Source organism: Ochlerotatus camptorhynchus, unplaced genomic scaffold (assembly GCF_037179485.1).
Source record: "Ochlerotatus camptorhynchus isolate MF236.1 unplaced genomic scaffold, CSIRO-AGI_Acam_v1.1 ptg000101l, whole genome shotgun sequence".
In the NCBI taxonomy this organism is placed as follows: Eukaryota; Metazoa; Arthropoda; class Insecta; order Diptera; family Culicidae; genus Ochlerotatus; species Ochlerotatus camptorhynchus.
In genome coordinates this window covers 985261-1256275 of record NW_027040591.1, presented here as the reverse complement: position 1 = coordinate 1256275, position 271015 = coordinate 985261, and the positions used below count along the sequence as shown (strand labels likewise).

The 271015-nt window shown below is 40.2% G+C and overlaps 7 protein-coding genes across 15 annotated transcripts; 2 read left to right on the top strand and 5 right to left on the bottom strand.

Moving 5' to 3' along the window:
* Nucleotides 1–14916: 14916 nt before the first annotated feature.
* LOC135699002 (trans-1,2-dihydrobenzene-1,2-diol dehydrogenase-like) lies at nt 14917–16484 on the bottom strand. Its single transcript, XM_065219177.1, has 3 exons — nt 15975–16484; nt 15376–15914; nt 14917–15310 (listed from the first exon to the last, which is right to left on the bottom strand). The coding sequence occupies exons 1-3, from the start codon at nt 16177–16179 to the stop codon at nt 15023–15025; spliced, it is 1032 nt and encodes a 343-aa protein (XP_065075249.1). The 5' UTR covers nt 16180–16484; the 3' UTR covers nt 14917–15022.
* Nucleotides 16485–33783: 17299 nt separating this feature from the next.
* Nucleotides 33784–154296, bottom strand: Drat (Death resistor Adh domain containing target). Of its 4 annotated transcripts, none has more exons than XM_065219197.1 (4): nt 153967–154296; nt 49372–50229; nt 34248–34548; nt 33784–34166 (listed from the first exon to the last, which is right to left on the bottom strand). In XM_065219197.1, exons 2-4 carry the CDS (start codon nt 50181–50183, stop codon nt 34050–34052), a joined length of 1230 nt encoding a protein of 409 aa, XP_065075269.1. In that variant the 5' UTR covers nt 50184–50229; nt 153967–154296; the 3' UTR covers nt 33784–34049. The 4 variants fall into 4 exon arrangements, with proteins under 4 accessions (XP_065075269.1, XP_065075267.1, XP_065075268.1 ...); XM_065219195.1 differs by lacking the exon at nt 153967–154296 and adding an exon at nt 153678–153698; XM_065219196.1 differs by lacking the exon at nt 153967–154296 and adding an exon at nt 145035–145342.
* An 11935-nt stretch (nt 154297–166231) lies between these two features.
* LOC135699011 (cytokine receptor-like) lies at nt 166232–185293 on the bottom strand. 2 transcript variants are annotated; one of them, XM_065219189.1, is made up of 5 exons: nt 184960–185293; nt 184743–184894; nt 166954–168601; nt 166746–166891; nt 166232–166684 (listed from the first exon to the last, which is right to left on the bottom strand). In XM_065219189.1, exons 1-5 carry the CDS (start codon nt 185024–185026, stop codon nt 166307–166309), a joined length of 2391 nt encoding a protein of 796 aa, XP_065075261.1. In that variant the 5' UTR covers nt 185027–185293; the 3' UTR covers nt 166232–166306. The 2 variants fall into 2 exon arrangements, with proteins under 2 accessions (XP_065075261.1, XP_065075262.1); XM_065219190.1 differs by lacking the exons at nt 184743–184894; nt 184960–185293 and adding an exon at nt 168700–168886.
* Nucleotides 185294–199255: 13962 nt separating this feature from the next.
* LOC135699001 (uncharacterized) lies at nt 199256–202237 on the bottom strand. 5 transcript variants are annotated; one of them, XM_065219173.1, is made up of 4 exons: nt 202106–202237; nt 201163–202037; nt 200985–201103; nt 199256–200923 (listed from the first exon to the last, which is right to left on the bottom strand). In XM_065219173.1, the coding sequence occupies exons 2-4, from the start codon at nt 201659–201661 to the stop codon at nt 199559–199561; spliced, it is 1983 nt and encodes a 660-aa protein (XP_065075245.1). In that variant the 5' UTR covers nt 201662–202037; nt 202106–202237; the 3' UTR covers nt 199256–199558. The 5 variants fall into 5 exon arrangements, with proteins under 5 accessions (XP_065075245.1, XP_065075244.1, XP_065075246.1 ...); XM_065219172.1 differs by having other exon boundaries at nt 201163–202032; XM_065219174.1 differs by having other exon boundaries at nt 201163–201933.
* Nucleotides 202238–208946: 6709 nt separating this feature from the next.
* On the bottom strand, nt 208947–210129 carry Hap40 (Huntingtin-associated protein 40 kDa). The gene is made up of 2 exons (XM_065219170.1): nt 209985–210129; nt 208947–209925 (listed from the first exon to the last, which is right to left on the bottom strand). The coding sequence occupies exons 1-2, from the start codon at nt 210068–210070 to the stop codon at nt 209103–209105; spliced, it is 909 nt and encodes a 302-aa protein (XP_065075242.1). The 5' UTR covers nt 210071–210129; the 3' UTR covers nt 208947–209102.
* A 352-nt stretch (nt 210130–210481) lies between these two features.
* Nucleotides 210482–210823, top strand: mRpS21 (mitochondrial ribosomal protein S21). Its single transcript, XM_065219169.1, has one exon. It carries the CDS (start codon nt 210506–210508, stop codon nt 210767–210769), a length of 264 nt encoding a protein of 87 aa, XP_065075241.1. The 5' UTR covers nt 210482–210505; the 3' UTR covers nt 210770–210823.
* Nucleotides 210824–212931: 2108 nt separating this feature from the next.
* Arpc2 (Actin-related protein 2/3 complex, subunit 2) lies at nt 212932–259273 on the top strand. The gene is made up of 7 exons (XM_065219200.1): nt 212932–213614; nt 238536–238629; nt 238992–239287; nt 239354–239574; nt 239667–239758; nt 258054–258163; nt 258262–259273. Exons 1-7 carry the CDS (start codon nt 213541–213543, stop codon nt 258287–258289), a joined length of 915 nt encoding a protein of 304 aa, XP_065075272.1. The 5' UTR covers nt 212932–213540; the 3' UTR covers nt 258290–259273.
* Nucleotides 259274–271015: the final 11742 nt, after the last annotated feature.

Below are 271015 nucleotides of genomic sequence, written 5' to 3'. Positions count from 1 at the left end.
TCGAGAATTCAGATTTTTCCCATTTGCATTATTATTTGTATAGGGGAAATGACGGCTCCGGCATGACAGACTATTTTCGGCAACCCAAATTGAAACGCTAATTTCACTGGATTTTCTTACGAAAACACTTCGCTGAATGAATTCAAACTATTTTTAGGCTTTCAGCTTCAATTTGATTATACTTTTAACACTGAGAAAAGCAATCTAGCAAAGTTTTCTTAGTTTGAAGATGCTAATTTCAAATAACAGATTAAAGAGGCAATTTTTATACGATAGATGAGGATATGAAAGAATAGAATTGATAGTTCCGTTAGAGTACGGCAGTGTGAAAATTGTGTATAGAGAGTAGAAAGCGAGCAAGGACAACTTTTGAGGAAGGTACAAATCGGTTTGATCATCGTTACCAAACTCCCCCGTTGGAGATGGATATCACCCTCCCCACCCCCCAACAACGGGCTTTCTTGAAATGAAACAAACGCACTACAAAATGCTGCTGATTTCGAGTTGCCGATGAAAGCACAGCTGCTTAACAAGCAGCTCAAATAAAAGATGTTGCCCACATGCCCACAATAGGCGCTCTCACTAGAGAAGATTGGAGCTTTGTAAAAGCGTTTCAAAACAGTTTTTGACAATTCTTTCGACTGAAATTGTTAGAGCAGCTGCGAGCTGACAGCAAAATATTGTAAACAAACCTATACTGCATATGTGTGCGTTCCTTAGCGAAAAGGCTATAGAAAGATTGTTGCTGCTTAGGTTGCCGAGAATACGTAAATTCCCCTATTTGACTTAATTGAAGAGTAAATTGAGACTGGTTTTTCATGGCAATAAAATGCATAAAATGTCATTTGATAAGTTGAACAATAGTGATGAAATCGAGGTTAAACTTATCGAGAATCAAACACATACTACAAACCAACCAAGGAATGTTGGATTTTAGCGAGGGAGGCGACTCCATCTAATACCCCGGACTAGAGCTTCCAACCCGGGATGTCCCGGGATTGTTACATTTCCCGGGATTTCCGAATCCCGGGAAATTAATTTAAAAATCCCGGGATCGCGTGTACCCCAGGATTTTTTTATTTGAGACTCTTTTAACACTTTAAACCTTTCTTGGAATATCTGTAGCAGAATTTGAATCCAGAACTTTTACATCTTATGAAATATATCTCTTCCCTTAGTTTGCCATTCATTCTGATTTTTCGAAAGAATTGCACACAGACATCACGTTTTGTATATGATCGTTGTACAAGAAGCACTCGTGAAAAATACGATCTAGCAGTGAAACAAACCGTGAACATTTTGATTCAATCAGGTTGAACGTCGTGAGATGTCCATCACTCATAGTTGATCTAAAACCATTGAAATGCATTGTTAAGATGGTTGGAAGTACGTAGTGCTAGTCTCAACTGATGAAAAGACTCAGTATTTGCAGTTTTTAGAGTCCTTCCTTAGATTAGCTAGCGGAATCTTGTCGTTACGTTGAAAGGTATGCATTACCTTTACCCGTTAGTATGTAATCAATGTAATCCTAAAGCACGGCAAAATAGTTTTTACAAATACATTCATGAGAGAAATCATCCACCATAATCATCATGATCTGCACAGACTATTGTGCAGTTTGGCTGACAGACATAATATCACGTCCCATTAGGGAACTTCTTAGATGTCAAGAGACATTCATTTGATTTTAGAGAACTTCATAGAAGTTCGTGGAACTTCGTAAAAGTTCAGGGAACATCATAGATCTTCAGGATACTTCGTAGAATATTAAACAACTTCGTGGAAGATGATTACGGAACATCGCATGAATTATTTGAAATTCATACAAGTTCAGCAAACTGGGCAGAAATTCAGTTGTACCCATCGAAAAATTAAAAGATGTAAGCTATGGAAAAATCTTTGAAGTACTGGGAACTTCGAAGAAGTTGCCGAAAAATCCCAGGATTCCGTAGAATATTCTACATATTCAGGGAACTTTATATAGGCTTTGCGTTTCATGGCACTGAGCTTAAGTTCAAGAAACTTCTTGAAAGTACACGAATCTTCGTATAACTGCTATTCACGGATTTGTGATGATATCTCTGGATATTATTCAAGACTTTCCAACTTAATCAAGTAATGTTCTGAATATTTTTAAGTGTTCAAAAATTCAAAAGACGTCTTCTTGACATCCTTCCCAGACGGAAGTTTGATGAGAGAGTATTTAAAGGATGTACAGCTGGTCGGAGATTTAAAGACCTCTGGATATTTTTCAAGACTTCAGGTCGATCAAGTATTATTGTGAAGATATTCTCCCAAAACTGAACGTTGATCAGGAAGTATTCAAAAGATCTCCAGCTAATCGAATATTTCCGTGAAAGTCCTGTGAATATTCAATTGGATCAAGTTTTATTTTGGAACATCCGATTTTGGTTACATTATTCATATTCAACATATTCAGGAAGAAGCTTAAAATATGAAATCAAAAACTTCATTTATTTAAAAAAAATCTTCATATGCCAGCTTAAAATAAAAAAAAAAACCATCGGAAGTCTGCTTCAGCTTCCGCATGTCTTGAAACAACTTCACATATCATGAAATGTCTTCAAAATGTCTGCATATCTGCCTTCACAGAATTTTAAATGTCTTCAAAATGAAGATATGTCGTTAAATCTGGTGTCCCTAGTATTAAAGAAACCTCCTTTTTTAATCATTCTTCTAAGGAGATGAAACATACATTTCAGAACATCGCTAAAAGAAATTAGATACATACGAATATTAAAACAATTTACTGCCTTTATTGACTTCCCGGGATCCCGGGATTTCCCGGGATATCAAATAAATATTTCCCGAATCCCGGGATGGTGAAAACCACCGGTAAATGGAAGCTCTACCCCGGACAGACTATGGCTTATATCACGTAATATAGGCTGGCTTGCAATGAGCACTCATATATAGGATTTCTAGTGAAAACTAGATGTATCAGTGCTCATTGCAAGCCAGCCTACAAATTTTTTGCTTTACAGTTGTGAGATGCAATCGCGCTTAATGGATAGAAACGCGATTGATTATGATTTTGAAGATTGCCTGCAAAAAGGTGGAGAGCGATGCAAGTAGATGGGTGTAAATGCAAGAGATGAAATTTTTTTTTTCGTTGATTGATTCGCTAGTGTGAGATTTTTCGATCATATAAAATCGATATTTAGATGTGTCGCACCCCTCGGATTTCAGTACAGTTTTGTATACAAAATGAACGAAATCTGTATGGATTCACGACATCACCAGATGCTGTAATGTGATCGTAGGACTAATTTTCAAAATATCTTACTTAAAATTAATCTTAGCTTGTTTTTTTATTGAGAAAATACATACGTCAACCTTCATCAAACGATTCTACGACAATACCCGAAAAACTATTCACCAGAAATCACTTTCCCAGTCGACAACTTGCCAAAATATTATTACCTGGAAAATAATTAAGGAGAAAGCATCATTTTTCAGATTTGAAACAAAAAAAAATTTAAAGGGTTGTGTCCTAGACACGACCGCAGTATGACGTAGAACCACGTAAAATTGATGTTTGGCATGCATTTTTGACTATTAAACTTATTATTATGAATGGGGCGGGGCAGAACGTATCTTTTGTGCAGAATATGTAAAAAATGATGGACTTTGGATGTTAATCTAATTGCATATATAGAGGTACCAGATATGTTTTACAGTCAGCTGTGTGTAATTCACCAATATAAATCATCGAATATGCCTTTCAAGTAATTTTTTTTCTTAAATTTGAAAGTTTTGGTGCGGGAAGAAATTAACGGAAAAACTTTTGTTTTACTAATAATTGTGGTTTTGCTTAAAATTTATTTCCCGGAAAAAAGTGATCGTGTATTTTTTGGGTTGTTGTTAGGGGTGGAGAAGTTGACGGTAGGGTGGGGGGGGGGCGGGGTAGAGGGGGTTTAACATGCATAATTTTCCAAGTATCATTCCTCATTGTGGTGGACACGCCGTGATCCAACTTTAGCCGCTGACTTGGTCATGATTGCTGCAGGACCAAGTGCCACGCCGTCCGAAGCGACAATGAGCAAAAGCACTTTTTTTTTTTTTTTTTTTGACTTAAATGATCTATATTTCTTGAATTTGTGTGGTTTACATGTATAACTTATCAAGTGACACAGATGCGTCTTTTCAACTTTAGTTCCTGTGAAATTTCAATTATTATTAATTACAGTTCCTAGTCCTATCAGGCCTGTTTTAGAGAATGACCACCTTGGTGGGATTGGTTTGTTTTAAATTTGAAAAAGGAGACTACTTATAAATACTATTTACAATTATAACTAACCTACAACTACTATATACACCTAATCTACTATATACAAATTGCTTATCAAAGCATGTTCTGATAAATTACATTTTTGTGCAAATTTAGTCTTAATTTCGTTAATTTTGGAATCTATTTTGGCAATGCCTGCCTCTTCATGTAAATTTGTTATTCTAGTGTCGAAAGGACGATCAAGAACCATCCTCAGCACTCTATTCTGAGCGACCTGGATTTTGTTCCTGTGAGTCTGTGCACATGATTCCCACACCGGAGCTGCGTAGAGGATCGCAGGTGCTATGATTTGTTTGTAGACGGCCAGTTTGTTCACCCTTGAGAGGCGGGATCTGCGGCAAATCAGCGGAAACAGACACCTAACCAAGGCAGAACACTTGACTACTGTTTTCTCTACATGCGAACGGAAGAGGAGCTTTTCATCGAACAACATCCCGAGATAGGTTACTTCGGCGGACCACTCAACCCTTGTGCCATCCATGATTACAGTACAAGATGGAGCCGGTTTCAGTTTGGGCGATTGCCGATGGAGGAACATGATCGCTTGTGTTTTGGTGGCATTGATTTTGATTTTCCACGTGGTGGCATAATCAGCAAAGGCGTTAAGGCATCGTTGAAGTTTGTTCGTTATTTCGCGAGGCATCCTTCCTTTGACGGCTATTGCGGTATCATCTGCGAACAGGAAAAACACGCAACCGTCACCGAGGGGAGGAATGTCGGAAGTGTAAATGCTGTAAAGCAAGGGGCCCAGCAGACTGCCTTGCGGGACTCCTGCTGGGATCGAAAACGTGTCTGAGAGACAACCATTCAACGATACCTTAAACGACCTTTGCTGGAGGTAGTTACGGGTGATTTTAATAAGATGTAAAGGAAAGTTGAAGTTACAAAGCTTGTACACAAGTCCATCATGCCAAACATTGTCAAACGCCTTTTCAACGTCTAACAAGGCCATGGCTGTGGACTTGGATACAGCTTTGTTACTTCGGATGTTATTCATCACCCGTACTAGCTGATGATTGGTGGAGTGCCCCTTTCTGAATCCAAACTGTTCCGGAAGGAGAATGTTGCTTTCCTCGACAAACTTGAGCAAACGATTGAGAATGAGTTTCTCGAACAATTTGCTCAGCGCTGAAAGGAGGCTGATGGGTCTGTAGCTTGAAGACAATGTTGGATCCTTACCGGGTTTGCGGATCGGTATGATTTTTGCTACTTTCCAGATGCTTGGAAAGTAGTGCAGTTCCAAACATCTGTTGAAGATAGCGGTTAGAAGAGACTGCACTTTCATGCTGAGTCTCTTCAAGATCAAGTTGAATATACCGTCAAACCCGGGAGCCTTCATGTTCTTGGTGCATTTCAGCGCTGAGCAAATTTGTTGTACTGTAATCATATCCACCGGAGGCACGACACAAGGGGAGGTATCTAGGTTTTGAACGCATTGCGCAACCTGATCATCGAGCGGACTTTGGATAGTCGAGCCAAGCAAATGCGATGAAGCGACATGCTTGCCGATCGCATTTGCTTTCTCCTGTGGGGTAATTAAAAGCCGATCGTCATCATTTTCGACTTTGAGAGGTGGAACGGGTTTGGGATGATTTTTCAGGACCTTGGCTACCTTCCAGAATGGTCTGGAGCGGTCATCCAGATTCTGGACAACACGCCCGAAACTTTCATTTCGGAGTGAGTCCATTCTGGAAGCAATCTGCCTATTCAGATCGGCCATTTCAAGTTTTTTGCCCAGATCTCCAGTCCTCTGAAACTGGCGTCTACGAACATTTCTCAACCGAATCAAAAGTTGGGTGTGGGAATCAATAGCAACAAACTTACCCCTCACAGGAACTTGTCGAACGTATGCCTCGTCAGCCATGGATATGGCCTGTTGGAGCCTTTCCAACGTCCGGTCGATGTCATCTACGGTGTTGAGTAGTGGATTTTCATCGATGTTTCTGTCCACCATTCGTCCGTACTGCACCCAGTTGACATGGTGGTAGTCTTTACGCAGGCAGCTTCTAGCAGGAACCACATTGACACCGACTTCAGTCACCACCGGTTGGTGGTCGGAGCTGAGATCGTTGTGCGCCTCCGGCTTGGATAGTCCGATGTTTGACAGGAAAAAGTCCAGCGTGGAGGGATTTCCCGCCGGAGAGATGAAAGTTGGTTCGTCCGGAAATTGCACAGTGTACAGACCATGTTGTGCGTGGTCGAACAATAGACATCCGTTCCGGTTCCTCTGATAGTTCCTCCAAGCTTCATGGCGGGCGTTCAGGTCGCCCCCAACGATGAATCGGGAGCTAGTACGGGTGATGGCGGTCAGGTCCTTCTTGAATTGGATTCCTAATCCGTTGCTTGCGGTACACTGGCGTGGGCAGTAAACAGCGATGAACCGGATGTTTCCAGTTGGTGATTCCACCTCCACACTAATGGCCTCGATGATAGAAGTGCGGATGTGGGGCAGAGTGCAAAACTTGATTCCCTTTCTGACGATGACCGCAACACCACCCCCCCTGGAGCTAGTGCGATCAAGCCGGATAATATTGTGGTCAGGCAACCAGAAGCTGTCACCGGACTTTAGATGGGTCTCGGTTAGAAGAACCACGTCGATGCTATGCTTGCGGAGGAAGTCGGCAAGCTCAATCTGTTTTGCTCTTACAGAGCAAGCGTTCCAAGTAGCTATGGTTAGCGGTTTAGACGCCATACTGGATGATAAACTTACCGAGCACTTGGATCTGTTCGGGCTTATTGCGGCACTTACGTAGAGCACCGGTCATGTTGACGAAAATTTCCACCAGTTCATCCGCTGAAAACAGATCGGGGTTGTTGTTTTGCGCTGTTGGTTGTCTCCAGAATCCAGGGGGGGATGGAGAGCTTTGGCCAGCAGAATCACCAGAAGTTGCTTGAGCGGAATGCACCCGCGAATTTGCTTGCCTTTGCTGAGGAGCACGAAGAGGCGGGAAATCCTCCGTCCGAAATGCCGGGACTTTGTCCTTCTTGCGTCCTGGTTGGTTGTTTACTGCCGCCTGTTTTCGGATGCGTTTGAAGTCCTCGCGTTTGGAGCACTGTCTGTCGGAACCTTGGTGAGCACCACCACAGTTGGCGCATTTTAACGCCACGGCTTCATCCGCAGGGCAGTCGGAAGTGGCGTGGTCTTGAGCGCAATTGCCGCAGCGTGGCTTAATGTTACAGTTGCGGGTGCCGTGTCCAAAGTTCAGACACCGTTGGCACTGAGTCACATCGCGATGGCCGCCACGGTATGGCTCCCAGCGGACGATGATGCAATTAATGGAGCGGATGGCTTTCAGCGCGTTGAGCGTCACCGTTCCCTTCTGGAAGTGTACCAGGAAAAGGCAATCCGGATACGCCTTCACATTCTCGTCTCTTCTTGTCATCCGATAGACGGCACTTGGGGCCAGCTTGTACCGGTCCCTGATTTCAGCTTCGATAAACTTCGGGTCGAAGTTTGGTAGGCCCCTGATGACGACCTTGAATGGTTTCTCACCGGGAATGTCGTGGGTGAAGAATTCCACCTTGGAAGTCCTCAGGTGGGCGACGACCAAGTCATACTCCGCTTTGGTACGGAGCACCACCTTGGTGCCGACTCTGCCCAACTTGTATTCGGCTTTAACGCCCAGCGTCGCTAGATCCGCGATGAGCTCATTAAGATGAGCATTTTTTACCACCAATGGAGGTAGCTTCACTTTTGCCGCACTCGGGCCGGCAGAATTTTCGTTGTCGATGGTGTCGCCGAAATCACCGATGTCGCTGGCGTTCGTTGCTGTGACGTCATCACGTCCACTCGCACCATCGGACTGGCCTTGGTTTTTCTTCCTCTTCTTGGATCGCTTCACCGTGGCGGAGGTGGTATTTCCAACATCGGTGGGAAGAGTAGCGTACCTATTTGAAATAGGTACACTCGTGCTACACTCGCCACTGTTCTTTTCCGCTTTCTCACGGAGCCTGCTCCGGGAGCGCTGTCTTCCCATCACACGATGCGACCGACACTACTGACGACGCGAATAAACGTTTGGAATAACTATCGAACAACTCGACAGAGCGAGCAAATACCGGACGATGATGATGAGCAAAAGCACGACAGCAGCGCTGTTTTATATCTTTTCAGGTTCAAGCAGAACGATGTGCAATCGAACCTGATAGGATATCCCGCCGTTTTTTATGAATGGGACGGAGCAAAAAGTTTCTTTTGTGCAGAATATGTAAAAAAGGATGGACTTTGGATATTAATATAATTGCATATATAGAGGTACCAGATATGTTTTACAGTCAGTTGTTGGTAATCCATCGAGTGTATGTCTCCTGTTAAGTAATTGTTTTTTTTTTAAATGTTGGCTCTCCATGTAAAAAATTAATTGTTTATACATAATTGTGGTTTGCTTAAAATTTATTTCCCGGAAAAAAAAATGATCTTCAAAGTCCATGTTTTTTTTCGGGTTATTGTTAAGGGAGGAGGGAGAGAGGATGTTGTTAAGGAGGAGGGGGTGTAACATGCATATTTTGTCATTCTCATTCCTCATTGTGATGGACACGCCGTGATCCACCGCTGACCTGGTCCTAGTGCCACGCCGTCCGAAGCGGACGCAGAGGCAGGAGAGCAGCGCTGATTTATATCTTTTCAGGTTCAAGCAGAATGATGTGCAACCAAGTGGTATTCGTTTATGATGACTGGGTTTGGGAAAAAGGCTTATTTCATGAAAACAGTAATACAATTATCATTTGGACATTTTCAAAAGTTTAATTACAGAAAAATTGGAAAAATATTTATTTCAAAAGGTTCGTAATGTAATATCCTATCGATTGGCGTATTTGGATTTTAATTTCATCTATAAATGACAAAGTTATAAGCGTTCAAAACCTAACACTCCTTTACCACACATATTTTTTGATTTGCACCCCAGTATAGTCGACAAAGACGTAGTTCTACGTCAAAAAAACGCAGGGCTGGTAGTGAGTCACTTTTTAGTTACTTGGTCACTATTTTCAAGCCAGTCACTAAAAAGTCTCTTTTTTAAGGCCAAGTCACTAAAGGCACTTTTTCTTATAATCAGTCACTATTTTCAACTTTTTTAGCGTGAATGTATTTCAAGATTGATCATTCTTTGCTATGTGGCGTTTAATCGTCTTTCTCTATCTACAGGGTGTCTACTCATTTTTCTTAATAGAATTACCTGAGCTTTCCAAAATTTTCCAGTACTTTAACGGATACATTCCAGGCTTATAATAAGAAAGCTATTTTTCAAATGCGTTAAAAATATGCCTTTTTTTGTAGATAAAAAAAACAACAGCAATTTACCCAAACTTTTTTAAGACATGGCAATCAGTTTTAAAGAAACAGTTTTACAATCAAATCTATTGAATGTTGAAGTTTAACACTTACTTAATTTCTCACTTAATAAAATTAAAAAAAAACTTACTTATTTTTAGTAAGTCTAAGATCTAAAATTTTTCGATATCATGAAGTTTCGTATTCCCTTTTTCAAGATATTGAAAATTTCCAAAATGCCAGAAGCAAGGAAAAAAAAAATAAATGATTTATTTTAAGTTCGTAATTGTAGGAGCTTTGGAGAAGTTCTGAGTAATGAAAATAAATGCTGAGAATTTCAGTGAATCTCCATAAACAAACTGCGGGAACACGAAATAATTTAACACGCTGAAAATATGGGGAACTTGCTGTAAGCTTTAAGAACCTCAAAGCGGTTCTTTTAGCATCTGAAAATTTTCGGGAACTTTTATGAAGTTCCTAGACTTTCAGGTGTCAAGTCAACTTGAGTAATATAGAAAGGGCCTGTTCATAAACTACGTAGACAGTTTTTTGGGATTCTGGACCCCCCCCCCTCCCCCTGCGTAGACAATTGTCCATACAATTTTTTAAAATTTGTATGGGCCGTGGATAATTGTTAACCACCCCCTAAACTGTCTACGTAGTTCATGGACAGTAAGTTATAAGTACTTCAGAAAAGCTAGATCTATAGATTTCTGGGGGATTTCAGATCTTAAGAGCAGTTTCCGTAGCCTTAGCCCAGACTTTTGGAGGAGTTTAAAGATCTTGAATCGTAAATTTAGAGAAATTCAGGATAGTTCCATGATGTGTTGAAAAAATCGAGAACCCTTAAGAGGTTCCGAGAATTTTAGGGAAATTTAAAGGTGTTTACGGGAATTCCATTTATTTCCGAGCAGAACCGAATAGATATAATTGAATAGAATTGAGAGCTTTAGGGAAGCTTCGAGAACATCCAGACAGATTGGAGAATCAAAGGGCAGTTCAAATAATTTCAAGGAAATTGAAGATTAAAGATTTCCGAAAACATCCGGAAAACGTGAGAGTACTTTAAGCGTGTTATACCATAGAGGTAACTCTAAGATCAGAAGGTCCGGAAGAAACGAGTTCAACTTTTTGGCTCAGTCTCGGTCCCAAGCTAATCGATGCACCCCTCTAAACATAGGAAAATCCACGAACCCCTTATTTTATCTGTCAAACTTTCATAGCGAATCAAAACAAACACAGTGTAGTACTGGAATGTATACTAGAATGGGGTATGTTAATCGATTTGCTCGAATAGGCAAGTCAAGTAGTGAGCCAATTTAAAATCGTTAGTTTCCACTGGTTGGTTATACTATGGAGATTTCAAAAACTTAAAAAATTGCGAAAATTTAGCTAAATTGATTAGAGAAAATCAACGAAGTTCCATTAATTAAAAAAAGGCGAGAACTTTTAGCAATCAGTTATATCTTCAATAAATTCCATTATAAATTTAGATACTTTTAGATAGTTTCATGATATTCAGCGAAGTTCCGAGTACTTCAAGGACGATCATGACGGAGAGCTTGGGATTAAACCCACGATTTTCTGCTCAGTAAGCAAAAACGATCCCTCCAGGGTCATCGAGCATCTCAGAACCATAACGCTTTGCGACAATACAGGGCTACGTTTTCGCTTGTTATGCAAATAGTTTCCGAGGCTAATGTTTAATATCAAATATACAAATGATGGTGGCGATTTATTGTGCTGTGGAAGAGCTTGGAGTTAAGTCCATGATTTTCTGCTCAGTAAGCAAAATCGATCCCTCGAGGGTCATCGAGCATCTCATAATCCACAACGCTTCGCGTCAAAGTACGAATATATGGATGAACTATCTATTATTGAATAACTATTATTTACGATAATTACATGAAAGAAATAAAACATAAACTACAAACAAAACGTGACAACTAAAATCTCAAAAAGATATTCTCACAAATATATTTCGCGCAACTAGGAATCTCAAAACAATTAGACGCTATAATGATACTCTGCACTTGTTAGACACAAGAAGAGGCCAAAAAGCAAGCGTCCGACACACAAAACCCGCCAGATCCACTTGCAGTCCCAATCAACGATTCTACGAATCGCGAGCGCTCACGAATCATAAAACCGTTGACTGCGACACTCTGAAAGCGAAAATGACAGGCTCCATTACAACATCTAACGAATTCAAAACTCCGAAAATCACTCATCTATAGCTAGTGAGTGAAAGCAACCTTGTATGCAACCATTCTTCATGATACACTATTTCTGTCTATCTTTTTATTAGGCCTGTGGACATGCGTTAGCTTCGAAACTTCTAACCAAATTGGGAAATTTTCAAATCAGAAAAAAAAAACTTGAAAAAAAAATTTTTTCAAAGGTAACTACAAGTAAAATAAATATTGATTATTTTACGCACAAACGAGCAAGTAATATTAAATCTCTTGTATCGTATGCTAATGCTAATTGACTGTAACAACAATAATATGCTTAAATAAAATAAAATATTAATAAAATTATATGCAAAATTAACTAGAAGATCATTACTTTATTGGTGAGAAGTTTCTAATAAGCCCTCCCAGTTCCTCTGTATACAGAACAAATCTGATACTATAATCAGAATTGCTCAGTCTGCATGAAGCAGCCGATTTCATCAAGGAAGTTCTATTAACAACCAAGAATTAATCGTTTGAGGCATACTGAAGCATTAAGAAGGTGATATGTGTCACTAAAGGGTGTCCACGATGAAATTGCCACACTATGAAATTGCTCTAACTATTTAACCGTTGGGTAGAATTTAATGAAAATTTGGGTGGATTTAGTTCATAGTGCATTATTTACATCCTGCAAGTTTTAAAGTCCTGTGATCAAAACTCGCGGAAATGGAGTCGAAAGAACAGCTCGTGCGTGATAAAATCTTGCGCATTCATCACGAGAACAAGGATCTCTCGCATCGTTCCATCGCTAAAACGTTGGGAATCGCGAATTCCACGGTGTCGCGAGTGATTAAGCGGTTCGAGGAACGGTTGACCACCGATCGGAAGCCCAGAAGTGAAGGAAAAAGTATTCCGTACAACACCAAAAATCACAACCGCGTAGTTGGGGCCTTCAACCGAAATCCGAACGCCTCCGTTAAGGATGTGGCTAAGAAGCTGCACCTAAGCCGAAGTTTTGTCCAGAAGGCCAAAACTAAGGCTGGGCTTCGAACGTTCAAGGTACAAAAGGCCCCTAATCGCGACGAGAAGCAGAACAAGTCCGCCAAAACCCGTGCCAGGAAGTTGTACCTCAACATGCTGACGAAAGTTGAATGCTGCATCATGGACGACGAAACATATGTGAAGGCCGACTTCAAACAGATCCCCGGCAACCTGTTTTTCACGGCCAAGGATAAGTTCAGCGTCCCGGAGCATGTCCGCACTCAGAAGATGTCCAAATTTGCGAAGAAATTCCTGGTTTGGCAAGCCATCTGCACGTGCGGGAAGCGGAGTGCACCTTTCGTGACCCAGGACACGATGAACGGACAGGTGTACATAAAAGAGTGCCTCCAGAAGCGGCTGCTTCCTCTCCTGAAGGCCCACAACGTCCCAACAATCTTCTGGCCGGATTTGGCCTCATGCCACTACTCCAAGGACGTGCTGAAGTGGTATGCGGACAATAAGGTCAATTTCGTGCCGAAAATGTTCAACCCTCCCAACACTCCGGAGCTCCGCCCCATCGAGAAGTACTGGGCGATTATGAAGCAGCACCTTCCTAAACGACCTAAGGTAGTGAAGACAGTCGAGGAACTGAAGAAAGTATGGGTTTACATGCAAAAAACGGTTGATTCACAGGTTGTGCAGAATCTTATGGCCGGGGTTAAGGCCAAGGTGCGGGCATTTGCGTATGGACTGTAAATAAAATACGAGTAAAATGGTAAAATGAAGTTTAATAGTTATTTCTCAATCCCTGAAAATTTGATGGCAATCGGATGAAAACTCGAATTTTGCGAATCAATTTTGTGTGTGGCAATTTCATCGTGGACACCCTTTATAGGAAATCATCATCGGTGCAAATATAAAGAAATTAAACATAACCCTTTGCTTCAGTACCGTCAACCTCCATGTCCATGGGGAGGGCAACCTGTCAGTAATTTTAACAATTTAACGGAAACTAAAAACCACGATAATCTAAAAATTCCTCGAAACAAAGACGCTAGCACATACAACATACAGACGTATATGTAAGCTTGTAGGTATGCGTGGAACATAAGTTTACTCTTCTCCGCCAGATGGTCAGTCGTTGATGGTGTGCTGATTCTTCTAAGGAAGTAATTTTTTCTGAAATCGACTTGAATTTTTCATCCTACTTCGTCTATTCTATGAGATTTCCTTGTCATAAAATTGGCATTTATTAATTATGAGGAACCATCTTTTAAGCTCAATTTGTAAACAGAGTAATTGGGGAGTTAATGATGCACTTTAAAAAGCCTAAAAAGCAACAATAAATGCTTTTTGCTCTAATGCAAAACCAAATGATTTTATGGTTGCTTTTATAATGATAGAACACGTTTATAAAGTATTTTATCAAGACATTAATAAACAATTGCTAATGACGTTTATGCTTGAATTACAGAACAGTTTTAAGGAGGGATTGATAACTGTTTTAAATTTATTTTTAAAACAAGACAGTTTTTGACTTTCTTGCAAGACTATAAAAGGTTTTTACAACAACAAAAAGCTGAATTACTAAGCAGGAATGTTTTACACTTTGAAATGCTATATTTAAACTAATTGGATTGTTCATTGTCGTTATAAAACCATCATAAATCAGAGTGGATGCTAAATGGTTACTGGATTGTTACTTGGGAAGTAATCCCAATCAAAGTCCCAGGTTTGGTGAAAATTGAGCAAAATTTGAATTTTTATGCAAGGAAATGAACTTTAACTATTTTTCTGTTTGTTTGTATTACTTCTGCGTGAAGTTAACGATTTACATAGTTGAAGATGCTAATCGTCAGATAACAGACTTAAATTGATCATTTTATACTATAGATGAAGAGATGAAAGTATAGAGTTGATAGTTCCGTTAGAGTACGGCAGTGTGAAAATTGTATATTGGGAGTAGAAAGCGAGCAAGAACAACTTTAAGGAAGGTACGAATCGGGTTAATCATCTCTCTTTACCAGTTGGGGAGAGGAATGGTGAGGAGTATCTGGGGGAACTGATTATTTACTGCACCTCAGTGGAATGAAAATAACATATTTTAAATAAAATATATCTTTTTGAAACATTGTACTAATTTTATTATATTACATTTATCGTAAAGCAAACAGGTACACGCATTAATTTGGTTTGGCACTTTTGCGATTGTCCTTCATCCCATTACTTTCCATAAGATAAGTCAACAATCTCTATTGGATCGAACCCAACACCATAAACTCAAACCTGACTAGTTTTCTGTGGTTTGAATGTGTAATCTTCTGCGTACTCAACGCCGATCTGCTTTCGAATGGTGTCCTGCACACGGGCCACATTCAAGCTATCCTCGTGGGAAACAATCTGTGACTCCAGCTCGCCGGCCAGAATACGCTTCCTGCACTCGTCCGCTTCGTACCGCAACCCGACGCTATTCTTCAGAATGCATTCTATTTTGGACTGTGGCAGGGGATACGATCGCTCCGTTCCATCGATGTCGGTTAGCTCGGTTGGGCACCAGAAATCGTACAGCTGAAAAATATTTCATTAAAAATGATTACCTCTGATATCATTTGATGCAAAATTCAAAATCCTACAGTGATTGTCCCTTTGGTACCAGTGATGACCGCCGTGTTAGACAGCTGCTTTACACCGTTGGCCTTCATTGTGGCAACTCCTCCACCAGGGAAGCGAAGCTTTACATTCGTTTCAATGTCAACATTTTCCTCGTTCGATTTTCCTTCGGCTACGATCTCGCCCGGGAATTCCTGGAACACCCACAATGCAAGCTGGATGTTGTACACTCCCAAATCCAAAACCGTTCCGCCGCCGAGGTGCCTCATACGGATACGGTCCACTTTAGTAATGGGTAGTCCCAGCTCTACTTTGACTTCCTTTATGTCGCCGAGATTCTTCTGCCTGATCCGATCCCGCAGATGGTTATAAGCCGGGAAGAACCGCGACCAGATTGCTTCCATGCAAAACAGTTTCTTCGCACGAGCATAGTCCAGCAAGGCTTTCGATTGGCCTTCGTTCACGCATAGGGGCTTCTCGCAGAGAATATGCTTACCGGCATCGAGCATCATCATGGCCACTTCGTAGTGGACCGTGTTGACCGTACCGATGTAGACGATATCTGCAGATAAACGGTTATTAGTAATTATGAAGACGCATGGTACAACAATAACTATCTTACCAACTTTCGGGTCCTTAGCGAGTGCTTCGCAGCCGACGTAAAATGCCGGAATTCCGTGTGATTCAGCAAATGTTTGCACGTGTTCCAATCCTCTAGCTGCCACGGCAACGACCTTATGATCCGTGTCCGGTAGTGTCGAGACGGCACACACGAAATCATGTGCGATCGTTCCAGCAGTGACGATTCCCCAGCGAAGTGGCGACATTGTTTTTCCCTCAATTATTTTTTTCTCGTATTACGTTGCAATTATCTTAACTCGTTAACACTTTCACTGCCCGCGATCGATGGCAACGAAACTACACTCGGTCAGATCTAGATCACAATTAGAATATCAACACGACACTATCTGCTCCGTTCGGCTTGTGCTGATCTGCGGACACGACGAATGCGGTTTTATTTATTTCCACCCGCGCACTTTCACATGTGGGACGGCAACAACAAAAACTAACTCGTTGTTCTTCAGTCCGGCCTACATGGTGGTGACAACGACATCGGATGACAACGAAGCGTTGTTTCCGAACCTTTTGAATCGAGTGAGTGATCTGATGCGATGGTAACGGACAGCCGAAGGTAGAATGTTCTGTTGCTCATGGTCGAGGGATGCTGCGCTTTGCCTCGCTAGTTCATTTTGATTCATGTGGGATTGTTTGCAGTTTCCTTGCAACACAGTTATTGAGGGGACTGAACTGTTGTTGCACGGAGTTAGTTGGCTGGCTTGAGAACTATATTTTTCTGACTTTGGTAAACTAACTTTTGAAAATAACTATGTGAGAGATCAAGTAGGGCAGTTCTTTCAATTATAATGATGAGTTGAATTACTATAGGGTAATTTGCCAATTGTTGCACACCACCATAATTGTTGAACACCACCCAATTGTTGTACACTTCACATTGTTTACTGTGCAGCATTTATCTATGACCATAAAGTTTACTAATCATGGTGACATGCTAATCAGTGATCAATTGTTGAATGATTAAACATGTGTTTTAGATATTCAGTAAATGTTGTGATAAAACATGTTCTAAGTATTTTTGATATTGTGCTTATAATTTTAGGCGATTTCTTAGTTTTTTCAGCTAATAATCATCAGTTCTAAAATAAGCTATTACTAGCTCACAATGCAATTAAATTAATTAATCTGTGCACGAAGATGTTGGTTTTCATTTTATCAATCGATGAATTGCAATACATCTATCAAATTTTCATAAAAAGTAATTATGTACAATAATTGGAGCACATTTGGACTCTTGGTCCTGGATAATTGTCTACATGGATAACGCCTAAGGGTATGCAACGTTTCACATAAAACAGAGGCTGCGTATATTTTGCTTCTATTGTTGACTAGTTCAATAAAATAAATAAAATAGCTTATATCTTAAGTACACTATACCACTAGCGTGCACAGGAATCTTGTTAAGGAGGGGCAATTGCATTTAATCCGAGTATGGGGAGTACTCCAAAGTGCGTGGTGAATGTCGCTGTCCACCCACCACTGTTTCCCTACTGTTCTATTTAGCTAATTTTATTTATTTATTTTTTGCTCCAGTGGTGGTTCATCTTCTTCAATACAGCGGCGCCGGTGGTGTAGTGGCAAGCATGATTACCTCTCACCCCAGCAGGCCTGGTTTCAATCCCAGTCGGCGCCACCGGGATGTTCTGAGGCATAATATCTCTGATCACGCCTTCCCGCAGGGAAGTAAAACCGTTGGTCCCCGGTTCATGAGTTGATGGGTCGATAGGTAGGGTCCAGGTGTTAGAGCTGCCTCCCTGGCGTCGGTAGCTTTGGTGCTCAGCACGGAAAACAAATCAAGAAAAAACTACAAGGGACAGCCCTATGGGGTTGTACGCAATGGTGACGTTGGACTACGTGATCTTATATAATAAATCTTATTTGTTAACTGCAGCAGGTTCTCATGATGTGTAGGAATAGGAATTTGAGCGATGTTCTCTCTGTTTATACTCTTTAGTATGACGCGCTTGACATAGATGGCCCACAGCGACTCACGAAGAGCTACTGATTACGATCAATAGCGGTGCGGCTTCTTCCTCCTTCTATGGATACTCATGTGGGCTGCAGTTCGCTGCTTGCAGGCAGCCTTTCATTGAGTACTGTAGAACATCAGCACTCAGTAATTGAATAAACACCGTTTGGTGAGACCGGATGGAATTCAACTTTGAAATCTGTGTTACGTTATCACTTTTCGCAGGCAATAGGTGATAATATTAATTATTATAGCAACAGTTGCTCATTCATGCAATATTCAATAGCAAAATTTTGAAAAAAAAATGATAAAGTCTTAAAAAAAAAGTCTTAAACAGAAGCGTACAAATATTTCTGAACGATTGTTGATAAAAATTTGGAAATTGGTTCAGGGCCAGCTAAGTTATTAACGTTCAAAATCTTTCATAATTTTGTTACATATTCCATTTTCGGTTTTCACAAAGTGTATCCCCATCAAGGGGTTGGTCACTCTACAGAGTGTGCCAAAATCAAACTTGGACAGACCCGGGTTGGCGTCATTGGCGTTGTTTGGCACCCATGGTTACAATTTTTATGATCTTTAAAGTTACTGGCAACACTGAACTTTTCCTGCGCCTGCCAAGGGGGGCGACACATCTAAATCTCAAGTTTAGATGCTCAACAAATCTCACACTAGCGAATCAATCTTCGAAAAATCTTCTTTCATTTGTCGCATCTATGTACTTGCGTCGCGCATCATCTTTTTGCAGGAAACCTTTAGAATCGTCATCAATCTTTTTTCTATCTACTCAGCGTGCGCGCAGCTAGCCACAGCAAAACACAATCTTTTCTGCATCGTCGATAGAGTCGTCCCCCTCGGCGCCTGCGCAGTGTGCATGTGTCAAAATTTGTTACTGGTGTTGCCACTCCTAGTCAAATTATTTTCAAAACAACCGTGAATCTCCACCAAGTCTCGCCATGGATTCTCAAAATCGTTATACCCATGATGGCAGTCACATCTACATTTTGCCGGCGCCGGTGGTGTTGTGGTAAGCGTGACTGCTTTCTAACACCCCAATGGGTCTGAGTTCAATCCCAGCCGAGGTCGGTGGGATTTTTCTGAGGCATAAAAATCTCTGGTCACGTCTTCCTTCGGAAGGGAAGTAAAGCCGTTGGTCCCGGCCCATGTGTGTTGTGAATGGGTGCGATATCCTACGCAGGTGTGGAAGCTGCCTTCCTGCACATTCGATTGCCGTCAATGGATGGCAATCGATTTCCGTCGGTGATTGGCACTAGATTGCGGAACAGAGACCGACGTTAAATAAAGGAAATAATAAGAAGAAGAAGACATCTACATTTCCTCCCAGACGAAGAACAGCTAATAGTACGTTCAGACTACAGAGTTATAACATAGAGGTAACTCTAAGACCAGAAGGTCCCGAAGTAACGTGCTCAACTTTTTGGCTCAGCTCTGGTACTATCAACAATCAATACGAAACTAACGATTTTAAATTGGCTCACCACTTTAGTAGCCTATTGGTCCCAAGCAAACGATTAACGTACCCTATTCTAGTTGAAATTCTATTACTACACTATGTTTGTTTTGATTCGCTATGAAAGTTTGACAGATAACATCAGGGGTGTGTGGATTCATGCAGAACATGCAGGGGTGAGTGAAATAGCTTGGGACTGCTTGGGACCGTTGTTCTGGTACTGAGTGAGCCAAAAATAATAATGATTTTCTTCGGGACCCAGTGGTCTTAGAGTTACCTCTATGTTATAACTCTCCAGTCTGGACAGCGTTTAACAGCGGTATCTTGACTTGACCGAGGTTTCCGGCCATGGCTACACGAACTTGCGATGCAGCTCCCACGGCTGCGGCTGGATCGTTTTTTTTACGAATTTTAGAGGAGACGGACCAGCAGAAGGAACAACAGCAGCAGCATTGGAAGCAGCCGCAACCGTGGGAGCTGCATCGCTAATTCGTGTAGCCGTGGCCGACGCTGGAAATCTTGGGCCGGTCACGGCAAGTGGTTTTAATCGGAAAGTCAACAAGTTTTAATCGGAAAGTCAACAACCAAACAAAAACTATACCTTCCGACCATTCGAACTGCTCGAATACATCCATGGCGGTGACTGCATCACCAACCATTCCATTGTCCTGCATATAATGTTGGAGGACCGTCTTGGCAAAATCTCAAATAGTTCAACAAATTATTTTTACTCTCCTGCCTTTTTGCACTTCCAACCAGGGCTCTACAATTTCGAAGCTCTAAAATGAACTCGTGTTTTGTTTCTCTCATACATACGTGTTCGACGCTTTTTTTTTTTTTTTTTTTTTTAACTCTTTATTTGTTCCAAATTCAAAATAAATTACATTTCATTTTAACCTAGGTGCTCCAGTTACTGCAGTAACGTACCAGCCTTAATTGTTATGATATATATCTAAGTGTTTTTACATTGTTCATGTCTTGGCAATTCAGTATTTTAAACAGGTTTTATAACCTGCATGTCAGTATAACAATTGATATCTTAAAACTAAAAACTAAAACTAAATCTTATCTAAGTATAAAGGGAATTAATCGTTGCAATTGAGGATTGCAACGATTTTTGCCTGAAATTATTAATTATTTTGTTGGACATTTGTGCTAAAGTCTCAACATTCGAAATTCTATGTACTTCGGTTGTACTGTACCAGGGAGGCAACTTCAAAATCATTTTCAGAATTTTGTTCTGAATCCTTTGAAGTGCTTTTTTCCTGGTAGTGCAACAACAAGACCATATTGGCACAGCGTAAAGCATGGCCGGTCTAAAAACTTGTTTAAATATTAGAAGTTTATTCGTTAGGCAAAGTTTGGATTTCCTGTTTATAAGAGGATACAAACATTTTATATATTTGTTACATTTGGCTTGAATGCCCTCAATGTGATCTTTAAAAGTTAATTTTTGGTCAAGTATTAATCCAAGATATTTCACTTGGTTTGACCAGGAAATTGGAACTCCGTTCATAGTGACTATGTGACTACTACTAGGTTTCAAAAACGAAGCTCTAGGCTTATGTGGAAATATTATAAGTTGAGTTTTGGAAGCGTTGGGAGAAATCTTCCATTTTTGTAAATAAGAAGAGAAAATATCTAAACTTTTCTGCAGTCTGCTGCAAATAACACGAAGACTTCTTCCTTTAGCGGAAATGCCTGTGTCATCAGCGAACAAAGATTTGTGGCAACCCTGAGGCAAATCAGGGAGGTCCGAAGTGAAAATGTTATACAATATAGGCCCAAGAATACTACCCTGAGGAACTCCTGCCCTAACAGGTAGTCGATTAGATTTGGAATTTTGATAATTTACTTGAAGAGTTCTGTCAGTTAAATAATTTTGAACTAATTTCATAATATAAAGTGGAAAATTAAACTTTTTCAATTTAGCAATCAAACCTTCATGCCAAACACTGTCGAATGCTTTTTCTATGTCTAGAAGAGCAACTCCAGTTGAGTGGCCTTCAGATTTGTTTGAACGAATTAAATTGTTAACTCTTAAGAGTTGATGAGTAGTTGAATGCCCATGGCGAAATCCAAACTGCTCATCTGCAAAAATTGAGTTCGTATTGATGTGAAGCATCATTCTATTCAAAATTATCTTTTCAAAAAGTTTACTTATTGAAGAAAGCAAACTTATTGGACGGTAGCTAGAAGCTTCAGCTGGATTTTTATCCGGCTTCAAAATTGGAACAACTTTTGCATTTTTCCATTTATCAGGAAAGTATGCCAAATGGAAACATCTGTTAAATAATTTTACCAAGAAAGACAAGGTACTCTCTGGGAGTTTTTTGATGAGGATATAGAAAATTCCATCATCACCTGGAGCTTTCATATTTTGAAAATTTTTAGTTATAGACCTTACTTCGTCCAAATCAGTCCCCCAGGAATCATCAAAAATATTTTCCCGAGAGAAAATATTCAGAAAATCCCGAGCAACCTGATTCTCAATAGGACTAGTAAGACCCAAACTGAAATTATGGGAACTCTCGAATTGCTTAGCAAGTTTCTGAGCTTTTTCCAAATTTGTGATCAAAATTTTACCACCTTCTTTAAGCGCTGGAATAGGCTTTTGAGGTTTTTACAAAATTTTTGTGAGTTTCCAAAAGGGTTTGGAACTCGGGTCTAATTTAGAAATATTATTTTCAAAAGTTTTGTTCCTCAGGGCAGAGAGTCGCTTTTTAATTTGTTTTTGCAAATCCCGCCAGATAACTTTCATGGCAGGATCGCGTGTTCTTTGATATTGTCTCCTACGGACATTTTTAAGACGGATCAAGAGCTGAAGATCATCGTCTATTATAATTGAATCGAATTTAACCTCGCATTTTGGTACTGAGGCAGCTCTTGCTTCAACTATAGAAGTAGTCAGAGATTCAAGAGCATAATTAATTTCATCTTTGGTTTGCAAAGGAATGTTTGGATCGAAGTTATGTTCCATAAATGTTCGATACCGCTCCCAATTAGCTCTATGGTAATTGAAAGTAGAGCTGTTGGGATTAGAAATTATTTCTTGGGATATTTCAAAAGTTACTGGAAGGTGATCAGAACCGAAGTCAGCATGGGTAACCAATTGGCTACAAAGTTGACATGAATCAGTTAAGACCAAATCAATAGTGGAGGGATTTCTTGCAGAAGAAAAGCATGTTGGGCTGTTTGGATATTGAATAGTGTAATAACCTGCAGAACAATCATCAAACAGAATATTACCATTGGAATTGCTTTGAGCATTATTCCATGAGCGGTGTTTTGCATTAAAATCACCAATAATGAAGAATTTAGACCTATGACGGGTAAGTTTCTGGAGGTCACCCTTGAGAAAATTCTTTTGCTGGCCTACGCATTGGAATGGCAAATAGGCAGCTATAAACGTAAGTTGTCCAAATTTTGTTTCAACAGAAACCCCCAAAGTTTCAAAAACTTTGGTTTCAAATGAAGAAAGAATTTTATGTTTGATTCGTCTATGAATAATGATGGCAACGCCACCACAGGGTCCATCAAGACGATCATTTCTATAAATCAAGTAATTTGCGTCCTTCTTAACCTTATGGCCAGGTTTAAGGAACGTTTCAGTTATAACGGCAATATGCACGTTATGTACTCTCAAAAAATTAAATAGCTCGTCTTCATTATCTTTAAGAGATCGAGCATTCCAATTTACAATATTTAATGCTTTAAAATCCATTACTGAATTTTAAAGTCATGACAATATTATTAGCAAATTTTACTCCAGTTTGAATAGCATCAAACATGGAGTTAGATTTAAGCATATCAGAAATCATGTCAATTAATGAATTCTGTAAAAATTCCATTTTGGGGGCAGTAATGCTTCCTAAGTCAAAATTGTCAAAATTTCCGTTAGAACGTTGGTTAGTATTTTGATTTCTACCCGCTGCAATAGCAGCATAGGTAGCTCCATTAACTCGCTGAACATTGTTAGCAGCGAGGGGAGTAGGTACAGATGAAACATTTGAAGCAGGGGAGATATTTGTACCTACGGGTACGAATGTAGAATTTGTTCCTCGCTGACCGTTGTTAACAGCAGAGGAATTTGTACCTGGTCGGAAACGTGGAGCGTTTCCTACCTGACGGTTAGAACGAGATTGTAGGATCGCTTTGCGAGTCTTACATTCCCAAAAATTGGATTTGTGGTTTTCACCACAATTTGAACATTTAAATTTCTTAGGATCTTCCTTCACAGGACAGTCGTCCTTTGCGTGAGAGGAATCACCACAATTCATGCATTTAGCTGGCATGTAGCAATTTTTAGTTCCGTGACCCCATCCCTGGCACTTACGGCACTGGGTGAGGTTTTGGAAATTTCCTCCAGTCTTCCTGAAGTGTTCCCACTTCACTCGGACATGGAGCATAAGGCTAGCTTTTTCTAAGGCCTTAAGGTTGTTTAGTTCACTAGACTTGAAGTGAACTAAATAAAAATCATTAGAAATCCCGTTGCGTGAATCGCCAGGACGGGATTTCATTTTCATTTTGATTACTTGGAGTGGCACAACTCCAAGTAATTTTGCCAGTTCATCTTTGATCTGATCCAGGGATTCACCACTGGGCAGTCCTTTCATGACAACCTTGAACACACGTTCAGTTTTGGTGTCGTAAGTAAAAAATTTGTGCTTCTTCTCAGTAAGATACTTGAGAAGACATTTAAATCCGTCCAAGGTTTCAGCCAATACACGGCATTCACCCCGACGTCCAATTTGTAGTGAAAACTTAACTTTCACGAAATTCAAAAGTTCCATGCGAATGGTTATCACAATAGGGGGAATCTTTTCCTTCTTGGCATTAAGCCGGGAAAGTTTACTAGAATTTTTCTTGGATGATGGATCATTCTCATCATCCGTGAGCAAATCAAATTGATTACTCAAATTAATTTCATCAGAAGGGGGGTCAAGAGTTTGCCCCTTTCTTTTGCGTTTAGGCGCCATGGCGGCAGTAAATTTTTATCCAAATCGACTTCCAAGCAGATTACTATAAGAATCTGAAGGATCGAAGAGTAATTTTCCAAATCGATATCCAAGAAGGATTACCTCGGGTAGGGTCCAAACAAGGATCGAAGAGGAATAAGAGTTGAACAAGGTAGAAAATTTTTTACAGGTTGAGCACTGAAAAGTGCTGTTTAAATTTGTTGTAGCTTTAGGTAGTAGTAACACTTCCTTCAGCAAAAAGCAAATAGATCCGCACGGCAAGAGAGCACGATGCGGACTGTGAGTGTTCGACGCTTCATTTCTATAACGCCTAGCTAGACTATCAGCAAGAAACGAAAATAAAAAAGAAGGACGCTTGGAAGGAAAGGCTGGCTGTGGAACTTCTCGTCGTTGCTTTGCTCATCGCTTTCAATGTAAATAACGTCGATTTTCTAGTTAAACGAACTTCATTATGGCTTTCAATCCCCTTTCACGAACACTCTATCGCCGCTCTTTCAATTTGTTTAAAATGCGTTATGTCCCGTTTTCGATCATTTTTTTTTTAGATAAATATATGGATGGAAGATAAATTAGAAATATGACGTGTAATCTTCAAGTGTTTTGACGTGAGAAATGCTTTAAATGTGTTATTTCATTTTCCATCATATACGTCATGAAACCTCTGTTGATGTGTTTCATGAAAGAGAAAACTATCAAAGTCGAGCGCTCTTTCGCTCATCCATTTCGACGAAGCTTGAAAGGAAGACCAATGGAGCGACGGGAGAAAGAGAGACAAGCGATTGAACATTTGTTTGTGCACGCCGACTGAGGTTCTAGAATGCTGCGAAGCTGTTCGACTTTAACAGAAAAAGAAAGCCAGCAGTCTCTTCGTCGCATCGATTTGGTCGATTGAAGCTGATATTGTGACGCCCTGCTTCCAACTAACAGCTTCATAATGAACGGGAGTTTTGTGCATTTGTGATCGATCGCGCTGTGGTTGCACTTCATGATGGCGTTCACCGCCAGGACTACACTTGGGAACTCGACCAATCCGGAGGAGGAACTTTCCGATTTCAGCGGGAACATTCGCACTTACGACGAGTGGCAGTCCTTGGTGGTGAATGCAGTCAGCAGCAGATCCTCGGAAGTGGAGAATGCGATATTTGCTGGCCTGGGAAACTATTGTTCTTGGAGGCGCTGTAGACCTTGAAGCTGATCGAATTGTCCGGCAGGGTGTACGGGTTGGTGGACTCTGACAAGTACTTCTGCTTGGAAAATTGGCTGGTCCGTTTCGGGTCAGCGGTGCGTCCTTCATCAATCCGACGTGTGTTCCGGCCGATGTTGGTTTCCGACGGATGATACTCGGGCGGTGAAAATTCGGTGCAAATCCGTTTCCTCCGCCGGCTCCCAGAAGGGTTGGTTGACTAATGATTGACGTTCGTTGTGCCTTCCGTCGAAGATGGAAGGATCGTGTAGCAACGGAGCTCGTCCGTTGCAGGCATCCTTGGAGACGGATGCATCCAGTGTGTAGTCCCAACTGGAGTCCGTGTCGTTTTTGAAAACATTGAAAAACAAAACAAAAACAAGAGCTGTTAAAATACCGGGTTGCCAAACAAGGCATTATTCACAAGCAATCAATAGTCAGTTCAATGACTTCTAGGCACTGCCGGTACAGCTGCGGCACACTGAGGTACACTGAGAAAAAAGTTGGCGCAAAACAAGTGTGTAGAGTGACCACCCCTTGATCAACAATCAATACGAAACTAACGATTTTAAATTGGCTCACTACTTGACTAGCCTATTGGTCCCAAGCAAACGATTAACGTACCCCATTCTAGTCGAAATTCTAGTACTACACAATGTTTGTTTTGATTAGCTATGAAAGTTTGACAGATAAAATGAGGGGTTAGTGGAGTTTCCTATGTTTCGAGGGGTGAATCGATTAGCTTGGGACCGAAGAGAGTACCAGAGCTGAGCCAAAAAGTTGAGCACGTTATTTCGGGACCTTCTAGTCTTAGAGTTACCTCTATGATTTCACCGTACACAAATCAATAATACACACCAACATTTAGATTCAAGTTCCAGCAAACTGAATTGCTGAACTGATTCCAGCAAAATCACATTTCACCGACCATCCAGCATTCTGAAATGTTTTGCTAGATATTCGGTAAATTGTATTCGATCTGTCAAAAATTCAATTTCACTCGTCGTATGTTTGATTACCAACTAAAATATTAGCAACAAATTTGCTCCATTCTAGCAAAATTTGCTTTTGAAAATGATGTTTAGTGTATGATTAACAAGTAAGTGCAACATTTTTCAAGTTTATTTGTAAAAATCCATGCTGAATTCAAGAAAAAATATCGTTTTTTCCCTATGTTTGCAGCTCGAATCGAAATCGCAAGATGACAGGATCAGAGACACGTTTGTCTGCTTTGCTATAGAAATTAATCAAAAAATGGGTGTACCATGTACCAGCATGATACCATATATGATAAGCTTTGAATAAATAAAGATATTTAGAATGATTTTGTGACATCCAATGAATTCCAAACTAAAATTTTCCATTCCCTTCCACTGTAAATTAATTGCTGCTTCTATTTACTGAAGTATCAGCAAAATTTTGCTGGGTTTTCAGTGATGTGCTGTCACTTAATTGACACATCATTTTACTGGTCATCCAGCAAAAACGTTTTGCTGGAAGGGTTACTGAACTTCCAGTTCGGCAAAATCCAGCAAAATATTGCTGGTTTACGGCAAAAAAAATTGGGTGTGTAGGTTTTTTTCGCTGCGTTAGTTTATTAGCTACAGCATAAATCCTGTTAGAGCTGTATGAATATTTACGCTCATTGTTCTCAAAACAAAAGAAGCGTTCCTTACGAACTCCCTTTTTCTACGTTTATCCTTAGGACGAAGACAATCTAATGGTGTTTCAATGCGATTGGACGGAATTGAAACTCGTAGGACGAATTTAGAATCAAGAAGCAGTATTAGATTTTAAACAATATCTCAACAATTTGTGACTCTTTATCAAATCCAAAGGTGAATAAATTTAGAAGTCATCTCTGATAAAAATGTTCCATTTTTTGTTTAAACTCGTTCAGAAAAGAGAGGTAAAGCGCGGGTTGTGCTTAGTAGGACGGAAATTAGATCAAAAACTCTTTCAGTTATTGGATCCGCTTTTTGAAATTCTATCCGCTAGACAATAGTTGGAACCACTGTGCGTAGGGCGTCGACTCCGATTGTTGTTGTCGACAGAGTTGCGACCTATCACAATCACGATCGCCAAACAGCTGATGGTAGTACCGCTTTGTACATTGCTATCAATGTGCTCGTCGAAGCTCTCTCTATGACCATCCATCAAGTTGACGAAAGAAGTAAAAAGCAACTGGTGAATGTCGTCTTATGTTGTGATCCATCACCGATCTGGTCATTCCTGACAATCCCGACACTCATCTGTGCTCGTTTTGAAGCAGTTGCTGCTTTGCTTGCTTATGTGAGTGTGTTGGTGAGTGAGCCCAACAGCTTCCGTTTAATGTTGCCTGCTTTGTTTGTAACTCACACACTCGCGCCTGCCGAGACGAACTTGGAATGCGTAGGCATTGTTTTCATTTTCTTCTGTCGTTTCGCTTTTTCTCATGATCGTACTGCAGAAGTCTTCACTGTTTTCGTTGTGCTTTTCATCATCAGCAGCGAGTGTAGCGTTTTGCTTGTGAGCAGCGACCATTACTGGTGATTGTTGTTTGCCATGGCTCTAACTCTCACTGCGTGACAAAACTATCTGTCAGCGATAGTCGGTTGGTGCGAAGACGAGTGTCACGTGAGTGTCATGATATTTTGCATCACTGGTTGTCGACGGAAAGTCTTTGGCGCACTTTGACCAAAGAAGAATACTAAGATGAAACCTCGGATGAAACAGTCGGAAGAAAAACTTTCTATTTTGGTGTCCTCTTTCATGGCCCCTTTCATCCAATTTATACCCCCAAGGTAATTTTGTGGTTTTTCTGCGCCCTCGGTAGAGATGAAATTTTGCGCTCTTTTTATCAAAACAATCACACCAAAATCAGAGATGTCCCATTTTTTAACTACTCGATTAACAACTAATCGATTATTTTTTGTTCGCTGTGCTATCATTTTTCCATCAATGAGAGTGCAGCATTATTTGAAACGATGAGTGATTATCCTCTGGATAAGTTAATAATTATTTCTTCATGATATAACCGATTACAAATATGTTACTGTTCGGTTCCGTTAATCGATTGTTCGAATGCAAATCTTCTTCTTCTTCTTCTTTCCTTTATTTAACGTCGGTCTCTGTTCCGCAATCTAGTGCCAATCACCGACGGTCATCGATTGCCATCCATTGACGGCAATCGAATGTGCCGGAAGGCAGCTTCCACACCTGCGTAGGATATCGCACCCATTCACAACAACACCCATGGGCCGGGACCAACGGCTTTACTTCCCTTCCGAAGGAAGACGTGACCAGAGATGCCTCAGAAAAATCCCACCGACCTCGGCTGGGATTGAACCCAGACCCATCGGGGTGTTGGAAAGCAGTCACGTTTACCACTACACCACCGGCGCCGGCTTCGAATGAAAATCGGCCATCCCCCATAAAAAATTTGACAGATGGGGAATTTCCCTGTAGACCGACGAAATCGGTTGTATACAAAAAAAGCCTATTAATAAACCGACAACGTCGGGATTAGTACACTAGTTATTTTTGTCAACATATTCGTTAGTGTATTTAATCGGATTCCGCCGGGACCGTCGGCCATAGATTTTATCTAGTGTAAAATCTGGAAATTGTATGTTTTTTGATCGGTGATTATTTTATTGTACGTATTAATATACAGACGAAGTCGGTTTACGTAGTGATTATAAAATAGTGACAGTGAGACTAAGTGAGTGCAGCTTTATTATCAAATTTCATTACAACCTGGTAAGTTTTTTTTTTATTAATATTTTTGTTTTTTAGGAAAGCATACAATGGCAAGCAGGTGGAGTACTTGGCGTAGTAAAAAAAAAAGCTGCTAAACACAAAGAATACAACAAGTTATATCGCCAATACCTGGAAGAATCAGATATGAAAAGTGATTCCGATGATGATCTGCAGCCCTCAATGGAGCATGAACAATGAAGCATGAACGACGGAATTGAAAGCAGTTTTGAAGGAAATGGAGAGCCCTTGATTGAGACACTGCAAAAGGATGGAATACATCATAATGTGAAGCCCACCTATTTCCATCCACCAACTACAGGTCTTATAAGTGAAGCTGGTCCTGGTCTTATAAGTGAAAGAACCCACTGACTTACAGATTTGCTGAATTTTGGATCTGTACAAGATATAAGACGCCCACTCGTATCCACATATAAGACCAGAAAATGGATGCAAATATCTAATAAGTGAATGCAGGAGGGGGGGGGGGAGGGGGCGGTCTTCCTTGCATTGGAACAATTCTCGGTGCATTTGTTGTTGCTTTTGTTAGCCAATACAACCTTTTACGATACTGTATTGAAAAATGTTCAGGAAAATGCAAGGAAAAAATATTAAAATTACAAAAAATTACAACTTATCCCAAAGGTAAAATCAATGAAGAAAATCTGTTCATTGTCCTTCAAGGTCCTCATGATTCTGAGTGCTAGAATATGTTTTAATTTATATACAAACTATCAAAGCCACAATGTACTAAAGCAGTGTTTTTTCTGTTTCTCCTAGCAGCAGTGACACCACAGACAAACAGACATAACACATTGTATATTTCTCACTGTAAAACATCGTCGCTAAAACATTACCGCCATCTGTTGAGTACACTGTGGTGGATAGTACGCTGAACAGATGGCGGTAGTGTGTAAACGTCAAACGCAAAGGAATTGACTATGAGCGCCACAGGTGGCGGTACTACCAACTACGATACTTTTAGATTGACCGTTAAATGCATGTTCGATGAACAACTTGCGAGTGTTATCTCTCTTTGTCTGTGGTGACACCGTGCATGAAAAAGAGCGAGACGATTAATTCGAGGCAGAAAACTTTAACGATCTCAAATCTAACGTTCCACTGAAATATCGGCTTGCATATTTCGTGTCACGTTACCACCAGAGTGTTGAAGCTACCAAAACATTAATAGAAATACTTCGTGATGAAGGTCATTGTTTATTCGAAGGAAGAGAGCTGCGCACGAACTAACGAATCTTTTCGTCAGCGAGTGGATCCTGAACATCACCGTGTCCAGTCCGTTTACGGAGTTGAGTGCATCAATGGATTGGATATGATTCTACAACTAGGAGTAGATCCTATGCACGCTTGTCACTTTGGTGTAACAAAAAAGATACTTGAAAGCATGTTCGGGAAGTTGAAAAAAGCCGGATACAAAGGAGGAGATTGCGTAAAACTGATCGAATTAAAGCAGGTTTGTTCTGCTGGATTTAATTAAGATGAAATATTTGTCTAATTTTTCACTTTTTTCTTTAAAGGTTTATTTTACTTTGAATTAGGGAAGTTCATTCCAAAGGAATTTGCAAGGCGTCCAAAACCATTCGAAGAATTGTCTAACTTTAAAGCAACCGAATTTCGTTTGTTTGATTCTTACATTGGTTTGCATGTCACCGTGAAGTTCTTTGAAAAAGAACAACACGAGCATTTCATGTTGTACTATTCTGCTCTTTGTCTGCTTTCTATGAGAAATCCATCAAACAATGACATAGAGTTAGCAAGACAATTTCTTAGAGATTTTGTTCATATGTTTCATAGATTCTATGGTGCAACTGGTCTTACGCACAACGTGCATATGTTATTGCATTTAGCAGACTATGTTGAATTGTATGGAAATCTGCCCTCAATCAGCGCATTCAGGTATGAAAACTTTATGCAAGAGATGAAAAGAACTTTAACTAAAAAGCATCAACTTCTGCAGCAACTTTATAATCGAACAGTTGAACAAACAAAAATCGCTGAAAAGCCTGGTTATCAAAACCAATTTGCAGAAAAATTTCAAATGAAAAAGCGTTTATATGGCTGTTCATTTGCATACCGCACCTGCTATTTTAATAATAGGTTGCATATGGTTGAAAATGTAGATGCTTCTCCATCGGATTCAGCGGTTCAGGGTTCGGAGGAATCTGATGATGACATCGAGGAAGACGTTGAATCCCCTGCCTATACTCCGCTGAAATAGTCGTAAAATGTTGTCGGTTTTTCTCTCTATAAATTAATAAATAAACCTTTCAAAACCAAATGTGTATAATGTTTATTTGTTGAATTGAATTTCCTCTTCTGTACCATCTAGTATACGCTCACTTGATATCAATAATGTTGTCTGCCAATGCATTATTCAATTTTATCTGTCGATTTAGTATGTTTTATTAGAAGAAACAATTTAATTACCCAATTAATTAGTGTACTTCATCTGGTTTCATCAATTTCATAAGCCGATTTAACAGTCGACTTAATCTTTTCCATCGTACAAACAACTGAATGAACCGATTAACCACTCTATTTCGTTTGGTTTCATCAATTGCGTATGCTGATTTATTTGTCGACTTAATCTGTTTTCATCGTAGAAACAATAATTTAATAAACTGATCAACCAGTATATTTCGTCTGGTTTCATAGAAGCCCGGCTACAACTCTGTCATCCTACTAATCGTTCGATTTGGTCGCTTCTGGTTGACTGATTTCCTATGTTTTCGACTACCGATTTCGTGTGCTGACGCGTCGGCAACCTCCCTTTAAGCAGTCCCATAAGAGTCGATGCAACAATTTATAAATACGTCGGTTTCATAGTCGGTCAATCTTACCGACGTGAACCGATTTAGTCGAGGGGAAAATCGGGAGGATTTTTTATGGGGTCACTAGATGAATGTGAAACGTCATTTCAAATTTAAGGCCGTACATAAATAATGATACAATTTGAAAGGGACCGGGGCTAATCACAAATTACGTCCCCATCTTCTTCTTCTTCTGATGTGGAAATTAGATTTATAAAAATCCAAGGATTTCGGCATTGTTGAAATGATGTTCTCTGCGCTATGATTTTGATTTTCTTGAAACTCCTATACAGTTCATTATTTTTATTCAATAATACACATGTTGCTTTGTTTCCATCATTTTCTGCATTTTCTTCCTTGTCAGTGTTTTCCATTGTTTAAGCTATTTATTATTATTAAGTTTAACGTTTAATCCTAAACACATCGCAACATTGTTTGCTTTCTTCATGTTTCCTTTATTAATTTATTATAGCGATAATTAACGTTTTCTTCCATTTGATGCATCATTTTCTCAGCTTTTCACTTTTCTCGTTCCGATGTGGAGAAGCAATCAAGGGGTTTTATTTTTATTTTATTTTAATGTTTAGTTAAATAAAAAGATAGACTAAATCAAAATGGTTTTCCTCCCTGTTATCCATGCATGCCTGCGCCGTCCTTTGGAGGTGCTGCAGTGTCGCATACCTGTCTCTCTGTATCTGTGTGTGCACATGCGAGGGAAAACTCAATCACAACTGAAATATTTTCATTACTACCATATCTCTTTCGCATTCGGTTCAAACGAAGGTTGCATTTTCATTGCTGCTAAACTTGGTTGTTTGATTTACATAATTTAAGATGGATGGGCTAGAAAACCGATAGCTTCCATTAGTACTAGTATGAGCTAATGTAGTACGCTAGATAGGCGTTATACTCTTCTTTTTGTGTGTAAATCCCTGATGGACCAAACCCTATCTCGAGTAGTTTCACATTAAGTTTAATAAGTTCTTTGTACATAAAATCTACTAACTTCTAAGCGGGTAAATCGAAATTTCGGCATACAGTTTTATCTTCTTTCTTTTGAAAACGGGTTAGAATTTGTCATGTCTAAAACTAGTCCTGATCCACTGTGTTCACATTCGTTAATTGATTCAGTGCTCCAAGTCCTTTAGTTTGCTGTTGTCGCCGTTGGACATCTCCTGAAAATTGATCATATCCGGCGTGCAGCGTACGTTCCGTTGCAGCGCTTCTAGTTTAGTATCAACTCATAATTCATTCCATAAAGCGAGCCCGGTTTGGCGATTTTGAACTGAGAATTACGTCACCAAACGCGCGGGTTCAATCCGGAGCTGCGCACATCCTTCACGGAGATGTTGCCGCCGGCAGGCGCACGCTCGGACGTGTGCGAATCTGTTCTTTGATTTTTGGTAATGTTCTGCTGACTAAACATATAGTGGTATGATTAAAAAAAAACTCCAATTGGGGTTGGATTGGTTGCAATTAATGTTTTCTTATTTGTTGCTTAGTTTCCGTTAAGGTTAAATTATACATTTATAGATTTCAATGTAAATTTGGTTTTCTTCGTAAGAATTTGTGTTTAGCAATGTTTTAATTTAGTTTCTCAGCTGGTTTTCGCATTCTCTCGCTGTTTGTCTCACTTTCTCTCTGAGTCGGTTACCAGTAGTAACCGTCTGCTAGGAGAGTTTATAATTAAATGAGAATAATGAAGCCCTTTGATAGTGCCTCGTCTGTATGGACATACTCCTACATTTTCCGTCTCTGTTTGAATTTCATCGCTAATTGTTTCATGTAATATTACTTACAAGTAAAGTAATGTGTTCTTATTTGTGAAGTGGGGATGGGACTCACGAGGAGAAAGTTATCTGTTTGCTGGTTAAGGTGGGAGACCCGTGTTTACTCGACGTCGTGGAATTTCAATATGGCGCGTCCAGGAATCTCTGAGCTGGCCAGTTTGCGTACCACTTCAGCGGCCTGCTCCGAGGGAAATACTGTGTGCGGTGGGGGTTCAATCTGAATGGCAAGAAGAAATAATCGATTAGTCACATTTGATCCCGATTGATTCGAGTTCACCGAACCAAATTGTCTACTTACCGCACCGGCATCGACCAGTTTGACCAGCTCGTGCAGCTGTTGGATGGTACCGGTCGGAACGACCTCGACAAACACTCCGCGATCCTCTGCTCGTTTGGCGAACCTGGCCATCAGCTTCTCGGCAATCTCGTCGCTGATGAACACGTGTCCACCCTCGGTTAGGCACTGCATCGATCGGTGCAAGCTGCGCGAGGTGGTGCCAAAGTCGATCACAATGTCCACCAGCCCGTCGCAGGCGTCATGTGTGCGTTCGATCAGCTGCTTCTCGTACAGATCCTCGTTCCACTGGACAATGTTGACTCTGCGGAGGATGGAAATAACACGGGGAAACGATGGTTAATGGCGTTCATCGAATTTTACTGAATTGGAATAAGCGCCGGTATTTGTCAACAACGTGTTGAAAACTACATGTGATCTTTTGGGGATTCGGCGGCAGAACGAGAAAGATAGCCAAGAACAATTTTACCATTCCCCAAGAGGCCTATTTCCACGATCAAGGGATACATGATTTATTCACAGATCTTCTGTAGCAAATTGAAAAGCATTCTGATTGACTGAATGTGAGGCAAAAGTTCTGAAAAGTCCGAACGCATGTTCTAGATAAAAGAATATTAAAGACCAGATTTGCCCCATATGGATTGTTTATGCGAAATTGAGTTATTCCAAAGATATCTAATTAAAAAGATATCCCACTAATCAATTATTTGAACAAGGCAATTGATACATCACCCTTACGTAAACGCAGTGACATCTGGTGAGTGCACATTGAAACTGTTGGGAGTCGCCCGCTAGCTTCACCATCAGGGCTCAATAAATGACAGGTGTCAGTATGACAGATACCAGCGCGGACGTTGCACGCGAGGCTCAATCCCAGTCGGCGCCGCCGGGATAAAATCTCTGATCACGACTTCCTTCGAAAGAGAAGTAAAGCCGTTGGTCCCCGATCCATGCTTGAGTTGATGGGTTGATAAGTAGGGTCCAGGTGTGGGAGCTGCCTCCCTCACGTCGGTAGCATTGGTACTCAGTACGGAAAACAAGATCGACGGAAAACAAACCAAGGGAAACAAAATCACCGTATGTGGTGGTATCCGGTCGGTCGTCATCAGCAGCAGCAGCAGCAGCAGCAGTGCTTTCGGTGCGTGGCGTTGAACCATCGACCTTCGGCACAATCTCGTAGGCATTGTATTATTCATTAAATAAAATAGGACCACTGCTGGACAACTGTCATTGAAGTTGTTCACAACATTATGTGCTGTTTGGCTGTATTTTTCAGATCCATCCTTTATTTGAATATATCAGCAGTTCATTTCTCGGTTCACTTATAGATTTGAATCCGAAGTGTAGGTTCTAGCGCAGGCTCGAGAGTAAGAGTAACTGCAGTTAATCAGACCCCACAACTCACACAATACAAACTACAGAAGTCATAGTCATCATCCTCTATATTCGGTCTCCAACAATGTTCTCCACCGATTACAACTTTTCCGGCCGCTGATGGACCGTTGTGTTTCACATCACGAAATTCTGGGTATGTGGTCTGCCTTTGAGGGCATTACAAAACCCTAATTCACAAGAAAATTTGCGAACACCAAACACTTCCGCTTCATTCTCAATAGACTGGCGAACGAATATTACGAATCATTTTTTTCTTCTCAGACGGCGGTTGCATTCCTTCTTGGTTGCCACTAGACCGATGTTATCCTTACGATTGCAAACAAAAACATTCAAGTTGTCAGAAATACCGGGTTGCCAAATATACCATAATATACATATTTTACAAACAATAGCAGATTGCTCTATGACCGGCACAATCGGCACACTTGCGGCACCCTGAGAAAAAAAGTTGACCCAAGATTGCACAGTGGTCGGAGATGCCAATTTGGTGAACTTAATTGTTTTGTGGTCAAACCGTTGACTTAATCCAAAAACTGTCTTCAGAAGAATTGTTCACAAAAACATTGCGCATATTAGGACAACTACCCATATTTGTCATGGCATACTTTAAAAAAAAAACTAACTTGTTTTGCAAAAGAGATAGAAGGGTAGTTTCTCTAGCAAAGTTGTAGTACTTACAAAAATATGAAACTTTGCTGAAGACACCAAATTTGTATGATGAATACTTGTGAAGATATGAAGCGTTGTTGATGGAAACCCCCTTAATTCACATGCGGCGACTATTAGGCCTCCCTTAGCTCAGTCGGTAAAGGCGCAGCTACAAAGCAAGACCATGCTGGAGGTGGCTGGGTTCAATTCCCGGTCCGGTCTAGGAATTTTTCGGGTTGGAAAATTTCTCGACTTCCCTGGGCATAGAAGTATGCACACAATTATACCAATGCAAAAATGGTACATGCATCGAAAGCTCTCAATTAATAACTGTGGAAGTGCATCTAGAACACTAAGTTGAGAGCACGCAATAAGCTAATATGTGATATGCAATAAGCTTGAAAATGCGAAGAAGAAGAAGACTATTAGTTTCTTCAGATCCACTTATTGCTGGTTTTCGTGTAACATCTCAGAAGAAGGGCAGAGAGTTTTCCGAAGATGCACAGTTTGTGTTAAATTTTTCAGACAGCGAAGAGGAAACAGATGAAAAGTGAAACTTTTTTTATTTGTTATCATGTTAACTTCTCAGAAAAAATATTTTTGTTAAATTACAGATAAAACTACCTAACAGCAAGATGATTGGGTTCTTCTTGACTCACGCGATTGGTGTGCAGAGTGACCTTCCCCTTGGCTGCAGCCCACATGAGCGTCCATTCACTGAAGAAGGAGGAAGAAGCCGCACCGCTACTGATCGGATTCAGTAGCTCTTTGTTAGTCGCTGAGGGCCATCTTTGCCAAGTGCGTCACCCTCGTTCCAAACAGTGTACAGCTGGCCAGCCTCATCCGTGTTGAACATCCTAATAGCTCAGCATTACTCAAACATAACGACAAAACGGTTCTTTTCATGACCACCATAAATTATTGTTGTTTAAGAGGTAATTTCCACTGAACGTTCGCTCGCGTTGCTGCCAGCTGTGAGGTTTGGACCGTATCCCACCGGAATCACCCAACCCTTTTGGAGAGCAGGCACAACCTACCTATTCAACTGCACTGCGACGAAAGAGGACGAACGAGATGCTTGCTGATTGAAGCGTCGTTGGGTGGTCAGATTAAAGAGGATGAATAGATTCATCCTGTTCATCCAGTTGACAGCTCGTCGAGGGGTTCATCAATGGATATTGCACTATGACTGAATGGTAATCCATTCAGTCAATTGTGCACCTCACACCAGCCACATCACCCCCAAAGCTCTTTGATAAGCAACCAAACGTTTGTGGTCAAATACGTAACAGTATTGAAGTGCGACATAAAAATTCTCGAAATGACCGAATACCACATGACCATGTCAATTAACCAGAAACACTTCGAACTAAGGTAGGGTTTCCGTCAGGACGCTAGAAAAAAGTATAAAAAATCTCAAATTTATATGATGGATCGCGAATATCTCGCAATTGGAAAATTTTAGCAAGATATTCCTCCAATCAGTTTTCGATTTTTTTTTATTATCTATTGAATAAACCAAAATTTTCGTGAACAAAAATGCGTAATTTTGTCATCAGAAAATGAGGCGTTTCCGTGATGGGAAAAAGTGGTTTCCCTAACACATTCGCCGAATATTAGAGATTATATGATTCGATTATACATCACCGGCGCCGCTGGTTCAGTCTTCTGCCACTATGCGACCCTAGTGTGCATGGAAAATTTCAAAGCGCGTTATATCTCGAGATCCTGACTAGCTGGGAGATGCTGATATTGGAACAGTTTATCAGATGTATTACGAATTATGAGTAGATTAGTGCAAAATTCTGCCACTATGAAGCGCTAGCGTGCATACGAAGTTTCTAAGTCTTTGTATTGTTTGTCCTCACCCAAGTAACAATTTTGGTTTTATGAGGGCTCTGTAGACTTGTAGAATGCTATAAAACCTCTATAAAGCTTGCAATGTTACTTGGGCAGACTTTAAATTGAGATTTATCAAAATTACATGGGTTGGTGGAACTTACGCTGGAAGATATCTCAACGAAATCTTCATGATGAATCATTATGATCTCTGTTCGTAAAAGAATATCAGTCCCATCTGAAAAAAATCAGCAAGCCGAAAAATCAGTGTTCATTTATTATTTCTGTATGGGCTCTTATAGATGGGACCAACCCAAGTAACATTGCAAGTTTTATTGAGGTTTTAAAGCATGCTACAAGTCTAAATCATGGTCTACAGAACCCTTATAAAACCGAAATCGTTACTTGGAAAGTTTCGGTATTTTGTCAGAATTTTTTCTATCAATTCCAATGAATGAGCATAAGTATGAGCACGGTTGCTGCTCTGTTATGGCCAGATCAGCTGCAATTACACAGGGAATCAACAGATGATGCTTGGGACTAATATTCATTCTCAATGTGTAAAACCTGGAAAACTTATATTTAGCAATACCAGCGCCGGCCGTGTCCGAATGCAGATCAAATAGGGAATGGGAAGGAATGTGTTGACGTGATCCTCGCTGTAAAGGAAACCAAGAAGTCCTCTGCGCTTCCACGAGAAATCACTGGGATGTGGGGAAAGGTTTGCAGCAGGGATCGTTTTGGTAAACTAATGCTGATAATGACGTACCTTAAACACTAATGGATAAGAAGTATAAATAGATAAAAAGGAAAGATCTTACCGATGGAATCAAGTGAACCTGCAACAAGCAGCTCCGTAGCCATTATAGTGCGGGGAAAGTTTGAGAACACGATTTCAAATCGGTTACAAACTGCCCTAAACATGACCTTCCATTGGTGTAAGAGAGGGGGCTTAAATGTAAATCCTTCAAAAACTGTCATAGTTCCTTTCACCAAAAGGGAAAAAATAGAGTATAATGAGTCACGCCAAGAGCAAAACAGTTGAACTCGCATCACGGTTTTCGAAATATTTCCTTTCTTTTCACTTGGCAACAGAGGACTTCTACATCAACTTCAAATGACTTCTAGCGAGAACAAAAAATAACGTCTGTAGTTAATCATTATATCAGTGATTATGTCAAATTATTTTATCAAAAAATAATAGAAATTTCCATTACTCATCATTACCAAACGTACCCCATGACAATTTAATGCTCACTGCGTGTTTATGATCATTTCTTCGATTTTATTTTATATTCTATTGCAATACCTTTCGTGGACCTTGCATAGCATCGTTATGTTTGTTTACTTTGCACGATAGGTAGCCGGTTTGACAGTTCAATAGGTAGACTTGGCTTCACTCTTGGCGTGACTCATTATACACCGACTCTAGGAAAAAAATATGTTGACACAGCCCTATGTCAATCATACAAGGTCTGGAACAACAGACAACTTGCTGGTGTTAGAAGCAAAAATGTTGTAAACATTGCTGAACAAGCGAATGATGATGTCACGGCAGCACAACATTCCATACTGCGAATGGCAGACGTGTCGTCACAGAAAACAGCTGTTTCGTGTAGAAAGATAAACATTGCGATGAAATACAAACACCACTAAACATTTCCACATTTCACTAATACCAATAAGCCGGTTGGGCCAGACCTTGTATAATTGACATCGGACACAGCCTACTCTAGATGGAGTTCGAATTCATTTCGCGGATGAAATTAAATACCTACGTGTTACTTTGGATAGGAAACTGAACTGGAACTCTCATCTTGACAAGGTTATCACTAAGGCTACAAATGTGCTATGGGTCTGTAGTAAAGCTGTGGGGAAAACGTGGGGACTACGACCGAATATAACCGTAATATGACCGAATATGACCGAATAAAAAATTGCCTATGCTTCACTGATATGGTGTCCCAAAACAAATGAAATAACCGCTCAAAAGAAGTTATGAAAAATACAAAGACTTGCTCGTATATCAATGACAGGAGCAATGAGAAGCACATCATCAGATGCTTTGAATGCCGTTCTCAATATTTTGCCCTTACACCAATTTGTTAAACGACAAGCAGCAAAAAGTGCTTTACAGTTTAACCGCCAAAATAAACTTTTAGATGGTGCCTTGGTAGGACATCTAAAGATCCTTAAGGATCTCAAGTTTAATTCAGCTGTAAAAACAATAGAAGATTGGATGGTAACAAAGACAAACTACGATGTTCCCTTCAAAGTGGTTAAACCAAGCCGCCATACATGGGCCAAACATACGTCCAGGATTTATTGTATTTTACACCGACGGCTCGAAGATGGGTGAAGATACTGGAGTTGGGGTCTTTGACCCTGGAGGCAGTAAAATTATACCAATGGGACATAGTCCCACAGTATTTCAAGCAGAAATTCAAGCAATCATAGAATGTGCAAACATCTGTCTAACAAGAAAATACAGGTTTGCCAAAATATGTATATTGTCGGATAGCCAAGCTGCTCTTAATGCGCTTAAGACGTTCACATGTCGATGGAAGCTAATATTCTTTCCTTAAAACAATTGGCCGAAAGGAACGAAGTCATATTATACTCGGTGCCCGGCCATTGTGGCATTGAAGGAAATGTAAATGCAGACAGTCTAGCAAGACGAGCTTCTGCATCGAACTTCATCGGTCCGGAACCATTTTGTGGAGTCCCTGAGTGTACTATAAGGATGGAACTAAAAAGTTGGGAAAAGTCCATTTTAGAATCCAACTGGAACGCCACCGATGTATCCAGACAGGCGACAAGACTTATAAGACCAAGTGCAGCAAAAGACCGGATTTTGCTTAATCTTAGTAAAATAGATCTTCGGGTAATAGCAGGTCTGATGCCTGGTCACTGCCCTAGCAGATATCACTTATATAAAATAGGAAAAATTCCGTTTAGCGAATGTCGGTTTCGTCAATTTGAAAACGAAACTGTGGAGCACTGTTCAATCAAAGAATGTCAATATTTGAAAAAGGGATATTAGAACCCTTTGAAGTTTGGCAAAGCAATCCCAAAATGGTATTAGACTTTATAAGACGAGTTGTGCCTGATTGGGACGGCGTGCAATGTCAACAAATGTATATCACACCTTAATTGTGTGAGGATATGTGACTAGCACCAAAAATAAAATGGGTCAGACAACAATATTCGTAAGTAATGGACACATTTGTAAAAAAGGCTCTACAGATAAGAAAAAAAGAGCTATTGAATCCAATCAGTAGCGGTGCGGCTTCTTCCTCCTTCTTCGGTGAATGGAGGCAGCCTTTCGTTGTGTGCTGGAGAACAATGTTCAACGCCATGCACCGAAAGCACTGCTGCTGCTGATGATGATGACGACCGACCGGATACAACCACACACACTCGGTGATTTTTTTCATTGGTTTTTTTTCCGATGATCTTGTTTTCCGTACTGAGTACCAATGCTACCGACGCCAGGGAGGCAGATTCCACACCTGGACTCTACTTATCGACCCATCAACTCATGAACCGGGGACCAACGGCTTTACTTCCCTACCGAAGAAGAATAAAGAATATAAAGGCGTGATCAGAGATTTTATGCCTCCGAAAATCCCGGCGGCGCCGAATGGGATTGAAAACAGGCCTTTTGGGGTGATTGAATAAGCACCGTTTGACGAGACCGGATGGAGTATTATTTTGAAATCTGTGTTAGGGAATGCGCTTATTGCAGACAATCGGTGATAGTTTTGATCACCATTGCAACAGTTGGACATTTGTGTAATTTTCAATAGTGCCCTTTTAAAAATTTATAAAGTGTTCATTTAAGCCGATTAGTAGAAAAATTCTCAACCGATTGGCTTGTTTAAATTAAAATCCATCCGCTATTGACAGAGTTATAAGTGGTCAAAACCTGACCACTTTTCGTAACGCGGTCGATTTTGTGTTTTTGAAATTGCACTCCAAATTGCCGAAAGACGTAATCCTTTCATTTTCATTTTCATTTTGCAGCGCAGGGTGGGGCAGTCAGAGCGCAAGTCAATCCAGGGCCGATACTAAAGGAAGGGTAATGGCTGACCCGTCACTTGCAGGCTACATGATCGCCATGGTAAGGGATAATGATTAGATTGAGGTAGGGTTGCATGTTTTTTTGGATTTAGTTAGCCACGATGCTGCAAAATGAAATGGAATGTGTAAGCTGGAAATAATTTGAAATTTGAGTTATTTAACTATACATCAATTACATTATACATTAATGCGAGTTTTGCTCTGCTTTGAATCAAATTTTAGTTACTTAAAACTGACGATACTTCTCTTAGCGTGCTCGCCTAGATTCAAATACAAAAAAAAAGAAATCCATAATTTTTAAACCCAAAATTTAGGAAAAATACTCACAGCATCAAAATAACCCGGAGCGGTTTAATTTAATAATCTACTGCACAAAAATAAGATCAAACAAAATTAGATTGGTCTCACCCGATATTCTTGAAATATTTGACGTTTTGAATGAAACATTGCCATTTCCAGACTTCGTGTTGTTAGTTTTCTTGAAGGTCTTCCCTAATAAAAATAACCATAAACGAACGATAACCCAAATCATTGAACTATTCCACAAATGGTTTGGATGATACCCAGAACACGTCGTTAAGCAAATTAACCATACAATTTTTATTAGGGTTGTGCTTATTGCTTGACTTGTCTTTCGCTGTCACATTCGTATTTCTAAGAATTGACTCTATAAATAGTTTAAAAAAAACCCTTCCCGCCGACAAGCTGTAGACCGAGTGCAGAATCTTTATGATGATACATTCCAAACGTGCATACCCATAGAAATAAATCCAATTCAATTATGGATTTATTAAAAAAAAAAACAGATTATTTCTACTGTGGCTACTGTGACTAAATCCAGCATTCTTACTAAAATATCAAATGCTGTGCTTAATCATTAATTATTAGAACAGAGAAAAAAAACAATGTCCGGTGATGATTAATCTTATGCTTTTATAAGCGGGTTCAAATGCATAAGTGTCATAAATAGGTACTCTCTAACACTCGAAGTGCGGGTTGCACCACTGGATTCTCCGATGCAGCCCCACCTTCTGCTGCCTTTGATCATCGAAGCTGCCCAAATGCTGTTATCAGAAGTGAAATTAGGATGCCCAAAAGTTCCCTCTCAGGCGAGGTGTACACAGATTCTCAACGTGTTGCTAGTACTAACCAGGACGTCACTATTTACTATCAGAACGTAGGCGGGATGAACTCGAACGTTGAAGACTATCGTATATCCGTATCTGACCGATGCTATAATATTATTGCTCTCACAGAGACTTGGCTCGACTCCCGCACGATCTCCAATCAAGTGTTTGGATCTGAATACGAGGTTTTCCGTTCTGATCGTAACCCCCGCAACAGCCGAAAATCAACGGGAGGTGGTGTCCTCTTGGCTGTCGGTTCTGAATTGAAAGCCAGAGCAATTGAAAATGATCTGTGGAACTACGTAGAGCAGGTCTGGGCAGCTATGGACCTAGCGGATCGCACGTTGTTTGTATGTGTGGTCTACATACCTCCAAACCGAGCTCGAGATATAGATTTCATCGACGCCCATTGTCGTTCAATTCAAGCTGTCTTGGAAAGCGCAACTGCTATTGACGAGGTTATTGTCTTGGGAGACTACAATTTACCTGGTATCTCGTGGCAACCATCCCATAGCGGTTTTCTGTATCCGGATCCAGAACGATCAGTGTTCCATTGTGGAGCCACTATGCTTCTTGATAGCTACAGTACGTCTACGTTATCGCAAATCAATCAATTCGCAAACGAGAACAACCGCAGCTTGGACCTTTGTTTCGTCAGTTCTCAGGATGTCGCTCCATTCATCTCCTGTGCACCCGCTCCACTAGTGAAACCAACTCCACATCACCTTCCTTTGATTGTGACTGTGGAGAGCAAGTTACTTCACGATTTCGACGAAACGCCCGTTGCTGTTTCCTACGATTTTCGAAAAGCAGATTACCGCAGCATCTCAGACTTGCTCTCCAGCTTGGACTGGGAAAACATCCTCGATGTTGAGGTAGCCGCAAGAACGTTTTCACACATTTTGGCGTATACTATCGACAGACATGTCCCGAAGATAAGTCACCAGAAAACAGCTCATCATCCATGGCAGACTAAGGAGCTCCGTAGACTGAAATCTACTAAAAGAGCTGCACTACGCAAATACACCAAGTACCGTACGTTCCAATTAAAATGCTATTATGTTCGACTAAACCATCAATTCAAACGGATCAGTCGCCAAAGCTATTCGCGATATCAGCAGGGAATTCAGCGCAGGATGAGATCACATCCGAAATCCTTTTGGAACTAAAGGGTTATACGGTCAAAATTTGGTCAATATCAACTTGACGTATTTCTTTCAATTTTGCATTTAAAAAACCTGAACACCCCTCATTTTGAAGGTGTGTGTGTGTAGAATGTTGCTCCTATTTTGATTTTGGAATTCACTCTTCAGTTGTCAAAATGCCGTCCAAGCAAGAAGAGCACCGTATCAAAATTTTGCTCGCGCATCGCGAAAATCCGAGCTACTCGCACGCAAAGTTGGCAAAATCGCTAAAAGTTGCCAAATCAACCGTTACAAATGTAATTAAAGTGTTTGGGGAACGTTTGTCGACAGCCAGGAAGTCTGGATCGGGGGGAAATCGAAAACCGGAAGCCGCTGAGACGACAAAGAGAGTTGCCGGTAGTTTCAAGCGAAACCCTAACCTCTCTCTCCGAGATGCCGCAAATAAGCTGGGTGTATCGTCTACAACCGTGCATCGAGCCAAAAAACGAGCCGGACTATCGACTTACAAGAAGGTAGTGACTCCAAATCGCGATGATAAACAAAATACGACGGCCAAAGCGCGATCCCGGAGGCTGTACACGACGATGCTGACGAAGTTTGACTGCGTGGTAATGGACGACGAAACCTACGTCAAAGCCGACTACAAGCAGCTTCCGGGACAGGAGTTTTATACGGCAAAAGGAAGGGGAAAGGTAGCAGATGTTTTCAAGCACATGAAACTGTCAAAGTTCGCAAAGAAATATCTGGTTTGGCAAGCCATCTGTACCTGTGGCTTGAAAAGCAGCATTTTCATAGCTTCCGGGACTGTCAACCAAGAAATTTACGTGAAAGAGTGTTTGAATAAACGTCTGCTGCCTTTCCTGAAGAAACACAGTTGTTCCGAACTGTTTTGGCCGGATTTGGCATCTTGCCATTACGGTAAAAAGGCCATGGAGTGGTACGCCGCCAACAACGTGCAGGTGGTTCCCAAGGACAAGAACCCTCCCAACACGCCAGAGCTCCACCCAATTGAGAAATACTGGGCTATTGTCAAGCGGAACCTAAAGAAAACCAAAAAAACTGCTAAGGGCGAGCAGCAGTTCAAGGCAAACTGGCTTTCTGCGGCGAAGAAGGTGGACAAGGTGGCTGTACAAAATCTGATGGCAGGGGTCAAGCGTAAGGCCCGGAAATTCGGATTTGGAAAAGCGGAAGCCTAACTGAATATTTTTCCTGAATTTTATACTAATTGAACTTGAAAAAGAAATTTAATTTGATTTTTTAAATAAACGATTTCACCGATTTACACGCGTTTTCCCTTGACCAAATTTTGGCCGTATCACCCTTTATGTTAACGAGCAGCGAAAGGAATCCGGTCTTCCATCGTCCATGGTGTTCAATGGCGAAGTGGGATCCACAAATCAGGAGATTTGCCGACTCTTCTCTCTCAAATTTGCCGATGTTTTCACTGACGAGAGCCTATCTAACGAATTTGTTAACCTCGCAGCAAGCAACGTTCCAATGCACGGCGATACATTAAATGGCATCGACATCAACGATATGACTATTTTAAGAGCTGCTTCCAAGCTGAAATCTTCTTGCAACCTTGGACCCGATGGAATCCCGTCCGTTTTTCTCAAGAAGAATATCGATAGTCTATTGACTCCGCTCTGTCACGTGTTCCAATTATCGCTTCGCTGTGGTATTTTTCCTTCTTGCTGGAAGTTTGCTCACATGTTTCCTGTTCACAAAAAAGGAAACAAACGAGATGTCAACAACTATCGTGGAATTACCTCACTGAGCACCGTATCGAAGCTTTTTGAACTAGTCATAATGGAACCGCTACTTTCTCACTGCAAGCATGTTTTGAGTGATGATCAGCATGGCTTCATGTCAGGTCGTTCCACCACCACCAATCTGCTATGCCTCACATCTTATGTAACTGATAGCATGGTTGACCGAGCTCAAACGGATGTGATTTATACCAATCTGTCAGCAGCGTTCGATAAGCTAAACCATGCTATTGCTATTGCTAAACTAGACAGACTTGGGATCAATGGTAACCTATTACAATGGTTTCGATCGTATGTAACCGGTCGCGAACTGATGGTTGCCATAGGCGATTACCGATCTGATACTTATCCTGCTACATCGGGGATACCCCAGGGTAGCCACCTTGGACCTTTGATCTTCCTGCTCTACTTCAACGATGTGAATTATGTGCTTGACGGACCTCGACTATCGTATGCTGACGATCTAAAATTCTACCTTCGGATTCGTTCCATTGCCGACTGTCACTTTCTTCAACGCCAGCTTCATGCTTTTTTTGACTGGTGCACCTTGAACCGAATGGAAGTTAACCCGGCGAAATGCTCAGTAATCTCCTTTTCTCGGATAAAAGAACCAATCATCTTCAACTACAACCTATTGGGTTCAGCAATTGAACGAGTGAGCCACGTGAAGGATTTGGGAGTCATTTTGGATTCGCAACTCACATATAAGCAGCATATTTCGTATGTCGTTGATAAAGCTTCCAGAACACTAGGCTTTATCTTTAGAATAACCAAAAACTTTACTGATATTTATTGCCTGAAGTCATTGTACTCCTCACTGGTCCGATCAGTCCTTGAATATTGCTCAGCAGTTTGGAATCCAAGCTACAAAAATGGTGTTGAAAGAGTCGAATCAGTCCAGCACCGATTCTTACGCTTCGCCCTTCGGCGATTGCCTTGGAGAGATCCTTTCCGTTTGCCTAGCTATGAAAGCCGATGTCAGCTGATTGGTTTGGAAACTCTTTCGACCCGAAGAGACGCTGCAAGGGCTTTACTTGTTGCCGATACATTGCAAGGGAGAATCGATTGTCCTACTATCCTCGAAAAAATCGATTTGAATGTACGACCACGTGCACTAAGAAACAGTCTTATGCTGAGACTTCCCTTTCGTCGCACGAACTACGGAATGAATGGAGCAATAAACGGACTGCAGCGAGTTTTCAACAGAGTTGCCTCAGTGTTCGATTTTCACGTACCACGTCAGACGCTTCGCCGTAGTTTCACCTCGATATTTTCGGGCACAGGTAACCGTGAATAGCAGTGTAATGTTTAAGTTTTAAGCACAGACAATCATGTTGTTTTTTTGTATTACTTAACATCATTGGGGCTTATTGAAGCCTGTTGATGGAATCAATTAAATAAATTAAATAAATAAATAAATAAATAGTAGGGGAAATGACGGGTTCGGCATGACAGACTATTTTCGGCAACCCAAATTGAAACACTATTTTCACTGGATTTTCTTACGAAAACACTTCGCTGAATGCATGCAAACGATTCTTTATGCTTTCAGCTTCAATTTGACTATATTTTTACCACTGAGAAAAAGCAATCTAGCAGGGTTTTCTTGAAATGAAACACACGCACTACAAATTGTAGCTGATTTCGAGTTGCCGATAATAGAACAGCAGATTTACATGCAGTTCAAATGGAACGGTTGCCGAAGAAAAACTGGTTGCCGACAATACTCGCTCTCACTAGAGAAGATTGGAGCTTTGTAAAAGCGTTTCAAAACAGTTTTTGACAATTCTTTCGACTGAAATTGTTAGAGCAGCTGGCAGCAAATGTTTGTAAACAAACCAATACTGCATATGTGTGCGTTCCATAGAGAAAAAGGCTATAGAAAGAAGGTCGCTGCTTAGGTTGCCGAGAATACGTAAATTCCCCTATCTAAAACACGTTTTTAAAAATGCCCCCAGGCAAAAAAAAAGTTTGAACGCACTTTTATATGGATAGACGATGGTTACACGCAATCTTAAGCCATACATACGGAGTACATTGTGATCAGAACCAAGTGTACTCCTAATAGCTACGTTACATTTACATATTTTAAGATATTTAAATAAAATTTATATGTTGGTCCAATGTCCCCTCATGAGGGTTTACATTGGTAAATTTTATATTTACCTTTACTAAAATGATATATCAGTTTCAATCGATCATTTCCATGACTGTCGTAAATATATCATTGATGAATAAAATCACATGCTTAAAACTGTTTTCCTTGTTAAAATGTGAATGTTGCAGGGAACGGTTTTTTTTTCGATTTTTTGTAAAAATGTCCCAAAACGGTACAATTAACCAAATTATCTAAAAAAAAAAATATCATTTCTAGTCAAAACATTATTTTACAACTTCCCAAAATTTTCTTAATTTTGTTAACAACGAAAAAGGCGACAATTTTTTGCATATTTTTACAAAATCATAAAAAATATAGTTTAAAAATAAAACTAATTTGGAATCAAAGCAAATTACTTCTAGTTGTCAAATCAATCTAAAATACACTCTAATAGGGTAAACGCACCTGTAGTGGAGGTACGTTATCGCAATATGTTCCTATAGAGGCTTATGGAGTCTCCATAAGCCACTATAGGAACACATTTTGCACTAACGTACTTCCACTATTGGTGAGTTTACCCTATGGGTATTCTTGGACGAGCATGTCGAAACTATTGATAAAAATCAAAGCGATAAATTAGCCTTTTTTCAAAGACGACGTAAAACAAGTCAAACTTTTGTAACTTTTTTCGTCGTGAACGACTAAAAGTTGTAAAATTAAAGACAAATTTCGTGCATCGTACTTCAGGAAATAAATTAATGAAAAATTGCATATTTGCCTACCAAGCGATTTACTAAAATTGCTCTTACTTCATTATACTGATGAATATTGAATACTTCATCAACCAGTATTCAACATATCAGAAATTTCCATGCACGGAAAAGTAAGAGTTTTTTTTTTACTTTCATTGAGAGACACAAAAATGCATGGTATATAAAATATACATGTCCACAACTGTATGCGATCCCCAATCCACCCCCCCCCCCTCCTTCATATGTAACCATGCAGCCCCTCAATACTCACTTTTCGCACTTCTTCGCCATGACGAAGCCCTCGTCCCGCAGGCTGGCCACCGTAATCTGTATCTTGTCCTTGGTGGTGGGTGTGTAGAAATGTTGCGCCGCAATTCGGATTGCCCACAGGGCCAGTCCGCCGGTGCCGACGATCAGAATCTTCACCTTCTCGTTCGGTCGCTTCTTCAGCAGATCGTCGACGATCTTGTGAGCAGTGATGATGGCACTCTGGGCCAGCAGAGCACCGGTCGGCAACGTGGCGGCCACACTGAGCGGCAGTGAATCGGGGATAGGAATCAGATACTTCATATCGGGAACCACCATCAGCTCGCTGTAACCGCAGGGGACACCTTCGTACGGATAGAGAATCACCCGCTGGCCCACCTTGAAGCCACAGTCTTCATTCAGTTCACAACCGAGCGATTCGATGACGCCGGCCACTTCAAAACCTGGAAACAGGGCACCGTCCCGCACGCCATGATGCGCGGCCGGATTGTGCTGAATGGCCACCGAGGTCTGGTGGGCCTGTGAAGCTGTGTTGTCTGGACCTTCCTCGCTAATACTGGAGAAGTTGCCGCTGCCCTGCATCTGCTTCGCTAGCATGTGCAGCGATGTGGTAATATCACCCGTATCCGACAGCTGACTGCTAATCGATGAGATCGATGTGGACTGATTCTTGCGGTAGCATGCTCCGGCGTAGACGACCAGGATACGGGCCCCGGACGGCGGTGTGTCCGGAATCGGAACCACCAGATTGAACACGCAATCTTTGATTTTCGATACGGGTGTTTCGATCGATACCTGACGGATGAGCTTACTCATGGCGGCTTCTCTTAGGCGTGTCGCTGTGTCCAACGATATAGAACGTCTGTGGAAGGGAAGGGAAGAAATAGAACACGATTAGCACAACTGACTGAAATTGAGAATGAAATGCGATATCGAACGCACTCAGGTAATATTGGAAACAGTTATCCCGTAAGACTGACGATCGCGCAACTAGTCCGCAATCTAGGTCGGAGTGGTTGAGTAATAACTAGTACGGCTAACTGCTCGCTCGGTTACGGTAATAGTTGCTTGACCTTAAAGGACCTTGAAAATTGGACGACGACGACGACGACGACGTTGCTAGTGTGGGAATGGGTGTTTTGATGGTGAGTGAAGAAGATTTGACCGGGTGCGCGAAGGAATCGCGCATTTCACTCAACCGGCTTAGCTCCTCTACTGCCGTGCATGTCTGCCGATGATGTTCGATATGTTCGTTTGTATAACAGAACAGCTGATGTGTAGGTACGGCTGTCGCTAGGTTAGTTTATCCACCAGTAGCGGATCGTTTGCCAACAGTTAGCAAATAGAATTTGGATGTGCGAAAACGTGCGATGATTGATAGGTGTTACATTTTTTTTTATAGCAATTATTTATTTTCGATCTGCTGCCGGTTTTGAAGTGTCAGTTTGCACTTTTCTGATATTGCTATACCCAGCTAATTGCAAACGGTTTGTGAGAATTAATCAAATTGATTAAAATAATTCTAGAGCGACATGTTAAAAGGGCCTCTGTGCGAAATGTAAACATCGAATCGCAATACACCCACGTAAACAGATGCTGGTGTTCCTTTGTCAGAGTGATTCCCACTCCGCGAGAATTCTAATTGTAATTGTTTACGTTTTGCACATAGACCCTTTTCACATGTTGCTCTAGAATTATTATCAGCTTCTTTTAGTTTGCAGCTGTCTCTCTTCCCTTACGTGTTGGCAAGTGGTCGATGAAATTAGCAATTGTCCATCATCTGCCGCTAGTATCTTGTTTGTCTTGTTTTGGGCGGCGGGGATCGTCCGATAAGATAAATATGGTATCTGCTGAGGGGTTTGATAGAGTAAACAATACCCACCTATACGAATCGCGCTCAGCTAGCAGCAGTTTGGTCTGCCATAGACCGTAGCAGTGCACAGTCAAGATTTTTGCGAATTTCAAATTGATTACATCCAGATAGGATCTGGGAGTTTATTGGTTGAGTACTCCCAAGCAACTGGAAGTAGTCAAAACAGTTATAGCTTCCAGCTGGATGATACGACAAAGCTCATTGATTAGGTAATTGGGAAATCAGTTAACCCATGCTCCCAGTGGGATAATTTCTGAGAAAATCACCCTGCTGCTGCTGCTTGATTGCTGTTGATTGAAGGGCAATTTAGATTCACCCGGGAGCATTTGTTGGCAAAAATATTTCTTATCATAATGAACTACATCGATCAGATAGTAATGCTTGCCATGAGCTTACAGAAAACGATTTATTGAGCTGATGATTGATGAAGTCCTACGACTAGAAAGCACTTCTCGGATCATGAAATTCTCGTTTGCAACACTAATAATTTGTTTTATATTCTCAAAATCGATGTTGTTGATAATGCCTGGGAAACATTCTAGAAGGCTGTGAAAGAGATTTAAAATTGAACAAACCAATGCACTTTTAGGACGATTCGTTCGCTATACAATCTGACGTTTGTTGCAGGCGTTGTAAAAAGAATCCAGAGGGGTTTTCCAGTTTTAGGAAATTCCAGAGAAATGCTCGGAGACATGTTTAGGACCTAACCATACCATACCAATCAGGCTAATGTCCTCTGCTGTCCGAAGAAGTCGCCTCCACTCTACTCGATCCATGGCCAGCCTCGTAGTCTGCGAAGGGTCCGCAGGTCGCCTTCTACTTGGTCGATCAACCTTGCCCGCTGCCCGCCTCTTCTTCTTGTTCCTGTTGGGTCGCTTTCTAGAACCATTTTCACTGGGTCGTCGTGCGGCATTGTTACGAGGTGCCCAGCCCACCGTAGTCGCCCAATTTTTGCAATGTGGACGATGGATGGTTCTCCCAGTAGCTGGTGCAAGTCGTGATTCATTCGCCTCCTCCACGTTCCGTCATCCATCTACACTCCACCGTAGATGGTACGCAACACCTTCCGTTCGAAAACACCAAGGGCGCGTTGGTCCTCCACGAGCATAGTCCAGGTCTCGTGGCCGTAGAGGATCACCGGTCTAATCAGCGTCTTGTAGATGGTCAACTCCGTGCGGCGGCGAATTTTATTCAACCGGAACGTCCTCCGGAGTCCAAAGTAGGCACGATTCCCTGCCATAACGCGTCTTTGAGTTTCTCTGCTGGTATCATTTTCTGCGGTCACCAATGAACCCAAATACACGAACTCATCGACTACCTCGATTTCGTCATCGTCAATCTGAACTCGGGGTGGGAGGCTAACATTGTCTTCCCTAGAACCTCTTCCTTTCATGTATTTCGTCTTTGATGCGTTGATGGCAAGACCAATCCGCCTAGCTTCAGCCTTCAGTCTGATGTACGTTTTCGCCATCGTCTCAAAGTTCCGTGCCATGATGTCAATGTCATCGGCGAAGCCAAGAAGCCGAATTGCAGGACAAAGAAAACTTTTACAGTCAACTGAATGCTATCGTGGATAAGACTCCAAGAGGTGATATCAAGATCTACACAGGCGACTTCAATGCGAAGATCGGCTCCGACAACTCGGACTATAAGCGCATTATGGGACGCCATGGTCTCGGAGATATGAGCGAGAACGGCGAGCTGCTTGAAGAGTTTTGTGGCAACAACGACATGGTGATCGAGGGTTCGCTCTTCCCCATCGCCCAGTGCATAAAGTCACATGGGTCTCCCGTGATTGATATACAGAGAAAATGGAGACGGAGCCTTCTTGATGTTCGGAATAAACGCAGCGCTGACATCGCGTCTGACCATCATCTCCTGGTCGGTAAGATCCGCCTACGCATTGCGCGAGTTCAACGGCGGGAGGAGAGACTCGGGCGGCGATTCAAAACACGCCGACTGGAAGACCCAGCAGTGAAGAGATCGCGCAGCTAATATTCCGGAAGGTGGCAGCGAAGAAGAACAGTGGACGAGCATCAAGAATGCCTTTATTGAAACAAGTGAGAACAACCTGGGTGAGCTGCGCACTCAGAGGAAGGAGTGGATCACCGATGAAACCTGGAGGAAGATCGAGGAGCGCAGAGAAGCAAAAGCCGCGATAGACCGAGCAAGGACCTGAGGAGCCAAGAACGAGGCCCGTCAGTGGTATTCGGCTCTAGAGAGGGAAGTTGAGCGTTCCTGTATACGGGAAAAGCGAGCATGGGTGGACTCCCTGGCTGATGAAGGGGAGAAAGCCGCAGCAACTGGCGATATCCGCCTTCTCTATGATGTTTCACGACGCCTCAGCGGGACAAGGATGAACCTAATGATGCCTGTGAAAGACGCGACTGGACAGTTGCTCACTGACCAGTTGAAACGTTGGTTTGAGCACTTTGAACAACTTCTCGAAGTTTCAACGGTCAACCAACCATCAACATCTCGGCATGATCCGCCAAAAGTGAGACGCGTTACTCGCGTCAACACTGAAGCTCCATCATTGCAGGAGATAGAAGCAGCCATCCGAAGTATGAAGTCCAACATAGCCCCGGGGGTCGATCGCATATCAGCAGAGATGGTCAAAGCTGACCCCATGCTATCCTCACAAATGTTGCGTCAACTATTCGTCAATGTCTGGGACACCGCGACTTTTCCGGCCGACTGGATGCAGGGCGTCTTGGTAAAAGTCCCCAAGAAGGGGGATCCAACTGTATGCGAAAACTGACGAGGCATCATGTTACTGTGTATTGTTAGTTAGTTATCCTCAATCGGATACAGGAGAAGATCGACGCGACTCTCCGACGACAGCAGGCAGGATTCCGTGCTGGAAGATACTGTGTGGACCATATTGTCACGCTCTGCATCATCTTGGAGCAGGTCGATGAGTTCCAAGAGTCCCTGTACTCTTGATCAGGGCGTCACAATATCAGCTTCAATCGACCAAATCGATGCGACGAAGAGACTGCTGGCTTTCTTTTTCTGTTAAAGTCGAACAGCTTCGCAGCATTCTAGAACTTCAGTCGGCGTGCACAAACAAATGTTCAATCGCTTGTCTCTCTTTCTCCCGTCGCTCCATTGGTCTTCCTTTCAAGCTTCGTCGAAATGGATGAGCGAAAGAGCGCTCGACTTTGATAGTTTTCTCTTTCATGAAACACATCAACAGAGGTTTCATGACGTATATGACGGAAAATGAAATAACACATTTAAAGCATTTCTCACGTCAAAACACTTGAAGATTACACGTCATATTTCTAATTTATCTTCCATCCATATATTTATCTAAAAAAATGATCGAAAACGGGACATAACGCATTTTAAACAAATTGAAAGAGCGGCGATAGAGTGTTCGTGAGAGGGGATTGAAAGCCATAATGAAGTTCGTTTAACTAGAAAATCGACGTTATTTACATTGAAAGCGATGAGCAAAGCAACGACGAGAAGTTCAACAGCCAGCCTTTCCTTCCAAGCATCCTTCTTTTTTATTTTCGTTTCTTGCTGATAGTCTAGCTAGGCGTTATAGAAATGAAGCGTCGAACACGTATGTATGAGAGAAACAAAACACGAGTTCATTTTAGAGCTTCGAAATTGTAGAGCCCTGCTCTTGATATTCATTGACTACGAAAAAGCTTTCGACCGACTAAACCACGAAAACTTGTGGGGCGCTCTGCGACGCAAAGGAGTCCCTGATAAGATCGTCTACCTCATCGAAGCGCAGTACGAGGCTTTCAGTGGCAGTCTATTAATTTGGCTGATTATGTTGCGAGTTTACGAAACGTATGGAGATCCAACCAGATAAGTCAATGCACCAAAATCCGAATTATCAACTCGAACGTGAAATCTGTGTTGTTATACGCCAGCGAGACGTGGTGTGTATCAGCGGAGAGCACTCAAAAGCTGCAGGTCTTCATCAACCGATGCCTGCGGTATATAATTCGTGCCTGGTGGCCTCACAACTGGATCTCGAATGCCGAGCTCCATCGTCGATGTCATCAGAAGCCGATAGCAACAGAAATTCGAGAGCGAAAGTGGAGGTGGGTCGGCCACACACTTCGACGGGGCGGAAACGAAATCTGCAAGCAAGCGCTGGATTGGAATCCAGCAGGACATCGCAGCAGAGGCAGACCCAGGGGATCATGGCGGCGGAGCATCAATTAGGAAATTAAGCAAGTCGATAGAAATCTGACCTGGGCCCAGGTCAAGGCAAAAGCGAGCAGCCGCCCAGGATGGAAGTCTTTCACGTTGGCCCTTTGCACCGCTGGTGGTGCACAGGACCCTTAAGTAAGTGATGATGTTGCGTTATTGGCACAACGGCGCTCTGATATGCAGAGTAAGCTCGAGACGACCTTGTGGAACGCTCCTCTGAAGCAGGTCTAACCATCAACGTCAACAAGACCAAATCGTTGGATGTCAACACGGAAAACCGTTCCAATTTCACGGTAGCTGGGCAGGCAGTGGAGAAAGTCGGAAGCTTCCAATATCTTGGCAGCCAGATAGCGTCGGACGGCGGCACCAAGAGCGACATACCTAGGTGCACGGATTAAGAAGGCGAGGGCTTCTTTTGCCAGTTTGCGAAATGTATGGAGAGCGAAACAGATCAGTCGACGCACCAAAATCCGAATTTTTAACTCGAACGTGAAGTCTGTACTGTTATAGGCCAGTGAAACATGATGTGTATCAGCGGAGAACACTCAGAAGCTGCAGGTGTTTATCAACCGATGCCTGCGGTACATAATTCGTGCCTGGTGGCCCCACAATTGGATCTCGAATTCCGAGCTTCATCGTTTGTGCCATCAGAAGTCAATAGAGACAGAAATTTGTGAACGGAAGTGGAGGTGGGTCGGCCACACACTACGACGGAGTGGAAACGAAATCTACAAGCAAGCACTGGACTAATCCAGCAGGACATCGCAGTAGAGGCAGACCCAGAGGCTCGTGGCGGCGGAGCCTAAACAGTGAAATTAAGAACGTTGACCGAAATTTGACTTGGGCACCGGTCAAGGCCAAAGCTAGTAATCGCCCAGCATGGAAATCTTTCACAAAGGCCCTTTGCACCCCTGGAGGTGCCGATCCTGCGCACTTAGGTTAGGAATCCAAGGTTTGCTACATCGATACAACTTTTTTCCGAATTGAATCCAAACTTGTCAGAACGGGTTTGACAGTTTTCTAAGTGAGCCCCAGATTTTTGTTAACTGCTTTGGCATTTGGCAAGGACACAATCTTGTTTAGGTCATCTAGCTAACCTTTTCTGAAGTGGTTCAATACCTTCCCTAGGGAGTCCAAACTTTTCTGTTGAGTGTTTGAATTATAGTTAACCCGTTTTACTCATATTGCCCCCACTGGCACGTATTACACCCAGTTTCCCTACTTATTTTATTCTCAGAAAGACCTTGAAAGCTTTATCAGATTGGACTTGATCAAGGTTTACACAACAACACACAGTAACATTCATCCAAAACATGACCCCCGACTTAACCAGAACGCTCTATCTTCTAATCAATATTTTCGTGGCGATGGCGCCGGCGTAGTGATTAACATCCTTCCTTTTCACGCAAAAGTCACGAGTTCAAATCTCATCCCGGACGAAATCACGAAGTGACTACGTTAAAACAAAACACATTTTCAATTAAGTTTCCATTAAATTTTCATAGAATTTGCGATCAACAGATCAACCCTGACTGCTGTGCTAAGTTTAGAGACGTTGTAGTGGAAAAAACAAGGCGCAAATTACGCACTTGGTCATAAAGAGCGTCGAAAACAAATGGTTTTTGAAAAAAAAGAAGGCGAATAAAACAGATGCGCCATTCCAAATGCGCAGTTTACTTAAGTGTTTAAATGCATAAGCTTAAAGGAATCAATTGTAAAATTGGCACAGTGGTGCTCATTTGTACAAGAAATTCAAGATAAAATATAAGGTTATCATTAACACCTATTTTTTATCGGAGTTATGAAGCATTAGATTTCAGAGATTAGATTTTAATAAGCGATATTTTGTATCTAATGAAATCCAAAATTCCGAAAAACATTTTTTTACAGCGAAGTGAGTTGAAACAACCATGGTTACTATGAAGATTTGCTAAATGTAATTTGGCACATATCGCAACCGGGATGGTCACAAGCAGCAGTTCACGCTTATAGCGAATTCGTTTATTATTCAAGTCCACCCTGGATCGGGTATCAAGATTGGGTCTGTTTGTTTTCTGACAAACGTCAGTTTGCTCGTTTGTTTTAAAAACCTAGCTCAGGTTGAGGTTCACACTGACAAAAAGTTCGGTTCCGCGCTGTTCCGCAAATGTTGAGTTCCGTTCACACAGACTCAATTTGTTTTCATTATTACGTAAAAGCACGGGCTGGAGGGAGGAGTTATTACATGTTTATAATCAGAACAGTTACACGTGGTAGAATATACTCAAACGGTGTGTTTTATCCAGTGCTGCGTGCTGTCAACAATATCAATTGACACAAGATATTGGTCTAGCAACGAATTTCACTTCCGACACTGATATTCGTAGTATGCAAGATATCAGGCGGTACGGCTTCGATATCACTATTCATATGAATATCACTAGGTAAAAGTTGAAAATTTTCCTTTTATCTCAATAAATAAATTTTTCGTATAACTGTCGCATTTTTAAATATTATTGATGACTTTTCTAAAGATCGGTATTCGATTAGCCTGCGTATTTTTTTAGAATTTTGAATATCAGTGGTCTCTCTACGATGTCAATGTCATTTGCGTACTGACATTGAGGCGAATGAAAACGATATTCTAGCAGTGAAAACTGATACTGACATCAGGTGGCTAGTGATATTCAACATTTTGTAGGTATTGATATTGATATTTTGCAGCATTGGTTTGATCCCTACCGTATGATGATCGAAGGTAACTGAATTTCATAACACACTAAACTGACGTGGCCAGTTGTGGAATTGCATCAACCGCTTTACAATCGTTTTGTTCAACTGCTATCATTTTCCGATTCTCACGTGTCACAGAAAAAGCACATCTTCTTCTGCAATGCTACAAGAAACGCTTTCAGATCGACAGATTGAGGAAGTGAAGTGAAGCCGCCGGCTTCCCGGTCACCTTATACATACATACGTCTGCACATGAATTTGAACAAAAAACCGGAACGTGCTCCAAAGCTAACCGTGTAGCAGCCGGCAACAAGGAGGGCACGTGCCCCGGTTCAGAAAACCCACCTGACAACTAGGTAGGTACCTACCTACTTTGATGAGTTTGCGTTGACGTTAACAAATCCAAATGCGTTGCTGACCCATCATAGAAGTCGACGGTCTTGATTACGGTCACGTATTCAAGTCACGTCATAACAAAAGACGTCGTGCGGAGAAAGATGTTTCTCTATTAGTATTTATATATGAACACTATAAATAGTTGATACTGTCGCACCGGGGGACAGTGGCTATGTTTATAAACATAACAATTAAGTGGGTATAGAAGACAGTTTTTTTTTTCAAATTTCTAGTCTGTTTTCCTCCCATCGACGACGAGAGGAAGGAGGTCACACTTTGTGCGTACAAAATCTAGGTCACTTAAACATGGCACATCAACATCAACAACAAACAACAACAACTGCAACAACATCATACACCAGTTGATAAATGCTTAGATTTTGTTATCAAGTTCTAATGAAGCGATGAGAAAGCGAAATCAACAAGCGGCAATGGTTAAAGTGTGCTCGATTTGACAAAAATAAAAGCAGATTTGTTCGATTTTCTACACTACCACAACCGACCACAAGCAGAGGGTGGTGGACTTGCTGTTAAAGTATGGGGTTTGCTTTCGCTTATAAATAAACTTGGAGCTGGCGGAGAGTGTGTTTTACAAACAGAATAAAAAAAACAGCTAGCGTTGAGTGTTTTATGAAAAAAAAAAAACAAGAAGAAGAATGACCCCGTTCAAGGCAAGAAATTTGAACGTATTGAACTGAATTTTGGATGCGATGTTTTTGAAAATATATGCAACTTCGAATCTGGCAGTTTTGTAAAAAATCAAGTTAGCCTTGAAAAAGGACAATCACTGGATCGGAACATTCAGGCGAAGATGGCTACTGTGGGCTCTTGCCGCCATTTTAATACAGATGCTTCATACAAACCGGTTGCGATGACAACTTGAAACCTGAATGACAAACAGTCAATTGCATTATATTTGAATTTCTGATTTGACTGTGACGGGTGACCGATTACATTCGAGGAATATTTGAATCATGTTTTTCTCCATCTGATCGAAACAGAATACCAACTCTGAAAACTTGACATAAATATTTACGATACCTTCTACACTAGGAGTTATTCTTGGATCGAAACTACCATCATTCAGTTCTGCTATTTAATTCTTGCTAATGACTTGGGCAAATTCAAATAGCTCATGGATTCCAGTTTTTCTCACTTGACTTAACCCATACTGTGAAAATGTGACAAAAATAGAAATATATTGGAAATCGAAGCACATGCCTTGCTTGGGAGATAAAACCCATTAACTCATACCCGTTGCGTTCCGAATACTCATCAGATATTCATCATATTCCAAAACAGGTTCGCAATACCTACCGGTAGGTGCAAAACAACAATGAAGCGCGATAAAGACGAGCTGGTTGCGCTCGCGCTCTGACAACAAAAAAAAATATCATCATCCATATCCTACCCCCATCGGCACCGACCGTGTGGCGGTGGACTTTGAACCACTTCGGTTTACTTCCCGTTCCTTCCCAAACAAAGACGACGACGCAATAAGTTGTCACCCAGACAGCTTGGAGGTCTGTGAGCTGTGTTTTTCAGTCTATCACTATTCTGACAACTGAATTGAACTGAAGAAGCAACGCCGTCTCACTTGGGCGTGGATTTCGGAGAATGCAAATTGAATTAAATTCAATTTAATTTGCGTGTTTCGGCAAGTGAGAATTAGGAGGGGCTTACTCAATCGGCAGCTGCACTCTTATTGTTGATTGGTCAATTTCAAATAATGACCGTGCACATAACATATTTAGCAGTCGAGTCATGATTTAAATTCACACATTACAGTTTTCTGTGGGAAAATAGGGGTCGTGTATTTAATTCACTTGGAGATTTTATTATTTGAACAAGTTAATTGATAGGACAGCAAGATTGAACTGGAAATTTAGGAACTTACAGAGGTTAACTAATTTGCCATGTGGAGTCAACGAAAATGAATTGAGTCGAATTGATAAATACGATTGGTTTGATTTGGTTGAACTTATAAACTTGTTCAATCAAAGTGTTTGTTACTTCATACGTGAAGTTAACGATGACAGATTTGGGAGGAAATGTTATACTAATTTCATCATGAAGTGTAGTGCGATAATTTATTAGCTAGAGAAAGTTCTGAAGAAGATAGATTGATACTTCCGATAGAGTACGGCAGTGTGAAAATTGAACAGATATCGAAATTGAGCGAATGGCCATTAAGGCGACAATACTAATCAAATGCGCACTTCTGAGAGCACTGAAGCGCAGCAGAACAGCAGAATCTGACACAGCGGATGTTTTGAAGCAGTTCCAGGAAGCGAAGACAGCGGCTAAGAAGGTAGTGAAGGAAACTAAGGAACATTCGTGGGAGGACTTTGTCCGAAAAATATCACCTAGCAGTACCCAACTAACATTTTCAGCATTATAAGCCAACCTTTCCAGCGTTGTGCTGTAAACTAGCTGAAAAAATCTGCAGATACAGCTACAAGCAGAAGCTAGCAAAACAGTTTTGGAGAGCGTTTACTCAACTTTTTAACAACCATTATTCAATTTGTCAGTCGCACTGAATAACAACAGCCAATAAACGCTAATATCACTTTTATACACATGCTAATCAAACTTTCAACTTGTAGCTGCAAAACAAAGCTAATATAGTGAATATGTTACTCATTTGATGGCTTCTACACAACCAACTACTCTTGCTGTATAACATAAACATCAAAAGCGTTTTTTCAACAACTAAACAACCTGTATTCAGCCAATAAACTGTGTTAGCGCTACTTTGGAAGCTAGGTTTATTTTTAGACTTGTGCAGTTTTAGAGCTTTTACTCCGCTTCTTTACAAAGTTAGTCGAGAAAAGTGATTCATGTGTACTATTATAAAGCCTCTACTTAGCGATCTTGTTGTAGAAGGGCATGTAGATATGTTTACATCAATTCAAAGTGTTGGCGTAGCTAAGTTGGTAGCGTCAAGGTTTGCCAATGCGGTCGTCTCGAGTTCGATCGCAGGTTCCGTGCAGGGTGAATAATTTGGTGGTGTGCTTGTAACTAATTTCGATTAACTTGATTGACATCAAAATAAACTCATTAATTTCCTCTATCAAAAAAATAGTGTAAACAATATTTAACCCGGCTTCAAGAGAAAGCTGTGTAGTGATTATTGGATAACCGGGTGAAGGTTGAATAAGTGCCTTCAAGTTCACACACAACTAAACAGCAGGACCTTCATACGTGAAGTTATATATGCTGTGACAGCTATATAGAAGCGGTAATGGATATGCAATAAGAGCTTGTCCCAACCGTCCCAGTAGCCATAAGTAGCTGACTAAGTTCGCCAGATTTGCTTGTAAAGAGGTTGAGTAAAGGTTTCCTGATATCATATAACGTTTGAATACAGCTTGAGGCTGTATAAATGAAATGAGAAAGGCGTTTACATTGTGAAAATTGTTAGTTGGGTACTGAGAGGCAAACCACAAGCGACAATAGGCGGTTATCAAGCGACCCGATGGCTACACGGAGAAAGCAGAATAAATAGCAGAAGAACTTGCCGAGCACTTCTGTGAGAGATCGGCGACCCCAAGCTATCCTCAACTGTTTCAAACAGCGAAGGAAAGAGCGGAACGGGATCGCGTGGATTTTCTTCCGGATACCGACTACATATATAACGCGGACTTCACCCTGGATGAGCTTCTGTGGGCACTCGACAAAGGACGTAGTGTCTCTACAGGTCATGACTCGGTAGGGTATCCGATGATCCGACGTCTGCCTGTATCCGTCAAAATCACGCTGTTGCAGCTTCTAAACAGAGTCTGGCGTAGTGGAGTTTACCCTATCAGCTGGCGAACCGGAATAATAGTGCCGATTCCGAAGCCAAACCGTTCTGAATCTGGACCTGCTGCTATCCGACCTATCACTTTGACCAACTGCATCACAAAGGTGTTCGAACGTATCGTGAACCGCAGATTGACGACTGAGTTGTAGTCGAATGGACGACTGGACAAGAGGCAGCACGGCTTTAGAGCTGGGAGAGGCGTCGATACAGACTTGGCGGAGTTGGATAGGTCATTGCCAAATCGGGACGAACACTGCTTGATTGCATCGCTTGATCTGTCGAAAGCGTACGACACCACTTGGCGGTACGGTATCTTGCGCACTCTGCGTAAGTGACAGATCTTTCCGGGTGAACGTGGAAGATCATTTATCGGGTGAAATGCCATTGGATAACGGAGTCCCCCAAGGGTCAGTGTTGTCCATCACGTTATTCCTTATAGCGATGCAGCCGATTTTCAGAGTGGTGCCGCATACTGTTACCGTGCTTCTCTACCGTATGCGTGATAATGTTTGCACCATCGTACAAATAAGGTTCCCGCTTCACCTGTGCATACAATGCCTTGCACAGCAAAAAAATAATTTTGATATCACGTCAAAGTGGATGCACTACAATCATGTCAAAAATATGGTGTAATATTACTTGCTAAAAAGGACAAAATTATCATTAATACAATGCATGAACTGACATTACGCTGCTTTTACTGCATTTGTTTATTTATGTGGTCATAAAAATTACATGAAATTTTCGACATGATTGTAGTGCATCCACTTTGATGTGATATCAAATTATTTTTTTGCTGTGTGGATTTCTTGGCATGCGCGTAACCTATAGCTCATACCGTAGTAGGCTGTGTATAAAAGAAAATGATTTAATTAGTTTGACAGTTGCACCATGACGAAGTGGCAGCGTATTCGTGATTTGTCCCACGCGAAAATGTCGCAAAAAGACATTTCAATCGCCGTGGGAGTGTCCCGGTGGACCGTGAAAAGGGTTTCAGACCGAGAAAAGAAAGGACAACTATCAGCGAAGGTGGCCACACGTCGTCCGAGGTCAGCTCGGGTTCCGAGGAAGATTCGGGTGAATCCAGTGCGTACAATAAGAAAAATGGCAAAGGAACACGGGATCAGTGACTTTACGGCACGGACGATCGTAAAGGAAGCTTGCGGGGCGAAGTCGAGGGCACGGAAAAAACTCACATGATTACCAACCGCATCCGGGAGCTACGAGTCGAACGATGCAAGAAAATCTTGAACTTCCTTAAGCGAAAAAATCCGATAATCCTGTTCACCGACGAGAGCTTGGTTACCGTCGATCCCGTATCAAATTCCAGAACCGACCGGTATATTAGTTCTCTTCCGGTAAAAGATGTCGCCGACGAGCACAAGAACGTGTATCTGACCAAGCATCCTGCTAGCGTTATGGTGTTTGGATTGGTGGCTTCCGATGGCAAAAAAATGGACCCGGTGTTCATTCCAGAAGGCGACAAGGTCAACACGAAGTTCTACATAGGGATTTTAAGTAAGTATGTTCTTCCGTGGATCAAAGAACAGTACAGTCCGAAGCCAAATGTTGTATTTCAACTAGATGGGGCTCCGTGCCACACCTCGAACCGCACTCAGAAGTGATTGCAGGAACATCTTCCGTTCTGGGCGAAGGATATGTGGCCGCCATCCAGCCCCGATCTTAATCCGCTGGATTACTCAATATGGCGCGTCATGAAGGCCAAGGCCTGTTCTGAACGCCACCCGAGTACAGCAAGCCTCAGACAAACATTGATCCGTACCTGGAGAGAAATGGATCCAGACTACATTATTAGAACCTGCCGTGCATTCCGGAAGCGTTTGGAGGCCGTAATTGCAGCAAATGGAAACTCGATCAATGATTAACATAGTTTAAGACTCTGCGAAACATCCCTCCTTTGAATAAGTAAAAAACTCGAAAACGAAATTTTTGAGATTTTTTTTTAATTTTGACTTTGCTTAATGGTGCAAACATTATCACGCATACGGTATGCGGTCGATATTTTGCTGGTGGTACGTAGGAGAGTAAGGAGCGTCCTCTGTATAGAGATCTGCAGACTGCAGTGAAAGCTGTCGACAAATGGGCGAAAAGCGTTGCCTTCACAATATCCGCGACAACATCAAGAATTTTCTACGGCAGTCCCAACGCCTGTCGAGAACCCAGCAACGATATATTCATCGACCGTACAGCTGTACCGAGGACGAATCAACTGAAAGTTGTTGGCGTCAACCGTCAACCGGTCGTTGTCCACCATATCAAGATAGTCAAAACCACGTGCGACTCTAGGCTGCGGATCTTGAAGATGATCGGGACTAAACTTCCGCGAGGGCAACGCAATTCTCTATTATGTATCGGATCAGCAATCGTCACGTCTCGACTTATATACGGTCAGTAGAGCGAAGGATTCGGTGGTGCAGACTCTTGCACCCATCTACAACCGGATGGTGCGGTTCGCCTCAGGGGCGTACGTCACCAGTCGGATTCCAGCGATTATGGCTGAAGCAGGGACTTTGCCGTTCGGTTTAATGGTTATGCAAGCCATAATTCGTGTTGCAATTCGTTTGATGGAGAAGGATTCCAGGAATATCGATCTTCCAGTTGTGGAACGAGCGTCCGATCGCCTGGCGGCGGTTGATGTAGAGCTTCCAAACATCGCTGTACGGACACGTCTCGCCAACCAAGAGTGTTATGAACCCAAGCTGCATATTGTTTGGGATGTGAAACGGCAGGTGAAAGCTGGGGATCACCCGAATACAGTGCGTCCTATCGTGCAGGAGTTGCTGGCTAACCGGTTTAACCATGCTTTGGCTATTTAATACGAGAACATAGTTGGAGCTGGTGTATTTAGCAGCAGCATTCCGCAAGCAATAGGCCTTCCGTCACAATGTAGCGTGTTTTCGGCGGAGGCCTTTGCAATCAAGTCGGCCGTCAGCGCTGCGAGAGCATCAACCGAAAATGTTATCATTCTGTCTGATTCAGCCAGCTGTCTTTCGACCATAGAGAGTGGAAGATCGCAGCATCCGAGGATCCAGGAAATCGAGCGCTTATTACGTGGACGGCCGATCCACCTTTGTTGGATCCCTGGTCATGTCGGAATTCACGGTAACGAAGAAGCATACCGTCCAGGTCAGTGAAGCAAGAAACAGTCCACCAATCAACGTCGCCGTACCAAGGATTGATTCCATCAAGAACATGAACCAAGTCTTCCGTCAGCTATGGGAAGCACGTTGGGCACAATTGACAGATGTCAAGCTGAAGGAGGTCAAAAGGGAAACGAAGAAGTGGATCGATCAGTACAGCTCTGCCGATCAACGCGTACTCACTCGTCTGCGCATTGGTAATACTAGAGTTACGCATGAATTTCTGCTGAGCTCCGCCAGCATGTGAATGCTGTGGGACCGTTGTTGACGTTCGTCACATTATTCTGCACTGCAGGAAATTTGAAGCGGCCAGGACGAAATACGGAATCGATTCCACAAGCCTTTTTACGGCGTTACGCAACGATCGCTGAAATAATGGATGAAGAAAAAGCAAGCGATACAGAAGAAGAAACGAAGTCTGAATGGAAGAAGATTTTTTTTTTTTATATAATTACTTTATTTGTACAGGCTCAATCGAATGAACTTTACAGAGCCGAGTTATTCTTTGCGTTATACATTATTACTGTCTTAAATTTAAAGTTAAAGGAACTGGACCGAGTACTCGCGGTTGTCTCGAGGTTAGTGGAGATTTACAATTTTTTGGATGGGAAAAGGGAAGAAGGAGGTTTGAAATGTGGTTTACGATACAACTATTTAATCAATCCTAAAGCATGAAATTATTTCTATTCATCTTGATAACAAACATTGAAAAAAAACCCACACGTACAAAATACAAACTAAACACAAGGTTAATCAAACTTACAATCTAAGGTTAATATCCTTAAAGTAAACATATATGAGTTTCATAAACTCCAGATCGCGTCTAGCCAAAATATCCCGAACTGGAACATTAGGTTGTCTACCTCGAGCCAGAAGGGAATCATAAAAATGTGATCTGACTCCACGATACTCCACACAAGACCAAAGGATGTGATCAGCGTCCTGGTAACCTTGTCCACATTCACAGAGATTGCTGTCTCCCAACCCCACACGGAACAAGTGAGCGTTTAGACAATAGTGATTGGACATGAGACGAGACATCACGCGTATGAAGTCTCGACTCAAGTCCAACCCTTTGAACCATGCAAACTTCGACACCTTAGGGATAATTGAATGTAGCCATCGTCCCAAGCTCCCTTCACTCCATTGATGTTGCCAGCTAACGAGCGACTGCTGACGATAAATAGAGAAAAATTCACTATAGGCGATTTGTCGATCATCAATGTCGCCTTCCATAGCGCCCACCTTCGCAAGTGAATCCGCCTTCTCATTGCCCAAAATTGAGCAATGCGAAGGGACCCACGCGAAGGTGATGATGAAAGAGCGCACGGATTAAGGCCCTAAGCAGTTCTCGTATTTTCAAGAGAAAATACGAGAAGTGCTTTACCGGCCTAATTGAACGGATAGCCTCGACAGAACTGAGACTATCCGTAAAAATAAGGTAGTGGTCTGGAAGAAGTGAAGCAATAGTTTCCAAAGTGTAGTGAATTGCTGCCAGTTCAGCCACATACACAGAACAAGGAGCTTCAAGTTTTCGAGAGGCGCTATGAAATTCATTAAATACACCAAAACCAGCGGACTCCTCTATTAGAGATCCATCTGTGAAAAACGTTCTTGCAGAATCAACATGGCCAAACTTTGCAGCGTATAATGACGGAGCAATCATAGGACGATGATGCTCTGGAATTCCGCGGATTTCCTGCGTCATAGATAAATCAAAATTCACTGAATTGCCGAAATCGGAGAAGATTACACGATTGGGAATATTTCTTGAAGGGCTGACATCCTGTGTTAAATATAGGTAGTACAAAGTCATAAAACATGTTTGAGGATTTAGCTCCAGAAGCTTCTCAAAATTTTCGATCACCAGTGGGTTCATTACTTCGCAACGGGTGAGGAGCCTAAGAGATAACTCTGAAAAACGGACGGATAGTGCCAACATGCCCGCCAGCACTTCGAGACTCATAGTATGAGTCGAGTGCATGCATCCTAACGCGATACGAAGACAACGATACTGGATCCGTTCCAGCTTGATGATGTGCGTTTTAGCTGCCGACTGGAAACAAAAACTACCATATTCTAGAACCGATAAAATCGTTGTCCGGTACAACTTCAGAAGATCTTGTGGATGGGCTCCCCACCCTTGATTGAATTGATTTTCTCGTTTCTTTCAATTGATTCTTATGTCATTTGGGTCGCTTGCATGTGTCGGTCTGAGGGCACTGAAATTTACATGACTTTTTCGTAGTGTGTACACACAGGGCTGGTAGCAATCACTGCTGTCAAAAATAGTGATTTTAGTGACCATGTTGAAGAAATAAGTGACCAAATAGTGACTTATAATTGTAAAAATAGTGACTAAAAAGTGACCTAAGAGAAGAAAAGTAGTCGTAATTTTAATTTTTATTTAGAAAGTTTATGGTCAAACCCACGGTATTAGTCAGGGTGTCTACTATTACTGCAAAAACCTAGAAAATCGGGTATCCTTAGGAAATTTTATTTTTTTCTAAAAAATACCTGAAAGTCTCCGAGAATTGAATAATTTTCTTGCTAAGGATAATTAAAAAAAAAACAATGAATTTTAAAATACTAGCATTTAAATTTTCTCGAAATTTTAATTAACACTTTGAACTTTATAGACCGTGGATTAATCTTCAGTAACAAATAAATTTTAAAAAAATCAGAGGCTTGCAATGCTACTTTTTTTTTTTGGTTTTGGAACATACATATTTTCTACAAATTTTAAATTTGAACTACGTCTGTGTATGTGTTTGTATTCAATCTAACCCCCACTGACCGGCAGTGTTATTATGGAAGAACTCTCTCTACAATGTCGCATTTATGGTCATTGTAGACAGCTTTAGTCCGGGAGTTAGAAGGTGATAGCTCTATTGCAGATCCAGCAACCCATTTCAGAATGTCTGGAGAGTCACGCCCATTCCGAGGTTACTTTTACTTACAATAAGCCCCGCATGTATGCATCAACGTTATCAAATGGATATTGGTATTACATACACGCTTCCAGGTTCGAAAATATATTTTTTCGAACCTGGCATGTATTTAGTTTAATTTTGATATATTTTTTTTAATAATTGGAAAGCTCTCACCATATTCTGGAATCCCTTGGACTTTTTCTCTAACGCTTCGTATTTCATTTCGTGCTTCACCGGCAATTTCCTTCCGTAGATCGTCCTTGGTTGGTTCTATTATGATTCCGCCTTTTTTGGTTGGTTTCATTGAATTGCATTGAATTGCCATAGTGATCTAGGACGAGGCTCACGTCCAAAGTCGCTGGTCCACCGAGCGCTCGTTATTTTTAGCTGCTTTAAATTTGAACTACTTCTGATCTTAAAAGCTATAATACTTCAAGAAATGTTCAAGAATCTGGAGTCAAATTCCAGGCACAGTTTTAGAGGCTCCTGGAATTTTGTTATAATTTCTAAGGACCTCATTCCAAGGGAGTTCTGGGAAAAAAATCTTTCAGAAAACATCAAATGCTATCTGCTTTCAAGGTAGCTCTGATGAATTTTCGATTTCCTGTGAAGCCTGATAGTTTTGAGTAGCATTTCAAGAAACTCTAAATTGAATTAAAAGTAATTTTTTTTGTAAACACTTAACAATTTCTGAGGAGCACAATTCCTGTGAACTTCAGATGAAAATTCCAAGGGGATCCTGAAGATAATTTCATAAAGTTTGTTGGAGAAAACAAAACCGGAGCATAAGTACATGGAGTTTTTTGAAAATGCAAAAACAAGCATTACAATTAAATCTAAGAATAACAAAAAAAAAAACATCTTCAAAGGAATTTGGAAAATAAATTCAGGAGAGTTTGCAAACAAATTATGAGTAGAAATCTAAGGAATTTGTGAGGAGAAATGCCAATGAATTCATAGGAGACTTTCAATGTGAGTAGAATTCCAAGGGAAGGAGTGAGATTCAAAAGGAAATCTGAAATGAATTCGATGAATATTCGAAGAATCTTTCCAAAGGGTTTCGTATCGTGGAGAATTTCTAGGTAATTCCGAGGAAACTAAAAGAAAATTGAATTCGGAGGATAGTTTCAATGAAAATGTCCGTTGAATATGGAATGGATTATTCTGAGGTCTTCAGAACTACTTGAAAGTTCCCAAAATCTTCATGAATTCTCCAACTACCATGGATCTCCTCTAAAGGTTTAACAATACGCTGAAGTTTTCAAAACTTCTTTAAAATTTATGTGACTTCTCTAATGTTAACGGAATTGCTCTGAGGTTTTCTCTTCTTTTCTGAAATTCTCAAAACTTCTCTTAAGTTTTTTTTTTGCTGTTCTCATGAAGCTTGTTGAACTGTCCTAAAAATGTTTAAGCTTCCGTGAACTTCTGAACTTATGCGAAGTCCTCAATTAACTTTTTAACGTCTCTGAAGTTCGCTTGAAACCTGTGAAGTTCTCTGTAATTCATAAAAGTTGCTGAAAATTTTCGGATGCTGAAAGATCCGGTTTGAGGTTTTTAAAGCTTTCAGTAAGTTCCCCATATTTTCAGCGTTTTAACTTACCTTATGTTCCCGCAGTTTGTAGGACGGAAGCATGGGCACTTAATTCTGGCACTTTAAAAATCTTCAATATCTTGAACTTGTACATGGAATACGAAACTTCAAGATACTGAATATTTTTTACATCTTGGACTTGCTCAGTATTTTTTAACTAAATAAAGTTAGAACGTATGTAAGTTTTAAACTTCAACATTCAATAGCTTTCATTGTAAAGCTGTTTCTTTAAAACTGATTGCAATGTCTTAAAAACTTTTGGGTTAATTGCTGTTGTTTTTGATCTACCAAAAAAAGGCATATTTTTAGGCATTTAAAAAAATTGCTTTCTTATTATAAGCCTGGAATTTATCCGTTAAAGTTCTGGGAAAACCTGGAAAACTCCGAAAATTTTATTTATAAAAATAAGTAGACAACCTGTAGTTAAATAAAGACGATTAAACGTCACAAAACTTCTTCGAATTGTTCGAAAATTAGAACAAAATGCAGGCATCGATTGGACTATCAGATCCTACACAGTGCAGTGCAAGAAGAATGATAAATGTTGAAATAAATTCACGCTAAAAAAATTGAAAATAGTGACTGATTACAAGAAAAAGTGACTTTAGTGACTTGATCTTAAAAAAAAAGACTTTTTAGTGACTGGCTTGAAAAAAGTGACCAAGTCACTAAAAAGTGACTCGCTACCAGCCCTGTACACAGGATCAGGATTCCCTTAGAATTCTACTCAGAACTACATTGGAATTCTCATTACGTTTAACCTGGAGTCTGGAGTGCTTAAAAACTAATTTGAAAGGAATCCTCAGTTATCCTTGGAAATTCTCATCAAATCCACACACTGAGAAACAAATCATGTAAATTTAGGTGCTCTGAGAGTGACATATACGAGCCCAGGGCCCCACAAAGTCACTTTCAATCGAAAATCTTCAAGTGACGATGAAGCTCTCAACCATCACTTTCAATTGAAAGTCATTCTGTCTTCTCTTCGAGCAGATCCCCGTCAACATCAACAGAACCACTTTAAATCGGTTTTCATGCTGTTTGTTTTGGCTTGACTCGTGTTCATTTCTTCTTTCATTGTCAAATGAACTTACTTTTGCATTGAACCGAAGCTGTTTGATCCAAATTCGCGCTGTTTTGATGACTTTTGTTGATTGTTCACTCGGTTCATTTAAGCGTGTGCGCATTGATCTGTACACATGGTTGTAAAATGTATCATTGTTGGGTGGTTTGGGTACTTTTTGAATCGGGGTGACATCTAGAGATCGAAAATTGATATGCGACGCCATTTTTAAATCCAAGATGGCGGCTTCCAGTTTAAGAAAAAGTTAGAAATGCTGTCAAATTCTGATCAATAAAGGTATTTTAGGAATCGGGATAATGTCTAGAGGATGAAAATCGATATCCGATGGCATTTTGTAATCGAAGATGGCGGCTTCCGATTTAGGAAAAAGTGGAAATACAGTCAAATACTCATCAATATTGGTATTTTTGTAATCGGTATGAATTCTACAGATCGGAAATTGATATGCGACGCCAATTCGAGATCCAAGATGACGGCTTCCGATTCCAGAACAAGTGGGAAATATTGTCAAATACCCTTCAATATAGGTATTTTTGGGAATCGCGATGATGTCTAGAAGCCGGAAATCGATATCCGACGCCATTTTGAAATCCAATATGACGGCTTCCTATTTCAGAAAAAATGGGCAATGCTGATGCCGTCCCATCAATATGGGAATTTTTGGAATCGGGGTGACGTCTGGAGATTGGAAATCAATATCCGATGCCATTTTGTAATCCATCAAATACCCATACAAACGGTTTTTTTTTAAGAATCCCGGTAACGTCTAGAAGCCGGGAATCGATATCCGACGCCATTTTGTAATCGAAACGGCGGCTTCCGATTTGCGGAAAAGTGTCAAATACCCTAAAATGTGGGTATTTTCAGGATGGGGATGAGACATAGATGCCGAAAATTGATGTCACGCCTTCTTTTTTGGAATCGGGCTGACATCTAGAAGCCAGAAATCGATGGGCGACGCCATCTTGAAATTCAATTTAAGAAGAAGTATCAAATAGCCTACAAATGGCATCGAATATCGATTTTCAGCATCTACGCGTGGTCTCCGTTCCGAAAATACCTAGATCTTAGGGTATTTGATACTTTTGTGAAAACCTATGGCCGCCATATTGGATTCCAAAATGGCATCGAATATCGATTTTTGGCATGTACACGTTGTCCTCATTCCGAAAATACCCATATGGTAGTGTATTTGACACTTTCTGAACCCTGATGGCCGCCATATTGGATTCCAAAGTGGTATCTGATATCGATTTTTTGCATCTACGCGTTGTCCCTGTTCTGAAACTAACCATATTGTAGGGTATTTGAAACCTTTTCTGAAACCCTATGGACGCCATATTGGAGTCCAACATAGCATCGGATATCGATTTTCGGCAGCCACGCGTTGTCTCTTTTCCGAAAATACTCATATCTTAGGGTATTTGACACGTCTTAGGAAACTTGATGGCCGCCATTTTGGATTCCAAAATAACGTCGAATATCGATTTTCCGCACCTTCATGTCGTCTTCGTTCCAAAAATACCCATATTGTGGGGTATTTGAGGCTTTCCCTGACCCCGATGGCCGCCATCTTGGAGTGCAGAATGGCCTCGTTAATTTAATTTTCGTTCAATATAAAATAATATATTATTATTACACCTAATCTGGATGCCTTCCCTATCGGCAACCTATATTGTGCGGATACTATCTGGATACTATACTTTGATGCCTGCGTCGTCAGGTCGTGACAAGTCGAATGAGCCCCGAATTGAAGTGAAAGTGGAAAAAAACGAAGGAAGCAGTTTTCGAGTCATTCATTGCGTCAATTGAAACAAGTCTTTGCTTTTTATGAAATGAACTGAAGCACTCGACGAACGAAACAAGTGATAGTCCTGCCATGTTTGAAAAGAGGAATGTTCATCGTGACTCGATAACAAGAAACACGATGACTTACACAAAAATGATATTGCTCGAAATGAAGCGATTTTGAGGAGAGCTCATTTTCTTTTCTCTGTTTCGAAAATGCAGAACCCTGATTTTGACATAATTTTGAGTCATAACAGACGCTCATTATTAGCTCAATCAAACGTACTTTTCGTCGAGCAACGAACTTTTCAGTCTGTGAGCACTTAATTTTACATGACATGTTTGTTTACGTCTCATCTTTTGTGTCAAAGACGGATCCACGTGTAAAATTAGTTATTTCTAAGTGTGCATTCATTATTTGAAATCTGGGTTCATGGAATTTCTATGTCCATATTCTTGAACATATATTTTCGTTCCAGAATCTTGAAAATTTCTCCTAGTTAGATTTCAAGATAAAAAAAATAGTCTAAGTTAAAATCTGTAGAAATTACCAGAAACTAAAAAAACAAAATTCAAGTCTAAGAATGTATGGTGGTGCTGAAGATAAATCTACTCCAGAATTATTTCGATCAAAGAGTAAAACTAACTAACTAATATGTTCTATGGACAGCCCACCAATATGCAATCTACGAATTACTGTCCGATAATGAATTATGGCAATAATAAGTTTAGCGTGATTAGTAGTATTTCCCATAGCTAAATTAATATTTGATCACCTTGCTTGCGGCGTTCAGAAAAGATATGATTTCAGTCTGATTGTGTAGTTCAAGCTTTCAATAAAACGGCATTAATCTCACAAAATCAGCAAGTGACAATTATAATGAGATAAGTTATTCGGGATTTGCGTGATCTAACACGCATTTAAACATATCACTGGAATATTTTCATTAATAATCCATTTTTAATCTACACTATGTTTGTATGATAATGCCTGTGAATTAAAACACTAATAATTAATGCCTTGTTCCGACTACAGAGTAATAACATGTTATAGTTATTATCTACAAGAAAAATGTCATCAAGACAAACTGACAAACTGACTTGACGCTGTTTTCACATTTTTCATGATCAATCCGCAGGTTTGTCACATAATATGAAAGTATTTAGACGCCAATTGATAGAGAATGATAGCGTTATTATCTAAAAAAAATTCGAAAATCTGTATTGGACTGATATGCGTTTATAGGCAGTACCCCTCCATACTGCCGCTATTCGCATAACAGTCCGATGTCCTGTGGATTTTCTATCTACATAAGACTGTACTGCGAATATCGTCTGCATAGGCTTCACCTTTCACATGGAATACGAATATCGATTAACTCTGATGCCCTAGGTCTATTATAGTTATCACACAGATGCGTTCTAGAGCACCATACGAAAAAGGTGTAACAGTTAAACATAATCGATTGAACGATTTTAATCGTGGAGATCACATAGATCAAAACACACCACGCAAATTATCACCGCATCTGATAAAGCTAGCAATTGTCATCTGCCGAATGCTGCTGTTGGTTTACTTCCGGTCTTAGCAGTTGAAAAATCGATGATCGAGATCGTCGTTTTAGGTATTTTCAAACTGTAAGATTCCATTGTTTTGCCATTAAATTCCTATCATGCTGGCCGAACGTGATCCGCTAATCCACTTCATGACATCCTACTCTAAGATCAAGTGTATTACCTACACGCAGTTGTTTTCGAAACTACAAGGTAATTGGCTTAATCAACCAAATACGACACAGAATTGTCGAAGACCTCCAGAAAATTCTACTTTTAGAAAAGTGTAAACATTCACGCACCGTCAATTCCCAGTATGTACTACTACATTAGGGTATGTCCGTCATAAAAGATCCCCTCGCGTCTGCCCACTCTTGCCCACTAAGGTCGAGTAAAGTTCTACATGGCCGGTGACGCTCAGCCATCAAAAGCTGCTCTAGAATGTTTCTGGTTTCTGATTGTTGTTGTTTACAGTAATACCATTACTACCGTAGACGACGACGACGATGAAGGGGCAAATATTTATGTGCGACGTTCCGTTTTCGATAGCTTACTTCGTTTTACTCCCTTTTCTCTTGTGTGCCGTCGTTCGTTGCGCGGATTCCAACACCACAATCATCGCGCACGTTGCCCGAAACATGGGGACGCAGCAACTGAGAAAGCGAACTCACGGAACGGACGACGTGTAGCTGAGTAAAACACGGAAAATATTGGCGAGCAATATTTTCGAGTGTTGTTGGTTGGATATAAAATCCCTCAGCTCCGATCACGCAGCGAGCAGCTGACAGACCACAATGTAGGTAGAAGTGGGTAGTGAACGAATTTGAGACGGGAAACTCGTAAAAAAGTGAGACCGGTTACCCAATACTGCAAGAGATGGGTGGGTATTGCTTTAATTTTTTGGGGCTATTTTTGGTTTTAAGTGAAAATTTAAGATAACTGAATGCTTAGAACAAACGAATCATTTCTCACGTTCACGCGACGAATCTTCACCTCACCCATCTAGGTCAACCACATCGTTAAGTTGCACCGCAGCAGCAGCAGCAGCAGCAGTAGGCATGGAGAAATCGCGTTCAGGCAGACAAACTGTTTGCCTCAGACCAATACCGTTAGTTAATTCATGCAGCAATGATCAGAATCAATTAGCAACTGCAAATGCAATTATTCCCTTCATTTCTGTTCAACACAGCACGGTTGCACGACTCCGGACCATGTGCTCTGGTTTTGTTTATCTACCATCGAGGCGAAACCGACTCTCCTTGAGGCACACTCTCAAGGTCATGCGACTTCCTAGTTTCGCGTATGTTCATCAAATAATTTTCTCCAACGCCGTATCAAGTGTTCAGGCGACCGACAGTAGTTGAGCTCTCTTCATTGCGCAAAACCCTTCCTAATGATATTTACCCAATTTCTGATAACAGCAAACTATCCACTTGAACAGCCATTTTTGTCACTCTTCAATTGTGTGATATCTGCTTATTTCACAACTCTTCTTCAACAACTTCACTTGGATTTTCTTCGTTTTAGTGATTAGGCACTGTTTACACTACAATGTATAAACCTTCAACTCTTTCTTCCACTTCACTCCAGGAAACGAACACACTTCAGTTGCAATTCTGTTTTGCTTGATCAATCACAAAAACAATTGCTGCAATTTCGTTACGGTTCACTTGCTTTTTATTGCGATTTCACCTTTCACTCACTCCTCCCAACTATGTATTTGCTAAACATTTAATCAACCAACTAATCCGGCACAATTCACTGAATCGGTCCCGATGGATCGAAATGTTCAAACTCGAAATCTCCCATAGGTTCAAAAATGAAATGAAATTTCTCTAACCCAAACACAAAGCGGTAAATATTACTACTATTACCATTCAGGAACTAGTCTCAGTAGTAAGGCGCGTTTAAGTGCAGTGCAGGCGTGTGAGCGAATACTAAATTTCTTCTTACGGTCAGTAGATAGTCACTTAGATCTCTTCCGAACAACTTGACTCGTTGCGTTCACTAGACGAAATGCGACCCAGCGAGGTTCGACTGTACGATTTTCATGCAGCTTCGTAATAATCGTAAAAAATATTTTTATTCAAAGCGCTCTTGATGTTGTTGTTGCTGCTGCTGCTGCTCCGGTCGCTGATGTCGTCGCAGGAGTCGTTGTGTTGAACGAACCGTGTGCGAGAAGAAGAGCGCGCCGTCAGCCATCATCAGTGTTGCCAGTTGCCACAGTTTTTCACGTCTTCATCTGTATTTTGAGTTTCAAAAATCGTTTTCATCTGTAAATGCTCAAAAATCTGCAAAATCTGTATAGGGGAAAAATCTACGTGAACGTGCCGAACAAAAGTTTGGTATGATGCTTCTATTCAATAGCTGAAAGACGAAGTGTTGAATAAGGCAAAATAAGATCTCGAAAACAAAAGGCGCACTTGAAGTGTACAAAAGGCGCACGCGAATTCACTTTTCTTTCCGTTCGATTGGCCAAATTGGGATTCTAATGGCGTTTCAATGGCTAATAAACCCATGAAAATCCGTAGTCCAAGTAGAGCCGCCAAGAGCAATTTTACATTTTCAACAATAAACGCATATTTCGCATATGAACTAACGGTACATATGGAATGGTAAATAAATGTGGAAGCCAGTTTGGTGCTAAACTACGCTAGATTAAGCAAGACTAAGTTCGGGTTGTGCTTAATAGGCCGGGAATGGGGTACCCTAATAAAAATTGTATGGTTAATTTGCTTAACGACGTGTTCTGGGTATCATCCAAACGATTTGTGGAATAGTTCAATGATTTGGATTATCGTTCGTTTAAGGTTATTTTTATAAGGGTAGTTAACCCTGTTTATTTTCCTGTAGCGAATTTTCTTAAAAATCTGTATCATTGCAAATAAATTAGGATATGTGGCATCACTGACCAGTGGTGGTATGGAAAATGACTGTTCTGTGCCGGAGAGCGAGAGCAACCTTGCTGGGAGTAAGTAATCGGAGCAGGAAGAGAAGTAGGCTGAGCGAGCGCATTGACCGTCAGGCTCTCAGAAAAGGAAAATGCTATGCTTTGAGCTTTGAGGGAGACTTTATAAACAAAGACGTTGGGTTTGGTGGGGCTCAGCATAAAGAGGGATGCCAGTTATGCTGGAATTTATTTTGGAATTCTGGAAACAAGACTCGTTTACTTTTAACGTCTAATCAGAGAAGAAATATTGGACTCACAGCTTATAAAAATTAAACATTAAAGCAGCTCAATCGTATTATTTAGGGTAAATGACGGCTTCGGTACTTCTTTACCTATTACCGTCAGGGGGTAAATGATGGCTTAAGCTGATTTCGCACTGTTTGCCCATTCGACAAATATTTGGCTCGTTAAGTTTTGCCAAATAATGCTCTTTTTCATATATGTTTTCCTAAACCATTACACTTGTCTGATATTTGGAAAATATTTGACCAACAATCATTTGATCAAATACTACAAAAAAAAAAAAAAATAAAAATAAAAAATGGTTAGTCAAACTATTTGTCAAGATATTTGATGACGGACAACATTATTCACAGTTGACCAAATTTATTTATTTAGCCATTCATTTGATATTTAATTGCTGGTGGTATTTGGTTCAATTTAATTTGCGTCAAGATAGCGAATTTCGATAATCTCAGGCTTCATCCCAGATTGGAGATCATATGATCCATATCAGGTTGGGTGAACATAAAACGATCATGAGTTCATTCAGGGTTCACTGGAATCGGTTCTAGAACAAATTTTCTGGAGAAAAACTATCATGTGACAAGCGAATAATGCTCATCTCAGGTTTCTTTAAGAGTCATATCATCAGTTGCTTCACAATCAGTTCTGAACCATATTTACAGAAGTAATGGATTCGTATGATATGAAGTATCAAACACATCCATTTTTGACGAGAATCTTTTCATGACTCGGAAAATTTTATTTGATTATGAAGTTAATCAAAAATCATTGAAACTATAAGGAAAACCAGGAAAACAGGAGGAATACAACTCAAAGCTTATAGTTGGAGTCAATAGCTTGAGAGGATCTTCAAAAACATGCAATGAACTTGAGGAAAATTATCATCAGCTTTCAAGCTTAATCCAACAACGCTCTACAAATAGGGATGTACCTTGGTGGAATAAAACCTTAGAGAAACTTCGGAAGAAAACCCGGAAGCTATTTAACCGAGCGAAAATAACAAGACAATGGGATCAATACAGGGCCCTTACATGTTGTAATAAGGAAATCCGAAGATCTAAAAGGAACGAGTGAAATGAAAATACTCCAGTTGCTGCCAGATTACCATAAGTCTTTTCAAAAAATCATTCAAATGGCTTAAGAACTTATTAAAAAAGAAGACGGCACTTTTACCAACAATCAATACGAAATTAACGATTTTAAATTGGCTCACTACTTGACTAGCCTATTGGTTCCAAGCAAATTGACTAACGTACCCCTTTCTAGTATAAATTCCAGTACTACACTATGTTTGTTTTGATTCGCTATGAAAGTTTGACAGATAAAATGAGGGGTTAGTGGATTTTCCCAAGTTTCGAGGGGTGAATCGATTAGCTTGGGACCGAAGAGAATACCAGAGCTGTGCCAAAAAGTTGAAAACGTTTGTTCGGGACCTTCTGGTCTTAGAGTTACCTCTATGCTTTTACCAACAATCAATACGAAACTAACGATTTTAAATTGGCTCACCACTTTAGTAGCCTATTGGTCCCAAGCAAACGATTAACGTACCCTATTCTAGTTGAAATTCTATTACTACACTATGTTTGTTTTGATTCGCTATGAAAGTTTGACAGATAACATCAGGGGTGTGTGGATTCATGCAGAACATGCAGGGGTGAGTGAAATAGCTTGGGACTGCTTGGGACCGTTGTTCTGGTACTGAGTGAGCCAAAAATAATAATGATTTTCTTTGGGACCCAGTGGTCTTAGAGTTACCTCTATGCTTTTACTATGTCTGTGGAATAAACATTAGAAACAATGATGAAAACACACTTTCCATTCATACCAACCCAAATGAAGACCAAAATACACGTGCAGCGCACACTGGCTCTGGAAAAATCAGGACGGAAGTTCAGACAACAATGAATTAATCGACTGGGTTAAAGATTGCCAGGAAAGACGCTCATAATCTGGCCAATAGAATTTTTACAGAAAAACGAGTCGAATGGGCGATTTATTCTTTTGCACCTTTCAAATCACCAGGTAGGGACGAAATTTTCCCAGTACTATTTCAGAAAGGAAAAGGAACTTTGACACCCATTCTAACAGGCTTGTTTAGAGCAATTTTAAGATTAAGTTATATTCCGATAACTTAGCGTCAAGTAAAGGTTATATTTATTCCGAGGCTAATACAAATGATAAAACTTCTTCTAAATCCTTCAGGCCGATCAGTTTATCATCCATTATGCTAAAATAATGGAGAAAATTATAGATCAGCATATAAAATCAACGTACTTGATTACAATTCCTTTGAGTAAATACCAATTTGTATATTAAGCTGGTGAATCAACAGTAACAGCTCTTCACACGCTTGTTACAAAACTAGAAACATCTTTTGAATCAAAAGAAATGTCACTAGCAGCGTTCATTGATATTGAAGGAGCATTTGATAATGCATCTTATAACTCCATGAAAAACAATATGTTGAAGCGTGGATTCGACAAAAGCATCGTTAGGTGGATTAATGAGATGCTTTCTAAAAGAGAAATCTCAGAAAATCTTGGAAGCTCATCCATAACAATTAGAGCTGTAAAAGGGTGTCTTCAAGGAGGTGTTCTTTCGCCTCTTTTTTGGCCTTTAATAGTCGACGAATTTCTAAAAAACTCAGAAGCAAAAGGGCTTCGAGATAATTGACTTTGCAGATGACATAGTCATAATAGTACGAGGAAAATTTTATAATGTCATTTCAAATATAATGCAAACTGTTTTAAATTATGTTTCGTCGTGGTGCACTAAAGAAGGGTTGAATATAAACCCTTCTAAGACCACTATTGTACCGTTCACACGGAAAAGGAAATTTTCTATAAATAACTTAAAATTGACAGAAACTTCTTTAGAACTTTCACGAACAGACAAGTATCTGGGTGTCATTCTTGACAGTAAACTTAACTGGAATTCACATATAGAGCAGGTTTTTAATAAGGCAATAAATGCTCTTTGGATAAGTAAGCAAACTTTTGGTAGGAAATGGGGCCTATAACCAAAAATGATCCACTGGATTTATTTGACGATTGTAAGACCCAGAATATCCTACGCATCATTGGTTTGATGGCCGAAAACTAATGAAAAATCGGTTCAGAAGAAGCTGGGGAAACTGCAAAGACTTGCTACTCTCTCAATAACTGGTGCGATGAATAGCACACCGAGTATGGCACTAGATTCTCTACTTTATCTGCTTCCGTTGCATCAATTTATACTACTTCCTTGAAGGTGATCTTACAGGTCACCTTAGTATTTTAAAATGTTTAATATTGATTCTCTCGTATTAAAAAATGAATACTGGATGGAGAAAAAATATAATTTTGATCGTTTATACAATGGAGCAGAATTTGATCGTAATTTTTGGGAAAGTGGGGGACCAAACATCAGACCAGGTTCAACTGTTTTTTCATACAGACGGTTCAAGATTGAACAATCGTGTGGGAGCAGGGGTAACTGGTCCAGGAATAGATATCTCAATATCTATGGGTTACTGGCCAACCGAGTTTCAAGCAGAAATTCAAGCAATTCTTGAATGCTCTGTAATATACTTGCGCAGAAATTATAAACATTCGAATATCTGCATTATGTCTGATAGTCAAGCAGCATTACATGCTTTAAAATCAGCAACATGCAATTCAAAACTCATATGGGAATGTGCAATGTCACTTCAGAAATTGGCCAGTCAAAACCAAGTAAACCTATATAGGGTTCCTGGCCACAGTGGAATTGAAGGGAATGAAAAGGCCGACACGTTAGCCAGACAAGGATCATGTCAGCAATTCATAGGACCAGAACTATTATGTGGATTTTCTGCTTGTTCTCTTAAAATGGAGATCAAGAGATGAAAAAAAAGTGAAAGTGGAGACTGGATAAGGGGCTGGCAGAACCCTTTGATATTTGGAATGCAGGTCCCAGTCAAGTAGTACATTTCATTCGAAATGTAATACCTGGCTGGCTTGGTCAGTCTATGTCGGTCGCTTCACAAAATAGGGATACGACATAACTGATAAAGCAATAGAAAAACGGGGAATATCACAATAGATCAAAGTAATGGTCGCAGTGATTAATATATTTGGACGCATCAAAAGGACCAGGACCTGACGGAATTACACCTGTATTCTTGAAGAATCTTTCTGAACAACTCACCCTTCCTTTAGAACGCCTTTTAAATATGTCTCTGAAAAATGGGAGATTCCCGGAAACTTTTTAATCGTCTCATTTGGTGCCTATTTTCAAATCAGGCAAGAAATCTGACATCCGTAATTATCGTGGGATTGCCATTTTCTCTTGCATTCCAAAACTATTTGAAACAATCATAAACGACAAAAAAACAGCAAGTAAAAAATCAAATTATAGACAAATAGCACGGTTTTTTTAAAGGTCGCTCAGCTGTTTCTAATCTTCTTGAATTTGTAACAATGGCACGCAATGGACAATGGCAAGCACGCTGAAGCTCTTTATACTGACTTCAGTAAAGTATACCGAATCGACATACCATTATTACTCTTTAATTTGCAAAAAATAGGAATGGAATCTAGACTTCTGAATTGCCTCCAAACATACTTAACGCAACGCAAACAAATAGTTTGTTTTCAAAATAAACTTTCAGAAGCTATTTCGGTCACCTCTGGGGTGCCTCAGGGTTTTTATTTAGGCCCAATTCTTTTTATTTTGTACGTAAATGACATTTTCTACATACTTAAAAAAAATGAAAGTACTTATATATGCAGACGACATTGCTGCTTGCCTTGCGGTCCGAAATGGAAATGAGCAGCGCTGTTTAATAACTTTTCAGGCTCAAGCAGAACGATGTGCAACCAAGCGGCACTCGATTATGACGACTAAGTTCACGTTTATTTCATGAACACAATGATCAAATTAACATTTGAACATTTTTCAAAAGTTTTTCCATGGAAAATTAGAAAACTATTCAACTTAACAGATTTATAAAGTTATTTCCTATCGATTGGTATATTTAATCCACAAATGACAAAGTAACATGCGTTCAAAACCTAACAATATTTCGCCACACATTTTTTTTTTATTTGCACCACAGTATAGTCCGCAAAGACGTAGTTCTACGTAAAAAAAACAAACAACGCTTCTCACCCAAAATCGATAGACCGAGTGCAGAGTATTTGTGAGTATACTTTCCAAACGTGAATACCAAAAAAAAACATATTCAATAAAGGATTGACTAAAAAAGATGATTTCTTCTGTGACTAAATTCAGCATTCCTACTTAAATATCAAATGCTGTGCTTTATCATTTGTTATAAGTCCAGAGTTAAAAAAAAAATTATGGTGGTATTTAATCTGTTAATAAGCATTTATGAGCGCGTTCAAATGCACTTTTGGTAAGCATCAATCCTGATCTGGCAACATTAGTATGCATCTTTCCAATGCACACTGGCCCAGAAATGCAATCTAGCGGAGCAAAATGTATAACTCTGAAATGCAGCATTTCTGCGATTTGGTGTCTTCGGTAAAGTTTCTCATCATAAAAAGAACTATCTATTGACATAAAACTCAAAACTCTTCCGTAAAGATGGCACCACAATCTAACTTCTTTCACTGACGTTTAGGAAACTTGATGTCTTGGGCAAATTTGTTTGCCTTGAAAAAATAAACAACTTTTTTGAAGACGTAAAATTTCCACAGGTTTCGAGTTATTTAGACTTAAAGAAAAAATGTCGAAAATATGGTTTTTTCTTTCTGTTTCGGTTTTTTCGCTGACAACCATATAATTTTATATTTTTCTCTTATGCAAATGCATTAAATAAATAACTTTTGTAAAGTAAACAAATTGGTTTAAGCTTCAAAATTTAAAGATATTGTTTAAAAACATAAAACAACAATTTGAACTTTAATATCTCCCAAAGCGCAAAAAATCGCAACCAGACATTTTCAGTATAAATTTAGCAATACTCGATAAACAAAATATCAAAATTTGAGAGAGGTATATTTTGGTGTTTCTGAAATTTCATCATTTTAGTGGAGCACGTATAATTTCTATAACTTGTTTTAATGCATTAATAGCGTTTTGAAGGCTTGACTTCTTCACCAAAGTTGTTTATCTTGATAAAATTAACAACTCTTCTCAAGAAGTCAAAACTCCACAGCCTACTGTTTTCGAGTTATATGGAATTCGAAAAAAAAGTGCCAACTGGGACACTCGGACCACGCACGTTGCGATTATCTCGAACGCTGCGATTTAGCCCTGGATGGGCTAAAAGCAAACGAGAGGGCTCATTTCCCCGCATACTCAACATCGTTTGCTTGTCTTCTGGAGATAATCGAGGCAAGTGTGTGCGTCATTCTACCAACAATCAATACGAAACTAACGATTTCAAATTGGCTCACTACTTGACTAGCCTATTGGTCCCAAGCAAACGATTAATGTACCCCATTCCAGTCGAAATTCTAGTACTACACTATGTTTGTTTTGATTTCCTATGAAAGTTTGACAAACAAAATGAGGGGTTCGTGGATTTTCCTATGTTTCGAGGGGTGAATCGATTAGCTTGGGACCGAAGATAGTACCAGAGCTGAGCCAAAAAGTTGAGTACGTTATTTCGAGACCTTCTAGTCTTAGATTTACCTCTAAGATTCTACCATGTTATACATAAATTTCAAGGCAAATGCTTGCTTATGTAGCATATACAGAACACGGAATCAAAAAGATTAAAAATCATTGCATCGTCTGCAAGGTCCACTTCTAACATTCGCTGCGTTGTTCATGAAGAGAGTATGATAGGAAATGGAACTAACCTTCGTTGCAATAAATTTTTGGTTTGTGTGTATCATCTAGTTTAGTATTTGAATTAGAGTTTAATTTATAGGTTCCAAAATTACCAAAAGGATCCAAAGTACACTTATTTTATAATTTAAAGTGATTATTGATTACAAAACTTCGTAAGTAACTTTCTGTACATAGCATTGGCATACAATTAAGATTAGATTCGAGTTTCACGGAATCACAATAATTATATGTAGGGGAAATGGATGTAATTTCGGCCTAAATTTCCCTAATTTGGGCCCATACATTCAGAAATCGACTAAATTTTTCAATAGCAACCAATAATATCCATTAGTACCATCCCAATGACGCGTTCATCTAGATAAAATTGATAAATAGCAGATTTTTACCGGTGGGCACAATCTTAGATCCATAGGCCAACATTAGAGACATTTCCCCTATATTCTGTAATTTTTTGACACCCAAATATGGCGCAGGGAATTTAAATAGCATTACTACCCTCTCTCCTAGTATACTACATGTCATTCTAGGCATTAATTAATTGTTAAGAAATTTGGTAGTATAATAATGATCACTTCAATAACTCATGTATTTTCTATTTGATAGAATATGAAAAATTAGATATCAGTTGATCATTTATATTTATAATTGAATAAACAAAATGTGAACTGATCTGCTGCTGGCATCCCTGTCGCCCGGCGAACAACACCCAAATCTTTGCAAACAACTGTCTCTCTCTCTCTCTTTGAATATGAGTTGTGCTCAGAATCACCGCCAACAAAGAAACACGCTCATGGTAGGTACTTAGGGAGTACCTGGTGTAGCATGCACTGTTGGGCCAAAATGCACTCCCTTCATTTTAAGCCAAAAATACATTTTTACAACGAAATAGTTACCCTACAAGTTAGATCTATGTTTGCTTTGGACACCGTATCAATTTGGCAGCTCTATGTTATCAGATAATATAAATAAAAACAAAAACCACTTTGCATTGGATATAGCGCAATGTTGTCCTCCGCATTGGAAAGATTTTTTAGCGATTCAAACATTATTAAGCATCGGTAAAAGATATTACCCATTTGAGTGAGATCCGAGCTACATTTGTCTAATAAAATGCTGGTAAGTTTTAACTTGTACTTCAATTGTATGATCAAAAACATTTTCAGGGTAAAATTTTATTATAATGCTAATAAAATTTGTGGAATAGTTCAATCATTTAGGTTATCGTTCTGGTATGGTATTTTTTATCAGGGAAGCTTTTTTTACGATGTATTCTTTCTTCAGAAATGGTCCACATCGTGCCGAAGTCTATGAGGCGGTCATGGACCTTTGAACAACTACGATCGGAACTGAAGGCTGTCAAAAATGAAGACGTTCATCTCCCTCAATTGGTCTTCATCATTTATAAGACGGCAAGGAGAGTCATACCAACAATCAATACGAAACTAACGATTTTAAATTGGCTCACCACTTTAGTAGCCTATTGGTCCCAAGCAAACGATTAACGTACCCTATTCTAGTTGAAATTCTATTACTACACTATGTTTGTTTTGATTCGCTATGAAAGTTTGACAGATAACATCAGGGGTGTGTGGATTCATGCAGAACATGCAGGGGTGAGTGAAATAGCTTGGGACTGCTTGGGACCGTTGTTCTGGTACTGAGTGAGCCAAAAATAATAATGATTTTCTTCGGGACCCAGTGGTCTTAGAGTTACCTCTATGGTCATACTGCTCCATTGTTGGGGTGCATTTTGTCTCGATAAGTGGCATTTCCAGATTGTTTTATCAATTTCTAAAATCACTTTTTTCAAGGTGTTTTCAAATTTTTCATGTAGTTGCGATTATATACAACTTAATAATGCTTAAGAGAATTTAGGCAATACATGATATTCACTGTTGCTTTTAATTTTAGTGAGAAAACACCTTGATTTCCTTAACTGGTGCATTTTACCCCAGGAACCCCTACTACGAGCAGAGAGAGCGCAAGGAAAATTCTATGTTGCACTCTCGAACATCATCATCGATTCACAACTTCTCACCAGCGTTGCCAACCTTCTAGATTTATTTGGATAATCCAGATTTTGTATCCCTCAGCCAGACAAGATTATTTTAAGAAAAATCTGGAAGTCTCCTATCCCTAATAAATTTGTTATGATTATTTTGCTTAACGACGATTCTTCAATCACCCTAATAAAAAAATACCATACCCGAAGGATAACCCGAATGATTGAAATATTCCACATATGGTTTGGATGATACCCTGAACACGTCGTTAAGCAAAATCACCATACACATTTTATTAGGGCATCCAAACCATGTGAAGAATAGTTCTATCGTTTGCGAGACGAACCAGCTTAAGGCTGAAAATTTCTTTAATAAGAATAACATTAGCCATGTTAATAACACATAGCAGATTTTTAGGATTTTTTTCAGATTTTTCGAAAAAAATAATTTCTGGCACTCCTGCTTTTCACAGCGTGGAGCAGGAAATAGAATAGAGAGAGAGAGAGTGAGCGAAAGAGAGCAGTTAGAATGTAGTAAACATTAGCACCGAGGAAAAGTTTTCCGCACCCATACCCATACCAAAGCAGCAGGCAGCAAGCGGCAAGCAACAAGAACAGGGAGCAGCAATCGGAAAGAAGAACCGTAGAGGGTACCATCAACCCCATCCACCACAAAAAGGAGGCTGATCACGCGGCCAGCGAGTGCTCGGTGCGTGAACAGCCAGCCAGCAGCGAACCGAGCTGCTTTGTTGTTGGTTGCTTTTTTTCATTCTTTCTTTCATGCATTCGAACGACGAATGATGCACAGGTGTGAGTGGTTCGCCCGGTTTCTCGTTGCACCCCACGGCCTACGCCCTCCCACTTTCCTGAGTGCTGCCGATCGTTTTCCTCACACACGGCTATTTTCCCGTTTGGGAGTTGTGTTACCTAGTCGGCTCTGTTTGCGTGATGTGACTATGTTTATGTTTTCGCCGAAATCCACATGGATACATTCAAGCTCTTTGCCGTGGGCCGTGCTACTTATGGGGGTTGTTTTTGTCAAAGTCAGTTCATCGATTTTACGTGTTTTATTCGCACCAGACCAGGCGGACTGAAGAGTGAATACTTGTGATGAAAATGACGTCACCGACCAAAGAAACAGGAATTCGATTCACTCTCGTTTGAAGGTTCACCTTTGAGTCAACTCGGCCAGCACGACAACAAACGGTAGGCTAGCTAGTGTAAACTGACAAGCACGCGTCTGCTGAATGGAGTTCGAATGGTAGTCGAACGAGCTAATGGGTGTGGGATTTTTTTAACAGCTGATACCCATTCGATATGGAAAAAAATGAGTTGGGAACAAACACAACAATGAGGAAACCAGTTCTGTCGTTGTTTGGTAAACAGTTTTGTTTATTTCGCAGTGTTGGTGTTTTCAATGAACACCTTTTTTTTCGTTCTTGTATCCAATTGCAGATGATTCTAATAATAAGATTTCACTCGGTTGAACCAAAGTTGAACTCAATTAATCTTTGATCACGTTCCAAATTACTGCTGAGGTGATCCGCAGCCGAGAGTGATTTGCTTTTCATTCCGCATCAATCCAGAAATAGCAATTCGATACCAACATTTCATTAGGGCAAAATTGCTTTCGAAAACTAACCATACCAGCCGATAGAGGCAGCATTACTCTACTTGCTAGTATTGTTAGTGCAGGTGCGAGCAGAAATCGAAGCAGTTTCGCCCTTTTGTAATGTTGATAATTCTTGTTTACTTTCTAAGTGGTTTCCGATTGTCTACCGGAGTGCGAGGATTTACTTGGAACCGAAAGCAAAACACGACATCGAGGTGCCAAAATCAAACTAATCCTTGCTGATATCCGATGCCTGGTCGTATTTGTTCACCACGGGCGAAGCAAGTAGGTAATTGAATTTTGTTTCGCTTGGAATTGATGTATGGCTGCTTGGGCTGAATTGACTGCGGAAAATTTTCTGAGTTTAAATATTTGTTTACTCCTTCAATAGGCTTGGATTCGCGGAAACACGACGGGTTTCGGAAATTATATTCAGTTGATTACATGATCTATGACAACCTCTTACAATATAATGCAATAGAGCAAGAATGATACGCACCGTAAAACGGGGTGTATTTGATAGTACGGGTAAGTTTGAAAATAGAATATAATGATTAAATTTACTCTCGGCACTTTTCCAAATTGGAATTATTGATTCCATATTGTAGCTTAGAGTATTGACCTTGATATCGTAGAGAGTTTTTATATAGTACTAGCTGAGTGTGCCCGGCCTTGCTCGGGATTCAATATTAGCTTAAGTGTATGCACCAATTTAAAAATCATGCTATATTGTACGTAGACCCCCCCCCATTGGCGTTGCCCCCTCCAGAATTATCTAGCCCCCCCCCCCCAGAACTTTTGGTGTTTTTTTATTCACCGGTATTTTGTAAAGGTTGTCAAGTTCGATGTTATTAATCTTTTTTTAAAGTCCTTTATGTTGACTACTTTTCTTATGTTCTGGACTAGAAGAAGAAATTTTGAGAAATTATATTGTATCGATATAATATACCGATGGTATATTAAGCCGTCTTCAGGCTCTACAAATTGGTCATGAGCCCAAGGATTTATCTTTAACTTATGGGAACTTTGTAAAACTCCAAGAACTTCTAAGAAGTTCAAGAAACATCGTAGAAATTGAGGAAATTTATTAGACATTCTGGAAACTTCATAGATCTACAGAACTACATAGATCTGAAAACTGCATAGAAGTGGAAAATTTATTTAAGTTTGAGAAGCTTCGCAGAAGTTAAGGGAACATTATTTTATTTCAGGGAAGCTCATTATTGATCGGGAACCCCTATATAATATCATGGCACTTTTTTGAAGCCTCGTGGACTTAGAATAGTTTTGGGAATTATAGTATGTGCAAATTCAAGAAATTTTGTTCGTGAAACTTTGCGGAAAATCAACGAGAAACGTAGAAGTACAGCAAACTTTGTAGAAGTTTTGCGAATTTCGTAGCATTTAGAAGAGCTGCTTAAAACTTCATACAAGGAGTGTAAGGAATTTTGGAAAGTTTCGCTTCAGTATAGGGAACTTCGTTGTAGTTTGCCAGAGATTTTAATTCTAAAAATCTCCATGAACTTCTTGAGGGTTTTGGGAACTTCGTTTAATTTCAAGAAACTTTCCAAACAAACATTTCATGTAAAATTAAGTTTTCTCAAAACGGAACATAAGCAACTCGACGAAGAGAACGTTTGATTGAATTTATTTTCTCGTTTCTTTCAACTTGTTCGGTTCCGAACGTTTGAATTTGCGTTAATATGTACATTTTGTCCCTATCTTCCCTTACATTCCAAACGAAAAGTTGAATCTTTTTGCCCATCTAGAACCCCTCGTCTTTCCCGTTGTCAGTGTCCAATCCATATTTTTGTTTGTGCCTCTTTCGACATTCCCATGTAAATAGGCGGAGCCTATTCTGTATAACCCTCACGCACGACAGAGAAAGTGTTAGTATATAAGTGAACGTCAAAGGGCGCAGTATTATTCATCATTCGCTGCCAGACTGTTGAGCAGTTCAGTCGATTTGAATTCTCTCTAGTTTCGTTCGTTCGTTCGCAAGTCGAATTAGCTCCGCGTTGTATAGTGACGCTCTCGCTGACCCAGCCATGGGTAAGAAATCGCGCGGTAACGCGAGTGCCGGCTTACCGGGAAAACAGACTCTCCCAGGAGACGGCGCGACCACCGAGCCAGCTCAGAAGAAGCAGAAGAAAACCACATTGCCCGTCCCGACAGGCGTTGCGGACCCGCAGCCGGGGCCTCCCGGAACTAAACGACCCAGACCTGAAGACACCAGCGCCACTGCATCGGCAGCAAAAAAGCTGCTGAGCAACAATCCGTTCTCCGCCCTGCAGAACGGAGCCCAGCCGCAGTCGGACCCTGAGACGGTGCCTAAAAAAGTTAAGTTGCCACCCTTCTATGTGAAGGGCTTCCCTCCCGGGCTATGGGAGCAGCTGGATTTCTACATTAAGCAGGGCCTTCGCTGCACCATTCAACGGTGCACGGAAGGCTACAAACTGATGGTCTCGGCCGAAAATCACTACAACGCAGTCCAGGCCCTCTTGGACAGGATGAAGCTGGAGTACTTCTCCCACGACGTCGAGGCCACCAAGCCGCTGAAAGTGGTGCTGCGCGGGCTCCACGACATGGACACCACCACCTTAATGGACGAGATTAAGGCGAACGGCCTCAAGCCGGTCGAAATCCACAAGATGACCCGCAGCAAGGCCATCAAGTATCGTGACCAGCTCTACTTGGTCCATCTGCAGAAGAACTCCACAACCGTGAAGGATCTCCATACGACACGCACACTGTTCCACATCGTAGTGAAGTGGGAGCGGTATAAGCCAACCCACCGTGGCGTCACTCAGTGCTCGAACTGCCTATTGTTCGGGCACGGCACCAGGAACTGCCGCATGGCCAGCCGCTGCATCAAATGCGGCAAAAACCACAAGATCGACGACTGCGACAGCATCGAGGAAGCCGCTCCCACATGCGCCAACTGCGGTGCTGCCCACAAGGCCACGAGTAAGGCCTGTCCGAAGCGGGCCGAATACGCCGAGATCCGGAAGAAGGCCTCGTCCAACAACCAGCCCGGTCGCAAGAAGGTCCCGGAAAACAACGCGCAGAACTTTCCTCCGTTATCACCGGTCCAACCACGGCCAATTCCAGTGTTGGCGCCGCTCCCGCTCAACCAACAGTTGGCTGCTGCCCAGTCGGCTGCCGCTGCAGTACCCAGTCAAGCCTCCGGGCCATCGACGGATCCCCCTGCTCTGGGATTGGCCGGTACAACCGGTGAAGCTACAGACGATTCTCCGCTGTCAACGGATGAGATCGTCACACTGTTGGCCCAGGCCATCATCATCAAGCGCACCTGCGCAACAAGAACACAACAGCTCCAAGCTATCATCTCCTTCGTCGCTAATTATGGACCGTGAACCCATAAAGATCGCCAACTGGAACGCTCGCTCCGTAGGGGCGAAAAACATTGAGCTTGCAGACTTCCTCCGCAAGCACGACATCGACGTGGGCCTCCTCACCGAGACCCACCTCAAGACCGGTGACAGCTTCTGGCTGCCCGACCACAGCATTGTCCGGCTTGATCGCACCAGCTCCAGGGGGGGCGGTGTCGCGGTCATCATCAAGAAAGGCATCAAGTACTGCACCCTACCCCACTACCGCACTTCCATCATCGAGGCCGTCGGCGTAGAGGTGGAAACATCGACCGGAAACATCCGGTTCATCGCCGCCTACTGTCCCCGGCAATGTACCGTTAGCAATGGTACAGCACAGCAGTTCAAGAACGACCTTGCCATCATAACCCGCACCAATGCCCGCTTCGTAATCGGAGGGGACCTGAACGCCCGGCACGAGGCCTGGCGGAACTACCAGCAGAACCAGAACGGCCGCCTGCTATTCGACCATTCCCAGCATGGTCTCTATTCCGTCTGGTTTCCGGACGAACCAACCTTCACATCACCGACGGGCAACCCATCGACGCTGGACCTGTTCTTGGCAAACACCAGATTAGCCAAGCCGGTTGCCGTCAACGACCTGAGCTCGGACCACCAACCGGTGCTGACCGAGCTGGGCTACAACGTGGCCCCTGCACCGTGCCAGCGGAAGGACTACCATCGAGTCAACTGGGTCCAGTTTCGACGCGTGGTCGACCGCCACATCGACGACAACCCACCGCTCGACACAGTGGAGGACATCGACCGGGCCCTGGAGGGTCTCCATCAAGCCATATCCGTGGCTGACGAAGAGTGCGTTCGACGAGTTCCTGTGAGGGGTAAGTTTCAAGCAATTGATTCCCACACCAAACTCTTGATTCGGCTCAGAAATGTTCGTAGACGCCAGTTTCAGCGGACTGGGGATCTGCAGCGTAAATACGAAATGGTCGATCTGAATCGGCAGATCGCTTCCAGAATGGTCTCAATCCGGAACGAGAGTTTCGGGCGGCTCGTTCAGAACCTGGACGACCGTTCCAGACCATTCTGGAAGGTTGCCAAGGTGCTGAAGTCTCACCCCAAGCCCATTCCACCACTTAGAGTCAATGACGAACGGCTTATCACCAACGAAGAGAAGGCCAATGCGATTGGGGAGCACATTGCCCAGTCGCATTTGCTTGGCTCTACAATCCCAAGTCCACTCGAGAACCAGGTTGTGCAGTGCGTCCAGACGTTAGATGCCTCCCCTTGTGCCGTCCCTCCAGAAGAACGGATTACAGAGGAACAAATTTGCTCAGCGCTGAAATACAGTAAGAACATGAAGGCTCCCGGGTTTGACGGAATATTCAACCTAGCGTTGAAAAATCTCAGCCCGAGGGTGCACTCGCTGCTAGCTGCCACCTTCAACAGATGCTTGGAGCTGCACTACTTTCCAAGCATCTGGAAGGTGGCAAAAATCATCCCGATCCGCAAACCTGGGAAAGACCCTTCACTACCGTCAAGCTACAGACCGATTAGCCTGCTCTCAGCGCTGAGCAAGCTGTTCGAAAAATTGATCCTCAGCCGACTAAACAAGTTTGTGGAGGAACATGACATTCTTCTTCCGGAACAGTTCGGGTTCCGTAAGGGGCATTCCACCAATCATCAGTTAGTGCGGGTGATGAATAACATCCGGAGTAACAAAGCTGTATCCAAGTCCACAGCCATGGCCTTGTTAGACGTCGAAAAGGCGTTTGACAATGTCTGGCACGACGGACTTATATACAAGCTTTGTAACTCCAACTTTCCACCATACCTTGTGAAAATCACCCGTAACTATCTCCAGCAAAGGTCGTTCAGGGTGTCGTTGAATAGTTCCCTTTCGGGACAATTTCCGATCCCAGCAGGTGTTCCGCAAGGGAGTCTGCTGGGACCACTGCTTTACAGCATCTACACGTCGGACATCCCTCCTCTAGGAGACGGTTGCGTGTTCTTTCTGTTCGCAGATGACACCGCGATAGCCGTCAAGGGTAGGATGCCTCGTGAAATTACGAACAAGCTGCAACGATGCCTTGACACCTTTACTGATTATGCCACCACGTGGAAAATCAAAATCAACGCCTCGAAAACCCAAGCGATCATGTTCCTTCACAGACAATCATTAAAACTTAAACCGTCTCCCTCCTGTACCGTAATAATGGATGGTACAAGGGTCGAGTGGTCCACTGATGTTACTTATCTCGGGATGTTGTTCGATGAGAAGCTCCTGTTCCGCTCGCACATAGAGAAAACCCTAGTTAAGTGCTCCGCCTTGGTTAGGTGTTTGTATCCGCTCATTTGCCGCAGATCCCGCCTCTCAAGGCAAAACAAACCCCAAGCCCCCGCGATCTTCTATGCCGCCCCGGTGTGGGAATCGTGCGCTCAGACCCACAGGAACAAAATCCAGGTTGCACAGAATAGAGTGTTGAGGATGATCCTAGATCGTCCATTCGACACAAGAATAGCAGACCTCCATCAAGAGGCAGACATTCCCAAAGTAGATTCCAAAATTGATGATATGACAACTAAATTTTTTCAAAAATGCAATCTTTCTGAACATGCTTTAATAAGCAATTTGTACATAGTAGGTTAAGTGTATATAGTAGAGTAGGTTAGTTTTAAGCTGTAAATAGTAGTATTAAGTAGTTTCTCTTCAAATTCTAAAAACAAAACAAACCAATCCCACCAAGGTGGTCGACCGTGTACTAAGTCTAGGACTAATCCTGTAAAACAAATTTTAAATTTTGCCCATACCTAAAGATGAAGAAAGCAATTAAATCACTTAGTAAAAATTTATATGGTAATCGTCCAAGTTAAACTAAAATAAAGATCATTTAAACAAAAAAGCGCAGTATTATTATTAGTATTTTAGTCGTCTTACGATAAAAGTCAAGAAAATAAACATTGTTACACAGAGAAGCCGAATTTTTCATTTCTCCACTAAAGGGAGCATCATTCCGATCCTATCCACTGCGGAACTGAAGCATCTGATCGCTGCTGTTGCTGAACCTGTTGCCGAACAGTCCACCCGTCCCGTTGCTCATCGGAGCAGCACCCAAGGAAGCAATTAGTGTTGATTCCTTCGATTCGGTCCACAATTAGATCCCTCCCGTGGTAGTCTAATGTGGATACCGTTTTGACTGCACACGGATCACCTATTGCTTAACTGTAATCAAATACCCGCTGCTGGAGCACCAACTAGAGAATCCAACAATCTCTGGCCTGTTGGTTGTTATCCAGTGGCAATTTTTGATTATTCCCCGAAGGGAGTTCCATTCCGGAGATTTTTACGTTGTGCACCGCACATTGTTTGGTCCTTCGAGCCGGATTCAGCATCGGTGCTTTGCAGTTGCAGTTGGATAATTTAGTAGCTCTAGTGGAGAAACCATCCATCACCATCGTTCGCGTTCCGAAAGTACAGTTCGCGCGAGTGAAGTGAAAATATTGAAGCACGTCCGAACGAGTTTTAGAAAAGACAGTACAGTCGTGTGTGTGCCCAGTTGGGACGAAGAAAGAACAGTAGTGTAGTGAGTGTGCCCTATTGGGCTGAAGAAACAGTCGCAAGTTCCACGCATCTATGTCGCTGCTCCACACCCCCCAAAAAGGTGCTGCTAAGATGGCCGATGTGAAGACGCTCGTACATCTTCGTGGCCAAGCGAAAGCCAAGGTGACCAGGATACGGAAAGCCATTGAAGAGACTTCGGAAGCTGGCGTTGTTCAATTTACCCTCGCCCAGCTAAAGGTGTATGCCAAGAATCTGGAGGCCCACTTCCAAGAGTACCTCAGTTTCCATCACCAAATCATTGCATTGCTGCCGCCGGAAAAGCTAGATCAGAACGATGATACGTACATTCAGTTTGAGACTCATCACATCGAAACCGCTACGATGGTGGAAGCCCTGATCCAGTCCGTTATACCGCAACCCACTCCTCCCGCAGTAGTGCCCATGCCTGCGCCAGGTTTCCAGCAACAGCAAATTGTTGTACAGCAGCAACCGCTTCCGGTTCCTATCCCTTCGTTTGATGGGAAGCCGGAGAATTGGCCAAGGTTCCAGCAGGTGTTTTCGGATATCATGGCCAGATCCAGGGACTCCAATGCAGTCAAGCTACACCATCTTGAGAGGGCACTTGCGGGTGGATCTGCCGCCAAGATCATCGACCCAAAAACGCTCTGTGAAGGCAATTTCATCCATGCTTGGGAGCTGCTGCTTGACGTTTACGAGGACGAACGAAAGGCAGTAGATTCGCATATCCATGGCTTGCTGAGCTTGAAACGTATGAGCAAGGAGTGCTCCAAGCAGATGAGGGAGCTCATAAACGAATTAACCCGCCACGTTGAAGGTTTAAGGCTGTTGGAGCAGAATTTGGAAGGCGTTTCCGAGCGTTTTGTTGTCGTCGTCCTATCCGATGCATTCGATCCCGAGACGCGGAAGCAGTGGGAGGCCACCATTCCCCATAAGCAGATTCCGAATTACGAAGACACCGTGACGTTTTTGAAGGAGCGATGTTCGTTGTTGGAGCGTTGTGAAGCCAGTCACCCAAGGTCGTCGTCAGCCAAGGAATGCAGTCAGAAGTCTATCCCGAAGCCCCCTACGATGAAATCGTTCGCTATGGCTACACCCGTAGCTAATAGTGATGCGAAATGTGAGATCTGCAGTGCGAGCCATCCCAACTTTAAGTGTGATAAGTTTATATCTCTGACGGTACCCCTACGCAGAGTCAAGGTAAGAGAGCTTAATCTCTGTTTTAACTGTTTGAGAAAGGGCCACCTTGCATCTAAATGCCCTTCGAGTAAATCCTGCCAGGAGTGTCAAAGCAGACACAATACGTTACTTCATGAGCCCAAAGTTTCAAAACCTGATCCAAGCCTCGTTCCAAGGTCCAACCCAGAATCCACCAAAGTTGTCGTTAATTCCCAAGTTCCTGCTCTGGTTGAAAGTATATCGTCATTGTCCAATCCGGTTCATAAGGTTCCTCGATCGGATGGCACGCTTTTGCTTACGGCCATAATTGATGTCCTAGACAGTAATGGAAATCCCCACCCTTGCCGTGCATTCCTCGACTGTGGTTCCCAACCACATTTGGTGTCCCGTTCGTTTGTTGAATATTTGGAAATTGAACAGAAACCTACACATGTGGAAATTTTCGGAGCTACCGGTAAAAAATCGGTGCTGGACAAAAGGGTGACACTTTCGATCCGTTCTCGTTGCATGGAATTTCAGGCCCAAATAGAATGTTTGGTCACCGATGTGGTTACTGGTCCTCTCCCTGGTCGAAAACTAGATACCCGATCATGGAAAATTCCTTCAGGTTTATCCCTTGCCGATCCTACCTTCCATACACCCGGAGAAGTCGATTTGCTGATTGGTGTTAAACTGTTCTTCCACTTGATGTTACCCGGGCAGTTGATGTTGGGAAATCAGTTACCGATCCTAAGGGAAACCCGATTGGGTTGGGTTGTTGCTGGTGGTGCTGAGGGTGCAGATGAGACTCAGCATTGCTACACGGCTAGTTTGCGGCCCCTCACAGAATGCATGGAAAGGTTTTGGTCGATTGAGTCAATTGAGTCTAGTGATGCTGTGTCTAAGGAGGAGCAAGATTGTGAGCAGCTTTTCAGTTCCACTTCCGTTCGAAACCCTGATGGTACTTACACTGTCCACCTTCCGTTGAAGGAATCCGTAAGTGAGTTAGGTAATAACCGATCGTTGGCCCTAAAGCGTTTCCACATTCTGGAGCATCGATTCAGTAAGAATGCCGATTTGAAGGGTGCTTACGTTGATTTCATCAACGAGTATGAGTCGTTGTCCCATTGTAAGGAAGTTTCCGAGGTAGATGACGTCCCTGGGAAGTTGGTTCACTATTTACCTCACCATGCGGTTTTGAAACCAAGTAGTTCCACCACCCGTTTAAGAGTTGTCTTCGATGCCTCGGCTCGAACAACTGGTCCATCTCTCAATGATGTTTTGATGATTGGTCCGACGGTTCAGCCTGACATTTTTTCACTAAATCTGCGGTTCCGCAAACATCGTTTTGCATTAAAGGTTGATGTTTCAAAAATGTTTAGAAGAATCAAGGTTAATGAGGATCATTCTCCCCTTCAGAGAATTTATTGGAGGGAAAACCCTGATGACCCACTTCAGATCCTAGAGTTGACAACCGTTACATATGGGACAGCCAGTGCTCCATTCTTGGCCACCCGAACATTGTTGCAGTTAGCCCGTGATGAATCCCACCATTTTCCAACAGCTTCCAAGGTTTTAGAAGAGGATGTTTATATGGATGACGTGGTACCAGGAGCTGACACCATTGAGCAGGCCATTGCTCTTCGTGTGGAGTTGACAAATTTGTTGAACTCTGGAGGTTTCCCAGTCCACAAGTGGTGTGCGAGTGATCCAGCCATTCTCGACACAGTTCCTGATGAAGATCGTGAGAAATTCATGGAGTTAGTGGATTCAGATTTCAACAAGGTCATCAAAACCCTGGGTCTATTATGGGATCCAGATGAGGATATTTTTCGTTATCATTGTGAACTGAAGTTACAGTCTCCGCCCATCACAACCAAACGTATCGTCCTCTCTGAGATTGCTAGGATATTTGATCCATTGGGGCTAATTGCTCCAGTAATCGTTTTGGCAAAGGAGATTATGCAGTGTTTATGGAAGGATGGTTTGGGTTGGGACGACTCGTTGGAAGGTGATGTCTTGCAATCTTGGCTTACATTTAGAGATTCGTTGAAGTACATTGATATGATCAAAATTCCCCGCTACGTTGGATTGGTAGATGTCAGACGCGTCGAAATACATGGGTTCGCTGACGCTTCCAATCGTGCTTACGGAGCAGTCGTTTATCTGAGAGTGGTTTCTGCTAACGAGGTCAAGGTTTCGCTGCTCTGCAGTAAATCAAGGATTGCTCCCCTGAAACCTTTGACAATTTCCAAAATGGAATTATGTGCCGCCTTATTGTTGTCCAGACTGGTCCCCAAGTGCGTCTCGTCTTTGAAGATTGACATTCAGCGTATCTGCTTGTGGTCCGACAGTCGTATTGTGCTTGCTTGGTTGAAGAAGTCTGCCAGTCAGCTCGAAGTGTTTGTCCGCAATCGCGTGACGGAAATCAATTCAAACACCGACGGATGTTACTGGTCATACATCCGTTCTGAAGACAACCCAGCCGATGTTGTGTCCAGAGGACAGTTTCCACAGGTTCTAGCGATTAATAGTTTGTGGTGGAGTGGACCGTCCTTTTTGAAATTACACCAGTATGAAGTCGCCGTTCCTGATTCGTTACCAGAATCAGAATTACCAGATGTTATTTCGGTTATAACTGCTGCCTCTGTTCCGGTTGTTCAGCAAGACGTTCCTTTTCTTGAAGCTTTCGGTTCATTCCGAAAATTGCAGAGGGTTGTTGGGTATGTCTTACGTTTTGTGAACAACTGCAGATGCAGCCGAGCGGACCGTTTGTGTAATAAAAATTTGACCGTACCCGAATTACGTAAATCGATGACTGTTATTATTGGATTGGTTCAACGTCTGGAATGGTCGGATGAAATTAATCTGATTTCGTGTGGAAAGCCTAGTCGTCATCTAGCAACGCTAGATCCAGTGTTGGTGGATGGCCTGTTGAGAGTAGGTGGTAGATTAGAGAATTCTCGCCTGCCTTATGATGCTCGACACCAATTATTGCTTCCGAATAAGAGCCCTGTTTGTGAACAGCTTATTCGTGATATGCATTTGGAAAATCTTCATCTTGGACCCTCCGGATTGATGTCACTTCTGCGACAGAGGTTCTGGTTGATTAACGCCAAATCAACCATTCGTAAGGTATTGAGAAAATGTGTTACCTGTTTTCGATCTCGCCCTCGTTGTTTACAGCCCATGATGGGTCGTTTGCCCGAAGCTCGTGTCGTTCCTTCCGCTCCATTTTCTCGCACCGGTGTGGACTTTGCCGGGCCGGTATTCATAAAGGTTGGTCTTCGGAAGTCCGTGCGAGTAAAGGCCTACATTTGTATTTTTGTGTGTCTCGCTACCAAGGCCATTCACTTAGAATTAGTTTCTGATCTCTCGTCCGCGGCTTTTGTAGCAGCTCTCCTCCGATTTATTAGCCGTCGTGGTCTGGTAGAGGAAATTCACTCTGACCACGGCACAAACTTTGCTGGAGCAAGGTCAGATCTTCACGATCTTTATTTAATGTTCCGGGATGATCAGGTCAAAGGAAGGATTGATGAATTCTGTAGCGCTCGAGAAATCGTCTGGAAATTCATACCACCTCGGTCTCCGAATTTTGGGGGATTGTGGGAGGCTGGTGTGAAGAGTACAAAAACCCACTTACGTAAGATTTTGTCCAATGCCTGTCTCACCTTTGAAGAATTCTACACTGTCCTTACACAAATTGAGGCAGTGCTTAATTCGCGGCCTCTCTTCGCCAACTCGTTGGATACCCATGAACCATCTGCCTTGACACCTGGCCATTTTCTTATTGGCAGAGAGTTGGTCGCTATTCCAGAACCTACGCTTGAAGAAATCCCTACAAATCGTTTAAACCGTTGGAAGTATTTGCAAGCTCTCCGGGAGCATTTTTGGAGACGTTGGTCAAACGAGTACCTAAATACCTTGCAAGCTCGTTCAAAATGGATCAAAGGTTCTTCGAACGTAGTTCCCGGGCTAATTGTCCTTATTAAGGAGGACAACCTTCCTCCACAATCATGGAAACTGGGCAAGATTTTGAAGGTTTATCCTGGCAGTGATTCAATAGTTAGGGTAGTAGACGTCAAGACATCTACTGGAGTATACCGTCGCTCAGTCTCAAGGCTAGCACCACTTCCAATTGAAGAAAATGATAAAGCTCTCGCACCTGCAGATCCACATCGCAACCCGGGGGGAGAATGTTCGGTTCCGAACGTTTGAATTTGCGTTAATATGTCCATTTTGTCCCTATCTTCCCTTACATTCCAAACGAAAAGTTGAATCTTTTTGCCCATCTAGAACCCCTCGTCTTTCCCGTTGTCAGTGTCCAATCCATATTTTTGTTTGTGCCTCTTTCGACATTCCCATGTAAATAGGCGGAGCCTATTCTGTATAACCCTCACGCACGACAGAGAAAGTGTTAGTATATAAGTGAACGTCAAAGGGCGCAGTATTATTATTAGTATTTTAGTCGTCTTACGATAAAAGTCAAGAAAATAAACATTGTTACACAGAGAAGCCGAATTTTTCATTTCTCCACTAAAGGGAGCATCATTCCGATCCTATCCACTGCGGAACTGAAGCATCTGATCGCTGCTGTTGCTGAACCTGTTGCCGAACAGTCCACCCGTCCCGTTGCTCATCGGAGCAGCACCCAAGGAAGCAATTAGTGTTGATTCCTTCGATTCGGTCCACAATTAGATCCCTCCCGTGGTAGTCTAATGTGGATACCGTTTTGACTGCACACGGATCACCTATTGCTTAACTGTAATCAAATACCCGCTGCTGGAGCACCAACTAGAGAATCCAACAATCTCTGGCCTGTTGGTTGTTATCCAGTGGCAATTTTTGATTATTCCCCGAAGGGAGTTCCATTCCGGAGATTTTTACGTTGTGCACCGCACACAACTTATGTTTAATTCAAAAGGGCCGCTTACATGTGTCGGTCTCAATGAACTGAAATTTACATGTGTTTTTTTTTGTAGTGTGTTATTATTAAACGGTATTCAAAAGTTTTCCAGCTAATTGAATCTGAAGGAATCTTGAATGATGAATCAATATTTTATGGACATGTTTGTACATTCTCTATAGGGAAGACCCGTGCCTTGGTGATTTAGCTATATTGTCAAGAATTGGCACTCAAGCAGCTGAATTCCGGGCATGAATTTGAAAGAAGAGATAGAAACTTTTACAGGTATCTAATATGTATAAATTTCTTTCTTTTCGATGAAAATTATGCCCAGAATTGAGCTGCAGGATAGTTTGAATGCCTTAGCACATAGAAAAAATCCGTGCTTTTTGTGTGTATTTTTTGATTAAATAAATCTAGAAGCTCGGGCAAATAATGAATTGGTTCCGAATGGGTGTAACCAAAACTAACTTTATTTAAAATTAAAAAATCTCAATGCATTTGTAAAAATAAATTCAATTATTATCTAGATACAAACAGGAAGACAATCATTCAAATTTTGAATTCATTCCTTTTGATTAGAATAAAAGTTAAATCTTGGTTGACTCCAAATGTTGGTTAGTCCGATGCATCAAATAATTTTTTTTTCTAAATAAATGCTTTATTACTATCTTTTCTCTTCAAATATCAGCATAATGACAAATTATATCCTGATTTTTCACATTTTTTGCCAGATGTTTCGAAATTCTGGAAATCTGGAACATTTTCTTCTTTTTTTTAAATTTATTTGTTTACGTTTTGAGAGTTTTTGAACAGGTAGATTGATGTAAGGGCGACGCCACTGAAACTGATCTTAAAAAAGCTAATTGCAAAATTCATGGAATTAACTCTGAGCATTTTCTTATGTTTGAGATGCTTAAATTTATGACATCCGGACGCTATGTGATTTCATTACAAAAAACATGAACAAAGGATCATTTCTTGTTCAAATTTGGTAAGTTTAATAAAATAAAATATATTGTTTCACCATTAAAATAAAAGTAAGCCTCAATGTCATATTATATGGCAAAGAAAAACTGTACCCAAAAACAGTAGTTTAGTAAAACAAAACAAGCACCCCGCAGGCTCCCTCCAGAAAAACTTTCTAGCTACGCCAATGCCCCCCCCCCCTCTTATCTAAGATGATACCTCCTATGACCTCCACATGCCAAATTTGGTTCCATTTGCTTGATTAGTTCTCGAGTTATGCAGAAATGTCTGTTTCATTTGTATGGCAGCCCTCTCTTACATAGGGGGGAGCAGTCTCTGACCATCATAAGAATCTTTTTCGGCCCCAAAAACCCCTGCATACAAATTTCGACGCCGATTGGTTCAATAGCTTCCAAGTCTATAAGGGTCAGACAGACAGACAGAAATTCATTTATATATATAGAGTTGTTACATATTTTCCAATCATATTAAAACAAAACAAATGATGGTTTTTCACCATCATTCGCGAGAAATCGACGACTAAAACCATTGTTTACAAATGAAATTACGCCCCTTTGAAATTTTGGTTTTTGATTCTAGCACCGTATTTTTTTTTTTTTTTTGCAAAGTTGTTAGGCACTTCCTTGACTATATTTGTACATACTTAGTTGCACCAACAATCAATACGAAACTAACGATTTAAAATTGGCTCACTACTGGACTAGCCTATTGGTCCCAAGCAAACGATTAACGTATCGCATTCTAGTCGAAATTCTAGTACTACGCAATGTTTGTTTTGATTAACTATGAAAGTTTGACAGATAAAATGAGGGGTTATTGGTTTTTCCTATATTTCGAGGGGTGAATCGATTAGCTTGGGACCGAAGAGAGTACCAGAGCTGAGCCAAAAAGTTGAGCACATTATTTCGGGACCTTCTAGTCTTAGAGTTACCTCTATGGTTGCACTGTGCATGCTAAATTGTGGTCTCTAGGGATAAAAATGCAAAAAAGTTGGTTTTCCCATACAAATTTCCATACAAATTTCAAACGCAATGCAGAAAGCCGAGTTACAACCAATCGTCCCCAAATTTTGCACACTTGTTTGGGACTCCAAATGGAACCAAAAAAGGGTTGTTCTCGATTGATGAGGTAAAGTTTGCGTTTTTCCATATAACGATGACCTACTCTAATATGTACGATTGCCATAATAGACGGTAGCCATAATAGACGATAGACATAATTTGTTGTATAGGATTTTTTTTTTAATCCAATTGCAATGCAGTCCCCGATATATGTATTTTGTCAACAAGCCCGAAAATGTAGTGTTGCCAAAACCGAATGGTTTTATTTTGAAATTTCTTATAAGATACCAATGATTTTGGACCATGGAGAGGAATCATCTTCATGACTAAGACTTAATAATTTTAATTTTAATAAAAAATGTGATCGCAAGGAGCGAAAATACATAATCTTCACAATCCGTTTAATCTAACCCTTTGTGGTTTTGTTGCCAAAATCTAACCATGCCAAAGTCGAACGGGTACTGTACCCACAAAAAAAATTTTCTCTATAGAAAAATGCAATGGAAATGTACAAATTATTTCTTGCTTTGAGTTGACTCCTTCTTTATACTATAAGTTGTTCTTTAACGGATAAATGCTTTTAAAATTCTATCATAAAATACTCATAAACTATATTGTTCTTGGAGTTCACTCCTTCTTTGTATCTTGGGCTATTCTTTGACAGCTAGGGTGGGTGAGCCAGTATTGGAGGTGCTAAGCCAATTTATTAATTAAAAAACTAATATACGATGTACACACAATTGTTATACGTCAATCTATAGCTTTCAACATCTATTTTGATAGAAAAATATTACATTGTAATAAAATTGCATCGTGAGTGTTGCTTTAGTCAATGAAAATTTCAATATCGCACATCCTTAATGCTTATGAATTAAGCTTTTTATTTCCAGAATGTGATACTTAAAAAAAATATCAAGATTCTGCGATTTTGTCGAAATGGCCAAATTCAGATTGCCTGTCATGGAATGTGGATCAAATTCTGTCCGTTAATTCATTAGACCCAACGACTCAGGAATTCGGCCCGATGATGGCGTTGCATAAGTTCGTGAAACGTCACTAAGTTCCCATAAGAAACTTTCGAGAGCCATAGTTTCTGTGAACATTTCCATCTCTGCCTGATGACATCGGTAGGATTCAATTGCGAAGCGCCTCGCGCGCTTATATGCCATAGTTAAGTACCAGTTATTTTCCATTGATTTAGTACAGAACTAGGTACCGTACAGCGTACAACGCAGAGTAACGTTAGTTGCTTGGCTTCAGGCATCAGTGGAGCGCTACTTTTCGATGAATGATTTGTGTTGCTCGTGTTCATATAGTGCTTTACAGTTATGGGAGAAGAATGTTATTGTTACGTATATGACGATGGTGTGAGAACCATTTGATTTCAGATATCAGAATTTTTGAAAGGATTTATGCTTTACATAATATTTAAAGACTGTATGGTTAATATTTGAAGTTTGTCTTATTTTAAAATTTGCAAAACGACAAAGGATTTTTATCAATCAAACAAGTTCCTCGGTGCATAGGGGAAATGGATGTAATGTTGGCCTAAATGCCCCTAATTTGGGCCCATACATAAATTCAATTTAAAAAGTAGAAGGGTCTGTGCCTAGGGGAACGGAAACGGAAGCTTGACGTAGGACCGCTAGTGGACAGAATAAATGTGAAGAGCATTTAGTTCTTTTAATTGAATTGTAGGCGTACCAAATGTGTAGTAATCTTTTTCAAAGAATCAATCAAAATCACTTGCACCCCTGCTTCCAAGTTTGGCTACAACATAACAACTCTGGAGAGCATTTTGAGAGGTCGTTGGAGGCTTGTGGTTCTGAATATGGACAAACAAGCACAGATAAATTCTTTTACAACTCTTTACTGATGTAAGCTTGATGGCCCTGACCCTGGCCCTGACGACCCAAATTTGAGTTTAGTTCACTCATAATCGCCAAAAGTGCAGGAAGTCAGCGATGAGTAAATTTGTCTCATGGTTTGAATTTGAGGAAATTGACGAAAATTTTATTCAGTCTCGGGGTAGTACCAATAGACTGAGTGACTTTTTCCCTGGAAAATCCTGGAAAAACCTGGGAAAACATGAGGCAAATTTACTCATCGCTGAGTTCCTGCATTTTATTTCTTATATCTGAGATAACTAAACTCAAATTTGGGTCGTTCTCATTCGCCGTGCTACCTTGAAATATATCGGCGGTGGTGGTTAGCGTGATCACCTCTCATCCTAACAGGCCTAGGTCCAATCTCAGCCGGCGCCACCGGCATGTTCTAAGGCATAACATCTCTGATCACGCCTTCCTTTGGGAAGTAAAGCCATTGGTCCCCGGTTGAGTTGATGGGTCGATTGGTAGGGTCCAGGTGTGGGAGCTGCCTCCCTGGCGTCGGTAGAATTGGAGCTCAGTACGGAAAACAAATCTCGCGTCACTTTTCAATAGATCCTATCTACATTGATCGATTCTCTTCATCGACACTCTCTTTCGTCAATAACTCGGCTTCACAAATGTTTCCTGCCGTCTTCGTCGAATTAGAAGATAGATTGTTGCTTCTTCCATCGAAAATATCCAGCCGTAGCGATTCAAAGTTGATCAAGGTTGATCAAAATAATTTGTATCCCTGCTTCCAGTTTGGTTACATGAGCATTTTGTGTGGTCGTTGGTTCTGAATATGTACAAACAGGCAGATTAATTCTATTCCTGCTATTTACTGTAATAAGCTTGATGGCCCTGAAAAGAGCCGTTTTGTTGCCAAAGCTGGTGATGATTTAACCTCCGAAACCAAACAGAGTGCGTCTCTGTCACTTCAAAACGTAGATGACATCCATGGCCGCTTACGCTTGGCGTGTTTAGTGTAGGTGACAGCATCACGGATCTCATTTTTCAGGAACACCTTCAGCACACCTTGTAAATCAGACCGGAGATACGTCAGACACCGCCACGGCGAGCCAGACGACGGATGGTAGTTATCTCGAAGAATTTGCGTTTGGTTCTGAATATGGCGATGAGTGTGCAAAATATTAGGCAATTCCATCCTCCCTATTCGCACGCGCCCGAGGATCGGAGGCGAATGCCACTTCGACTTGTTTCGTCTACTTACTACTCTGTGCTGGGGAAGCAGCATATGCATTGGTGGATTTGTTAGTTAATTCGACGCTTTTGAACAATGCTGGACATTAACCAGTTTTTCAATAGTTTCTTGTTGAAAATCAATATTCGGAATCATTTTTATCGATGCGTAGCCATATTTCTGATCGATTGGTGATAAAATTATTAATATTTTGGGCACAAACTTTCACCGCAATTTGGAAAACTCTTCTACTTGATGTGATTCTAAGGGCACAAATTGATTCCCAAACTCTGGCGCATAAATTTGATCATATCCAGAGGTGTATTGATTTTTCCCGTTTTCCCGGTTCACTGGCCACCCTGAAGTTTTATTATTATAATTCCTATAATTTGTGGAGGCCATAATCTCCGTGGCAACACCAACGCCAATCATTATCCAGGACCTCCAGTGGTAAATCATACACTCGCACGATTTGAACGTTGCCTCCAGGCTAGCTTCCACTCACTTGCTATAACAAATAATAAGATGTTGAAAGGCAAGTGTTTGACACATAAAACCTGTTAATTTCGCTTTCAGATAGTCACAATCAGCGATTTTACGAGTCGAAAGCGCTCACTCTGAGTGAACGCTCACGAATCATAAAATCATCCCGCAGGCGACATATATACTCCGCATAATGGAAGATTAATTCAACACTGTTGTTACTTAATGCATCAAGCTCAGACTCCTCCGACTTAAACTTTACGAGTAGGGTTTTCTCCGCCGATGTCCGATAACTTGCTTCCATCTCAGCAGCGTTCGCGACCAGCGTCTTGACGAAATTGGCAAATTCGCCCAAGGACTGTCTCGCACTTCCATTTTCTAAGTCAAAACAAACGGTTTTCTTGACCTCAATTCCAGACATCATCAATTAAATTTGCTTCGACGACCGACCGAGCTACAGGCAACGAACAAAGCACTTGGGACAATAGCGTCTACAGGCTATATGAACAAGAGAAAACAGCTGCTGCGGCTTGTTGTTGACAGACACTGGATTTATTTTGCTTTATTCATTCTGTTGCGTGAAAACGCATCGGCTCACCCCTCACCAAGAACATCGCATCAGTCTGAGTGCACTATAGTCTATAGTGAGTGCTTTTGTTTATAGTTAAGGAGATACCGTGCTTTCGCTTTGATTACAACCTAAAGAGAAGTGATATGGTAATTAGAAGCGAAAGCACGGGCGTAGTGAATAAATAACTAATTGCGTTACTTATTCGCTATGAAGAATCACTGAAGATGTGAGTTATTTAAATTATAAGTATTTGAACTATTATTTATAAGACCTTAATCAATTTTACAGCTTTACAGCGTTGGGCAACAGTAGAAAACTATGCGTTTTATTGTTTGTCCCGCTAGAAGAATCGGTGCCCGTATCTTCGAAGCTTCTATTTTCAATACATTCAATTTCGTTACAAATTTAGCTAATAAGACACGGACTGCATTTCCAACTAACTAACAGTTCTTTTGGTATCCTGTAACGATTCCCGCACCAGTCTCCTCATTGTCCTTAGATCCGTCGGTGAATACTTTCCTGTGTGTTGAGTATTTATTTGTTACAAGCTCAATAAACATTGGCACAACAACTTGACTTGAAGTGCCTGCTTTTACTTTCTCCCTCAAGTCGTTACTTATAGATGGTGATGGAGTATACCACTCTCTATTGGTTAGTCTTAGAAAACTACAGATGTTCGGCATGGAAACTCCTGTTACTGCTAGAAACAGATCAGATGCTCGCTTAACCACTGGTAGGTCGGCTACTGTTTTTTTTTTTTCCACAAGTCGTATTGCTAGTTGTGATAGGCGCTGGATTAGTATTAGACGAAATGGCAGACACCCCACTTCAGCCATAATGGAGGTAATTGGACTAGTTCTGAACGCGCCAGAAGCTTGTCGTATCACCTAATTATATGTTGGGGTTAGAGTACGTTCCATAGCTTCGATGTTGATGCTGGTGAAACCTAGGCCGTACAGTAGCTTGGAAGTCACGAGAGCTGAACCAATGGTAAGGAGAGTTGAACGGTTGCTTCTCACTAGACGACGTCCCAAAACTCGAAGTATGTTTAATCGCTGCACACAGCTACGTTTGGTTTGAATTCCAAGAATTCGCATCTTTCTAACACGTGGTATAGGAGTACCATTGACTTTGATAGCCCGACCACGCTTTCGATGTTTCGTAATGCAGATGTGTAATAACTTTGATTTTTCCGGAGCGATAGCAAATCCAGCGCTCGTAGCCCAGTTGGTTAATTCAGTAATTGCATTTCGTAAGTGTTTCCGAATTTGTGCAAAGTTTCGTCCCTTAGCAATCAAAATTACATCATCGGCGTAAACTACAATTTGAACATTTGGTGGAATCTTTTCGAAGATAGGTTGCATTGCAACTAAAAATAGTGTGACCGACAGAATAGATCCTTGTGGTACACCGTTTTCTGCAACACGCATGCTGGATGTTGCTCCATTAGCTGTAACCCTAAATGTTCTGTGGTTAAGGAAACTAATGATGATGTTCAACAAGCGACCGTTTATTTTCCCTGTTGTCAGAGTCTTGAGGATTGCGGGTCTCCAGGTGGTGTCATAGGCTTTGGAAATGTCGAGTGATACTACTTCTGCATGTTGGTTCTCGCTGAGCTTGAGTAGTGCTTCCAACTGCGCCAGGTGTGAATCAGTGCCTTTGCCAGCACGGAAAGCGTGCTGGCGAGGGTCGAGTTTGCCGTTGTTTTCAAGCTCTGTGAGGAGTCGACGGTTCACCATGCGTTCGAATGTTTTTCCTAGACAGCTTAGAAGGGCAATCGGTCTGTATCCGTCTGCTTTACTCCGATCTCCATCAGGTTTTGGAATTGGTATAACTATGCCTTCTTTCCACTCATCTGGGAATGTGCCACTTGTCCATACTTGATTGTACAACTGCAAAAGCGACAACTTCGCTGAGAATGGTAGGCGTTGTAGAAGAGGATAACCGATGTTATCATTCCCAGTGGAGGAGCATCCTCGTCGATCTAGGGCCCACATCAATTCATCTATCGAAAATTCTTCGTTGTACCGTTTATGGTCCTTCGGGCATAGTGTTTTTGATGTTACATGCTTTTCCTTTAGTTTTGTCCTTCGAAACTTTTCTGTGTAATTTTCGTCAGATGATTTTCTTTGATATTCGTCTGCAAGCGCGTCAGCTACTATTTGTGCATCGTTGGTGACTCCTCGTGGGAGCTTCAGAGTTATCGAGTTGTTTTTTCTTTTCCCCTGTAGTTGATTGACTCGGGTCCATATTTGACTGCTAGGACTATTGGGATTTATGGTTTGTACAAAGTTTTCCCAACTTCCCTGCTTTGCTTCACAGATCATCTTACGACATACTGAGCGGGCAGCTTGAAAAGCTTGGAGTGCTTCAACTTTCCGGGGATCGTCGTTGCTAATTCGCCGAAGTGTACGTAATTTCTTCCTACGATGTTTCACTGCTTTTCCTACTTCGGGATTCTACCAAGGGACGGCTTTTACTCCCACTTTCCCACTGGTTCTAGGGATACTAGCTTCAACGGCGGAAGTGATGAGGTGGGTGAATTGTTCTACGGTGAAGGACTCCTGAGGGCTCAGAGATCTGCTACATAATTCCTCATATCGTTTCCAGTCTGCATGGTCGTAGATCCATTTTTTACGAAATCTGGGTTCAGTCGGAATGCCGGGGATATCAATCAGAATTGGAAAGTGATCACTGTCTCCATAGAGGCTTTATAGTAGTGCACATGAATCACTCCTCGACTAGTTAATTCAGCATTGTAAAGGAGTGGAGTAAAACTGTAAAACTGCACACGTCTAAAAATAAACCTAGTTGACTGTAAAAATGCTTCCTAAGTAGCGCTAACACAGTTTATTAGCTGAGTACAGGTTTTTTCGTTGTTGAAAAAGCACTTTTGATGATAATGTTATTCAGCAAGACTGGTTGGTTGTGTAGAGAATCCATCAAATGAGTAATATATTCACTTTACTAGCTTTGTTTTGCAGCTACAAGTTCAACAAGTTGAAAGTTGATTAGTATTTGCATAGAAGTGACATTAGCGTTTATTGGCTGCTGTTATTCAGTGCGACTGACAAATTGTTGTTGGTTGTGGAAGAGTTGAGTAAACACTTTCCAAAACTATTTTGCTAGCTTCTGCTTGTAGCTATATCTGCAGCTTTTTTCAGCTACTTTACAGCACAACGCTGGAAAATATGGTTTATGAAGCTGAAATTTTAGTTGGGTTGTCAATGACAAATGATAGTGACAATGGCTGTTTTGTGAATATCGTCGTGGAGTGTTGAGATTTTGCTGCACTGCGTCAAAACATTCTAAAGTTTAAAGTTTTGTAATGTCTTTAATGGCCTTTCTCAGAAAGAGAGCTTGAAATTTTAAAAGTCCTAGAAAGTTGATAATTATTCCAAAGAATAGCTTAACTCCAAAGTTTGACTTTTAAAAGTTCGGCCTATTGACTTAATTTGACATGGTGGTTTTCGACCAAATGGTTCTACATCTTGCGCATTTGTGCATTTCTTGTGTACCTTGTTAGACTTCTGTGCTAAAAATAATTGCACAGTGAAACTTTGCACACTGGCCTATACGGGCCCCTCCGGTCATCTGTCAAAAATGTCGATTATTCGATTCTCTAAGCTGTGAGATATATATTGTAGTATAATTATGTGCCTGTTATGATTAGTGTGTAATCCATTTTCTAGTTTTAAGCCAGATATTGTGTTTTATGTTTGAGTGTGTATTCTCTGTTCAAATTGTGTTCTATGTTTTTCAGTGTATTTCCGTTCTAAAAATTGAAACCACCTTTATGGGTTCATCTAGATCCGATTTTGATTTCATTCGTGTAAAAGCAAGTAAAGCGTGCGGAATAAAATTTTGCACCGTTGAGTACGCGTCGTGGTTTTTTCATCCGGGAATCCTTACAGTAAATCATAAGTGGGATAGTTCATCCAGGAAGCAGCTGAAAGTTTGCAATTATGAGCCGTATGAATAAGACAGATTTGATGGAGTGGCTGCGGGAAAACCAAATTGATTTCCCACCTTCAGCAACTGTGCGGCTTCTGCGATCGTTGTACAAAAGCCATATTGGATCCCAGGGCGGAGCGCCGAACGACGATGAAAACGACGGCGACGGCGATGGCGATGGTTCATCTTCCGGACACGAGGATCCGCTGGATTTGGAGTTGAGAATGTTGCAGAAACGTAAAATGATCGCCAATTTGCGTCGTGAGCTGGAGGACATCGAACAAACTCAAGGAAAACCACCTACGGTACAGGACGTCATGAATTCCGTTGCGCGGTTTTCTTGAGGTGATACATGCGACGCAAATAGATGGCTTAGTGATTTTGAGTCTGCATGCGGATCTCTGGGTGGTAATGATGGCTTCAAATTCAAATGTATTCGGCGTCTGATGGAACCAGGAACCGAGGCGGAATGGTTTCTCCGGGTTGACAAATCAAAGAACTACACCGAGTTTCGTACTAGCTTCCTGGACAACTTTGGCCATACCTACACAGTGGCAGAGATTGTGGATAAGCTGCGAAAGACGACCTAGGACGCTCTCCAGATGTCAGTTGCTGGTTACATATTTAGGATGCAATAAATTGCCTCCAGAGCGAACATCGATGAGAATCAAACCGTGCAGTTTATCATCGATGGTGTCCAGGACCGTTCAGCTAATATCGCAGTGCTTTATCCGGCCAAGGATCTGGCCCATCTGAAGCAGCTTTCACGCCGGTACGTTCAGTTGCGAGAAATGTACCCAACAACGACCCTGTCCCTGCCAGCGAGGCAGAAGATGAAGCCTGCTGCATCCAAACCGGACTTGCTGCGTTGTTACAATTGTTCAGGCATCGGTCATTTGTCTGCGGCCTGTAAGGAGCCACGTCGAGCAAAGGGCTCCTGCTTCCGTTGCGGCTCGACTCAACACCAGCTTAAGGAGTGCCCTAAGCCGTCCCCACGTAACAGCCAGGTGGCCTTGGCGGATGAATTTCGTCAGAATGCCAATGGTGATCGTTCATCCGCTGGCGCTGGCGAGATGGGAGCTGCTCTTTCGGAGCTGAATATTGTAAGTATTGTTTTCTCAATTGACAGTAATACACACTTATGTAGCACTGTACTTTCTATGTTCGACACAGGTGGTCCAATTAGTTTCGTGCGGAGATCAGTGGTCCCACAATCGATGGGTCCGAGAGAAAAGGTGGAGTCAGGATACAAAAGCATAGGTAACTACCCATTATGCACCTACGGAATAATCAGAGCATCTTTCCCTTCCGTGATCGTAAAATTTGCTAAAAGGTACATGTAGTACCAGATAACTACCTTTGTGTTCCTTTACTTCTGGCTCGGAATTTTTTGAAAGAAGTTGGCATTACCCTGTACGACACAAGATTTATTGATTGAATTGACATGAAATCTAACATTGAACTTGAAATTGGATCCGACCCAAATCGAATAAAAATTTCTGGAAAAGTGCTACATTGTGTGTTTGATTATTCAAATGATGCGCATTCAGAACCTATTATAACATGTAATCAGTGTGACCATTCACCGGTTTCAGTGATATGCCTAATTTGGTACCTCAGGTTGTTGTTCCGCTTGTTCCGACAATGTCAAAGCAGCTGGCTTCGATTGATTCCGTTCAGTTCAGTTCCGTTCATTCCGATATTTCCAATGTTAATGTGCTAAATAATTCCGTTCTGTCAAATCCTGTTCCGCTCGAAGGAAGAATACCTGTTCCAATGTCCCATTGTTATCCCGTACCTGATGTATTTTCTGAATGATAGTCATTGTGATTATGCGATAAATCCAGAATTGAGTGTTGATAATCGGAGTAAGATTTTGAAAATCATCCAGGAAGACTATCTTGACCTTCAGAATATCCCAATTCAGGAACATAGTTACGAAATGAAGTTGAAGCTTACTTCCGATATCCCAATTAATTTTGCTCCACTGAGACTTTCATATTCCGACAAACTTGCAGTGGATCGTATAGTCGAGGAATTATTGAGTGAAAACATTATACGGCCTAGTGACTCGCCCTACGCGTTTCCGAATGTTTTAAGAACGAAGAAGTCTGGCGAAAAGCGGATGTGTGTGGACTACCGTGCGTTGAACAAGTTGACTGTACGTGACAGCTACCCAATGCCTTTGATAGATGACTGTCTAGAGCGTGTTGAGGGAAAGAAGTATTTTACCGTGCTGGAGCTCAAAAATGGTTTTCATCAGGTTAATGTGGTTAAAGACACCATTCCGTATACGGCTTTCGTGACGCCAAATGGGCAGTATGAATATTTGAAAATGCCGTTTGGATTACGTAACGCTCCGGCAGTGTTTCAGCGATTTATCAATTTCGTCTTGGCACCATCCATCAAAGAAGTAACTATCACAGTCTATCTGGACGATATCACAATTGCAACAACTACGATTCAAGAACATGTTGATGTTTTGCAACAAGTCCTCAGAACATTGGCAGGGTTTAGACTAGAGATCAAGTTTCAGAAGTACCAATTCTGTTTTACGGAGATCGAGTTATTGGGATTCACTGTGAGTGAACGCTGCATCAGGCCAAACAATGTTCACTTGACTGCAATTGAAAACCTGCCTCTACCATGTGACGCAAAACAATTAAGTAAATGCTTAGGACTATTTTCCTATTTCCGACGGTTTGTTCCATCATTTTCAACGATTGCCATGCCACTACGTGCTTTGACGAACCCTGGGGTGAAGTTTAAGTTCGATGAGAAATGTAAAGATGCTTTTGAAACCTTACGCAGCAAGCTGATTACTTCTCCTGTACTAGCGCTTTATAATCCAAAGCGAGAAACAGAGCTACATTGTGATGCGAGTAGTGCAGGTTTCGGGGGAATATTGATGCAAAAGCAGGACGATACGAAGTTCCATCCAATCGGTTATTTCTCCAAGCGAACAACTGCTGCTGAATCACGTTATCACAGCTTTGAGCTCGAGACCTTAGCAATCATCTACTCGCTAAGAAAATTCCGCATTTATTTGGAAGGCATTCCATTCCGCATCATAACAGATTGTAACTCGCTCACGATGACTTTGAACAAGAAGAGTGTTAATGCTAGAATTGGAAGATGGGCTATGGAGTTGGAAAACTATCATTACACCATACACCATCGCAATGGTAAGCTTATGAACCATGTAGATGCTTTGAGTCGGCTTCCCTCTGCCAGCATTGTAACTTATGATAACTCTGACCAAGTGGTTTCTGCAGTCAACTCAGATGATCTCGATTTTCAACTTCAAGTAACGCAGGGCCGTGATAAAGATATTATCGAGCTAAGGGAAAGGTTAGAGAATGGACCCGTTAAGCATTTCACTCTTGAGGATGGATTGGTGTATCGCAGTAGTAGGATTTGAAAACTTCAGTTTTATGTACCAAAAGAAATGAAGACACATGTTATACGCAGTGTGCATGAGAAGTTATACCATATGGGAATTACAAAGACCCACACACATATTCAGATGCATTATTGGTTTCCGAACATGAAAGCTGAAGTGGAGAAATATGTTAAGAATTGTGTGCGTTGTATTGTTCATTCCGATCCTAATTCCGATAGTCGTGCTTTGTATAGTATTCCGAAGAAACCTGTTCCTTTCGATACCATACATATTGATCATTTTGGCCGACTACCTTCAGTTGTATCCAAGAGAAAGCACATTCTGGTAGTAGTTGACGCGTTCACGAAGTTTGTCAAATTGTACCCAGTGAACTCGACCAGTACGAAAGAAGTTTGTGTATGTCTCGATAAGTACTTTGACAGTTATAGTCGACCAAGGAGGATTGTTAGTGATCGTGATAGTGATGTTTTATGTTTGAGTGTGTATTTTCTGTCCAGATTGTGTTCTATGTTTTGACAGTGTATTTCCGTTCTAAAAATTGAAACCACCTTTATGGGTTCATCTAGATCCGTTTTGATTTCATTCGTGTAAAAGCAAGTAAAGCATGCGGAATAAAAAATTTTACCGTTGAGTACGCGTCGTGGTTTTTTCATCAGGAAATCCTTACAATATATATATTTGCACCAAAATGCGCTAAAATCGATCAAATCATTCGAGTAGCTTAAAATGAACTTTCCTACCATTCAAACTTTGCTGTGGGATTATATTTTAAATTTTTTTTCTACAACCTCGAGAAAATAGATCCTTATTTATGCTAAGCTAGAAAAATCAGGAATCTATCACTTCACTTTCTTAAAATGACGGGTAGAAGGTCGTCTCATAACCTCTCGACAACATGATTAATTGCCATCCGGTGATTGCTATTGCTCATCCGCTGTCGCGTGATACTGCTATACTGCTATACTGGAATACTGCCTATCACCTAAAAAACAGATTCACGTGATTTGAAACATTTGTTCAACCTTGTGAAATTGAATCAACCAGACGTTCAAATCAGCATGTTTCCGAACACGTCCGTCTAGAGCACCGTAAACAAGCTATCAGCTGGTACTACGTGCTCAGTTACGACCTTATCTGCACTGTTGTTTCGCCCCCGTGTGGGATCGTATTCAGCATCCGATCAGGACCAGCCTGAAATAGCAAACAGTACCGTGTCTTCCATCACGTCCATCCGTGTCGGCGTAATACAAATGATGAAAAATAGTAAACAGCCGGTCGGGATGACTGACCTACGAGCCCGGCCGGGTGATAGCGAGCTCTGATGATGGGAGTCCTCGTGCAGTCAAGATGGATTTGTTGCGCCTCCTCTCCTCTGAACGGGAAGGGGGTTATCACCTCAATTAGACCTTACGGAAGCTAACAGCATGGGAATCGGCCATCAGGTCGTCACACTGCGTTGGACAAGGAATCTCGTGACGTCAATCGTCAATCGGCTTCACTGCTTGGCACAATGCTTCCCTTTGTTTTCTCTGTTGACTTAATCAGTAGAATAAATGCTTCATAATTATTATAAGGATTAATGCATAGCAAAACATTGTGAAATAGAATGGCTCTTTGGCGATTATCACGTCCGGTTGGATTGGTGAACTATGTCAGAGTGTAATAGTGAAAATCCGCGGAAAATTCATAACTCAATCCGCTTCCATAAACGTTTAAAGCCATTGTTTACATTTGGAACATAAGTCTTTTTCACAGTTATTGTCACAGTTTACAAAATCAAAGCTTGATGAACTTGATTGATACGATTTCAAGATTCAACTCAACAAGACGGTACACACCGCTATGAATCACGCAAATCACGTGATTCCGATTAGACATAAACGGTTCAGCACGCTTGTCAATCTATGTGCGCTCGATGTAGCAACTAGAAAGCGGGCTGCCGTTTTTAATTGGAGCATAGACAACAAGTAAATTGACGATGACAAATCTGGCCGGATAGGTAGACCGGTCGCTCGCGCTGGCATGCTCTAGCAGTCTAGCACCATGTGGGAGGCACGGGAGCATGACAGACACTGTTCATCTCACGAGCCAATCACGTGAACGCTTTTGACCGCTCTGTGCGCCCGTGTTGAGTAGTATTAGTGGTTTTCAGTACGACGGTTTATAATTGAAAATCAAACACAGCCGCTGGTACACGTCATGACATGAATTCACCAACGGGTCACACCGTCGTCACGGATTGTCTGATAAGATTGGCGAGATAATCGTCACGTTACAATAACGTGTAAGACAGCAAAGTAAGCTCTACCATGTAGAAAACCGCAACAGACACCGTGTCTGGCAGTGAAACCACGGTTCCGTTTCTTCGCTGTGAATCCAAAAATATCACCTCCGCTGTCGTCTCTCTCTGTTCCCGTGGGAAACGGGGGCGATGGTTCTAATTTCTATTGCTTCTGCAGCGGTATGTGTAGTTACATCGATCGAAATAAAAGTAGTTCGTGACCTTTAAAAATGACTTGCTAGTGATTGCAGGGCCAGAGAGGAACGGTGGAGTTTTGAATGAACGATGAGGCTGCACCAGAATATCACCCTGCCCGTTCGTGATAGGCAAAACCCAAGTAACATTGCAAGCTTTATAGAGGTTTTATAGCATTCTACAAGTCTAATTCATGGTCTACAGAACCCTCATAAAACCAAAATTGTTAGTTGGGAATACAGACATCGCGTCATTACGAACGATGCGATGGTATAGCTAGTAGGTGGGTTTTTCGTGATGAACTTTGTTGAATCCATATACCTACGTAGGAACAAGCTACCAAGAGGTAAAAGGCGTGCTAACGGTTCTGGTGCTGCCATATAGTGGAAACTTTAGGTGCATCATTGCGAGCAGCTTACTCACTGGGAAATCAGCTGATCGAGGCATGATTGGGGGGAGGTTGATTTGGCAACCAATACACAGACCGAGGGTTTTCATAAGCATGGCGTGAATAATTGCCCTTTAGCTTTGATGCCGTATTCATGGCTTGGTGAATTAAATTTTATTTAAAGCTATAGTATAATAATTTATTAAATCATTGCTCTTTAAGATAATTATATTGGAAATTTATCTACAAACAATAGTGGGAATGACACTGATGAAGACTGCACATTGTAGTCGAAATACGTATCTGTCATGGATACCAAAATTAATTAAGTGGAATTAAATGGAAGATAACCCTTTTTTTGCTGTTTTATTAAAGCATTCCGCTAACAACCCAATTTCATTACTTCATTATGATGGCTACCAAGCCTTTGGGATTTTCCTTATTAGAGAGTTGAATAGATTTTTCTCCTTTAGCTTACTTAAATCTTTGGTTTTAATTAGTTAGGTAGGTTCCGATTCAACACATTGTAGTTTCATTTATATACCTGTGATCTTGACTTTTATACCTAGGGGATGAGTACTTAAGGGGGTTAGATTTTGATAAGTTCTTTAGTGGGAATGACACTGATGAAGACTGCACATTGTAGTCGAAATACGTATGGATCCGCATGGATACCAAAATTAATTAAGTGGAATTAAATGGAAGATAACCCTTTTTTTGCTGTTTTATTAAAGCATTCCGCTAACAACCCAATTTCATTACTTCAATACAAACAATGCTGCTTGATGACTGCATGATTAGCTACCTCGTCGAGCAATTTTGGATAGAACTTCTACATAATACATAATAGACATAAGTAAATCCGGCTTTCCCGAGCTCCCAGATAAAAATATCTTAACATATTGCTCCATGGGAAAGTTTAAGTCATTGGAAATTTCATTTTAAAACACTTGAATGGTGTGATAAATTGATCACTTGATTATATACATGGGAAAATTTAGGAATATGTAAAATCGAAATGACTGCCAAGCTATGTGTCCTGGAACTACTCCATAGCACGATGAAGTTCACCAATCAGGCTAAGCTGGACTAGCCTATACTGTTTCACTCAGAAAAAAAAACATGTTGATACAAAATTTCAAGAAGTTGAGACAATGAAACCCCACCCCAAGCTCCTCTCCTGATCCTATTCTTCTACAATGTACCCCTCCCAAGTAACAATTCAGTAACCATTTGGCATCCACTCTGATTTATGATGGTTTTATAACGGCATTCCAGCTTAGTAATTCAGATTTTTGCAGACCTTTTATAGTCTGGCAAGAAAGTCAAAAACTGCCTTGTTTTAAAAATAAATTTAAAACAGTTCTCAATCGCTCCTTTAAACTGCTCTGTAATTCAAGCATAGGAATTGTTTATGAATGTCTTGATAAAATTCTTTATAAACGTGTTCTATCATTATAAAAGCAACCATAAAACAATTAGGTTTTGCATTAGAGCAAAAAGCATTTATTATTGCTTTTTAGGATTTTTTAAAGTGCATAATAAACTCCCTAATTATTTTGTTTATAAACTTAGCTTAAAGATGGTTTTTCATAGTTAATAAAAGCCAAATTTATGACAATGAAATCTCGAAGGATAGACGAAGTAGGATGAAAAATTCAAGTCAATTTCAGCAAAATTTACTTATTTTGAAAAACCAGCACACCATCAACGACTGACCATCTGGCGGAGAAGAGTAAAGTGAGCGTGGGATGTTCAAAAACATACCAGCCTTCTCCAGATCTTGCGAATAGATGACAACCGACAGCAAATCACTGAAACTGTTCGTTAGCGGAGATTAGCTGGTTTCCGATCCTTAGCAGCGATTTTATTCGGCGAAAGAATCAACTATTCGAAAATTTTATTCAAGCGTACATCCCTGCATCGTTGGATGGTGCACTTCTGTAACCATCCGGAAGAAGGGAATCTTTTTCGGGAACAATTGCGCTTCCAACTGTTCGAAATGCAGTATCGCAAACTATCTGAGTAACTACTCCCAATCCATCGGGAGAAAACCGTCTGGAAGAATCCTGGATCCCACAGTGCAACTATCGAAAGATAAACAAACTTTGACGTTTAACTTTTTGCAGGCTACTTCGCCTCCATAAATGCTACCTTAAATCTGAACGGGTTAGGATCAAGCAAAATGGCTTTAGATAAATTCAATTCAGCCTGCAAGTTTTCTTCATAAAAGCCATTTTAAAACCCTATGAATTTGTTAAGGATTTTCAATCTATAGTTCCTTGGATATAACTATATTTTGGTAAATTTAGCAATGAACAGACATTTAAATGCGAAAATTTAAAAAAAAATCTCGGCCTAGCCTAGCCTAGATCTGAAGAATAATTTATTTTTGTCAATGTTAAATCATTAGTCAAATCGACGTTTTACGAGGGCGGACATATTTTTTCGATGTTTTCACGTACATTTCACATAACATTTAATAAGGCACTTTAAACTATGCCACTTTATGAGAACTATGGTAATAAATTTGGATATTCAACAAGGTTTTTATACCATCAGTTTCTATTTTAATTATTTTGATTAGATCGGATTCATAAATCCTTTTCTATCTTGATTGATACTTTCCTAGTGGATGTAGCAAGCGGCTTGGGGAAATGGCTCGGAAAGGGGTTTTTATTGTTGCTAAATAGCTTTTTATTGTAGCTTTAAAATGGTTTTCAATGCGTTCGTCATACAACCTTTTGCAGTAAATCAATCTTGAAGAGCTTCGAGAATACACCCTTCAGAACCTTCTCCAAGGTGGGCCAACTAGACATATTCTAGTCTTAATGAGATTTTGGTGGATTCATTAATGACAAAATAGCCTTGACCAGAGTTTTATGAATGCTGTTTTATAGTTGCTTTGTAGTATTTCATAAAACTTAATATGTTACTTGGGATTCTAACCTCGAGTAAGTTGCGAACAATGAACAATGAATTATCGGCTCCGTAAAGCTAACGCGATTGAGCCTTACACATAAATTAACTAGATAAAAACCCAAATTTTCAGAAAAATTTACCCACTTCCCCTCCGTCTCTATTTTTAATTTAATTTTCTTTCACACAACCATACACTCGACCCGAGGGCAAAGTTTCATAAAATTCTGAGATCATTCGGCCCAAATCAACACGCTAATTTAGAAAAAATCCCCAGCTGTTAGTGATCAACTATGAAAGGGCTTAAAAAACTCTAAGTTAAACTTACAAACTTAGATTGTTTGCAAAGATGGGCACCACTGAGCAGCTCGGCCTTTATTTGTGCTGCTTCTCAGTGAAAAACTTGCCAAGATTCAGCAAAATGCATATTTGTTAGCTGAGATCTCGGAAAAATTCCCGTTTGCTAGCTGTATCTCGGCAAGTGTTTTTTCCAATGAGACTAAACTGAACCGATTTTCAAAACACTTAACACTAAATCAAAATAGAAGATTCAAAACTTTAGAATACAGTCAACTCTCCATAACTCGATATTGAAGGGACCATCGAGTTATAGAATTCAAGAATAATACCGAAATACTCCATTTACTGGAATATCTGGCCTATTTATGGAAATTATGAATAGTTAATTTATAATATAAAGCCAATATACACAAAACACGCGAAAGGGCTGCAAGCGCTTGAACTTTAATTTGTCAAGATATCAAAGGTTCTGGATGTGGCACTTTTAGGCTCTGAGGGTGTACGGTCCTTAGGCCGAATGGTCATTAGCCCAGACTTAAATAAATGTTGACGAGCTTCCTTACACAATAGGGGAAATGGATGTAATGTCGGCTCAAATGCCCCTAATATGGGCCCATAGATAATTTCAAAAATCGACTAAATTTTCAATAGCGACCAAAAATATCCATTAGTACCACCCCAAGGACGCGTTCATTTAGATAAAATTGATAAATAGCAGATTTTTAGCGATGGGCCCAATCTCAGATCCATAGGCCAACATTAGAGCCATTTCACCTAGTTGTGTTTTTAAGATTTTAAACACTTCGATATTTTTTCTGACAATTTGGACGTTCCAGATTCTTGGAAATTTCTCCACGTCCGAAATATTGCAAAATAAACTACCTGAGTCTTGAAAATTTTTCTTCTTCCTGATAGGGGAAATGGCTCTAATGTTGGCCTATGGATCTAAGATTGGGCCCATCGCTAAAAATCTGCTATTTATCAATTTTATCTAGATGAACGCGTCATTGGGACGGTACTAATGGATATTTTTGGTCGCTATTGAAAATGTAGTCCATTGCTGAATTTATATATATGGGCCCAAATTAAGGGGCATTTAGGCCGACATTACATCCATTTCCACTACCATTGAAAATCTTTAAAGGTTTTCTTCAGTATTTTCAGAAGAATTTGTTTGAGTCATCTCACAATAACCTCAGAGTTCATCTTAGATCTCTTTCTGGTAATTTATTATAATTTGCTCCTTAATACCAACAATCAATACGAAACTAACGATTTTAAATTGGCTCACTACTTGACTAGCCTATTGGTGCCAAGCAAACGATTAACATACCCTATTGAGAGGTATATAAAATGAGGGGTTATTGGTTTTTCCTATGTTTCGAGGGGTGAATCGTTTAGCTTGGGACCGAAGAGAGTACCAGAGCTGAGCCAAAAAGTTGAGCACGTTATTTCGGGACCTTCTAGTCTTAGAGTTACCTCTATGATGATACTCTTGGAAATCATCTGCAGAACACTCTTTGAATTCAATCTGCAATGCTCTTCAAATTATTAATGATTTATGCAGTATTTTCTAGGATTTACCCCCTCCTCCCGGATTTCTCCGGAAAGTTCACTTGGAGTTCTCAACAGCATTCACTTTGTATTTTCTAGGAATTATTTTTAAGGTTTGCTCAGGACTCCCATAAATAATTTTAAATACTCCTCACAATTCCTATGAAACTCTCCTTTGAGTCATCTAAAAATTATCACCAGAACATGATTACAATTTCCTTGAAATTTCTTTGGAATCATCCTAGAAATTCAATTCCCATGGATTTTTTCTCCGGAATTACCTGGCAATTCTCTTCAGTAAGAAAGCCTTTGGTTTCATTCTCAGAATTTCCAATGAATTCATTTCAGAATGCCTCAGGAAACTTTCAAAGTGAGTAGAATTCCAAGGGAAATAGTAAAATTTACAATTGGACAGCAAAAAAGGTTATCTTCCCTTAGGTAAAAAAGTCAAGATCACAGGTGAACAACACAACAACACAAGATGAGTACTTAAGGGGGTTGGATTTTGATAAGTTCTTTAGTGGGAATGTCACTGATAAAGACTGCACATTGTAGTCGAAATACGTATCTGTCATGGATACCAAAATTAATTAAGTGGAATTAAATGGAAGATAACCTTTTTTGCTGTTTTATTTAGCATTCCGCTAACAACCCAATTTCATTACTTCATTACAATTGGAATTCTACTCACTTTGAAAGTTTCCTGAGAATTCGCTTGCAGAGAAGTAAGAAATTCCATTTCCTCCTATCCTCCTTTTAGCATACTCCCGAAGTATTCTTCGAAAATTCCCATGGAAATATGCTCCGGACTCTTATCCTCCTGAAACTTCTTAAAATTATCCTCAGAATTCCTTTGTCTCCAAGTCAGAATTTCAAAAAAAATTTAATTTTAAATTTGTTCCAATTTAAAATTTGTCAAAAATATCCATATTCCTGAACCTGAGAATAAACATTACAAGTGCCTACATTTTGAAAATTTACTGTGGTACTGAAGATAAATCCACTCAATCCACTCAAATATCGAGGAAAATTAAATGTTTTCACAATAAAATGTATTTATATTCTTAAAACAAAAAACTTAGTAAAAAATATTTTGAAAGGTTTTGCCAGGAAAAATAAAATTCCCGGTTTTCCAGGTTTTTCCCATAGGTAGTAAGCACCTTGAATTTCTATCCAGCATTTTACGAGCGCTTATGGCTGCCTTAATCTGGCTGAGTTTTTGGTAGGGAACATATGATTTGACGTTTGGGTTGAGTTGTTTGACGTGTAAACGTTCAAATTTGATCGTTTACACGTCAAACGACACAAGCCAAACTTCAAATCTTATGTTCCCTACCAGAAACTCAGCCAGATTGTGGCGGCCATAAGCGATCGAAAAATACTGGATAGTAGTTTTCTTCTTCTTCTTCTTCTTCTTCTTCTTCTTCTTCTTCCTGACATGAGACGGTATAAGGGTATAAGTGTTAGTGATTTTAGTCCAAAATGGCTCAAATTTAGCCTTCTATTTGCTGCATATTCTCTTTTTCAAACCAGTAAATTTTCTTTGCAAGTGTTAAGTAATAACACAGACAAACAGACATAACTCTTAGAAGATTTTTTTTCAGAAAATATCGTCAAGCGTATTTTGTATGCACACTAGCACTCTCTATCTTGCACATTCCGAAGCATTGATTTGCAACCGGAGCATCCCTCGTCCATGTAATTTATGGACTAATTGCTTTTCCCTCGGTCTGTCAACGCGTCAGCTGTGTTGATTGATTGATTGATTTATCTTTATTTAGGAGGCTTTCAGCCTGAGGGTGGTTCGCCTGCAAGTCAGCTGTGTTGAATAAAAACAAAACAAATGCAATTCAGTGATGCCGGTTCTACGAAATGTTCAGTATTGATTGAATTTAGCAGAAATACGGATCCCCAGGACAGAAGCTCAGTCTATTTTTAAGGATTTGTTTTGATTGTTTTGCGTGATTTTTATGTTGCTGGAAGCGTGATAATTTATCACCTTTCTACCATCGCCCATCACTTATGCACACAGCAAACAAATATAATATGTATCAATCAATTTGTTGTTCATGATCGCATATTTTAAATATTTTTCGTTAAATATTGTTTTACCCTTCTTACAAATAAAGGCATACATATCACCTGCAAAACCATCTTTCGATCCAAAGGCTGAAGGGGCTGAGTGTAAAATAACAATTGGCTCAGCTCAACGAGATCGGAAAATGTATATGTGTGTGTGTAACAAAATCTTGTTTTAAGACGTGTTTCTCGGAAACCACTGAACCAAATTGGACGCAATAACCGCCAAATGAGAAGTATAATGATTCCATCGCTTATGGTTATTTTTTGGAAATGGTAAACCGGTTCCGGAGATATGAACGGAAAAAGATTAAAACTAGTACTGTTGCATTAATGGCCCTTCGCTCATTTTCAACTTCTATTCAACTTTCATACTGCTATCCCAAGCAACAATTTTTGTTTTATTGAAGTTTTATAGCAGTTGATATAACCAAATTATAAAACCTTCACCGACGACCACATTGCTTTAACAACCTCCTGAGAACCGCTATACAGCCATGTCATGGCCAATTGGCCTAGTTTTAATGCAATCATTAAAACTTGATATATGAACTACCTTAGGAGCATAGGTTTTATATCAGTTTTATCACACTCTACACGTGGTTGTTAAAAATGAAAACATTAAACCTCCTCCAGGTCAGAAAGTTTTAACAACCTTTTGATGACTAACATAAAACTATATTACAACCGCATAAATCGCTCCTGAAGAAGTTGATAAAACATGATACGCAAAACATTTTGACAACCTTGAAGGTTGTTTAAGTTGGGGTTTTTGAGTGATAGTTAATATTGAGAAAAAATTTATTGTGGTTTTATTCTTTCGATGTTTGATGTGAAATCATGATCCTTGTCAGTTGGTAATAATAGCTGATATTATTGTATATTGAAAATAAAACGACTTTATTACAATTTTAAACCAATTTGTATTTGCTTCACAGCATGCCGTGCAATATTTATGGTGATTATTATACCAAATAGGAGCATAAATTTAGTGCGCCATATGAATACTAAAATATAGGGATATTTTTAATTTGTCTGCATTAGCACCATGCATTAAAGAGTCATTAAAAGATTATCTATTTAGTACAAAACTGTAACTACTGTTGAACAATAACCAGTCACATATTATTTAAATATACATAGATGTATGAAAGTGTTTTATCGCCTATCAATTAAAGCGTAATTATTCATGAAATTTTCTCACACGGCGACATTTTTTTCGTTTTAACTTGCTACTCCTTAAAAGTACCTCAATATAACATATTCTCCTAGATTGGAATTGTATAGCATAACATAAACCTAATGGTTGTATCTTAGCATTTCGTAGTCCAAATTGAGAGCGTTAAGTTATATTTAAGCTCTATAACTAGCTTGTTGGTTTTATTCGGTACAGCGAATAAAAAAAAAAAACAAACCCATGGCAACCTGTCAAAAAGTCATCATTCCAAGCGATCCTCCTATTTTCTCTTGTAATCAAGATGTAAGAAATGTTTATTGGATCCACTAAAAGCTTTTTCAATACAATGTTTAAAGCCGTGATGCCAATACTGGCCATCTCCAACCGGATTTAGTGAAACTGTCTGCGTTGTTTTAAGAAGGGTTCGTGGATCTTTCGGAAGTGTATCGGAAAGCCGCTTGTTCAATATTTTAAGAGCTCCTTCACCGCACTGTGCCTTATGTTATATGAGTCCATAACTGTAGATCCTCCAGGAGTTTCATATTGGCGATCGTCTCATCTTCATCGTTTTCTAAAGCAATGAAGGGTTTTCATTTCATGTATCTGAATAGATTTGTTTTTTTTTTATATTGGTAACAATTTTCAGAGTATTTTTTGTTATTGTTGTGCTATATTTCTTATCTGTGAATCTTAGGCCTCTGATAAAGATGATATTTGTAATGAGGCTTTAATGAAGATCTAAGACTGCTTCAAGTTTTATATCGGTCATAAAAAGTATGCCATAAAACATAATTGTATGTTTTGTTTTAGTTTTATTCTGCAGTTATAAGTAGTGATACAGAACCACCTTACAGCTACCGTTAAAACTATGAAGTCTGAGTTTTAATTTAGAAGTTATAAAACAGTTTTATAGACGACTTGACGGCCTTATTTTATGACAAGCACACAAAACCGTAATACAACCACAGACTGCAAGGGATGCTATGATAAAACAATGATAAAATAAGAATAAATCTTCCAAGCATTTAGATTGTTACTTGGGATATTTACTCAAACGGAACTATCTACACACCCTCTCTCTACCTAATAAATTATCACACTAAAGCTTCATGTTACATAGCATTTCCAACCCACTCTGATATTGAATAGTTTTGGATTCGGTCATCCGGTTCCGGAGGCCATGTGACTAATTCCGACCTGAAACAAATAACATCCAATGTTCAATGGCAATAATTTGGAGTTCCCAGGATACATCTGGCCACATCCGGCCATGGAAGTGACCAGTTTTTGACTAGGGTCAAAATTTATCATGCGATACCCCAAATAACAGGAGAGTTCATCTATCACCAAACATCATATGAGCACTTTTGCTGGAATATCTATTGGTAAGAAGGGTAAAATCTCGTAGGTGGATTGATTCGGGTTTTTCTAAATATAATTGGGTATAACTTCTTTATCAATTGAAATACAGACAACTTATTTTGATAAAACTTGCGTCTTGAAGAGGTTTTTAAAATCTCTTGAAGATGACTTCAACGAGAACTATCAAATAAAATAATTACAGGCAAATGATGATTTCCAGAGGGCGCCATAACGACAAATTTAAATAAAATGTGCTAATACTTTTGCTTTAGTATTTAGACGTTTGGTGTCTTTGGTGAGGTTTTTGTGCTTTAAAAGTCCATTCATTTGGTGACTGTAAACAATAAAGTTAAACCAATCATCCGACTACTAAATTAAAACCTCAGACAATCATCCGTCTACTTCCGCCTTGAGATCCGTATAATCCGTGCACTGTTCGCATATTTCCCCACCGAAAGACCTTCACTTCCATATAGTGCACTGCAAATACATTCCTTCGGAGAGTTCGCAGACCTCGCATTTGTTGTTTATTCATGCGGCCGATGCAGTCTCTGGCTCTGAAAGCAGTTCAATTCAATTACTGATCCACGCAAAGTAACCGCGACACAAAGTTGATAAACTATCCGCCGGGTTGTTTACTGTATGGATCCTTGCAGTGTGTCACAACAAAGCGGTCAAACGCTTTGCTCTCATAACAAACCATAGCAAAGTCAATTTCCCAACTACTCACCAAACCCGACAAATGTATACACAGCAAAAAAATAATTTTGATATCACATCATATCACTATAATCATGTCGAAAATTTCATGTAATTTTTATGACCACATAAATAAACAAATGCAGTAAAAGCAGCGTAATGTCAGTTCATGCATTGTATTAATGATAATTTTGTCCTTTTTAGCAAGTAATATTACACCATATTTTCGACATGATTGTAGTGCATCCACTTTGACGTGATATCAAAATTATTTTTTTGCTGTGTATGCATATGCTCGAACACATCTTGAAATTGTTCACGTTTACGGCAAAAGTTCAATTTTCCCACTCGATCAACCTCGACGCGCGTTGACCGAGTTTCGCATTGTTTGTCGAACCATTGCAAAGCCGATTCACAAGAAACGGAAAGCTATTTTTAAACATTCTGTATGTTTATAATCTTTTATAATCTTGGCGTGTTGACTTCTATTTTCTGTGCGCTTCGTATTAGTCTACTGGCATTAAAGAGACAAGAGTTGCTGTAACATCCTTATGTAAGATGGGAGATTTTCGGTCCGTAGCAAGAGTGATCTGCGAACTTAAATCAATGTTTTTTATGGAAAACACGGTTGACTCACGTAGTGGGACGCAAAGTAATAGAGAAACGTGGTTGAATACAAAGATTACACATTGCTTTTTTGCTAATGGGACAAGACTTAATGCAATAAAATGGCACCCTCATTACGAAGATAGCTCTTGGAAATCAATACATCAGACGATACTTGAGCGGTTCAATTATCACTGGAAAGAGAGCTTATCGTTATCAGTATCAATTGACCTTCGGAAGCTTGAAGTGATTTGGTGGCGGACTTCTGCTGGTAATCACCGGTAAACAAAAACAATTTCTATGTTTTATTACTATTATCACCAATATGCAAGTAAATATTGATTTAAGTAAAAATGAATAGAGCTTCCTTTAGCTCAGTCGGTAAAGACGCAGCTACAAAGCAAGACCATGGTGGTGGTGGTGGATTTGTTTCCCGGTCCGGTCCAGAAATTTTTCGGGTTTTCAATGTTTTGACTTTTCTGAGCTTAGAGATTTTCTTGTGTTTGTAACTGAAAACAATCACAGAACAACATAGCAAAAAAATATGAAAATTACATGTGATGTAAGCCGGTTGAAATTAAAAAAAAACACATCAGTGCCCAAGTAACAAATCTAGAGCTTCTTGGCTATATTCAAAATTTATAAAGGTTTTATTGCAGCTGCAACCATTACCTACAGCTTTATGACGGTCATATACAATGCAAGTCATGAAACATTCTTATAGCTATCTACAAAACCCCTATAAAGCTAATGAAAAAACCAACTGATGCTTATGCTATTTTCACTTATGAAAGGTTTTATGATTGCTTTGAAGTATAAAAAAAAGTATTATGAATTGCTCTTATAAAACCCCATGGACTCCCTAAATTTGTACATTTTAGATTAAAAATCATGCACATGGACAGAGCATTGCTAAACATTTAAAATTTAATGCATTTTCATTGAAATATGTGTTCTATGTATATTTGCTATGTGTTGTAAAAATAAATCAGTACGTACTCTTTTTCAATATATACACATTTTTACATGAACGAGCCGAAATTCAAGCGCAGTAGAAATTTTGAGATTTTTATTTTCAAATCAAACATAAAATCTACTCCAGACGAATCTAGAACCACATTACCGTTCATACTGGTGACAACGAAACCCCACCGCAAGCTCCTCCCCTTATCCAATCTTTTGACAATGTATCCCTCTAACTGTGAGTAAGCGGCGAGTATTCGCCCTAATGCTGGGTTTAGACTAGGCAAGTCAAATGATCAACTCAGTTGAATTCAATTGGCTTGCAAAGTTGAGCCTGGTTCAACTTTTTTCAATTCAAGTGAGTTGATCAAGTCAGTTGAATGGCATGGTTTACACGTTCAATTCGCGTTCAAGTCAGTTGAATTCAACTGACTTGATCAATTGACTTGCCCTGTTTAAACCCAGCTTAACTCCTACTAGACATAGAATTATGTGAATTTTGTTACAAACAAAGAGCAATGAACTATCGACTCAGTAAAGCTAATGCGATCAAGCCTTCCAATTAAACGAACTAGATAAAAAAAAATCGTAAAATACGGTAGGCAAACCTGGTTGTATGGGAATAATTATCTAATCATAGCGTGAAAGTGTTATTTTTCCATGGTTCTTACTTTTGATTAATTTTATGATCTAAAAACCGGGAAGTCAGCGACAATGAGTTGAAGTCCCTAGGAAAATGGTGCAGTCGAAACCAAATTTGTGTATTGAGTGAAATTTTCTTATCTGCCTCATGCTTGACAAACTCGATGCTCGTAGATAATAACGTTGTGCCGGAATGCTCGTGAATAAAATAGCGTAACGGAAATATGCGTATTTTAATGATAAATCCACAGACAAACAGACATAACACTCGCATGTTGTTAATCGAACAAGCATTTAACGGTCAATTTAAAAGTATCGTAGTTGGTAGTACCGCCACCTGAGGCGCGCATAGTCAATTCCCTTGCGTTTGACGCTTACACACTACCGCCATCTGTTCAGCGTTCTACCCACCACAGTGTACTCAACAGATGGCGGACACGTTTTAGCGACGATGTTTACAGTGAGAAATATTCAATGATTTATGTCTGTTTGTCTGTGATAAATCCATATATCCATAAATCCAATTCCGTGTAAAATGAAAAATTTCACAAACAATTGTATAAAACTAAAATTAAAAAAAATTACCCAAAATTATGGTTCTATGATTTGATGAAGCTAGCAGTTTTCACAAGCTTTTTAATAAAAAATAAAAATATTAAAGAATGTTATTTTTTATATTTAAATTTTAAACACTTTTTTGGATTTTGTATCACCAATTACTTGATTTATTTACCGTGTTTATTTTTCCTGAAAAGGAATTATCTATTTAATATTTCTACAGCTTTGTTTCTCACGTCATTTCGATTGGAGTATCATTTTGAGTTATGATTTGTTGAGAATCGTATATCGAACGCACGATTTTGATTGTTTTTTTGCAAGATTAAAAATGGAAAAATTTAACGTAAATGTGATGTTTTGACCATAACAAACCATCATGCAAAATATTAAGAATTAGTAATTTCCTTTTAATTCCGCTAGGGTAGAGCACTACTTCGTCGTAATCGCCCATTTCCGTTCTATCGACCTTTAAAGATCAAGATCCGATGCGTTTGTTCATTAGCTACAACATAAATCATATTAGAGCGCATTGCATGAATATTTACGTTCATTGTTCTCAAAACAAAAGAAGCGGTCCTAGCGAATTCCTTATTGAAAAGTTTATTTGTAGGACGCAGAAAATCTAATGCCGTTTCAATGCGTTTGGACGGAATTCAAAGTCGTAGGACAAATTTAGAATCAAGAAGCAGTATTAGATTTTTAACAATATCTCAAAAATGTGTGACTCTTTATCAAATCCAACGGTACTTATGGAAAGGTGAATAAATTTAGAAGCCAACTTTGACTGAAATATTTCATTTTTTGTTGAAACCCGTTAAAAAAAGAGGTTAAACGCGAGTTGTGCTAAGTAGGACGGAAATTAAAGGGTGATACGGTCAAAATTTGGTCAATATCAACTTGACGTATTTCTTTCAATTTTGCATTTAAAAAACCTGAACACCCCTCATTTTGAAGGTGTGTGTGTGTAGAATGTTGCTCCTATTTTGATTTTGGAATTCACTCTTCATTTGTCAAAATGCCGTCCAAGCAAGAAGAGCAGCGTATCAAAATTTTCCTCGCGCATCGCGAAAATCCGAGTTACTCGCACGCAAAGTTGGCAAAATCGCTAAACGTTGCCAAATCAACCGTTACAAATGTAATTAAAGTGTTTGGGGAACGTTTGTCGACAGCCAGGAAGTCTGGATCGGGGGAAATCGAAAACCGGAAGCCGCTGAGACGACAAAGAGAGTTGCCGGTAGTTTCAAGCGAAACCCTAACCTCTCTCTCCGAGATGCCGCAAATAAGCTGGGTGTATCGTCTACAACCGTGCATCGAGCCAAAAAACGAGCCGGACTATCGACTTACAAGAAGGTAGTGACTCCAAATCGCGATGATAAACAAAATACGACGGCCAAAGCGCGATCCCGGAGGCTGTACACGACGATGCTGACGAAGTTTGACTGCGTGGTAATGGACGACGAAACCTACGTCAAAGCCGACTACAAGCAGCTTCCGGGACAGGAGTTTTATACGGCAAAAGGAAGGGGAAAGGTAGCAGATGTTTTCAAGCACATGAAACTGTCAAAGTTCGCAAAGAAATATCTGGTTTGGCAAGCCATCTGTACCTGTGGCTTGAAAAGCAGCATTTTCATAGCTTCCGGGACTGTCAACCAAGAAATTTACGTGAAAGAGTGTTTGAATAAACGTCTGCTGCCTTTCCTGAAGAAACACGGTTGTTCCGTACTGTTTTGGCCGGATTTGACATCTTGCCATTACGGTAAAAAGGCCATAGAGTGGTACGCCGCCAACAACGTGCAGGTGGTTCCCAAGGACAAGAACCCTCCCAACACGCCAGAGCTCCGCCCAATTGAGAAATACTGGGCTATTGTCAAGCGGAACCTAAAGAAGACCAAAAAAACTGCTAAGGGCGAGCAGCAGTTCAAGGCAAACTGGCTTTCTGCGGCGAAGAAGGTGGACAAGGTGGCTGTACAAAATCTGATGGCAGGGGTCAAGCGTAAGGCCCGGCAATTCGGATTTGGAAAAGCGGAAGCCTAACTGAATATTTTTCCTGAATTTTATACTAATTGAACTTGAAAAAGAAATTTAATTTGATTTTTTAAATAAACGATTTCACCGATTTACACGCGTTTTCCCTTGACCAAATTTTGACCGTATCACCCTTTAGATCAAAAACCCTACCTTAATTGTTTCTCCTTGACAGATCTGCGTATTTCGTCCACCTTGTGCAGACTTCTTCAGTGTCTTCCCAACAAACATTGAATGCTGAATAAAAGCGGTAAATTTCTAAGCAAGATTTGCTGGTCACCAAGCAAATTAAAAAAATACTTAGCCAGTTTGACAGAAATTTCAATTTTGATTAAATTACCTAGAAGTCCCTTCGGTCTAATGGCGTTCAGTCTGATTGCATCCGGCCTAATCCTCCATTATCAAAAAATATATGACAAGCCAGCGAGCCCCTCCCCCTCCCCTATTTTGAAACCTGGTCACGCCCCATGACTTCTGCGCTAAAGATAACTAGACAGTAATGATTTCGCACTGGTCATACAATTTAAATATTCAGCGTCATAAAGACAATATTAGATAGAATTCATAAATGGCCGTTGTCATGACTGATTTGCCTTAAATTAGGGTGTTCAGTGAATTTTCGTTTTGAAATTCCCGTTTTTTTCTCGGTTTTTCCGTTGCAAATCTCGAAAATATCCCGGTTGTTAATATTTAGCATTTAAGTAAGTGTTAAAAGATCATTATTTTTAAACCGCGTGCATATTTTTGAAGATATTTGTGGGCAAAATATCTTTAGGAGCAAAATAACAGGAGCCATTTTATAAAGCGGAAAGTATACAATTTAAGGTCACTAAGCCGAGTGCTATCGGACTAGATAGAGACGGATGGATAGCTGCCTATTTGCCATTCCAATGCGTAGGCCAGCAAAAGAATTTTCTCAAGGGAGACCTCCAGAAACTTACCCGTACAGTCCAACATGCTTTTCTTCTGCAAGAAATCCCTCAACTATTGATTTGGTCTTAACTGATTCATGTCAACTTTGTAGCCAATTTGTTACCCATGCTGACTTCGGTTCTGATCACCTTCCAGTAACTTTTGAAATATCCCAAGAAATAATTTGTAATCCCAACAGCTCTACTTTCAATTACCATACAGCTGATTGGGAGCAATATCGAACATTTATGGAATATAACTTCGATCCAAACATTCCTTTGCAAACCAAAGATGAAATTAATTATGCTCTTGAATCTTTGACTACTTCTATAGTTGAAGCAAGAGCTGCCTCAGTACCAAAATGCGAGGTTAAATTCGATTCAATTATAATAGACGACGATCTTCAGCTATTGATCCGCCTTAAAAATGTCCGTAGGAGACAATATCAAAGAACCCGCGATCCTGCCATGAAAATTATCTGGTGGGATTTGCAAAAACAAATTAAAAAGCGATTCTCTGCCCTGAGGAACAAAACTTTTGAAAATAATGTTTCTAAATTAGACCCGAGTTCCAAACCCTTTTGGAAACTCACAAAAATTTTGAAAAAACCTCAAAAGCCAATTCCAGCGCTTAAAGAAGGTGGTAAAATTTTGATCACAAATTTGGAAAAAGCTCAGAAACTTGCTAAGCAATTCGAGAGTTCCCATAATTTCAGTTTGGGTCTTACTAGTCCTATTGAGAATCAGGTTGCTCGGGATTATCTGAATATTTTCTCTCAGGAAAATATTTTTGATGATTCCTGGGGGACTGATTGGAACGAAGTAAGGTCTATAACTAAAAAGTTTCATCATATGAAAGCTGCAGGTGATGATGGAATTTTCTATATCCTCATCAAAAAACTCCCAGAGAGTACCTTGTCTGTCTTGGTAAAATCCAGCTGAAGCTTCTAGCTACCGTCCAATGAGTTTGCTTTCTTCAATAAGTAAACTTTTTGAAAAGATAATTTTAAATAGAATGATGCTTCACATCAATACGAACTCAATTTTTGCAGATGAGCAGTTTGGATTTCGCCATGGGCATTCAATTACTCATCAACTCTTAAGAGTTACCAATTCAATTCGTTCAAACAAATCAGAAGGCCACTCAACTGGAGTTGCTGTTCTAGACATAGAAAAAGCATTCGACAGTGAAGGTTTGATTGCTAAATTGAAAAAGTTTAATTTTCCACTTTACATTATGAAATTAGTTCAGAATTATTTAACTGACAGAACACTGCAGGTAAATTATCAAAATTCCAAATCTAATCGACTACCTGTTAGAGCAGGAGTTCCTCAGGGTAGCATTCTTGGGCCTATATTGTATAACATTTTCACTTCGGACCTCCCTGATTTGCCTCAGCGTTGCCACAAATCTTTGATCGCTGATGACACAGGCATTTCCGCTAAAGGAAGAAGTCTTCGTGTTATTTGTAGCAGACTGCAGAAAAGTTTAGATATTTTCTCTTCTTATTTACAAAAATGGAAGATTTCTCCCAACGCTTCCAAAACTCAACTTATAATATTTCCACATAACCCTAGAGCTTCGTTTTTGAAACCTAGTAGTAGTCACATAGTCACTATGAACGGAGTTCCAATTTCCTGGTCAAACCAAGTGAAATATCTTGGATTAATACTTGACCAAAAATTAACTTTTAAAGATCACATTGAGGGCATTCAAGCCAAATGTAACAAATATATAAAATGTTTGTATCCTCTTATAAACAGGAAATCCAAACTTTGCCTGACGAATAAACTTCTAATATTTAAACAAGTTTTTAGACCGGCCATGCTTTACGCTGTGCCAATATGGTCTTGCTGTTGCACTACCAGGAAAAAAGCACTTCAAAGGATTCAGAACAAAGTTCTGAAAATGATTTTGAAGTTGCCTCCCTGGTTCAGTACTACCGAGGTACATAGAATTTCGAATGTTGAGACTTTAGAACAAATTTCCAACAATTAATAATTTCAGCCAAAATCGTTGCAATCCTCAATTGCAATGATTAATTCCCTTTATACTTAGATAAGGTTTAGTTTTAGTTTTTAGTTTTAAGATATCAATTGTTATACTGACATGCAGGTTTAAAAAACCTGTTTAAAATACTGAATTGCCAAGACAGGAACAATGTAAAAATACTTAGATATATATCATAACAATTAAGGCTGGTAAGTTACTGTAGTAACTGGAGCACCTAGGTTAAAATGAAATGTAATTTATTTTGAATTTAAAACAAATAAAGAGTTAAAAAAATAGAGACGGATGGATTGAATTTAGAAAATGATTAATGATTAGAGAATGATAAGTCGACATGCTTATGTTTCGGTTTGAAGACACTTAATTTTACATGAAATGTTTGTTTACGTTTCATGATTTAAGTCCAATATGGATTACGTCTCGTGTAAAGTTAGTTATTTCTAAGTGTGTGATTAGGAATAAACTGTCCCCACTAATCCAATGATTCGCAGATGATGTAAAAAATTTCCTGCCAGTGAAAGTCACCGATGATTGTCACCTGCTTCAACATGATTTGTAACAACTTCGAAAGATTTGTAGCTTCTAAGTGAAAATGTACCTGGGTTAATATATATTCGTTTGTCTTTTGTCTCTCTTTATTAGTTTTTGTTTGTCTTGTCCCCCGTCTCGATGAGTCTCATCGTCGCCCACTGGTCACCATAGCCGGTCGAACTCCAGACGAATCTAGAACCTCACTACCGTTCATACTGGCGACATCACTCTGATGAGACAACGAAACCCTACCCAAGCTCCTCCCCTTTTCCTATCCTTCGACAATGTACCCCTCTAACCTCGAGTAAGCCGCGAGTAATCGGCCCAACTCCTACTAGACATAGAATTAAGTGAATTTTGTTACAAACAAAGAACAATGAATTATCGGCTCCGTAAAGCTAACGCGATTGAGCCTTACAAAAAAAAAAAAAAAAAAAAAAAAAAATATATATTCGGTATAATGTGATGTTTTCTTCAGTCGAGTATTAGTACAAGACACGGAAGAAGTCTGCACATTGTAGACGAAATACGCGTATCTGTCAATTTAGGCAAATAAGGTAGTGGACTACAATGGAAATTACTAATTCTTCTCTCTCTCTCTTTATACAGGTAGACGCCCACATTCATCACGATTCTAAAAAGTTGTTGTGGAAAAAAATCGAAAGGGTGTTCCGGAATTCCATGTAAATTTTTAGATAAATTCCTAAGAAATTCTGTGATCATGGGATTTCTGAGGAGAAGAAAGCAAGGGCTACATTGAATTCCTAGGTGATTCTGAGGAGAATGTTATGGGAATCATAAATAGAATGACTGGCGAATTTCAAGGATAATTTCAAGAGAATTCTGTCGAGATTTCAATTTATTATTATTTGCTCTTCGTAAATTAAGGTGGCCAAGATTTCATATTCTATCTTATGGAGCACGCTCCAAACATTAAAAGAGCATTGTGAATGTGCAATGGTCGTATTTGTTAACGATACCGTTTTGCATCGTATTATTTCAGAAAAACTTTTATCAAAAGTAAATTTTAACATAGCTTCTCTGCAACTTCGAAATCGAAATATATATAAAACAACCATCAAACAAATTATGCCAAATTTGGACCAAGCTATTAATTTCAATTTGGACTTTTAAATGGCCACTTGCAATAATTACTGTGAAACTTTGCAATGACAAAAACCAAATTTAAGCACTACTTCAATATCTGTAATAAAGACACGAAAATAACTTCAAGAGAATTCAACGAAAAATGCCAAAGGAATCATATTCTATGTAAAATTTTGAAAACAACTTGAGCAAAAATTTGCAAAAAAAATCTTAAGAAAGTTTCAAGAAAATTCAGAAGAGAATTCCAAGGAATTTCTTAGAAGAATTCAGAAGGATTTCTGAGGAGAATATTTTTAAACTAAACATCCATCATCACCATCGTAAAGGACAATGGATTTTTTGTATATGCCACATAAATTACATAAATGACAGTGTCGATACAAAATAATCCGTTAGGGATAACTTCGTCAAGACTTTTGAATTAGACATAGAACTCCATACTTCTTGGCTATTTTCTCGATGACATTGTCAATATGAGAATTGGGCTTGAGTTTGTCATCAATAATCATGCCAAGATATTTAATTTCCTGAACGCGATCAATTGATTCATCTTCAGTAATAACAGAAACATCATCATCTACACGATTCCGCGAAATTACAATTATTAGTATACAGTTAATTATATATTCAATTTCAATTGTTTGTACTACAAACATCTACTTAGAGAACGCAAATCTTCATTCAAGCTTAAAACGGCTTCTTATACATCTTTAGCTGCAATGAATAACACAACAAATAGATTAATATCACAAAACCGTAAAACTTGTCGCATGTCGTTAATATACATAATAAATAAAAGTGGCCCTAATACACTTTCCTGAGGTACTCCAAGTTCATTGCCAACGGGACTGGATACAAAATCATTAAAAACAGTACTTTGTGTCCTTTCAGACAAATAGCTTTCAAACCATTTGTATGCAGAACCCGAAATTCCAAAGCGCTTGATTCTTCTCAACAATAATGGCCTAGAAATTGTCTCAAAAGCACGCAAATTTTCTTTTCATTAAGCTAACACTAAGTTTGATGCGGTTTCACAAGAAGGACCTTCCCGGTAACCCGATTTTTCCGGTATCAACAAACAGTTACTATTTAAATATTCTAACAGCTGGCCTTTTACTGCCGTAAATTTTCTCTAATGTGTGCAACTTTGCCCGAAACTCTTTGGCTTTAATCGTCCCAGCAACTTTTTGAATAGGAACAACTAAAAATTCTTTCCAAATCTGCGGCACGTGCCCAGGTTGCAATGATTCATTAATAAGGTCCAGCAGAGTGTGCCGAATGACAGGACACATTATACACTCCAGTCGTTTTTCTTAAAGAAAAGCAAATATTTTTTAGTTCATCTAATGTTATTGGATGAAAACCATCAAATCGAAATGTACATCGCAGAGGTAAAAAAGGCTAACAAAGAGATGGATAAAGGACTTCATTATGAATTTAAATCCAAGTTTGCAGAACATATATTTACAAAGAGGCACAATTTGACAAAGGATAATATAAATATCCTTCGGACTGTATCTTCGTCTTGGAAACTAGACGTAGCTGAAAATTTAGAAATATTTAAACATAATCCATTTACATTGCTTAATAGAGATCAAGGAAATGGATACTCGAGACTCTTTAGCATGCTACCTAAAACCACACATCGTAGCATGCCTCTACCTGTTGGAGACTAAATTTAGGTACCTGTTTAGGTAAATTGTGACATGGCTGTGGATACCTGCTGATTTTTAGTATCTTTTGGTTAGTTTTTAACTCGTAGATAAATGATGGATTGGTGGTGATGGTGGTGATGGTGGTGTTGAGTACTTGGCACTGATGAAGTTTGCAAGTAGTAGACGAAATACGCGTATCTTTCAAAAGATAAGCATTTCTAACGGAATTTAAACGAAATAAACCAACCCACTCAAAGCTCTTCGGGCCTCCCTTAGCTCAGTCAGTAAAGACGCAGCTACAAAGCAAGACTATGCTGGAGGTGGCTGGGTTCGATTCCCGGTCGGGTCTAGGAATTTTTCGGGTTGGAAAATTTCTCGACTTCCCTGGGCATAGAGTATGATTGTACTTGCCACACAATTATACCAATTCAAAAATGGTACAGGCATCGAAAGCTCTCCATTAATAACTGTGGAAGTGTATCTAGAACACTAAGTTGAGAGCACGCAATAAGCTAAAATGCGATAAGCATTTAGCTTGACATGCGAAGAAGAAGAGAAGAAGACTGACAGCTCTTCATAAAGGGATTCCGTTAAGAGGTTCGACAAATTTAAAAGATTGAAAGTTACTATTTCGTCCACTTCATCGACCAATTAAATAGATTGATTGTGAATATTTTTCCTTTTCTTTCTTTTAAATTTTTTTCAAAATTTTAAGGTTGTGTTGGTGCTGCCATAGTGATTGTATTTGGTGAGCTTGTTCTAGTTCCAGGCGGGATAATATCGATCACGCGTGATCTATTTTGCGGGTTTAGTTAGAACATTAGAAAAGCGATACTTTCGGTAAGGCGTGCACCCGAATGCTATTTATCAATTTTATGTAGATGACTGCGTCATTGGGACGGTACTAATAGATTTTTTGGTCGCTGTTGAAAATTTAATCGATTGCTGAATTTATGTACGGGCCCAAATTAGGGGCATTTAGGCCAGCTTACATCCATTTCCCCTAGTTGAGATTTTACGATTTATCCCAGCCTACTATTGTAGAAAATCTTAACTGATATCTTGGGCGGAACGCTTCGGAATGCTTAGAAAAAAATTGGGCGCATGCTTGATCTAGTTTGGGATACATTATTGACTGCTTTCGAGAACGTAATTGCATTTGAATAGCTTATTTAACCAGGGCTTAAACAATCGTCACGTTGTTCATAGCTTGTTATGATAGCCAGAACAATGCGTAAAGAGCAAATCGAAACATTGAACATCGCGTGAAAGTGAAACTTAATGAAGGCCTACGTGCTTTTTCGTAGCATATGGTAGATTAATAGTCAAATCGTTTGTTTATCGTGTATTTTGTGAAACTTGTCGTCGTCGTCGGTGCCGGGTGTGGCAACAGCTCGAGAATGGTTACAACTGAGGGGCTCGGTAGCCTTAGAGCGACCGTTTTTGCTTACTGAGCAGAACATCATAAGTCTAATCTTAGGCCCATTCACATTCATGATTCGCCATTCGTTTTATTTGTTAATATGACTACATGGTAATAACAGCAACTCAATGATTAAATGAACCACGTGTTATTTTTTTTCTATGGTGCATTCAATCTGGGTATGGGAATTACTCCAAAGTGCGTGGTGGATGGTGCTGTCAACCCACCACTGTATTCCTACTGTTCAATTTAGCTAATTTTATTTATTTTTTTGCTCCGGTAGTGGTTCATCTTCTTCAATGCAAACTGCTTTCAGACAGACAATGGAAATCGGCAATTTAATCCCATCGACGATGTCGATAATGATCGGTTCGTCAAATAGTTGCGATAGTAGGGCTTTAACCGAAATGATACATTTGTTGCCTTGGTGGTTGTATTCAGTTGAAGTCACGTCAGATCGTGGTAATAGCACCGACAAACCGACATCATTGACCAATAAGAATCGCATTCTTCTTTCGCATGCACACTGCGTCGACAAGTACAAGGTTCAAACAGTGCGCATATAGCTGTGAACAAACAAAGTTCCTGGTTTTAAAATTCTTCCACGCTTCCATACTACCAGCATGGGTATCAGTGCGATTGTGTTTGCCCAGGAACTCGGTCGCTTTCTTCCAATTTCTGAATCCCCTTTAGGAATTGGACAACTTGGATCGTCCGAAAAGACCGACAGCAAAATGTTTGATTGTGTAGAATTGGCACTGAAAATCCAGAATAACATTAAAAATAGTTTTTGAAGTTTCTAAAATGTCTTGGAAGTTACATAAAGTTACAATCCTAATAATATTTTGATAGAAAAATGTTGTAATAATGTTTTGCGCCATACTCTTCTTTACAGGTTAAAAATATAAACCAAAGACCTTCCTGAAATTTTTTGCTGTACGTTTTTGTATATTTTGAAGGCATCGTTTCAGATTATGTTTGACTATTTCAAGGTTTTGTAAGCCCTATATGCTGTTGTAGTTACACTTTACTATTACCGTTGCGAGTACGTTAAACTTGGCCATTTTCAGCGAAAATTTTAGTTCTATTTTTTTTTCAAATTTTACCTAAATGCCAAATGGATCATTAAAAATGTTTAAAAAATATGTAACGATTGGAACAAAAGCGCACAAAACTATTTTGACATGCGAGTACAGTATTGTTAACGGAATGACGACTTGTACGAAGGATTGAGGATGTCAACCTCGTCCCAAAGTACCGCCAGTCGCGGTGACAGAAAATGATGTCGAACATTCAACATTTTTTTAAAATTATGTAAAGGACAAACCCGAGTTTATTGCAACGTACATAAACAGCTGTAACTTTTTAACCACGGTAACAAATGACTTGAAACTTTCAGAGAAGATTCTTAGACGAATTCTAATACCCACTTTTCAATTAGGGAATCCAAAAGCTGTCTTTAAACTTTGTACAGTTGCGAAAAAGTTCATCATCAGAACTTGAGGTTCTTTTAGAAATGTTTAGAGCTTTATGAGCTCTTTTGAAATCCCTCTCAGAAGTCCTCTGGAATTATTTTTAGAACTCTTCTTGACTTTTAGTCATAACACCTTGGAACTGAAATTCCCTTAGAGTTTCAGAAGAATTTCCGCAGTATTATCCAGAAATTATTCCTGGAATGAGCTATAAATTATCGGTACTCCTTTGAATTTTCCTCAAAATCCGTTTGGAATTTCACTCAAAATTTAATTTTCCTTATTATTTTCGGAATTTTCTTACAACTATCTGCAGGATTCACTAGAAATTATATTTATTTCATGGAATTAGAAATTATATTTATTTCATGGAATACTCCCCAGAAATCCTTTGGAACTGTCCTCAGAATTCAATATCCTTCAGGTTCTTCTCGGATTTTTTTAAAACTCTCCTAAGAGCTCTTTTGAAATTCTTCTCAGAAGTCCACTGGAATTATATTCATGATTTTTTTCTCAGAACACCCTAAAACTGAAATTCCTTTAGAGTTTCAGAAATTTTTCCCGGAGTGAGCCAGAAATTATCCTTGGCATTCGCTTGAAATTTTGCTTAAAATCCTTTTGGAATTTCAGTCAAAATTTAATTTTCTCGGTATTCTTTTCGAAATTTTCTTGGGACTATCTGCAGGATGCACTAGAAATTATCCTCAGAATTTTCTTTAAATTCTTCCCTGAAATATTTTGGAACTGTCCTAAGAATTTAATATTCTTGAGGTTCTTCTAGGAATATTTCAGATTTTTTTTTCTCGGAACACCTTGGAACTGAAATTGCCATAAGGTTTCAGAAGAATTTCCTCTGTATTCTCAAAAAAAATCCCAGAGTGAGCTCGAAATTATCCTCGGAATTTCCTTGAAATTTTCCTCAACATTGCTTTGGAATTTCACTCAAAATTTGATTCTATCGGTATTCTTTTCAAAATTATCTTGGAACTATCTGCAGGATTCAATAGAAATTATCCGCAGAATTTTCTTGCAATACTCCCCAGAAATCCTTTCTTTTTGAACTGTCTTCAGAATTCAATACCCTTGAGGTTCTTCTCGGAAGTCAAGTTTAAGTTGTCCGTCCATTCACCAACGTTTTAGTTTTTCTACCAGAAATGTTCAATAAAGGTTGTCCCTCCATTCACCAGAACTGTGCAATTTTTACATCAGGAATTTTCAATCCAGCTTGCCCCTCCAGGAAGCAGATTGTTGTAAATCTTACAACATACATTTTCAATACAAACTTGCTCCCAGGAAGTTTTACACCAGAATTGACCAGAACGATGCAAATTTATCCACAGTTAATGTTCAATAAAAATTGCTTCTCCAATCTTATGATTGGTGCAGATTTCCATTTTCCATTTTCCACCAGATTTTTTAAATATAGCTTGCTTCTCCTATCATCAGAATGTTGCATGTTTTTCACCAAATAAAGCTTGCCCCTATTTTCAGATTTTCCGTCATCATTTTCAGTAAAGCAGCTTCCCTCCAATCATCAGAATGGTGCAAATTTTACATCAGAAATTATTATCAAAGTTTGTTTCTCTATTCTGCAGAAGGATGCAAATTAAAGACCAAAAATTTTCAGAAAAGCTTGTTTGCCCATTTTACACCAGAAATTTTCAATACAGCTTAATTTTAAATAAAGCTTGTGCCTTCATTTACCAGACCAGTGCCAGTTTTCCACCAGAAAATTTCTGTTCATTTCATTTATCAGAGCGATGCAAATTTTGCTCCAGAAATTTTCAATTAAGCATGCTCCTCCATTCACCAGAAGGATGCACCAAAAAAATTCAATGAAGTTTGTTTCACCATGCACCTTTGTGGTGCAATTTTAAGGCTTTGTCTCTTCATGCAAATTTTCCACCAAATTTTCAATGAAGCTTACATTCATCAGAAGGATGCAAATTATGCACCAGAAAAATGAATAAACCTTGCTTCTACATTCACCACTGTTTTGTGAACTTTCCACCAGAAATTTTCAGTTCATTCATTTTCATTCCAATTTTAACTTCATCAAATTCACTTTGGTGTACTTCAATGGTGTTTCAATGCGTTAGGACGGAATCGTATGCCTAGTTTGGAGCCCATAAAGCGTTTATCTTAACAATTTGTGACTTATAATCAAATCTAACGGTATCGATGGAAAGGTAAATAAATTTGAAAAAGTAGTAGAAATCTCTGTGTGTAGAACAAAAAAAAAACAACATTACTCCTAGTAATAAACTTATACATCCATAAAAAATAAAAATAAAACTTATAATTTAAAAACCGTATGTTAAGGTCAATGCATTTTACCAGATCTTCATACGAATCCTGGTTTCTTTTCAGATTCCCGGTTTTCCCGGATCACTTGGAAAATCAGCCATTCTAGTGGCCATTTGTCGATTCTATCAATCTTCCTAAATGTTTTCTAGAACTACTGCTTTCAAATAAGTAGATTTTTCAATTTTCTAGCCTGTGCGAAAATATTACTGTGCAATTATTTTGTGGTGTAAAATGCGCACTAATTGAGCTGAACCCATCGGAACGGTAAACAATTTCATCACAGCTCACGCGTAGATCTACCTAATACTCAAGGATTTCCACTTTTGATAGATGACAATCGGCTTTTGTTACCCTGGGATCGAATCTTGTCATCTGTTATTCCAGTGTGTGTCTAGTTCGGAAGCCATATGGATGACAGTCAGCATAATATTACCACCACATCATCGCATCGTTAGCAATGACGGATTTCCAATATCACCTTGCATCGCACACAGAAGAAAATAAAACCATTAAATTACAAGGAAGGTAGCGAAAGTATTCTGTTTCCAATTACAAACGGTGCCCTAGACGAAAGGCACCACTGTTAATATTGTTGATTGGGACTTGATTCATATGAAGAATAGAGCTTTGGCCATTACTAGGAACACACTTGACACCGACTGATCCCACCATGCTTGCTGTTGTCATTAATTAACGACGCGATAGACTACGTAAATGGAACTGACCTTTCGAACTGAGCTAGAAGCTTCCGTTCGTAGTTAGTCATTTGGTGGTTTCGCCTTTCCAGAGTTGAGCGCTGATTAATGGAGTTGCGGTTACCGATCTTGTTTTACAGATGCCAAAAGGGTTCGGCTTTATGAAAATTACAAAAATCGAATCATTCACTTCACTAGTGGCCAGTAAGCATTAAGTAATCCCAATTAGCTTAAAACTTTGTTTTGTGGTAGCATGTCAGGTTGACTAAACTGCGTCATTCAAGTGACAAAATAAACCAATGAACACCCCCATCAAAGTGCCAACAAAACGGCTAAATTGTCACAACAATCCATACGGGATAAACTTACGCTCTTGTGCAATTCTATTAATGTCCGATCTCACGAGACCGCAGCAAATTGGTCTCGTACTGCCGATGCTGTTTTCGGTATCGTTTATGTAATCAACCGAATCGACCAATATCGGACGACTAGGTATTAGGTTTGTGCAGTAAAACGATTCCACACTTGCACGCGCTTGGGCGGTGTGAAGTTCAATGATATTGACTTTGAACTTACTATACCTTCGTTTTTATTTCAGCTTTCTCGCACTTACTTTGAAACTTTGAAGGGCAAATAGAACTGCTGCTATCAGAAACGCAAAATATTCACTGTTTACGTGTCACTTTCCGACTCGTAACTTCGTCACCGGGCTACTTAGGAAAGCACTGCTGAATCAAACACTCTTTCGAAACTAACCGACACGCGTCGTCGTAGCCTTCCGAAAAGAAAAAAAAAAGAGGACAAACTGAACCACTCCAGAAGAGGAACTTTAAAACCTGCTTCGAATCGATCCCTTTGCTAGGTACGTGGACCGACGGGGAAGTTTTGCTGGCTGTTGACAACCCAATTCGATACCGATTCCGAAAGTAGACTGAACTTGACTGAAACCGATCGTCGGCTGCAGTGACTGGTTTGAATTTGGTGTTTTCGACTGTCAAGAGCATGCAGTTTACTTGGATGGAGGGATTAGGCAACTCTTGTGCACTCTCTTTCTCAGTACCTATATGGGTATGTGGGTAAAATACTATAATACTACTAGTAGCAACAAATATTACAGTATCAGAGCTAGTGGTATATTTGCTGACGTCGCGATGGTTGTAAGGGAATGGATTTTTGTGTGTCGAGCATTTTTTTTTATTCGCTGTGTTTAGTTGTTTGGGTTGGAACAGTGCTGACTGAGCGACTACTACAACTACTAGGACGGGAAAATCAGTCAGGGTGTTCAGTATCGCTATTATATTAGGTCGATACATTTAATGTTTAAAGAGCTGACTGTTATCGCTTGCAAAGCAGAATCTACATCAACATTTCAAAGGGGCGTAATTGCTTTTGTAAACAATGGCTTTAGCCGTCGATTTCTCGCAAATAAAAGCCCACCCCTTCAAATTACCAATGCTAGCTGGGACAGGAAACATTCATCTACCTGCTGGTGTCATTCATTTTCATGAGTGAGCTTTCATTCGCGAGAAATCGAAGATGAAAGTCATTGTTTACAAATGCAATTACGCCCCTTTGAAATGTTGGCACTGAATTGTAAAGGGCGGATCAACCATTTGTAAACAATGGCGTGAAAGGCGGATTTTTGCCGAGAAACAAAACATATTCATGCAATCTAGCATCAGTATCTGATAGAACAAATTTTATTTATTGAATGGTATTGTTGGTTTGTGTGGGTATGGTTTGTTTCTCGAGAAAATTGCGTTTAAAGCCATTGTTTACAAATGGTTGATCGGCCCTTTCCAATTGTTGATGTAAAACTATATTCGCCGTGTATTATTCGCCGTGTACACAACCCAACCCAAGAAAGCACTTATATATAAGTGCTTTCTTGGGTTGGGTTGTGTACACGGCGAATAAGAACGACTCAAATTTGAGTTTAGTTCACTCATAATCGCCAAAAGTGCAGGAACTCAGCGATGAGTAAAATTTGTTTCATGGTTTCCTGTGGAAAACCTAAAAAATCTGCCGGAAAATGAGGAAATTTACGAAAATTTTATTCAGTCTCGGAGTAGTACCAATAGACTGAGTGAATCCAATCTTTACTTTTCTCAAATTCAGGAATTTTTCCCTGGAAAATCCTGGAAAAACCTGGAAAAACATGAGGCAAATTAACTCATCGCTGAGTTCCTGCACTTTTGGCGATTATGAGTGAACTAAACTCAAATTTGAGTCGTTCTCATTCACCGTGTAGGTGTAAAACCCTACAGTAAAAGTATGGACGTCTGTCAAAAGATGTTCCAATCGAATCGTCAAAATGCACCGCTTTGCTCGATTGGAACAGCTTTTTTCAGTTTTGTGGTGACAGTCGTCCATATTTTATCTAGAGGGCTTTAGTGTAGGTGTGGGTATACTAAATGGCACAACATGTTTTTGTTTTATTATAATGGGTTCCATCACCGACAAACAGACGTAACTCTTCATTCTAGATCATCGTTTGCGCATTTAACTATTGGTTTGAATGCTATCGTTTCCGCCAACTACTTGCCGCAGCGCTGACATCGGATCACTTTGACGTTTCTATATATTCGGTTTGTCTTGCTTGTAACTTTGTTTGCGAATCAGCGAGCAAGCTTGTTTTCCACGAGAAGCCCGCGAGATGTCGTTACTGCAGTCCTATTTTTGGCGGTACTATGTTTTGAAGATAATTTTACGTCTTTTTGTAAGTAATTCCATTCTAAAAAAATTAAAAGCATAACAAAATTCGACGAAATGCTTATAAAAGTGCTGTTTTACATTCATTCTTTTAGGTATCTTCTGCGCACTCATATCAACAATCATTACGAAACTAACGATTTTAAATTGGCTCACTACTTGACTAGCCTATTGGTCCCAAGTAAATCGATTAACGTACCCCATTCTAGTTAAAATTCTAGTACTACACAATGTTTGTTTTGATTCGCTATGAAAGTTTGAAATAGATAATATAAAGTAGCAAGGGTTGCATTGCTGGCATTTCACATGACTTTTATTTTTGATTCGATTTACGTGCAAAATAATAATTGATTGCATCGCAATATTTTGCACATTTCTTGATGCTATTAGTTAACCAACTAAGCTCAAATAATCAATAGGATTAAAATATTGCTTTTGATTTCAAAAACTAGTTGAATTTGAGAAGCACACGGAACATAAAGATGATTGAATTTCTGTTCGATTGCAATACTCTCAAATTTAATCAAGTGAGAATAAGGAATCCTCGAACAAATTCTAATGGGAATGCTCGATTGGCTCAGATTTTGACAGTTCATTTGGCTCAAAACATTCTCTTCGCCCAGAGAGATGTAAGTATTTCTAATAATGACTAAGGCTGTGAACCATTTGCCGAGTTAAATTTAACTCGTGGTTAAAAGTGACATTTCGAAAGTTCGAAAATCCCTGTGCTGTCGATCGACCGGTTTTCAAGAAGAACTCAGTCGCGGTTGTCACAATTTAACTTCTTGTCTGTCAGAAATAACCACGCTCGAATAGCAGGATTAATCGATAACTTTCTATCTGTCAAATTTTAACCAGAAGTTAAAAAATATCCACCAAATGGTTCAGAGCCTTAGGCTGTGGTCCATTTGGTGAATTTTCACTTAAATTTGACACTTCGAAACTAAATTATAATGTTCGAAAATCCCTCTGTTGTTGATCGGCCAATTTTCGAGAAGGTGTGTGTCAAAATTGATTCCTTGTCTGTCAGATATAAGTCTGCTGGAATAGCAGGTTAATTTGGAAATTTTCCATCTGTCAAGCTTAAGTAAAAATTCGCCAAATGGAACACAGCCTAAGTACGTAGAAGACACTACCTGAGCAAAGCTGGAGAAATCGACGAAATAAATTTCTTCATTCTGTTATTGTACGTCAAACGAACAAGTCGTATTCTCAATAAATCATTAAAATAGGTTATGGGCCTATTCACCGCTGAAAATAGAAGCTCTGAAGATGACAACCAGCAATTCAAGTAGTAGGTTTTCAAGTATTCCCGGAATCGAGCGACTGTACGGACGGGAGAATTGGGCAACATGGAAGTTCGCCGTCAAAAATTACATCGAGCCTGAAGATCTTTGGGAGGCCGTCAAACCCGAAAGGAAAGCGGACGGATCTTTCGAGGAAGTCAATGCCACGAAAAACCGAAAAGCAAGAACGAAGATAATTCTGTTGGTGGATCCAACGAACTACCCAACAAACATCGGAAGCAGAACAAGAGCTTATTCATGCAAAAGAATGCTTCTTCAGCGTTTAATTAGCTCAAATTGTTTGTTGAGTATGTTCATGTGGAGGAAGCAACAACAGCGAAGGAAATCTGGGACAACCTGGAGAAAGCGTATTACGATTCCGGACTCAGTAGGACTTTTTCGGAAACTGGTGAAGACTGACCTTGCAAGCTGTTCGTCGATGTCGGAATACGTGAATCAAGTTATTTCGACGCATAGTTAAACGGAATTGGATTCAAGATTTCGAAGGAATGCTCGGAGGAATGGGCTGGCGCGTTGCTGCTCTGTGGTTTACCAGAGCAGTACAGGCCAATGATTATGGCCAGAGTTGCGACCTATCACAGTCACGATCGTCAAACAACTGATGGTAGTAACAATTTGGTTGGATCCATCACCGATCTGGTCATTTCCGACAATCACGACACTCATCTGTGCTCGTTTCGAAGCAGTTGCTGCTTTGCTTGCTTATGTAACTGTGTTGGTGAGTGAGCCCAACAGCTTCCGTTTAATGTTGCCTGCTTTGTTTGGAACTCACACAGTCGCGCCTACCGAGATGAACTTGGAATGCGTAGTCATTGTTTTCATTTTCTTCTGTCGTTTTGCTTTTTCTCATGATCGTACTGCAGAAGTCTTCACTGTTTTCGTTATGCTTTTCATCATCAACAGCGAGTGAAGTGTTTTGCATATGTTAGCAGCGACCATTACTGGTGATTGTTGTTTACCATGGCTCTACCTCTCACTGCGTGACAAAACGTTCTATCAGCGAAAGTCGGTTGATGCGTAGACGAGTGTTACGTGAGTGACATGATATTTTGCATCACTGATTATGGCTCTGGAAAACTCCGGAACCCCGGTAACAGTAGATGCCATCAAGACCAGGAGCTGCCGGCACCTTCGCCGGATGCGTCACTACTGACAAAAGGGAAGCATGGAGAAATCAACAGGCAGCAGAAAACGTTCAACAAACCCAAGACGGAATCAAAAGGCCCGTAGTGCAGGAAGTGTACGATATACGGCCACATCGCAAAAGACGGTAGAAGTTCGAAGGAAGAAGTTTCTTACAATATATTGTCGTCGATTGAGTCGAACAGCAGCACCGATTGGTTTTTCGACTCCGGAGCAACAGTCCACATGACTCACAACAAGACGCTGTTGAAGGATCTGAAACCATCGAGTGGTAATTTTGTTGCGGCCATCAAGAGCGAAATTAGCATTGAAGCTATCGGAAAACCGTTCTGAGGCCACATTGTCGGGAAAGCAGTTCTGAACTTCAAGTCAACGAAGTACGATATATCCCTCAGTTATCTCAGTGAATCTCCTTTCCGTCAACAGGATTGTGAAGAACGGATAAACCATAGTTTTTGCAAACGAAGGTTGTAGAGTGCTGAATGCGAGTGGCGATGTAGTGTCAGGAAGACCAAACCTTCGCTTCCAATCTTATTGAAGCACCCGAGGAAGCACCGCTCGAATCGTACACAGATAAAAATTCTTAATTTTAATTGCGATGTAAACATTCATTCACGTAGACTTGTATTTCATTTCACGTAACCGAGCAACTTGTAAACAATGTTGTTTACAAAGATGGGCTTTTGTATACAATATTTGCTACATTGCATGAAATGTGTCAGAACTTCATATGATATGTGACGCTCCATTTATGTGCATCATATTGAACAGAAATTTACACTACTTTTTCGAACTGTGTAGGAAAATCCACGAACCCATAATTAAACCAACAATCAATACGAAACTAACGATTTTAAATTGGCTCACTACTTGACTAGCCTATTGGTCCCAAGCAAATTGACTAACGTACCCCATTCTAGTATAAATTCCAGTACTACACTAAATATGTTTGTTTTGATTCGCTATGAAAGTTTGACAGATAAAATGAGGGGTTAGTGGATTTTCCTATGTTTCGAGGGGTGAATCGATTAGCTTGGGACCGAAGATAGTACCAGAGCTGAGCAAAAAAGTTGAGCTCGTTTCTTCGGGACCTTCTGGTCTTAGAGTTACCTCTATGATTAAACTCTGTCAAATTTATAAGGCAAATCAAAATAAAAGCATATTCTAGTACGACAATAGAGTACGCTTATAGATATACTGGGAACCAATGGGCTAGTTCATTTTAATACTTAAGTATCACGTTGCTAATAGACAGATTTGAGTAAATCCCAAGGGGTAGATCACTCAGCGAGGGGCCTCATAGCCTAGTCAGCCTGGGCAAATCAATCGGCACAATCTCGTACGCATTGTTGTAAATAAAATGGGAGCACTGCTGTGCAACTGTCATTGAAGTTGTTCACAACATTACGTGCTGTTTGACTGTATATTCAGGAGATCCTCTAATTGAATATACCAGAGGAACTCAGATCAGCAATTCACTTATAGATCTAGATACGAAATGCCACTCACACAAAACAAACTACAGAAGTCTATTCATCATCCTCTATAGCCAGTCTACAACAATGTTCCCCACCTTTTCCAAATCTTTCCGGCCGCTGGTAGAAAGTTGCTTTCGCATCACAAAAGGCAAGGTTTCTGGTCTGACTTTGAGGGCATTATAAAACCCTAAAACATAGGGCTTTAATTATTTTGAGAACACAAAGCACCTAAATTTCGCACACCCGCCACTTCCCGCGTCATCCTCAATCTGATTTATCAATGCGATTTCAAACCAAAACATTTAAGGTTTCAGAAATACCGGGTTGCCGGGATGGATATTTTACAAACAATCGCAGCTTGCTCTATGACCGGCACAATTGGCACACCTGCGATGACCCATGATGACCCAAGATTGGTGTGCGGAGTGACCTTGGTAAATCCCCTTTTGACGAAATTGAGTCGACTCAACTCAATTTTGAGCCGGTCTGATCAACCGTGAATGAGATTCAGTGAAGTTCGAAAAGCTTAAGATAAGAACTTCAAAGAAATTTCGAAAACTTCAAAAAAAATTCCAAAACATCGAAACCTACTGAGAAATCCCAAGATCTTCACAGAAGATCTAAGAACTGTTGAAAAGTTCCAAGAACTTAACTTCGACAAAACTTCAGCGAAATTTCAATAGCTTCAACGAAATTTCAGAAACTTCAGCGAATTCAGCGAGCTTCAGCGATGTTTAACAAACTTGAGATGGGATCCGAAAATGTGAGCAATGTTTCAAGAATTCAAACGATGATGATTCATTGATGTGAAAACTTTGTAGAAGCTTGGGGCATTTCATAGTAATTCAAGGGAGCATTGTTAAATTAGAGCGAACCTCATAAAAGTTCAAGGACCTTCTTTCAATTTCAGGGTTTTTCATTGATGCTTTTTTGGATTTTAAATATCCACCAGTTCAGGAATCTTCGTGAAGCTTTGCAGAAAATCAACGAGAAACGTAGAACCGCAGAGAACTTCGTGGATGTGATGCAAACTTTGCAGAAGTGTTTCGTAGCAATTCGAAAAACTTCGCTAAGCTTCAAAGAAGTGCAGCGATTTTTGTAAAACGTCAAAGGTCTTCGAAGAAGTTCAGAAAACTTTGTAGAAGCTTAGTAAACTTCGCAGAATTCGGGAAAATTGGAAGAAGATCAAAAAAATTAATTTCAGATAAAAAAAAACTTCTTAGAACTTCAGGGATACGTAGCAGTTTGTCAGAGATTTTACTTAAAAAGATGCTCAATGATCCTCCTGGGAGTTTTTGAGAACTTCGTTCAATTGCAGGGAACTTCTCAGATGTGCAGGAATACTCGTAGAAATGAATAGAGATTTTGCCGAACAATTGGAGTAATTTATAGATGTAAAATAAAGAGTGCTTGAAAAAAATAATTACGAATCTCGGAAGAAGTTCAGGGAGCTCCGTAAATTTGGCGAACTTTTTCAGAAGTTAAGGGAATTTAGTAGATGTTTAGAGAATATTGTATAAGTTATAGGAAATTCGATCAAGTTTAGCAAACTTGGTAGAAGTTCAGTGAAATTCCTAGAAGTTAAGAAAACTTTGTTTGAGTTATGCAAAAATTGCATAAGTTTTGGGAACTTCATAGAAGTTGACAGGAGTTTTCAGGAATATGCGGAACATTCCGTAAGTGCAGGGAACTGCATAGAAACTAAGAAAACCTCGGATAAGCTAAAGGGATTGGATACAAGCTCAGAGAGCTTCGTTTGAATACATGGAACTGAGTGTAAGTTCAAGAAACTTTGTGGAAATACAGGAACCTTCGAATAAGTTCAGGAATCCTCGTAGAATTTTAGAGAACAACACAGTTTACCCATTTTTGGGTAGGTTCACTTTTGACCGATTATACACAAATTTGGGTTAGTTTTAAAATAGCGTGAATACAATTTTAACAAAAAATATAAAATAATGGCTATTGCGCCGCGAGTGAGGTGAGGTGACTCACACTCACACCTCACTCGCGGCGCAGAATAGGCTTCATTATGAAGTCAAAATCTTAGATTCTATAGCAAAGATCGTTACATGTTTCCTAAAAATTCTAAAAACCTTGAAAAATTCGATTTGAATTCAATGAAACTTCTTCGCAAAAACAACACCGTAAATGATAATCATTTTTAATATAAAATGTACTAAGCTTTGATAAATAAAATCATCCCAAACCGGTGTTCAAAGAGAACCATGCATTGATGATGATTATGATCGGAATCTGTTGGAGTTATACAGGGGCATAGATAAACCTAATATTCAAAATCTACTCAATCAATGACACAAACTGGCACAAATTAAAGCACATTTACGAAACAGACCGTAATGGATAAGACACCCAAAACATATTCCATGTATGTATTCAAAGCTGTCGAATGCAATGAATATCCCTTCAGTATTACCAAGAGGCATGTTATACAATTAGAAGCTAAGCAACAAAATGTCATCATTTTCACGACACAAAAATTGCGTCATGCCAATCATTCCAGCACTGCGTGGCATAGGTATGTATTGCATAACTCCGGAAACATACAGGGATGGAGATAGGAAGGTAAACATTAGAGCATTCGGAACGACTTACACTGCAGTCTGCTTCTCCATACTGTCTATGCGTGCGACTGTGACCTAGCGAACTCAAACTACGGCTATGTTAGTCAAGCGGTGTTCAGATTTTTACAGCTTTACAGTTTTCCAATTGTGTAGTGACCAATTTGGCTTTTTTATCAGCGGTTCCAATGGTTAATTTCTATCTTACAACAGTGTTTACGTGCGTGCTTTTCGTGAGTTGAACAACAACCAACTTTTACGGTTACCACCAATCTGACATTCCAAGGTCACAGTAAAAGTCAAATGAAGAACTTTTCACTTACAGATCTGCTGTGGCGATAGATCGAGGGCCTTCGGAATCGCGCTACACTGCACAGTCGATCGTGACCGCTGGTCAAATATCCCACTCGAGTAGGTTTTCCGTCCAACAAAATCCGATTGGTCCCGCCTGTCCCAACTGACACGAAAAATTTTCACCGGCCTTCAAGCTCTTTTTGCACCAGAAGCACTATTTTCAACAGCTGCACTATTCCAACTACTTTTTCCTCAAATCAACTAATTAACAGTATCACCTGTACAGACGTAAACAGTTTTCCACAGCGTTTCACGAAGGTTAATCACCAAATGACTAGATACCTCGACTTGCAAAGCTGACACACTCCAGAACGAACGAAACTGACTGTGGTATCTGGTATGTTTAATCCGTATGCGGGGGCATTGGAGAGGTCATCGATTTGGAGGGATCAAACCACTGGAACGGAGAACCGACGACGATGAGAAGAGCGGATTCACTAGAAAATGACAGTTGGAGAACGACAGTACGCATGATTTGGGATTGGAAAAGGATCCACAAAGTGCGCATGTTTTTCCGATGGCCGTTTCACCCGTGTTGGTGTCCTATTTCAGTTGGACAGATATGTTTTGTTTATATGTGATCTGAAGTGTAGAGGGGTTCAGCTTTAATTATGTACTTGGTTTACTTAGCCTACTAGATCAAGGAAATCATTTTCTTAAGATCAAAACTGCTCAATTCAAGTTGATCAGGTCAGAAATACTCCAAATGAGTGAAGCATAGGAACCATACATTTTACTCCAATTCAAACAGTTTGCACACGAACTGCGTATTTGTCATGTTTTCGTGTTGCGTTTGCAGCATAAGCGAGGCCGGTTGTCAACATAACCCAGAAGCGTATGTGTGTACGGCAAGTGGGTGGAACAGCCACATTCATCCGGCAAATGTCCTCGTTGTTCTCTATTGCTAGGTAAATTATTTTTGATAAATACAGAACAAGAAAACATTGAATTTCAACATCGCAACGACTGCGATCATCATAGCCCCAAAACAAAGCGTGTCCCGCTTGTAACTAGAGAGCTATAGATGTGTGAGTTGAGTACTTTGAGTCATGATTTGTTGCATTTTTATTGCATTATTTGTCCGACGCGTGCGACCATCTGAACTGAACAAACTGAAGTTCTGTGCTGAAGCGCTAACACGACAATTGGCGTTGACGGCACCATCGAAAAATCGTCTCTGCTAGAAAATATTGACAGTTTCTTATAGGATTTTTCGGTGGAGTGAAAGGATAGTATAAAGTCCGCCATGTTTCACGCACAGTCTGACGTTTGCTTATGGATTTTACCATAGGAGTAAAGAGCTACAGAGTCGCCGTCAACGCCAATACGAGGAGAGGACTGACAATAAAGCCCGAGTAACGCTAGTAGCGTTACGCTACCACAGTTGATCAAGAAGACAAAGTATTCAAACGAACAGTGGTGAGCAGTTACATGGAGTACACTCAAAAATTATACTCATCGAAAATAGATTAAAGTTTAATCTTTATTTTATTTCTCTTTGTTTATTCATAGCTTTGATTAAAACGTAATCTATTCCTGGTTTGTTTGTTTGAATAGCATGTCATAATTCATTATTATGCATAACAATTCGTTTCTCTGTTTAGCTCTTGCCATGAATCGACATAAGCCGCCTCAAACAAGTATTTTTATTTGAGCTTCAAGTATAAAAAAAGCTGCATTAAGTTTTTATAAAACATTATTTAAATGCAGCACCATAATTACAACACAAGATCATCGGAGGTATTAGGTACGAGTATTTTGCATAATATTGGTCATTTATCTTTGCTTTGGAGTGCGACTAATTAAGGTGAATCACTGTCGCTGTGGGATTCCATGCTTTTGCCGCTGGTCAACGATGAGTCGGAACTGGAACGGATCATGGGGATATCGAGAAAAGAAAAAGAGTTTCGCTGAGGGAATCGAAAAAGGTGAGAATATGCTACGGTACGGTGGTGAGTCTGGTTCAAAATGTTTGATTATCATATCAGGTTTTGTTGGACTTTCATCGACATCCACCACCAGCGATCGTTGCCGTTGCCACAAAATCGATGATGCGAAAAATCCTGAACCTGAAATGTGACCTACTCCGTTCGGTGATCGAGTCTTCTGAGGTTCTTCCTATAGTCAAACCTTCGGGTCATTTCAACGCCAGATCAACATAAACAAGAGCATAAACAACACTCGGTCGTTGGGTTACTTCCGGTTCTGAGTTGATCTATACGAATGGGAAGTGCCTTGGCGAATCAATAGGATGGCAACGTGATCGAAAAATTGTACACCATTTAAGACAAACGTATCTCCATGAAGCTATAGCTAAGCGTAAAATTTTCAGTAAAGAACAGTAGGAAAATGGTGGAACTACGGTCCAAACTAGAAAGTGCAACGATGGACATGCTAGAGGGTAGGTGAATTATACTATTTTTACAGCTAAGTTTAAAAAATATATAATCAATGTCCGGTGTCTCGCTTGCTTGTTTGCTTGCTTCATACTGATTTTTTTCCCTTGATTTGTTTTCAGTCGATCTTGTTTTCCGTGCTGAGCACCAATGCTACCGACGCCAGGGAGGTAGCTCCCACACCTGGGCTCATGAACCGAGGACCAACGGCTTGACTTCCCTTCCGAATGAACCCAGGCCTGCTGGGGTAAGAGGTAATCACGCTTACCACTACACCACCGGCATAGCTACTGGTTTTTGTTGATGACACTTCTTTTATATATATATAATAAGTATTGTATCCGAGCAATCTTTGTTTTATCATTGACACAAATAAGAAAATTCTGAAGTTGCACACCCATTAAGTTTAAGTTCTAGAAATGATTACTTTTTACACATTTTGGTGTATAAACGTTCCTAAAAATGTGCAAAAAATACAGTTCTATTGACGTTTGCTGGGTTTACACATAAATGTGTAAAAGCAGTTTGCACATTGTATGAGTAGGCCCCTTTTTTCGCGAAATGTGTAAAATTTCACGCATTAATGTGTTTCACTGGTTACCGTGTACTTAATTTAAGGTACTTTTTACTAACATTGTTGAGATGGTCGCGTACGGGTATTTTTACCCGAAACCCGACCCGTACCCGGGTTCGGGTCAGATACGGGTATTTAATAAAATAAATTTTCGGGTTCGGGTGAGGTTTTTTTCCGAGGGGACACATCTAAATCTTAATTCTAGATGCTCAACAAATTTTACACTAGCAAATCAAACTTCCGAAAATCTTATTTCATTTTTCGCATCTATTTGCATCGCACATCATCTTTTTGCAGGAAATTTTCAGAATCTTCATCAAGCTTCTTTCTATCTACTCAGCGTGCGCACAGCTAATCACAGCAAAATACAATTTTGCCTGCATCGTAGATAGAGCCACCCCCTCGTTTTTTTTTCCGTGTATTGGCGTTGACGGCGACTCTGTAGCTCTTTACTCCTATGAGAAAATCCATAAGCAAACGTCAGACTGTGCGTGAAACATGGCGGACTTTGTACTATCCTTTCGCTCCACCGAAAATTCCCATAAGAAACTGTCTACATTTGCTGGAAGAGCAAATTTTTCGACATTGTTGTTGGTCCGATTAATATTTTCTTCAAAACTATACTAAGTCTGATTATCGGAGTGGAATTCGATCAGTGTATACTAAAACGATCAAAAATGACAATGTCAAACACGACGGCACTAGTAGTCGTTTTTCAGTTCACGTTCACGCAGAAAAATTTATTGTTGAAACAAAAATATTTTAGGTAAATTTAAACGTAAACTCAGTTTGTTCTGGCCACAAAAATAAAAAAGGTTTATTTCAAACGTATTCCATGTTTGAAGTCATGTGATATTAATGTTTAAAATAAAAATAATGTTATGTTTATTTTAAAAATATTCGTGTTGAAAATAAACGTGAATATTTTTGTTTGGTTTGAAAACTATGCGAACCAAAATAAATATTTTTATTTTGAACATACTTCAAATGTTTGAAAGAAACATACTTAATTTTAAATTATATTAGCATTCGAATGTAGGATAAAGCAAACAAAAATGGATTGCAATGAGACGAAAAAACGATCTGCAGACAGGGCATCTAAACTCCTGCTCTTTTTCGGGTGCGATTAAGGGTGGCCTGTGGATGTTGGGGTCCTGGTCCGAGATGCGGGGACCCGTCGGGATGAGTGTTCGGAGATTCCAGTTCAGTAAAACCAGTGAAACTTTGTGATATTAGCGTCACTTTGTCGTTTCTAACGCTGGTCCTCATACTGGCCTCTTTCTACGTTCGGTGTTGGGGGATCCGAAATAGATTCAAAATCCATTTCGGATTTTCGTTTTTCTTGTGAAGTTGTGAAAGAGGATGATACAGGGATCGCCATCAGAAACGACAGAGTGACGTCGATACTGTGGGGTTCCTCCGGTTTTATCGAGTTTGAACTTTGTTCAGACACTTACCTAGGTGGGTTTCCGGATCCATGATTTTGGTTTTGTTGCGGGCCATTTTCATAGTTGATTGGCAAAGCCGGGGCTTTTTTTTCCGAATGTAAACAAGAAGGAAAAAAGACAGGGCACGCTAAAAATCGTTTACCCAAATCTTATATTGTTGAAATAAACATGCTTTTTACTTTAATTCAAACATACATATTTTTGTTGCAAACATATTTTTAATTTATTTTGAATTATTCGTATGTTTATAGAATGAACATTTATATTTTTGATTTAAATGAACAAAATTCGGTTCCGTGTTGAAGGTGATAACGTTCTCAAATGGTTCTGCAAACATCGTCCGAAGAAGCATATAAGCCTGCCGGAAGTGGAATCAGAGCGTGCCATCAATGGCAACCCTGTATCGATTAGCCACACGGATAGAAATCTCCTTATACCTTTTGGCAAATTTCCATTGCTGATTATTCATAAAATGTATAAGTCAACTAATAAGCAGACGCCTTGCAAAAAGTTAATAAAGATCATGTGTCAAATAAAATGTATAAGCGGTCACACATACCTTTCATGCATTCTAATAGGACCTATGTGGTTTGTCTTATGGAATGTTTAAGGCTGATGCTTTGGCAAAAATGTATGAGTGAAACACATGAATTAAATAATTGATTTTCGTTTCGTGCAATAAACTGCTGATGCACAGTAATTTCTTCTATCTGTTCGACTTAACGGCCAAACCGTTGCATATAACAATTCCAGGGGAACCAAGTTTTAGCCGCTTATCAAAGATCAAAACGGCGGGTAATGATAAACCTGGGTTTCGATAATGATAATTTATGGTATGCTTTTGCTTTAATTAAAACTTTAATTTTGATTTGAAAACAATTATATTAAGCATTAAACGAAAAAGAAGCAGAAAATACATTCCCTCGAATAAACCGTATGTATGCATTGCAAGCATATTTCGATTTTGTACTATGGCAGGTAGAAATCATTTTTATACTAAGTCTGTATTCTCTCCCCGGTATACCGACCTTTGCGTCGGCACGGAGAGTTGCGATTTAGCGTAACTTTTATACTATTTAGCTTCCAATATTTTTTGAGTGTAACATTAGACGCTACACGCTATTTCAAAACTACCCAAATTTGGGTAGAATCCGCCCAGATCCGTCAAAACTGAACCTACCCAAAAATGGGTAAACTGTGTTGGGAGTGACAAATTGACAAATGAACAACATTGACATCAATCCGATCGACGTTGTCCATTTGTCAATTTGTCACTCCCAACACAGTTTACCCATTTTTGGGTAGGTTCAGTTTTGACGGATCTGGGTGGATTCTACCCAAATTTGGGTAGTTTTGAAATAGCGTGTAGAAGAACAAACCTCTCACCGGGAACTTTGAGTACATTCACATTCGTTCGCATGAATAAGCGTTTTTGGCCTACCGGTAATTAATGTTCACTGTCATATTCACTCCTTTATTATGTAAAATACTGAATACGAACGATGACTCGATAATAAATATGTTGTTAAATAGTTTTAATTTTTGAATAGCATTTCGAAATTTCAGTTTTGGATCGGGTTTGTGTCGGGTACGGACGGGTATTTAAAGGGTGTCCACGATGAAATTGCCACACACAAAATTGATTCGCAAAATTCGAGTTTTCATCCGATTGCCATCAAATTTTCAGGGATTGAGAAATAACTATTAAACTTCATTTTACCATTTTACTCGTATTTTATTTACAGTCCATACGCAAATGCCCGCACCTTGGCCTTAACCCCGGCCATAAGATTCTGCACAACCTGTGAATCAACCGTTTTTTGCATGTAAACCCATACTTTCTTCAGTTCCTCGACTGTCTTCACTACCTTAGGTCGTTTAAGAAGGTGCTGTTTCATAATCGCCTAGTACTTCTCGATGGGGCGGTCCGGAGTGTTGGGAGGGTTGAACATTTTCGGCACGAAATTGACCTTATTGTCCGCATACCACTTCAGCACGTCCTTGGAGTAGTGGCATGAGGCCAAATCCGGCCAGAAGATTGTTGGGACGTTGTGGGCCTTCAGGAGAGGAAGCAGCCGCTTCTGGAGGCACTCTTTTATGTACACCTGTCCGTTCATCGTGTCCTGGGTCACGAAAGGTGCACTCCGCTTCCCGCATGAGCAGATGGCTTGCCAAACCAGGAATTTCTTCGCAAATTTGGACATCTTCTGAGTGCGGACATGCTCCGGAACGCTGAACTTATCCTTGGCCGTGAAAAACAGGTTGCCGGGGATCTGTTTGAAGTCGGCCTTCACATATGTTTCGTCGTCCATGATGCAGCATTCAACTTTCGTCAGCATGTTGAGGTACAACTTCCTGGCACGGGTTTTGGCGGACTTGTTCTGCTTCTCGTCGCGATTAGGGGCCTTTTGTACCTTGAACGTTCGAAGCCCAGCCTTAGTTTTGGCCTTCTGGACAAAACTTCGGCTTAGGTGCAGCTTCTTAGCCACATCCCTAACGGAGGCGTTCGGATTTCGGTTGAAGGCCCCAACTACGCGGTTGTGATTTTTGGTGTTGTACGGAATACTTTTTCCTTCACTTCTGGGCTTCCGATCGGTGGTCAACCGTTCCTCGAACCGCTTAATCACTCGCGACACCGTGGAATTCGCGATTCCCAACGTTTTAGCGATGGAACGATGCGAGAGATCCTTGTTCTCGTGATGAATGCGCAAGATTTTATCACGCACGAGCTGTTCTTTCGACTCCATTTCCGCGAGTTTTGATCACAGGACTTTAAAACTTGCAGGATGTAAATAATGCACTATGAACTAAATCCACCCAAATTTTCATTAAAGTCTACCCAACGGTTAAAAAGTTAGAGCAATTTCATAGTGTGGCAATTTCATCGTGGACACCCTTTAGATTTATGATTTGTTGGGTTCGGATTGGGTACGGGTTTTAAGTGGAACCTACACGGTTGCTTTTATTGACAATAATCATATTGTCAATACATTCTATATTGACGTCAATACATCGGTATTGACAATATTTCTGTATTCACACCATCAATATCATTGTCAATAATTCCCATTCGCGTCAATATATTGATATCACTGAGATTATTATTCCATCAGATTTCATAGAAATATCGTATGGTTTTTTGCGATAAGATTTTATGTTGGATTTCATACGATCGGACTATGAAAAACTGTCAGATGTTTTCAACCAGCCATCGTATGATTTTACACGTATACAACTATGAATTTGAATACAAACGAATGATGGATATCATGGAATTTAACTATTGATTTCGCACGTCGTACATTTTTAATTTATTGGATATATTTACTCGTATTTCATTCAATTAACTTAATTTTTTAGAAAATTTCACGAGTTTTCTATACTGATGCAATCGGTGTAGAATCGACTATGCTGGTGCAACAACTTGAAAGAAGTTCGAAGGATCCAACAAACTTCTTGTTCCGTTAGCGTTCGACTTTGATGTAATTGGGGAAGCTATTCGGTCAGTCGGTGCAGCTATGTGCGATGGAAGCGGAAGAACCAGAAGCTAATCTGCAAATGTAAAACTATAGAATTAAAATCATAAATAACTTAAATTTTATTAATCTTACAGGTTTACGAAGCCTTATACAATGTCACGAAACTGCATCCGCCATCTTTGTTGTTCTTGTTGTGATTTGAACTAACCTACTACCTTTCATACGATCGTCTAATGACGTTTCATAAGAAGGGTTTATGGAATTCAAATATTTTTCGTGTACCTTTTGTTGTACCGATCTATAAATGCTATAGATGGAGTATGAATTCATACGAATGGAAGTATGAAATTGGATAGAGCGCATATTTGTATGTGTTCATACGATGCAGCTTATGAAAATAGAAGGGATAGTTTCATCAGTGTACGTATGGGGTTCGCGTTAGAAAATTTAATCGATCGGGTACGGGTAAAATAATTTTCAATTTATCGGGTTCGGGTCGGGAACGGGTAATGGTATGTATTTTGAAGTCGGGTTCGGGTATTGAAATTTCCATATCCTACCATCTCTATCGTATATACCTTCCTCTCTGTGTTTTGATTCTCTGATGCCAAGCACAACTCTACAGTGAACATGCATAAGGGCGTAAACGCGATGATCGTTTCTTTTCTTCGATTTTCTCTTTTGTTAATAACTCGCAAACAAATTCTAGAAAATTGTTTCGCGTAGCTGTAGCAATGCAAAGAGAAACCCGATGAAAAGAATCGATCATCGCGTATACGCCCTTATGCATACTCACTGTCGAATTATACTCTATTGCACAGAAATGCCGAGAAATATTTCAGGCTACAGCTTCTTTTACTCCTGAACGTCTATTGCAAATGGACCGAAAAAGATCTCAACGGTTCAATACGACTTCGGCCTTCTCCGTTCCTGAGATCTTGATAAGCGGTAATGCGATGCAAGTTCTCTGTACACAATGCTTGAATTTATTTAGAAAACAATAATTTCTGTATAACACATCTGAAACTTATATAAGTATCTTCATCTAATCTCAACTGAACGTAGCAATAACATTTTAATAACTGTTGGTAGGCTTGTGAATGAAGATTGAGCATTTCTAGCTCAAATCGTTAAAAAAAATGTCAATTTTGTCTCGACCCCTTCTGATTTGAATGAAACATTGCTCACGTGTTCGCTGCTACTAATGGTTGCATTTTTCATTTAAATATGATTTTTTCCTCCAGAGTAACTTTTGAAAAGGGCGTATAAAAAAATTGATTATTTTTTTTTCCAAAAAATCATAACTTGAAAACTATTGATCTGATCAAAACGGCATATGGCAAGAAGTTTTAGGTAATTAAATTATCTTTGCGGAAAAAATACACTGAAAGAAAAAACTTCGTAAATTAGTATTTAAAAAACGTAAAACGATGATTATCTCAAAACACCCCCCCTTCGATCTTTATAATTTTTTTTTTCAAAAAAAATGATGGAATATTCTTAAATTTCGTGAAAAGTGTATGCTGGTAACTTTCTTTAAAAGAAAGCTATAATTTTTTAAATTTTTATTGATTTTTACAAGTTGATGAAAATGCATATTTTTTATAAAATAATAATTTATTTGGATTCTACGCATAATTTTCGATAACTTTGCATATAGAAACTTTTTTCTTAAGTCCAGCCGTTCTCAAGTTAATGCGAATTAAAAAAATATAATTATAACAATTTTCAACATATTAGGCCATTTTCAAATGTTCGTCGAGATGTCCAGCAACGAGATTTTATTTCATGATTGTATATTAAAAACCAAACAATTCATTCTCAGATATGGTAGCTGTCAGACTTACCCGTTTCTATCTAGAGGCAGCGGAAGAGAAGCACGTTGATGTGGTCAAATGAAAGATTTGTTGAGATAAGAAACAGTATATATTTATTATTTTATTTTACAACTCATATTATTTGAATACATTGAATAATTTGGGTGTATCGTTTGAATTAGAGAATATTTTTACTGCAATTTGGTTGTTTGAAACTGGAATATAGCAATGATATTTTCGAGTTCCAGGAATTGGTTTCACTTTCTTAAAAATTGGATCAAATTCCGTGTCAGCCTTTTTGTATTCTTCCGTAGAAACATAACAAAATGACATTTTTGTTTGAAGATCTTCTTTACGACTATTTGCCCAGTCGTACAGTTGTTTAGGGTTCGTTATAGGGTGCTCGTGTTGCTTAGCTAAACTTGCTCTGGTTGCCATTCTCTTAAGGGTACCGCCAATCGCATCACAAGGACCTTTGCCGTGTGAAGTTGCAAAAAAATGCCATTCCATTTCTACATTATGCTTATCTTTAAATCCACAAAGGCTAGCAATTTTTTTTATGTTTTTGTATTGTGATGCTGCTCTATCTAACATAAAAATACACTTTTGGACTGTTATTTGCGACTTTAAAAATTCTAATAATTTTGAGATAAACAAATGAACTGCTACTGTGTCATGCTTTGAAATTGATTTAGGTAGAGGTTTACAACACTTGAAATTGTTATCCATCGAAAAAAAAACTACTTGCTTTTTAACTTGAAACGCTAAGAGAGATGAACTGAATGGAACAGGTGAAGAACTTGACTTAAATGATCTTTATTTCTTGTATTGTGTGGTTTACATGTATACCTTATCAAGTGACACAGATGCGTCTTTTCAGCTTTAGTTCCTTTTCAATTAAAATTATTATTAATTACAGTTCCTAGTCCTATCAGGCCTGTTTTAAGAATGACCACCTTGGTGGGATTGGTTTGTTTAAAATTTGAAAAAAGGAGACTACTTATAACTACTATTTACAACTACAACTAACCTACAACTACTATATACACCTAATATACTATATACAAAGCATGTTCTGATAAAATACATTTTTGTGCAAATTTAGTCTTAATTTCGTTAATTCGGGAATCTATTTTGGCAATGCCTGCCTCTTCATGTAAATTTGTTATTCTAGTGTCGAAAGGACGATCAAGAACCATCCTCAGCACTCTATTCTGAGTGATTTGGATTTTGTTCCTGTGAGTCTGTGCACATGATTCCCACAGGGGAGCTGCATAGAGGATCGCAGGTGCTATGATTTGTTTGTAGACAGCCAGTTTGTTCACCCTTGAGAGGCGGGATCTGCGGCAAATCAGCGGATACAGAACAGGTGAAAAACGTCCCAATAAATATATATACATATATAGCAGAATAATTACAATGTTGACATTATACCTATCTGCATTAGGTACAATTGATTATAGCAAACTTTTTTAAGTGTGAGTGTAAGAAGCCTCCACGGGGTGCCTTTTTATGTAGTTGTGATATCGCGGGATGAGCTCTTAAGGCACAATATGGTATACGTCAGAGAAGTACCTAGAGAATTTATCTCAATTACAGGTTTAATAACATATTTGTTTACCTGTTTATGTTTTGAGTCTCTGTTATGACATACACAATTCCATCCAGGTATACAACTAATAGAGGACAGAAAAAAGGCACATGAGTGGGTTTGTTGATTATTTGGGTATATTTGAGAGTATTTACTTATAAACTTGTTTCTTTTCTGCTGCGTCTAAATAGAAACGGGTAAGTCTGACAGCTACCATATTTGAGAATGAATTGTTTGTTTTTTAATATTTATTCATGGAAAAACATCTCGTTGCTGGACATCACGACTAACATTTGAAAATGGCCCAAAATGTAGAAAATTATTATAATTTTTTTTTAAATTGCATTAACTTGAGAACGGCTGGACTTAGGAAAAAAGTTTGTAGATGCAAAGTTATCGGAAATTATGCGTAGAATCCAAATAAATTACTATTTTACTAAAAAATATGCAATTTAACCAACTTGTAAAAACCAACAAAAATTTCAAAAATTATAATTTATTTTTTAAGAAAGTTACCAGTATACACTCTTCACCAAATATTAGGGCATTTTTTCAGTTTTCTTGAAACAAAAAAATTATAAAGATCGAAGGGGGGGTGTTTTGAGATAGTCATCGTTTTACGTTTTTTAAATACTAATTTACGAAGTTTTTTCTTTCAATGTATTTTTTCCGCAAAGATAATTTAACTACCTAAAACTTCTTCTCATATGCCATTTTGATCAGATCAATAGTATTCAAGTTATGATTTTTTGAAAAAAAAATAATCCATTTTTTATACGCTCTTTTCAAAAGTTACTCTGGAGGAAAAAATCATATTTAAATGAAAAATGCAACCATTAGTAGCAGCGAACACGTGAGAAATGTTTCATTCAAATCGGAAACACTCATGACCAACCGGTTTGCGTTTTGGGCTGGAAATGCTCTATTGCTATGTTCAGACAGGTTCAGACTAGACAACTTTTTGTACTGAAGCACCCCCGCGAAATCAGCGACAGATATCACCATCATCGAATCATTTGCTGTTTCATCATCAGATTGACATCCACGTAACCCGACGAACCACTTGAACGATTCTCGCTGCCGGGGAGATCCTGTTTCGCCTGATCCTTTATGGAAAGCATCTGTAAAGGCTGGACATAGTCAGTGCCTGTCACTATCTGAACGGTCGCTTTTTGCTTCTCCAAAAGCTCCGACAGGCATGAATGTTTGTCATGTACGGTTTCATCGGGTTTTTTAAGTATCGATTTTACTTTTACCGATTGAACTGCGTCATCCAGATCGAACGGAGCTAGTGGCATAAGTTTGTCATTTTCCAATGATTCGCTAAACAATACCGTTGACTCGATCTCGTCGCCAGCGTAAATTCTTTGAGAAGAATCCATCTACAAGTAAACTACAGCTTTAGGAAGATTACAGAGGTGAAAAACGAAATCAAAAAAATACCGGCATTTCGTCGATTCCAAGTAAACCCAGTGGAATATCGAATTTGATGTTCATCATCTTTTTTACCCTACGTGTAGCTGTAGTTGTCATGATAGCCATCGCCAGTATTCCGAACAGCAGGAACATGATCAACTGCAGAAGAATGTCTGAAATAGATATACGACTAATTAGAAAGCGATCTCCAACACAATCGAGTTATTATTCTCACCTCTTTCGCTGGTACGAACTGAGTAACTGTCTGTGTGTGGAATACCATGTTCATCAAATGCCGTTACGTTCACCATATACTCAGTATCCTTCATCAGATCGTCGATCTTAATGACCAAATCGTACGGACGTTTAGTCATATTCTTCTCCAAACTTTTATCCATTTTGGGCCAATACCGAACCTCGTATCGCTCAACCAGTGACTGATCCGTGCAGGAAAGTGATATCCTCAAAGTTACGGAATGCTCCGTTACATCAGTGAGATTGAAGGTCAGTCGACTTATGTTACTGGGTGTTGGAACGATGCACTGCATCCAAGAAAGCTCCGATGAGTAGGATCGGTAGTTGGCCGCAAGGGCAAAGTTCAGTGGTTTGGTGGAATTAATGCTATAAGAAGTTGCATTCGGTGGCAAAGTGACAATGTGAATCGAATTCTGACAGGAGCCCGTTGCACTGAAAATGCAATGCATTACTGTATAATTGGAGAGGTGCTCCGGTTCACCACCTGAGAACCACTGCAAGTGATAGCTATCGTTGAATAAGATTCTCTTAATTTTAGGATCATATGATACTTTTGGAGGATATATGGGGATAAGGCTGACATTTTCGGATCGACCTTCGTGATTGTACGATGATAAATGGACTGTGTAGCGTTCATTGGCCTTTATATTTTGGAAAGTGGCTACTCCGTTCGGATTAACTGGATGGGATGCGTTGAATCTTTGACCAGATTCCGAAACAGCAAACACGTCGTAGCCAAATCCGGGACCATTGTGAAGGTATTCCGGAACGAGCTCCCAGTAAACTTCAACGGTAGCTAGCTTATTACTCCTTTCCTTGAACCTATAGGTTCCTGGCGCCGTCCGCGGTGCCTGATAAGGCCTGCATGCTTTGGTACGGATCCGAACCGAAGACCCATCAGACCAATATTCATCTTCATAATTCCGAACCGATTTAGGGACAACGCGAGCCCGTATCTTCAACTCGTAGCTCGTAAATGCATGCAAGTCGTTGAACTGATGCACCATGGGGACTCCCTTTTCGAAAGTCATATTCTTGAAACTGGTGTTATTTCCGTACTTTGAAATCATCAGGAACTCAAACTCGATTTCTCGATCCAGATTTAGCAACATTATGCTCAGATCCCAAGTAGCCTGTATGCTGGTACTGTTTACAAAAGGCACCTGTAAACTCGTTGGTGCAGAAGGCCTTACAATATCGTAATGGTTCACAATAATCGTCGTTTCGGTTTTTCCTACAATGTTTTCACTGTCAACAAGGAAAGAGATATTCTTGTGCCCCGCTGAGAACATGCACGTCTCCGATCTGCTATCAAAGCTCAGCATAGAAACGTTATCGTTAAGCTCACAATCGTTCAATAAACCCAGTCTGTTCATGGAAAGTTTGTAATTCGTCGGGAAACGACAGCTATTTTGACGCTTAAATTCGCAAGTCAAAAATTTCCGGTTGTGAGAAATGCACTTGAAATCGCTCGGTTTGATCGCCGGAGGAGGTCTCGCAACGGGAATGGTCTTCATGCCTATGAAGGTACGATTAAGCCGGCAGACGTATTCCTTATTACCGCAAATGGTCGATTCATCGCTGACCCGGAGATCCACTTTATGTGCAATGGTTGTATCGCTGATTACCTGGAAGAGAAATCGGCAGCTGTTAGATATCAATGTTCTTTTTTTTTTTTCGTCAAGCAAAAGTAGACTACATACAATGGTTACAATGATTTACTTACATGCTATGCATTAGTTCTATTATGTTTTAGTCGGGTTTTAGTTTGTTCTTTTGACATAGTGATTTCGTAGTGTAGATTATACTGTCGCATCATTTGATTGATGGGGTCAATTCCTGCGTAATTTGTTCTGTGTGATTTTTCTGAGAATAATTTCCGTGTCGTAAGATGCCGACAGTACAAAAACGAGATCAGATTTAGTTCCATGCGAAAAATCTTTTTCTATCTAGCACACATGGATGTATTTTCGTACGAAAGTGTACCATAAGTGCTTCTGAACGTGTTTCGCAGTTGGGTGTGGTGAAATTCGTGCATTCCCGTTTGATTTTGGAAATCCGTATCACAAAATTGCTCACCGATTCCTTTTTTTGCCGTTCGACGACGACGGGTGTGCTTTCGCAAGAGTGACGTTTATGGATCCGTTTCTTTGCAAGGGTGGTGGCCGTGAACGGTTCCTGGGGAAAACACTAGATGCGAACCTCCTCCCAGATCACCATGGCAATACATGATGTATTACAAAAAAGGTAATTGCTATTAGATATTTTGCAAACAGTGACAGATAGCGGACGTGAAGAACCAGTGGAGGTGCCGGGCAAAGATGTTTATCCTAGACAAATGGTAAGTTACAAATTCTCTGTTGTCGTTGTCGTAGGCGCCGCACACTGGGGCAGATCAGTGATTTTCTCGGAAAAAATTAATAACTTTTGAACAAAGCATCCAATCAGAATACTGTCTTCGGTAAAGTTGTTTGTATTAGTTAAGCGCTTCTTCTGAATAAATTAATTAGTTCGCAACTTGGTCGTAGAGATGGCGCGCTAATCTAACTTTTGAATAAAGCATCCTAGACGTATGGTGTTTTCAACAAAGTTTTTATCTATTAAAATAAAGGAAAGTTGCGCAAGACATAAAACTTCCATAACCTTTAGTTTCGGAGATATAAGGTATATTGAAAAATATGATGCCAAAATTCTTATTTGTTAACGTTTTGTATATTTTCATACGTTTTCTCTGGTTTCTGCATTTATTCCAACGAAAACAAACTAGGTGCAAATTTTCATTGCACTTTTTGTGGAATTTATAGTGGTTTTAGTGAAATATTCTCGAAAAACATGATATTTTGCCTGTATTTTAGGTGGGTGGGATTCTCGTAGGGGCAGCTAAGGGCAGCTGGACTTTGTCTCTTTTGCTAGCTCATGTCATTGTCTAACATATACCAGAAAACTAAAGACATGATATTCGATGATTTTTTTTAATTTCACCTTTTGTAAACCGTTACAAGGATCTCTACTAATAAGGAAACCTGTCAGTTATGTATAATTTTTATTCGTTAAACTTTTTAAATTGCAGATGCAGTAATGGTTTGAAGATTAAACTATCTCTTAAGTTAAAGTATTTAGAAATCAGTTGTCCTTAATTGTCACTAGCGTCAAATGAATCCGGTGGTTGTAATAATGCCAATACCTCGCTATTTATTTTTATTAATTGGGCTGAATTTTTTTTCGGTCTTTTTCGCAGACTTGTAATTAATGGATCTGGTTGAAAAAATAGTTTGATGTGCTTGTGTGATCTATTATCTTTACTAAAATTAATTTTCAGACACCACTAAACGAAATGCATGTTGAGCATATGGCATAGAATAAACAACTGTTGAAAATTTACATTGAAGTTGAATCCATTATAGCAACTTTGTGGATTATTGCGCAACACCGGAAATTGATCACTGAACTGAGACGAGAACAAAATTCACGCTTATGGATACCAACTACTGAAACATTGACGCACATTAATAATTCTCGATTACTTTTTCGAAGAGATGTATCAGCTTTGTAAACAATACATTTGATCGTCGGTTTGACGTAACTGCTAGCTCGCTCACGTATACTATAACACTACCATCAGATAGGAGAAATTTCCTCCTGCATGATAGTGGTGTTAGTATGCGTGGATGAGCTACCAGTTACACCAAACCGACGATCAAATGCATTGTTTACAAAAGCTGATACGTCTCTTCGAAAAAGTAATCGATAATTGTACGTTGTACACGATCGCGTTGGCACGGCAGCACACAGCTTGTAGGATGATGTCACATATACAACTTTACCTGGGTAATGCAGCTGATTGAGCTGACGTATACATGGTGGAAAGGGACGGATAATCGTGTAGTAAGCAGAGAGTCAAAAGCAGATGATATCATCAAAAACATGGCCACCAGCCAGGCCCCTGGTTCGCTGGCAGCTCATAATAAGTAAACAATCTCAAAATTCAGCACAGCATTTAAAAATGGTGACATGTCAAAAATTTATATAATGTTTTCCATTTTGTGAAACAGTTCATTTCAATGTAAAGGTTGTTTTTATCGGTATATATAAAGTGAAATTTAAAAAAATCATCGAATATCATGTCTTCAGTTTTCTGGTATATGTTAGACGATGACATGAGCTAACAAAAGAGACAAAGTCCAGCTGCCCTTAGCTGCCCTTTCGAGAATCCCACCCACCTAAAATACAGGCAAAATATCATGTTTTTCGAAGATATTTCACTAAAACCACTATAAATTCCACAAATAGTTCAATGAAAATTCGCACCTAGTTTGGAATAAATGCAGAAACCAGAGCAAACATATGAAAATATACAAAAAAGTTAACAATAACATCATATTTTCCAATATACCCTATATCTCCGAAACTAAAGGTTATGGAAGTTTTATATCTTCTGCAACTTTCCTTTATTTTAATAGATAAAAAACTTTGTTGAAAACACCATACGTCTAGGATGCTTTATTCAAAAGTTAGATTCGCGCGCCATCTCTACGACCAAGTTGCGAACTAATTAATGTATTCAGAAGAAGCGCTTAACTAATACAAACAACTTTACCGAAGACAGTATTCTGATTGGATGCTTTGTTCAAAAGTTATTAATTTTTTCCGAGAAAATCACTGATCTGCCCCAGTGTGCGCCGTCGTAGTCGCTGTCGTAATCGCCATCGTAGTCGTAGGCAGTACCGTTAGTATGTTTAAAATTAAACATCAACCGCTGAAAATATGAATTATCGCGTATTTCTGTTGTTCATTACATTCCAAATGAAATTCGAGAACGTAATTTCATTTGAATAGCTTGCTTAACCAGGTCTTAAACAATCGTCACGTCGGTCATAGCTTGTTATGATTGTCTGAACCATGCGTAAAGAGAAAATCGAAACATTGAACGTCGCGTGAAAGTGGATCTTAATGAAGGCCTAAGTACTCTTTGTAGCTTTTAGTTTTAGGAATTTAAAGATCGTCGGTTGCAGTGGCTTGCTTACTGAGGAGGAAAACGCGGTCCCAGATCCTTTCATATTAAAAATGCATGGTAAGATCGCTTGTTTATCGTGTATTTTGTAAAACTTTTCGTTGTCGTCGGTGCCGGGTTTGAATAGTTATAAAAACTTGAGTAACGCTATAATGTGATATGAGGGGCTCGGTGGCCTTAGAGCAACCGTTTTTGCTTACTGAGCAGAACATCATGAGTCTAATCTCAAGCCCATCCACATTCAAGATTCGTCAATGATTAAAAAGGAGCTCGTCTGCCTAGTGGCAAACGTTTTTTCTTACTGAGCAGAAGACCGTGGGTTCAATCCCAAGCTCCTTCGCGTTATACGATCGTTAGGACATCAATTTAGCTTATCGTTTACCAAAACGAACCCTGCTGCTAACCCAACTCTCTTACCTAACATCCCTGTGATTTCTCGTGGAAGTGCAGAGGCAGGCATACCAAAAGTACCGCCTCATGACAGTATTCCAACGGCTGTCGCTTTCTTTTCCCTACGACAGCCTTGAGATTGAGCTATAAGCGACAGCCCACAGTGAGGCTGTTATACGACATGCAACGTTGCCGTCTTGTGCTGTTCACGACAGCTTGTTCTTAGTCATGTATTTTGTTCGTTCGGCTATGACAGCCTCGGATGGTCATTCGTAACTTTCCTCGTACATACAACAAGCAGTCCGTCAAACTGCCGATTCGTTGCTGCTGTCTTTTGAAATTTTGTTTGTGTGTCGTAAGACTGCTACTACACTACCAGTGTGGCGCAGGAGCTCGTTCGGTTGCTATCACGTTCGTGCTGCCCATTGCAAAATTTTCATCCGATATTTTTTTTTTAAACGCACGGTCTCCGGCGAAAAATATAAGCCTACCCGACACCAACCTGACTTCTACCAAACCCCAACCCGATGTTGGCCCGACATTGACCCGACATAAACACAGAATTGACCCGACATCGACCCGACATTTGGCCGATGTCGACCATAAATTGACCTTACATTGATCCGACATCGGGTCGACATATCTGTTCGGGATCATTCTTCTGGGTTTCTTCCATACTCCACTGCCGTATATCAATTGTATATATTATCGTCCCACACGCGCCAATTGAATTTACTCTCGTTCTGTACGTTAAACATAACGTCGGACATAGTGCGCTGTATTCACACAATGATGCGCTATTCAGCGCACTATGTCCGACGTTATGTTTAACGTACAGAACGAGGGTAAAATCGAATGTCGCGTGTGGGATTTTCCAATGTCCAACTTGAACGAGAATAATGTCTCGTGACAGCCTTTTCGTGACAGCCACTTGGGTAAGCTGAGGGATGTCGTCGGTTTGTGAAGGCTGTTATGACGACAGAAACATTGAGAACCTGGTCATAAAGAAATGCATAAATACAGCCCATTCGGTTCACTACGTTCCAAGCACGATGATTTTAGCAAAGCGGGTATAGATGCGACTGTTCTAATACAGCTTTCATTCGTTCGTGTGTGCGCTGTTACCAATACACTTCGAATTCAGATCTGAACGTACGGTAGCAAGCGGTAGTAAAGCACACAAAGCAACAGTCAATTCAGGTATAAACCAACTGTCGCGAGGAGGCTGTACTTTTTGGAAGCCTGTGCAGAGGACGCCTAGGCTTCCATTAAAGCGAGTGTCACGTCAACACATTCCTACCCATTCCTTTCTTCACCTGCGTTCAGATGCGGCTGGCGCTGGTATTGCCTAATTCGAGATCACCAGTTTTTACACATTGAGGAAGATTGCTAGCAGGGGTTGAAACAGTTGACGTTTTTTACTACACTCGCTTCGTTGTCGTGCGCGACAGTCTGTTTGTATTTGTACACTCATGCTCTACCGTCGTCTCTCTCACAAAACACAAACGGTAGAATAACATTCGAGCAAAAAGAAAATTATCAAATAACTATCATATGACATGTGTGATTTCGCTCTAATTCCTCAATTTAGTATAAATTAAACCATTTCTGATCAGAAATGTTATTACTAGGACATCATCGGTTGCTATTTTCAGAATTCACACAAGCACAACATCAGCAGCTCTTATTATGAGAAAAACTAAAAAACATACATTCGTGACGGTCTTCGGTGGCAGTGTCGTATGACAGAGCCTTTCATATGACATTTTGGTTTGGTACTGTACTATGATAGCTTGTTTTGCAAATGTCGGAAGCAAAGGCAGTCAATTATCACAGGAAATGTGTCGACTACCGTGACCGCTTACAAGACTGATTGCTAGTCCCAAGCATCGTCTATTGGTTCTCTGTGTAATTACAGCTGGTCTGGCAATAACAGAGTAGCAACCGTGGGCGGTCAATCATGCTCATGCTCATGCTCATGCTCAATCTGTTTCCCTCTTGTTCGATTTAAATGGTGCAGTAGAGTGTGTGCACCGATTAAACGTCAAAAAGCTCTGTTGCATAATACATTATCAGCCCCCCCCCCCCCTCCACACCCCGCTAATCTAAAGCGCTACAGTAAAAGCAACAATCAATACGAAACTAACGATTTTAAATTGGCTCACCACTTTAGTAGCCTATTGGTCCCAAGCAAACGATTAACGTACCCTATTCTAGTTGAAATTCTATTACTACACTATGTTTGTTTTGATTCGCTATGAAAGTTTGACAGATAACATCAGGGGTGTGTGGATTCATGCAGAACATGCAGGGGTGAGTGAAATAGCTTGGGACTGCTTGGGACCGTTGTTCTGGTACTGAGTGAGCCAAAAATAATAATGATTTTCTTCGGGACCCAGAGGTCTTAGAGTTACCTCTATGGTAAAAGCATGTTATACCACTGAGGCAAAACAAAAAAGGGGTCAGATTTGGGTCAGCTTTTTGCATGAACTTCCACATATGTTATGTGTCACAGTGTACTTTCTGCCTGCCATGTCCCCACATTATGTATTTGAAAAAAAAAGTGTCAACTAAGGATCAACTTTCTACGATCAATTTCCGGAACATGGTGGGGTGCTCACCCGGAAGACCTCATTAAACTACATACCGGTGGCATACCGGAGGTCCCGAGAGCGGCCAATGTGGTAAATGATTCACTTTAAGTCTATATAAAGAATATTCATGAAAATCCATGAAGAAAGAGCTGTCGCACGGCACGTTTTTGAGTTAAAACGAAATTGTCCCCCTTTAACGGCGCCGGTGGTGTAGTGGTAAGCGTGATTACCTCTCACCCCAGCAGGCCTGGGTTCAATCCCAGTCGGCGCCGCCGGGATGTTCTGAGGCATAACATCTCTGATCACGCCTTCCTTCGGATGGGAAGTAAAGCCGTTGGTCCCCGGTTCATGAGTTGATGGGTCGATAGGTAGGGTCCAGGTGTGGGAGCTGCCTTCCTGGCACGTCGGTAGCATTGGTGCTCAGCACGGAAAACAAGATCGACGGAAAAAACAAACCAAAGGAAAAAAAAAAAAAAAAAAATTCTCCCCTGCTACAGGTTCTCTCGGGGCATCTCAGTGGTTCCGAGAGCGGCCAATGTGGTAAATGATTCACTTTAAGTCTAAAGAAAGAATATTAATGAAAATCTATGAAGAAAGAGCTGTCGCACGGCATGTTTTTGAGTCAAAACGCAATTGTCCCCTGCTACAGGATCTCTCGGGGGTATCCCGTGATTCCAAGAGCTGCCAATGTGGTCAATGATTCATTTGAAGTTTATGGAAAGCCTATTTTTGAAAAACCATGAAGAATGAGCTGTCGCACGGCATGTTTTGGTGTGAAAATGCAATTGTCCCCTGCTCCAGGTTCCCTCGGGGGCATACTGGATGTTCCGAGAGTGGCCAATGTGGTCACTAATCCATTTAAAGTCTATCAAAAGCCTATTCATGAAAAAACTTGCAGAAAAAGCTGTCGCACGGCATGTATTGGTGTAAAACCGCAATTGACCCCTGCTACAGGATCCCTCGGGGGTATCCCGTGATTCCAAGAGCGGCCAATGTGGTCAATGATTCATTTGAAGTTTATGGAAAGCCTATTCTTGAAAAACCTTGAAGAATGAGCTGTCGCACGGCATGTTTTGAGTGATTAAATGATCTGCCCGCATTCAGAACCCTTCACCAGAACCGATTCCAGGGAAATGGCCATATCTCGGTTGATTATAAGCCGATTTAAGTTCTTGGCATATGATTCGCTTAAGAAATAGTTCTTCTTTCGTTGTATTTATTAAAAATATATATATTTAACCAGCATCATATATAAAATTTCACCAAAAATTTAGCAAGTTAGACAAGCCCTCCGGAAACCCAGAATATCTCCGGTATCCGGTAACCAGCTTTATTTTCGTGGCTACACCGTAGAACAATATTAGTTTTACAGTCAAATGCTCTTGGAAGATTTAAAATCGGATCATATTTGACGAAGTTACAACACTCCAAAGTTGACCAAAAATTTACCTATCCTAGTTACTCAAAATCCCCTATAGGGTAAACGCTTCTATAGTTGCGGTACGTTAGAAGCGTTAGGTTCCTATAGTTGTGTATGAAGACTCCGTACACAACTATAGGAACCTAACGCTTCTAACGTACCGCAACTATAGGAGCGTTTCCCCTATATAAAACGACTATTCTTTCAGTTCTTGATTATGGCTCTTTTTGCTTCCTCTCGGCAAGAAAAAGCCATCTAATCAAATTGGAACGTATTCAATATCGTTGTTTACGTATTGCCCTTGGCTGTATGCATTCAACACACAATATGAGTCTAGAAGTTCTAGCGGGCGTAAAACCCCGCGTTATCAAATGTAGTGTCAGTAACAACCTTGTGATTGAAAACTTCGAAGCAGTGCTCGAATTGAGCGGATATTAGCCTTACGTCAAAGACAACAATTCAAGAAGACTGGCAACTTTTCCATTTTCTCATACGAACGCTATGAGACAGGTACAATTGCGCCATCAGTCGTTCAAAGGTAAATGCTTCGAACGAATTTGGTAGCAAAGAATACATCCTCAGAGGAAAGGTTTGTGTATTTGCTCATTTGTCTATGCGTTGCTTCCACCTTCACTCAAGCGCAGCGCTATTGTATCTGTCGCGTGGATTCTGGCAAAATTGCCAGTCTTCTTGATATGATGTCTTTGATTATACTTAACTTATTTTCGATAGTTGTGTTTTTATTATAAATGTAAAGTCCCATTCAGGGGGCGACCCCGGCGTAGTGGTTAGAATCCACACCGCTCACGCCAAAGTCACGAGTTCAAATCTCACCCCTTTAAAGTGACTATAATAATGCACTATGGTCGAAAACGCAAAATTTCACGACAAAAATCGACATCTCGAAAACTATGCACTCTAGGAGTTTGATGTCTTAGGAAGAGTTTGTCTACAAAATAAGATCTTTCTTTTGGCGTAGGTACTGACTAGGGTGGTCCTCTTGTTTCAAAATAAAAAAATCGTAACTTTTTATTTATATGATTTAGATGAATACTTGCTTGTACAAAGATAAATTTTTGTTAAGCAACTTTGCCCAAAACATCAAAATTCTATCTCATCAATACACAGTTCTATGGACGTTTTTTCTAAATTCAGATAGGGTGGTTCTGAAAAAGAACTGTTTTCTTTTGTTCTAACTTTTTTTTCTGTTTTATTCTGAGAGCTATCTTGAAAGAACTTCATGAGAGGACGCATCTTTTGAGAAGAGTTGGGGATTGATAGATGTCGTTTTACGAAAGTTATTCCTGTTTTTGTGTAAAAAAAAGTCAAAATTTCCTGGACACTTTCCTCCAAAAGGAGCAAATATGAGCAAAACTTCTACGCATATTCTGAAAGAACATGGTTTTGCCCACAAAACCTATAGAATATAATCTGTATCCTTTTGTACCCTTGATGAGAAAAAGATCATTGGAACTAGAGATAACATTGGTTGAAAAAGAGCCAAAAGCACCCTACAGGGCTAAATAATTACAAAAAAAAACACTTTTAAATACTTAAATTAAAAAAAAAAATCTATACTCTATAATCTATGCATAATCTCTAATTCTCTAATAAAGAATATGAGTAAAGTTACAGTATTGCATACATTTAAATGTGAGAATTAATAAATTTTACAGTTATATCATACAGTTATTGTGTGCATATATTTCCACTTAGTTGTACGTCTGGTATTTGATGTTCATATATCCTTCAAACCAATGAAACCCTTATTCTTGCAAGCAGTTAGATAAATCTTTCCTTTGGTTGTTCTTTCTTTTGTGAGCTGTGAGAATTGGGTCGGAAGAAACCATCGGCCGATAAAATACATCTGCCATATTGGCAGCTCTTGAGACTTTCAGTGCGTTAAATAGTCGATCGTTTCTATAAAGCACTAAAATTTTGTGAATTAAGCTGGCATGGGATACCATTTGTACATTTCAATATTTACAATTGGTCGAAGTCTTCCAGGTTTACCCTATCTAGACTGTTTATTATCAGCAGGTTCGCGGATAGGTTCCTAACTAGGTTCTCGTCTAGACCGAGTGCCAATGCAAGTTTACATGGTTCCGATAAAAGCCTACGGCATAATCCCCCTGTTGTTGTCGATCCAGCTCCACCTTGCTTAGGAATATCAACGAGTGCTTTGAACTCTTGGAGTAAAATCTTTTGAACATCCGCTTTTCGTTGTTTAAAGTAATCCTTTTCATCAGGTTTTCTTATTTTTCAAACACGAATTCCTATTCTGTATGAAATGTGCAATCAATTGAAAATATTAATTGTCGCGTGTAACGGCTGGCAACCAAAGTGGATTGCCTTGTCTGATGTTGGAAAATCTAGCCTATTTTTCTTATTAAACTGGCTTGGTTTTTCATGGCAAATAGGACAAGATTGAGATGATTTTGTTTCTGTCAGTATGTTTAATATCTTTCCGTCAATCATCGTTTCGTCAAATTTACATTCAATTTTAATGTTTTTATCGTTATTAGAGCACTCAAAGATCTCCAAATTGTCAATTTGTTCTTTCACATTTTTATCGATTCTTAGGCTGTGAACCATTTGTCGAGTTAAATTTAACTCGTGGTTAAAAATGACATTTCGAATGTTATTTTCTATGTTCGAAAATCCCTGTGCTGTCGATCAACCGGTTTTCGAGAAGAACTTATCCAAGTTTGTCATCATTTAACTTCTTGTATCTGTCAGAAGTAACCACGCTCGGATAGTAGGGTTAATCGATAACTTTTCATCTGTCAAATTTTAACCAAAAGTTAAAATAATCCACCAAATGGTTCAGAGTCTTAGTACACTGAAACAAGGACCATAGTTAGGAATACTATTTTGCAGAAAACACTTATTCTCAATATAACCATGCTTATTACCGTTAGATCTACTATGAATTCAGTATAGTTGACTTTGAATGTTAACAAATTTACTATGATTGTGGCAAAACTACTATGCTTGGTCAAAATGCATAGTAATTTTGATAGAATTAATAGTAAAATTAAATGAAATTGTTTTCTGCACAAATCTATTGGTGCGGGTATTTAATTTGAACCAACAATATAGTATTTTTACCAATGGATTTTGTTTCAGTGTACGAATTCCGCTTGTTCTTTTGCACACGCTAACTTCTGCTTACTCACCAGGTGAATCGATCGTACTCACTTTCGTCCGGTGTATCGAGTTGTCAAAAATTGAGTAAACGAGAAATGTCAAACTGAGTAAAAGCCACTCAGTCAGCAAAATCCTGGACTTGGAAAAAATGCCAGTCATTTCGGAGGTAACCTCATAGAAAATGTTACTTAAAACCGGCTGAAATGCCTTCAGGTAAGTACGAATTGTTTAGGAAAACGGTGTTGAACCATTTTCTGCTCCAGCAGAATGAATCCGGAGCAGGCAATTTCCATTTCCTTGAATAAAAATCAAAACAAACTGAAAATACCGGCGGGTGGATTTGACTCAGTCTACGTGAAAACGTCGTTTACTCAAAAGTGAGTCAACATAAGGCTACTCAATTTTGAGTAGCCGTACCTGCCGCTGAGATGAGTACATTCGACTCAATTTTGAGTTGACCAGAATAAGCGTGCATACTCCACAGGTCTTACTGATCGCACCGATTGTGGTGCATCGTTTTCCAATAAGACCTTTCTACATTTTCTTTTCCATGCTAGGAGTCATGGTTACGGTAAAAAAGGAATGATCGTCTACCATTTCTCCTTTGTCATCGGCTTGGTTATATACAGATTGTCCCGTGGTTCCGTCCATCCCGTAAGAAAAGATCATGATAGCTATAAACAAAAATGAAGATCAACTGTTGAAAAGAGAGTAGCCTCTGTTTACCTTCATCTGCTTGCTCAGTCAATGAATAATTGTGATGCACAATTCTACTGATCGTATGCTTAGCAAGTGCACTCATCGTTGCAGAAGCTTTAGTTGAAGTGATTTTCATCTCGTTGTTATCAGGACGACATTCATCCTTCGTTTTCATGACCTTAGCGATCAAAAAGAAACTCCACAGCTTTTTCAAACATTTATAAGATTGAGTAATTTGAAGTTCAACAATAGTTGATCATAGCTAGGGAAAATGTTTAAGTTTTTTTTTCCTGCGTGTCCCTCCTTAGTCTTAAGGAAATAGCTTTACTCATTGATTCGTCCAACAATAAACTCAAAGCTCAATCGAGATTTCAATACACGCCAATACGATTTGAACTGTCACCGTGTCCTGCTTTCGGATCTGCAGAACTATCTGACAGGAATGAGCCCAACTACACTGTACCAAACCACCGTCCTTTGTTCGAATGAAACCTCATACCATTCTAATCGAAACATCGAAATCGCCCTTTCGAATGATAGCTGCAACTGATTTTCCACTCAAATACAGGATGAACATTGTTATGAAAAAGGATAGGGCCTTCAGTTGGAATGCCTACCCAACTAACAATTTTCACAATGTAAACGCTTTACTCATTTCATTTATACAGTCTCAAGCTGTATTCAAACGTTATACGATATGAGGAAACCTTTACTCAACCTCTATACAAGCAAATCTGGCGAACTTATACCCCGTTCACATTACAGCGTATATCACGTGATATACGCTGTCTTGCAATGAGCACTCATACATCTAGTTTTCACTGGAAATCCTATGTATGAGTGCTCATTGCAAGACAGCCTATATTACGTGATATAGGTTGTAATGTGAACGGGGTATTAGTCAGCTACTTATGGCTGTTGGAACGGTCGGGAGAAGCTCTTATTGCATATCCATTAACGCTTCTATACAGCTGTTATCCTGCTGTTTAGTTGTGTGTGAACTTGAAAGGCGCTTATTCAACCTTTTCCCGGTTATCCAATAATCACTACACAGCTTTCTCTTGAAGCCGAGTTAAATACTGTTTACGCTTTTTTATGAAGGAATTTATTGAGTTTATTTTGCTGTGAATCAAATTAATCGAAATTAGTTACAAATCATCACCAAATTATTTACCCTGCACCGGAACCTAGAATCGAACTCCAGACGACCTCATTGGCAAACGTTGACACTACCAACTCTGCTACGCCAACACTTTGAACTTATGTAAACAAATCAACATTCCCTTCTACAACAAAATCGCTGAGTAGAGGCTTCATAATAGTACACATGAATCAATTTTCTCGACTAGTTATAAAAGAGCAGAGTAAAAGGTGTAAAACTGCACACGTCTAAAAATAAACCTAGTTGACTGTAAGAATGCTTCCGAATTTGCTCTAACACAGTTTATAAGCTGAGTACAGGTTGTTTAGTTGTTGAAAAAGCACTTTTGATGTTTATGTTATTCAGCAAGAGTGGTTGGTTGTGTAGAAGCCATCAAATGAGTTATATATTCACTTTATTAGCTTTGTTTTGCAGCTACAAGTTGAAAGTTGGGTAGTGTGTGTATAGAGGTGACATTAGCGTTTATTGGCTGATGTTATTCAGTGCGACTGACAAATTGAATAATGGTTGTGAGAATGTTGAGTAAACGCTCTCCAAAACTATTTTGCTAGCTTTTGCTTGTAGCTGTATCTGCAGCTTCTTTTTAGCTACTTTACAGCACAATGCTGGAAAAGTTGGCTTACAAAGCTGAAAATGTTAGTTGGGTAATGCTCTCTGCAGAATGATAGTCGTGTTAAATTGAAATGCATATAGTATTGGTTCAGCCCCTTAACACAAATCATTCAAAACGATTATGTAAATAATTCTGTCGAGGTGTTACGAACGTAAAGCGTGGAAACCGTAAATTGTCTATTTCGTGGTGGAGGAAGTTTCCTCTACCAACACTACATTTTTGTATCCATGATGAATGTCTGTTCATGGCTTTTCAATATGGAAATGTCAACAATCATATTAATAATCTAATCTAAAGCATTTGCGTGTCATCCTATCCTTAAATTGTTGTCCTCTGAGCCCAGTATGTTTTACAGCTAATTTTCAAATTAATATCATCCTTTATTTGGAAGACAGTCATATGGATGCTCATCAGTTAATGACGAATTCAACCATAAGGAAATCATCCGAAATTCGACAGAAAATTGTTAAAGGGCTCGAGCAATACAATAATCAGTCGAAGTATTGCGGATGTTTTAGTTCAGTGTACTGCGGGTGCCGGACAGCGAGGCAATGTTGATCTTATCTTATCTTTTTTTATGTGTACACATAAAATTCATGTGTTTGTGTTTGTCTAGTAAATTTCATGTATACTTCTGAGTGGATTCTGTTTATGTGTGGACACATGAAAATCATGTGGAACCCTACAAGGAAATTCACCAATAAAAATGTGTCGAATTTTATTAGTGTAGTGGAACATTTATCTACACTCAAAAAATAAATCACATTTCCAATGGAAAACATCCATTAGAACTTCACATAACTTTCATGTCATTTCATAATTGTGAATCGCACTACAAAATCACATGAACCTTATGTGTCCAATGAAATCTATGTGATTTATTACATAGAATTTTTACGATCATATGAATGTTATGTGAATTTCAGATAAAAATCATTAATTTTGTTATTGGAAAAATATGCGTGCGTTCTCAATGGAAACTATGTGTAACATCAAAGGCGATGAAAACAATAAACAACAACTCAAGGAAACCCTATCCTCACCGCAATTCCAACAAGCGCTGTCCATGTTTTCCAATGCCCTGCAATAGGGACAGCTGGGACCGGTCGTATCACAATTTCAGCTAAACACAGAAGCCGTGGCAGCAGCCAACAAGGGCGATTTGGAGCAGTTCATGAAAGCTTTGGAAAATGCCCACAAAAATCACCTTGATGCGGACAAGAGTAAATCAAAAGCAAATTTTCATTACGTTGAAAGTAACAAAGGAAGCAAGGTCTAGCTACACAGCAAAAAATAAATTTTAATATTACGTCCAAGAGGATGCACTTCAATCATGTCAAAAATCTCATGTAATTTTTATGGCCACAAAAAGAAACAAATGCAGTAAAAGCAGCGTAATTTCAGTTCATGCACTGTATTAACGATAATTTTGTCCTTTTTGGCAAGTAATATTACACCATATTTTTGACACGATTGAAGTGCATCCGCTTTGATGTGATATCAAAATTAATTTTTTGCTGTATATCAGTGTCAATGGATGCTCCTGCTATTACACTGTATTCCACTTATATATTTGAACACTATCATGTAAATGTATGCATAATATGGTCCGTGGTTAATCGCTTACCGGTCTTATAATTGAATTAGGTAAAATTAAATTGCCCTGTAGGGTTGTTTTTGGTCCTTTTTAACCAATGTTATCTCTAGTTTCAATCATCTTTTTCTCATCAAGGTTACAAAAGGGTACAGATAATATTCTATAGGTTTTGTGGGCAGAACCATGTTCTTTCAGAATATGCCTAGAAATTTTGCTCATATTTGCTCCTTTTGGAGGAAAGTGTCCTGGAAAACTTGAGTTTTGTTACAAAAAAAAAAAACAGGAATAACATCCGTAAAACAACATCTATCAATCCCCAACAAAAGATGCGTCCTCTCATGGTCCTGAAGTTCTTTCAAGATGGCTCTCAGAATAAAACAGAAAGAAAAAAGTTAGAAAAAAAACAGTTTTTTTTTCAGAACCACCCTATCTGAATTTAGAAAAAAACGTCCATAGAACTATGGGTTGATGAGATAGAATTTTGATGTTTTCGGCAAAGTTGCTTAACAAAAAATAATCTTTGTTTTTGTACAAGCAAGTACTCCCCTAAAACATATAAATAAAAAGTTACGATTTTTTATTTTGAAACAAGAGGACCACCCTAGTCAGCACCTACGCCAAAAGGAAGATCTTATTTTGTAGACAAACTCTTTCTAAGACATCAAGCTCTTAGAGTGCATAGTTTTCGAGATATCGATTTTTGTCGTGAAATTTTTGCGTTTTTGATAGTGCATTGTTGGCCGATGAAAGTTACTTAGGGTTGATGCATATATTATGTCACGCTCTAAGGGGGAGGGGGAGTCTAAGATTTTGTGACAAGCAATGCATTAGGTATAGGAAAAACGTCATGATAGGGGGGGGAGGTGGTAATTTTTTGCTCGATTTAGCGTAACATAATTAATGCATGGGCCATAGAGACTGAGTAAAATTATTTTGCTATTTCTGTTTTCCTCACGCAAAATTTACTCAGTTTGGTAAAAAGTGGAGTTACTCAGAGCTCTAAGTAACTCCCCTATTTACGAAACTGGGTAAAATTTGCGTGAATATAAAAGAGATAGTTGCTTTCATCAACCGTGGAGCTAGTGAATGTAGTGCTGATACAATGTTACAGCACCAGTGACTTGCGATCATACCTTAGTTTCATACGGTACCCTCTTCAAATTGCTTAGCGCCAGATGGCGGCTGCTCACATTCTCTGCAGTGCTGGTAAAGTTTAGTGAGCATCCAACCGTGTAGGACGTTTCGTTCAAGTCCAAATTGATCACACTCGCTGTATAGAACAGATCTACAACATTCAGAGGACGATTAATATCAACGCTTCCTTTTCGTAGTCACTGTATTTTTCATTACATCCAGCAGGTCTCTTTTCGCCGATCACAGTACCCAACACAGTCAAAACGAAAACACTCACCAACATTGTCCACTTCTAACCTTTCGTACACCTCATCACAACGGTCATTATCAGATCGCCGGTGGAGAAGCTTGATTTATTGTAATAATAATGACGCCTCACCAATTTCGCGTTTTTCTATGACTGACTGCCACGATAGCATGTAATATCCCGTCGAACACTTTTGCGTTGGTGGACTCTTTTTGTCTTAACTTGATTCCACCCATTAACAGCATGCGCGCGCTTTCATTAGTCTAGTGGTCGCACGCCGGTTCCCGAATTGGAACGATGTCGTTCGCCAGTTGCTTTCACAGCCGACACTAACTGAAATGCATTTGTATATAGGGGTTTTTATAAATAAAATTTGCATCTGAGTATTATTATTCATCGATTGCAGACTTAGTGTATAACCCGTTCATACTAGTAAGCGAACGATTGTGACTGTAGACAATTAAATGGGCGTAGTGTAGTACAGTATTGCACCATTAGGATGGTTGAATGGCACCGCTCTAGAATGGTATTTAATCCAATTGGCTTTGCTACATAGCTTTGCTTTATAGCTACGCCTTGACCGACTGAGTTAAGGGAGGCCCGTAAGTCTATCTTACACCGTATGAATTGGAAACCGCAAATATGGAAGGAGCACTGTGTGAAATCAACAGATGCTGTGAACCAGCATACTATTAAAGACTACTAGAGTTCTGCTGGTGGCCCAGCTGTTAGATTGTGTTTCCCTCAAGAGAGGAAGAGAGTACTTCGATTTTAAATTCGCTCATTGTGACAATTTTCGCGTCACTTTACAAAAGGTCCTAAGTAACACATGTGAACAAAACGAGTTAAGCGATACAAACTATTGCTCTTCTATCATTGTGTATAACACAAAAAAACCCATCCAAATTTACTTTCATTTATTTAAAATAATCGTTGGTTAAAAATTGACCAATGTACAGTTTGAAATGACATGATTGTTACTTCGGTCATTCGGACTGCCTAACATGATTGGTGCTTATTTTCTAACGGCGGGACCAATCTAAAGTTAGGTACTCTACTATGATATCTGTGAAAGGGAATCTAGTATCATGTAGAATAAAACGTCAAATGTAACACTCATTGATTATGTCATTGAGAAAAATCGTCCAATGTAACATGTCCGATGTACAACTTGACTAGTCGAAGCGTTCTATGTGGTTTTATTTTCTGTATTGTTATAGTTTTACCGTTTCTACTGAATTTTCAAAGTTATTATTTACAGACTACATTAAAAATAGTATTGCAAACTGTATTGTAAAAATAAGTTAAAATAATAATCTGTCTAAAATGGTAGATATTATAAATTGGTCTATTTGAAAAGTGACGCGAGAATTGTGCGCAGGTTCGCTTTGCGCAGCGTAACAGAGTCTCTGTAGTGGGTCGGTCGACATCATTGGAGAAATTATGTGAGAAAGCATACTCAATGGTAGATAGCCGGATTTCGGCGAAACACTATCACAAAATAGAACGAATTGGGAATACCCAAAAAAAAAAACTTTTCAGCCCTTATCTCTGAATGGCAGGCATTTCTTGGAAATTTGATAATATTTAGCGTCGTTTGCCTGCATGAATTCTTGAGAACTCAGAAACAACAAACCAGGGAAGACTTGTTCCAAATGTTGGTTCTCACACACTTAATCACACACTTAGAAATTATCGCCGACTTCGGTAATTTTTACCGAAATCTGAACAGCTGAACTGTTCGGTAAAATTTATGCAATTCAATTCAATTGCTTTTCAGCTACTTTGAAACTAAATCTCCACTAAAATGACAAGATTTGATCCTTTAAACAAGGTTGACCATGTTTTGAAAGTATTTTCAAGTTCAATAGCCTTTAAAATGAAGGTCAAAGTTTTACCGAACGTTCAGCTGTTCTGATTTCGGTAAAATTTACCGAACACGAAAACAAAATCTTAGTGTGCACGGCTTCCCTGTTCGGTAATTTTTTTTATAGTTTACGAACTGTAAATCACAAAAAATAGCGAACATTCAGGTCTTCTCAATACAACTACTGATGTTCAGTAGCTTTTGCAACAAACCACTGAATACGGAAATAGAAATTGATGAATTTTCCGTAAAATAGCAGATTTACGGTGAATGACTCAGTCAAATAGAGTATTGAGTTTTCATATTCAATTTTACTGAACAGTCAATCATTGTTGAGCGTGTACAAGTAGGTGCAAAATTTTTACCCGGCGTCACTATGCTGCAATCAGTTTCATGCACCATAATTCAATTCAATTGCTTTTCAGCTACTTTGAAACTAAATCTCCACTAAAATGACAAGATTTGATCATTTAAACAAGGTTGAACATGTTTTGTTTTGATATTATTTTCAAATTCAATAGCCTTTAAATGAAGGCCAAAGTTTTACCGAACGTTCAGCTATTCTGATTTTGGTAAAATTTACCGAACACGGAAACAAAATCTTAGTGTGTATCGAGGTGGGCGACACATCTAAATCTCAATTCTAGATGCTCAAAAAATCTCACACTAGCGAATAAATCTTCGAAAAATCTTCTTTCATTTCTCGCATCTACTTGCATCGCGCATCATCTTTTTGCAGGAAATCTTCAAAATCGTGATAAATCTTCTTTCTATCTACTCAGCGTACGCGCAGCTAGCCACAGCAAAACACAATATTTCCTGCATCGTAGATAGAGTCGTCCCCCTCGGTGTGTATGGTGTTAGCAACCGGTGAAAACAAAGAATTATTTGAATGAAACTCGGCCATCACTAGATGAATTTGAAACGTCATTTCAAATATAAGGACCATACATAAATAATGATACAATTTGAAAGGGACCGGGACTAATCACAAATTACGTCCCACGGTAACTGAAATAAACACGAGTGCTCACTGGTTGAAAGATTTTAAATTGGCTCACTACACACTTAGATTTTTTTGCCGAGATGGGCACCACTGAGCAGCTCGGCATTTTATTTTGCTGGAAATTCAGCAAAAATATGTTTGTTAGCTGAGATCTCGGCAAAATTCCCGTTTGTTAGCTGAATCTCGGCATGTTTTTCACTGAGATCCAGCAAAATAAAATGCCGAGCTGCTCGGTGGTGCCCATCTCGGCGAAAAAATCTAAGTGTGTACTTGACTAGCCTATTGGTCCTATTGGTATCAGGTTGTCAAAGAGGGGTTTTAAGTGGGGAAGTCGCCGTTAGTAGCGCTTAAGTCGAATAGGAATCTTTACACTAGTTTTTACAAAAATTTTGTTCGGGTCTCAACGTCTGTTCTCTGTGATTATAGCATAGAGGTAACTCTAAGACTAGAAGGTTCCGAAATAACGTGCTCAACTTTTTGGTTCAGCTCTGGTACTCTCTTCGGTCCCAAGCTAATCGATTCACCCCTCGAAACATAGGAAAATCCACTAACCCCTCATTTTATCTGTCAAACTTTCATAGCGAATCAAAACAAACATAATGTAGCAATAGAATTTTGTCTAGAATGGGGTACGTTAATCGTTTGATTGGGACCAATAGGCTAGTCAAGTAGTGAGCCAATTCAAAATCGTTAGTTTCGTATTGATTGTTGGTGTTAGTGTGCGTAGGCGAGCTACCAGTTACGCTTACTCGACGATCAAATGCATTGTTTACAAAAGCTGATACGTCCCTTCGAAAAAGTAATCGAGAATTATTCGTCCCACCACTGCTTGCAACCCTGGCTAGATGCTAGCATTTCACATTCCTTTTCTATTCGATTTAATATGTACTTGCAAAATAATAATTGAGTGCATCTCAATGAACCAACAAAGATCGATCAATCAATAGAATTACAATATTATTTTTGATTCTAAAAACTATTTCAATCTTAGAAGCACAGAAAAAATTAAGGTGATTGAATTTCTATTTGCTTACAATACAATATTACAATACTCGCAAATATGATTTAGTAAGAATAAGAAATCCTCGGAAAAGATCTAATGGGAATGTTCGAATGGCTTAGATTTTGACAGTTCTCTCCGCTCATCTTTTCTTCTGAAGATTTCTTACGGAGGCAGCAATCAAGAATTTCTTCGTAGCTCACATCAATGGGATGAATATAGGAGTTAAGATAAGAAATACTCAGAGGGAGAGATGGGCGGAGCACGGAGAACAAATTATAGCAGACTCAATTATTTTTCCGGTCAAAATAACTATATTCTTCAATTGTTTTAGAGATAACCGGAAACTATAGTTGATTTGACTATATATAGAGGGCAACAACTATAGTCCATAGCTGGCTCCTCGGTTGGCTCAACTATATTTTCAGTAGATGAACAAACGTCAAACTTCAAAATACAACCAACAATCAATACGAAACTAACGATTTTAAATTGGCTCACCACTTTAGTAGCCTATTGGTCCCAAGCAAACGATTAACGTACCCTATTCTAGTTGAAATTCTATTACTACACTATGTTTGTTTTGATTCGCTATGAAAGTTTGACAGATAACATCAGGGGTGTGTGGATTCATGCAGAACATGCAGGGGTGAGTGAAATAGCTTGGGACTGCTTGGGACCGTTGTTCTGGTACTGAGTGAGCCAAAAATAATAATGATTTTCTTCGGGACCCAGTGGTCTTAGAGTTACCTCTATGATACAACTATGCTTTAGTTGATTCAAGAAAACTATTGTTAGGAAAGCAAAATTTTACAATGTTTATTAAACGAACTGCTCTTCATTATCGACATAAAGGGTGTCCACGATGAAATTGCCACACTATGAAATTGCTCTAACTTTTTAACCGTTGGGTAGAATTTAATGAAAATTTGGGTGGATTTAGTTCATAGTGCATTATTTACATCCTGCAAGTTTTAAAGTCCTGTGATCAAAACTCGCGGAAATGGAGTCGAAAGAACAGCTCGTGCGTGATAAAATCTTGCGCATTCATCACGAGAACAAGGATCTCTCGCATCGTTCCATCGCTAAAACGTTGGGAATCGCGAATTCCACGGTGTCGCGAGTGATTAAGCGGTTCGAGGAACGGTTGACCACCGATCGGAAGCCCAGAAGTGAAGGAAAAAGTATTCCATACAACACCAAAAATCACAACCGCGTAGTTGGGGCCTTCAACCGAAATCCGAACGCCTCCGTTAGGGATGTGGCTAAGAAGCTGCACCTAAACCGAAGTTTTGTCCAGAAGGCCAAAACTAAGGCTGGGCTTCGAACGTTCAAGGTACAAAAGGCCCCTAATCGCGACGAGAAGCAGAACAAGTCCGCCAAAACCCGTGCCAGGAAGTTGTACCTCAACATGCTGACGAAAGTTGAATGCTGCATCATGGACGACGAAACATATGTGAAGGCCGACTTCAAACAGATCCCCGGCAACCTGTTTTTCACGGCCAAGGATAAGTTCAGCGTTCCGGAGCATGTCCGCACTCAGAAGATGTCCAAATTTGCGAAGAAATTCCTGGTTTGGCAAGCCATCTGCACGTGCGGGAAGCGGAGTGCACCTTTCGTGACCCAGGACACGATGAACGGACAGGTGTACATAAAAGAGTGCCTCCAGAAGCGGCTGCTTCCTCTCCTGAAGGCCCACAACGTCCCAACAATCTTCTGGCCGGATTTGGCCTCATGCCACTACTCCAAGGACGTGCTGAAGTGGTATGCGGACAATAAGGTCAATTTCGTGCCGAAAATGTTCAACCCTCCCAACACTCCGGAGCTCCGCCCCATCGAGAAGTACTGGGCGATTATGAAGCAGCACCTTCTTAAACGACCTAAGGTAGTGAAGACAGTCGAGGAACTGAAGAAAGTATGGGTTTACATGCAAAAAACGGTTGATTCACAGGTTGTGCAGAATCTTATGGCCGGGGTTAAGGCCAAGATGCGGGCATTTGCGTATGGACTGTAAATAAAATACGAGTAAAATGGTAAAATGAAGTTTAATAGTTATTTCTCAATCCCAGAAAATTTGATGGCAATCGGATGAAAACTCGAATTTTGCGAATCAATTTTGTGTGTGGCAATTTCATCGTGGACACCCTTTATTAAGGAAGTTTGTTTTGCTTCTTTATCGATCTCAAAAACACAACTGCAAAATTAAAAAAAGTGAACATTCAACTTAGATTTGAACCGTGTTCATCTGCGTGAGAGCCAGCTATCTTATCGCCTGCTCTACGCATCACAAGTTAAAAGTATGTGGATTTATGATGATCACTTGAAACCAAATTATATAAATAAATCCACATTTGACGGTTGTTAAGGTCCAAGCGCAATGCCAGCGGAAGCGGAACGGCAGCGGCAGCGGAAAAACCCGATCTGAGAAAGCCTACTTGTCGGATTGAAAACTAGTTAGAACCAAATCAACTTCGGTTAGGCATCTTGGTGTAATTTGTGACATCTGTCAAACTTTCCATTTCGGTTCCACTTCCGCCCACATGGCGCTTGGGCCTTTATAATTGATCAAAATTATAGTTGAATTGAGTATAAGATGAACAGTTGAATCTATTAGGTAGATATGATTGAGTTGACGGTCAAATTTATGTTGGAATAACTATAGGTTTCTTTCAAACAACAATATTGTTCCATGTGAAAGTAACTAATAGGATTGTTATCTTAACTTAACGAATTTGTTCTCCGTGAGAAAACAAAATACAATTCGGCAGCAGGGATTTGTACCTAAATTATCTTACAACCCTTGCTAGAAGACAGCGTGTCACATGACTTTTATTTTTGATTGCTACGGTGCATCTATATGTCGTTGACAGGGAAAGGGTCCCCCTGGGATTTCTAGTCTAGTTACAAAATAATTACCGAAAGAGAAACTCAATTAAGAGAATTGATCAATGGGTTATCATTGGTCCGTTCGAATTGTTCAGCGTGAATTAATTGTTAGTTGTCCATCAACAAGTTACTTATCAAAATTCAGAAGAATCAAATTGTATACAGCCCAACCCACATGGCTATAGTATAGACCTGGGATCGAGCCTGGGATAAAGACTAGTCCTCATAATATAATGCTATCTACTGTGCCGCCATTTGTTTACTAAGCTGAGAAACATTTCACAGTGCAGCAATTATCGCACCACTCAAAGTGGTGGCGGCCGGCGCCTGTCACTCAAACCAATCGATCATGCCGGTTGATAACTCATTCGTTCCGGGGACACCCCCATTGCAAAACTCAGCTCTGGTGGATATTTTCACGTCTTTTCTTCGAAACAAGGTTCTGGTTAATTCTTGCGTTAATTGATTTTGCATGAATGCAGTTTACACCCTTACCAGACATAGATGTGATAATTTAAATACTAAGGGCAGTTGCATTGAATGGTCATTAATGTAAACTCATATCAGTCGATGGTGTCTGATTCCAGATTTTTAAAGCGTATAGTTAATTTGTAAACATCATGTGAAAGGAGGAGGAAGGTTCGATCCCCATTCAGATGGATAAATGGTCTGGGCTGGGTTTGAAAATGTTTCGATTTTTTAAATACGATCCAGCCTACGACTGAAAATATTCAGAATAATCAATCAAATTTCCCTACTACCATAGACGGTGCTTACTCTGTTTGTTTTCTGACTAGTAAATACTACTTAGGTTAATCGTAAATACCATCTAGATAGACCTAAAGAGGGCTTTAAATAGATAGACATATTTTTTTTTTTTATAATTACTTTATTTGTACAGGCTCAATCGAATAAACAGATAGACATATACTAAGCATCAAAAGTCCGGAATCGCTAACAAATGAAGCCAAGGAATAAGTGCACTGAATACACCACACTTTCCTATTTTTCGTTGCACTTATAATGTGCGCAATGCACAATATAGCGGAGAACCTATGACGGGTGATGCCAAGTGCGTGCATATGCTACATAAATCAACAGGTGAAACTTCCCTGCCGTCTGCCGCCAGTCTCGTACGTAAAATACAAGAATTTATATTCATTTTATATCAAGAATATAAGGTTTTTCAAGAAAAAGGCGTTTTTCTTAAATTGCTCCCACTTTTTGTAAACTCAACCAAATATGCCCAATACTGAGCCAATAATTGTTAAATGCATGCTGAGTCAGCTGCCAAAAAGTCAGAGACGTATCTTTTTAACTTGTGCTTTTAGAGCCGTTTTTCTAAAATTTATGTTCTGATGTATGATAATTTTTGAGATACACTGTATACCTTCTACTCTGTGCAAACAATGCTTCTGGTGTCTGTTTATTACTCATAAATATATCTATCTTCATTACCATAATATGACTCAGGCTTCATCGAATCTATGTATTAAATATAGAAATTAAATAGTACGTAAGGGCCATTTCCACCTGGGAAAATGTGCCTTGATGGGGGCAAGTATGATCATAGAGGTAACTCTAAGACTAGTAGGTCCCGAAGAAACGTGCTCAACTTTTTGGCTCAGCTCTGGTACTATCTTCGGTCCCAAGCTAATCGATTTACCCCTCAAAACATAGGAAAATCCACGAACCCCTCATTTTATCTGTCAAACTTTTATAGTGAATCAAAACAAACATAGTGTGGTACTGGAATTTATACTAGAATGGGGCACGTTAATCGATTTGCTTGGGACCAATAGGCTAGTCAAGTAATGAGCCAATTTAAAATCGTTAGTTTCGTATTGATTGTTGGTACTTTTCTTCGGGACCTTCTGGTCTTAGAGTTACCTCTATGATATTAGAGCGACCTTTGTTGTTTTGGGGACCGTGTTTACCTCTGCTTCCCCATCGTCCCCACAAAGGTCACAGGAGGAACATTTTGATAGTAGGTTGGGTTCGTAGGATTAGGATTCATCTTGATAAGTGATGCGATCGTAGTTTTGATGCAATGTGAATAAGACTTGCTATTTTTGCAATGGCTGGAAGGGAAATGAGTCGACCCTATCAATTTAGTAATGTAAAGGGGCCTGAGATGAAACCTATACTGTCTTCTGCTCAGTAAGCAATAACGGCCGATCTAAGGCAACCGTGCCCTTCACGGAGAACAAATTCGTTAAGTTGAGATAACAATCCTAATAGTTACTTTCACATGGAAAAATATGGTTGTTCGAAAGAAACCTATAGTTATTCTAACATTAATTTGACCGTCAACTCAATCATATCTACCTAATAGATTCAACTGTTCATCTTATACTCAATTCAACTATAACTTTTATCAATTATAACAATCGTCAAATGTAATTTATTTATATAATTTGGTTTCAAGTGATCATCATAAATCCACATACTTTTAACTTGTGATGCGTAGAACAGGCGATAAGATAGCTGGCTCTCACGCAGATGAACACGGTTCAAATCTAAGTTGAATGTTCTTGTTCACTTTTTTTATGATTTTGCAGTTGTGTTTTTGAGATCGATAAAGAAGCAAAACAAACTTCCTTAATATGTCGATAATGAAGAGTAGTTCGTTTAATAAACATTGTTAAATTTTGCTTCCCTAACAATAGTTTCCTTGAATCAACTAAAGCATAGTTGTATTTTGAAGTTTAACGTTTGTTCATCTACTGAAAAATATAGTTGAGCCAACCGAGGAGCCAGCTATGAACTATGCTGCTATATATAGTCAAATCAACTATAGTTTCGAGTTATCTCTAAAACAATTGAACAATATAGTTATTTTGACCGGAAAAATAATTGCGTCTGCTATAATTTGTTCTCCGTGTTGGCATCAAAACAAGCTACGACCGACGATCTTTCAAGTCCGCATGAAAGGAGTTAAACCGAGAGTTAAACAAACGAAATAACGCTCGAAATAACGTCCCTAAAACAGTTAACAAAGTTTTCCAACCCGCATCTAGCGTACGTCAGATATTCATCCATATTTTGGTTTTCGTTCGAACCGTATTTTCCTTGAGCTTGAGCTTGAGCTTGATTGACCGCCCACGGTTGCTACTCTGCTATTACCAGATCAGCTGTAATTACACAGAGAACCAATAGACGATGCTTGGGACTAGCAATCATCCTCAATGTGTAAAAACTGGTGATCTTAAATTAGGCAATACCAGCGCCGGCCGCGCCCGAACACAGGTTAAGAAAGGAATGGGAAGGATTGTGTTGACATGACACTCGCGTTGATGGAAGCCGAGAACACCTATGCACTTCCACGAGGAATCACTGGGATGTTGGGTAAGAGGGTTGGGTTGCAGCAGGGTTCGTTTTGGTAAACGATAAGCAGAATTGATGTCCTAACGATCATATAACGCGAAGGAGCTTGGGACTAAACCCACGGTCTTCTGCTCAGTAAGCAAAAACGTTTGCCACTAGGCAGACGAGCACCTTTTTAATCACCGAGTTGCTGTTATTACCATGTAGTCACATTAACAAATAAAACGATTGACGAATCTTGAATGTGGATGGGCCTGAGATTAGACTCATGATGTTCTGCTCAGTAAGCAAATACGGTTGCTCTAAGGCCACCGAGCCCCTCATATCACATAATACCGTTGCTCAAATTTTTGTATCCATTCAAACCCGGAACCAACGACAACAACGAGTTTCGCAAAATACACAATACACAAGCGATTTTACCATAAATCTCTTTGGTATTTAAGGACCTGGGACCGCGTTTTTCTGCTCAGTAATCAGGCCACTGTAACCGACGATCTTTCAAATCCGAATATCCGAATTGTTTAATAATCTTATAAACTTCATAATCATTTAAATATTCAGGTTTGCGTTTCTGTCTTTTTCTTCGAATTTCCACCGGTTCTACTGTTGCTTCTTCCTCCACCTCATTAGCACTTTTCCTTTTAATGAGCATTGGAGAAACCCATTCCGATGCTTCATTAACTCTCTCAATTATATCCTGTTCCTCTAATTCCTTTAACTTTAGAAGCGTTAATTTTTCTAGGGGAATTGGTATGCGCCGGAAAGCTTGCCGAACCGGAGGGACTGATTTATCGATTTTCACAGATACTGTCATGTCTTTGATACAGGGCATGGCACTGCTGCTTGTAACATTAAGAAACTTCACCACTCCTAATTTTTCTGCTGAATTTCCAGACAGCAAGGAACACTTCCCATTTTCGATTACAAAGAACGTTGTTTTGCAGGTCCGGTCTCCAATGATGATTTCCACATCGATTTCTCCAAGCACTGTCAACGGACGGTTGGATCCATATCCTCGAAAAATTTTACTGCTGCCCTTTCGTACGTCGAATGCCTTAAATCCCACCTTCTTCAGAGTCTTCCAATCCATTGTACTAAGGACGTCTTCATCAGCACCAGTATCTACCACAAACCGAAAATTTACACCACCAACTGCAGCTATCACTGTGCGTTTACCGTCCAGATGAAACAATTCGCGAATCTCTACTGTGTTAGTAACATTATCCACTTCTCTTACGAATTTGTGCTTTCTGTTCGAATTTTTACCCTGAAAACGATTTGTTGGTGATTCGAGATTCTTAACATCACCTTTCCGATTTTCTCGTTGGCCATACGGATGAAAATTTTTACGCGGCTTCCAACAGCAACGTGCAAAATGACCAACTTTCCCACAATTGTTGCATCGAGAGACCCGAGCAGGGCATTGCTGGTCACCAGAAATATGAGTTCCCAAACACCGGGTACACGTACCTTTGTTGTCCATTGAAGTGTTGCTTGATTTAGAAACCGCATTCAAATCGTTTAAATCCGAAAGCTGACAGGACCTTGAACGAAATTCTTGCACTTGTGCGGAAACTGATTCATGAGGTCGCCCAATTTTCAACATTTCTTCAAGAGTAACATCAGCTTCTAAATATTTGGCCCTTAGTTTATCATCGTTTTCGGTTGCATACACTATTTGATCCATTATCATTTCATTGACTTGATCTTCGAAGTTACATGCTGTTGCTTGAGTTTTGAGGCGTGGAACAAATTTATCCAATTTTTCCTTGGGATTAAACTTGAGCTGACGCAACTTGTATCTCTCGTATCGGAGTGACATCCGAGGTGAGAAATAATTATCCAATATCTCCATTGCCGCCCGGTAACGATTGTCCAAAATGCTTCCAGATACCTCCAGATTTTTCGCAATTTTCCGAACGTCCGGTCCACCGAAACACATCAACGCATTGTATAGCTCATCGTGGTCATTAACACCTTTTAGCGCAAGGTATGATAAAAATTGTCCTTTCCATTCTTCCCATCGCACAGATGTAGGACCGTCGCCAGACTCGTGGAATGGCAGTATATTGAAATTCAGCTGTAATTAAAATTTTCTGAATATTTGTTCGCATTAAACCACACACGATTTCATTGATTGACTTTTCACTAGCTTTATCTATTTTTAATTAATATAAGAATTATAATTTAATTTTAAAATAAATTTACATAGTGGACTGGAACCCGAAGTTCCCTTCGCTTTTCCCTTATATGGGATCAGTCAAATGGCCTGGAATCTTTGTTCCCTTCATTTGACTCTCTAAATGGCCTGGAACTTGTATTCCCTTCATTTAGAGACACTTCAATTGCCTCACCTCAGTAGACTTTCAGACAAATGGCCTGGAATTATTATTCCCTACATTTATCTACCTAAATGGCCTGGATATTTTTCCATAATTCCCTTCATTTAGGTTCAATTTTCAACATTGAAAGATTTAAAACTTCACATTTTCCAAAATGAATGTACAAGTTATACTAGTGGAACTCAAACAACTGTTACTAAGAAAAAAAATATTCGTTACCATGGACATGTTGACGTTTCAAACAATTTCCACAACTTGAAGAAAATTTCCGTCCAATCGACTTGTGATGCCTTGCTGCTCTAACCTTCGCCCTCGTCTTATTTGATGAACTTCAAATTGTCTTTAAACACGTACGGGTAACGTTTCACCACTCGTCACCAATGTAGCAGCTCCAAATAAAACGTCTTGCTCCGATGAGTAGTTGAATATCAATGACGTTTTATTATCAGTATCCTGACTTGGCCTACTATCATTACATTCTTAAATCTATGCCTACTACAACCTAAGCCTGTTCTAATCCACCTGAAATGACTAACGAATGGAAGACTTCGACTACCCAGCCATGCAATAGTCTCATTCCGTGCCTTATGGCAACTTGATGATTCTATTGCGCTCATCTTCTGACACCACCCAGGGGAGACTTGGTCCTGTACCCAATGCTTAACTTATCTCCATTCCACTCAGCTACTCGCAATTTCTTGTGATATAGTGGGCGGAATATTATTATATGAGACAATTCAATGCAGACGTCTTTGCAAATTTGGCAGATCGACAGGTAATCGGTGAGTTACCACGATAGTTGCTATTCAACAGCTCGACAGCGTCCCATCGTCACGATTTTCTACAATAACGGCCTGGTTTAGATCTTAATATCTTTTCCCAGCAAGACTCAAGCATTTGTTTGAAAAACCTACCCTACCTACGTACGCTAAGATTAAACTGGAACGAACTAACTAATTTAGTTGACTGCTGGATGCAACTTGTCCGTAAACTTCGCATGGAATTCAAATAGCGAGAAATCGTTGATAAACTGGAAACTTTTCGCTAACCAATACTTTCCATTTCCGGTACCGTCATCAAACGAGTAGAACATGAAAAAGACTTGCTTGATGTTTCCGTTGGTCGGCTGCTTTCCGATGTGAAAGGGTTCTCAGGGCGAAATTGTCCGCAACGTCTTATTTTCCACAGATGAGGTTGTCGATATGGAAGAGGTCTTGGAATAGTCCCGGCATTACCTGATCCATAACGGTTGGTGCCGTAAAGACCTGGATGGTACGCAGAATATACAACTCGATTGCAGTAGTTCACTATAGCAGAACGGTCCACAGAAACTAACATTTCAGGCTAAAATCCACGCCTCGAAAACTAAACTGGGGATTTTCTTCATTAAAAGCACATCAGAACGGGGAATCACGAGACAAAATATTGACAGCAAAAATAAACTCGACCGTTCGTCGGCACAACTTACTTCGTGCTGTGTAAGTACCGTAAGTACATTTAAAAACGGCTTCCTTCGTTTGGCATTCCGCAAATTAGCTTTTAAAAAAATATGTAATAGGGGAAATGGATGTAATGTCGACCTAACTGCCCCTAATTTGGGCCCATACATAGATTGAACAATCTACTAAATTTTCAATAGCGACCAAAAATATCGATAAGTACCGTCCCAATGACGCGTTCATCTAGATAAAATTGATAAATAGCAGACTTTTAGCTATGGGCCCAATCTAAGATCCATAGGCCAACATTAGAGCCATTTCCCCTACGTTACCTATATTTCTTTTCTTCGAAAAAAAAATCGTGCAATTTATTCCATAAAGCTATAGTTTTCATATAATAGATTATATAAAATGTTTTCATTTTTTAAACATATTAACTTATCGCTATTGTCGTTTACTAAAACATAAATTTTGTACATCGGCGCTTAAAAGGTGCTATTTGTCTTTTTTTCCCTCAGCTTAACAGAAATACCTGCCTTTGTTCAGTAAAATCAACACATAAAAAAACATTGTCACGGATGGAAACACATAAAATTGGTACAAAAATGATGGCAGCCTCAACAATGGCAAATGAATAAAAAAAAAAACTTTTGAAAAATAATCATTTTGGCAACAGTATCTACTCCTCCCCCTCCCAATCAATGCACATTTTCCTTATTTTCCCGCTTGATTCTTCGAGGGTACGGTGAAGTCGTCTGGGTTTGTTCCCCATGGTCACCGCTGCCACCACCAGCTCCTGCATCAACACAACCCGAATCGGTATCCTGCACGAACTGCGGCATCGTCGTTTGAGTTCCTCCCTTGTTGTGCTTCATCCGGCTCATCTTGTTCTCGTCGGCACATTTGGTTGTAATGGCCGTCCGGACCATCGGTTCCGACACGTTGCAGGTTTTCGACACGATGGCAATGATGTCGGCAATGATCTTCTGGTCCAACTTGTCTTTGACCGGTTTGGCACGATCTCCCATGAAAGCAGGTGACGGCCGACCGGTAAGGGTGTGCGATGCTAGTACTTCTCGCGAGAACAGGGTCATGAGCAGTTTCCGGGTAGCGGCTTTGTAGTTGGTCCAATTGATTGCACGTAGAACTTGCTTCTTCACCAGGGTATTGTTGGGTCCGATTGAGGTCACTTCCGTATCGTCGCCATCTTCTTCATCGATCCACTCTTTCAGCATTTCGTTTATGGCTGCCCCTTTATTGATGATGGATGGGGTACTCACGTGGGACTGAATGCTGACATTGCTGAGACTCAGGGCCGAGGAGGACAGTTTGTTGGTAAAATTGAGATTCTTTGGTGTGGATGTTACTGAATTGACTGAACTTTCCTCGTGGATTGTGAATTTACTCTGACTGAACGACATGTTACTCTCGTCTTGAACACTTATGTGGTCCATTATCAGGTGGGTACTATCGTTGGAAATGGTTGGTTTCTGAGCTACGGATTCGGCCACACTCGATACCCTATCTCGACTTTCGTCACCACCCGTACCGAGTACGACGTAGCTGGAAACATTTTCTTCCGGGTTTTTTACGACTTCGGTAATTTCGTACTTGTGAACGGAATCCACTTTGGCCACCATCTGTTTCAGGGTTTCCGAAAATTTACTCTGCTGTTCCATCATGTCGTACGTCAGTTTCCTATTGTATTCGGTCTCCATCCGGATAGTTTTCTGTTCCGCAAGGATTGTTTCCAGCAGGGACAGGATCTTAGTAAATTCCGGTGGGCTCGAACGGTTGCCATCCTGAGGGAAGAACCTGGTGTCGGTTTGCGTTTGTTGGTCGAACGTCATCGGCGGGGGTTTAGCAAACGATCCGGGGTTGGTAACCTGCACAGAAACCACGGAGGGCGACGGGGAGATTATCCGCTCCGTTTTGCAGTTGTTCACCCAATTGGCGGTAGCTATCTGCGACTGTATCGGCATGGGTTCAAACTCGGGACTGGCTGGTTCCAGTTCTTCCGAATCCGTCACGGCAGATTCAACACGACGACGTTTCGGCTGTTGCTGCAATGTAATTGATGATATAAAAACCATATCGGTTATAGAGCGGAATTTTGTAGCCTACCTCTTGATTTGTAGTTGCATTGTATTGCTGCTCCTGGGAAGTGATTATTTTTCGATAATGATTGTCGGATGCCATCTTGCGCAATTGCCTAGCCTCGGTATCGATGAATTGTTTATCGTCTAAGCACAAATTTCATATAAGTTACACAACCAAACCTCCAATAATATCCACAACTTACCGGATATGATAACCACCGTCGCCTGTTGCACCCTCTTGCCTCGTCTCACAAATATCGTCTTTCCGGTGTGGATCGTCTCTCGGGAGTTTCCAGATTGACTATGGAGTATCAGATCAGAAGAGTCGATCACAGAGTAGGTGTTCGGCTCCCCAGCCGGTGCCTCCCATTCCACCAGAAGCCACATCTTGATCGGCGGTGGTTGCATTTGATGTACCTGTTCATGAACTGGCTGCTGTGGCTGTTGCATGTGTGTCACCACAGTGGACAAAGTAGGACTCACCGCAGTTGATCCGGTGTTAGTTAGCACATGGTTTAAAATTATAGGATCTTTCGAAACAGACATTGGCGTATACTGTTGCTGCTGGTGTTGGTGGGTGACTTTAGTAAATTGATCATCGGCTTGAACTGGGGCCACTGTAATTACTCCCGCAGAACCATCGGCTGGCAGGAAACGTTGACCGTACTGCAATGCCACCTTGGCCGTCTGTACCGTTGCCATACTGGAATGTACCAGCTGTTTCTCTGACTGATTCTCAGGCAATGGGATTCCTCGCCCCTTCTCCACACTTCTGCCCACTTACACGATCCTTCGGAATCCAATAGAATCTCTCGAACCAATCAAAGGCTCACGTATCAAACTGCATGGGAACTAACTGGACACTGCTCGTCAAGAACACTAATAAGTATTCTCGATCAGGTACAAATAGTCTCAAATTTCTACCTTAGAAGATGCTTTGTTCGTGTTTCTGGAATTCAGTGCGGTGATCCTTCCTGCAGGTACAACTTTGAATGAATGAAAAAGCAGGATAAAAACCGCCAAACGCCAGACACCGCACGACAGTATAGGTACATGGATCCAGTTCGGCACAACTACACTTAATTTTATGTAAGAGAAATTGAATGGGTACACATGTGTGTGTTTTCCACTTCAGCAGAATCTTACCAAACACGAGTTTCAGCCTTCGTTGAATAGTCTACGAAAAGTCTTCCAAACGACTTATTCGTTAAAAGCTAATCACAACTCTAACTTTAAACTTCAAACCATAATCACTACTTTTAGAAAACTATACAAAATCCACACTAATCGGTGGTCACTCCAATGGGACGTTATGTATGTAGAGTAGCCCTATTGGAATTCTCAGTCGAGTAATAATAGTGAGTTGATTCAACTCACCGCCGCTCTGGTAGTCGACGTCGAATTGACTTTACATAGAACAGATCAACTCCGACATCGACTGGCTTTCTAGATGCTTATTTCACAGCTCAAGTGAGTTGAACGCTGAATAGTACCATCTAACTGGACTTAAGAGTAAACACTGTAGTATGCGTGACATAGACTGTACGGAATGCGAATGTAGCCGGGTTTATGTTTTCTGTTTACAAAATGTGCGCGAGATGCCAACAGGAAATATGCGGCGATGACTTAAAGGCAGGCGACTAGGAACGTGTAGGGAAGTCCATGTTGAAAAATTAACGGAATATACCACTGACTATGTTGCATCCGTGACTAATTTTAATCACAACGAACAATGTGCTCCCGCATAGTAATTTATCAACAGTTGAGTTACTCATGAATGAACGTTGACAGGAGGCAGTTACATAACGGCTGTGAGTAACAACATCAATATTATCACATTCTGTCAGGCAAATTATTAACCGGTGGAAACTAACGATTTTAAATTGGCTCACTTCTTGACTACACGCAGAAAAATGGATTTTTGTTTCAGGGCCTAATGTATTTTGTTATTGATTCAAACATATTGTATCACTATTTCAACGAAACATATTTTTGAATCAACAAAATGGTTTTTAGAATCAACAAACAGATTATTGACTCTACAACCGGTTTGTTGATTCAAAAATATTTTTCTTTGGATTAACCGAATAATATATTTGAATCAATACCAAAAATATATTAGGCCCTGAGCCAAAAATATATCCATTTGAATTTAAAAATCATTTCTCTGTGTGTAGCCTACACACTTAATTTTTTTCGCCGAGATTCCAACAGCCGAGTAATTCTGCAATTTATTTTGCTGAGATTCAGTCAAACAATTGCCGAGACTCAGCTAACAAATAAAATGTTGCTGAGATATCAGCTAACAAACAGATATTTTGCAGAGATATCAGCAAAAGTGAATGCCGAAGTAATCGGCTGTTGGAGATTTTACCGAGCTAGATTAAGTGTGTATTGGTCCCAAGCAAATCGATTAACGTACCCCATTCTAGTTGAAATTCTAGTACTATACTATGTATGTTTTGATTCGTTATGAAAGTTTGACAGATAAAATGAGGGGTTCGTGGATTTTCCTATGTTTCGAGGGGTACATCGATTAGCTTGGGACCGAAGAGAGCCAAAAAGTTGAGCACGTTTCTTCGGGACCTTCTAGTCTTAAGCCTAGCTTAAGGCCCACGCACATTAGATCCGGATCGGACGCGTTGCAGCAAACTGACAGCTAAATCTACAGTTAGACATGTCAAATTTACTTAAACGCAAACGGATCTAATGTGCGTGGCCCTTTAGAGTTACTTCTATGCTATTATTCTATCAAAGCCCACGTACCATGTATTACCGTAACATAGAAAAACGCAAACTAGACTTCACCAAGTGAGAACAACTCATTTTTTGTTCCATTCGGGGTCCCAAAGAACTGTGCAAAATTTATGGACGATTGATTGCAACCCTGGCTGCAACCCGGCTTTCTGCATTGCCTTTGAAATTAGTATGTTCATCCTTAGAGACCACAATTTTGCTTGAACCATACAACTTACCGTACAAAAGTATTGTCCAGGAAGTTCCTAACAACTTTGATGAAGGAAGTACGGTGCCAGAATCTAAAAAAAAGTTATGACAGTTTAAACACAGACAAACAGACATAACACATTGAATATTTCTCAATGTAAAACATCGGCGCTCAAACATTACCGCCATCTGTTGAGTACACTGTGGTGGGTAGTACGCTGAACAGATGGCGGTAGTGTGTAAACGTCAAACGCAAGGGAATTGACTATGCACGCCACAGGTGGCGGTACTACCAACTACGATACTTTTAAATTGACCGTTAAATGCTTGTTCGATGAACATCTTGCGAGTGTTATGTCTGTTTGTCTGTGGTTTAAATATTTATGTTTTGAATTAAATTCCAAAAATTCCTTATCCTGCCAATACTGCCACACCAATGCAATTCAGATTCTAAACTGAAATAATTTCGGAGTTTTCTATCTTATCGATTTGGTATGTTTATGATGAATCAGAGCTGTCACCAAGGGGTAAGTCACTCAGCACATTGTGCCAAAATTATATTCGGCACAAATTGGGCACACCCACCGGCACAATCTCGTAAGCATTGGATTGTTGAAAATAAAATGGGAACACTAATGGACAACTGTCATTGAAGTTGTTCACAACATTACATGCTGGTTGACTGTATATTCAGGAACATCCTCTAATTGAGTATACTAAAGAAACTCAGACCCGAGCGCCCTAATAAAAATGTTATGGTTAATTTGCTTAACGACGTGTTCGTGGTATCATCCAAACCATTTGTGGAATAGTTCAGTCATTTGGGTTACCGTTCGTGTATGATAATTTTTTATTAGGGCGCAGACCAGCAGTTTACTTATAGATCTAAATACGATATGTAGGTTCTAGACTGGGCTTAAGAGAAAGAGGCAGTTAAGCAGACCTCGAAGCAGACCTCATTAGTACCAACAATCAATTCGAAACTAACGAGTTTAAATTGGCTCACTGCTTGACTAGCCTATTGGTCCCAAGTAAACGATTAACGTATCGCATTCTAGTCGAAATGCTAGTACTACACTATGTTTGTTTTGATTCACTATGAAAGTTTGACAGATAAAATGAGGGGTTATTGGTTTTTCATATGTTTCGAGGTGTGAATCGATTAGCTTGGGACCGAAGAGAGTACCAGAGCTGAGTCAAAAAGTTGAGCACGTTATTTCGGGACCTTCTAGTCTTAGAGTGTACCTCTATTATATGTTAGTACCCTTCATTTAAATAATACTGAAAACCACACAAAACAAACTAAATTAGTCTATTCATCATCCTCTATAGTCGGTCTCCAACGAGGTCTCCAACAATGATCCCCACCGGTTCCAACTCTTTCCGGCCGCTGATAGACCGATGCATTTCACATCACGAAAAACTATAGGTTTCTGGTCTGCCATTATAACCACAGGCCGGTGACAAGGCCTATACTAACAGCTATGTTTGACAGTAGGCAGCATGTCCAGGGCCCAAATCGTTTGTTTTGCTGTACTTTGCCCGCTGTCACTGTATACAATGTTGCTTACGAGCCTGCCACCGGGCTCCGAAAGCACAAAACTCCGAAATTTCACACACCTGCCACTTTCCGCGTCATCTTCAATCCGATTTATCCTTGTGATTTGAAACCAAAACATTCAAGGTGTCAGAAATACTGGGTTGCCAGGATGGGTATTTTACAAACAATTACAGCCTCGCAATTTTCATGTATTTTTGACCCCCTGGATCTTCCAAAGATCTTTCCAATACCGCCCAATCCTAGTGTGAGTCTGAGTTCGAGTAAAAATGATAAAAATGGAGGATGAAAGAGCAGATGAAGATTACGACTTAGGGGGTATTGAGGTAATTGCATATTCGTAATCTGCATTTCAAATGGAACCGGAATTCTAAATTTCATCAATTTTGGTACACTGGAACTATTTTGAATAAATGCGATTACCCCGAGGGGGACGACTCTATCTACGATGCAGGAAATATTGTGTTTTGCTGTGGCTAGCTGCGCGTACGCTGAGTTAATAGAAAGAAGATTTATCCCGATTTTAAAGGTTTCCTGCAAAAAGATGATGTGCGGTGCAAGTAGATGCGAGGAATGAAAGAAGATTTTTCGAACATTATTCGCTAGTGTGAGATTTTTTGAGCATCTGGAATTGAGATTAAGATGTGTCGTCCTCGGTGTCGTCCCCCTCGGATTACCCCAACAAACAGTTTTAGCAGCAGATTAGCTTATACAGACAAAAATTAGCCGTATAAGCCGATTTTCACCTGCATGCTAATCTGCAGCTAAAAATTGTTAGTTGGACAATGGAAAAAATACCATCGTAGAGCCCCTCAGTGGGATTTTGTATGGGAGCGAGCTGTCAATTTGTTAGTTTAGTGTCAAACAGAGAAGTTTTTCGTTAAATCTTGATTTTAAACTCTTAACGAAAGTCGATGGGTTCAAAACAAATATCGTTGTACTCAGAAAACGAAGCTCTATCAGATGATGTAAAAAAACCGAAAAAAGTCCCAGATTATTCAAGTTGATTTATAGTCGGAGAAATCAATTTTATCGGATTCATCCGATATAATCGTGCTTAAATCTCTAAAAAGAAATAATATCTATTTTAATCGGTCACATCTCTTATATCGGGTCACATCTCTATAAGTATCATGACAGGTAACGATGACAGCCGTTTGTTTATAAGAAAAGAACGTCATGAAATCTTAACGAACAATTCAAAAAGGCGGATCAGCTTTTGAAATCAAATCTTGTAATGCTCTTTTCTCGTAAATCGAAGCTCGCCTTGCCCAATCAACAACACCGTCGGCTAGGGAAAATTCTCTCCTATCCGTTCGTGGAATTGGTTTGCGTACCCTAATAAAAATTGTATGGTTAATTTGCTTAACGACGTGTTCTGGGTATCATCCAAACCATTTATGGAATAGTTCAATGATTTGGGTTATCGTTCGTTTATGGTTATTTTTTATTAGGGTAGGCGTGCTTCAGTTTGCATTATAAGGTCATTACACCCTTTAGTATTGTTGGTTGATAAATCTGTTCAAAAATCATTTATGGTGATTCTTTGAAGAGTCCACAATTTCCCTGATGATGGCTGAGATACCCTATCAGTTTAAGTGTTCTAGAGCACAAATTTCGGACACAGTTGTGACATCACTAATGAAATTGGAACTCCCTGTTTGCTGCATCAAATGTGAAGTTCCAGTTTAATTGTTGTATATATGTTGTGGCAGCTGTGCTCTTGAAATTTTGAGGTGATAGTCTAGAGCATTACACCTCGCATTACACACATTGTAGGAAGTGCGGAAACGCATATGTCACGACTGGGAATTCTCGGGTATCTCCAAGGTCATCACTACCTCAACAGACTTCCCCAATCTCAGGCATCCGGTGAATATCAGTACCGATGGCACCTATCGTTTGGTCTTGGGTTTGGTCACGTTTGGCCATCAATTCTGTTGCCAAATCTCCGGGAAAATAACGTTGCTTCCAGAGTTTGAACATGCAACTATCACAAAAGCAGGTGCTCAAGAAAGTGACAGTTCACATCACAAAACACATTAAAAACAACATCAGCATAATGCTCGATAAATCTACCACATCCAAGATAATCGATCAGTAGTGTATGAAATCGGATAATATCGATAGGTGCTTGTTATTATTCATTACGACCTCAAATTAATCTTTAAAAAAATCGTAATTTTGTAGAAATTTAAGAGAAATCCGTTACATGATATGTAAAGCGTATTACTTTCGTCCCCCTTGAAAAAAATGAAAATTAAAGAATGGGATCAAGATGCGAGCTCGGATGGGGTGAAACAGTACTCACGGTCCGCTAGTGATGGTGAGTTATTTTCAGTTAATGCTCATGATATGTTCATTATTTTGCTATAAGCATTTCTTATAGCACAATTTGCCATACACAATGGTCATTGACCAATGCACGGAATGAACTCACGAAAAAATTTGACTTTTAAGCGGTGCCGTGTTTACTAAAAATGAACACATGATGCAATGCTCGCGTAACTTTAGAAAAGGTCCTATCAACTTTTATAAACAACTTGTTAGGCTCTTTTCTCGCGAACCGAAGAACACTCACGCAAACCAGACCACTATCGGGAAGGGGAGAATTTACCCTACCCGATGGTGTTGTTGGTTTGCATGGGCGTACTTCGGTTCGCGGGAAAAATGCCTAACAAGTTGTGTGTACATAAGTTGATAGGCCATTTTAAAATGTTACGCGAGTATTATTCATGTGTTCATTTTTAGTAAACACGGCACCGCTCAAACGACAAATTTGTTCATGCAGTTCATTCCGTGCATTGGTCAATAGTTCATTTTAGTTAACAAACTAAATCCGTGAGTTTCAGCTCACCTGTAATCATCTACCTTGGGCACATTTGCGTCGACTATGGATTTTAAAGCTTTCCTATTTTGTTCTATACTTGGTTTTGTTAACGATTATTCTTTGTCCAACATATTTCTTATTGGATGGCAGTTGTGTATTTTTCTCGATAAAAGTTAAGCATTAACATCGTTTACGAATGTGCTCTATTATTATTTGGAGTGGCTCAATTTGATATCAGTTTAAATTTAAGTTTTAATTTTATATTCAATTTCCATCACCTTTTTCGAGTGAGGTTTCAGTCAACTTTGATTTGCCAATTGGAAAATGTCAGTTGAAAAATTCCCACTCACCAACACCCATAAGATAATCCTTGTCTCTGGGTGTTACGACTATTCACTACGCACACTTCACACACACGCACGCGCTACGTGCTACTGTCACTATACTTTTCGGCGGTGATCGTGATTGCGAACCCTGGTCGCGAACGAAAGATCGCTACATAAATTTTGGGAATATTGCTTATATTAATTTTCTTACTGTCCTTTTTAAAACGGGCCTTTCTGTTTCTAATACTCTCAAATTAAAAAAAAAAATCAAATTTCAATGTACGTTTATTAGCGAAGCAACATTTTTTTTTGCATGGTTAAAAATACTATTATATTGCTGTTATTAATCAACTACGATATTCTTAATAAACGTTATAAACATACAAACATCAACTCGTAGGTAGATTAGCTAAAATTATGTTCTAAACTGTACCAGCTTAGTATAATCACATATATTACAATCGCAACTGTTTTGATCTAATATCATTTGGAATATTTCGAAACAAGCTCTTCCAGTAGAACTTGTTGCGATCCGGTGAGCTCATGGCAGTGGCTCATTTCATCTCGCACAGCTACAAGCGAGTCAATGTCCTTAGCCTGGCAGGAAACTACTAGAGACTGTAGCAGGAAAAACAGGTTCTCCGAAATGATTTCATTCCCCTGGCGGCTAGCAGTGCCCAGATTGTTCTCCCCGATAGACGAATAACGTTCAATGAATTTGTGATCATACCGAACCGAAGGAGGAAGCTGCAGCAAGCACAGCAATAGCAATCGGGATACTTCCACTCGTTGCATCACCTGCAGATAGAGATCTTCGCACCGTCTTTCGGTGATGTCGTCGTAAATCTCGGTTAGTTTCTCGAATGCTGCCACATAGTCACGAGACTTGATGCTCTCCTCGGCCGAATGCTCCAGGTCCCAAATGCGATGGCTAGGAGAGCTAAAGTTACTGATAATTTCCACATTCGGATTGATCTCCTTCAGTTCACGGATGATTGCAGCTTTGGTTACGGAATCATCCGGCAGTCTAGATAGTGCTTGGGTGTAGCACCGAAAAGCTCCTTCCAAGTGGTCGCTGGAAGGGTTTTCAACTTTAATTTTGGTCTGCTGGTCATGGGCCTTCCGGAAGGAACGGGCCGCCTTTAACAAGGCATCCACTTCGGCTGCATCATTCCCGATCATTTTTTCGCATTTCCCTTGGCCCATATGGCAGAGCGCTGCATATTCCGGTTGGAATGCATTATTGAAGCTGGTGGCCAAGGAACCGAACTCACCTGCTACTTCCGAAACGTTGGGAGCAAACTGTCTACGGTAAATAAGCCTTGTTTAAAACTATTTCTTATTGAGGTGAAATTTGGATTTTACTTGAAAAATACTCGTTGAATTTTCTTCAGTTTGTTGCAAGTAGTTTTATACTGATGAATCAAATCTTTATGAAATTGATTCGACATTGTTTTCTCTCTGTGGAACTTTAGTACTTTTCCCGTAATCTTGGAAATCTATAGCGATCTTTATCGTCACTCTCGGTCCTTCGAGTAGGTATGCCGTGTCGATTTAAACGAATGTAAACAAGAGAAATCAGCATAAATTCAACAAAGCATAACTCCGTCAAAATTTGAGAACATCAACAAACATGTTGCAGCATAATTGAGAACTGTCAGGTATCATTCGAAAAGACGACTGCATGTGCCGCGGAATTGTAAGTTATCGGAATTTCTTTAAATTTAATGCTTTTTCTAGCGTATTTCTTATCAAAATTGATTTCTCATTCAGTGATTTCATACTTTGGGTAATTTTAGCGCAAGGACGTGGAGTAATTCCGGCTAAATCACGTAAACCGAAAACCTATCTTCAGCTTTACGCAATCAAAACATCAAACAGCAAAAATGCGTCACGTCAAATTTATCGCCCGGACGGTGCTGGTGCAGAATAACAACGTCGAGGAAGCCTGCCGGGTGCTGAACCGTATCCTGGGCAAGGAGGAAATTTTCGACCAGTTCCGGAGGACCCGCTTCTACGAGAAACCGTTCCAGACCAGACGCCGGGTGAATTTTGAAACGTGCAAGGCCATCTACAACGAGGATATGAATAGAAAGATCCAATTTGTGCTTCGAAAGAATCGGGCTGATCCGTTCCCGGGATGTTCATAAGAATTGCTGTGGTAAATTAATATGTAGGTATGAATAAATGGTATGGGTCATGCAAAATAAAACCATTTGCTATCGGAAACCCTTTGTTATCACATTATTCAGAAGCTCTGTCCTTGGACATATCGAGTTAAAGAACCGAACTAGGACTTCATACAGGGGAAATGGTTCTAATGTATAAATATAGCGACTATAGCTCGTAGTCTTTCGAGGTATTCTTTTATCTGGATTCATTGACACCTTGTTTCTGATAATAAAGATACCATTTGTGGTCAGTATTCTTAGTACCAAAGATCAGGTAGCAAATAATTGGGGAAAAGTAAACCCGGATAAAACTCGATCACTTGAAAGAAAATCCCGGGTAAGTCAGAGCAACTTCGAGCGAGTGTGAGCTGCGTCATTAAACACAGGTAATCCTCGAACAATTTTTTTTCTTTATTAATTTATTTGATAAGGCTCTACCAAATTAACTTTACAAAGCCGAGGATTCTTGTTCACTATACAAAACATCTTAAAGCTATTATAGTCGAAAGGTATACAACACAATAAACATTTTATCTTCCGCTATCCAAAACGCCTCTTCCATCAGAACGGGAGCCACTTCCAGTGGTTTCATTGAATGGCAGTATCGCCAACGGGAGCAGAGCGCTTCCGTTGCAGCAATGGCCGCAAAGCGTTGCTTTCCAAAGTCGACGACACATCGACCGAAAGAACTGCTGATGAAGAACAATGACGGCAAGATGGACCAACCATGGTCTTAGCCGTCATCAGACAACAGCAAAAAAAAAAGAACAATGAGGAAGACCACACAATGGTTGCTGCCGAGCAAACAGACGATCGCGTAACACACATCGAGAGTGGCCTGCTTCTGTCGACAGCCAAGTAAACACTCCTTCGACTAAATGGACTAAATGATTGCACCGCTACTTTTCAAATTTGCAACCGAAAGCGGAGAGTGTTTAATATTACAGATATTTTTAAAATCCGACATTTGATTTCGAAGAACTTTGTAGTAGTTCGATAAACTTCGTAGAAATTCAAGGAACAGTTTGGGAGCTCAGGAAACTTTTTAGAACTGCTACAGCAAATATTCAGTAGAAAACTTCGTAGAACGTCAGTCAACTTCTAAGAAGAACATAGAATGTTGTTAAAGTCGAGGTTAAAGTTCAGTGTTCATTACAGAAATTCTGCGAACTTTAGAGAAAAAATTTATATTTTGATTAAAGTCGATGAAATTCGTTAATGCTCAGGGATTTTTAATTTCAGGGAACTTCGTAAAACATTTGGGACTTTGTTTCAGTTCACATCAGATGGTTACTTAGGTTTAATATTTTCAGGTGACTTCGTAGAAATTCGGGAAACTTTGTAAAAATGCAGGAAACTTCGAAGAAATGGGTACAAGATAGTACAAGATGGGGAATTTTGTAGAAGTTAATGGACTTTGAACTGATTAATTTCTGGGATCATTATAAAAGTTCCTTCTGGGATCTTCGAAAAAAAAATCAACAAGAAATGTAGAAGACCAGCAAACTTTGTAGAAATGCAGTGGACTTCGTAGTAAAGTGGTATGGAAACATCCTAGAGAACTTCGCAAAAGTCGACGGATCTTCCAGAAGCTCGAGGAACTTCATAGAGGCAAACCCTAATAAAATATTTATGGACTCATCAATAATCAGCATTTTTGAAAGGAGCTTGAGATATGAAGTCTTAATATTAATTTGTAATGCAATAAGAATCATTACCTGACTGCTTTTTATTCAAAAAAGCCATCAATTTGAAGTCGGTCTTGTTAATTTATCGCTTCAAAAATCTCTACAAAATAACATTTCATATTTTCGAAATTGTTCGAAATGTCTGCAGAAAAACATGTCTCCACAGAATTTCAAATGTATAACTTCGCATCGCAGCTCGCGATCGCGACTTCCGATTAGTGTGGTACGAGGGCAACACGTTCAATCATATTTACTGATCGTCGGCCCCCTCGCTTTTGAGAACTCAAAACCCGCCGCCATTTTACCACTTTTCGACATCCACAAACGTCAAAAGTTCGCCTGATGATGCGGCGGCGGCGGCGGCCGCCGACGCGAGCGATTTTCTCCCTCTTCTTCTTCGCTGCTGCTGACTCGCCGCATTCGCATTTTCGTTCCGTCAAAACGTCGACCGCACGAACGGCACGAACAGTCATCATCACCGCGGCTGGGGCTGACTTGATGGAGCCTACGACGACGACGACGACGACTATCTGCTGCTGAGAAAGGAGAAGCATAAAAAAAAGAACAATCGCCTCGCTTATACGGAAAAAAAGTGTGTCAACCGCGGCTCGTTTCGGGTAAATTTTGTGGCCAATTTCGGGATTTCCGTGTCCGTCAGTGTGCACCGTCGAGTGGTGTCGGTTTACTCCGCTAGGAGTGCGTATCCATCCCGGGATTGGGGCGAGAAATTCTTTGGAATATAGCCATCAGCTTTGGCAGTGTAGTTTTTCTCCACAAGACAAGCCGCCCCCGGAAAGTAGAAGAGATCCCTGTAATTGGGAAGATAGTGCGCGAGAAAGAGATAGTGTGTCTGTGTGCCCGTGGTGAAGAAAAGTGCTTTGGGTTCTGTTGTTTTATATACTAGGCCGAATTTTGCTGGCCGAGGCACCTTAGTGTCCCCGAGGATTGAACCGACTCCTCTTTGAATACAACGGATTATACTATTATCGGCCGCATCCCTGAGGATATTTCAGCCAGGCAGCAGAGATAGCTTGATGAGGAGAAGCTGAACGAGATTCCAAAATGATTCTGCTCGAGATCAATAACCGGATTGTGGAGGAAACCCTGACTGTCAAGTACAAGAATGCTATCGCTGGGTGAGTAATGCTTCCGGAATGTCCCTCGGAATTAGTTTACGGTTCCTCGGTTGCTCCGGAGAAAGACAGCCCATAGTAGACGAATTGCATGCGGTGATGAAACGGACCATGATGACGGATGATTAAGAAGAAGTACCGTGCTAAAGAAATACGCCTTTTTGCGATAAAAAAAAAACTCGGGAAGCAATAAGACCGAAAGGCGAATGCGAATGTGTGTTGTATATGTGTATGATGCAGCACAACAGCACTGGCAGCGAGTCGAGTGGAGACGACACATCATCCACTTTAGCCGTTCAGTCAGTTCGGCCACCAAAGTGTTGTCAGCATTGCGGGCAATTTGGAGCCGTGAAACTTCTTTGGATGGCTATAAATGGGGCGATTTGTAACATTATTTTAAAATATAGTTGAAAGGGAAATTGATTCCTAATTGGCCTGTGAATTCCTTAGAATTTCATTCGAGTTTAATAGTTTATGCTTAGCTCCTATGGACATACCCTGGCTGGCACTCAAAATTACCTGACCCTCTCTATGGGATTCACTTTATTTGTTTTACTTTACTTGGATTTCCCTTATTAAATTCACTATATTCTATGAACTTGTAATTGATTATTTGATTCGATCCATTAGGTTTGCGAATATTATTGTTTAAAGATCAGGACCAAAGTGATTTGTACATTATTTGTCTACATCAGTAGGACTGAATAAGTTACCTAAATCAATATTGGAGACGAACCAGCCCAGGGCTGAAAGTCTCCTTAATAAAGATATATATAAAAAAAAAAATCAATATTAGTAGCTTTGGTTAGATTCTGGGTTCAAAACATTTGATTTCATTAATTAAAAAAATTATGCGAAATGAGCATTTGCAACCTTTGTGTGCCTCATCCTTTAGGTTCCTCAAACAGAGAACAGATTACTGAAGAAATAATAAACACATCACCTAACCTATAGGGTGTCCCAGAAAGCATAAACATAGTATATCATTGGAATAAATAACATTATGTTAATAAACTCCAATTTTTATTTTATATATATCTAGATAGAGCTGGAATTAGGGCGTAACAGCTTTTGTAAACAATCACTTCTCTCGTTGATTTCTAGCAACTCAAGGCACGCCTACACAAACCAACATATCCATCGGGTAGGGGAAGCCTTCCCCTATTCGATGGTAATGTTGATTTGCCAGGGAGAGTCATGTCTTTCGAGAAATCATCGAGAAAAGTCATTGTTTACAAAAGCTGCTACGTCCTAATTCCAGCTCTATCTAGATATGTTCTCTATAGCATTCTCTTTCAATTGGGTTCTTTAAGGGTATTGAGGTAAATGCATATTCGTAATCTGCATTAGAAATGGAACCCAAAGCCAAAATTTCATCAATTTTGGTACACTGGAACTATTTTAAATAAGAACGATTACATTTGCAAAAATCACCTTATTAGCGCCCCTCGGTGTCACTTTGTATGGGTGCGATCTGTCAGTTTGTCAGTTTAGTGTCAAACAGTGAAGTTATTATTTTGCTTTAAATCTTGATTTAAAAATCGAGATGAAAGTGTGTGGGTTCGAAAAAAAATATAGCTGTGCTCAAAAAACGAAGCTCTTTCAGATAATATATAAAAACCGATATATTTTTCAAAATTAAAGAACCCAATTGGACGAAAATAATCCGCAGTTCCTTTAATCGTATGCCAAGGAGCGAACTTTTGTTCTGACGCTGCCCATGAGCTTCAGCACAGATTCCTTGGCCACTTTTGTCCAGTATTTTTCAAATTCTTCGATTGAATTCGCTGCCTTGAAGTGTTTCCGTAGATATCCCTTGGAAAGGGGCCAAAAAGTTTAGATTAGCTGGACAATCCGGAGGATACATCTCTTTTGGCACGCATTACACATTGTTTGCTATGTACCAAGCTACCGTTTCTTTCGACTAGTGCATTGACACCAAATCGTGCCAAAATAGAACTGGGCCGGATCATGGGCCGCAGACGCCGATTCAAACACTCCCGAACGGAAATTTCGTTTCCTTCGTCACAAATGACAACTTGCCAAAGCATGGCCTTCTTACCCAATTTTTCGGTAAAAAATGACTTATCGGCATCGTCAACTTCCTAACTATCACGGACTGTATAGTATTGGTCTCCCGGAGCCGGAAGCGTCTTGTGTAGTCAAAATTGACGTATGTTTCATGATAACACGCCAATTTTCCACACAGCAGGCTATCATACAGCTGCCCAGCCCTCGGTTTGACGGATGCGGCTTGTTTCTGACTCCGTTTCGGCTTCTTCTGCTTCTTGGACGTTTTCAGCCCGTTTCTAGCCTTGGCACGTTGGACATTACTCTTCGATGTTCTCAATTTTTTTGCAAAATTTCGAACAGAGGCACTTTGACGAGCTTGGGGGAAGATATTCCGGTCATGTTTTCGGTCCGCCGGTTCCGGTTTACAGCCAGATTTCGGTGAGTTCTCGAAGGTAACTTCTTCACCGAACTTCCGTAGGGCGCTTCGGATTGCTTCGATACTTGCGTCCTCCATTTTCGACAACTTCTTTACTGGTAGATTGGGAATAGTGCACCATTTATGCATGATCTGTTTGCGCTTTTCTGGGAATGATTTTGTAAAATCACTTTGCGCACACAATCTTGTTGAGCGATAAGTAAACAACAACACACATCAAAGAACAGCTGATAAATTTCCAACAGGGTAGACACGGTGGCGAATTGAAAGTGTTTTTATACTTTCTTGGACACCCTATAATACATTTACCCTGACTTGGTGTGATAATGCAATAGCACAGAATGTTCATTATAATTGATATCCCTAGGACACGTTTGTCTTTCAGTGTCGTCAAAAAAGAACCATAGAGGTACAATGAAATGTATTGCAACCATGCAATAGTATGTATTGTATTTACAATAAATCGTGCTGTCCGCAACGATAAAATAATCATAGAATTTATTGTATCCACAATAGAATCTATGGCAAATGGGGAAATGTACAATAGAACTAGGGGGTTGTTATGTATCTTAATCATACGAAAATCGCTTTTTCCCGAGGGGCACACAATACAAAGCACCGGAAGTTAAAATGTAATCAAAAGTACTTAAAGTAATTAATGCGTTTTGAAGTAGTACTGACGGTAATTAAAATTATCTATCCGTAATTAATGAAAATGTAATAAATGTACTTTAATTACGAAATTTCGACTGTAATTAATGGAGTTAAAAAGTAGTTAAAGTTCTACAGTGTGTAATTAATGTAATTAAAGCAGTAGTTAATGGAATTAATTTAATTACAGCCGTTGCCTGCGTTGGAGTTAAAGGTTATTGCGTGCCCCAAGCTTTTTCCCGAACAAACTTGAGCCATTTATCATTAATTGCATTCCATCAATTACAAACTAATGTATGACCATGAAGGAGACAAAATCCAACAGGATTATTACATATGTTTGAGGAATATGGACAGTAAGTAGCAGAATCGGTACTGAAATTGCATACATCTTTGCTCAAAATTTTATGCAGTTCAACAAAACCGCATATGTCTCGTAGGGTAGAGCGCTACTTCGTCGTAATCGCCCATTTCCGTTCTATCGATCAGAAAAGATCAATAATATCAATGATTTCACCGTGCACAAATCAATAATAGGTTTGTTCCGATGCGTTAGTTCATTAGCTACAACATAAATCCTGTTAGACCGCATTGTATGAATATTTACGCTCATTGTTCTCAAAACAAAAGAAGCACTCCTAGCGAATCCTCTTTTTCTACGTTTATCCGTAGGACGAAGAAAATCTAATGGCGTTTCAATGCGTTGGGACGGAATTGAAACTCGTAGAACGAATTTAGAATCAAGAATTATTATTATTTAGCTTTATTAAGGAGGCTTTCAGCCTTGGGCTGGTTCGCCTCCACAAATTAGAATCAAGAAGCAGTGTTAGATTTTACACAATATCTCAACAATTTGTGACTCTTTATCAAATCCAACGAAACGTATGGAAAGGTGAATAAATTTGCAAGTCATCTTTGACATAAATATTCCATTTTTTGTTTAAACTCGTTCAGAAAAGAGAGGTAAAGCGCGGGTTGCTCTTAGTAGGACGGAAATTAGACCCTACCACAATTAAAAATTGACAATACTTGCAGTGATTCGGGATATTCATAGAAACGTTTTCTGGCCACCCAGTAACAGAATCGGTCTGAGGATTGCATGTTATAGCTATGCTCAAGATTCTATGCAATTAAGATAAAAAAATCCTGTATTTCTAGGACGACTTTCAGGAATTGACTGTTTTCCCGGTGATTCTGGAGATCCGTTTTCGTGCCATCCAGTAACAGGATCGGTATGAGGATTGCATATTTCATCTATGCTCAATATGCTATGCAAATTACAAAAAATCTCTTATATCAAGGCTGACTTTCAAGAATTGACCGTACACGGGGTTTTCCGGGAATCTTCAAACCATAATACTCTCACTAGTTTTCCCGGTCCGGCTGACCAACTACAATTCCTATCGATCTGTTTTGATGAAAAGCCAATACCATTCAAATTAGGGGTCAATTTCAAAATTTGATGGACGCATTGCTGAGAACCAGCCATGCCAACATGAATCGATACGCATTATGCTCAGGAGTCGCAGGTTTTGCCGACCAAATTCAGGTCCAATCAGGTAACTATCTATTTCATTTGAAAGTAGATTCCTATATCTATCTGGTGGCTAAATTACACAAATCGAGCACCACAATGCCATGAATCGATACGCTGTTTGCAGTCTTCAGCTTCTGGCTGTGAACGGATGTTCCAGATTTTCTGGAGGACCGGCGTAAGGCCATGGATGGTCCAAATAATATTTACACATCGTAAATAAAATAAAACGACATTTGAAAAAAAAAAAATCACGACGATTTAGATTGATTTTCATGACGGCGCCGGTGGTGTTGTGGTAAGCGTGATTACCTCTCACCCCAGCAGGCCTGGGTTCAATCCCAGTTGGCGCCGCCGGGATGTTCTGAGGCATAACATCTCTGATCACGCCTTCCTTCGGATGGGAAGTAAAGCCGTTGGTTCAACTCGTGCTGAGTTGATGGGTCGATAGGTAGGGTCCAGGTGTGGGAGCTGCCTTCCTGGCACGTCGGTAGCATTGGTGCTCAGCACGGAAAACAAGATCGACGGAAAAAACAAACCAAAGGAAAAAAAAAATAGATTGATTTTCATAATTGGACCATTTTTACGGGTGTTCTGGATCTTCTAGAGATTAGTTCTCCCGGAGTAATAAATGTATCATATGGCTCATATGGCATATGGTGCAGCATCATATTTTCACATTTTTTTTTCGCAGAACAGGTGGTTGCCATTCTCCCGGACCCACTCCGGATTGTAGGTGATTCCGTGTGGTCATGATTACCCAATGGAATTATGACCACTTAAATGGAAAAAAAGAAGTTTGTGCAGTTAGATGTCTCACACTCCTCCTGTTGCAGTTAGATTGCAAATCGCACTCAAATGTGAATTGTATAGCAGAAACAATATTGGATCTTAAAAGACCCACAAGCCGGACGAGTGATTTTTTTTTATTCTGAGACACTGAACGTGCTCCAAAACTCTTGAAACTTGACCAGAAGTTAAGAAAAGTCACCAAATTTCAAGCTTTTGGCTTCAGAGATACAGTCATTTGAATAGCGCATTTGGGCCGAAAAAGACCCGAATACCATCGCAAGGAAAAAAATTATATAGAAGTTCATAACAATTCAATATTTTTTGTCTGACTGATTTTTTGTTCCCTGATGAATGTGGGCGTCTTAGTGGAATACCTGTATAATGAGAGAGAGAGAAGGATTAGTATTTTCCATTTAATTCCACTACTTTATTTGCTTATCCTTGACAGATACGCGTATTTCGTCTACAATTTGCAGACTTCTTCAGTGTCTTGTACTAATAAGTCGAGTATTAGTACAAGACACTGAAGAAGTCTGCACATTGTAGACGAAATACGCGTATTTGTCAAGGATAAGCAAATCAAAGTAGTGGAATTAAATGGAACATACTAATCCTTCTCTCTCTTATTATATGATTTTTTGTTGTTTACCTTTTTGACTTTGACCCATACCATAAGTTTTAAATGTATGCGTGAAACTGATGAACCTCTAAAAAAATTCGGGTTTGAACCTAGTCGTTTGTCAGGTTCCTTGGTGGTGAACCTAGGTTGGTAACTGGCGTTCAAACTATCAGTTTGACAGCTCTTAGGTTGCAACCCTGGTGAGAGTTCGCTTCAAACTAAAACGCCAATAACAAGACCAACAATTGAAATGGCCTTAACACCATTTTGTAAACAAACCTTGTAAGGTCATTTCCTCGCGAACCAAAACCTACATTCGCAAACCTAAACCACAATCGGGTAGAGGAGAATAATTCAAACAAATTTTGTACACTGCGTCCGTTCTTCCAGGAATTCGAAAAGCCTCCGGGGGGAAGTGGTCGGAAAATAATTTTTTCGTTGCAAGCGCTTGGACTCCACGTGAGAAGAAAATCCCCTGTAGTTCGGGCAATTCAGCATCCTTAGAAAAACTGTGAAAAGATTTTCGCTTGGTAACACCATAGAGGTAACTCTAAGACTAGAAGGTCCCGAAGAAACATGCTCAACTTTTTGGCTCAGCTCTGGTACTCTCTTCGGTCCCAAGCTAATCGATTCACCCCTCGAAACATAGGAAATTCCACTAACCCCTCATTTTATCCGTCAAACTTTCATAGCGAATCAAAACAAACATTGTGTAGTACTAGAATTTCGACTAGAATGCGGTACGTTAATCGTTTGCTTGGGACCAATAGGCTAGTCAAGTAGTGAGCTAATTTAAAATCGTTAGTTTCGTATTGATTGTTGGTAACACCTTGTTTGTTTGCGCACCAATAGAACTCGCACTTGCGACCCATGTTTTGATAGGTTTTAAACAAACAGTGTTTTGCTCGCAACAATTTTGACATTTATGTTTAGACGACGTCTGCCGGTCATCGACGTCGATGGGCAGCGACACTAGCGCCACCACGATATTGCTAGTTTCAAATGTCTATTCAAAATAGCAGTTAAATTTCTTACACACTTTAGGAATTTAACTTGGATGTCTGTTCTCTGTGGTTTCAATTAATCATTTTAGTAATGCCTAAATGCAGAAATTGTAAGAAGCAATTTTTGTAAATTCGAAAATCCTTATTTCGATTTTCGACACATCAGCACAAAATGATTTTTTACCATTTTTGTAGGACTTTATTTTGGACAGAACGTTCTATAATGCTCGATAGGAACACCATTATTTCATAGTTTCATGGGCTAGGTACCATTGAAAATTATGTTTATTTCCAGAATTGTTGGGGATGTCATTCTTCCACCACCTGACCCTACCTACAAGCTCATACCCGAGCAGGAACGCATATCTCGATACCTTAAATTGGTATCGATGAGCCTGACATAAGAGGTAAAATACCAAAAAATAATACCAAACAAATATCAAATTATGATAATGCAATTCCTAAGCAATACTACACCGGTATTTTTTGGTATCCCCTCCCCTTGGCTAGTTTTTAACCTGGACGTTGGTGGGCGGGCCTAATCTTATGCTTCATAGTGGAGCGTTGGAGACGGTTGGTTTAGGTCCGGCATCGTTGGCTCATGCCGTGACAGAATAGCGTCATGAGCATGCGATAAGGATTACTGAGCTTCCCCTCTCTAATGACATTGCATGAGAGAACCAAAGTTCTAGCCTGAAGTGATAGTATCACACTTGTTACTCCTTTATTTGAAAGCCGCGTTGTAGTACGCTTACTTATAGGCACTGACGTTGGGTGCGATATTGGTGGGTTTTTCCGCAAACCACTCTTATTTTATTTATTTTTACGCAGATAGATTTATTTGGACTTGCAAGGGAATTATACTATTGAAATATTTCAGAAAACGCCCAACAGTGCTCCTTCTATTTGCGTGATAAGCTTTCATTGTTGTTTTCATTGAAGCATTACTCAGGGAACAATGTTAAACGCCATTTTTGTACATGGTATTGTAACTAATCTTATATGTGCTTCATTTTGATTTGGGATAAGTGTTTGAACTATGGCTCGAGATTTCCACTGTGGTGTGATTCTATTGTGACATATCCATACGTAATTTGGTGGGACGACATAGTGGAAACGTGTGAGTGTAGTTGGAGCATATACCCTATATAATTTAAAAATCAGCTAGGAAACTAATTTCAAAGTGAAGCATTTTAGTCACTTGAAGGTGTCACCTGGGTCGATCTAAGATATAATAAATATAGATGAAAGTCAAAAACAACTTGAAAAACGTTAAATTTTAGATTACATAGCAGTTTAGGTACTTAATAAAGCATGAGTTATGATTGATTAGGTAAATTAGAGATTTCAATTATTTATTAAATTAGACTAATGAGATATCATAATCATCAAACGAACTTAAATAAGAAAATTTAGACAGCCTAATAACATTAAGTAGATTAACAAAAGAGTTAGGATGCGGGGGTCCGCTTAGGGAGGCAACTAGCCTTTGAAGCAACTGGCAACTAGCCTTTTCATATATTGTCTGTTTATTTTGCTGGTTGCCTTAAAATATCAATTTGGCATATATGTGAAAGGATAAATCAGTGGGAGATGGATTTTCGGGTTCTTTACATTTTGCATAACAAATCTAGCACTATGTGTCATTTCCTTAAAAACCCCCCAATAACCGACCTCTTCAATCCCTTCCTTTTCCCATGGCGTTCAAGTGGTCCACATAGACTATTCAGCCATTACCCTTCCTTAATCCTCGGCTTTGGATTGACTTGCGCTCCCATTGCCCCACCAAACGCTGCAAAATGAAAATGAAAAATGAAAATACTACACCGGTTTTTTTTTGGTATCCAAATATCAATTTTTGGTATTTACAAAGTATTTTCCATGTAATTTTTTGGTATTATTCTTTGGTATTTTACCTCTAATGTCATGCTGGTCAATGCCAAATTTTGGTATCAGGTTAGAATTAGGTATTCATTAGTTATTTTCTCCTGCTCGGGTATATATGCCTGTAGGTATGCGCGGAGCAATAGGTCTAAATTAATACAATAAGAACATTTTTTTTTTTTTCTCAGAAGTCCCTCCCCTTGGCTAGTTTTTGCACCTTGCTGTTGGTGGGCGGGCTTAATTTCATGCTTTATAGTGGAGTGTTGGAGACGGTAGGTTTATGGTCGGCGTTGCTGGCTCATGCCGCGATAGCATGGCGCCATGGGCAGGCAATGGGGATTACTAGGCTTCCCCTCTCTGATAAACCACTGCATGAGAGAACCAAAGATCTAGTCTAGCAGTGATAGTATCACACTTGTTACTCCTTCGATTGAGAGCCGCGTCGTAGTACGCTTACGTATAGGCACTGACGTTGGGTGTGATACTGGCGGGTTTTGCCGCAAATCACTCTTATTTTATTTATTTTTTACGCAGATAGATTTATTTGGGTTTGCAAGGGAATTATACTATTGAAATATTTCAGAAAGTGCCCAACAGTGCTCCTTCTATTTGCGTGACAAGCTTTCATTGTTGTTTTCATTGAAGTATTACTCAGAAAACAATTTTAAACATCATTTTTGTACATGGTATTGTAACTAATCTTATATGTGCTTCATTTTGATTTGGGATAAGTGTTTGAACTATGGCTCGGGATTTCCACTGTGGTGTGCTTCTATTGTGACATACCCATATGTATTTTTGTGGTGCCACATAGTGGAAACGTGAGAGCGTAATTGGAACATTTACCCTATACAATATACAATTTAAAATTAGCTTGGAAACTAACTTCAAAGTGAAGCATTTTAATCACTTGAAGGTGTCATCTGGGACGAACAAAGATATAAGATAAGATATGTAAAAGCCAGAAGTACTTGAAACACGTTAAATTGTAGTCTAAAAGCATGGGTTATGTAGGTAGATTAGAGATTTCAGTTATTTATTAAATAAACTTCAATTATAGAATTCAGAAAGTTAATTAACATAAGAGATAGGACGCGGGGGGTCCGCTTAGGGAGGCGACTAGCCTATGAAGTTGTATAATAAATCTTCCTATTTAGTGTATTTGTTAATTACAGACAATGTCAATAGCGAAAGTCATATCTTCAACCAGGCGCTTACGAACAAGTGAAGTTTTAGGAAAGATGTGTTAAATATGTTGATAGGTTTGAAATAAGAATTAGGATTGTTGTGCTTTAGTTTTCGGTAAGGTATGATGTGTCAACAAAGCCCTTTTGAGCAAATTTTCAAACATTAAATTGATTGAGTGATTTATTGAAAGACATTGCGTTGCGAAAATTGACAAGTCATACATCTAACATAGTAGTAGTAGCAGTGTCGCATAATCTTATCACAATTGCTGCAAATAGTGCTTGAGGGGCCAGCAGGGCTGAATACGGATCAAAACTAACATAACTACTAACACTAAAATGATCCCGGAACTAACACTTATCCATTGCACTTTTAGTTATTTATTAGTTTTATTTTTCTACTAAGTCATCTATGCTTCTTTCTATTGTTTGGATCAAGTACAACTAATACTAATCTACCTTTATGTATGTTTTACTCCCTTTTAACCCATTATCTTTATGAATGGCGAATCATATGACGTGAGACACGTACAAGCTGGAACTCAAAGAATTACTTCGAACAGGATGTCAAACAAATTCAGGACCAATCCAAATGAGACCAGAAACCAACAAAGCATCGGGGAGTTATATATTCTGGTATTTGATAAATAATCAAAAAGTGGTAAGTTAAAATCAGAGCCAAGGATCATGAGAGGTAATTGTCAATAATTCATTAATTAGTAGAAATCTCGATAACTGTTTCAAGGGAGCGTATCGGCTTTTGTAGGCGGTGCGTTTGGTCGTCGATTTGGCGTAACTGGTGGCTCGCCCGCGCGTGCTGGCACTATCATCAGATAGGGGAAATTTTCCTCTACCTGCTGGTGGTGTTGATAAGCGTGTGCGAGATGCCGGTTGCGCCGGATCGACGATCGGATGCATTGTTTGCAGGAGCTGGTGCTTCCCTTTGAAAAAGTAATCGAGAAATAACCATATTATCCTGTAATTGATATTACTATTTTTATATATCAATGAAATTAGTCATGACAGAGTAACAGAACAAGGGGAAGTCCAATAGACACAAGTTGACACAATAAACAAGACAAGTGGGGGTTAATACACAAGACAAAATGACAAAATAAGTGACGACAAAAGACAAGACTGGGACAAAAATCAACCTTTTAAAAAAAAAAACAAGAGAGTGCAATTATATTATCAAAACTATTTGGATCAGCACAAAAACAACAGTGACCAAACGGGCACCATAGCCTAGGAACGTCTGTGTGTTGATTTAAAATAGAACCTCATAGAAGCAAAATTTATCAATAAAAGGGGTCCAGTGTAGAGTTTTAGCAAGTTGCTGCCACTGGATCACTACTAAAAAAAAAATAAGAACTTTTTTTCTCAGAAGTCAGCAGTCTTCAACCAAATTGTTCTATATAGTATTCTCAATCTATTTTCGAGATTTGGTGAAATTTGAGCAATATTTTTAGCAAACAAATTAATAGGTAGTGATAAACGTCACTAGAACTATTCCGCAGCTTCAAATAGTATATAAGCAAGTCAAACGCGCATTCTTTTGCCTGTGGATTTGAAGAAAAACTTCCAGTCCCTCATTCATTAATATATGAGTTTGGTAGAGGAGTGTACGTTCGATTAGTACTGTCGCATTAATGCCCCTTCGCTCGATTTCAACTTCTATTCAATTTTCACACTGCCGTACTCTAGCGGAACTATCAACCTATCCTCTTCAGAACTTTCTCTAGTTAATAAATTATCACACTAAAGCTTCATGTTGATCTTAGTATAGTATTTCCAACCAACAAAAACACTTTGAAGGTTCGTTTCGTTTCCCACACAAAATTTAAAAATCTCCCGCAAATCCAGATCATAACCAAATTTGTTCAAATTTAACACCGTTTATGGGGATCTCAATACACATCAGCAGAGCAGTGGGGACCATACAAACTTGACCCACCCTACTAATCATACAAAACAGTCGCAAGCAGGTCAGAGCAACGACATCTCCCTTGTGAATAATTCGTTCCTACTTCCCGTCCCATCCTATCCATTACTAGTTTGCTGTTGGTGGTTGTGCTACAGTTCTCTCGCCGAACCAAGCCATCACCATCGGCGTCCGACTACTCTGCTTATGTCACCCTCCGATCTCCGGATCGTCAAGTTGCCGCTGTCGCTTTCGATGGTGGTCGGCAAAGTGCTTAATGCCTTTTCTTTTGAAATGCTTCACCAAAAAAATATAAATAAAAGATAGTTTCTGTATGCTGGGGGTCCCTGCCCTCCTCTGTTGAGAGCGGTACTAAATTCAATTATGCGAGCAACAACAAGTGCCTCGTTTTTGGTGGCCGGTGCTTTTCGAGTAAGCTAGATTTTCGCCACACTCTTCTCTCGTCGCCGGGTGGTCATTTCAAGCTCTGCATTAATCGAGATGAATTCGAAATGAGTTTTGATGTGGATGGCGTGCAAAGTTAGTTTCTGACATTTGGGGCCCACGCCCAAATTCGTAACCGTTGATTGCAACAGTCCAGTTCTGTACATTCTTATCAGTTTCGAGTGGTTTCTTTTTCTCGAGTTGTTTTTTTTTAAAGCGCTGATAACGGCAGAGATAAAACGGAGTTGCTATTTGTCTACTAATTCCCGATAAATCAAGCAAACCCTTTTCCATCAAACATTCCTGTCACTGTCGGTTCGTTTTCTACTGACATGCGAAGGAAATGATCCGCCGATGCCTAACATAGTCGATCGAGTTTCAAAATAATAAATGCAATTACGGTCTGACGAGAGTTAAAAGCTAACTAGGCCCATCTCTGGCTGCCTTGGCTGATGACCATTAAAGGCAAGGAACCGCATTACTGTACGTGATATGATATGTACATATATTTAAACTGCAATTTTTCTCCGCTCTCAACTTTTCCTCCTCCGGCTGGGGAACTGGGTGAACGAGCAAACTCGGATGTTGTCCACTTCTACGGGGTGCTGGCCGATGGCTACTGCCGTTTAGGAAGAAGAGGCTTTTGATGTGATAAAAATGTGCAGTACTGACTGATTCATCGCATGCGAAGACGACGGACGACGACGACGTTCATACCTATGTGCATTTATTTCTTTATCTTTGAGCATTGCAAAAGCAGCAGTAGCGCAGGAAAGGGAACCTTGTGCCAAATACCCGACAACTGCCTACGTACTATTGCTAATGTTTATGTTTATATGGCTGGAAAATGTGCGAATCGTTCAGCAGAATGTGTTCGTCCGCAAACGCTGCCAAAGTAAACAAGGGATGCTTCCGAGGGTGATAATTGAATCATTATGACTACGGGATGTTTGCACGAAGATATATTTTAAAGTGTTTTACGCACTGGAGCATCTTTTGGAGTTGGACTAATGAGCCAACCAGTCAAGCCAATGCGTTCCGAAAGGTCTGTCTGATCTTCTTGGTTGGTACGTTGCATTGAGTACGTGCAGTAAACTACAGTCAATCATGAACTGCCGATTTTCAATTGAGTCTTTATCACAGGCAAACAGACATAAGACATTGAATATTTTTCAATATAAAACATCGTCGCTAAAACACTATCGCCATCTGTTGAATATACTGTGATGGGCACTACGCTGAACAGACGGCGGTAGTGTGTTAACGTCAAACGCAAGGGAATTGACTCGGCGCGCCATAGGTGGTGGTACTACCAACTAAAATACTTTTAAATTGACCGTTAAATGCTTGTTCGATGAACAACTTTCGAATGTTATGTTTGTTTGTCTGTGGTTTGAAGCTTGGTTCAAGTTAATGCTAAAATTTTGATCAAGATTAATTTGAAATCCCACAACGAGGATCGTTTAGATAATCAGATAATCGGATATCCTGATACAGAGATATTCGATTTTCCTGTGGATCATGAATATCCGGATAGTAACAATCCGGATGTCTAGGCAGGCTGATAGTAAGTCACTTTTTAGTGACTTGCTCGTTTTTATTGAAGCCGGTGATGAATACGGTGCAGACAAAATGCCATCGAAGGATGTAGCGTAATAATGTGCGTTGCTATTATTACACGTATGTGTACCATCCAAACGCGTTTGAAACCTAAATAATGAAACCCAGAGCGGCAACTCTATTTAAAAAAATTGGAGATTCGGGAAAGAGTCAGGAATTTATTTTCATTTCAAATACCGGTAATATCAACTAAAAATTTGAAACTAGATTACTTGAGATAAATCGAAGCCAACAAATCAAACAAACAAATGATTTGTTGTCTTCGGATAAATGCTTTTATCCTTATATTTATTTAGTAAGGCTCAACTGTCTTGGGAAACTCTACGCATAAAATAACATTTTGGTATATTTTATAAATTTATTCCGATGCAGTGCCGGATTGCTTCTCGGGTGGTAGGGAGAAGTTCTTGTAGGAGGTGATTTTCTGTTTGCTTTCTCGGTAACTTCATTATATCTTCCTCCTCTTCGTCGATGCTATCTAATATACAGACTATTGCGTGATTCACACAGAAAAGCATAACTGCTGCTTTGCCCATAAAAGCATAACAGTCCCATATGGATTTTTGCCCGAAAATAGGTTATTCATTAGAATCGATTGTAAACTACCGACATTTTACATTGTGCACTAATAGTTACATGTCTCTTACTCGGGCCATCTGATTCAAGGACCACCGATCACCATCCAAGAACATCCCATTCCGCTCAGAGGCGTCGCGTGCCTCACTTGTTTACCTGTGCACCAAACTTTGTTCGTTATAGTTTACCACCACATATTAGTTTCTGTTTTTTTAAATGCTCCATGAATTCGAGGGACATATTCTCAATTACTATATTAATCACTACCTAACGTAACATTTGAAGGGCCTATCATCTGGTGTAAACAAAACTTGTAAGGTCCTTTTCGCGCTAACCGAAGTAGGAGGAATTGCAAAACTTGACTAACTCTTGTTTTTATCTCAAGGCTAACTCTTTCGACTGAAGTGTAATAAAGAATATCTGTCAAACACTTCTGAAAACATTTTTTGATACAAAACAGAATCAAAATCTAGAGAAAATTCATGAAGTCCCCTGAGCAAACTTAAATTAATCAACTCTTTATTCATCAGAACAACACTATCAGAATGAACCAGGGGAAGCTCATAAGTTTTGACAGGCGCACCGGCGCAATTGAGAGATTTACAACTGACAAGAGAATGAGAGCGAGCTTTTGCGCTCTCTTTCTCCATTACTCTCTTTGCCTGCAATCAGATATCCAAGTGCACAGCGAGAAATGCACGCTTTAGACACCCATGCATCACAAATGTTCTTCTAATTTAAACTCACATATTCAAACCGGTCTGGAAGTACCATACAAGTCCAAAGCGTACCAGACTGCTGTTTCCGTGTTGCTCCCGTTTGACGCGTGACTGCTGAAAGTTTCGATTACAACTAGTGGTGCAAAAAATTCCGTTTATTGTGGAAAATTTGTGGTATGTATCAAGAGGTGATAGAAGGTCTGCCAGGCTTGCATCAGGCATTTGACTATTGACAAACTTGCCACCCGCCACCCAAAAAAGCTCGCTTTTAGGTGCACAATTTAACGAGTTTTGTCATGGTAGTGATATCGACATGCTTAGAAATCAATGCATTAGGGCAGACCATCCGAACTGAATTTAATCCTTTTTGAAGCAAACCAAGGTCGAAGATTCAATTGAGCCACACTATAAAATAGTGTATTCTTGGTCCCTTATGGTCTGGAGTAAAGAAGTACAGCTTTAATGCGGCCATAAAATCAATAAAAATCGAAACGCGTTTTTTTATTATTTACACCTGTGTCGTGTACAGGCTGCACATGTGGAGGCGACGCCACTGATTCCGCTCAAGAAAACAGTTCGTGTTCTGGGGGTAGTACTGGATCGCACCCTAAGCTTCAACCAGCACTTCAGGATGGTGATAGAAAACTGTCGTAGCCGCATCAACATAGTCAGGACAATCTCCCGCCCGCATCGCTCCAGCAACCGTGAGATCCGCCTTCGTGTCACTGTCGGCTGTCGGTGTCGGCTGTTATCGACAGTCGACTTTTCTACGGCCTCGAAATAACCTGCTTAGCCACCGAGAAGCTCAACCACATCCCCGCTCCGGTATACAATACCTACGTACGCATCGTATCCGACCTTTTCCCTTCCACGCCTGCAGACGCCGCATGTGTAGAAATCGGTATCCTCCCTTTCCGCTACCGATCTGCTGCAGCCATTGCTACGAAAGTCGCTGCCCTCGCTGCTAAGACATCCGGGAACGAAAGAGGGGAACAGAGCCCTCCGCACTGCAGCCAACCGTGACCTCCCCCCGGTGGCCAGGCTCCACTGGCATGGAGAGAAGAGTTGGCGATCAAACGTCGTCAAAATAGATAAGCGGATTAAGAGTGGATTCCAAGCCGGAGATAACTCTGTAGCTTTGAGATGTTCTGTTGCAGAGATTCTCGGGTCGGTTTATCCGGGGCGCGTTCATCGCTTTACGGACGGATCGCGGTCGCGGGCTGGCGTTGGACTTGGAGTGGCAGGACCGAACACTGCAACGAGTCAAAGTCTACCGGAGGAGTGTTCCGTCTTTTCCGCTGAAGCCGCAGTTATTCTAGACGCAGCCATCACTCCGGCAGATCAACTGATCCTCGTGTTAACTGACTCACACAGCGTCATCCAAGTGCTGGAAGCCGAAGCCCCGAGCCATCCCTGGATACAAGCCATTACATGGTACGCCCCACCTTTAACCGTCTTTACGTGGACCCCCGGACACTGCGGTGTTCCCGGAAACGAGGCTGCGGACAGACTGGCGGGATCTGGTGCATCCCGTCTCCGCTACACCAGGAACGTACCCCTCCTAGACGTCAGGCGTTGGATTGTGAATACCATTATGGAAGCATGACAGCAGGAATGGTTCCAGTCGCGGACCACTTTCTTGAGGAAGATCAAGGAAACCGAACGCTCCTGGCTGGACAGCCTAAACTACAAGGACCAGCGGATAATCTCAAGACTCCAGACCGGCCATGCGAGGATTTCCTGTAATTTCGGCAGGAGGATTTCCTGTTCAATTTGCAGCATCCCCGCCTCGGTGGAACCCGTGCTGTGTGTCTGCCCGAAGTTCCAGAATCTACGCGAACAACATGGACTCCCGGAGAACGTCAGTAATCTGCTTGGTTACGACTCCTCGACGTTGGCTGCGCTGATCGCCTTTCTGATGGAAGCCCACTTGTATGACCAAATCTAGCCCCCCCGTCGGTGGCTGCACTGATCGTGTGTTCCTCACGTTTCTATTTTTTCTGCCATCGAGGTTTCTCCACCGGACCGGGCACTGTCTCCTACGGTGGTGCTCTACCTTGTTGCGCACCCAGTCCTCACCACAGCCCCGATCTAATCCTCACTTAACATTAAATTTTTAAAATGTTGTCTGTCTCATTCATTGGGTAATCAAAGCCAGTTTTACGTCACGTTCATGTTAAATTGAAACCTATTTTTTTTTTGACAGGATCTAGCCTGACCATCTGCTGTATAACGTGATGAACTAGCCTACGACTAAAAATCACGGTAATAAAGAAAAAACTTAAAGTTACATATTTTGTTCAGAAAGCATCGTGAAAAATACCAAAACTAGGTTGTCCCATCCAGAAGAGCATGTGGAGTAAAAAAAATTCAGCAGCGTTTTTCTCGGCTTGCTGTTTTTCCAGATGGAATTGATTTTTTTGACGTAGGACTACGTCTGTGATTTCTATATGGGGGTACACTTTGTGAAAACCGAAAATGGAACATGTAACGAGATTATGAAAGATTTTGAACGTTAATAACTCAGTTGCCCCTGTACCAATTTCAATAATGTTATCACCAATCGATCAGAAATATTTCTACGCATCGATAACGATGCTTTTTGACTATTTTTTTTTTTAACAAGAAACTGTTGAAAAGGTGGTAAATGTTAAGCATTGTCCAAAATCATCGAAATAATCAACAAATCTGCTGCTTCCCCAACACAGTCATCAGAGAATCATTTCTAGACGAAACATATCGAAGTGGCATTCGCCTCCGATCTTCGGGCGTGGATGAATAGGGAGGATGCGATTGCGTATCATTATGCACACTCATACCCATTTTCAGAACCACACATGACCACACAAAAAGCTCTCCAGAGTTGTTATCTTGTAACCAAACTTGGAAGCGGGTGCAAGTGATTTTGATCGATTCTCTTTATCGACTTTCTGTTTCGTTAATAACTCGACGGCAAACACATTCATTGCTACGTTTGTTGTTCTGGATGATAGAAAAGCATAAATAGCAGAAATAGTGCGAAATAGGTTAGTGAAGCCATGGTCATCAAAAGAGGAAATCGATGAAGAGAGTTGACTTTCACCCCTCTGCTTCTAAGCCCCATAATTCAGCCGTCGTCATAGCAATGAAAGCCACTGCTTTTGGTTCTTGGGTTACACTTGCTGGTTGCAATTCCGCTTTTCGACATTTTCGAAAGACCAGGAAAAAACATGAAATTACACTATTTTCTAGGGATGCCTAAAAGTCCATTTATTCGATTAAAGATTAATCGTAAAGATTTTTCCAGCTATTCGATTAAATATTTATCGAATTTCAATTTATTCAAGCGCGTAACCGACATCCCTTCTTATTTCTACTCGTTTAATTTAGCGCAGTAGAGAAAATAAATAAAAGTACTAATTTATCTGAACAGGCATCGTAAATTCGCCGAAAAAAGTTTTAAGCGTCTTTCTGCTAAAAGAGGACCCTACACGATTGCTTTTATTGACAATAATCGTATAGTCAATACATTTTATATTGACGTCAATACATCGATATTGACAATATTTCTGTGTTCACATTATCAATATTATTGTCATTCCCCTTCACGTCAAAATATTGATACGTATGGGATTCGCTAAAGGCTAAGATGTACCAACTTGCTGGTAGAAGGAGTTTATCGAGAAAAACTAAAAGGGAGGGAGCTTTAGTTGGGTGGACACTGATATTCTACCGACTGTTTCTATACAACGCATAATTTAGAAAGACACAGCAGATGAAGTGTATAATAAAATACCAAAAATGGATGGGGCATGATTTTATAACTTTCGGAAATTGATTATTTTCCGATTGACAAGAGAAGGAACTGATATGGCCTTAATTGCTGCTTTCGACCTTACAGTACCTGACCTTAGCTCCTCCCATTTGGTGGTGTCGTTACCATCTAGTGTTTCGTTCGATATCCAGTGCCGTATTATTTATTGAATCGCATCACAGGCTTTCCCTGTAGTATCTTTGCATACTTACTTTCTTGAACCTGCATCACTTGGTCCGGGGCTGCTTGTCTCCAATTTCTTGACCGTCCCACACTTCCAAGATCCTGCTCCATTTGGTCTAACCACCTTGCTCGCTGTGCTCCTCTTCGTCTTGTACCGGCCGGATTCGACGTGTCCCGCCCATCGTACCCGTCCAGCTTTCGCAACTTTCTGGATACAGGGTTCGCCATAGAGTTGCGCCAGCTCGTGGTTCATCCTTCGCCTCCATACACCGTTCTCACACACCCCGCCAAAGATGGTCCTAAGCACTCGTCGTTCGAAAACACCCAGTGCTTGCAGGTCCACGTCTCGTGCCCGTAGAGAACTACCGGTCTTATCAGCGTCTTGTACATGGTACATTTAGTACGGAGGTGAAATTTACCCGACCTCAGGGTCTTGTGGAGTCCTTAGTAAGCATGACATCCGGCAATAATACACCGACGAATTTCTCTGTTGCGTCGTCACCAATGATCCGAGGTACACAAATTCATCCACCACCTCGAACTCATCTCCGTCGATTGTCGATCCAGCTAACAGATACTTTGTCTTCGACGTATTCACCTTTAATCCAACCTTCTCTGCTTCACGTTTCAGCCTGGTGTACTGCTCCGCCACGGCCTGAAACGTTCTTCCGACAATGTCCACGTCGTCAGCGAAGCAGATGAACTGGCTGGACTTATTGAAGATCGTTCCCCGCATGTTAAAGCCCGCACGTTTCATAACACCTTCTAGCGCAATGTTGAACAGGAGGCAGGAAAGACCATCGCCTTGTCGAAGTCCTTTGCGAGTTTCAAACGAGTCCGATAACGCACCCGATATCTTCACGCATCCATCGTAGCCCTGATCAGTCTGGTCAGCCTCCGGAAAAACCGTTCTCGTCCATAATCTTCCATAGCTCTTCACGGTCAATAGTATCATAAGCGGCCTTGAAATCGATGAATAGGTGGTGCGTAGGGACTTGATATTCACGACACTTTTGGAGGATCTGCCGCAACGTAAAAATTTGGTCCGTTGTCGATCGGCCGTCCACAAAACCGGCTTGATAACTTCCCACAAATCTGCTTGCTAGCGTTTGATAGTTCTCACATTCTAGTTTGTCGCCTTTTTATGTAATGGGCATATTACTTCCTCTTTCCACTCCTCCGGTAGCTGTTCTGTATCCCAGATCCTGACTATCAGTCGGTGCAGACAAGTGACCAACTTATCCGGGCCCATTTTGATAAGTTCCGCTCCGATACCATATTTCCCAGCTGCTTTGTTGTCGTGTATCATCCTTAACTTCACCAATCATAGGAGCTGGCATATCCCCCTCATCCGCTGTACCGACGAAGCCATTCCTCCTGCCGCCTTGGTCCTCCGCCTCTGCGCCGTTCAGATGTTCATCGTAGTGCTGCCTCCACCTTTCAATCACCTCACGTTCGTCCGTTAAGATACCCCCTTCCTTATCCCGACACATTTCGGCTCGCGGCACAAAGCCTTGACGGGATGCGTTGAGTTTCTTGTAGAACTTGCGTGTTTCTTGAGAACGATACAGCTGCTCTATTTCTTCGCACTCCAGCTCTTCCAGGCGGCGCTTCTTATTCCGGAAAAGATGGGTTTGCTGTCTTCGCTTCTGTTTATATCGCTCCACATTATGACGGGTTCCTTGCTGCAGCATCGCCGCCCGCGCTGTGTTCTTCTCGTCCAAAACCGGCTGACACTCTTCGTCGAACCAATCGTTCCGTCGATTCCGCTCCACGAACCCAACGGCGCCTTCAGCAGCGCTGTTAATGGCTGCTTTCACGTTGCTCCAGCAGTCCTCAGAAGGGGTTTCGGTGAGCTCTCCCTCATCCGGCAACGCTGCGACGAGGCATTGCGCGCTTCAGTCGGTCCAGATTGTACCATGGCGGGCGTCGGTACCGAATGTTGTTGGCAACGGAAAGTTTTTGGCGCACCTTGACGATTAGAAGGTAGTGGTCCGAATCGATATTTGCGCCGCGATAGGTCCTGACGTCGATAATGTCCTAGAAGTGCCTTCCGTCGATCAAAACGTGGTCGATTTGTGATTCTGTCTGCTGCGGTGATCTCCAGGTGTACCGATATGGGAGGCTATGCTGGAAGTAGGTACTACGTATGGCCATGTTCTTAGAGGCGGCGAAATCGATGAGTCTAAGGCCGTTGGCGTTCGTTAGCTGGTGAGCGCTGAACCTTCCTATAACCTGGCCAACCTGAGCGTTAAGATCTCCGGTGACGATTTTGACATCATGGCTTGGGCAGCTGTCGTATTCCCGTTCCAGCTGCGCGTAAAAAGCGTCTTTATCGTCATCGTCACTACGATGTCGAACTTGCTGACCCTCAATAAATCGGAAAGAATGCGGGTACTTCCCAAGAAATTGAGAGACTTGCAGTTCAATGTTCCGAGTTTCCAATCGTTAGTCCGTTTCCGTTGCTTGGGTCTATGCCGATTGTTCCGGTCCGTATTTACATTGCTTGCTTCCTGTACTTTTGTTTTTTTTTACGGCTGGCTTGTAGGGCCTGCACCAACCCCCATTGTCTCGCCGGTGGACCATCGTGCACAGCACTGTTTAGAGTCCCACGCTGGCACCAGGATGTTGATCAGCCGCTCCTAACATGGGGAACAGACGCCGTTTTGAGCCACTCCTCCATGGTGAACAGACGCTGGAAGACTGCACTCTCCGGAGAGAGAAGTCCCCCCTTCCCTGTCAGCATACGACCAAGGTCCCACCGGGGTTGGTTATCCGATCTTCCCTATGGTTACTCGTACCCCAGCCGGCACCGCGGGGAGGTAGGGATAGGAGTTACTGGATAAGAGGCTAAGTACCGCTAGTGGGGTCTATTTTATGCCTGCAGATACGCGAAGTATCAATGGTACGCATTGTCCAGCCGTTTACCAGCCTTTGCATCTCTCAGAAGAATCACATTTCATCGTCATTACTACCTTCAAAATTTTGAAGACGACAACTATGACTCGCCGTTGGAGAGGAAGCCGTGCTCTTGTCAATTCTAGTTTCTGCATTTCCAGGCATCAAATTGCCGCTCTTATGGAGTCTTTTGAGGACAATTTCAACCAGCAAATTGCTGCTCTAATAAAGGCTTTTGTGTATGACCAGAAGCAGAAGACCAGCTGAACTCGCCAGAGAAAGCGGAGAAACAGCAAACTATTCATGGACCGGAAAATTCGGACTGTTTGTTACCTTCAGCGTGTCCCTCATTTCTGCTCACCTGCCACATCTGATACGGTTGAATCGCTGACTGAATTACTCAAACGGCCCACGGGCCACCAATTTATCTTCTAGATAGAGGTTGATAGCAAGGTTGCAAAGACTCATTTCAGCTAAAACAATGTTTTTCTAAATTATGAAATAATTAGATGCCATGATCAAATTTTGAATTGGTAGGATACAAGAAGAGGTTGCAAAGAATATGTTTGACATATTAAACCTGTTTATTTCACTTCATGAGAGTCACAATCAGCGATTTTTCACAAACTCACTCACTCACTCACTCACTCACTCAGCGATCAGCAAATCGCTGATTGTGACTCATAGAAAGCAAAATTTACAGGTTTTATGTTTCCAACGCATACTTTGTAACCTCTTCTTGTAAGTTACAAGTAAAACATGCCATCATACCATCTTTGGGTTTTATTATTCCGAAAAACATTATTTTAGCGGAAATCAGTCTTTGCAACCTTGGTTGATAGGACAGAACTACTCAGAGTTAGTTCAACGGACCGAGTAGCTCGATGTACCTCAAAATATGATCGATGGTTCAGAAATTCGAAGCTAGAAACCACCTGTTTATAATGACAATACTTACTCACATTGTCTGCAATTGTGACCGCAAAAGGACAAATATTTTCTATTGCGAACACAAGAAAAGCAGCAGTGTAAGAGGATGCAACAAAGCTTCTAATCCTGAAGCAACCGGGCCGAGACTCTTCTGGGTGCCCATTTCTCGTAGCGACGTTGAGGTATGCTTCGTTGCGCCTTTCCAACCATCAGGTTATCCCATGTCCAGCAGCAGCCGCGCCAAGACTCTCCCGAGTGTCCATTCATCGTAGCAAGGTTGAGGTTTCCCTCGCTGCGGCCTTCCAACCTGTCGCATACACCAGTTCAACCCCTGCCCAGCAGCAGACGGGCCGAGTTTCTTGCGAGTGACTAATCATTGAACCAAAGAATATGGGATTGTCCAGTCCGGATTGCTGATCCAGCTACCTACACGTCATCATCATCTTCCAGAGGCTTTAAGCCTGTACTACCATCGGCCCTTTTCAGGACCAACAAGATTTTCCAAAAGAGTTAAATTTCTGAACATGTCCCAACTAAAATTCATATAAATATTTTCTTTTCAGGGCAATCATAGTCATACTAAGGCTCTGAACCATTTGGTGGATTATTTTAACTTTTGGTTAAAATGTGACAGATGGAAAGTTATAGATTAACCCTGCTATCCGAGCGTGGTTACTTCTGACAGACAAGAAGTTAAATTTTGACAACCTTGGCTAAGTTCTTCTCGAAAACCGGTCGATCGACAGCACAGGGATTTTCGAACATACAAAATAACTTTCGAAATGTCACTTTTAACCACGAGTTAAATTTAACTCGGCAAATGGTTCACAGCCTAAAGAGTATAATCAGAGAGAACCCCACTCAAATTCCTATTTCTACACAAAACACAAGCTTCTGCCCCATAGGACTGTGTGTACCAATTTTCCCAAAACAACAAAGTTGCCGGTTTTTTTATTTGAAAAGTTATTATAATTTTCGTGAAAAAAAATGCCCTCTAAATGAGTTAAACGAAAAAGGCAGCTACAACTGTGTAGAAAATTGTGCTGGTCTATCTCAAATAACGAAGAAGTTGATTTGTTGAACTCAATAACCATAGAGACCACCCTAATAGTATAAACAAAATATGTTTCAGTCTTGACTTTCTTCGATTTGCGTGAAACTTTGCCTACTTCTTTTCCTAGGAATCCTAGTATCTTCCGAGATTTGCCGAATTCTTTCAGTATTTTTTCGTCGCTGTTCCAGGAAACCTAGGATTGTAAAAAGAATTGGAATTTATGTTACTATGATTATTTTTCAAAATATAGCATCTATAAATGACTTCAAGAATCAACACATTTTCCTCATAAATGCCTTCGATTGATTGCTAACCGAGTTCCTATGGTATTACAATCACATGTACAACGTTAGATATTCCATAACTACGTGTTTTCGCCGTACAGCAATGTTATTGGTTATCAAACCAGGCGGCACTTTTGCGTCACTCTGATTATTCATAGCGATGACTCAGTGCGATGCCTGCCAAATAAATAAATAATAAAAAAAACGTTCATTTAATCGCGTCCCTTTAGCAGAGGCGTTATTTCCTAGCACCTCTCCATCATCGGCTTTATACTACCTAGCTATTCGTTTGCATTTATTCACTGTAGCTATATGCCTACCCAAACCAAACCCATCCAATCGCCACGCTTACTCATAATCGTTCCTCTTGCTTTCCTTCCAGCAACAAAGCGGAATCCATCGATGTCACTGTGGCAGACTTTGACGGTGTGTTGTTTCACATTTCCAACATCAACGGCGACAAAACTAAAGTGAGAGTAAGTATCGGCAGGGGCTTATAGTCTATATCAAATCAAAATAATCAGTGCACATTAGTCAATCAAACGAGCTGCTGGGTGCGATGTTGCTACCGTTATTTCGCGTTCCCTCCTCCCATTTCCGAGCGAAAGCAAAAGTTGTGTATGCTGCGCGCATGGTGATCATTATCTAATTTATTCCGAGATCGGTGTGCCCGTGTGATTGACTGTGTCGAGCGTGCCTGCATGACCATGCTGTGCAGTAGGTCAGTGACATCTCCCCGCTGTCGCCCAGTTGGCTAAGCTGCCAATTAATAATAGATTTCGCTACCATGCAATCAAATGCACATATTTTTATCATTTTCCCATTTATTTCCCTACAGACGAGTATATCGCTCAAGTTCTACAAACAGCTACAGGAACACGGAGCAGACGAACTGCTAAAGCGAGAGTATGGAGACCTGCTTATCACACCGGAAGACGGCTACAACGTTTCGGTCCTGGTCGACCTGGAGCAGATTCCGGACAACTGGGAGGAAATTGTGCGGAAGATTGGTCTACTGAAGCGGCACTGCTTCGCATCGGTGTTCGAAAAATACTTCGACTTCCAGTCACAGGGTGAGAGCGAAAGCGAGGACCAAAAGCGAGCGGTGATCAACTACAGGAATGACGAGACTATGTAAGCTACTATGAGGAAAACTTCCTTAGAGGGGAGAATAACGTTTGCATATCGTTCCATCAACAGGTACGTGGATGCGAAATCGGACCGGGTGACGGTCGTGTTCAGTACGATATTCCGCGATGAGGACGATGTAGTGTTAGGCAAAGTGTTTATGCAAGAGCTCCGTGAGGGCAGGAGAGCATCACACACGGCACCGCAAGTGTTGTTTTCCCACAGGGAACCTCCGCTCGAACTGGCAAACACCGGTGCACGGGTAGGGGAAAATATTGGATATGTTACGTTTGGTAGGTTTATTGTCACGTTATCGGTAGCAGTGGTACCCACTAGAAAGCTTGGAGTTGATATCGATTACTTATCTTGCTTACTCTATTTTTAGTATTATTTCCAAGGCATACATCAAAAGATACGCGTGATAACACAATTAATCTAATTCACATGTTCCGTGATTATTTGCATTATCACATTAAGGTAAGTTTGGGTGTGGCCTACTGAAGAATATATATATATTAGAGCTTGTGAACAATGGATCTCAATGATTTGGAGGGTTTGGTTGATGGTAATTAGAAATTTTGAATTTGCGTTTCTACAGTTCTATCCGCATTGGCTATTAAATTTTCATGAGTGCTAGGTGCAACATATCTTAACTCAACACGATTGACTCATTGTTTGCGTAACATTTGAAAAGGACTACGCCAAGATTAATTTGTTGGTGCTTCCTTATTACTTGGTTCTTATTATAAATACTTTGCTGCCAACATTTCATTAGGTCGAAACTGCTTTTTTAAACAATGCACAGTGGGCCAGGAATTAAATCTAGCAAGAAAAATAAATAAAAACGCGTCATTGGGACGGTACTAATGGATATTTTTGGTCGCAATTAACCACTTCATTCGAGCAGTTAAAATGACGTCTACTACCACTCGAACTTTGAAATAAAACATTATTTTGAGATTTTTTCTTCTAGAACCTCGAGAAAAGTAACCAACATTTGTGCGTTTTATAAAAAAATTGAAATTAGTTGGTCCAGTTTTGTGAAATCGCTGGTAGAAAGTCGCGCAAAAACTGCTTGACAAAGTGGTCAATTGAAAATTTACTCGATTACTGAATTTATGTATGGGACCATATTAGGGACATTTAGGCCGACACACGGAGAAAAATGGATTTTTGTTTCAGGGCCTAATGTATTTTGTCATTGATTCAAATGTACTGTATCACTATTTCAACAAAACATATTTTTGAATCAACAAAATGGTTTCTAGAATCAACAAACAGATTATTGACTCTACAACCGGTTTGTTGATTCAAAAATATTTTTGTTTTAATTAACCGAATAATACATTTTAATCAATACCAACAATATATTAGGCCCTGAGCCAGGAATATATCCATTTGAATTTAAGACTAATTTTTCTCACGAATGACCCAGGAGCGTTAAAGTGACTATAATAATAAAAAAAAAATGCATATAATTCCAATATAATTGAGAGTGCATTTAACGAGAGTTCTGAGAAGAATTCTATGATGATCGGACGAGGATTCCAGGTCCAATTCCAATAAGAATTGAGGAGGTTAGAAGGAAAGGGGTGTAAATGACTCTGATCTATTCTCTTCATCGACTTTCTCTTTTGATAGTCACAGCTTTATAAACAGATTTTGCAATATTTATTCCACATAGTTTGTCTCATCTAGCATCCAGAATGGCACACGAATCAAGGAATGTGTTTGCAGCTGAATTATTAACGAAAGAGAAAGTCGATGAAGAGAATCGATCAAAGTCACTTACATCACTTTCCTTCCAACCCCCTAAATTCAAAATTAATTCTGAAATTGAGTATAAAGAGTTCGCAATAAGTTCCGAGAATTCCAATGGAATCGAATTTTAAAGGTTCAATCTTAAAGGAATTCTGAGAAGAGTTTCAAAGTTATTCTATGACGGATGTCCCTAATTTGGGCCCATACATAAATTCAACAATCGACTAAATTTTCAATAGCGACCAAAAATATCCATTAGTACCGTCTCAATGACGCGTTCGTCTAGATAAAATCGATTAATAGCATATTTTTAGCTATGAGCCCAATCTTAGATCCATAGGCCAACATTAGAGCCCTACTATAGACCTTCTAAGGAGAATACGAATTGAATTTGAATTTTTTTGAATTGCCGTACTATAACGGAACTATGAACTCTTTACTTTCATCTCCTCATCTATCGTAAAAAATGTCCACTTTAATTCTGATATTTGATGTTAAGGTTCTACAAAGGGTAAGTAATTTTGTGTTCTTCTTCTTTTTTTAAATATCATAAAATCATCATCATTAGCTTACACATACATTCATATATTATGAATACGAAAATTTAAAACATGTATTTCGTGATTTTAGATCGAAAATTTCCTGGGTAAAACACATTCACTGTATTTACTTACTTGTATTCTTCGAAGTAATGCACAATTAAACGCAATCGAATTCACGAAACTCAAAACGACTGCTTCACAAAACTCTTGGTGAACAAAATTTATCACAAAGAAAACCATTTCTACTTTATTGCTTTGCTAGCAATCGTGAAAGTATCATTGAAACAGCGGTGCCAGATGCATTGCCTCTAGCAATGAATTTAAGTTTATTAAAACAATTAATTGCGAAGTCTGCCTCATTAACATAGATGAGTGGATGTATTTAATGGTGGATAAATTTCAAAAACTGATTTAATAAAACATAAATGACCATTTTAGACATTTTACCGGTTCAATTAAAAAAGTCACAGAAGATTGAATTCAACACTAACAGGGTTGATGGCAGCAGTGCACGTAGCCTGGTATTCGTTTTCCCGCTCAGGGGTATAAACAAACTTGCATACAGCGCAGTCTGGCAGTGTGAATATTTTGTCTGCTACATTCTTATCCACTAGATAGTGTAACATCACATTTGCTGTTGTATTGAAATGTGCGAAGAAAAGAGATGGTTAAGTTTTCCTCGCCATACCAGTTGATATTTATGAAAAATGGACTGTTTTGGCGTGGGGACATGCACTTCCAATGAATTTTACCAATACATTTAGAAAATGATGATCGAAGAATATTTCAAAAAGAAGAAGTAAACAAAATAATGACCCTTTGTAGAACCTTAAGCATTTCCAACTACGAAAATAATTTATTTCCAAGAATTTTGAAGATTGTTCTGCAAACAATTTAAAAAATGCAGTATTATGTAAAAGCTTGTTTGCCTCTTAGTTTAAGAGAAGGGCTATTATTCTAAAAAAAGTTCTTAAGATCATTCTGAAGAAAATCTGTGAAAAGTTCTTAGCGAATTATCAAAGTTATCTAATATCAAATCTTAAAAGATTTCAAACGTAGAATCAAATGCAAGATCATAAAAAATGGGAATTACTATTTGCTAGTCATCATGTATAACGTAAGCAAAAGTGAATTATTCAAATTACTTCAAATGCTCTTCATAGGAGATTCCGTTGTGAGATTTGATTAAATTAGAGGAATTTATGAAATTTGATTTTAAGTTCCATGACACAAAAAGTTTATTTCAATATCAAACCATATTTGAGTTTCTAAGTTACCATATAAATGGTTACTGGTTACTTATTTAGTATTTACAAGTCACTATTTGGTCACTATTTCCGTAATTTTAATCACTAAAGTCACTACTATTATATCGCATCAGCACTACCAGCCCTGTGCTACGGTTTCTTATGACTTATAGACATGAACTAGCCTAAGGCTAAAAATCTCTTTAATAAAGAATTAAAAAAAAAAAATCTTATGACTTCCGTAAAGCTGACCACCGTAGCATCATAGAGGTATTGTCTAGCATGGTATGGGAGAACATCCTTGATCCAGATGACGTTGAGGCTGCAGCGCAAACCTTTTCACATGTCTTGGCATATGTCATTGACAGACACGTCCCGAAAAGAACTCACCACAAAGTGTCTCACCCTCCCTGGTAGACGAGAGAGCTACGTAGGTTGAAGTCAATCAAGAGAGCAGCATTGAGAAGATTTACGAAGTATCGCACGCTTCCTCTGAAACTACATTATGTGAGGCTGAATCACATGTACCAGCGAGTCAGTCGTGAATGCTTTTCAAGTTTCCAACGAGGCATCCAGCGCAAACTTAAGCTACACCCGAAATCCTTTTGGAACTACGTGAACGAGCAACGGGAAAGCAGGGAATCCGGCCTCCCATCGTCTATGGAATTCAACGGAGAAGTTGCTGCCACTGTTCAGGATATATGCCACCTTTTTTCCGAAAAGTTTTCCAGTGTATTCACTAATGAGATACTAACTGACGACCATATTAACCTGGCTGCCAGGAACGTTCCAGTAAACGATCAAACGCTGGGTGCAATTGATGTTAATGCAGAAATGATTTCTAAGGCCGCGACTCTGCTCAAGTCATCCTTCAATCCTGGACCTGATGGAGTTCCATCTGTAGTTTTGAAGAGACATATTGCTAGCTTGTTAATTCCGCTTCTTCGCCTGTTCCGAATGTCTCTCTCCAGTGGCATATTTCCATGCTGCTGGAAATTTGCGCACATGTTTCCCGTCCACAAAAAAAGAAAGGAAACGAGCTGTGGATAACTATCGAGGAATTACATCGTTAAGTGCCGTTTCGAAGCTATTCGAGCTAGTGATTATGGAACTGTTGCTGTCCCATTGCAAGCAGTATTTGAGTGCTGATCAACATGGGTTTACTGTCAGTCGCTCTACAACCACCAATCTGCTGTGTCTCACATCGTATATAACCGAAAGCATGTCGGATCGGGTTCAAACGGACGTTATTTATTCAGACCTATCCGATTGCGATTGCTAAACTCGGCAGGCTCGGTGTATGCGGTAATCTTCTGAGTTGGTTTCGATCATATCTTACCGGTCGGCAACTAAAAGTTGCCATAGAAGATTGCAGATCAGCTAGATTCTTCGCCACAGTATACAGGTATACCTCAGGGAAGCCACATGGGACCGTTATTTTTATACTGTACTTCAACGACGTGCATCTGGTCATCGAAGCTCCTCGGTTATCATATGTAGATGACCTCAAAATCTTCCTACGAATCTGCTCCATTGCTGACTGTTACTTTCTTCAACGTCAACTGAATGTATTCGCTAGTTGGTGCAGGTTAAACAGAATGGTAGTGAACCCAGCCAAATGCTCCGCTATTACGTTCTCACGAAAACAACAACCGATAATATTTAGCTATGACCTGCTTGGCTCGACAATCGAACGCGTGAATCAGGTGAAAGACTTGGGTGTGATCTTGGATTCGCAGCTTTCATTCAAGCAACACATTGCATATGTTGTTGATAAGGCGTCAAGAACTTAAGGGTTCATTTTTAGGATAGCTAAAAACTTCACTGATATCTACTGTCTAAAATATCTCTATTGTTCGCTTGTTCGATCGACGCTTGAGTATTGTTCAGCGGTTTGGAACCCAAACTACAACAACAGTGCCGAGAGAGTGAATCTGTTCAACGTCGCTTTCTTCGTTTTGCGTTGCGTAGATTGCCTTGGAATGATCCGTTTCGATTACCCAGTTACGAAAGCCGTTGTCAACTTATCGACCTAGAACTTCTCCGGACTAGAAGAGACACAAGCAGAGCCCTAATCGTGGCCGATATCCTGCAAGGAAGGACAAAATGCGAGGCTATCCTGAGGCAAATTGACCTGAATGTTCCACCCAGACCGCTTCGTAATAACCTTATGCTAAGACTGCCTCTACGTCGCACAAATTATGAAGCATACGGTGCGATTTGCGGACTGCAGAGAACATTCAACAGAGTTGCATCTGTTTTCGACTTTCATCTCTCCTGTGATGCGCTTCGTCGAAAGTTTTCTTCTGTTTTTCGCCGGCAGGAGTAACTGACTAATAAGATATATGTTTTTTTATGTTTTTTATGTTATGACCATGCTTGAATGTATTTTTTTTACCATAGTTGATAAGGTTAACATCATTGGGGCTTCATCCAGCCTGTTGATGTAAAACAACAATAAACAATAAACAATAACAGATTATTGACTCTACAACCGGTTTGTTGATTCAAAAATATTTTTCTTTGAATTAACCGAATAATACATTTTAATCAATACCAAAAATATATTAGGCCCTGAGCCAAGAATATATCCATTTGAATTTAAGAATAATTTCTCTGCGTGCATAACATCCATTTCCCCAATCAGTTGCTTTTATGTCTTCAGCAACTTTGCCAAAGACAGGAAACCTCTATCTTACAAAATAAAAAAAAAAGTTTGTTTAGCTGCGCCATCTTGGCGGCCAAACTTGAACTATTTTTATCCAAACTTGAACTAATTTGTAGTCCTAATTAATTCATGAAACTTCACTGAAGACTTCAAGTCAATTGGATGCAATCCCAGAGCGTTATTATTTTTTTCCTGCTGGATTCAATTCCTGGCCCACCGTGCAATGAGAATAGTAGTACACTGAACGAAAACATCCTCAATACTTCGAATGATTATTGTATTGCTCGATCCCTTTAACAATATGCTGTCGAATTTCGTAGGATTGCCTCATGGTTGAATTCGTCATCAGCTGATGAGCATCCACAGGACTGTCATCCAAATAAAGGATGATATTTATTTGAAAATAGGCTGTCAAACATACCTTGCGCAGAGGACCACAATTTAAGAATAGGTTGACATGCAAATGCTTTAAATTAGATTTACAATTCGATTATTTAAATTTCCATACTGAATAGACATGAACAGTCATTCCATGATGGATCGTATGTTGGTAGAGGAAACTTCCTCCACCACGAAATAGACAATCGGTCCACGAAAAAACAGACGGTTTCCACGCTTTACCAATGTTCGTAAGAGATGATAGCGATGACTATGTTTCCACCTCGTTTGTCAGCTCGGAACAGCAAATTACGGTCGATAGAATTATTTACATCATCGTTCTAGATGACTTGTGTAATTAGATTGATCCAATACCATATGCATTTCAATTTGGGATGACAATCATTCTACAGAGAGCATTACATATTTCAACTGAGGTCCGTTCGCTTCTGGTATCAATGTTGATTTGAGATGAGCATCATCTTATTACAAACCAACCGTCATCCGTTGCAGCTATCATTCGAAAAAGCGATTTCGATGTTTCGATTTGAATGGTCTGAGGTTTCATTCGAATAGAGGATGATGTTGTGGTACAGTGTACATTTTCCTGAATCTGCACCAGTGCCCGTTCAAATATTACGGAACGTAAGTGAGGTGAAAAGTAGTTTAGCAACGCGTTAGGCAAAGTGCGTTATGAGGAGGTGGGGATATTAGATATGCACACCCTGAAAAGTTTTCACGTCTGATTTACGAGAAAACTTAGGTGGGTTTCGCCCACCCTATTTTTCACGTAACTTTTACCGAAACTGCACAGGTAAATAAGATAAGATTTCCGCGTACTGCATACGTAAAATTGGGATGAAAAATACTGGAAAACTGGTAACTTTTACGTGATATTCCGTTTTGTTCAAAATGCTTTTTACGTAATTTGTACGTTAATTTTGAATGCGAATAATGAATCTTACATATACACTGCGGCAACAAAATCCTAAGAATTCCATAAGATATGACTTATGTACCTGAAAAATTTTGATTTCATAAGACACTTCCGGGGTGATTTGAAATTTTGGCGAAATTGCTTTTGTAAACAAACGCGTCAATCACCGATTTCTCATGAATAAAAGCTCAATCTCGTAAAGATACTATACCAAATGACAGAGCAATCAACCTGTTAGTGTTACTAGTTTTCGGTATTGAGGTTTTATTCGCGAGAATTCGACGATTGACGTGTTTGTTTACAAATGTAATTACGCCCAAATCTCGGTGGAAACTAACGATTTTAAATTGACTCACTACTTGACTAGCCTATTGGTATCAAGCAAATCGATTAACGTACCCCATTATAGTCGAAATTCTAGTGCTACTCTATGTTTGTTTTGATTTGCTATGAAAGTTTGACAGATATTATGAGGGGTTCGTGGATTTTCCTATGTTTCGAGGGGTGCATCGATTAGCTTGGGACCGAAGAGAGTACCAGAGCTGAGCCAAAAAGTTGAGCACGTTTCTTCGGGACCTTCTAGTCTTAGAGTTAGCTCTATGATAGGACCGAGGGAGAAACGCATGATCCGAGCACTACACTGGAGGAAGCAGTTCGAAGCATTGCGAGCGCATAATAGCCATCCCAAGGAAGGTTTTTTCTCGTAATTGCAGCTTCTAACCCTTCCAAATCCGACGAGCCAATCCGGACAGCAGCGAAGTGCAATCCACAATTTTGATTTCTTTGGTGCACATTTTCCCAGTATTTGCGTTTAAGCACATTCACAGGTGGTCTGCTCTACCGCTACCTGAATATTGCAACACTGTTCGAGATCATCTTGAGCGAATTTGTCTTGAATCGCTCGAAAAACTACATTTCAACTGACCAGCAAGGATTCATTCCCGGTAGATCGGTAGCTACTAACCTTTTGGATTTCAGCAGTATATGCATCACCGCGATGGATCTGTAAGCTTTTTCGACTAGGAGCGTCTGAGCAGCTTAGGTCATGGTTACATTCGTGCTTGACCGGACGAACTCTTCGAGTACGACTAGGATCTTGTGTCTCTTCTACGTTTACCAGCACCTCTGGAGTACCTCCGGGAAGTAACCTGGGTCCACTTTTGTTTACGTTATTCTTCAACGATGTAGCAGCATTGTTGAGAGTCAAATGCAAGCTCATGTATGCAGATTACTTCAAACTGAACGTTATAGTTCACTCGATCGAGGATTGTCATCGTCTTCAAGCTCTGCTAGATTTGTTTGTGGATTGGTGCCGTCACATTAGGCTCATCATCAGCATTCCAAAGTGTGCAGTAATTACATTCGACCGCTCTAAGAACCCTGTCATATACGACTACCACATTGATAACGTTTCGCTTCGCAGAGTAGAACGTATGATTGATCTTAAAGTTTTGGACCCGAAAATGATCTTCAATCTGCACTATTCGTCGATCATCTCAAAAGGAAAATCGTTAAGTGGGATTTATTATGAAGATTGCACGAAACTTCAAAGACCCTCACTGCTTGAAGGCACTGTATTGCTGTTTAGTTCGGCCTATACTTGAGACTGCATCTGTGGTCTGGTCTCCATATGAGCTAGTGTGGATTCTTCGAATAGAACGTGTTCAGAAAAGATATTTGAGGTTGACCAATGAATTTACCACCTTATGCAGACCAATGCATGCTACTGGACTTGAACACACTGGAACACAGAAGACTTTTTTTTTGACTTAAATGATCTATATTTCTTGAATTTGTGTGGTTTACATGTATAACTTATCAAGTGACACAGATGCGTCTTTTCAACTTTAGTTCCTGTGAAATTTCAATTATTATTAATTACAGTTCCTAGTCCTATCAGGCCTGTTTTAGAGAATGACCACCTTGGTGGGATTGGTTTGTTTGAAAATTTGAAAAAGGAGACTATTTATAACTACTATTTACAACTACAACTAACCTACAACTACTATGTACACCTAACCTACTATATACAAATTGCTTATCAAAGCATGTTCTGATAAATTACATTTTTGTGCAAATTTAGTCTTAATTTCGTTAATTTTGGAATCTATTTTGGCAATGCCTGCCTCTTCATGTAAATTTGTTATTCTAGTGTCGAAAGGACGATCAAGAACCATCCTCAGCACTCTATTCTGAGCGACCTGGATTTTGTTCCTGTGAGTCTGTGCACATGATTCCCACACCGGAGCTGCGTAGAGGATCGCAGGTGCTATGATTTGTTTGTAGACGGCCAGTTTGTTCACCCTTGAGAGGCGGGATCTGCGGCAAATCAGCGGAAACAGACACCTAACCAAGGTAGAACACTTGACTACAGTTTTCTCTACATGTGAACGGAAGAGGAGCTTTTCATCGAACAACATCCCGAGATAGGTAACTTCGGTAGACCACTCAACCCTTGTGCCATCCATGATTACAGTACAAGATGGAGCCGGTTTCAGTTTGGGCGATTGCCGATGGAGGAACATGATCGCTTGTGTTTTGGTGGCATTGATTTTGATTTTCCACGTGGTGGCATAATCAGCAAAGGCGTTAAGGCATCGTTGAAGTTTGTTCGTTATTTCGCGAGGCATCCTTCCTTTGACGGCTATTGCGGTATCATCTGCGAACAGGAAAAACACGCAACCGTCACCGAGGGGAGGAATGTCGGAAGTGTAAATGCTGTAAAGCAAGGGGCCCAGCAGACTACCTTGCGGGACTCCTGCTGGGATCGAAAACGTGTCTGAGAGACAACCATTCAACGATACCTTAAACGACTTTTGCTGGAGGTAGTTACGGGTGATTTTAATAAGATGTAAAGGAAAGTTGAAGTTACAAAGCTTGTACACAAGTCCATCATGCCAAACATTGTCAAACGCCTTTTCAACGTCTAACAAGGCCATGGCTGTGGACTTGGATACAGCTTTGTTACTTCGGATGTTATTCATCACCCGTACTAGCTGATGATTGGTGGAGTGCCCCTTTCTGAATCCAAACTGTTCCGGAAGGAGAATGTTGCTTTCCTCGACAAACTTGAGCAAACGATTGAGAATGAGTTTCTCGAACAATTTGCTCAGCGCTGAAAGGAGGCTGATGGGTCTGTAGCTTGAAGACAATGTTGGATCCTTACCGGGTTTGCGGATCGGTATGATTTTTGCTACTTTCCAGATGCTTGGAAAGTAGTGCAGTTCCAAACATCTGTTGAAGATAGCGGTTAGAAGAGACTGCACTTTCATGCTGAGTCTCTTCAAGATCAAGTTGAATATACCGTCAAACCCGGGAGCCTTCATGTTCTTGGTGCATTTCAGCGCTGAGCAAATTTGTTGTACTGTAATCATATCCGCCGGAGGCACGACACAAGGGGAGGTATCTAGGTTTTGAACGCATTGCGCAACCTGATCATCGAGCGGACTTGGGATAGTCGAGCCAAGCAAATGCGATGAAGCGACATGCTTGCCGATCGCATTTGCTTTCTCCTGTGGGGTAATTAAAAGCCGATCGTCATCATTTTCGACTTTGAGAGGTGGAACGGGTTTGGGATGATTTTTCAGGACCTTGGCTACCTTCCAGAATGGTCTGGAGCGGTCATCCAGATTCTGGACAACACGCCCGAAACTTTCATTTCGGAGTGAGTCCATTCTGGAAGCAATCTGCCTATTCAGATCGGCAATTTCAAGTTTTTTGCCCAGATCTCCAGTCCTCTGAAACTGGCGTCTACGAACATTTCTCAACCGAATCAGTAATTGGGTGTGGGAATCAATAGCAACAAACTTACCCCTCACAGGAACTTGTCGAACGTATGCCTCGTCAGCCATGGATATGGCCTGTTGGAGCCCTTCCAACGTCCGGTCGATGTCATCTACGGTGTTGAGTAGTGGATTTTCATCGATGTTGCTGTCCACCATTCGTCCGTACTGCACCCAGTTGACATGGTGGTAGTCTTTACGCAGGCAGTGGTCGGTTGGTGGTCGGAGCTGAGATCGTTGTGCGCCTCCGGCTTGGATAGTCCGATGTTTGACAGGAAAAAGTCCAGCGTGGAGGGATTTCCCGCCGGAGAGATGAAAGTTGGTTCATCCGGAAATTGCACAGTGTACAGACCATGTTGTGCGTGGTCGAACAATAGACATCCGTTCCGGTTCCTCTGATAGTTCCTCCAAGCTTCATGGCGGGCGTTCAGGTCGCCCCCAACGATGAATCGGGAGCTAGTACGGGTGATGGCGGTCAGGTCCTTCTTGAATTGGATTCCTAATCCGTTGCTTGCGGTACACTGGCGTGGGCAGTAAACAGCGATGAACCGGATGTTTCCAGTTGGTGATTCCACCTCCACACTAATGGCCTCGATGATAGAAGTGCGGATGTGGGGCAGAGTGCAAAACTTGATTCCCTTTCTGACGATGACCGCTACACCACCCCCCCTGGAGCTAGTGCGATCAAGCCGGATAATATTGTGGTCAGGCAACCAGAAGCTGTCACCGGACTTTAGGTGGGTCTCGGTTAGAAGAACCACGTCGATGCTATGCTTGCGGAGGAAGTCGGCAAGCTCAATCTGTTTTGCTCTTACAGAGCAAGCGTTCCAAGTAGCGATGGTTAGCGGTTTAGACGCCATACTGGATGATGAACTTACCGAGCACTTGGATCTGTTCGGGCTTATTGCGGCACTTACGTAGAGCACCGGTCATGTTGACGAAAATTTCCACCAGTTCATCCGCTGAAAACAGATCGGGGTTGTTGTTTTGCGCTGGTGGTTGTCTCCAGAATCCAGGGGGGGATGGAGAGCTTTGGCCAGCAGAATCACCAGAAGTTGCTTGAGCGGAATGCACCCGCGAATTTGCTTGCCTTTGCTGAGGAGCACGAAGAGGCGGGAAATCCTCCGTCCGAAATGCCGGGACTTTGTCCTTCTTGCGTCCTGGTTGGTTGTTTACTGCCGCCTGTTTTCGGATGCGTTTGAAGTCCTCGCGTTTGGAGCACTGTCTGTCGGAACCTTGGTGAGCACCACCACAGTTGGCGCATTTTAACGCCACGGCTTCATCCGCAGGGCAGTCGGAAGTGGCGTGCGCAATTGCCGCAGCGTGGCTTAATGTTACAGTTGCGGGTGCCGTGTCCAAAGTTCAGACACCGTTGGCACTGAGTCACATCGCGATGGCCGCCACGGTATGGCTCCCAGCGGACGATGATGCAATTAATGGAGCGGATGGCTTTCAGCGCGTTGAGCGTCACCGTTCCCTTCTGGAAGTGTACCAGGAAAAGGCAATCCGGATACGCCTTCACATTCTCGTCTCTTCTTGTCATCCGATAGACGGCACTTGGGGCCAGCTTGTACCGGTCCCTGATTTCAGCTTCGATAAACTTCGGGTCGAAGTTTGGTAGGCCCCTGATGACGACCTTGAATGGTTTCTCACCGGGAATGTCGTGGGTGAAGAATTCCACCTTGGAAGTCCTCAGGTGGGCGACGACCAAGTCATACTCCGCTTTGGTACGGAGCACCACCTTGGTGCCGACTCTGCCCAACTTGTATTCGGCTTTAACGCCCAGCGTCGCTAGATCCGCGATGAGCTCATTAAGATGAGCATTTTTTACCACCAATGGAGGTAGCTTCACTTTTGCCGCACTCGGGCCGGCAGAATTTTCGTTGTCGATGGTGTCGCCGAAATCACCGATGTCGCTGGCGTTCGTTGCTGTGACGTCATCACGTCCACTCGCACCATCGGACTGGCCTTGGTTTTTCTTCCTCTTCTTGGATCGCTTCACCGTGGCGGAGGTGGTATTTCCAACATCGGTGGGAAGAGTAGCTAACCTATTTGAAATAGGTACACTCGTGCTACACTCGCCACTGTTCTTTTCCGCTTTCTCACGGAGCCTGCTCCGGGAGCGCTGTCTTCCCATCACACGATGCGACCGACACTACTGACGACGCGAATAAACGTTTGGAATAACTATCGAACAACTCGACAGAGCGAGCAAATACCGGACTGTACTGCTTGACGAACAAGCAGAGAATGATGATTTTCCTGATGATGGAACACAGAAGAAAAATGAAGCCGTATTTATAGCGAAACTTTTAAATAGCGATTTGGACCTTCCTCAATTGCTTGCTCAGTTAAACATCAGTGTTCCTCAAAGGATGTTGCGGCAACCAAGGTTTCATCGGACTGCATATGGGTACCATGAGCCAATGTCTGCGATGATTCGGGCATTCTGCGCTGTAGAATCAGCATTTGAATTCCGTGAAATATCGAACCAATTTTGAAATCGAATGAGAAGATTCTGATTATTTGTTTATCTGTAGCTTTGTTTTAATATATTACCTAAGTTTTATTAATTAAGGCAAGCTACTGTTGGATGAATTACAATAAATAAATAAATACGCGCGTGAGGCTCAAACCTTTGTAGACTACTCAAAATAACTTTTCTTATTAACTACTACCATTAAATCAAATATTAAAAATCCATCCTAACCATCACGGTGAACTAAGTCGTTATAACTGCTATCCATACAAAATAATCCATTACAAACTTCGTCAAGATACATAATTTGTAATTTAATAAAATTAAATTAGCTAGATTACTGTTTAAAAACAGCTTTAACGAGAGTTGAACGTAATTTTGTCATCAATAATCACGGCAAGATATTCAATCTACCGAACGCGATCAATAAACAGCATCATCATTAATTACAACAGAGACGTTCTCATTTACTCGATTCCGCGAAATTACCAAAAATTTAGTTTCGGTTGTATTCAATTTCAACAATCTACAGTCACCCCAGTATTCTGGACCAGCTTTTTTTTTTCCTGTGTTGGGGACATAATACCACCGCGACCATAACTTTGATCTATTGTGGTGTATCCTCTTTTGATTTTGCCGTAACGCAATGGCAAGATGCTATTTATATAAGCAACCACCACTACTGTTGTTGACAATTATCCCAAACAGGTAATGCATTCCTTATGAAATGTATAACTTGATTGGGAGAAGCAGCCAAAGATTTCCCAGGGTTCCATAAGCCCCTTATTTAGATATAAACGTCGTTTGTGAAATAGTGCAACGCAGTCACACAGCAGATGTTTAGAGCTCTCACTCTCTAGTTTACAAAAACGGCATCTGTCTTCATCAACTTTTCCGATAAGTTTAAGGTGATATTTACTAGGACAGTGTCCTGTAATCAAACCAGTATATGTACTCAAATCGTGTTTCGATAAGGTCAGCAGTTTTTGTGTGTGCAAAGCGTTGGGCTCTATGAAACGTTTTGATTGCCGGGCATTTAAGGTATTATTCCAGTTGCACTGTACCTTTATTCTTTCCCAGTTATTGAACTCCATTTTAAGAGCACAAAAAGATAATCCTAAAAATGGTTCAGGTCCAATAAATTGCATTGATGATCCCACTTTAGCCAATTGATCAGCTTTTTCGTTCCCTTCGATTCCGCAATGACCAGGAACCCAGTATAGGTTAACCTTATTACAGTAGGACAAATGCAGCAATAGCTTAGTGCATTCCCAAACCAGTTTTGAAGCGAGGGGGGCGGCACATCTAAATCTCAAGTTTAGATGCTCAAAAAATCTCACACTAGCGAATCAATCTTCGAAAAATCTTCTCTCATTTGTCGCATCTACTTGCATCGCTCATCATCTTTTTGCAGGAAATCTTCAGAATCATCATCAATCTTCTTTCTATCTACTCAGCGTGTGCGCAGCTAGCCACAGCAAAACACAATCTTTTTTGCATCGTAGATAGAGTCGTCCCCCTCGTTTTGAAGTGCAAGTTTTGGACGTTAGAGCATTCAACGCTGCTTGGCTATCTGAACAAATACATATGTTTGCATTTTTATAATTTCTTTTTAAGCAAATCGTGGCACATTCTAGGATAGGACATTCATTTTCCCATCGGCACCGATAGGCTGATCCCAGGACCACTTATTCCAGCCCCAACCATATTATCTTGTTTCGATCCATCCGTATAGAATACTATTGACCCAGGACGAAAAGATGCCCCTCCTGTATTCCAAACGAGTCACTTCAGGAACTTTGAATTGGTGATTGAAGTTGTTACGCTTTAACATCCAGTCTTCATTCATTAAAATTAGTGGACTTGTTTGAAACTCTTTTAAAATGCTCAGATGTCCAATGAGATCTCCATCAAAGAAATTCATGGACCGTTGGAGCCTCAGGGCACTTTTCATTGCATCCATTTGAATAAATTGATGTAAAGGAAGAATATTGAGTAGAGCATCTAATGCCTTCGAAGGAGTACTACGCATTGCTCCAGTAATGGAAAGAGTAGCAAGTCTTTGTAACTTGTTCAATTTAACTTGTGCCGTTTGTTGTCTGGTTTTCGGCCACCAGATTAGTGATGCATAAGTGATTCTGGGTTTAACAATAGCCGAGTAGATCCAATGTATCATCTTCGGCTTTAGACCCCATTTTTTACCAAATGATCTTTTACAGACCCAAAAAGCATTTGTTGTTTTTTTCTATTTGTTGTTTCATATGTCTGTTCCAGCAGAGTTTACTATCTAGGATTACTCCCAAATACTTAACTTCTGACGACAGTGATAATTTAACATCTCCTAGTTTAAGATCAGTGGTAGAGACTCTACGTCTTTTAGTAAATGGTACAATTGACGTTTTCGTAGGATTTATGTTCAGTCCTTCTTGTGTGCACCATGATAGTGTGAATTTTAATGCTTTTTGCATTCTATCAAATACAATATTATCAAATTTTCCGCGAACTATAATAACAATCTTCTTCTTCTTCTTCTTCTTCTTCGCATTTCAAGCTTATTGCTTAGCGCATATTAGCTTATTGCGTGCTCTCAACTTAGTGTTCTAAATGCACTTCCACAGTTATTAATTCAGAGCTTTCGATGCCAATACCAATGCATGAATTTGTATATTGTGTGGCAAGCACAATGATACTCTAAGCCCAGGGAAGCCGAGAAAATTTCCAACCCGAAAGATTCCCTCGACCGGACCGGGAATCGAACCCGCCGCCTCCGGCTTGATAATACCGTGCCTTTACTGACTAGGCTATGAGGCCCCTCTATAATAACAATGTCGTCAGCAAATCCGATTACTACAAATCCTTGATGCTTTAACTTTAAAAGAAGATCATCAACTACCAGAGACCACAGAAGTGGAGAAAGAACTCCTCCTTGAGGACAGCCTTTTACAGCTGTTACTTTTACTAGTGCATCTCCAAGATTAGCTGATATTTCTCTTTTGGATAGCATCTCCACAATCCATTTAATTATGTTTTCATTAAAGCCACGATTTCTCATGGCGTTTATCATTGACGAAAAAGACGCATTGTCAAATGCACCTTCAATATCGAGAAACGCTGCTAATAGAATTTCCTTTGCTGTGAAGGATTTTTCTATTTTAGTAACTAGCATATGAAGAGCTGTTATGGTGGATTTGCCTGACTGATAGGCGAATTGGGCTCTACATAGTGGGTTACCATGAAGAACATCTGATTTGACATATTCATCTATAAGTTTTTCTATTAACTTCAAAAATATGCATACGTACTGCTGCTGTTTTGTTTTCTTTCACTTTGCTTTCCTTTTTCCTTCAGTTGCTTCTCCGGTTCCTTCCGAGCCTTCCGCTTGGGACAGGAAAGCTTCCGGTGTCCGTCCGCCTTGCACAGAAAACATTTATCTTTGTTGCCATCATAAAAAAATATTTCCGTTGCGATTGAAGAAATGTAATGACGTGGGGATTTCCTTCTTCACATCCATATATACACCGCGTATCCCTGTATATACCTCAAAACACAGATCAGTTGGAAATTTCTCCCGGATGATGCGTTTAATTTTCCCATATTTCCCCAGCACTTTATCCAGCTCGTTGTCGGGTACCTCTGGTGGCAAGTCATACACACGCACATATTGAATGAATTCACCAGCATGCGACATGCGTACCTTTGCCGTCGTTCCATTCGCATAATGGAAGATTAAATCCTCCGAATTGAATGTCAGAGCATGGAGCATCGCTTCCTCTGATTTGAACTTCATGAAGACTCCCCTTTCCTCACCAATGCGATAAACAGCTTCAATTTCAGCCGGATCCGCGTCGAGTGCTTTGGCAAATTTACTATCTCTCCGATGTTTGGTTTGGCATCACAATGGCTGAAGCTAAGCTTGATGGTGTTTTTTACTTCACACATCTTGCACCGTAGCAACAAAAGGCACCGAACTGCTAGCAACGAACAAAGAGCAACTATATAATAGCGAGTCTCGAAAACAGGCTATCGTGTGGTTCACAACGAAATAAAAAATCGACTGCTGCTGTAGACAGCTGTGGGACCACCCCGCTTCAAAAATATTGATGAAAGACTTATTGGTCTAAATGATTTCGGTGAAGTTTTGTCTTTTTTGTTTGCCTTAGGTATGAACACCACCCGGACTTGCCTCCATATTTTTGGTATGTACCCTAGAAGAAAGCTTGATTTGAAGAGCTTAATTAAAATAGGTTCTGCGTGTTAATCAAATGAAAGTGGCCCATAATTGTGGTGACCCATAATACTGGGGTGACTGCACTTAGAGAATTCAAATCTTCATTCATTTGTAAAATGGCATCATCTACATCCTTAGCTTAAATAAATAACACAGTATCTGCAAAAAGATTAATGTCGCAAAATCGTAAAACATGTCGTATTTCATTAATATACATAATAAATAAAAGAGGCCCTAATACGCTTCCCTGGGGCACTCCAAGGTTATTACCCACGGGACTTGAGACAGAATCATTAAAAACAATCCGTTGAGTTCTGTCACACAAATAACTTTCAAATCATTTGTATACAGTACTCGTACTTCCAAAGCGCTCGATTGATTTAACAGTTAGGGCCTAGAAATTGTTTCAAAGGCTTGTTTTAGGTCCAAAAAACAGCAACAATCGTATCTTCACGATTTATGTTTTTAAACAACTCCAAAGAGATCCATTGGCATAACTTTAGAGATATACTCATTTCTGTTTTAACGCAATTTTATTTTATTTTTTCGATGTTGTCCTCAGTTAGGATGGGCACAGAAATTTCAATTTTTTTCTTAGAACTAGTTTCTTCCTGATTTTGTGAAACACTAAAATTGGTTCCAATTTGAAATACCATGATCAAAACTACGAACGACAACAATCGCGTAAAACAGAATTGAGTACATTATTTTTTTCAAACTTCTGACCGCATAATGAACTATCCCCCGCAGTGTTCGAAAGCGTACATCCACTCACGAATGCGGGCAAAGACGTCGGAATTCCTGAAGGTGCTCAACCGTGCTCGTCCCGAGCCGAAAAATACGGAAAAGAAAACGATCACGTAAGTGTCGCTTGTCGCTTGAGTGCACTCGCATAACGAATTCCAACCCCATCATGATAGCCACAATTGTTTCAACGTTCTTTTCCACCTCCTTCCAGCGGGCGAACATTTATCAGAAAGGAATGATTTTGGAACTCATCGGACATCTAGTTGTTAAATGTGTAAGTAAATATTTACTAATAAAGAAAAGCAAGCAAGCAAGTGAAACACAAAAATCAAGCAGATAGTTTTGCGAATCCAATCAACGGAGAAAGAGGTATTTCACTGTGCAAATATTTTGGATGTAAAACGGAGAACCTTAAAAGCGAAAAGCGAATGAGCATGAGTCTAGGGAATAGTGAAGAGAATGAAGCATTTATGGAAAAACGTGGTAAGAAAATATTCGCAGGTAACAAAAATTGTAACATGTATTCACACTAATTCTGGAAAAAAAAAGAAAACATATAATTAGGAACTTTAGCAGTAAAATTCCTTAATCGCCGCTGCCAACAACAAGTAAAATTTACAGTTATTATAAAACTAATTATAATAAAACCCATTTTTAAAGAAATTTAAATATTTTATTTAAATAAAGGAACAAACTGCAATTATCTTCGAATGATTAATGGACCGCCACCCTAGTGGACAACTAAATAAGATATAGGAAGCAATTGAAAAGGGTAGAAACCAGAATTGGCATGAACATAGATAGAGAGTGAGTAAAGTTGTATGAAAATTCCTAGCGACTGCATGCATGGCGCCCATGAGAGCGAGATATAACTGTAGGTAGTAATTGGCGATTGGTGCACGGGGTACGTAACGAGCAATAAACGTGAGCTCCTCTCCTTCTCTAGTGTCATTATGTGTTGAGAGCGAGAGGAATAATCCGGGAAATGTGTCGCACAATTCGGAGATTACGACCCAACCCAAGCTTGATCAAAGAGGACATCCCCCCCATTCTAGTTTGAAACTATTTACTAATTAAATCGATAGGACTAAGGAACGAAAGTATGCTAGAAACTACCACACTAAACCAATGTTGTTTATGAGTAGTCAGTTAAAATGTTTATAATAAAATGAGCAGAAAATTCGTGGAAAGTTGTATTGCAGTCCGATTAGTGGAGAGAAAAATTAATAGTAGCAATGTTTCCGATGAACGTGTACGAAATTTGTGCAAACAAGTCTTTTTGGGATGCAGCATTATTAGTCAAAACGCAGGGGCGCACCAATACCACGCATGCTTCAGAAAGCATGATTTCGCCTCCCATTTGAGCCTAGACGTATCCATACACAAAACACACCCACACACACACACATACACACATACATACTTTAACCTACACGAAAAGAAAACTACAGCGAAAGCATTTTTTGGTGAGCCTGCGTCTGTTTCTTTTTAACTGCCGTCGATACAACATAGAAGACAACAATTTAATTGCGCTCATCTTGTGGAAGTGGAGATATAAAATGGAACATAATGATCAAAACCTATCTAAACCATAGCAATGGACACAAGATGATCGTATGCATTAATTCAAAGCGCGATCAAAAAAAGAGAAGAACATAAAATTCGAAACTATAAAAAATTACGAGGAAAACAAATTAAATTTAATAAATGAAACGTGTAAGATATATTGACATCAGTGTTCGGCGATTTATTTTCTTGATGACATTTTATTCCATGGCTGCTCAGAAACCACGTACATAAGTCCCCCTTCCCCTGAGTAGACTTTTTTTTTCTCTAAGATGCGTATGGGCCGTTACGGTAGACATTCACCGACCTTCTTTCTAAACTGTGGATTGTGGGCAGCCCGAAATGAGCATTAAAAAATAAAGAAGCTATACCTCCTACTCTTTTTAATGGTTTACTTACACCCCAATTCTTAACTTATTTTTTTTTACGTAGGACTACGTCTGTGATTTCTATATGTGGGTACACTTAGTGAAAACCGAAAATAGAACATGTAACCAATTTATGAAAGATTTTGAACGTTAATAACTCAGCTGCCCCTGAACCAATTTCAATAGTTTTATCACCAATCGATCAGAAATATCTGTACGCATCTGTTAAATTTAAGACGTTATCATTTTTCAAAATGTCACTATTGAAAATTGCAAAACTAACACAGACCATATCAAGATAGAGCTGGAATTTAAATCCATCATCCCTGGATCAAAATCAGACCACTTTCATGCCGCGATCGACTTTGGTTTTTGAAATTGCACCCCAATGTTGCCTTAAAATACATGGTATGTTAGATTTAAAAATATCTAGATAGAGCTGGAATAAGGGCATAACAGCTTTTGTAAACAATGGCTTCTCTCGCTGATTTCTACGAATTCAATGCACGCCCACGCAAATCAACATCACCATCAGGTAGGGTAAGACTTCTCATACCCGACGGTAATGTTGGTTTGCGTGGGCGTGCATTGAATTCCTAGAAATCATCGAGAGAAGTCATTGTTTACAAAAGCTGTGATGCCCTTATTCCAGTTTTATCTAGATATGTTTAAATCCATACCATGTATTTTAAGACAACATTAGGACTGAAATTTCAAAAACCAAATTCGATCGTGGCATGAAAGTGGTCTGATTTTGATCCAGAGATGATGGATTTTAATTCTTAATACGCCAATCGATAGGAATTTTGACGCAGGACTACGTCTGTGATTTCTATATGGGGGTACACTTTGTGAAAACCAAAAATGGAACATGGAACAAAATTATGAAAGTTTTTGAACATTAATAATTCAGTTGCCACTGGACCTATTTCAATAATTTTATCTCCAATCGATCGGAAATATCTCTACGCATCAATAGCAATGCTTCCGACTGATGATTTTTAACATGAAACTATTAAAAAGTGGTAATGTCAAGCATTGTCCAATGTACAAATAAAAAGTGATAATTTGATCACTGTTTTCGTGAAATAAACGTTCTTCCCAAATCCAGTCGTCATAATCGAGTACCACTTGGTTGCACATCATTCTGCTTTAACCTGAAAAGATACTTTGACTATATGTTTTAGTATTACTTCTGCGTGAAGTCAACGATTTACATAGTTGAAGATGCTAATTTCAAATAACAGACCGTAGTGGTAATTTTTATACGATAGATGGAGTAGATGAAAGCATAAAGTTGATAGTTATAGTTGATAGAAGGTACAAATCGGTTTTTTCATCCCTCTCCAAAGGGGGAGTTTGGTAAAGAGAGATGAAAAATGTACCTTCCTTAAAAGTTGTCCTAGCTCGCTATTCTAATATCTATATGCAATTTTCACACTGCCGTACTCTAACGGAACTATCAACTCTATGCTTTCATCTACTCCATCTATCGTATAAAAATTACCACTACAGTCTGTTATTTGAAATTAGCATCTTCAACTACTGAAAAGATATAAAAGAGCGCTGCCGTCTAGCCTCAACTCATTTTCGCTTCGGACAGCGTGGCGAGCAGGCAGCAGAAGCAGCAATAGCAGGAAAAGGTCTTGGTAAAGGAGGCGCCAAGCGTCATCGCAAGGTTCTTCGTGATAACCGCCATCCGTCGACTGACTCGCCGTGGCGGTGTCAAACGTATGTCCGGTCTGATCTACGAGAAAACACGAGGTGTGCTAAAGGTGTTCCTGGAAAACGTGATCCATGATACTGTCACCTACTCTGAACACGCCAAGCGTAAGCTGCCATGGATTTTGTCTACGCTTTGAAGCGACAGACGCACTCTGTGGGCCTGTTCATAAACTACGTAGACAGTTTTTTTGGATTCTTGACACCCCCCCCCCCTCCCCACGCGTAGACAATTGTCCATACAAATGTTTTTAAATTTGTATGGGCCACGGATAATTGTCAACCCCCCCCCCCCTAAACTGTCTACGTAGTTTATGAACAGCCCCTGTACGGTTTCGGAGGTCAAATCATCACCAACTTTGGCAACAAATCGGCGCTTTCCAGGGCAAGCTTATTACAGTAACGAGCTGGAATATAATTTATCTGTGCCTGTTTGTCTATATGCAGAACCACACGCCCCCAACTACCACACAAAATGCTCTCCAGAGTTGTAATCTTGTAAACAAACTTAAAAGCCGTGGTGCAATTTTGATCGATTCTCTTCATCAACTTTCTCTCTGAACAAAATTACTCCAAATTCGGTACGTCTACAGTTCAAAAACGGAACGAGTTAAGATAATAGATGATCGATCAATTAAAAGAACTAAATGCTCTTCACATTTGTTCCGTCCACTAGCGGTCCTACGTCAAGATTCCGTTCGTGCCCCTAGACACAGAGCCTTCTACTTTTTTTCAACGAATCTGTTAAAATTAAGACTATCATTTTTCAGAATGTCACTATTGAAAATTGCACGAATGTGCAACTGTTGCTATGATAGTTAAAATTATCACCGATTGCCTGCTAAAAGCGATTTCTCTAACACAGATTTCAAAGTTGAATTCCATCCGGTCTCACCAAACGGTGTTTATTCAATCACCGCGTGGTGAGTAGTGGTGTTCTCCAGTACACAACGAAAGGCTGCTTGCAAGCAGCGAGCTGCAGCCCACTTGAGCATGCATAAAAGGAGGAAGAAGCCGCACCGCTATTGATCGGAATAGGTAGCTCTTCGTGAGTCGTTGTGGGCCATCTGTGTCAAGTGCGTCATACCAAAGAGTATAAACAGACAGAACCCCGCTCAAATTCCTATTCCTGCACAAGAAAAAGCTCCTGCTGCCTTTAGAAAATAAGATTTATTATATAAGACCACGTAGTTCTACGTCACCATTGCGTACAACCCTATAGGGCTGTCCCTTGTAGTTTTTAGTTATAGTTCAGCCATGTATCGATAGTTCAGTTTCTAAAAAATTAAGGTCAATCCATACGCCGCCAGAGAGCGAATTTTGAATACTCTCGAGGCTCAAGAAGACAACCCAATTTCCCTATCAGAAACGTGTTGGGAACCTGCGATTTCTGCTATATGTAGTCGATTTATGTGTTTCTGCAAATGTCTAGTATAAGAATTTATGGGGATTGGAACACCCCTGGTTGCCGCTCACATCTAGAGAGAGAGAGAGAGAGAGACGACTGTCGGAGAAGCAGAGCATAAGTGAATCGCGAACGTGTCACCACGCGAAGAATTGATCGGGAATAAATACATGTTTAATCGTCTACGTTTGCACACCACATTGGTGACTCCGACGTGATAAAATCGCGTGAAAAACGGTCGATTATACCGCGTTTCGTATGTACAAATTTTCGCAAAACATATCGTCGCCATCTTGTTTTTATAACTCCAACCGAGGAAATGGCGAGCAAGAACATGCGAGCCATTAGTTGACCTTACCATAAATGTTTAAAAATTGTCTATAATCCCTGCTAAACTTTAACTGAAATCGTTATGGAACTTTACAGGAACGTTTTTGTGATAACGTTTTAACCTTATGTGTTATGGTTTTTTGGAAGTGAACATTAAAAATAATGGGTTGTTAAGAACCATTACCATTCCCAATCCTTGTTTTCTCCATACATTTTCGGATAAGGAATTATATTAGAACCTTTTTATTTATGAATTTATAACTTAAATGGTGATGGTTATGGTAGTCAGAAAGATCCATGGAATATGGATGGTTTTGTAACATCGATCAACTTTATGTAGAATATATCGCGAATTGGTTGCCTGTAAATTAATGATTACCAATTCGCCATATATTCCACCTAAAGTTGACCGATAGTACAAAACCATTCATGGACCTTACTGACTACCATAACCATTACCATTAATGTTCTCAAACCGTAAGTTAAAAGGTTCAACTCATTATTTGTAAGGTCCACTTTAAAAAAAACAACACATAAGGTTAAAACTTTATCACACAAACGTTCATCGTTCAGTAAAAATTTGGCAGGGATTATAATTTTTTTTCAACCAACAACATCATCGGATAGGGGCAACTTTGGTTCGCGTGTAAAGGGCCTTAGAAAGTTTGTTTACAAATGCTTTTGTGCCGTTATCAAATGTTATGCCTGAAGTTATAGTTCGCGTTTAAGCGGGTTTCTGAATAAACATTTGGAGCTTCTGATCATTCCTTTATTTAACGTCGGTCTCTGTTCCGCAATCTAGTGCCAATCACTGACGGATTTCGATTGCCATCCATTGACGACAATTGAATGTGCAGGAAGGCAGCTTCCACAAATTTACACGGTAATTTCACTGTATTTTCTCACCAAAACACTTCGCTGAATGCATTCATATAAGATAAGGTTTTATAGGTGATCAAATGTATTTTTACAGTTTTGGAATGCGTAAATTGGAATGCTTGCTCCTTGAAGAGCAAAAACATCGAGTTTGTTGACTTTCTCAACGAACGGCACATCGACATAGGACGGATTTCACGCCAACTCGTCTTCGGAGTTGGCAGCACCCTCTCAGAACCTTATGAAACTTTGTGGGTGTGGAGACTTAGCAATTTTAAGCAACTTTGAGTACTTATTTTTTTCAAAATTTGTCTCGCCTAACATTTGATAAGGGTCAAAGTTTTTTGTCGATTTTTTTTCAAATCGATATAGCTTAAAAATGACAAGCCCTACAAAATAGTGATGTATGGCGAACTTTTAGCAAATAATCTGAAATTTTATAAAAAAATTTAAATAAATTAAAAAATTGGTTTCTACACTCTAAAAAAATATATTTAAAAATTAAAAGTCATTTTCCCAAAAATGCTACCTCTCAGATTTGCTTGATATTTTTTCTCATGAAAGGCAATATAATTACCTAACTTTTCTTCATACATCGCAAAGTGGGCGCTTTTAAGGAAAAAAAGTTGTTCGAACAACAACTTTTTCATGTTAATTTTTTTTAGCGTGTTTCACTCAAAGTCGAATAGTAATAAGCGCACAACCTTATTAAAATCCGTTGAAACTTAATGAGCATAAAGATTTTGACCTTTTGATAATCTGGGCGTGCTTAAAACAAAAATCTAGCCTAACATTTGAAAGGGCCTAATACAGAGGATTTTCCTGCATTTCGAATGGTGTTTTAATAAATGAAAACTCTAGTGTTTTTGTTTAGTGCATAATTTATTTTCCTATAATTCTCCATACATAATTTGAGTTTTTCATTGATTATTAGTCTATCGGAAACAGAGTGAAATTTTTCGGAGTTTCCTTTGAATGTGAAAATCGCTTAGTAGAAATTATGTTTTGAGAAATAGGTACAAAACAATGACATTTTTGTGTACCAGGTATAGTTTTTACATGACTGAACAGCTAAAAAAATGTTGAAAATGAAGTTGTATCTTCGATGTACAATCCTTAAACCACACAGTTGAAACAGTTAAAGTTATTATTATTTACCTAGTGTATCATCAAATTCCTGATGTTCTGATTGCTGATGACTTGTTGATGGTTGCGGCTCTTCAAACTTCCGAGCATGGCTTGATTCTTTTCCATCCGATCGCCTCTTTTTCGGGAGAGGTGTCCTATTGTGCACTAAAATTCCACGACACGATTCACAAATACGCATTGTTACATCCAATTGATGATCAAAGCCCCATGAATGTATTTTCTCTATGAGACTTGATGATAAATTACGTAAATTATTGCGGCTGCAATTGGGATTGTTTATCTTCATTTCATCTTCATTCCTTTATTTAACGTCGGTCTCTGTTCCGCAATCTAGTGCCAATCACCGACGGACATCGATTGCCATCCATGGACGGCAATCGAATGTGCAGGAAGGCAGCTTCCACACCTGCGTAAGATATCGCACCCATTCAACACACATGGGCCGGGACCAACGGTTTTACTTCCCTTCCGAAGGAAGACGTGACCAGAGATTTTTATGCCTCAGAAAAATCCCACCGACCTCGGCTGGGATTGAACCCAGACCCATTGGGGTGTTAGAAAGCAGTCACGCTTACCACTACACCACCGGCGCCGGCTTAGGATTGTTTATGTTGGCACTACATTGCACCCTTTTAATAATCAATTCAGCAGATTTTTCCATTGTTGTATATATAAACACTTTTTCGTTTCAACAACTATGCAGCACTACACTTTCAACAACTATGCACTACAGCAACTATGAGCATTGTTGTGATATCACCAAACTTAAATATTAGATTATGTCGGTAGAAACAGACTGCGGTGCTTTAAGTTTATACCTTATATCTCTCATGTGACTACCTGCGTTGTTATATAACTGCTATATAGCAGGTAACTTAACGATTATTTTAGGCATGCCTTAAATAATCGTTAAGTTACCTGCGCTATTATATGTATTCACTTGAGAGATGAGGTATAAACATATATGCATATTGCTTACTAATGGACACACCTAATACATAAAAATAAATGAATGATTATTTTTCTAATTAAATTAATCACAAATACATGAATTGAAATCTTTTCATGAATAAAACATACTAAGTGATTTTTACTTAGTTTACCTGTTGATTTGGAACAATTTGAGGGTGGTTTTATAGAAGTTGGATAGAGTGTATGCATATATTATAATACAATCCATCACAGGAAAGTGCAAACCATGCTGAGATGGCTGTTCCTCATTAGAACGTTTTGTTCTGAACTCTTATTGGACGATTTGCAGGTAACTTCTCTGTACCCGTTTTCAAATGTTAGGCTAGATTTCGCCCAGATTATCGAAAAGTATACCCATAAAGTTTAATCGAATTTTAATAAGGTTGTGCGCGTATTACTATTCGACTTTGAGTGAAACACGCTAAAAAAAAATTAACATGAAGAAGTTGTTGTTCTTACAACTTTTTTTCCTTAAAAGCGCCCACTTTGCGATGTATGAAGAAAAGTTAGGTAATTATATTGCCTTTCATGAGAAAAAATATCAAGCAAATCTGAGAGGTAGCATTTTTGGGAAAATGACTTTTAATTTTTAAATATATTTTTTTAGAGTGTAGAAACCAATTTTTTAATTTATTTAAATTTTTTTATAAAATTTCAGATTATTTGCTAAAAGTTCGCCATACATCACTATTTTGTAGGGCTTGTCATTTTTAAGCTATATCGATTTGAAAAAAAATTGACAAAAAACTTTGACCCTTATCAAATGTTAGGCGAGATAAATTTTGAAAAAAATAAGTACGCAAAGTTGCTTAAAATTGCTAAGTCTCCACACCCACAAAGTTCCATAAGGTTCTGAGAGGGTGCTGCCAACCACTGGATGAGTTGGCGTGAAATCCGTCATAGCCGTCATCACCGAGACTCACTTGAAGCCGGAACTGAACGTCTTCCTTCCCGAATTTCGGCTCGCAAGGCTTGATCGCACCAGCTCCGGGGGAGGGGAGTGGCCATCGCTGCGAGACGAAACATCAGCTGCCGGCTACTACCAAGCTTCCAGCTGAAAACTATCGGAGTTGAGGTGAGCACATCGCTTGGTCCAATCACCATCATCGCGGTCTACTACCCCAAGCAAACCAACATTAGGGACGGCTCGGCCGCAGACCTCCGAAGAGACATCATCAAGCTAACACGACGGCGGCAAAATTTCGTCATCGCTGGCGACCTGAACGCCAAGCATCAAGCCTGGGCAATAGTCGGCGAAACCAGAACGATCTGCAGGAAGCCCACTACAACATCCTGTGTCCGGACACACCCACCCGGTTGAGTCGATCCGGAGTTCATGCCACCGTCGACATCTTCATCAGCAACATTGACGATAACATCTCTCAACCTGTCGCCAATCAGGAACTGAGCTCGGACCACTATCCGGTGGTGGCCGAAGTAGGTTCCTCGGCCAATAGGTTTCAAGTTTCCCGGCGAAATTATCATCGTGTCAACTGGCAGCAGTATCAGCGCTGTGTGGACACAGCAATCGACTACGACGTCCTACCGGAGTCGTTCGAAGAAGTCGATCGGTGTCTGCAAACCATCGAAGAGGCGATATCCCGTGCCAGGGAGCAACACGTACCAGCATCCAGACAGGTGAGTCAAACTCTGAACCTTGGCAGCCCAACCAAAGATCTTATCAGGCTCCGTAACACCATTCGTAGGCAGTTCCAGCTTGCTGGGTTGCCCCACTTGAAGACCAATGTCAATAGGCTAACCAAAATTATCCAGGCCACGATGGTGGGACTCAGAAATAACTATTTTACCAACAAGATTCGCTCTCTCCCCTCCACTTTCCTCTGTTGACCAGAACTTGGACCCATCCCTACTCATAACCCCAGTTGAAAAGGCCAATGCTCTTGGCCAACATATTGTGATTTCACATAATCTTGGCCAAACCATGGTGAGCCCCCATGGGCCTGCCGTACTGGAGGCAATGTGAATGATGATAGTAGAATATCGACTGATTAGGTGATAGGTGCCATTAAATCAAAGAAGGACATGAAGGTCGCTGGTGTCGATGGAGTGCTCACCCTCGAGTTGAAAAACTTGAGTGTTGACTTCTTGGAGTACCTTGCAGCGGTCTTCAATAAGTGCATGCTGGAAGTTAGCCAAAGTCATTCCAATCCACAAACCTGGCAAAAACCTACCAGTGCCAAAAACTATCGCCCCGTTAGCCTCTTGTCAATAATCTCGAAGCTATTCGAAAAGTTGATACTCAGCCGTTTGCTGGTGTTCTCAAATGATAATAACATGTTTCTCAAAGAGCAATTCGGGTTTAGGAAAGGCCACTCTTCCATCCACCAACTCGCACTGGCTACTAACATCATCGAGCGGAATAAGTCCGTTTCCAATACATCTGCCATGGCATTGTTGGACTTCGAGAAGGCGTTCGACAATGTCTGGCATGATGGTCTAGTGTACAAGCTGCATCGATACAACTTTCCGATCTACCTCGTGAACATACTTACTTAAGGGTCCTGTGCACCACCAGCGGTGCAAAGGGCCAACGTGAAAGACTTCCATCCTGGGCGGCTGCTCGCTTTTGCCTTGACCTGGGCCCATTGAGGTTCCGCCGCCTTATTGAGGCTCCGCCGCCATGAGCCCCTGGGTCTGCCTCTGCTGCGATGTCCTGCCGGATTCCAATCCAGCACTTGCTTGCAGATTTCGTTTCCGCCCCGTCGAAGTGTGTGGCCGACCCACCTCCACATTCGCTCTCGAATTTCTGTTGCTATCCGCTTCTGATGACATCGACGATGGAGCTCGGCATTCGAGATCCAGTTGTGAGGCCACCAGGCACGAATTATATACCACAGGCATCGGTTGATGAAGACCTGCAGCTTTTGAGTGTTCTCCGCTGATACACACCACGTCTCGCTGGCGTATAACAACACAGATTTCACGTTTGAGTTGAAAATAGTAAACTCGCAAAGGCAGCCCTAGCCTTCTTGATTCGTGCACCTATGTCGCTCTTGGTACCGTCGTCCGACGCTATTTAGCTGCCAAGATATTGGAAACTTTCGACCTTCTCCACTGCTTGCCCCGCTACCGTAAAGTTGGAAGGGTTGCCCATGTTGATATCCAACGATTTAGTCTTGTTGACGTTGATGGTGAGACCCGCCGCAGAGGAGCGTTCGGCTAGGTCATTGAGCTTACTTTGCATATCAGAGCGCCGTTGTGCTAGTAGAGCAACATCATCAGCCAAATCAAAGTCTTTGAGATGCTCCATGGTGATAGGCTGCCAAAGCAGCCCACGGTTCGGTACACGGTCAATTGCACCTACCATGATCTCGTCGATTACGATGAGAAACAGTAGCGGTGATAGTATACATCCTTGTCTCACACCTGCGACTACCCGGATAGGGTCGGACAAGGCACCGTTATGCAGAACTCTGCATAATTCGTGAAAGCCTCATACTGCGCTTCGATGAGGTTGACGATTTTATCCGGGACTCCCTTGCGTCTCAGGGCGCCCCACAGATTCTCGTGATTGAGACGGTCGAAAGCTTTTTCGTAGTCTATGAATACCAAATAAAGGGGCTCTTGGAATTCATTGACCTGCTCCAGGATGATGCGGAGCGTGACAATATGGTCCACACAAGATCTTCCGGCACGAAATCCTGCCTGCTGCCGTCGGAGAGTCGCGTCTCCTGTATCCGATTCAGGATAACTTTGCACAGAACTTTGAGAACAATACACCTCGTGAAGATCACCAAAAACTACTTGTCGGGCAGATCATTCCAGGTCTACTTGAACAATGTCCCCTCTGATACGTTCAACGTTGATGCAGGGGTCCCTCAGGGTAGCCTGCTTGGGCCTATCCTATTCAACATTTTCACGCCAGACGTTCCACCCCTTCCGGGTGGTGGTATCCTGTCAATGTTCGCAGATGACATCTCCATCATCTATAAGGGTCGAGTGTCCGTGCTCTGGCGAGTAAACTACAATCAGGCCTGGACGTTCTGTCCGACTATTTCAAGAGCTGGAAGATTTGTATCAATGCAGCTAAAACACAAACCATTCTGTTTCCACACTAGAATTCACCTTGGCTTGTTCCACCTGCTAACGTCAAGGTCCATCTTGATAACACTCCCATTGAATGGTCGAGTGAAGTAGTCTACCTTGGTCTCACTCTCGATAGCAAATTGCTATTCCGATCTCATGTGGAAAAGACATCTACCAAGTGTAACATCTTGATCAGGTCACTCTACCCTCTGATAAACAGGAAGTCCACCCTGTCCCTCAAAAACTAGCTTGCTGTCCCCAAGCAGATCATTCTGCCGGCTATTGAGTATGGTATGCCAATCTGGGAGAGTTGTGCTACGTGCCACCAGCTAAAGCTTCAGAGGATCAAAAACAAGATCCTCAGAATGATCCTTAACAGTCCACAGCGAACTCGTCATTCTGAGATGTACCACCTGGCGACGTCTTCAAACACTCGAGGAGCGAAAGACGTCCACGCTGGAAAGGTTCAGAGTCGCCTTCTGCGATCAAACCACCAGATCATTCGTGATTTGGCAACCTAGTTTAAGTAG

Coding starts and splice junctions, on each gene's coding strand:
- LOC135699002 (XM_065219177.1), bottom strand. CDS start 16,179: ATGTCGCCACTTCGCTGGGGAATCGTCACTGCTGGAACGATCGCACAT. Junction 15,915..15,974: donor CGCTAAGGACCCGAAAGTTG/GTAAGATAGTTA, acceptor GTTTATCTGCAG/ATATCGTCTACATCGGTACG. Junction 15,311..15,375: donor GTACCAAAGGGACAATCACT/GTAGGATTTTGA, acceptor AATATTTTTCAG/CTGTACGATTTCTGGTGCCC.
- Drat (XM_065219194.1), bottom strand. CDS start 75,888: ATGGCTGTTCAAGTGGATAGTTTGCTGTTATCAGAAATTGG. Junction 50,230..75,847: donor TTGCTGTTATCAGAAATTGG/GTAAATATCATT, acceptor TCCCTTCCACAG/ACGTTCTATATCGTTGGACA. Junction 34,549..49,371: donor ATGGCGAAGAAGTGCGAAAA/GTGAGTATTGAG, acceptor CATCCTCCGCAG/AGTCAACATTGTCCAGTGGA.
- LOC135699011 (XM_065219189.1), bottom strand. CDS start 185,026: ATGTTGGTGAGTGTTTTCGTTTTGACTGTGTTGGGTACTGTGATCGGC. Junction 168,602..184,742: donor GGGTACCGTATGAAACTAAG/GTATGATCGCAA, acceptor TTTCTCTTCCAG/GTAATCAGCGATACAACCAT. Junction 166,685..166,745: donor TTGGAATCGACGAAATGCCG/GTATTTTTTTGA, acceptor GTTTACTTGTAG/ATGGATTCTTCTCAAAGAAT.
- LOC135699001 (XM_065219173.1), bottom strand. CDS start 201,661: ATGGCAACGGTACAGACGGCCAAGGTGGCATTGCAGTACGGTCAACGT. Junction 201,104..201,162: donor GACGGTGGTTATCATATCCG/GTAAGTTGTGGA, acceptor ATTTGTGCTTAG/ACGATAAACAATTCATCGAT. Junction 200,924..200,984: donor ATGCAACTACAAATCAAGAG/GTAGGCTACAAA, acceptor ATTACATTGCAG/CAACAGCCGAAACGTCGTCG.
- Hap40 (XM_065219170.1), bottom strand. CDS start 210,070: ATGTCGAATCAATTTCATAAAGATTTGATTCATCAGTATAAAACTACT. Junction 209,926..209,984: donor ATTCAACGAGTATTTTTCAA/GTAAAATCCAAA, acceptor TATTTACCGTAG/ACAGTTTGCTCCCAACGTTT.
- mRpS21 (XM_065219169.1), top strand. CDS start 210,506: ATGCGTCACGTCAAATTTATCGCCCGGACGGTGCTGGTGCAGAATAAC.
- Arpc2 (XM_065219200.1), top strand. CDS start 213,541: ATGATTCTGCTCGAGATCAATAACCGGATTGTGGAGGAAACCCTGACT. Junction 213,615..238,535: donor TACAAGAATGCTATCGCTGG/GTGAGTAATGCT, acceptor CTTTCCTTCCAG/CAACAAAGCGGAATCCATCG. Junction 239,288..239,353: donor TACAGGAATGACGAGACTAT/GTAAGCTACTAT, acceptor TTCCATCAACAG/GTACGTGGATGCGAAATCGG.